The sequence below is a fragment of the Stegostoma tigrinum genome, chromosome 10, assembly GCF_030684315.1.
Source record: "Stegostoma tigrinum isolate sSteTig4 chromosome 10, sSteTig4.hap1, whole genome shotgun sequence".
NCBI lineage: Eukaryota > Metazoa > Chordata > Chondrichthyes > Orectolobiformes > Stegostomatidae > Stegostoma > Stegostoma tigrinum.
In genome coordinates, this window is record NC_081363.1 from 66,496,342 (window position 1) to 66,784,699 (window position 288,358).

Here is a 288,358-nt window from a genome sequence, read left to right on the forward strand (position 1 = left end):
ATGCTCAAAGAATGAGATGGAAAAGGGTGGCAGAGTAGACAGAGCCTCCTCTATGGAAACCTTAGACACTCTCTAGGCTCCTGGAAAGAACCACAGAAACTAGCATTTCAACAAACCCTGCACACCACTGCCACCCCCACCCAACCATCACTGTTGCAGAAGTGTTTGATGGGGTCAGTGTTAAGACAGCCTTAATTTTCAGTTCTAATGAGAAGAAATTTTCCTCCATTTTAAATCTTTTTCCCTGTCCAGAGTGTTTGATGATAGAGCTTAGGGGACTTGAAATTTAGTTTACTTTTGAGTTTGAGTAGTGGAAAGTTTACTGTATTTTGACCCTGAATTGTCTCTACCCCAGGTGTATTTGGGGACAAAAGGTGAAGGGACAGTCACTTTAAGAGTTTGTTACAGAGGGGGAAGGATGGTGAAACTCTTGATATAGTTAAACCAAAACACAAGCCCCAATCTGCTATGACAGGATTAGAGGTTACCTTCTCTCAATTGCCCCTGAAACACAGAGAAGCTCACCCTTCACCTCATTATCTTTTAAAAGAAAATCCCTGATTTCCACTTTACAAGTGACAAGAAATTCATAACTTAACCCAGCAATGAACAAATTAACAGGATTACAGACCAACCAACAATTTCCCTTCTGACTATGAACTACTTTCTAACTTGTCTAAACTTGACCAGAATACTATTCAAATAAACATGATCCCACTTAATAAACCAAATTGATAAGAAAACAATAAATTAAAACTTAATCTGTCTAATTCCACAGATTGTCTTTACCATGCTCTTCACGAAGGTCTTCCTTCTGCTAATTCTACTACCAGGGATGTTTTTCTCCATAATTTCTTCATTGAGAAATTTGAGTTAAAAGTCTGTGATATCTTTGATTAATTCAATGGGCTTTCTGAGAGATGAACAGAGCTAATGCCAGCAGGTGGCAGATAACTGTCCTGATTTTCCGAATGCCCTCATCTTATATACCCATAATGATGTAATCAAATTATTATAATAGGATTGGTTTCAGTTTGTCAACACCATCACATTGAAGTTCAATTGGCTTTCTTAATCTAGGTGTTTCGTTTAATTGACCAGATTCAAACTTGTTGCTTTGGTGAAAACACATGCTTGGCTATTCTGTACAAGATGTTTCCATTCGGATACTGTCTGTCCAACTGCACTTAAACTTCCAAACGCAGACAAAGCACAAGCTCTTGAAGGCACTCTTCCCCATGATTATTTTTACCAAAAAAATTCTAATTTCCTGTCTTCTAATTCATGAATACTCTATCCAACTTTGTGACAAGTTGGAGGAGCATTATTTTGAGTTCCAAATCATCATGGAAACTTTACTTTTAAGACAAATCAGGTAAGGAACCTAGCAACAAAATGCTTGCTGGACAAAATAGGACAAGTGTCCTCTTGTCCAATATAGGAGGATAATCTCAGATGTTGCCTTTTTTAAAAAGTGGCTCAAATGGACAGAATTCTGCAGCAGCCTAGCCTGGCCCCAGACCACATGGCTCCATGGCCCAAGAAATATAGCAAGAAACACATAACAAATTAGGAAAGAAGGCTATTTTAGATAACCACATCAATAGCAATAGCATGTAGCCTAGAAGACTCCTGAGGACAATTACTTGAGATTAGATCACTGCGGGGAGCAATTAGGAATCACTACTGATGAATTAGAGAAGTTAAAACTTGTAGTTAAAGAGCAGGACATCAGAATATAGGAAAGTTTGATTTATATGGGACAGTTGCAGTCACAATTGGAAAGAGCCTGTTCTAGTGAGAGGACAGCCATTGTGGACCGGGAGGGAACCTCAGCACGCGTTGACAGGTTGGAAGAACAGTGTAAGGAACTCCAAGCAGCCATACAGGCTGTCCAAACCTGCAATGCAGAGCAACGCACATCAGGCCCTAGTATGGAGTATTCAAAGTGCCAGAAAAAATATGGTCCCTAGAGAGCCAGGTCTCCGCCAAGAATGGGATAATGCGTGCCTTTGGGGTCCTATCTCCCCAGGGAGATAATAAGAGGCCCCATACTGACATATCCACACCCAATCTGCCTCCGCCTCACAAATAGGGACCACTGCCATCTTTCTCCCAGGTGACTACGCTTTCAATCCACCACCCATGACTGACAGCAGGAACCGGAGCCCATGCACATTGGTGCGGTTCAGAATATTTATAGTCCCCTTCAACTTGGAGGAATGAAAGAAGGGGCAGAAATCCTAAGGAGTCCCAGATAAACATCCTCCCCAGAAGAGCAGAACTCCCATAAATGATCCCCAAACCCAATCTGTTCTACAACTGTGGTCGAATTGACCATTTCTTTTGGGATTATTGAGCACCTAAAATTCCAATCTGACACTGGGAAGTTTGGAAAAACGGGCCAAAATCTAGGGTGGAGGGTAGCAGCAAATCTGGAGTGAAAACAGGCTGTCCTTATACATTGAGAATGACAGGGGCAACCTCATAATGGAAACAGATTTAAAGATCCCCAGCCACAAGCACACAGTTGCACATACAGGGCACATTTATTCTGTTGTCCTTTTTGATTTCATTTTTAAAAAGGGGGATCCAGGAATGGGTGATAATTGGGAACAATTTGACAATTAAAAAATATTATGTAGAGCACAGTGTCAGATAATAGACCAAGATATGTACAGAAATTCCTCTTTTTTTTAGGAAGTTCACCAGAATGGCTACTCCGAGACAACGATTCAACGAGTATTTATTGTGTATTATGTGTTATTGTAATGGCTGTATAAAAAATTTTGGTGTAGGTATAAAGGGGGAAAAACAATATATACCCAGAAAGCCTGTGGTATGACCCACCAGAAATCGCTGTATGTGTAGATGGTACCAACTAGCAATTAATAGATGCAAGTAAAGGAAACTATTTAATGATCTAGCCACAGCATATGGGGCAGGGGTGTCAATGGTCAATAGCCTTGATTTGGTTAATTTGGAAAATAAACTCAGGATCTTGATGCAACAAGTCAAACGAGCCCTAGAAGAACTGAATACAGACAATCAACCAGAGACCATTGGGATAAATACAGAGATTCAGGCTAGCCACTACTATGTGACCATAGTAGAGGGTCACAGCAATACGATTAACCAGGCCATCCAGGGTAAAATCAGGGATGATGGGGAGCAGCAAATCCGCAACACGTACAGCATCCAAGGATACTGGATGATTGAACAGCTGAGGGAGGACCTCAGGCAGTCTAATGTAAATTATCATAATATAAAAGACAACAGTTATTCAGGCAGGCTGGCCAAGGGAAAGTCCCATCCTGGATCAGTGATGCATGCTGTTTAACTCTATGAACAGCTCAAAATTTGTTCCAGAAGAGATCCCATGCTAACATCTCTAGCTGTCAGTTATGGCAGCTCACCGAGGTTTGGTATAATGAAAACTGCAAGCACACTCTTGGCAAGGTGCTTGGCTTGGTGCTAGGGATTCCAATTATCCCTAGTGACAAGGTTGAGTTGAGGACCTTTGAAGCCGAAAATATTGGAATTACATAAAAAGGTATTGGGATGGGTTACTGTGACACCCTCCTACATGCTGTGGAGAGATTGGGACAATTGATCGGGACCACTCGAACAAACAGACAATACCTTCATGCCCATGCACTATCAACCGTGACCTCAGCTCTTCTCATACCTAGCTGTGGACCTAATTGCACTCACCTTGATATATCTCAGGATACCAGTGCTACGAGTGCAGGCTGGGAAAGACAGCTATCCCAAGAAATCGGCCTCTCACTATAAATAATACTGTACATGCACACAGGGGCTTTAAGATGGATGGAACTCCCAGCGTTATCAATATTGTCGCTTGTATTTGTTTTGATTGCTGAATGTTGTCTATGCACTATGATACTGTATGAATGACAGGAGTTTTCATCATTTTTGTACATATATTTATAGGATAGGTTTGATCAATGTACATAATTGCTTTCACATGATTACATAGGCTCGCCTGACCACAAACATAACCAACTTATACAATTAGGTTTGAACTTCATTTGCATGAGCTGTTTTCAGTTCTAAAGGGGTGAAATGTAGCAGTCTCCTGGCTGCTAAAACACAGATAGATTGCTAACTTGGAAAAACAGGGATTCTGGGTACATTGGCCAAATAAAACTTTGAAATCACAAACCCCACACACCAGAAACACTGCAAACACTATAGCCAGGTGCTCATGACATTAGCATAACGTAAAAGGCAACAGTAATTCTGAACAGACATACCCCCAACAACTTATCTACTAGACAAAGGAGAGGCCACACAGAAATGCATTGCATCTTACTTCACAAAGAAAGTAACAGTAGCATGCCATCTAAATGATTGACTCTTGTTTCAAATTATTGTGTGTCTCCATGATTGGCCACAGCTATAGAAAGTTCCAGAAAAAAATATCAAGAAGGTATGAAACAGGGTTCACCTGCAGATGTTGCTCTGGGAACTGCTCTTAAAACTGCTGCTGGAATAAGCTGAGGCCTTCTGAGGAGACCAGCATGGCAATAGGAGCAGGCCAGCTGACCATCCATAGATGGAGGAAGAAAGTAGCTTCACAGTCCCAGAGACAGAGCCAGAGACAGACTAACAGTGTAAATCTACAAAAGCTAACAAAGTGTAGGGCTGGATGAACATAGCAGGCCTAGCAGCATCTTAGGAGCTCCGTGTTCATCCAGCACTACACTTTGTTATCTCGGATTCTCCAGAATCTGCAGTTCCCGTTATCTCTATCCAAAATCTACAAGAGACTTGGGAAGTATTGTAACCTCAAGGGGCCAAATAGTATTAAAGTTTAGTTTATTAATAAAGATTATTGTAACTTTGTTCCTAATAAAGTTAGGACTGTTTTGTACTGGTACTGGCTTGATTTGACCACTTCATATTGTGGGATGCCTGGACAAATTAATTCATAAAATTCTGCTTAGAGTTTTCTAATGTGCTTAAGACGAGACAAGACAACAGATTAGTGCTGGGTCCACTGCTTTTCGTAATTAATATAAATGATCTGGATGTGAATATAGGAGATGTAGTTAGTAAGTTTGCAGATAACATCAAAATAGGAAAGTGAAGAAGATTATCTCACAGTACAATGGGATCTTAATCTGATGGGCCAATGTGCTGAGACGTGGTAGATGGAGTTTAATTTAGATAAATGTGGTGTTTCATTTTGGTAAGGCAAATCAGAGTAGGGCTTACACAGTTAATGGTAGTGCCTGGGGAGTGTACCTGAACAAAGAGACCTGCCGGAGCAGGTGCACTTTGAAAATAGTTTTGCAGGTAGACATGGTGGTGAAAAAGGCATTTGGCATGCTTGCCTGCATTGGTCAGAACATTGAGTATAGGAGTTGAGATGTTATGTTATAGCTGTATAGGACATTGGTGAGGCCACTTTTAGTCTACTGTGTAGAATTCTGGTCTTCTTTGATGCAGGTTCAATGGACCAAAGATGGTCTTTTGAAAGCAGTTGAGATGGGGCTATCCACTTCAGAATTTACTGAACTTATCATCACAGATCAAACTGTTGTGTAATTTGGAAGAATATATAAATTCTACTACCAGTAAGTGCAGTCTATTATCAGAATTTCCACTATTTAAATATTATGCTTCCTCCTCACTCATTCCTATATGAAAGAAAGTTACTACGAAGTCACATTGCTCCTTGGTCCTGAAGATTTGTCTGAAATGTGTTTCTAAGAAATGTTTAACTTGGAGTCTAGCTGTTAAACTTGAGAAGGGGCAGTAAATATTTACAAGGATGTTGCCAGGATTGGAGTATTTCAGCTATAATAGAGAGAGGCTGAATGGCCTGGGCTTTTATCCTTGGGACTGTCAGAGGCTGAGGAGTGATTTTGTAGAGGCTTATAAAATCATGAGGGGCATGGATTGGGTGAATATCCAATGTCTTCTTACTCGTAAAGGGGAGTTCAAACTGAGAGGGCATAGGCTTGAGAGGCAAAAGATTTAAAAAACTTGTGAGGGGTAAGATTTTTCAAGCAGAGCGTGATGCTTGTATGGATCCAGATGCCAGATGAAGTGTTGGAGGCTGGTATAGTTACAACATTTAAAAGGCATCTGGATGGGTGTATGCAAAGGAAGGGTTGAGAAGGATACGGGCCAAATGCTGACAAACAGAACTAGGTCATATTGGGACGTCTGGTTAGCGCCAATGAATTGAACCCAAGGACCTATTTCCGTGCTTCATAGCTCTATAACTCTAGACTGTTTGGGGACAGCAAGTTGTTGTTGATGCTGGCGGTTCCGTCCACGTGCGGGGAGATGTATTTCGGGGGTGGGGGGGGGAGGTTGGTGGAGTCCTCCAGGCCGCCAGGGCGGCGGTGCTTGCGGATGTCCCGAGGGGGTGAGGCGGTGTTTGTATTATTACCGATGAAGGTGGTGGCACCTCTTGCCGTTTCCTTCTGGAACAAAAGGAGCGGGAGCAGGTTTGAAAGCGGAGCGATTGGTAAATTCACTGCGATCGGTTCAGTGCGGCCTGAACGGATCCTGTGTTGAGGCCGTTGTGTGCAGGCTGAGGCCTCGGGTTTGTTGTGGGCCCTTTCGCCCGAGCCTATCATCATCACCCTGACCATGGAGGGGGATGTCCTAGACACGCTGGAAGCCCTGGGGTAAGCCGCCTTTTACCTGCTGCTTTTACTTTCTGGTTTGCCGTGGAAGGGTTTATTATACCTTTTTTGGTATTAAAAGAATGGAGCAAAGTGATGTGGTGGGTTCTCCCTGCCTGTTGTTGTGGGGAATGAATGGGGAGGAGGTGGTTTCCAGCGCAGGGACCCACTGTGGCCATTCACTCGTACTGCCCCCATCCATGGAGACTCCCCACCTACCCTACTCCAGATCAGCCTCACCCATCCCACTTCACCCGGTCACTATGTTTTCCATGGGTTAGTGCTGGTGACACTTGGACCATAAGGATGGGAGGGGTTGTTGGGAGCTGTCAGTGCTAGTGATACTGTGGGATCATAAGAATCGAGTGTTGCTGGTGACGTTTGGACCAGAGGGATTATTGGGGTTGGGGTTGTCAGTGCTGGTGATACTGTGGGTTCACAAAGTTGTTGCTCACACTATGGGAACTGGCTACTGAGAGGAGAGATTGGATGTAATCTCAAAAACTTGAAAATGTGTGCCAAAGGTCGATGTCATGGCAAGCAACATGGGACAGGGCCTCAAATGCAGTTGGGTTCTGTCAAGTTCAGGTTGTTTGGTAATCTGTATGGAATAGGGCAGTGTGATACCCTAGAATTTTGTGGGAAGCTAGGGAAGTGATTGCTGGGCCCTTTTGCTGATACATTTGCATGATCGATCGCCACAGGTGAGGTGCTGAAAAACTGGAGGTTGGTGATCATGGTGCTACTATTTAAGAAGGTGGTGCAGAAAAGCTAGGGGACTATAGACTCCTGAGTCTGATAGTGGTAGACAAGTTATTGCTGGGGATTTTGATAGACAAGATTTACATGTATTTGGAAAAGTAAGGATTGATTAGGGATAGTCATCATGGCATGGGCAATCATATCTAATGTGAATTTTTTGAAGGAGTGACGAAGGCAGAGTGGTGGATGCTATTTATGTAGACTTCAATAAATTGTTTGACAAGGTTTCACATGCTAGAGTGGCAAGATTCGATTATGTGGAATACGAGGAGAACTAGCTATTTGGTTGCAAAATTGGTTCAAAGATCGGAGACAGTGTGGTGGTGGAGGGTTGCTTTTTGGACTCAGCCTGTAACTAGCGGTTTGCTGTAATGATAGGTACTAGTCTGCTGTTTTTTGACACTTTTTGTTAAATGATTTAGATGTAAACACATAAGGTATGGTTAGTAAGATTGTAGATGACACCAAAATTGGTGGTGCAGTGGATAGCAAAGAAGATTACCTTGGAGTACAGTGGTTCCTTTAATCAGATGGGCCAATGAGCTGAGGACTGGCAGATGGAGATTAATGTAGATAAATGTGAAGTTCTGCATGTTGGTAGGGCGAATCAGGGCAGGACTTGTATACTTAATGGTAGGGTCTTGCGGAGCCGAACAAACAGACCATGGAGTGCAGGTTAGTAGTTCCTTGAAAGCAGAATTACAGCTAAACAGTAGTAAAGAAGGCATTTGATATGAACCAGACCCAAAATGCTGTCCCTGATTTTTCTTCAGAGGCTGCCAGACCTGCTGAGCTTTTCCGGCAACCTCCCTGCTTTTGTTTCTGATCTACAGCATTTGCAATTCTTTTGACTTTTTTATTTAAAAATGTATTGAATATAGATGTTGGGAGATCATGTTGCAGCTGCACTGGACATTGGTTAGGCCACTTATGGAATACTGTGTTCAGTTCTGATCTGGCTACAGGCAGGTTGTTGTGAAACTTGAAAGGGTTCGGAAAAGATTTACAAGGATGTTGCCAGGGTTGGAGTGTTTGAGCTTTATGGAGATGCTGTTTAGGCTGGGATTATTTTTCCTGGAGTGTTAGAGGCTGAGAAGTGAGCTTATAGAAGTTCATAAAATCATGAAGGATATGAATAGGGTGGATAGCCAAGGTCTTCTATCCCAGGGTAGCAGAGTTTAAAACTGGAGGGTGTAGGTTTGAGGTGTGAGGGGAAAGATTTAAAAAGGACCTAAGGGGGACAGGGGTGGTGTGTGTATGGAAGGAGCTGCCAGAGGAAGTTGTAGAGACTGGTACAATTGCAACATTTTAAATGCATCTGGATGTGTATACAAATGAGGGTTTAGAGGGATACAGGCTGAAAGCTGGCATATGTGACCTAGATTAATGTAGAATATCTCATTGACATGGATGAGTTAGACCTAAGGGTCTGTTTCCATGCTGTACACATCTATGACTCTAGTGATGCCCCTGGGCTGGGACTGTGGTTCTTAGATTAGTTTTTCTCTCTTTCATGGAGTACAAATCAGCATTGATTGCCTATCCCTAATTACACTTGACATTATGATGGTGTGCTGTCTTCATGAACAGGTCTAGTTCATGTACTGTAGATATGCCCACAATACTGTGGGGAGGAAGTCTTCAAGATTTTACCCAGCAACTGTTGTTTTGATAACATTTTCCGTTTCTAATAATAATTACACTGGTGTCTTTTTGATGCAGGTACAATGGACCCTTGTTGGAAGAGGATGCTCTTTTGAAAGCAGTTGAGATGGGGCCGGTCTCTTCAGAATTTACTGAACTTTGTGTGTGGTTATCATCACAGATTAAACTGTTGTGTAATTTGGAAGAATGTATAAATTCTACTACCAGTAAGTGCAGTCTGTTATCAGAACTTCTATTGTTTAAACACCATACTTCCTCCTCATCTCCTGTATGAAGGAAAGTTACTACGAGATCAGTTTGTTCTTCAATCCTGAATATTTCTCTGAAATATGTTTCTAAGAAGTGTTTAGCTTGAATACAATTGAGAAGTTCAATACATATTTAAGCCAAATTGAATCATATTCTTGAGTAGAAAGTTGTCCTAGAGATTATGCACAGTCAGCCAATGTTTAAGTGCAGATGGAAGGTGGCATGATTATTTATGCATCCAGTTAACATCAGTTAGCTTAAATGTGAGTTTTTAAACTTGTTACTACAGTAAGCAACATATTATTGATTTTATGCTTTCCGTAGAATCCCACTCAAATGGGTAAATTAGCGAACAGATTGGAAAGGAATTAATGTAGAAGATTGAATAATTGGTAGTATCTTCGACAGGCACAATGAGAGTTTTGAGGGGCTCATGACCTACCTGATACCTAAGCAGTTGGAATGTAACCTAGAAAGAAACACAGGTCTACAGCACAAAGACCCTTTGGCCCAGCCTGTGCCGATTTTAAAAATGACTTCCTAGCTATTCTGGTCCAATTTTCCAGCACTTGGCCGAAAGCCTGTGATGCCTTTGCATCACAAGTGTATATCTAAATACTACTTCTGAGGGTTTCTGCGTCTACCACTCGTGCAAGCATTGTGTTCCATAATGACACCACTCTGTATATGAAATAGAACTTCCCTCACGTTCTTTTGAACCGCCTGCCCCTTCCCTTTCTGTGTTGACTACTCGTTGATCCCAGCACCAAGGGGAAAAATTTCCCTCTCTACCCTCCTCATTTTATGTATCAGTCATGTCTCACCCAGCCTCCTGTGTCCCTAGAAAAACAAGCCCAGTTTCTCTTCATAATGAAAACTCTCCACCCCAGTCAACATCCTGGTAAATCTGACTGTCTCCAGTGCAATTGCATCCTTCCTGTAATATGGATTCTCGAACTGCACACAATATTTAAGCTGTGGCCTAACCAACTTTGTATACAGTTTCAGCATAACCTCCTGACTTTTAAACTAAATGCCATGGCTAATAAAGGCAAGTACCCCATATACTTTAACCACTTTATCTTCCTACCTTGTTACCTACAGGCATGGTGGGCATGTGTACTGGTGTCCCTCTGATCCTTGGTGCTTCTGAAGGTCCTGCTGTTCATTATGTATTTCCTTGCCATGTTTATACTGCCCAAGTGCATCAGCTTATGCATTCAGATTGAATTCCATTTGCCACTGCTCAGCCTGTATGCACCCTCCTGTATTCTAAAGTTTTCCTTCTCACTGTTTACCATCCCACCTCTAGGGTGTGAGTGTCACTGCTTGAGCCAGAATTTATTGCTGATTCCTAGCTGTGCTTGAGAATTTGATGATGAGTTGCCTTCTTGAACTACTACAGTCCGTGTGCAGTAGGTAGACGCACAGTACTATTAGGGAGGGAATTCCAAGGTTTTGTAAATATATATCACTATTCCTTCACCTAATAGTAGTGAAGGAATAGTGATATATTTCCAAGTAAGGATGGTGAGTGGCTTAGAGGTGAACTTCTAGGTGGCGATGTGCCATTATATGTGTCGCAATTGTCTTGCGAGTGCTAGTGATTGTGTTTTGGTAGGTGCAATCTAAACATAATTTGGAGGTTTCTGCAGTGATTCTTGTAGATAGTACACACCGCTGTTCCTGGCCATCAGTGCTGGAGTGACTGAATGGCACCACATTCACAAACAATTAATTGGGCCGTTTTGTCCTGGATGGTGTCAGACTTCTTTGTTGGCGCTGCACCCATCCAAGCAAATAGGAGTATTCCATCCTGACTCACACCTTTGTAGATAGTGGACAAACGTTTTAGAAATCAGGTAATGAGTTACTCAGTGCAAGATTCCCAGCCTCTGCTGTTTTCTTGTACCATTATATTTATGTGGTGAGTCCCGTTCGGTTTCTGGTCAGTAGTAACCCCCAGGATATTATTAGTGGGGGGATTCAGTAATGGTAGTGTCGTTGAATGTCCAGGGATATTGGTTAGATTGTCCCTTTATTGAAGATGGTTATTGCCTGACATAAGTGGCAAGTAACATTAATGCCACATCAGCCCAAGCTTGGATAATGTTCATATCTTGCTTTGTTTGGATGTGCACTTTCTCGGTATCTGAGGAGTCATGAGTGGTGGTGAATAGTAGGCAGACATCAGTGAATATCCACATTTTTGACCTTGTGTTGGACAGCAGGTCATTTGGTGAAGATGATTGGGCCTGGGACACAGCTCTAAGAAACACCTGCAGAGATCTCTTGAAGCTGAGGTGACTGAACTGGAACAAGAATCACCTTCCTGTGTATCAGTTGTGACTCTAACTGGAGGAGCGTTTTCTGTCTGATTCCCATTGACTCCCATTTTGCTAGGGCTCCTTGATGCTGCACTTGGTCAAATGTGGCCTTAATGTCAAATGCCATTACTCTCACCTTATCCCTGGAACTCAGCTCTTTTGTACATGTTTAAACCAAGGCTGTAATGAAGTCGGGAGCTGAGTGGCCCTGGCGGAACCCAAACTGGGAGTCAACGAGTAGTGCTGCTTCATCGTATTGTTGTTGACATCTTTTGTGACTTTGAGAGTAGACTGGGGTGGTAATTGGTCAGGTTGGATTGGTCAGCTTCTTGTAAAGACCAACCTGGGCAATTTTTCTGCATTGTTGAGTAAATTCAAATGTTGTAGCTGTAGTGAAACAACTTGACTAGGGCATAGCAAGTTCTTTAGTACTACTGTTGGAATGTTGTCAGGGCTCACAGCCTTTGCAATATCCAGTGCAATCAACTGTCTCTATCATGTGGAGTGAATCAAATTGGTTGCAGACTGGCATCTGTGATGCAGGGGACCTCCAGAAAAGGCAGAGATTAATCATTCACTCATTCTTTTCCCCCATCACTGAGAGTAGGGATGTTGTGGTTGCTTTGTACAGTTTTGAGGCATGGTCACAGAAGGTGATATTGGTCTCCCAGTAGGCATACTTTGTTAAACATTCACCTCTTAAAATGAGGCAGGAAGTTGAGGATTCTCAAAAGACTGGAGTCATAGCAGTTCACATGGTATTTGGTGCAGACCTCTAATATGTGGTAGCGACCCTTGGAATATGTTTGGGAATTGTCAACTGCAACAGACAGCTTTTTTAAAAAGAATATATGTCAATTATGTCTGCTTCATGGAGATTTCTAGGATTAATGACATAGTGAGAATTGCTTGTGGCCAGGATTTCTAATTAACATCGTTGGTCAATTCATGAGACGCATGTGCAGAATTTTGTGACAGCTGAGCTGTTAATTTCAGATCTGCTCAGAAATGGACCCTATCCTCTCATACTCTGCTCTACTCTGAGCGTGCTGACAGCCCATTTTCATGTTTATTATGCAAGTGAAATTCTGTCGAAGCTGGCCACCTTTTACATAGTGTTCTACAGACTGAGTTTTATTCCACATGGTGGACTCCTCCTCCTCCACTGTTCCACCATACCAGTGCCCTTTCAAGCTGTATGGGCTCCCACCATTATGTCTAGAGCTGTCCCTCTTCACAGTAATCATCTCTCCTCCACATCCCAGCATACTAGCTCCAATTCCCACACTTGAATTTCCTGCTTTACCCAGCAATGCACTGCAGCCTGATAACTACTTGTGATGTTTAATTCCAACCCCCAAGACTGACTGAGAAGAGCCAAGCCCAGTCCGGCTCATATCCCCAGCTGACTTGATAGTAATCACTGGACAAATTGGACACACCTTGCAGGATCTCTGGATCTTGATTGCACATAACAGCCCATCCCCAGACAGTTTGTTCCTTGGACAAATTATGGTGGCACTTCCTGACTGACCGTAGTTCCGTTGGACTGGCTTAGGGGCTACTCCCCATGTACTTCCAATCATAGTCCCTAGGTTGAAGCACATGCAATGGGTACTGCATATACATGAGATAGCACAATGCCATATATCGCCAACAAAAAAGCGGTTAGTGCTGGCAGTTATAACAATACACCTGGCTTTCTGTTTGCCTGGCCTTTTTATTACAATGAAGGATTGCTGAGCATACAATTCTGAACGAAGGGGCTTTGTACAAAAAGAATGCAGCGATATTGTGAGTATCTGAGTGACTGCTAAGAGATCGCAAATACACCCTGTTCTGATGCAAAAATTAGGTACCTTTTATCTACATGCACAATGACCTGGCAGCAACATTGCAACATGAGGTGTTGGTTTGCTCCAAAATGCTGTTGTGAAGCACTGAGCTATATTATCAGTTTAGTTTTGAGATGTGCCATGATGAAGTGATGAACTGATGCCTTTCGTGATGCTGACTTCTGTCAGAAAAGCATTGGCTTTTGTTTTTCTCAATGTTGAGTCTTTTTTCTTGCCATATTTTCTTAACCTTCTCCCCACTAACCACATTGTTCTGGACTGAGAAAATTCCACCTATGATATGTTTGTCAGTGTCACTATGTTGTGCGAAACTATTTTTATATGTCAATTTATGTTAGATAATATCAACTAGTTAAATGTTGAAATTAAGATTAAACTATTGAGTTTTCAAGCATTCATCAAACTGTGAAAAGTGGATAGAAATTTGAGACTCCAAACCAGGACATGCAGAATGGTTAACAATTGGGAATAATTTGATTTAACCATAAAATCATTTAAGAGTCTGTAGACTGCACTATTGTAATGTTAGATTCAGAATTAAATTCTGACTGGTACTTTTCCTCCTGTGATTTAAGAAGTCAACAGAAGTCACTTTTATAAGATAACACAGTGTGAAGCTGGATGAACACAGTAGGCCAAGCAGCATCAGAAGCAGGAAAGTTTGACGTTTCGGGTCGAGGCCCTTCTTCAGAAAATTTGCTTGGCCTTCTGTGTTTCATCCAGCTTCACAGAGTCATCTCGGATTCCCCAGCATCGGCAGTTCCCACATCTCTGTAAAAGTCACTTTTAACTCTTGTTTTCAGCTTAAATGCCATAGCTTACTTAGTTTCAGTACAGGAAAAGTGCTGTACATGAGATTTCATGTTAAGGATATTGATAATTGGATTAGATCAGTTAGTGAAATGTCAAATGAAGAATTGTAGCCAGATTTAGGGGCATAAGTTGGAATCAAAACCTTTTAAGAAACTGCTACTATTTCCAAATGAGTTTTGTATGCTTCTGTGATGTGCTGCATTGGTAATGGTGCTTTCACTTAAGTGTGAGAGATAAGCAACCTAGAATATCATATTTTCTTGAGTGAACTCAGGTTCTTGGCATTAAATATTTGAGCACCTTTTTAGTTCTGCTTGGCTTGCTTTTTTAAGGTGCCGATGATGTAGAAAGCTTTCTGCTGGAGATTAATGGCTTCCTAAAAGAGATGTCGTGCCCTTTTTCATCACTGCTCGCAGGAGATTTCAAAGAAAGACTAAAAAAGAAGGAAGACTGCTTAAAACTTCTTTGTAAGTTGAATTATTGTATGGCAGCTTGGTAAGATGGAAAATGTCACCCGTAACAATTCTATGCACTTGTTGCAAGAATTGCTAGTGGAATCTTTTAGTGGAATTATTGTACTTAATCAATAGAATTGCTTATAACATACTGCAATGAAATACAAAAGTTTTTAAGCAGAAAATTTACAGTGCAGAAGGCTGAATGTACACTAACTCTTACAAGTAGCAATAGTACCAAAAAACAGTGTCTGTTTTCAGGATGATAAAGTGTGAAGCTGGATGAACACAGCGGGCCAAGCAGCATCTCAGGAGCACAAAAGCTTACGTTTCGGGCCTAGACCCTTCATCAGAGAGGGGGATGGGGTGAGGGTCCTGGAATAAATAGGGAGAGAGGGGGAGGCGGACCGAAGATGGAGAGAAAAGAAGATAGGTGGAGAGGGGAGTATAGGTAGGGAGGGGAAAGGTCAGTCCAGGGAAGACGGACAGGTCAAGGAGGTGGGATGAGGTTAGTAGGTAGGAAATGGAGGTGTGGCTTGGGGTGGGAGGAAGGGATAGGTGAGAGGAAGCACAGGTTAGGGAAGCAGAGACAGACTGGGCTGGTTTTGGGATGCAGTGGGTGGAGGGGACGATCTGGGCTGGTTTTGGGATGCGGTGGGGGAAGGGGAGATTTTGAAGCTGGTGAAGTCCACGTTGATACCATTGGGCTGCAGGGTTCCCAAGCGGAATATGAGTTGCTGTTCCTGCAACCTTCGGGTGGCATCGTTGTGGCACTGCAGGAGGCCCATGATGGACATGTCATCTAAAGAATGGGAGAGGGAGTTGAAATGGTTCGCGACTGGGAGGTGTAGTTGCTTATTGCGAACTGAGCAGAGGTGTTCTGCAAAGCGGTCCCCAAGCCTCTGCTTGGTTTCCCCAATGTAGAGGAAGCCACACCGGTTACAATGGATATAGTATACCACATTGGCAGATGTGCAGGTGAACCTCTGCTTAATATGGAAAGTCATCTTGGGGCCTGGGATAGGTGTGGGGGCAAGTGTAGCATTTCTTGCGGTTGCGGGGGAAGGTGCCGGGTGTGGTGGGGTTGGAGGGCAGTATGGAGCGAACAAGGGAGTCACGGAGTCTCTCCAGAAAGCAGACAAGGGTGGGGAAGGAAAAATGTCTTGGGTGGTGGGGTCGGATTGTAGATGGCGGAAGTGTCGGTGGATGATGCGTTGTATCCGGAGGTTGGTGGGGTGGTGTGTGAGAACAAGGGGGATCCTCTTGGACCACACGACCAGCCCAGCTCTTCCCCTCCCCCCACTGCATCCCAAAACCAGCCCAGCCTGTCTCTGCCTCCTAACCTGTTCTTCCTCTCACCCATCTCTTCCTCCCACCCCAAGCCGCACCTCCATTTCCTACCTACTAACCTCATCCCACCTCCTTGACCTGTCCGTCTTCCCTGGACTGACCTATCCCCTCCCTACCTCCCTACCTCCCCACCTCCCCACCTATACTCTCCTCTCCACCTATCTTTGGTCTGCCTCCCCCCCCCCCCATTTATTCCAGAACCCTCACCCCATTCCCCCTCTCTGATGAAGAGTCTAGGCCCGAAACGTCAGCTTTTGTGCTCCTGAGATACTGCTGGGTCTGCTGTGTTCATCCAGCTTCACACTTCATTATCTTGGATTCTCCAGCATCTGCAGTTCCCATTATCACTGTGTCCATTTTCATGTATGGTTTGAGACCATGTCTGATTACTATCATTCACCACCAGGTGTCCCCTCAATACTATGTTACAGGAGTTGAGTGACATTTTTGGTGGTTGAAAAGTACAACAAAAGCTTGCCTTTCTCCATGACACACATTTGTTTAAATCCTTGCTTCGACTAACAGTATAAGGAGGTAATTGTCACTGAATACAGGGTATTAACTTAACTGATTTTGCTGGTAGTAAGCCTTGTGCTACCCTATATCAAACCCAACCTCTGTAGCTATAATCCTACATTTCTAAGGTTTCTATATCTTTCCTTTGTCCATTTCAAATTTTATCTTGAGTGAAGCCAGTCTCATTTGACCTCGTAACTGCTAAATTGTTGAAAGTCAATTCTTTTCCTGGCCACTATGCAGATTGCCATGGTTAATGTTATTCTCTGTTGCTACTTCCTTTTTCAAAAGTGCACCTCCTTAATCTGAAATTGACACACTTTTTTTGTGTAACTCTTACCTAAAGACGTTTGGGGAGAGTGAATTGTAGTTGAGCTGCAGATCAGCTGTAATACCTTTGAATGGTGTGACAGGCTCAAAGGCCTGCCAGTTTGCTGCTATTCAACCCTGAGTTTAAAATCAACTGGTTCTAAACAAAATAAAGAACTGCAAATGTTGAAAATCTGAAACAAAAACAGATTGTTGCAGAAAATTGGCAGGACTGGCAGTATCTGTGGAAAGAAAGCAAGTTAACGTTTCAGATCCAGTGACCCTTCTTCAGAACATAGTTCTAAATAAACAATGCTTAGAATTGCTTTTTAATTATTTTAGCATGAAACTTTTTAAAAAGTACTCTAACCTCTGCTAAACGTAGATATTTTACAAGTGTTGGGAATATCTTTGTGGCAATGAATAGAATTTTGGAGCATTTTGTCTCCAGGAAAGATTGGCCTCCCTTATCTAAAAAGGTCATTGTTGCTTTAATGTTTCACATAATTGGATAAAGGGAATTACCTTTATTTATAATCCAATTATTTGCTTTTATCAATGTATTTTTAAGCATTAACCGTAGATGAATTTAAAATCTGCAGTTAGTTTCTTCATATCTGTTTGTTTCCAGTATACTTATCATCTGAGCTTCAAACCGCTAGGATCCTATACTCTAAATCTCCACCAGTGTCTAAAGATGAAGGCAATGAAGAAGTTCGGCAAGAAATTAGATCTATCTGTGCAACATTGAGTGTGCCCTGCCCTGTATCTGGTGCTGCCGATGCACATTTATTTAAGATTCTGGAGGAAAAGGTCAGTACTACAGTCTGTCATTCTCTTATTATAATGTGTACTTGCTCCACTGGAACCACTTAACGTATTCTGTTCTTCCAGGTGAAAAACATCATTTCCAAGATTCCCAAAAGCCACATGGGAGAACCGTTGCTAAAGCTAACATTAACCCCTGACCATTGGGTAAGAGACTGCTTTTAACACTTCAGATAGATTCCTCAAAAAACTGTTGTTGCTGTTATGAATTGTAAATATTGTGTATCTATTTTGTTGACTGAAAGATGTTCTGCAGACAGTGAGATAAATGACAACAGTTTTTTTAATGTGGCTGTTGATGGTGATACCTCAAGAAGGAACATTTAGTGGAGCATGTGATGGTGTTAACTGTCCTCTTTGCATAAGGCTTTGAGGGATGTTTATCTTCCAGATAGATCACAGTAGCATGGTAAGTGTCAACCTATTTGTGCTGATGTGTTTTATCTTCAAGTTACCAATAAATCAGACTGATTTTGACTCTGCAGCCTTATGTTATGCCTTCTTTAAATTCAACGACACTTAATTAAACATTACACGACTAACAGAATGCAAAGTTTAGCTTAATATGCAGGAACTGCATTCTCCCGTTTATTTTGCCCGTAACCCGTAAACCCCTTGCCTGTCAAGAACCTATCTATTTCCGTCTTGAATGTACTCAATGACCTGCCCTCCACAGCCTTCTGTGGCAGTGAATTCCATAGATTCATCACCCTGGCTAAAGAAGTTTCTCCTTCTCTCTGTTCTAAAAGGTCTCCCCTTTACTCTAAGGCTGTGCCCTTGAGTCCTGGACTTTCCTAACAATGAAAACATCATCTTCCCAACATCCACGCTCTCTCGCTCTCTCGGCATTCAGTTAGTTTCAATTAGATTCTGCCGCCGCCACCACCGCCCACCCACCCCCACCCACAGTCCTTCTAAACTCCATTGAGTACACACCCACAGTTCTCAAATGTTCCTCATATGTTAAGGTTTTCGTTCCTGGGACCATTCTAGTGAACCTCCTCTGAACCCACTCCAGAGCCAGTGCATCTTTCCTGAGATGTGGGACCCACTCTTGGGTGGAAGCAAAACAGAACAAACACCTGCAGGGGTAGATTCCACTGTGTGGGGGAAAAAATATGATTAAAAAATAATGAAGGAAATGCTGGAGTTAACATCTCTAGCATGATATGTACATGAACTGGATTAGAATTAGTCGTGAATTGGATACAAAATGGTCAAATTTTGGAAACTGAATAATAGTTAATAGATATGTTTTCAGCTGGAGAAACGTTTGCAGTGGCATTTCCCAGAGATCTTTATTGGGACTGGTTTTATTGATTATTCTTTTTTGTATTCATGGTTTCTATTTTGAGAAGAGGGTCATTTTCAACGTTTGCAAAGTTACAAACCTTGGAGGTACTGTGAACAGCGAGGAGGATATTGTTGAACTTCAAAACTATATTGACAAGTTGGTGGAACGGGCAGATAAGTGTTAGGTGAAGTCTAGTGAGGCAGAATATGGTGAGACAACAAAAGTTGTACAGGAACAGAAACCTAGGCATATATTTTCACAAGCCTTTAAAGACGCAGGACCAATGGAGATTGGTTTATGAAACATACAGTGTCCTAGGATTTAATAATAGTGCCACACCAGAACAGGGAGAAAGAGTTAACATTTCTAATCCAGCTCTGATACGCAAAGTTCCTCTGGCAAGTTTTTTCATAAGAGCAGGGAATTTGTGCTTAATTTGTATCGAGAATTATTTAGATTACAGCTGGAGTACTGTGTACAGTTCTAGGCATTGTACGTTAGGTTAGATGTGAATACTTTGGACAGGACACAGAAATTTACAAAAATGGTTCCAGAACAAGCAATTGCAATTATGAAGATAAATCTGAGAAGTTGGAAATGTTTGTTTGTCTTTTGAGAGGACATTTCTTTCCAAAATAATAAAGTCTGGTCTGAGGAGACAGGCAAAACTGTTCCTATTCACAAATGGATCAAGAATGAGAGGTCACAGATTTTAAGTGATTTGCAAAGGAAGTAAACATGATTTGAGTAGAAACTTTTTTGCACTGTTGTTACGGCGTGGAATATCTGGATGTGTGGTGAAAGCAGGATCAGTTGAGACTCATTAGATTATTATTTCTGTTATAATAATGTGCAGGATTACAAGGAAGGCAGGAGTATGGGTTAAAGTCAAGATGATTGTTTGGAAAACTGGGGCAGACATGGGTCAAATGGCTGCTTTCTGCGCCATAACAGTTCTGAGATTCTATCCAAAGTAATGTAAAAGCATGTGTTGAAACAAGGTGAAGCTATGTTTTTGTTTTTTAACGTTCTGGATTTGATTTCTGTCTGCAACATCTGGCATCAATTTTCACTGCACTCCTGCTGGAACAATTGGCTTTGTTTCTGAAAAATGAAACTTCTGTAAGGATTTTTGATTAAAATTCTGTTATTTTATCTGAGGTTGTGTAACTACAGAGCCCAGTATTGTACAAGAGATGAAAAAATCTATTTCCATAGTTATATTGAGAGTTGTTTTTTTCCCAAAAACATTGCTTTTTTTTATTCCACAATTGGAGTGGAGACAAGATAGGCTAGTTCAACTGTTTTTAATTTGTAAACAAGTGTTAAAATCAAAATAATACAAAAAAATGTGAATTGACTTGTATATCTCGTATGGCAACTTAAATTGAAATTCACCTAACCTATCGTACCTGTTACATTTCTTTAGGATCTCAAGATTATTGCAGAGGCAGAGGAGGCCATTAGCCCATAATGTCTGTATCAGCTCTGCAAATGAGCATGGCACTTTCTTGCATTTCCCTGCCTTCTCCTCAATGTTCCAGCTTGTGCTTTATTTTCAAATAACTGCCTTTTTTCCATTTATAAATCTCCTTCCACAATGCGCTCAGACTGTGGTCTACCTTAACCACTCCCTACGTGAGAAAGTTGTTTTCTCTTTTAATGCAACAAATATCCATTACACCATCTCTTAAATTATATTTTAAAGTAATGGTTAGTGGCAACTTTGAGTCTTAAACTGATCAAGCCAGTGGAAGCCATCGCACGCTACTGTTCACTACTTGCCTGTATTTTGTTTTGATCTGTGCTGTTGTATCGAATCTGCAGTATCTTAACTTGATTCCCTATTTTCTAATTCAGGTGGCAGTATCTCCTTTTCAATGGTGTTTTGCATTTTATCTTTTGCTTTGTTCCGGTCTTTTCCACAACTATAAGTAATTTAAATCTTGATATTTGAACACACTGATCAAAATAATCAGAAAGAGCATACAATCTAGTTTGCAGTCTGTATATGTGCATAATTTATTTCAATTTTAGCTGATTCTGTTTGTGTAATAAGCTTTTTTTTTAATGATGACACCAAATCTGCAGCATTGTGTCCTTCATTGCAAGGTGTCCACTTTTTTTTTAAAAGTCGAAGCTAGATTTCAGTCTATGGTCTGACTTGTCCAGTAATAACATAACACAGCCTTAGCCAGAAGAGGAATAGAGCAAATGCTGCTGTTATTTTTATCAACCACATGTCTAGCCACCAAACCTACTGAACTAACTGGCCAAAAGATTGTATAGAAAAAGTTAATATGGAACATTTTTCTAGTAGATCTAGAATGTTCTTTTTCTCACTTGTAAATATCTTGTAGTTTATCTTTAAGAGTAGTTCGCAATATCTTGAGTGTAGTGCTTGATTTAAAATGTTTGATAAGCTTAAACGACTTCATTGAGAACACATTAAGACAGTACCATCGCAAAAACTACGTTTGTTCAAGAAGACTATTGACCACCACCTCTGAGGATGGAGGAGGATTATTAAATGCCATTGGGGCAGGATCACCTGCATTATTCTTTTTTTTTAAAAAGATGCCAACTGATAATCAATTTTTTTTTTAAGAGCTCAGGTGAGCTGTTGTTGGAACTTGCGACTAGTCAACTGATATAGTGCATTGATTTGTTTCTCTGCATAATAGTTACCTTCTTTCTGCTTAGGAAAAACTCATGGCAATAAATGATGCTTTCACAAATGAGTATGAGGTGCGCAGAAGAATGTTAATCAAACGTTTGGATGTGACTATCCAGTCATTTGGCTGGTCAGACAAAGCCAAGGTAAGGGCCTGAAGGTACAGAAGGAAATCCAAACTGTGTTCTGACCTTCAAAATTGAGAACACTGTTTATGCACTGAGGGGCATTCTGCGATTTGAAGCAATAGCAAATTATGAAATAAGTGCTTGCCAGCAAGATGCTTTTAAAATAAAGCAAAGTTTAAAATTTTATCATTGTATGTCAGTTTGAGAGTGGTTATTCTATTTTTTTTTACTGCCTCTGAACTAAGATAGAAATGTTGACACTTACTTTGAAAACTAAGTTTAAGTCGTGTTCCTGATGTATAGATTCAATCTTCTCCAGAAATCTCGGGACCAATCTAAGTTTTTGGCAAAATCTGTGATTGCTTCCATTGACTGTGGTGGGAAAATTGAGGGAGGAGTTTTTTCTGTGGCTTCACATCTCCCATTCTGAGTGACTGGCTTAGCAGGCCTCTCTCTAGAAAAGGAAGAACACGGATCAGGTGCTGAAGATGTGAAGTCAAGCAGTGTGTCGACATCTTATTTGTTTCTCCTTTTTTTTAAAATTATTCTCCCATTCAATGTGGTGATAACAATGCATATGAATGTCCTCTGCTTTCCTAGACAGTGGACAGGTGAATTCCTCACATTGTTGCATTCTGTTTCCCTCAGCTATTTCCCTAGTGCCATCATTACCCTGCAATGCATCTTACACATTTCAGTGATGAAATACTATTTAAGCACACTGACTAATCAACTGGATTATGATCCTGTGGTGAATTGTCTGCCCATGATGATTAAAGGATTGCAGACAATATTCTGTCTTCACTTAAGATTAAGAATTTGTGCTGATGCTTGAGTTAATGTGCCCCACAAAATGCCAGATTTAAAGTTGATATTGACTGCATATTTCATATTACCGAGGGATTCCATTCAGAACATCAGGTGGTGATTGTCCAATCCATTTTATAAATTAAGACTAACATAATATTTGCTTTCCTAATTGCTTGCTGTATCCACACATGAGGTGTCTCTATATACATTTCCTGGTCTTAATTTTTTTTAAATAGCAAGACTACTTCAACTTCAAGAAAAGACTCAACGATTTGTCAAATACTCCATTTTTCATAAATCCACATAGACTCTGTATCATATTTTGATTTTTCCCAAGAGCTGCATGGTCATTTTTCCTAATAATAACTAGCTTTCTTCCTACAACTACAAACTCTAGTTAATTGGTTTCTATCAATTTACAATGTCCTTTCTCCCTACTTTCTTGAAGATCAGTTTTTTTTTGTATTATCTGATCAATCTTTACCATGATTTTATGGAGAAGTTTCTGGAGAAGGTGGGATTTGTATCTGGATCACTTCACCCTGCCACTGCATCACAAGAGTCCTGAAAGGACTCTGTTTGTTTATTTGTTAGTTACTTTGCAATCTAAGGAGACATTTCTAGTATTTAGGGAAATCTGGAAGATCAATACACGCACCAGCTCTCGTAGCAATCTTTTTTAATAAAAACCCTTGAATTAGGCTATTGGAGGAAGGGGGATTTCTCGTCTTAGGACCTGTTAATTTCACCTGTACTGTTTCTTTACTCCTCTGTCTTGTTAGGTTTCTCATTTACATGGATCCTGGGTTTCCCACCATTTTGAGAATTTTTCTATCTTCTATAACCTCTAATGTACTTTCACTTAACTTTTTATATACCCATAGAAACTTTCACAATTTCTTTAATGGCTTCGTAGTTTCCATTCATTCTGTTTCCTGAACAATTTCTTGGTTACACTGAGTTCTAAAATCATTTAAATCCTTAGGCTTGATACATGGAACATAGAAGAGTACAGCACAGTACAGGCTTTTTGGCCCATGATGTTGTGCTGATCTTTCACCCTAAACCTAAGATCTATCTAACCTCCACCCCTACCTTTTATACTATCATCCATATGCCTATCTAATAGCAGTTTAAATGCCTTTTAAAGAGACCGACTCCACTACTCTCTACGGCAATACATTCCATGCCCCTGCCAGTCTCGGAGTAAAGAACCTACCTCTGATGTCTCCCCTACGCCTGCTTCCACTCACTTTAAAACTATGCCCCCTCATAGTAGCTACCTCCACCCCAGGAAAAAGTCTCTGGCTGTCCACTCTATCTGTACCTCTGATCATTTTGTACACCTCTATCCAGTCCCCCCATATCTTTTCTTGTTCTAAAGAGAAAAGCCTTAGCTCTCTCAACCTTTCCTCGTATGACCTTCCCTCCATTCCAGGCAACATCCTGGAAAATCTCCTCTGCACCTTTTCCAACACTTCCACATCTTTCCTGTAATGAGGCGACCAGAACTGGACACAATACTCCAGATGTGACCGAACCAGACTTTTGTATAGCTGGAGCATAACTTCACGGCTGTTGAACTCAATCCCTCTATTAATAGAAAGCTAATACACCATACACCTTCTTAACAACTCTATCCACCTGGGTGGCAGCTTTCAGGGAGCTGTGGACATGAACCCCAAGATCTCTTTGCTCCTCCACATTGCCAAGAATCAAGGACGTTTGATGAGGACTCGTCTACTGAGGTAGTATGAGCTGAGGTTAGAAACGGGAAAGGAGAGGCCACCCTGTTGGGAGCTTTCTATAGGCTTCCGAAATGTTCCAGAGATGTAGGGGAAAGGATTGCAAAGATGATTCTGGAAAGGAGCGACAGTAACAGGGCAGTTGTTATGGGGCCTTGAACTTCCCAGATATTGACTGGAAACGCTATAGTTCGAGTACTTTAGATGGGTCAGTTTTTTATCCAATGTGTGCAGGAGGGTTTCCTGACACAGTATGTAGATAGGCCAACAAGAGGTGAGGCCACATTGGATCTGGTACTGGGTAATGAACCAGGGCAGGTGTTAGATTTGGAGGTAGGTGAGCACTTCGGTGATAGTGACCACAATTAAGTTATGTTTACTTTAGCGATGGAAAGGGATATTTATATACTGCAGGGCAAGAATTATAGCTGGGGGAAAGGCAATTATGAGGCGATTTGGCAAGATTTAGGATGCATAGGATAGGGAAAGAAATTACAGGGGCTGGGCACAATTGAAATGTGGAGCTTGTTCAAGGAACAGCTACTGAGTGTCCTTGATAAGTATGTACCTGTCAGGCAGGGAGGAAGTGGTCAAGCGAGGGATCTTTGGTTTACTGAAGAAGTTGAATCTCTTGTCAAGAGGAAGAAGGAGGCTTGTGTAAAGATGAGGTGTGAAGGCTCAGTTAGGGCGCTTGAGAGTTACAAATTAGCCAGGAAGGACCTAAAGAGAGAACTAAGAGCCAGGAGGGGATATGAGAAGTCTTTGGCAGGTATGATCATGGAAAACCCTAAAGCTTTCTGTAGGTATGTCAGGAACAAAAGAATGACTAGATTAAGATTACGGCCAGTCAAGGACAGCTGTGTGAAGTTGTGCGTGGAGTCCGAAGAGATAGGAGAGGCGCTAAATGAATATTTTTCATCGGTATTCACACAGGAAAAAGACAGTGTTATCGAGGAGAATACTGAGATACAGGCTATTAGACTAGATGGGATTGAGGCTCATAAGGAGGAGGTGTTAGCAATCCTGGAAAGTGTGAAAATAGATAAGTCCCCTGGGCTGGATGGGATTTATCCTAAGATTCTCTGGGATGCTGGGGAGGAGATTGCAGAGCCTTTGGCTAGGATCTTTATTCCTGTAGACAATGATGACATAGTGCCAGAAGACTGGAGGATAGCAAATATTGCCCCCTTGTTCAAGAAGGGGAGTAGAGACAACCCTGGTAATTATAGACCAGTGAACCTTACTTCAGTTGTGGGTGAAGTGTTGGCAAGGATCATAAGAGATAGGATTTATAATCACCTAGAAAGGAATAATTTGATTAAGGATAGTCAACACGGTTTTGTGAAGGGTAGGTCATGCTTCTCAAACGTTATCGAGTTCTTTTGAGAAGGTGACCAAACAGGTGGATGAGGGTAAAGCGGTTGATGTGATGTACATGGATTTCAGTAAAGCATTTGATAAGGATCTCCATGGTAGGCTATTGCAGAAAATACGGAGGCATGGGATTGAGGGTGATTTTTAACGGTTTGGATCAGAAATTGGCTAGCTGTAAGAAGGCAGAGCGTGGTGGTTGATGGGAAACATTCATCCTGGAGTTCAGTTACTAGTGGTGTACTGCAAGGATCTGTTTTGGGGCCACTACTGTTTGTCATTTTTATAAATGACCTGGATGAGGGTGTGGAAGGATGGGTTAGTAAATTTGCAGATGACACTAAAGTCTGTGGAGCTGTGGATAGTGCAGAAGCAGATTGCAGGTTACAGAGGGACATAGATAAGCTACAGAGCTGGGCTGAGAGGTGGCAAATGGAGTCTAATGCAGAAATGTGAGGTGATTCACTTTGGAAAGAGTAACAGGAATACAGAGTACTGGGCTAATGGTAAGATTCTTCGTAGTGTGGATGAGCAGCGAGATCTCTGTGTCCACGTGCATAGATCCCTGAAAGTTGCCACCCAGATTGATAGGGTTGTTAAGGTGTATGGTGTGTTAGATTTTATCAGTAGAGGGATTGCGTTTCGGAGTCATGTTGCAGCTGTATAAAACTCTAGTGCGGCCGTACTTGGAGTATTGTGTATAGTTCTGGTCACCGCATTTTAGGAAGGATGTGGAAGTGTTGGAAAGGGTGCAGAGGAGATTTTATCAGGATGTTGCCTGGTATGGAGGGAAGGTCTTATGAGGAAAGGCTGAGGGACTTGAGGCTGTTTTTGTTAGAGAGAAAATGGTTAAGAGGTGACTTAGTAGAGACATACAAGATGATCAGAGGAGGATTAGATAGGGTGGACAGTGAGAGCCTTTTTCCTCGGATGGTGATGGCTAGTACGAGGGGACATAGCTTTAAATTGAGGGGTGATTGATATAGGACAGTAGTCAGAGGTAGGTTCTTTACTGAGTAGCAAGGGTGTGGAATGCCCTGCCTGCAACAGTAGACTTGCTACATTTAAGGGCATTTAAATGGTCATTGGATAATATATGGATAATGGAATAGTGTAGGTTAGATGGGCTTCAGATTGGTTTCACAGGTCGGCGCAATACTGAGGGCCGAAGGACCTATACTGTGCTGTAATGTTATGTTCTGTTAACCCTGTATTCTGCTTTCACATTTGTCCTTCCAAAATGAATCGCCTAACACTTTTCAGGGTTAAACTCCATCTGCCATTTCTCAGCCCAGTTCTACATTCTATCAATGTCCCTTTGTAACCTAGAACACCCCTCGGCACTATCTACAACTCGACCCACCTTCGTATCGTCCGCAAACTTAGTAATCTACCCTTCCACTCCGTCAGCCAAGTTGTTTACAAAAATCGCAAAGAGGACCCAGATCAGATCTTGTGGTACACCACTTGTAACTGAGCACCATGTTGAATATTTTCCATCCACTACCACCCTTAGAAGACAAAGGGTCAGCCAGTTCTGAATCCAATCTGCCACATTTCCCCCTATCCCATTCTTCCTTACCTTCTGCATGAGCCTACCATGGAGACCCTTATCAAATGTCTTACTTAAATTCATGTATACCACATCCACGTGTTTGGATACCTCTTCAAAGAATTCAGTAAGGTTTGTGAGACATGATCTACCCTTCACAAGTCCGTGCTGACTATCACAAATCAAACTGCCTATCCAAGTGATCATAAATCTTATCTCCGAGCCCTTTCCAATAACTTGCCCAACGCTGACGTAAGACTAATTGGCCTATAATTTCCGGGGTTACCCCTATTCAGTTTTGAACAAGGGAATGACGTTTGCTTCTCTCCAGTCTTCCGGCACTATACCTGTGGACGGTGAGGACGAAGTGATCATCGCCAAAGACTCTTAAGATCTCTTCCCTCGTTTCCTATACAATCCTCGGATAAATTCGATCAGGCCCAGGGGTCTTATCTATCTACAAGTTCCTCAAAATTCCTAGTACATCTTCCTTACTAACATCAACTTCTGCTAGCCTACCAGCCTGTTTCACACTATCCTTCTCTATCATTAGGTCCCTCTCAGTTGTGAATACTGAAGAAAAGTATTCATTAAGGACCTCTGCTATCTCTTTAGGGTCCGTGTACAAATTCCCTCTGCCGTCCTTGATCGGCCCTACTCTTTCTCTGGTCATACCATTTTAACAATATTGAAAATCTTTTAAGCTAATTTAGTTTGTTGTTTAACCATATTTAGCTTCATATTCCTGAGATCTTTTATCCCTTTTAAATGATATTCTGTGACAAAGTATGAGTTAGTTTGCAGCATTTTCATGAGACCAAGAACAGTGTTTTTCAAATGCTTTCATCAACAAGCTAACATTTCAGCTCCATCACCCCCAATAACAAAGGAAAGACCTGACTTTCCTGTCCTCAAGAATATTGGACAACACTTTTAGGACTTGGAGCCTATTAAATATTTTTGAAGTGCAGTCCTTAATGTAATATGGTAAATAAAGGAGGCAGTTTTGCAGCTACAAGGTCTTACAAATACCACTGAGATAAATGGCTACTAGAATCATGTGTCCTATTTGTCAAATATATAGGAAACTACTAGAACACAAAGTATCTGTTCTTGTCTTTGAAATAGTGCCACAGATTTTGACATATCAACCTGACAGGAAGTCGAGGTTGTATTTGTTTTTGCCTTCCTAATGTTGTTCTCATTTTGCAGCTACCCTTGTTCCCACCTTGTCATAAAAGGTTCAATGCCTTTTTTGTTTTTTTTTGAAACCCATTTCCTGTATGGTGACCTCCAGCACATAGATGTTTTCAACACCACCCTGACGCTTTCAATAGTTACTGATATCCTGAAAAATTTGTACGATACCCCTACCTCAAAAAGCCAGTCTATATTCTCTGATTCAATTTCTCATTTTATTTTTTGGTGGTCGATTGCAAATATGTAGTGGTTTCCCGGACTTCTGTTCTTTGGTTTTCTATTCAAATCCTATCAGTACATTGCTTATCCACTCCAAGGAACAGCTTTCAATCTAAATTACACCTCTAGCTTGGTATATCATGGTCACCTGTGAAATTCTGGTCAATAAAATGTTTTGTTCTTGTTGAAATTGTGGGTAAATTGTTTCCAGTTTTAACTAGTCAGCCTTTCCACTGAACAGAACAGTTAGTACTAATGTACTGGAAATCAAAGCAACATTGTTCAAAATTTCAAGAAATCATATCCTTGTCACAGAAAATATGTTAATTAAAACAAGAATAACAGAGTCTTACTTTTTAGGCAAATACAGATAATATGGCAAAAGTGTATCAACCAAAAAGGCACACTTTGTCCCAGGGATCTACTGTAACACTGGCACACCTCTTGGCAGCCCGTGAGGATTTATCCAGGATTTTAAAGACCAGCAGTGGTTCCTTAAGAGAACGGACATCCTGTGCCATTAACAAGGTAAGGTTGTTGATTTAAACATAGCTTTACTTTGGAATTTGACCACATACATAAAATGATAAGTTCTCTAAATGGTGCAGTGGAGTCATTCAATTCAAAAAAGCAGGTTCAATTTCACATTTGTAATTCCACATGATATTTTCTTTTGTAGTATGTAGATGTTGCTGGCATGGTCAAATTTATTGTGCTCAAGTATGTTTAGTGAGCAGCTGTATTGAACCTTTTGTAGTGAAAGTACTCCATGTGTATGGGTTGATGAAGTTATTTATTTTTATTTTTGCAGCTGTGTCTCTTTAGTATTCAGAATACAAGGATCAAGAAAAGCTTGAGAATCTAATTTAGAGTGTGAAACAACAATGCAGTCATCCATAAACTATAGATCAAGCATGACCCTATAAGTGGTCATTTTAATTTTGTCAACTGAAAGTAACAGGGTTTCACTATTATTTTCGATAGAGAACACTTCAATCTTGAAGAATAATCAACGTCAGATTGTAGATGTTAGCTATGCTATTTTGCAGCCTTTCTGATTCTGGTCTGGGTTTGAATGTTTCAGATCTTTCATCATTGCAGTCACATCACCATGAAGCATTTGCAGAATTTTGTTGGACATCCCCATCTTTTGGTGCATATTACATGGCCTCCGTGTACTGAATCAAAAGGTTTTGGTTAGTGAATATTGTGAAGAGTTCTGGTGCTCTTCTTGACATTTTTCTTGGATTTGTAGGCACTACAGATGGTGACAATGATTTCTGTGGGAAATCTAAAGCACACTGCCTCTGGGAGGATTTCCTCACTCACAGGAAGTAAGTGATTCAGGCTAATGAGTGCCAGGGTTTTTCCTAAGGGGGAAATACCTTGGTACTACATACTGTGGAAAATATCTCCTTTTCTTGAAGATTGTCTCAATTGTGACATCCTGAAATTTGGGAATTTGGAGAATTTTTTTCCCTTCATGTTCACAGGATTAATGAATGAAGTGTTGATGTGAGCAAAAGGCCACCAACTTACCTGGAATACCATTTTTGGAGCATGGGGTTTTGGGTTTTGTTATCTTTTCATCCATTTGATTGCTTGCTGCAGCTCTGTCATTCTCCCAGGGATTCTACTGCAGCATAGGGGCATAGCCTGGAAATTGTTGGCTGGCATATTGGATTCACAGTTGTTCTGTTGTTTCCTGTGTTTACAGGTGAGTGGAGATGATTTTGCCCATTTGATCTTTCCCTATGGGTGGCTGTAATGGCTTCAAAAACCTTTGCACGTATTGTTGGCTCTCTTTTTATCCTTTTTAATCATCTGGATTTTCTTTGGCCTGTGCCATGATTTGTTGAAATTCTTGTTTTGTGATCTTGAGTTGTTCTATAGCTAACTAACTAGGAGGTTCCATATTTTTGCATAGCTTTGGCATAGTCAGCCCTGATGACTGATGCTGAAACTTGATCACTTGGAAATGTGTGTCAGGTACAATTACTAGGGATTCTCCGGTTTGCAACCCTTTTCCTTTGCCAGTTCTTTGTCATCACATGAGTTTGAAAATGGACCCAACTAAAAGCAAATGCATGGTTTTGTTTAATGTGAGGAATGTGGAATGCTGTGATTGCCTATGTGATCTTGGTGATAGTTCAACACATCACTAAAATCTATGATGACTGGGACCTCTTTTATCCTACAGTATTCTTCCTCCTTTGGAACAAGTGAGGCATATGGTTGTTCTTGGCCTGTTCTGCCATTGACTTTATGGCAGCACAATATCTGGCACCAGCCACAATTTGGCCATGTGGTTTGCCATTTTCAGGAGCTCCTGGTAATGTCACTCAAGGAACCATCAAAGAGTTGGCATTGCCATCTTAGTAAGGAGAAATCAACTGAGGGAATTTGAGTTATTAGTCCTGTAACAAAACCATGATAATACTCTGTCTGATGGTAGCTTACACTGTAAGGGTAAGTACTCAACATGTGGTACTTGCTCGTTCCAGATACACGAGACGGTCAACAGCAGAACACTTTTGTGCCATTCTTAAGTAGAAAAATACTCTGAATGCAATCAGAATATAATTTTTATTCCAGGAATGCAGTTAATATCTGTTCTAAATGCAGTTAATAACTGCTAGTGCAGTCAAAATATGAATGTTATCAAATTAAGATTGACATATATTTGGCCTCTGGTCACACCTTGGACTGCATGTTGTGGTTTTAAAGTTGATTATTATAGGTACCCTCAGGCAGCAATTGAATATACAAAGTGACAGTTATCAATTCATTTAAGTTAATCAGTGTAATTTTATCTTGGCATTTTCATTTTTTTATGCTACGCTTCCCTACGTCTGGAAGAGAGTGTTTCAACAAAGTAACTTCAATCTACTTCTACTGCGTCCAGTTGTCTTGAGCCTTGGATAAAAGTCTTGAAGCTGGATGAGTGACCAGCTCTTTTGGGGTCTAACACACTATTTCTAGTGTAATGCACAAACTTGCAAAGTAGCACATCGTACTGTAAGGCATATGTTTTATAACTTTATATTTTTGCTTTTTAATACAAGTTTTCATTCCATCAGCATTTAAAACATTATTGTTTGTTAATGTTTCAGATGGGTTTTTTGTTAGCATGTTGTAAATATGTGTTCATGTTCAGGAGAGTACAATGTGTAAATATTAAGATTGATAAATGAGTGTTGCCAAATGGTTTGAGCAGAATGTTGGAGAAGCAAGGTGAACATCAAAGTCTATAGACAGACCTTCTATAGTATATTGTGCCAGTGTGATACTCAAAGAATGTTTTCACTTCATTCACCAAAGGTAAAGACTGCATTGGAGCTCATTGTATGCCGAACCTGCCATTACATTAAACCTATAACTGTTTAGATGCTTTTGTAGTTTTTACAACTATATCTATTGGTATACAATTTTTTTTGTTCCTTTTGCTGCTTTTTTTTTGTTTCTGACTATTTCATCCAAGTAAGTGGAGAATTATGTGCAGAAAAGCTGCATTCCCATGAAAGCGAGAGCTGCATTTCTTTCTGGTTTGGAACACTTATGCACAAACTTAAATCATTTTACTTTACCAGCCATTCTACTTTGTTAGTTTTGCCTCAGTGCCAAAACAGGCAGGTATGATTTTTAATCTTGAAGCAATCTTGGATGGATGATTACATGTACACATCTTGGTGAGTTTGCTTAGTGCCCTAGTCAACTCTTCAACTGTATTAATATGTTTAAATAATTTTTAATTGATAATTCATCCTGTTTGAAGTAGAATGCTACTGCGTTTAGACGTCGTACTTAAAAGAAAACTCTGTGCTTGAAGCACTTTGAAACACTGCCACTTGATGTTTGAACAAGTTTTTTTGAGGTTGGGAAATTATCAGTGCTTTGATGTGCTAATATGTCCAAGTTTGATGGCCTAGCTACTTGTACTGCTTCTGTGGGTATAGAATTTTTCTTTCGGTTGCATACCATGTGCATTCTTTACACTATATTAATTTGTTTCTCTTTTCTTGGCTCAAAAGTATATGTTGACCAATTTCTTTTGATACTTGACTTGTTTTTTTTAAAAAAAACATTACACAAAATAATAGAGGTGAAGAGGCTTGACTGGGAGGAATTAAATTCTTGTAAAACTCTACCTCGTCTTCTGTTTTGTATGTCTGTAAAGTCAATTGGTGAGGCGTGGTAATTGTACAAATAGTTGACAGCTAGTTCTTCCAGCCACTAGCTTGAGTGCTAAAACCTGAAACTATCCTGTAACAAATAACAGTCTGTGTCTTAGGTTTTGTGCCAGTTCTCATGAGTCTTATTCTTTATCTTCCCTGTTTCCCATTGGAAGGCCATAATGCAGCAGGAATCCTTCACTAACTTTTATATTCCATTGTTCCAAGTCAATATATTCTCCCAGGAACTTATTATCTGCAAATATCAGCAAAAACTGAACTGTACTGAAAGTAGTGAGGTTTTTAAAAGAACTGCACTCCGCTGCTTTGACCCCACATTGTGGCTTTCTTTGACAGGTTATGATGGGAAGAGTGCCTGATCGAGGAGGTCGGCCATCTGAAATAGAAGCACCACCACCGGAGATGCCGCCCTGGCAGAAGAGACAAGATGGAGGGAGAGGTGGAGGGCGTGGTGGAGGTGGCTGGGGTGGTGGCCAGGGAGGTGGCAGGGGTGGTGGAGGGAGAGGTGGCCAAGGTGGAGGTTGGGGCGGGGGAGGCCAAGGTGGAGGTTGGGGCGGGGGAGGCCAAGGTGGAGGCTGGGGTGGGGGTGGAGGTGGAGGCTGGGGTGGAGGTGGAGGTGGAGGAGGTCAGGGGGGTGGTTGGGGTGGAGGTGGTGGTCATGGAAGTGGAGGTGGTTATGGAGGGAGAGGTGGTTATGGAGGAAGAGGTGGCTATGGAGATATGGGTAACTACGGAAGAGGTGGCTATAGACGGTACTGAATGGGCATTAAATTATTGCAACCTATTCTTTAATGCTTGTGTAAAGATTGAACTCCTAGTTACATTTGTTAGTCACTATAGCAAAGTGTGAAGGTTGAATCTGTAACTGTAAATTGATTATTTTATCTACTCAATTGAGAAGAGAATGAGCCATGATGTCGTCCTTTTTAAGGTAGATAATTGAGGATTTTTTTAAGACTTCTCATAGATACAACACCATAGAAACTGTTTACTACTGTAATAAAAGTCATTTTTTTAAACATGTTCATTGTTGAAACTTGCTTTTTTATGAGAATGTGATTACAAAAGAGTTTTAATTTGGAAATGTTGGAAAGTTCTGAAGAGCTGTGACCAGTCAATTTTTTAAAAAATGGAAATATTTTGGACATCTAATGAATAAAAATGACATAAAGAAATACTTGGATTCTGTATGGCCTTCCTGTGCTGTTCTCCAGTCCTCCAGCTCAACATCTGCATCTACAGGATTGGAAAATGATCAAAGGCTTCATTATTGCCTTGTTTCCCTTACATCCAAGGCTATTTCATCTAGGACTGGCTGGTGATTTATCTGATTTGAAAGAGTTTAAACGTCCCAATAAGTACTACTCTTTCTATTGCCTTGATCAGGTGAGGAGGAATGAATCACCTGCCCTTTTTTTTTCTTCGAACACCCCAGTTGTCTGTAACACAGTTGTTCTTTTTAACACCTGGCTAGATATCTTCCTAATTGCAAAGAACTTAACTTTTTTTTCTACTCTTATAGTAAGGAGTCAATCACATGATTTTCCTGATTAGCAAGATGGCATGTTGATTACCAGCCAATCCGGAGAAAAATGAATAGGTAACAGTGCCAAGTGTATGGACCCATTCAGTCTCTCAAGTGTCATGTCCAAGATGGGAAAAGAACACAATAGTCCTTAAGATGTTGTTGAGGTGCAAGGTTTTAACCTGACACTTATAGTTATTTAGTTGGTGCCATAGAATATTGCAGTTATCCTTTTGAGTTCTGATGTGTGTCTTTTTAATTAGTATTGTCAGCAGGAGTTTTCTTTAGTTTATGTGAGAGTTCTTAGCCTGTCATCAGTGCAGCGTCCTTAGTTACATCTCTCTTCTTCACCAAAGCAAGTTTTTGAAATACAAGCTCATTTATATCTTCCAGCTGCAAAGTTATGTTTTCAGGCATCTTAGAATCTGGCCTACAACTATGTCCAGCATGTGACTGTTTTGATTTGCATCTTTGGATAAACAGGTGCCTTTTTGCACCTCCATGGGATCTTGCTGGGATCTTTCATTGCCTTTGGTAAAATGTTAATTTTTAGCTTGGCTTGGTGTGGTCTAGCCCACTTTGGTTTCCCAAGATGATGTCTGTCTGTCTTTTGATGATCGCTTTAAAAAAGGAACAAAACACTATTTCAGGCCAAAAAAAGTCCTAGGTATTAAATTGGACAGGCAAATTTTTAAAAATCAATAATGCATATTTTATAGCATTATGAAACTTAATCTAATATTTCACACTTCCCAAATTGCAACGTATATATCATCTGTGTAGTTTGCAAAAGTAGATTGCATGGTGATCATCATTAATAACTGTACCAATTTCCTTCCATGTAGTAGTATCTTTCCTTAAGCTCTTTAACGGGCCCTTTCTTTAGTTACTATTTTGCTATTTGGTGCCCTTTTTCTTAAAAAGCTTTATTTTCCTTGATTTTTAATTGCCAATATTTGGACATGCTTTCCACTTGTTATACTTCCTAATTTTATTTGTTTATGCGAATGTTGTAGGTGCCTCCAGGCTCTCTGAAGTATTGAGTTTATGGTATTTGTCATACAGTTCCCTGGCTTTCTTTATCCTTTCCTTTTAAGTTCGTTGATCTGATGGGGACTCTTGATCAGGCAGCGTCTATGGAGCGAAATCAGAATTAATGTTTTTTTGAAATGCTAACCTAACCTCAACTCAAAGAATGATATTTTATATATCTGGCTGGTACAACTTTTGTTTTGTACCTTCAATAGCTGTTACCAGTCTACTTTGTCTAAGTCACATCTTGGCTTTGTAAAATTAGAACATAGAACAGTACAGCACAGAACAGGCCCTTCAGCCCACAATGTTGTGCTGACCATTGATCCTCATGTATGCACCCTCAAATTTATGTGACCATATACATGTCCAGCAGTCTCTTAAATGACCCCAATGACCTTGCTTCCACAACTGCTGCTGGCGACGCATTCCATGCTCTCACAACTCTCTGCGTAAAGAACCCGCCTCTGACATCCCTTCTATACTTTCCTCCAACCAGCTTAAAACTATGACCCCTCGTGCTAGCCATTTCTGCCCTGGGAAATAGTCTCTGGCTATCAACTCTATCTATGCCTCTCATTATCTTGTATACCTCAATTAGGTCCCCTTTCCTCCTCCTTTTCTCCAATGAAAAGAGACCGAGCTCAGTCAACCTCTCTTCATAAGATAAGCCCTCCAGTCCAGGCAGCATCCTGGTAAACCTCCTCTGAACCCTCTCCAAAGCATCCACATCTTTCCTATAATAGGGCAACCAGAACTGGACGCAGTATTCCAAGTGCGGTCTAACCAAGGTTTTATAGAGCTGCAACAAGATCTCACGACTCTTAAACTCAATCCCCCTGTTAATGAAAGCCAAAACACCATATGCTTTCTTAACAACCCTGTCCACTTGGGTGGCCATTTTAAGGGATCTATGTATCTGCACACCAAGATCCCTCTGTTCCTCCACGCTGCCAAGAATCCTATCCTTAATCCTGTACTCAGCTTTCAAATTCGACCTTCCAAAATGCATCACCTCGCATTTATCCAGGTTGAACTCCATCTGCCACCTCTCAGCCCATCTCTGCATCCTGTCAATGTCCCGCTGCAGCCTACAACAGCCCTCTACACTGTCAACGACACCTCCGACCTTTGTGTCGTCAGCAAACTTGCTGACCCATCCTTCAATTCCCTCGTCCAAGTCATTAATAAAAATTACAAACAGTAGAGGCCCAAGGACAGAGCCCTGTGGAACTCCACTCACCATTGACTTCCAGGCAGAATATTTTCCTTCTACTACCACTCGCTGTCTTCTGTTGGCCAGCCAATTCTGTATCCAAGCAGCTAAGATCCCCTGTATCCCATTCCTCCTGACCTTCTGAATGAGCCTACCATGGGGAACCTTATCAAATGCCTTACTGAAGTCCATATACACCACATCCACAGCTCGACCCTCATCAACCTTTCTAGTCACATCCTCAAAAAACTCTAAGGTTTGTAAGGCATGACCTACCCCTCACAAAGCCGTGTTGACTGTATTTGATCAAGCCATGCTCTTCCAGATGGTCATAAATCTTATCCCTCAGAATCCTTTCTAACACCTTGCAGACGACAGACGTGAGACTTACCGGTCTATAATTGCCGGGGATTTCCCTATTTCCTTTCTTGAAGAGAGGAATTACATTTGCCTCTCTCCGGTCCTCAGGTACGACTCCAGTGGAGAGCGAGGATGCAAAGATCTTCGCAAGTGGCGAAGCAATTGCATTTCTCGCTTCCCAAAGCAGCCGAGGACAAATCTGATCCGGGCCTGGCGACTTGTCAATCTTAATGTTTGACAAAATTTTCAGCACATCAGCTTCGTCTATCTCTATCCATTCCAGCATGCACACCTGCTCTTCAAAGGTTTCATTCACTACAAAGTTCGTTTCTTTCGTAAAGACAGAAGCAAAAAACTCATTTAGGGCTTCCCCTACCTCCTCAGGCTCCACACACAAGTTCCCTATGCTATCCCTGATCGGCCCTACTCTTTCTTTGACCATTCTCTTATTCCTCACGTAAGTGTAAAATGCCTTTGTGTTTTCCCGGATTCCTTCTGCCAAGCCTTTCTCGTGCCCCCTCCTGGCTCTCCTCAGACCATTTTTGAGCTCCTTCCTTGCCTGCATGTAATCCTCTCTAGCTGAACTTGACCCTAGCTTCCTCCACCTTATGTAAGCTACCTTCTTCCTTTTCACTAGAAGCTCCACCGCTCTCGTCATCCAAGGTTCCTTAATCTTACCCCTTCTTGCCTGTCTCAGAGGGACATATTTACTCATCACTCCCAACAACTGTTCCTTAAACAGTCTCCACATGTCTATAGTTCCCTTACCATGGAACAACTGCTCCCAGTCCATGCTTCCTAATTAGTCTTGCTTCAGTTGAATACTTTTCTCCTATGCTGATCCTTTCTGTAAGTTTCCTAAAGCTAACTGAATTAAGATCACTTCCATTTACTAGCTTCTTCCTTAAAATTAAAACTTAGTCCTCAGTTGTGTTGTAGCAAGTTGGACTTGCTATGTATTGACTCAATGCTTTCTGGACAACTTTAATTGTGGGCAGAATGCTTAATAAATGTGAAAGACACAGAATTACACCCCAGTTAATAATGTAATAGCTGAAATGCCCTTCTATTTCTGTTCTACTGTTTCTGCATCTCTTGCAATTTGTCTGTTCTAGTCTGGGAATCTGTTATTCTCTCTCTTTTCTCCCCCCACCCCCCCCCCCCCCCGCCATTTTTATTTGTATTTATTTTTGTTATTTAGTTCAACCCATATTGCCTTATTTGATTTGTCTTTTGACCTCACCCCTTAATTGTCCTGTCATTCATCCTGAATTAACATCGGCAGCTAATGAAATGCCCATCACTACAGTTGTTGCATTTCCACTCTTTCTAACCCATCCCATCCCCATCTTGCTACTCTTTTTTTTTACTGTGCAGCTGAATCACCAACGCTAAGTTCACTTTGGCTGCACTCCCAGGAGAACCACCACTGTCCAGTAATCCAAACTGAATACCTGTTTGAAAGGGCTGGGGTGGGGTGGGAGGGACGTGTTGGTGGAAGACAATGGGGGGGGAGAGAGAGAGAAACTCATGCAATTCCCTCCCCCATGCAGTCTCTGTGATATCTCTTTTTTTTTTTCCCCCGCCCACATGCTTAAGTGGTAGGCCCACCACTTCCAGGATAGTGTTTCCCATTAACTTTAAGTCTCCTGTATACACCATTGATTACCAGCTGAAGGCTCAAGCTTCAAAGCCCAGAGCTCAAGCTTGTCCTGCTGGGAGTGTTTCCTGTAAATGTGTTTCTCCAGGTCTCGAAGTATACAGTATTTTGCACGTGGCATAGAATTTGCATTTCATGAGAAGGTGGTAGCCAAGCGGTGTTATCATTGGGTTAGTAATCCAGAGACCCAAGTAATGTTCTCGAGACCCACGTTCAGATCTCACCACAGCAGATGTTGGAACTTGAATTCCGTATAACTCGGATATCCAGTCTAATGATGACCGTGAAACCGATGTTAATTGTTGTAAAAGCCCATCTGTGTTACTAATGACGTTTTGAGAAAGGAAATTGTCTTTGTTACCTGGTCTGGCCTGCATGTGACTGCAGACCTACGGCAATGTGGTTGACTCTTAACTGCTCTTGGGCATAGGCAGTAAATGTTGGTTTAGGCATTGATGCCCTCATACTGTGAATAAATTAAATACAAATCCATAGTGTTCCATGAGTATTGTTCTCCTGAGCCTCACTTAAGACACTGCTTAAAACCTATCTCTTTGACCAAGCTCTTGGACTTTGGCCCTGGCATCTCCTTAAGTACCTCTAATGTTTTATCTCATTTTATAATACTGTGGAATGCCTTGTGATGACCATCACATTTAAAGGTGCTATTTGACAGGCTTAAAGTTATGACACCATGCATGGAACGCAGTTGTTCATTGAGCCATTAGAGGGAGCTCCTGCTGATTTTATTAATAAGTTCAAATTGTTACCAAAGGTTTTTTAAAAAATGCATACTTCTAACTGTACTGGAACAAGTTTGTTTTTTTCTAAAATGTTTTCTTTATGTGGAACTTTAAAAGCTTTTTAAATGTTATAGATTTATAATTTATTTTAAGCTCAACTGTTAGTGGAATTCTGAATATCCTTAGGATTGTTTAGCAAATTCTGTCTGGTTGCGGAGTCACATTGAATGATAGTGTTTGAGCAGCAGATAAAGCTAGCTGTTTGTGTTCCTATCCAAAGCAATAGGAGTAGGTAGGGAGTTCCTGGACCAAAGGGGAGAAAATGGAGTCCAGATCGGTGGAGATGAGTTCGGTGGGGCAGGAACCGGCTGAGTCAATGGGTCGACCCAGGGCAGGCAGGTTTGTGGATTTTGGGAACGAGATAGAAACGGGCCGTGCGGGGTTGGGGAACAATGACGTTGGAGGCTGTGTTGGGGGCGGGGGGGGAGGTCCTTTTTTTTAGTAGGATGTTGGCTATCAAGCCAAAAAGGCGTTCTGCTTTGATCATGACCCCACCCCCGAGCACCAAACCATCATCTCCAACACCATCCATGACCTCATCACCTCAGGAGACTCTTCCCCCCCCCCCCCCCCCCCCTCCAACGTCATTGTTCCCCAACCCCACACGGCCCGTCTCTATCTCCTTCCCAAAATCAACAAACCTGCTTGCCATGGTCGACCCATTGTCTCAGCCACTAGTTGGCCTATCTACGTATTGAGTCAGAAATCCTTCCTGGACACAGCTGACAAAATCTGCTCCGTCCAAAACTAGTTGCACTGAGCAGATTCCAGTCTATATTAGAGAATTTGAAGTCGCCCATGACAACAACCCAATTGCTTCTGCAACTTTCCAAAGTCTGCGCCTCAATCTGTTCCTCAGTGTTTCTGTTGCTACTTGGGGGTGGTCTGTAGAAAACTCCCAATAAAGTGACTGCTCCTTTCCTGTTTCTGACTTCCACCCGTACTGAATCAGTGGACAAACACTCTTCCACGACCTCCCTTTCTGCAGCTGTAACACCATCCCTGATTAGCAATGCCACTCCTCCACCTCTTCTACCTCCCTCCCTATTTCTTTTGAAACATCTGTATGTTGGAATATCCAACAACCATTCCTGCCCCTGTTATCCAAGCCTCTGTAATGGCCACAACTTCGTGCCTCCAAGTACTGATCCGTGCTCTAAGTTCATCGCCCTTATTCCTGACACTTCTTATGTTGAAGTAGACACACCTCAGCCCTTTGCACTGACTGACATTTCGCAACATACAAGACTGAGACTGGAACAGAGAGGATATTTCCCTCTTGAAGAAGAATCCAGAATGAGGGGTCACTTTTTAAAAATAAGGTGTTGGCCATTTAAGAGATGAGTTGAAATTCTTTCTGCGAGTTGAGTCTTTGGAACTCACTTCCTGATGTTACAACTAGGCATGGGCAAGGGTCCCCCAGTTTAGTACAAGTTGAGATGGATTACAGATAGTTCTCCTGTAATGCAACAGTTGCGTTCTTGTGACCTCACGCCATAGAAAATGCATTGTAGAGAAATTGCTATAGAAAATCGATATACCTGAACAGTGGAAAGTCCACATAACCCAAACAGCGTCCACTATTCATCAATCACCTACAGCCAACTAAGTTAATAAAACACACATTATAGCAAAACTACCCGGATTCAAATTGTTAAGCACCTGAGCAAGGAGAGATGAACTGGCTCCCCTTCCTTATTTAACCTCCTGTCTCTCAGTTGGTTGCAATACAGTTAATGTGAAAAGGATCCCTTCCTTTGTAGATGCCTTTCTCCCAGACTTGAACAAGGATCCAATTTAGAAAGGATCCAATTTAACCATACTCTCTTTTTGAAATAACAAAATGAGGTGGTGTTATTAATTGCTAAAGAACAAATAGTAATGTATTGCTCATGCACATAGGTTGGAAATAAAAGGTGAGTCCATAAAAATAAAAGTTAAAAAGAAAAACGAATCTTCTCTGAAACCATCACGAAGAGCAGATATGAAGGTGTTGTGACCATTGTTGGATGGCAGTGGTGGCAATGATAAAGGCAGCTGAGCAGTCAATTTTAGATTCTTAATTTGTTGAAATTCTTATATTCTAATCCCTTTTGACAGTGATTCAATCCTAACATTCACAGAGTTCTTCCTTCTGTGTTACCTGCAGATGTTTAATGGTTGTTCTCAAAACTCTAGTTCATATACAATGGAATCTAGCCAATAAGATATAGAATTACAATCCATTTTTAACCATTTTTGTATATTCTGAAGGGCATAAAACATGTCTACAAGAGGAGAAAGGGATAGTTACCCCTCTTGTTAGCTCTTCTTGTTGAGTCATTCTCTCTGTTTGAAATGAACCTGACACTTTGCAGCTGCAGCATTCCATAGGTTTCACAAAGGACTTTTACATTGTGGTTTCGTTTTTCTGAAGCAGTCCACTTTTTTTTAGAAAAAAACACATTGATATTTAAAAGTTAAAAATGTTGAAAGGTTCTGATCCATCATCTCAAGGTTGTACTCAGCAGAGAATTATAAATGTTTTTAAGGTAGAGGTGTACAGAAGTTTGTCAGGTTCAGGCAGGAATGTTGATTTGGAGTTATAATCCAATTGGTCTTATTAAACGGTGGGGAATGTTTAGTCCTGCTCTTTATTCATATGTTTTATGTGTTGCTAATTTTCTATTGTCCACAAGATAGTGTAAGGATTTAATCACATTTTTCAGAGCAAGCTTTCTTTCTGCTAAATACACGAAAGAACCCGAAACAACAGCTTTTCTGCTCCTCTGCTGCTCGGCCTGCTGTGTTGATCCAGCTTTACACCTTGTTATCTCAGATTCTCCAGCATCTGCAGTTCCTACTATTTCTAATGGTGAGTGGGCTCAGTGCCTGGCATCCCTCTATTACTCCCATTTCTTCATATGAACATTGATGTTGTGAAAATCTGGGATAACCTGCTCTTAAATTCACTAATTTACATTTGTATAGTGCCTTCAAGACAAAATCTTAGAAGGGTCCAGGCCTGAAGCGTCAGACCGAGTGCCCCTCTGCTGCTTGATCTGCTGTGATCATCCAGCTCTACACCTTGTCTACTCACTATTACCTTGCCAGCGGCTTATACCAGAAAAGGCCAATTTACCTGAATTGTGCAAAGAAGCCTGTGTGGATGGGCTATAATTCACCAAGGAGACAATTTCACAATTGGGGTCCTCGTTACAACTATGTTTTGTCACATAGAAGGAAGAACCCTCTCTGAATGTTAGGATTGAGCCCCTGTTGCAACTTCATTCACATCCAAAATCTAGCATAGCTACATTAACTACCATGGGCTCTGAAAGCCACATCAGCCCTTACTGTTTATGCTTGCTTTTTGATTTGTAAGTTGTGCATCAAGGTTGATTTTTCTTTTTTACTGTATTCACTGTCTGGCTAACACCACCCCCCCCCCCCCCCCCCCCCCCCCCCCACCCCCCGCCACAACCTCCACTTCCCAGATATTGAAAAAAATCCTTGTTTTTCATTTTTACCAAAGGCCACAACCAAGGTCGTATTTTTTTTGGTATTTCTAAACGTTTTCTGTATTTTTGCTTCTCTACACAACTGCATCCGGGTCTAGGCCTGAAACGTCAGCTTTTGTGCTCCTGAGATGCTGCTTGGCCTGCTGTGTTCATCCAGCCTCACATTTTATTATCTTGGAATTCTCCAGCATCTGCAGTTCCCATTATCTCTGCATCCTTCTAAAAAGCAGTTAACTAAGTGGTAATCTGGGTTTTCTTTCTTTGGTTCCCACCCCATGAGCCTTTCATTCCTTACTTTAAACCTGAGGTGCACTTGAAGGTGTAAATATTTACATAAATGTCTTGTGGATTGACTTCTTATTATTCCACACTACTTGTTTGGTTTACATTATGATTGAATTTTGTAAAGAAAGAAGAAACATCTAGCAAGGACAATCTTCCCTGCCACAACTCCTCTTCTTTATTTTGTGGTTCTGAGCTGACATCGCTGTGACCTTAATTTATTGTAAGGGGCCAGGCTTGCAGTTATTTCTAGTCATGTTTGTTCTTTGATATGAGCTGCACATTGTGTTGCTGTGGGAATGGCCACCTTCATGCTCAGGTTTCAGATACAGCTAATCTGTTGGAAAGATGTGAAAAACTGAAGTTGCAGTCCGGGTTCTGGGCCACCAAAAGCGGAAAGACTGCGACTTCTACTTGCTCATTTACACATGCCATGATCCTTTCACAAATTCTGGAGGCTGGATTATTGAACTAGTAAAGTTTGTTTGCACCAGTTCTGGCACAAGTAGCCTGACCATTGCTGGACTTGGTGGGATTATGGCTCTCTGTTTTGTCACTTTTGTCCAGCATTTCCCACTTGGATAGGGCATGAGAGGACTCGAGTGCAGGCAAGCTTACCACTGGCTGTGCAATGAAGAAAATTGGTGTGTTTCCTAACTAAGCCCAGTGTCTTGCCAGTCCCACTCCCAAAAAAAGTAAATGTATTAGCATAGGTGGCGGATTGGTTAACTAATAGAAAGCAAAGATTGGGGATAAATGAGTTCTTTTCTGGTTGGTGATCAGCAGCTTGTCGTGTGCTTCAGGATCAGTGTTGGGACCACAATTGTTTACAATTTAAAACAGATGGTTTAGAGTTGGGGACCAAGTGTAGTGTGTCAAAGCTCACGGATGACACTAAAATGAGCGGTAGTGCAGGGGACACTGAAAGTCTGCAGAGGGATATAGATAGGTTAGGCAAGTGGGTAAGAGTCTGGCAGATGGAGTACAATGTTGGTAAATGTGAGGTCATCCATTTTGGTAGGAATAACAGCAAAATGATTTAAATGGTATTATTTAAATGGTGAAAAATTGCAGCATGCTGCTATGTAGAGGGACCTGTGCATCACAAAAAAAGTTGGTTTGCAGGTACAGCAGGTAACTAAGAAGGCAAATGGAATATTGTCCTTCCTTGCTAGAGGGATGGATGTTCCCAGTAGCAAACAGAATTGGAGTCAGGAGGAAGTCAATTCTTTCTTCAAAAGCTGCTTTTCAAGAAAAAGAAACTTAACATAAGAGCTTTAAGATGCCCACAGTTAATGTTATAGCTTGAATAGAACAAAAAGAAATAACTTCTGAACAACTAAATGCATTGTGCTTGGGAGAAATAGAAGTGGCAGCTAAGCAGCTAGTGGTGGCGTTCCACCTGGAGGCTAGGCAAACAGAAATTGTGAAATGCTTGGCAAAATGTCCACAGCTAAAAACGGCAGATAATGAAACAGAGAAATTGAAACTGGAACAACAGTGACAGGAATTAGAATTCCAGAAAAGTGAGGCAAGGAAATGAAGCAAGGAATGTAAAGAAGAGAGAGAGAGAGAGAGGAATGACATCCTCTCTCACACACAGAAGACAGCAGGCCAAGCACCACCAGAGGAGAAGAAAAGCTGACGTTTCGGGAGTGGACCCTGCTTCAGAAATGGGGGAGGGGAAGGGGATTCTGAAATAAACAGAGAGATGGGGTGAAGGCGTATGGAAGATGGATAAAGGAGAAAATAGGTGGAGAGGAGACAGACAGGTCAAAGAGGCAGGGTTGGAGCCAGTAAAGATGAGTGTAGATGGGTACCCATGGCCACCCCCTTTGTCTGTTGGAAGTGGGAGGAATTGGAAGAGAAGTTGTTGAGGGCGAGGATGAGTTTAGCTAAGTGGATGAGGGTGTCGCTGGAGGGGGACTGGTCAGCCTGCGGGACAGGAAGAAGCAGAGGGCCTTTAGGCCATCTGCATGGAGAATGCAGGTATACAGGGACTGGATGTCCATGGTAAAGATGAGGTGTTGGGGACCAGGGAATCGGAAGTTTTGGAGGAGGTGGTGGGTGTGGATGGTGTCACAGATGTATGTGGGGAGTTACTGGACCAAGAAGGTCACCTACATCCGTTCCTCCCACTTCCTACAGACAAAGCTGATGGCCATGGGTACCCACATGGGCCCAAGCTATGCCGGTCTCTTTGTAGGTTACGTGGAACAATCCCTCTTCCATACCTACACTGGCCCTAAACCCTACCTCTTCCTCCATTACATCGATAACTGCATAGGCACCGCCTTGCGTTCCCACGAAGAGCTTGAACAGTTCATCCACTTCACTAACACCTTCTAGCCCAACCTTAAGTTCACCTGGACCACCTCCGATACCTGTCTCTCCTGCCTGGACCTCTCTGTTTCCATCTCTGGCAACTACCTGGAAACCGAATTCCATTTCAAGTTCTCCGACTCCTGCAGCTACCTAGAATATACCTCCTCTCACCCACCTTCCTGCAAAAATGCGATCCCTATTCCCAATTCCTCCGCCTCCACCACATCTGCACCCAAGATGAGGCGTTCCACTCCCAGACATCCGAGATGTCCTCGTATTTCTTTAAGGACCACAACTTCCTGTCCACAATGGTCGAAAACACCCTCAACTGCGTCTCTTGCATCTCCCACAACTCATTCCTCACTCCCTCCCCGCAATAACAACCAAACAGAATCCCCCTCATCCTCACTTACCACCCCACCAACCTCTGGATCCAACACATCATCCTCGGACACTTCTGCCGTCTGCAATCTGCCCCCATTACCAAAGACCTTTTTCCCTCCCCACCCTTATCTGCTTTCCGGAGGGCCCATTCTCTCGGTGACTTCCTTGACCACTCTACACTCCCCACCAGCCCCACCACACCTGGCACTTTACCCTACAACCGCAGGAAGTGCTACAACTGCCCCTACACCTCACCCCCATCCCAGGCCCCAAGAAGACGTTCCACATCAAACAATTGTCCACCTGCACATCTGCTAACATGGTTTACTGTATCCTCTGTACCTGATGTGGCCTCCTCTACATCAGGGAAACCAAGCGGAGGCTTGGGGACCGCTTTGTGGTTCATCTGCACTCAGTTCGCACCAAACATCTGCACCTCCCAGTTGCGAACCATTTCAACTCCCCCTCCCACTCCTTGGATGACATGTCTATCCTGGGCCTCCTGCAGTGCCACAATGATGCCACCCGAAGGTTGCAGAAACAGCATCTCATATTTCGCTTGGGAACCCTGCAGCCCCATGGTATCAATGTGGACTTCACAAGCTTCAAAATCTCCCCTCCCCCGACCACATCCCAAAACCAGCCCAGCTTGTCCCCGCCTCCCTAACCTGTTCTTCCTCCCACCTATCCCCTCCTCCTACCTCAAGCCTCACCACCATATTCTACCTACTAACCTCATCCCGCGTTCTTGACCTGTCCGTCCTCCCTGGACTGACCTATCCCCTCCCTAACTCCCCACCTATGCTCACCTTTACTGGCTCCACCCCCGCCTTTTTGACCTGTCTGTCTCCTCTCCACCTATCTTCTCCTTTATCCAAATTCTATTCGCCTCCCCATCTGTCCCTATTTATTTCAGAATCTGCTTCTCTGATGCTGCTTGGCCTGTTGTGTTCATCCAGCTCTACACCTTGTTATATCACTTTCTCCAGCATCGGCAGTTCTTACTATCTCTGTAACAGTGGAAATGGTGACATTTTTCAGTTAAAGAAGAGATCAAAGCCAGATGTACTAAGTAGTATTTTCACCCCGAACCTTCTTAGCCTTTTTGAAGTAAACAAATGACCAATTCTCCAACAAGTTCAATTCTAACACACTGACACCTCAGGTAGGGATAAACTTCTCTTTAATCCAATGTGAACAGGTCCAATTTAAAATTGCAGACAGCAAAGACCCCTGCCCCAACTCAGCAAAGTCTAGTTATACAGTGCAGATTGGGCTCAGATGAAGTCATACATCCAATCTGTGATTAAAGCCTGAGCAGAGCAAAGGAACTGTTTCCCACTAAGTTAAGTCTGCTGAGGGCATGAACCTACAAACAGTCTAGCCAAACAGCTATATTTACCCCTTTGGGCCATACAAGTAAACATGTGGCCTCCCAGTTCTAGGATATAACAAGCTTATCTGTTTAACTTAGTACCTGTGATCTTTCTTTGTGATCCTCAGCAGTTGGCTTCAGCAACATGATTTTGGTGATGGCACAACCACTTTGAGGTATCTGATGACTCTATGCTGACTCCTGATCTATTTGTACTTATTTTGCTGAGTTCCCACCAGGAGTAAAAGACGTCCAATAGCCTGGGTGGAGCTACTCTCCTATTTTGTTTCGCATGAATGTTCACATTTCTATCTAGCATAAAATGTTTGATTTTCCAATGTTTAACTTGACTACACAAACTCCATTTTGAGAATATTTTTAAGATAATCTTTAAGACATGTTTCTTACTGGTATAAATGGCTACAACCCACTATGTTAGCAGATTTATTATTTTAGCATGTGGTCTGAGTGGGGAACTATGATATATTTCTGCCACGTTGTAACTGCTGGGGTCAGATGTCTGTTCTTTGGGTAACAAAAGAGCATGTGATGTATTTGTGTTACTGCCAGATATAAATAGTTTTTTAAAATTATTTTACCCTGGCAAATGCAATGTGAGTCTCTATGACTTCACACAAACCTGGATCAATACAATTTAATAAAAACTGGAAATCAGAAACAAAACCAGAAATTGCTGGAAAAGCTTAGCAGGTCTGACGGCATCTATGGACAGAAATCAGAGTTGACGTTTCAAATCCAGTGATCCTTCTTCAGAACTGTTATGAGGAAACATCACTGGACCCGAAATGTTAACTGATTTCTTTCCACAGATACTGTCAGACTGCTGAGCTTTTCCAGCAATATCTGGTTTTGTTTCAATGTAATTGAAGATTAGGCAATGATCACATTCAGGTTATCGCAGTACTGCTTGAATTGTTGGACTTCCATGATGTTGTGACAGAATCCATACTGGAACAAAGCTGTCAGGTCAAATCTCTAAACAGAGCTGAGTTCTGTCGTTGTGGCTTGGTTATTCAACAGGAATATTTGGATAGGTATGAATGTGGATAGTCTGCTGCTCATAAACAGAGCTGATGTGTTCTTAGATCTTTCTTCCACCAAGATAGGTAAATTCCAAGATGGCCTGAAAGGTAGGTCTGCATGTACAACTTTTGAGTGTTGAAATTGTGGCTCTCAGCATGGAAATGGAAAACACGAGGTAAAGAAACACTAATCATGCAGAAATTCAAGGCAAAATGTGCACCAATAACAGATCTAAGCGAAATGCACAGATAATAAAGGAAGGCAGCCAACATAATCAAAGACTCCCTCCCGACCCAGTTATACTCTCTTCCACCTTCTTCCATCAGCAGAAGGTACTAAAGTTTGAAAACCCGTACCAGCAGATTCAAGAATAGCTTCTTCCCCACTGTTATCAGATTTATGAATGGACCTCTCATATATTGGAGTTGATCTTTCTCTGCACCTTCTGTGTAGCTGTAACTCTATATTGTGCATTCTGTTCTATTACCCTGATGTACTTATGTAAAGTATGATTTGTTCAATTGGTGTACAAAACAATACTTTTCACTGAGATAGTAGGAACTGCCGATGCTGGAGAATCTGAGATAACATGGTATGAAGTTGGATGAACACTGCCGGCCAAGCAGCATCAGAGGAGCAGGAAGAAGGGTTTCGACCCGAAACATCAAACTTTCCTGCTCCTCTGATGCTGCTTGGCCTGCTGTGTTCACACAGCTTCACACCGTGTTATCTCTAATACTTTTCACTATATCTCAGTACATGTGACAATAATAAATCTAAAACCACAACTCAATAATCCAAATGTCAGCAGTGATTATTGCCACTTATCTTTTAGACAACAAACTGTACATTTATCATACTTGTTTCGCAATGTCACCTGCTGTGATGGCATTGCGCATGTTCCCTCTTTGTACTGCAGTGGTGGTATCCCTGTGTCTAAACCGGCAAGACTGTGTTCAAATCCCACTTGGACCAACAATGCATAATGACGTCTCTGAACGGGTTGATTACAAAATATCTTGTATGCATTCCCTGCAGGTACTCCAGGATTTGGCAACAAACACCAGGGCAAACCTGAGCTTGCATATACAAGCTGCCTTGATGTCAAGGACTTGTGAAAGATTCACTTTAGTGTTCTATGAGATGGTAAATATTCTGCCCTTCCATTGCAGGTTGTAACACCTTAATTCATCCAAAATGATTGATGTTGACATCAATTAGTTTATTGTAACCATTCAGAACCCTGCGCTAAACATTTCAAATCAGGTGGGGCCTGGGGAAAACTATAGCAATTATCCAGATACTTTGACAAGTAAACATAACCTCTAGGTGACTGCCAGCTAAGAACTGCAGCGTATTTGGCCCTAGATTTGCACTGCAAGAGTATCAGAATGGAGTAAAATATATATTTTTAATGTATTATTTAATGTTTGCTACTTTAAACAAAAGAATCCATCTTAATTATTATGTCATGCTACAGGCTACTTAACCATCACAAACAAGTGAAGTTACAGAAGCAAAAATGTACTGTACAATTATACATATATACATTCACTAAAAAGCACAACTACTTGCTTATTTTTTATAAAAAGTTACTTAACAGAGCCTTAAAGCTCCTTGGGTCTTTAAGGGGTGATTCAATGTGAATGGCATCTTACTGCTTTTCATTTTACATAAAGATTTGAGTAAAATTTCTACTTACAAGTACCTGATCTGACAATCTTAAATATAAATTTTAAATTAATCCTGAATTTACCAGAGACTTACACTCTCCAAATGTCAATTCAATTTACCGGAATGCAGACTGAAAAACACATTAGCTAGTATAATTTGAAATACATATAGAGTGAAGTGTTGATTTATTCAGATAATGGAAAAAATGCGGCTGTTATATAGTTCATAATCAGAAACAAAGATATATATTTGAACTAGTTACATGTCTCTTGATTTTATCTTAACACCCTGTGCTCTTACCTGAGTTGATGCCAGCAGATAAAAGTGACATTTGCTTTCAATCAAATCAAACCTTTCAGCAGTTTACACTGAATTGTATGACCATTTAATTCTCAAAGCTAAGGGCAACTTCTTTATTGATGCGCCCATCAGATTTGGGACTGTACTACAGGGTGCTTTCAATTATATTTACATCAGCATTGCAAACATTCATGAGTATTTTTAGACTAAGATGCAACCATGCATGTTTGAAGCTTGTAGCTTGTATGAATGAGAATGGCTTGGGGCTAACTACCAGAAAGAGGTATAACATGCAGAATTAAATATTGTGGTTTAGTATAATCAAACACGATATGTATATTCTGGTTCAAAGTACACAGTTTTCACTCACAGGCATTTGTGCATGAAATATTTTAACTACAATTGAATATGCCACGTTTGTTTATGTGCTACTGTACGCTTTCGAATTTAACTACTCACAGTTGATCATTCACTCAGTTCTGAATTGAATATGGCTACAACAATACAAAAGCAAAATACTGCAAATGCTGCAAATATGAATTTTTTTTAAAAAGTGCTGGATTAAAGGTAACAACCTAAAACATTAACTCTGAATATGCCTGTTTTATATGTGTGCCTCAAGTGGCTATAAGTGCCCACTAAAAAACTGAAGTAATTGTATATGTTCGGCTGAGCCTCCCTCATTATAGATGTGACATTTTTAGGGCTAGCGATGGAAACTTCTGAGTGATCCTGGGGTGACTCTCATGTCATTATGATTCATCTTTGATGACTTGATCAGGTCAGGATGTTTTATCAGGTCTAAGTGGAAAGGTAGGGAGGGATGTGATTCATTGATATAGACTGGTGATTTGCCTTGTAACATAAAAGCTTTAAGCAAAATCTTTACGACAATTCTTTATTTAGGAGGCTTAACACTTTTAAAGGTATAGCACCCTCTTATTTTCAAGGAACTTTCTGATGAAAGAAAAAAGTACTTGTACTTCCAGTGTGCCTTTCCTGATGTCACAGACACTGAGTAAATTATTTAGAAATGTAGTTACCATTGTTCTGTAGATGACCATAGTGTGAAAATAGTTCTCCAATATCTTCTTTGGCTAAAGGTGTTTTGGTGACTGTGATCAAATCATTGCAGTAAGTAATGTAACTATTTCAGCAGAAAATTTTACAACAGACTCTGAGTCTTACATTAAAATTGGCACTAAATGTGAGGCATAAAATGATAGTACTGGAAACATCTTTCTCTCACCTATTAGGGAAATGTTTGTAGAAAATATGCTGTGAATTCTAGTAATAATTTTTCTTAGAAAGATTCCTTCTGGCAACTTTCATCTTAGAATAACGAATATATTTTCTGCATAAACTTCAGTTCATGCTACCAAAAAATGTGCCTGCAAGGTATTGTATTTATTTAAACTACCCACAAACACATTTGAAATGGTTATCTTTGCCAAGTGACATTTATGTTTAAAACAGATCAGAGGTAACATTGGTTAACAGTAGTATAAAGTTGTGACAATGGAGAGCCAGCACTTATTCACCTCTTTCATGTAAAGGTGAATCATGGCTGGTGCACCTTTTTAACTGTCTTACGCTAATGCAGAATTTAAGGTTAACCCCATGTGTAAATTTACAAAATTGTTATTTTTAGTTTTCTTTAATCAAATGTTCATCTGCATCCAGTCTTAGTCTGCTGCTCAGGGTGTGCACTCGATACTTCATAAAGTTGATGGAAAATATTATCAAAAGTGTCTAGTGTTTGTAGTAATGCTTGCTTCTAGATCGCTGATTTAAAAACTAGGTAAAGGTTGTTCTTGAAAAGAAGACACAGTTAAATAATACGGAAAATATCCATCAATTTTCACAGAAATTCTCACATTTTCAACATTTTCTGTAGATTCCCGTACTGTACAGAAATACTTGTTATGAACAGTTTACATATCTTACATTTTATTCTTGTGTCAGCGATGAGACTCTTGGTTCCATAATCATATGTTTTCGGAATAAATCTAGTTGTTCTGTAAGGGCCTTAATTTCTTGCTGTGCCTCTAATAACTTTGTTTGCAGACTTGTATTTTCAATGTGCAACTTTTCTTTTTCTTCTCGCAGTAGAGTTCTTTCCTAAAATGAGCAGAAGCACAGAGAAGCTATAAGTATAAACGAGCTTCCAGAGGAAGTGGTGGAGGCAGGTACAATTACAAAATTAAAAGACATCTAGGTGGCTAAATGAATAAGAAGGGCTTAGAAGAAAATGGGCCAAATGCTGGCAGATGGGACGAGGTCAGATTGGGATGTCTGATTGGCATGGACGTTGAACTGAAGGGTCTGTTTCTGTTCTGTGTGATGCTGACTCTATATAATTATGCCGCTACATCTTTGCCTCCCCAAGGGCCTGGAAACAGAGAATCTGTACTGCACTCTTGAGACTGCTGTACTCAGCTAGACTGTCCCTACTCTTGAGTTTGCTGCAGCTCTCTATTTACAAGATCTAAAATTGGCTGTTATCTGAGCCTTAGGAGTTCAGGTTATATTTTAACCATGGGAATACTGACTCTAGGTCTCTGATGCAGTTCTTCTGATCATCTCTTCTCAAAGTCTGAATTGCATTTGCCTCTTGGTGTCAGCATCACAACATTGTGTATGTCAGCATCATTAATATATTCATTCACATTATACAACAGTCTGGTGCTGAGGCAACATCTGGGTGCCAGAACTATCCCCCGAATCATCGTACCATGGCAAAGGTCAGGAAATGGTCAGTTTCGGTTCACTAGCTGGCAATTCCCATTGAAAATTACACATTCTGAACACCTACAATTCATTTCACATTACATTTGTAAGATGCTAGTCTGCGCAAAGCCCTACAGCTATATGGGTAGAGTGCATTTGTAAATCTTCATTGATATGAAACGGAGCACTTTACTAACGTACATTGTGAAGCTACTTTATTGACGAGAAGCAAAGTACAAAGTCCTGAAATGCCAAAAAAAAATACTGGACTGTAAAAAGGAAGGAAAACCCCAAGGATGAAAAGGAAGATGGTGATGTAGTGACAATATCATTGGTTTAGTAATACCCATGGTAGCTGAATAGCTAGCCTCAAAAATGAAGGCTCATGAATCTACTATCAATTCTGATAAAAGCTCACTATTGTTCTTCAGGGAAGGAAATCTGCCATCTTTATTAATCTGACCTACATGTGACTGCAGTCCCACAGCAATGTGGTTGACTCTTAACCACCCTCTGAAATGGTTGAGCAAACCTCTCACTTCAAGGACAACTAAGAACAGGCAACAAATAGTGGCCTTGCCATTAACACTCACATTCAGTGCAAGAATACAGAAGAAAAAAGTTCTTCCCAGCTACTACTGTACTTTTCCAGTTGAGTGACTCCCATGCCTGCTAGACCCTGGAACTGCTCCAGGATATATTATCCTCTCGAGGTCGGTGAAATCCATGAAATGGCTTATTGGTCCTCTGATTTCATTTTCAAAAAGTAATGATTTTAGATATAAACACTGAGGTTTTAATTTAATAATATAACTTTACAAACAATATGCTGCCTTAAGGAAAGCATCAACTAGACATTACTTTGTCTTTTAAGTGCCTATTGTCCTCTGTGACTCTTGCTTTAAAATGAAATTGTATCTGTACCTTTTCTAGTTGATATAATCGATGCTCCTTGCTAAAGTCGTCATTTTTCGGTTTGTGAAAGGATGCCATATTTTCCCATTTCACACAGGGTCTTCTGCGAGCTGGAATAGGACTTGGACACAATGGAAGTATGTTTGGGGATAACAAAGATGTGTCTGATGTCTTCATTCTTCCCAAAGAAGTTGCTTGATTTCCAGTAGTATCTGTGTCTGAGCCAGTTATATCAGTCTGTGTGGCCTTGTTCGTTACAACAGGCTTCAATCTCACTGAGATCTTCTGAGCTGAGCCCCCCATTAGTACAATTGTGCGATCTTTGCGTTCAGAATCATCATGCACTTTCTCATTGAAGTATGTAAATGGTCCATCTTCATTTGCTGTAAAAATATTAATGTGCAAGTTGTAACAACATTTTTAAACTTAGTGAAATATTATATGTATGAACTTCAAGTGGTTATTGAAAATAAATCTTTTTATTATCACATGTATAGCTTTCACGAGATAAGTGACCTTGATGGATATCCACTTTGGAAAAGGGAAGGTATGGATTGCGTTGGATTACTTAAATTGTACAGCAAAGAAACAGACCATTCACCTGAAATGTTCTTTGACGCTTTTTACGGTAACACAAATCTCCTCAAACGTCTCCTCACTTCATTTTATCAGCTTTATCTTCTGATACTTTTTCCATTGTCTGCTTATCTAGCTTCCCCACATCTATACACCTTGACTACCTATGAGTAACAAGTTCCACATTCAAAGCAACATCTGAGTAAAATGTTTCTGCTGAGTTTCATTTTGGATTTATTAATGACTACATGTCGCCACTAGTTTTGGTCTCAACATGTGGGAGCACGTTATCTAAATGTTGCCTTTCATAAGTGGATTTACCCTTAAAAGGTCACCATTCAGTCTTAATTTTCCTAGAGGAAAGAATCTTTTGACCTCGCTGATGAATTTTTAAAAAAATGTTCATAAGATGTGGGTGTTGCTGACTAAGGTAGTACATATTACCCATCCCTAATTGCACAGAGGACTGTTAAGAGTCAAACACATTGTTATCTGTCTGGAGTGACATGTAGATTAGACTAGGTATGAATGGCAGATATCCTTCCCTTTAAGGGCATTAGTGAACTAGGTGGATTGTGTAGACCATGATTACATGTTTGCTATTAGGGCAGCATTTTATTTCAGATTCTTTATTAAATTAAAAATTCATCACCTGGCATGGTAGGATTCCAAACCATATTGCCAGAACATTCTGAAGGGTCTCGGCCCGAAACGTCAGCTTTTGTGCTCCTGAGATGCTGCTTGGCCGGCTGTGTTCATCCAGCTTCACACTTTGTTATCTTGCCAGAACATTAGCTTGGCGTTATGGATTCTAGTCTAGTGTCATTAACACAATGTCACTGTTGCCTTGAGCATTCTAGTATCATCCCTTTAAATCATTATTGCACCTTCTAATATGGACATCATACTTTAATTGTTTCTGTTATTATTACCAATCCCTACTTAGCAGTGAGGAGGTGGTCATGAGCTGAAGTCGTTTGATAGAAGTTTAACACTGCTGCTCTGTAGAAAATGGCTCTATTTATATTAATAGTTTATTTTTTTTATAGCCCAATGATCTTGTGATTCTAGTTATTGATTTGTCCTAGGTCTCTGCCATTTTCCAGTACAAGATTCTTATATTCTGAGCAGACCACATTCTGTTCATCTTATCAATTTGAATGACCCTGAATGTATCTATGTAGAGAACTATTCTGCATGTTTATTAATGTTGTTTTATATTTTGTCACGACATCCCCACTTTTCTAACAAATTTGGTGTCATTTCCTAATTTTGAGAATGTGCTGCCAATCCCTGAGCCCATCATTTGTGTAAATGTTGAATGATAATAATTGTAATACTGATCCTTGTGAAACACCACTTCTCAGCTTTTGTGAATATGCTACTCATAGTTAGGGGCAAGGGCAGAGGTCACAGAGCCAGATGCCACTCCTGACCCAAATCTCTTGCCCTTCACCTGAGCACTGAATCTCTGCCCCTCACTCGAGTGGAGCAGTGTTCACCTGAGAACAATGGCCTCACTCTTAACCCGTTCTTACTGGGTTGGATCTACTTTGATCTCTTCTTCTAAAGTCATGGTCACAGCACTGTTTTAAATTCACCTGTGAGCCATGGACATTGCTGGCTGGCCAGTATTTATTGTATATTCCATGGTACCCTTGAAAGTGGTCGTAAGCTGCCTTCTTGAACCACTGCAGTTCATGTGCTGTAGGGAGAACTAAAATGCCTCTTAGTGATATTTGAAACCACAATCCTACGACTCAGGGCTATACACTTTGAAGCCATGGGATAATTTCATGAAATAACACTCCTAGTATGGACTCCAGAGACAAAAGTGGGCAGTTTAAGGCAGGTGAATGGATGAATCCAACAAGAGAAGCTCTGATTTTCAGTCCTGATGTATCTTACTGCTTTCCCCCTCCTCCACCTTAAAAAATGTTGGATGGAATCGGATTTCTGGTTTTGCACTAATCCTAGAGAGAGCGCAATCATTTCTGACTAGTAATTGACAGACTTGGAGAAACAAGTTAAAATCCTGTTTTGCAGCCAGCCATTGAATTTAAATTCATTTAAATGGTGAATCTAGAATAAAATGCTATTTTCAATAATAATGATAATGACATTATCCAATTGTTAGAAACTAATGTCCTTCAGGGGAAGAAATCTGTCATCATTACCTGATATAGGTTACATGTGACTCCAGACCCACAGCACTGTGACAGACAGTTACATTCCCTCAGAAATAGCCCGATTATGGCATGCATTTGCATCGCACAGTTCAGAGAAACCAAAAATATTGACACTGACCTAGGTGTGTCAGAAACAATAAAAGTACATTTGGAACAAAAACATAAAGTGCTGGAGAAAATTAGCATGTCTGATAGCATCTATGGGGAGAAAGCGGTATTAATGTTTGAATCTGGTTACTTCAGAACTGTTCTGAAGCAGGGTCACTGGACTCAAAATGTTAACTCTGTTTTTCTTTCCACAGATGCTGCCAGATTTGCAGATTTTCTACAGCACTTTGTTTTTTGTTTTAGATTTTCAGCATCAGTCGCTCTTTGTTTCATTAAAAATACGTCTGATTTACTTGACTCTGAAAAATCCTCCTAACATCTGGGGATTCATGCCAAGATTTGGAGAGCTGTCCCTCAGGCTTAACAACCTGACATAATCGTACTCATGGAATGATATCTAGTAGATAGTGTCCCAGACAGCACCATCACCATCGATGCATATGTCTTGCTCCACCAGAGGTAGCAGCACAGTGGTGTACAGTCAGGAAGCAATATTGGGAGGTCTCAACATTGACTCTGAACTTCACTAAATCTCATGGGATCAGGTTCACGTAGACAACAATCTCTTCTGCTGATCACCACCTATTGGCCTTCCTCAGTTGATGAATTTACAGTCCTCCAGGGTGAACACCAATTGGAAGAAGCAACGAGAGTGTCAAAGGCGCAGAATGTACTCAAGGCTATGCAGGTTTAATGTACATCACCAAAAGTGGATCAATAGCGCCACCACCAGTCAAGTCCTGAAGAAACTGTGAGTCAATGGTAGGTGGTGAAAAAACCAACATGAGAAGAGAAACTTATTTGACCTTATCATCTCTACTGTACCCATCACAAATCCGACTATCTATGATAACATTGGCAGATAAAAGCACTGCATTACCCTTACGGAGATAAAGTTCTGTCTCCACACTCATGTGGCATTACATTATGTTAAATGCTGCAGACACTAAACAGCTGATCTATCAACTCAAAACTGGGCATCTATGAATTGCATCCATGGGCCTTCAGCAGCAGAACTGTGTAACTCTACACTGTTTTAGTCTTATTTAAGAAATTGCACTATTATTTTAGAAGCAGTTCAAAGGTGTTTTACTTTGCTGATGAGAAGCAATCTTAGAAGGGAAGTTTGGGTGAGTATTCACTGGGGATAAGAAAAATGAGAGGCGATCTTAGTGAAATGTATAAGATCCTGAGGGGACATGACAGAGTAGATGCTGAAAGGATGGTTCCCTTTGTGGGAGAGACTAGAACAAGGGGTATTATTTAAAAACAAGATACAATTTAAGATGCAAAAAGGAGTATTTTTATTTATCCCAGGGTCATTCAAAAGTCTTTGGACTCTTTTCCCCACGGTGTGCTGGATTGAAGGTCATTAATTATTTTTTAACGCACAATTAGATAGATCTAACTAACAAGGATATATAAGAATAGTCGAGGCAGGCAGGAAGGTAGAGTTGAGGCCACAATCTGATTAGCTATAATCTTATTGAATAGTGAACCAAGCATGAAGAGCCAAATGACCTATTCCTGCTTTTCATTTTGTATGCTCTATGTTTGCATGTTTTCATCCACTGTACCAATTCCAACAAGCCAGAGGATCAGCCTTGATTCTATGAACAGCATAGGACAACATGACAGGAGCAGCACCAGGCATACCTGGAGATGAGATGCATACCGGACTACAAATAAGCTAAACTGTGCCTACAGCATGCTGCTTGCAGGTAAACACTTTCACACAGAAAGGATCAGATCAAAACTCTGCAATTCCATCAAATGTAGTTGTGTATGGTAGTGGACAGTTAACTGGAGAAGGATACTCCAGAAACATCATTAAGGCAGGAACGCAGCATATTAGTGCAAAGAGTAAGGTGCAGAGAGTTGTAGGAAAAATTATAGACAGCCCACTGCCAAGCCTCTGCTGGAGGAAAGCTGGCAGCTAGCTAACAGGCCCAGAAGTTAACCAAACCACAGATTAAACATACAGACTCCACTTCTAGACTGGGGAGGAAGTCCTACCTTCTGGATTGATTGGCATCTCATGCATTCCATGCAAACCTACAAAGAAGGCCTGATAGATTTCACAGTGAGCTGAATTGAGGAGTTTTTGTTTGAGCTGTTTTGGCACCTCAGGGAGGGGAGCAGAAAGAGACAAAGAGGATGGTTTTGTAGTATAGGTGAGTAAATTATGAGGGTTATTGTCTTCTCAGGGGTGCACCCATATGAAAAGGCTTTTAAAATAAAAATGAAATGTCCACTACTAACCTTCTGCCCGTATCAATCATTTTACGGTATGGACCAATTGACTTTGATTGAGACCAATAGACTTTTAACAAGCTTAATTCTACTCACAATCTTTAATGACGCGATAGAACCTATCATTGATAGCACTATCACTCAGTAACAACCCGCTCACTCATGTTCATGTTCAGATTGTATTTTGCTGGGCATATCTCATTATTACCTTGATCCAAAGAACAAAAGAATGGACTCCCATTAGTAACGATAACATGTTGTCCTTGACATCAAGGTAGCATTTGATCAAGTATGGAAACAAGAAGCCATAATAAATTTGAAGTTAATGGAAATTGGGGAAATAACCTCTCCACAGGGCATATCAAACACAAAGGAGTATGGTTGTTGTTATTGGAAGTTAATCATCACAACACCCGGGATATTATTACAGAAGATTATTGGGGTAGTGCCTTATGCCAAACACCTTCAGCTTTTTTATGAATGACTTTCCTTTAAAGATAATGACAAAAGACCACATGTTTGCTGATGATTTCACAGTCTTTCACAAATGTTTTGCGAGTCTAGATACCCGAGATAGATCATGTCTGTACGCATGAAGATCTGGGCAGCATTTAGGCTTGGGCATGGTACAAGGCAAGTTTAAATTTGTGCCACACTAGTACCAGGCAATGGTTACCTCCAGCAAAAGGAAACCCAACCATTTTCCCTTGAAATTCAACGTCACTAGTATCACAAAAGTTCCCATAGTCAACATTCTATGATTTACCATTGGCCGGACACTTAACGGGACCAGTCGTATAAATCCTGTGGATACATGTGTAAAAGTGATAGTTTAGGAATTCTATGGCAAATAACTCACCTCCTGAGGCTCTAATGTCTGTCCATCATCTACTATGTACCAGTCATGAGTACAATTAAATCCTCTCCGTTTACCTGAATAAATGCATCTCCAACAGCTATCATGTTACTTGATACCATCCAGGAAAAAGCATGCCACTTGATCAGTACCCTACTCACCACTTTCAAACTTAACTCTGTGCATCACCAACACATAGGGGCCGCAGTGCACCCCAGCTACAACACCCAGCAAGCTACCAAAACTCCTTTGACTGTACCTTCTAAACCCATGACCTCAAGGACAAAGATAGCAGATGATGGAGACATCATGACCTGTAAGCTCCTCTCCAACACATGTACCATCCCCACTTGGAGTTATATTAGCGTTGCTTTACTGTCTCTGGATCAAAATCCTGAAACTTCATCTCTAGCAGGACTAAACAAATATCTAGAGTTCAAGAAGGCAATTCAACACCATTTGTTCCTGGCAGTTAGGGATGGGGAATAAATACCGGCACAGCCAGCAATATTCACATCCCAAGAGTAAATATAAAAGGATATATGCAGTTCTTTCACAACTCCATTTCAGCAATTGAAGCCTTATTTTAACTGCTTTATATTATTATTGCTCAATCATTTCAAGATTATCCACATTCAAATGAAGAACAACTAAGAACTTTTCGTTTGATTAGTTCTGAAAATATTGAGATATAATGCAAAAATAATTTCTACAAAATATTCTACAATTCCAATGTGGGTTGAAATCTGCTATGCATCTTTTTTTTTTCTGTGCTACAGACTTGGTTATCAACAATTGCGTTATTGTCATATTATTCAGCTAGCAAGACAGTGAAAAGTCAACTATTTTGACCTGGGTAATTTCTTGTCCAGCAATTCCTATATTCCTAGTGTTAGGAGGGTGTTCACCCAAACTGGTTGAAGCAGTGGTAAAGACACTTCTCTCACTTTTGTTCACAATGTATGAGATAAAAGTCTCATATTTGTGACTATTATCTCGAGCCATCATCTCTATCATTCACTGAACCATAGCTATGGGCAACTGTTGAAGGGCAATTCTATCTCACGCCACTCAGTATTCTCAGATGTGACATGATTACATGTCAAATAAGAGAGGTTCATGCTGCCTTCACAATATTGACAGATTCTGAAAGCTTGTTGCATTGCTGCGGGGATCTGTTATGTGTTTCTTCAAAGCAAGAGGTAACATTAGACTGGGAAAATAATCAATTTTATGTAACCCATAGAAGCCAGTTTCTGAATGACACTGACAAGAAATAGGAACAAGACACCCACAAGTTTACTTTCTTGGTGCTAGTTTGTGTTTTGGAAAAGGAAATGGGTAAAAAAGTTATTAAGGTTATGTATTAAATTACATTTTAGATGACTCAAATAATTTAAAAGGTAATATAAAATATAACAATAAAAGAAATATGCAGAAATATGTTCGCTTTTCATCTTATATATAATTTAAAACTTCTCAAATTTTTTTTGGGTGTCTACCAAATGGAACTACTTAAATTCTCTCAAGCACCAGGAATAATCAGTACTCAAAGTTATGGATCAGTTATCAAAATCAATGTTAATATTTTTCATCCTCAACATATTAATATTTAGAAAAGGTTACAGTTTTAAAGGTGCAACAATACAATGCAGTGGAAAGAGTAATATTACCAGTGTTGAGGCCTTTGGTTTCTGCAGAACAAAGTGCAGGAGCAGTGGAGCTCGAGGTTGGACTGGCATCTGTGATCTTGGCTTTATTTTTGCATTCCAGCACCACCAGGTCTCGACACTGTTTGTGACAGTTCATACCACAATCTGCAAACAGAAATGGACATCATATTGGGGGCATCAAAATGCAATGGCTATCAAATTTAGTATTAGTAATAATTCACAAAATACTCTGTGCAATAAGGTTGGGAATAGGGTCAAAAATTGAGGTGTTAAAATGTTCAGCAAGCGTTAGATTTAATGTAGCAGTAAACTTCCAATCTGTCATACTCAGGTGATGGACAACTGCAGTCTATTGTTTGTAAAGCTTGATGTGTTAACCTGAGCAGCTATAACACCATAAATGGTTCTTCCAGACCTATCACAGTAATTGTAATAATGTTGTCCCAAATCATTGTGTACAATTTTACAAATTAGAACATAGAACATAGAACAGTACAGCACAGAACAGGCCCTTCAGCCCACAATGTTGTGCCGACCATTGATCCTCATGTATGCACCCTCAAATTTCTGTGACCATATGCATGTCCAGCAGTCTCTTAAATGACCCCAATGACCTTGCTTCCACAACTGCTGCTGGCAACGCATTCCATGCTCTCACAACTCTCTGTGTAAAGAACCCGCCTCTGACATCCCCTCTATACTTTCCTCCAACCAGCTTTAAACTATGACCCCTCGTGCTAGCCATTTCTGCCCTTGGAAATAGTCTCTGGCTATCAACTCTATCTATGCCTCTCATTATCTTGTATACATCAATTAGGTCCCCTCTCCTCCTCCTTTTCTCCAATGAAAAGAGACCGAGCTCAGTCAACCTCTCCTCATAAGATAAGCCCTCCAGTCCAGGCAGCATCCTGGTAAACCTCCTCTGAACCCTCTCCAAAGCATCCACATCTTTCCTATAATAGGGCAACCAGAACTGGACGCAGTATTCCAAGTGCGGTCTAACCAAAGTTTTATAGAGCTGCAACAAGATCTCACGACTCTTAAACTCAATTCCCCCTGTTAATGAAAGCCAAAACACCATATGCTTTCTTAACAACCCTGTTCACTTGGGTGGCCATTTTAAGGGATCTATGTATCTGCACACTAAGATCCCTCTGTTCCTCCACACTGCCAAGAATCCTATCCTTAATCCTGTACTCAGCTTTCAAATTCGATCTTCCAAAATGCATCACCTCGCATTTATCCAGGTTGAACTCCATCTGCCACCTCTCAGCCCATCTCTGCATCCTGTCAATGTCCCGCTGCAGCCTACAACAGCCCTCTACACTGTCAACGACACCTCTGACCTTTGTGTCGTCAGCAAACTTGCTGACCCATCCTTCAATCCCCTCATCCAAGTCATTAATAAAAATTACAAACAGTAGAGGCCCAAGGACAGAGCCCTGTGGAACCCCACTCACCACTGACTTCCAGGCAGAATATTTTCCTTCTACTACCACTCGCTGTCTTCTGTTGGCCAGCCAATTCTGTATCCAGGCAGCTAAGTTCCCCTGTATCCCATTCCTCCTGACCTTCTGAATGAGCCTACCATGGGGAACCTTATCAAATGCCTTACTGAAGTCCATTGTACAATTGTACATTTTGTTTTATAAATTAGTTGTTACATTTCAGATGGTTTACTTGCTAATTTAAAGATAATTCCACAATCTCAACACCTATAAACTTGTGATAACAAGGTGTAGAGTTGGATGAACACAGCAGATCAAGCAGCATCAGAGGAGCAGGAAAGCTGACATTTCGGGTCTAGAGTCCTCTTCAGAAAATTTATAAACTTGTAATCCTTTGCACATACAAACTCCATCCCAAAAGTATGTCTCTAATTTCTTAATCTCTCTTGAATGTAGAAGTACTTGTAAAGAAGGCTCCCTTCACAAGATATTTTAGGAGCATTATTAAGATCTTTTTCACTCATTAGTTGCTAGCTGGCTTCTCCATTGTCTTCCCAGCCTGAACTGTCTTAACATCCTGTTAAGTACATTGATGGATGGTTCTACACAGAGAAGTTACATAATTTTGGAAATGGTTGGAGACTACATAATCTTATTTTACATTTACTTAGTTTACATTTCAACTCATCAATCAGTTCTGGGTTGCTGTAATCAATGTTCTAAAGATACATCAGTGTGAACACACATTTTAATGTTTTTGCTGCCCACCGCTAAGAGCTCTTATGCCAAAATTTTCCGCATCTCTGATCTCTCTTCACATACATTAGCAAAGAAAGAATTGTTCAGATTATTAGTTGAATGTAATCAGCCTGGAGTAACAAGAGTGTAAAAACCATACTCTTTCTAACTTAAAGTTCACTATTCAACTCATCGGACACCTTAAATGGTTTTTAATTTTTGTTTAATAGTCTTAATTTATTTATAATTTCACTATGAAACAAACCCAATTTCGGGAGACTTTTTAATGTTTGATAGGTAAGAGTTTACACCAAGTTGTTGGTTAAAAGATTACACATTACGGTTAAATTATATATTACATACATTTGTTTAAAAGGGTTAGAAGTTGCACATTGTTTAGTTTCAGTAAATTTTGTGGACGAATGCTGATTTCGAGAATAACATCATTTAGAAACAACCTGGGTTAGGAGTTCAACCACGTATTATTAACTATGCATAAAGACATCAGAAGTAGTAAAAATGAATTTGTATAATTGTAATTGTAGATCCATTAATCTAGCATCCTCACTAATCCATCTGAATTACTTTACCATATGTATAATAAAAAGTTTCTTAAATATAACTGTATTTTATAATGTCATTTACCTCTGCATCTGTACCCTTGTTTTATAACACCCCAGATCTGGAAAGAAAAGAACAAAGGACATCATTTAATTTTAAGAATATGAAATTTGACAGAACCTTTGACATTTCTCAAAAAAAAAGAAATTGAATTATTTCTTGTTCTTGGAGTGATGTTTCGTCCATGCCTGTTTAATCTGAGGACATTAAACATTAAATATACAGCAAGGGTACAGGAGCTCAGAGAGTAGAGGTGGACAATTTCCTACCCTGAAGTCCATCCAGTTAAGTTTATGTAACAATCTGGCAGCTTTTCTGATCATTTTCAGATGATCATTCCACAAATTACCAGATTTATTCAGTCAGATGTGTATTGTCATGATGAGATTTGACCTCTGGATTACCAGGACAGCAACAGAGCCAATAATCTACTATTCACATTCCACCAATGATTAGTAAAGATACCTTCTATAACTCTATTATTTTTCTGACTACATTCAGATAAAATATTTATAGCATTTTTTCAGTCATCAAGATTGGATAACCGTACTTCTGCTCAGTGATGTTTTACCCGCCAGAGGCTATAGGTTGAAGTAACTTACAAATCCAGCACAGTTGTCACAAAAAGTTGGTTTCAGATAGGTTGTCTCCTGGAAATTATGCAGAAAGCCTAGGACTGATTTCGAGAAGATGGAGCTGGATCTCATGAAGTAGGCTGTGATTTCTTCTCTGCTTATTAGACCTTCACTATAAAATGAGAATCCTTTGTTGTTAAAGTCTTTATACAAATGTGCAATGTCACAAATACAATAGGAACTATGTGAAACATGTTCAGGTACAATTGGTAATGGATGGAGAATAGATCATCATTCAAATCTTTATTATCCAGTAATTAATGGAAACATAAATAATTTATTCTACAGTGATCACTGCATGCTGCTTTACATAGCATTTTACATTATTCATAACTGACAGCAGCAGTTGTACAATACTGAATATAATCAAATAATTCTTCCATTGAATTTAGCGATGGTTTGTGGTCGAATTCAAGAAGTACACAGCACTGCACAGGAGTGATCTCAGTAGAATCTTGGGAGGTACCAAAGCTGCACTTCAAGTATTGTATTCCAGATGTTCTTTGTGAGAGAGGAAACTCGGTTACATTTGTAACTTTCATGGGTACGGTCATTGCTAACTTTGATGGATGCTGTGTAAAATGAATGAAGTCACACTTGTGCCTTGGTGACGTGAAGTTCAATCTCAGAAATTTTATATCATCCTCCTTTGTTGATCAGGGTATTACATCATTGGTAGCACACATAAGTACCTGTTTGGCATATTGGTATGGAGCCTGGCCATGGCTGGACTTAGATTTCTTATTGCCCATAAAAGCCAGAAATGTTATTATTGTAATATTAACCTGCACACTTCTTTCTCCCAAACTGAAGAATGTCTGCAGTACAAAACTATACTATGCCTTATGAACAGTTGCTCATGCATTGTAAGGGAGCTATGTCCTAGAACACTGGGGAACACATGGTCGGTGTTGCCACAAGAGGTACATAGAGAGAATATTTGAAAATCCCTTGAAATGTATTTTTAATCACATTGGTCTTTGCGATGATAATTTGGTCACTGATAACAAGTTTAAACACATTTTGAAGATTTTATGCCAGATACAGTTTTCTTTCACTGATGCAAATAAAAGAGAATGTCTTTGTTTTTAGACTAACAATCAATGCATAAGTACAGAACATTCTGCTAGCCGTGATGTATTTCAAAATAATTTTTCTCTAGTGTCAAGCATTGCAAATACAAACCAATGAGTAATGTGCTCTGTTACGTATAATGAGTTGGTTGATGTTAACTAGTCAACTAGACCTTTGTTAATTTAATATGTCTTTCTGTTGCTATGCATATAAATTGGTTTATTTTTGTAGAGTAAGTACTTTCTGCAGCGGAGTTTGTAGGAATGATGAGTCGTGTCCATATCTGTGATTTTTTGTTTAGAAGTTAGTACTTTGTAATTTTATGGAATACAAAATGACAGAAAGGATCAGATACATAAATCATCTCAATTGCAACCTTTTAGATGTTCTAGCACTTCAAACTTACAACTAAATATAAGGATGGGGAGCATAAAGAAGCTGGGATTGTTTTCCTTAGAAGAAAGATAACTAAGGGGACATTTTATATAAGTGTTCAAAGTTATGAAGAACGTTGACTGGCTGAAGAAACCTTTTCCACATCTCAGTCTAAAATGGCCTCCTACACTTTACACCACGAGCCCTGTTTCTGGACTCTGTTTTTGGAACATTTTTCCCGTGTCTTCCCCATCCTGTTAGAATTTTACACTTTTTACAAGATTTCAAATCTCCAGTGAATGTAGACCGAATCAATCCAGTCTCTCTTCATAAATTAGTCCTGTCATCCCAGGAATCAGTCTGCTTAACCTTCTTTGCACTCCATCACAAGCCAGAATTTCCTTCCTCAGATAAGGTGACTACAACTACATGCATGTTGACAAAAGCACACATGGGAGAAGGAGGAGATTAAAAATACAAATTGCTGGAACTATTCAATAGAGCAGAAGGGAAGAAGAGTTAACGTTTCAGTCAGGGAGAAGAGGAGAATTTACCTCAGCAAGTTATGATCTGGGATGCATGGAGCTAGTTTCAATGGGACAGAATTTGCTGAGGGAGGCATTTCATGGCACGGTCTCCGAATTATTGACTTTCCCTTGCCCATTCAGTTCAAAATACGCTTACACCTTAAAATGCTAGTAAGTGCAAATTTGTAATCGGCATCTGGGACTAGGATGCATTCTGGAAACAAGAGTATATCTTTTTGAGCAATGAAATTTAAGGTTTGCAAATTAACTGCTGCAATGGAGAAGGAGACAGGGTAAGTTGGAATCAAATGTGGAATTAGAAATTAGAATTAGGTTTGTGGTCAAGTGCACTCAAGTTACAAAAGAACCGGAGTACAGTGAAAAGTGTCCAATGTTGCCAATATACAGCACCATCTTAGGGTACAAAGTACCTAGCTACAAATCTTAGGTACAAGAAAATGGAGAAAATGAAAAAAAATTACATTTGATACAAAAAAACAAAGCAAAGGAAAAGGAAAAGATTAAGCTCACAAACTCAGGTCCAATTTTCAAAAGGGAATTGGCAGAGCTCTCATGAAAAGAGCTAGGGAATGTGTCTAATTAAATAAATAATGTATGCAGTGGCGCAGGCTTATTGGGCAAAATAGCTTCCTCTGTTCGTTCTGATCTTATCTGTGCACAAACCAAATAAACTTGAACCTGCGAGGTGGCATTGTTTTTCTCAAAGTCCTTTTATCCAATATGCCTGTTTACTTACATTCTGTTCTGCTGCTTGCTAACACATCATTACAATATTTAGTACCACCCTGGCTGAAATTGCTTTACTCACCAATCTTTGTCCATAACACAAAAGGAAAATGGAAAACTTGCAGCAATCTTTTCAAACTCCTCTTGGGAAATATAGCCATCCTGATCGTGGTCGTAATTTTTAAAGACAGACTGTATTGGATACGCAAATGAATAAACATAACAAATGGTAAAACAAGAGAAATGGGCTTATAAGTAGTATTAGTAATTATGTTCATGTAAATTAGAAAAGGCTTTGCAGCTATGTTAACACTATTAGGAAAACGTTTTTTTCTTCTATTAACCTGTGACTAGATAATTTTAGTCGTGAAACTCAGTTTGTCTAATTCTGCCCTTATAACACTGATTTCCCTTTGAAGATTGGTGCATTGTTTCATAAAGATATCTCCAAACTATTTACTGCCATAAAGGCCTGTACATCTGTACCAAAATTATTTTTCACTGTTGCTATTTATACTCCATCAGACTACAAATCACTGACTCTGATGTGACTTATTCAGGGTCTTGGTTCCACTGAGGTTTCATTGCCAATCATGTCAAGAAGCATTAGTGTATCACCTCCTCATGTCCTTCTTGTAAACTCAAAAAGTCTAAATTTTTGATCAGAATGTAATGAAGTCAATCACTTGTCCAAACACAAAGCATTTCATTGAAGTACATGTTACCATACATTCAGCTTTCAAACATCAAAAAGTGTAACAGAAGTTAAAATCTACCTTTAATTGCTCATTGTCGCAAATACACTGTGTCAGAGATTATTGCAACGTACTTTGCTGTATTGAACTTTACAAGATGAACTCTATTTTTCTAATTTATTTTTATTCTTTTTGTAACTCAAAATGGCATCAGATTGTGGTGATAAAACACCTTTCACTGTATCTTTCTAGATATGTGAGACAATAAATAAATAACTCATTAGAAAAGTTGGTATATATGTAGTATACATATCAAATAATATTTAAGTAGTATTCTTATTAGGGATCAAATGATACAATTTTTATGCAATAGCAGTGCAGCAAAACATTCAGCCAACATAGGAATTTGCTTTTGTCAAAATCCAAATCAAAAATGCATTATTTTTATTTTTGTGGAAATAGCTTATTTTATATAAAGGCAGTCAATAGATACAGAAGCAATTAAATTAATTCCAGATTGGCATCCAACAGAATCCTTGTGTTCAGTGAGAATGGTTGTTATCTGCAACATATGGATACCAGCACGTTAAAACTCTCCATCCTGTATATCCATAGAAGAAGGGTCCTATCATGGCATTTTTAGACTGTTGACCAGCCACAGAATCCTTACACTATTTTCTATGCTTCTCCAAGCAAATATGAAAATGTGATAAAAATTGGAATTTCAAGTAAAGTTTATGCAACTGTAGGGTGGGGGTTTGGGGTGCAGAAGCAGAGGCAGGCAGATGATAAAAATACCAAAAATACTTGTGCTTTCCTGGAGATGAGATGAATCATGGCATAGCTACCCCTTACATGTAGTGCATATAACAAATCCAGCTCAGTAAGGGCATCCAGCTTCTACAGACAGTGGGGACTATTTAGCCAATTACAGGTGGCCCCCATGCAGCAGATCAGAGGACAGGAGCTTCAGGTAGGCTTAGATGCCTGACTGCGTGTAGCAGATATTGTAGGGCTCCCTCCACTACAGCAGTTGCCCAGCTTCCCATTACACAGAGACCCACTTCTGAATTGGATGGCCTCTGTTCACTCTTTAGATTCCACTGCCTCTCTTAATTTTATGGTAATCCCACCCTCTGGTCATTAATTGGCTGCCTGGGGTAAATCATAATGAGTGATTATTTCCCACATAGTTCTTGCTTCCCCTTTAAGTTTGTCAGCTGAGTTCAGAAGTCGACAGGAAAATCCAGCTTCAAATGTTTAGAATTCATGATCTGATTGTTCTTCCCTAATGCTCAGTGCTTCCTTAGACTAAAAGCTTAGTACCTGCAAATCATGACCATTCTTTCTGTTCAATCTTTTCTGTTAATAAAAGTCCAACCTTTCTTGAGGATAAATGTTTTGTTAAGTAATATTGAGGGGATTTTTCATGCTGGATATGTGATGCAATATAATGACTTCTAATTATAACAATGAAAAGAAAGCGATGAACTAAATATATGGCACAGCATTGTCATCAGGAAAAAACTTACATCAACCATGCGCTGAACATGTTTACTGATTGTCTTGGGATCTGGCTTTGTTGAGACTCCAGGGGCCCAGTCTGCTACTACAGGTGGTTTACAAGGAGTTGCTGGCTGAATGATACAATCATAAAGAGCAATTGGTTACTTCCAACCATGAGTAAAACACATTGTTGTGTTTATATGTTGATAGTTAGATACTTTAGCCAGTCATCAGTTTTTACAATTGATATAATTTTGAATATAATTTATTTTCTGATTTCGTTACTAAATGAGAACCTAATTTAAGCTACCTGTGCCAAATATCACTGCTTTTTGTGTCTTCCCTATTCTAACTGGGTTAAGACAATCACTATGTAAAAAGGCAGATGTTCCTTTTCACAATAAACATTGTATTTAAGTAATATTATTATAGTTTCTAATTTTATAGAGAAATTTTTATCAAGGAATGTGAAAGGAAAGCCAATTATTCTTCTATAAATAAATAACAAAAGTAAAACAAGACAAGGTTACTATGAGTTACAAATGATCAATTCATAGGTAATCACTTTGAAATCCTGGAAGTATTGAATAATTGCTTTGCCTCAATATTTACTAAGGAAACTGACATTATATGGTGCTTTGCTATGGGTGCTGATGGTTATTTGAGACTATCTATTCTTGAAAATGCATGTTACAAGGGTTCGTGGTATCTTTTAAAATAAGTCTTCATTTGCAGTTATGGGTACACAGGTACATTGATTTTTACATGGATCAGTTTTGAAGAAAGGTCACTGGATCCCAAAACATTACCTCTGCTTTCTCTCTACAGATACCACTGGCCCTGCTGAGTTTTTCCAGCAATTTGTTTGTTTCTGATTTCCAGCATCCACAGTTCTTTCTTTTTTTTACATTGAATCACTACGTGGGGTGACAATTTGTGCCACTTTCCAAATCTGTCCATCTGATAATGTACACTGATATCATCGTTATATCATCATGTATGCTTCTGATATTAACCCATTCTCCACAACAGACAACAGAATATGAGATTCAGAATGATATGCAGATGGTAAAGATGGGAAGGAGTCAATAATTGATATACTGATCAAACTTAGGAGATATGAAAACCCTGATCCAGATGGATAGCATTCACAAAAAGATAAAAGTTAGGGAAGAGATTACAGAGAGAGTGGAGAGACACTATCGCGTATATGAAATATTTCATTCCAAAGCAGAGTAGGACAAAAGGATTGTCAGAGAGCTAATATGATTCCTATATTTAAAAATGGAGACAGGACAAGGCCCCTGTGCTATAAACCAATTAGAAACCATTCACAATGTAAAAATGCAATAACAAGTAGACAGCTTCTAATTGGAAATTTGGGCTTGAACAATTAGTGAATTAGTTAATTTGTTTGAATAAGTAACAAAAGGGTATACAAGTCTAATGCAGTGGATGTAATATTTGCATTTTCAATTTGTCTTGATAAGTTTTCATATGATAGACTCATGACAAAGGTCAGATCCTTGGAATCAGGAGACAAGGAGCAGAATAGAGAGCAATTAGCAACAAAACAAAAACAGGCAGTAGGCTTGCAAAAGGTAGGTATTTATTTAGATGATTTGGAATTTGAGTGTGAGGTAAAATTTCAAAATTTGTGGACTACACCAAATTGAAGAGTGTAATTAATGCAGAAGACTACAGTGAAGTGAAAGAAGACACAAAGAGCTTTGCAGAATGAATGTGGAATTGACATGAACCTCAAACAGAAGATTGTCAAGTGATACATTTTGGTTTAAAAAGAACAGAGGTCACAACTCCTTAAGAGAGGACAGAGAAGCAGAGGGCTCTGGTAGGTACAGATGTACAAGTCACTAAAAGGAGCAACATAATTTAAGATAGCTAATAAGTAAAGCAAATCAGTGGAATCTCATTTTTTGAGTTCTGGAGTTGAGGCTACTGCACCAATAGACACATTGAAGACACCCCAAAATTTATTTGCAATAAGACTAGCTGGAATACAGAATTTGGTCTTCAAGTGTAGACACCTCCTAATACAGACTCAACATTAGTCCCCAGAGATATGATACACTGCCCACTTCCTAACCAGATGGGGAAGATGTGCATGAACACACTTTCTTGGTCCTCAACAAATGTGAATGGATATCCCACACAAAGACTCAAAGGATCAGCATCGTTAGTAGGCTTTTACAGGCTGCTTCCCAGTACACCTTTGGCTGATTCTTTCAAAGCAAAACATATCCCTAAAACTACCGTTGCTACATCAGTTATATCAGTAATTATGTCAAGGGGAAAATTTCTAAGGAAGAGAATAAACTGTCAGATAGGTATGCAGAAACATCTCTGCACATGACCACTCCATTTTGCTTTGTGAGTGACACATTTCAAAACAGATAGTTGGGGAATTGTGCTAAAAAGGCTTAATTTGGAGCAAACATAAAAGACAGGAAAACATGCTGCACACCCACACAGAAGGCCCCATCGTACAGTGGCATTATGTATAGTCAGACCATCTGAAGTTTAAGTTATCTGTAAGTAATGTTAGCACTGACTGATGGGATATTGTCTGTTTTACGCTATTAATTACTTGTAATACCCTTCTACTGATGACATTCAAAGTTAAAATAATTTACTCAATATTTTGTTAAATTCAAATATTTTGCAGATAAATCTAGAATGGCTCAGTTAAGATCATATTAGCATCTTATTTAGGATTACCACTGACCCGACACATTTATAAATATAGATGTGTTTGTGTCCTAAGTTTTTAGTTCAACTTCCAAACTGTATGTTTTTTTTACATTAAATGATCCCATATATTTAGAAATTGCTTTCATACTGAAATCAATTACTAATTTCTTCAGAACCAGCGATCCTGATTTAAATATAACCAAATTTAAAATTGTCTTTAAAATTTCTCCATCCGCACTTTTTCATGAAATGTGATTGATCATTCTGACAAGGTTATAGACAGCAATAATGGGTGCCATAACAGGGTATTTAATATGAAAATCAGGGTCATCTGATAGCAATAGTTTGAAGAAACTGCCCTACTGGAACTTTGTTGTTTCTTGGCTCACGGGCATACGAAAGCTCGTAAATTTCATCTTCTGAATAGTAGAGGTCCAAAGAGAGCTGAAATAATGCAGAATACATAAGTTATACATGCTGTTACATAAGCAGTTTAAAACACATGTTTTAGTTTTAACTGACTTCACTGTATAAATGACTCATTTTTGACATGAACCTTTCATTGTAAACTGACAGATCTACTAATTTAGAAATGTTATACTTGTTCATTTTAATTAATGACTTAATGATTACCAATTGCTCAAATCATACCAAATACCTGCAGAAAACACCAGTTACCATAGTTACTGATAGTTTATGATAGAATGATTGTTGCTGGAGTCACGCTTCAATTGACTGTACAAAAAGTCCCTTTTAATAGAATCTAGATGTGGAAATTTTCAGAAATAGATCTCAATCATAGCCAAAATCCTCTTGATTCTCTTCCAACCTTCTCCTCTCTCTTATTACTATCACATTGGAGTATGACTTCAAAGGCATGTTGTCTCAGATCATAGCTTACCCCTATGAATATTATTTATATGAGTAGTGATAATGGGTGTTGGGGTTGACGGCAGGAATGCTTTATTCCTTCCTCTGCAGCTACTCATAAACGTAGTAGGGGTTCAAGGCCATGACCGATAGAATACCCTTTCCTAATTCAGATCTTGACTGGTTAATTGTGCTGACTCAACTGCTGTACCATTGAAATTAACAAGAAATGAGTTCAGAAATGGAGATTAGACCGCAGGCCATTGGCATGGCCCTTCAGGATTTTTAAATGCATGGAAACATTGTGTTTAGCATGAATATATTTCTGATGGATTACTGGTAAAACACATCATAAGCAGACAAAGCAAACAGCAAATTATGTCATTACTGGTGCACAAGTACTTAATGCATAGTAGATGTTAAAAATGTGACTGTTCACTAATTGAGGGGTGGGGGCAAAGCAGAGGGTAATGTATCCAAATGATACAAAAATAGGTGGGGTGGAATGTTGTGATGATGACATGAGGAATCTGCAAGGGGATCTGGATGGGTTGAGTGAGGGGGCAAAAATTTGGCAGATGGAGTTTAATGTAGAGGAATGTGAATTCGTGCACTTTGGAAAAATACGAAGGCAAGATATTCTTTAAATAGTGAGAGACTCCAAAAAAAGTGCAGTGCAAAAAGATCTGGGTGTTCTTGTGCATGAAAAGTCAAGTAATTTAGGAAGCAAATGGAATTTTGGCCCTTACTGCGTGGAGTTAAAAATAAGGAAGTCTTGTTACCAGGATGTTGTGAGGCTGCACCTGAAGTACTGTGTACATTCTTGGTCCCTACATTAGGAAAGGATATTCTTGGCATTGGAGGCAGTTCAAAAGCAATTCACTAAGCTGATTTATGAGGTGAAAGGATTGTCTTATCAAGAGTAGCTAAACAGTTACACTCAGCATTCCTTAAAAGCTGCATGCTCCCAGCCACTCCAAGGATCCTGTTATGACAATTGTGGCATTGATTACCTGTTTCAGATGTTGCTGCTGCAGATTGACCTCCAAGGTTCACACAAACAAAATAATTAGAGTGCACACGAGTTAGACCTTTGTTCATTATCAATTAGCAGAATGACGGGCAATCTTTTTGAAAATATGAGGTTCTGAAGTGGCTTGTCAGGGTAGATGTTGAGAAGATGCTTCCACTAATAGGGGAACTAGAGAATTCTCATTTAAAACTGAGATGCAAAGGAATTTCTTCTCTCACAGGCTAGTAAATATCTGGAATTCTTTATCCCAAAGTGTTTTGGAGGCAAGATCACTAAAAGCATTTAAAAAGGAGATAGGTAGTTGATTTATCAGGAATTTGGGGGCCATGAGGAGTTGGCATGAAAGAGGAGTTGAAACCTGGGATCATCAGCCATGATCTTATTTGACCAGTGGGGAAAATTTGAAGGCTAAGCACCCCTTTCCTGCTCTTTATGTTCTTAATCCCTCTGAGAAAGCAACACTGTCACTTGTTACATTATTACCATGAGAAATTCTCTCGTAATACCCAAACATGAATGAGCATCCATTTCTTTATCCTCTTGCTCCCAACCTATCCCAGAACTGTGTAGCATGTAAACTGGCAAGTGATAACATCACTCAACCTTCCAGCAATGCTGAAGTTGCGCAGGCAGCCAAGGTGTATACAGATATCAGGTGACAGCTCATATTCTCATGTTTACCTTCTCCTTGGAAAGTGGTGCCTGAGTTTTGACTAACACTTTGTGATCGGAGAAGTTATTCAATAAAGTATTGATTCTGTGAAGTGTCGACCATAGTGTACTTAATACTGTTTTTTGTCAATAAATAGACGGTTAACATTGAAAAATAATATTCAAATATAATTTATCAAAGTACAATTTTTCTCAGTCCCAGTCTGAACTTTGTAGGCATTAATGAATATTTAGCTTTTTGATTTATTATCAGTTAATGAATTCTATTTCACGTGTCCTGCTTTGCATATGACTCTGCATCTGAAGAACACTATTTGAATTTATATAATTACATCTAATAATAATCTTAGATCAGGCTCCTGGCAGATTCTGGAAATCTGTGCTCTCACAAGATCTCTGCTTCAATTTCAATCCTGGATCCTCCTGTGAACAGAAGTACAAAGGGATGACTGGGGTTAAGTGAACCTGCTGAAAGTAATGTTAGTTCGATTCAGATTAATGCTTATCTATTTAATTGCACAAACTTTCAGGGAACACCTTTCCAGAGCTCTTTTCAGTTAAATATTGTGTTAGAAACACAAGGGAAATAATGTGATGAGGTTCAAGAAACTTAGTAACTTATAAATTGTATTTATTATGTATTAAAATAGAGTTTACACCTCAATTTGGAATTATCATACAAAGAGATGGGCATTTTAGAAGACCAGACAGAAGTTTTTCTAATAATGAAATAGTGGGTTGATCAAGGGTTTCAGAACTGGTTGGCTTGTGATCAGTCTGACTAATCACAATGTTGATATTTTATAATATGAACTGTGTGGTCTAGCATCAATAATTATTCAAACGATAAACGTATCAATCTCAGGATTTGTACAGAATGAGACATTGGAAATGATAGATCTATACTTTGTCCTTGAGGATTAGAACTATTTTATCCAAATTTTGGGCTTCTCCTAACGAATCAGCATTACTGTTAGCTTTTCTAGAACCTTTCTTTCAAACTGTTTATAGAAATAGTATTATCCAGCTTTTTAAAAAACAATATTCATTTATAAAGGATGTTTTCATAGTAAACTGTAGTAAACTATCTCAAGACATTAGCTTTAGCTCCAGTTATTTTGTCATTTTGAGACCTGAATGCCCCAACATTTGGAGTGACACTTTCATGCTTCTATCAGTGGTGGACCTTAGGAATCAGGAACTGAGAACAAGCAACTATCGGAGTACAGGCAGACATACTGTGAGCAAATGAACCAGGTCCTTGTTTGCATCTAATGGAGGTGCGGTGTTCTGAAGCTGCACAAGCTCATTGATATGATTGTAGAGAGTCTGCAATTTGTGTACATTAATCTTGTTGTCTTCAACACAATCTGGCAAGGCTTCGTGTAGTGAAATAAGATCTTTCAGATGGACGCCCAGAATAGGGATCTTGAAGTCTATGCATTCACTGTACACACGTCTATAGTTGTTGTAGTTTCCACTGGACGAGAGCAGCTCAGTCATTTCATTCATCACCTACGTTGGAAAAACCCAGAGTTACAGATAAGTGTATCTGAATGTTTATTCTTAAAATGAATCATTTACCTTCCATATAAGTTTCCTTTTGACAGCTGTGGAGTATAAATGTCCAACTAAAACTTTAAAAAAGGCATGGAAATTTGTTATCAGATACGTCACCAGCGATTATCCATTGCCATGTTAAGTTGGGTAATTTATACCTTGTTCTGTTGATTGTGACATTACTTAACTCTGCTGAACTGGTTCTGGCTCTTATCCTGAGGAATCCACTGTTTGGAGGAGGTGGGGGCGGGGGGTTGCGATAGATGACAAGGTTTGTTTGGCTCTTAGTGTTTAATTCTGGAACCCAGCATAAGGCAGGGGATAGTGGTTGCTCCTTGCACATGTCTCTGATTTCCACGCACCCTGTTCTCCTGACCTCTGCCTACGCTCGTTCACATGTGAACTATATTCCTTGCTTATCCTAAGCCTTTCCCTCAGTGCTCAGCCAACAGCACACACTACTGCCAGTAGCGCTGTCTGTTCTGGATGGTTTCTGGTATCTATTAGTGGGCAGCATTTCCACCCCTAGGATTCAGAACCCAGTTCAGTGTCTGAGAGGCGCTTAACCTAGTCAGGCCTCCCCATCAGATGTGAGGCAGGGTGTCCCACTGGCTCTTTAATCCATGGGCTGAAACCACATCAATTACAATAAATTCTGCCCACTATCTGGCAGATAGCCACATATTGTAAGTGAGACTTTCTGAACACATAAGAATCCTTTGAATAGAATAATAATCAAGTTGCCTTCATTGGACGGCCTTTATTGGATGGGATGAATGTCATTTTCTGTTCATCAATCTATATTGTAACTTCGTGTTGGAAAGCAATGATTTGAATTGAAAAGTTGTATAAAATGAGGTGGTTGACTTGCTCGCCGAGCTGGCCTGATTTCGTTTAGCGGTTTCATCACCATACTAGGTGACATCATCAGTGGAGCCACTGATGAAGCGATGTTATTCCACTCCACGTGGAATTTATACTGTCTGGTCTGTTATGGTGAGTACAGTCATTTCTGGTCTGAACAGAAACAAGCCAGCTCAGCGAGCAAGTCAACAACGTCATCCACAACCCAAGCTACAGATCTTTGCCAAAACTTTAAACTGCATAAAATGCATAACACTCAATATTAAATAAGCTATCATTTTTTTCACAAAGAATATATGATTTGGTGGATTTTTTTACACATGTTAAACTTTAATTGCACCAGAAAAAACTCACTAAATCTATCATTTCATCCACACATGATGCTACATTTGTACTGTTTGTACGTTATATGTTGACAAGAACAGCTAAACTGTGCATTCATTGAAGAAACTTTTTTTTAACTTGTTGTTTTGCTTATTTGTTTCCAACTGCTTATTTTTTTCCAGCTTCTAAGACATATACAGGGTCATGCTATATCATTTTAAGCCAGAATGGATCAACAACACTGTACTACCACAGAGGTGAAGCTGATAATTACTAAGGGCCAGAATATTTGCTGTTCTTGTTCTCCCTTGGAAAAAAGTTGTCAGCCTTTTGAAATTTCATCATCATTATATTGAAGAAACTTGTCAGCTAGGGTGATGTTAGAGACAACAAAAAATTGGCCTCAATAACTCTGAGCCAGAAGAGGAAACTAAGCCGGCGCTCCTACTCATGATCATTGTTTAGTACTGCTTCTGGAAGCTCCATGTCTGTGGGTATTTGGGAAGGATGACATCATTGAGCTCATTAGTAATGTCTCCCACAGCCCAATTCCTCATTGTATGCATTGTCTAGGCTCATTCATGAAGCACAACCTCAAAATATCAAACAGCACTGATACCTATGGAACTACACTCCAGCTTGAGTCACACTTGAGGAAAAGAGATTTAGGGGAGTTATGATGTGGCAATCAGAATTACAGTGTTCAACAAAAAAGAGTTGTATGAAACCTTATAATGTCACAAGATGAGGTGAAGACCAGTTTATAACACTCAAGAAAAACACCAACCTTATGAACATCATGAGGGACACAAGCGCTTGTTTCTTTGAGTCTGGAAATTGAGCTATGACACAAACCTCCAACCACTGCCATTAGTGTATTAAAGTTCTGAAGCTGCTGGAGTTTCTGCAGAGAAGGTAAGATGACAATGCCTTCTAAATCAAACAAGAAAAATGGCACAACAATAATGATTCAGATCTACTGTATTGCAACCCATAATTAACACCTCCACCTGGATTCAAAACACTAAAATATATAATCTATTGAAATACTTAAGAGTACATATTTCTCTGTGTGTGTAATCCTAAGAAAAAAATCCCTTGCTAAGTTATAATTATGACCCAATGACAATTTAATCTTTTATCTTTTGTTGAAATCTTTGTTTGGACAGCATTCTTCATAATTTTACATTTTGTACTTGGTTCTCAAAGTTGCATGGGTTTCTGACTCGGAATGAACCGCTAATTTATTCCTAAAATGAGAACAAATGACATTGAATAGCATTGAAACATTACACTATGTCAGACTATGTGATATTATAGCCAACACATGGATAAAGTAAATTTTAATTGACTTGCCTCAAGATGCACTAATAATTTAACATGATTGTGAAGGCAACCAAACAACACAAGCTGCCTATTTATTAAGAGGAACTAGTGCCATTCATACCTGAGCCACACAAATAAACTTGGTGAAGACTTCAGCCCGTAACTGTGGTGTAGGTCTGCTGAGAACCATAAGCTGGACCCATTGTGAAATGCCATTACACAAAGCTACAGAACGTTCCATTGTGGGATTGTCCTTCACACAGCCAGTCAATATGTAGTTCTGATAATCTGAAAACTGGATAAAGTAATGCCGAGTTATATTCTATTTACTGTTAATTCACTTCCTGGTTTGCCTTAAACTGCCTTTATATTGCAGAGCAGCTTTTATTTGAACTGTACAATTACTGAAGTCACAACAAAAGCAATTTGTTTAACAATGGATCTTCCTGTAATCTTTAATTAATTTACGGGATGTGGGCATTGCTAGCTGAGCCAGCACTTATTGCCTATCCCTCGCTGCCCTTGGCAAGGTGGTGGTGAGCTGCCTTTTTGAACTTCTGCAGTCAATTTGTTGTAGGTGGATCCACAGAATATTAGAAGACAGAGGTAGGATTTTGACCCAATGATACAGAAGAAATTGATATACTTCCAAGTCTGAAGGGTGAGTAGCTTGGACAGGAACTTTACGGTGGTGGGGTTCCCATGTATCTGCTGCCCTCATCTTCAAGATAGTAGTAATCATGGGTTTAGAAGGTGCTGCCTAAAGAGTCTTGGTGAAATTCTGCAGTGCACCTCATAGATCGTACACACTGATGCAACTGAGTGTCGGTGGTGGAGAGAGTGGATGTTGCAGGACACGGCGCTAGGCAAGTATACTGCTTTGTCCTGGATGGTGCCAGGCATCTTGAGAGTTGCAGTCATTCAAGCAAATGGAGAATATTCCATCACATTCCTGACTTAAGCCTTGGGAATTGGCATACAGAGTCGGAATATCAGTTATTTAATGCAGGATTCTTAGCCTCTGAACTGCCCTTGTAGACATTGGATTTATATGGCTGAACTGGTTTGGTTTCTGGTGAATAGGGTAGTTGGGTAGTGATAGTGATTGTGATGCCTTGAATGTTAAGGGATGATGGCTATATTCATTTTTGTCGGAGATCGTCAATGCCTGACGCTTGTGTAGCATTAACATTACTTGCAACTTGTCAGCCTAAGCCTGGATGTTGTCACATCTTGCTGTATTTGTTCAAGAACATTGTGTAATCTTCAGCACTTCTGACCTTATGATGGAGGGAAGGTCCTGTACATGACGAAAAGATCTATGGAGCTCAACAACCAGCAATAAGAGAAACAAATGATGTTCAGCATCTATGCCTTTGTTATGTTTTTTCACTAGGGAGACATTGGCACAGTAATGCACCACAATCTATCTCCAAAGGTAGGACTGATGGTATAAGTGATGTCTTGTATATTTTAGCATTTCTATGTTGCTGTGGAGGCACAAGTGTAATATAATGCTAGGTGTCCACTGTCGTTCAGTGCTAGCATTAGTGCTTGTGCCTCAAAAGGCTGCAACTTCAAGTTCCATTCCAGAAATTTGTAAGTCCTAATCACAAAATGTAATGGACTGTCCCAGTGCAACACTATGGGACTGTTTTTCAAATGAAATGTTAAACCATCTGCTACGTCTCAGGTGAACATGAAAGATTCTAAGGCTTTGTTTAAAGAACAGATGGGTTTTCTCCCAAAGTCCTGGCCAAGATTTATCTCTCAGCAATACCTGAAAGAGTTGGTCATTTATTCCTATGCTGTTATGGATCTTACCATGCACAGGTTGACTGCCATGGTTCTTATATTACTACAATTAACTGAGAAATAACTTGATTGGTCGTCATTGCTTAGTGATGACCAGAGGACATGAAAGGCAAGCTCATTCTTACATGTATTCAATCAGCTCAGTTGGCTGGATGGCTACTTTACAAGTTAGAATGATGACAACAGCATTGGTTCAATTCCTGTCCTGGTCACCAGAAAAGCCCTATCTTCTCAACCCCACCCTGTTGCCTGAAAGGTGGTAATCCTCAGGTTAAATACACCACTGGTTGTCTCTAGTAAGGGAGCAGCCAATGGTCCTCTAGGATTGTGTAACTTACAGTATCCCAAAGCTACTTTTATAGTGAATCAAGAACATGAAAGGTCAAATGGATTTCATTTGCAGATTCAAATGTGGAATTCCCAGTATATGGCAGTTTCAAATCTGACCTATAGATCTCAGAGTACAAGGTCAGAGTTCCTTCTGCCTTTCAGTGAATAAAAGAAATATGGTGGACACAAACTCAATTCTGACTTTTCACAGGTAACTGGGAAATGAATGAAATAGAAAAAAAATAGCATCAAGGAGAAAAGACAGAGGTATAGGATGGGCTGAATTGTTCTTGCTGGGATCTAGCATGAACACAGTGAAATGAAGTGCCTCTTAAACTTATTGGGAATTGCATTTTATAAGGACAAAGTTCAACAGAACTTGGGTACAGCAAAAAAAATTGTAATGATAATGTTATACCTTCTGGCACATTGAGAAAAAATATTTTTAATTGTTGGCACTGTTGTTCAAACTATTTTGGGCATAGATATCAGCATCACAAATGCATTAAGGCTAAAAGGTCACTCGACATTCAGAGTGGGAATTCTGAAGTTCTGATATGAGTCAATCCTTGTAATTCAAAGATAAGTTTGGAGGGATTCATTCCAAGTTTGACTGATTGAGTTTGAATGCATTAAGATAAATGGAGTCCCTGGATCATTTTCTTCACTGCTAGACTGGTGTTGTCAGCTTTGTTAGAATTTAATGATTCCCACACACCAGCAATCATTTCCATAGCAATCACAATTTTCTACTTTGCAATTTATCTGTAAGTATTTGAGTCTTAAATGAATAAACTGAAATGTTTTTTTCTCCCTCTGTAATGTGAAATAGGGAGAGAATTTTAAGACAGAAATCTAATCGTACTACTTTCCCTTTAATATCTCAATACAATTGATGGTACACTTACAGAGATCCTCCGGAAGGATTTGAATTCGAGGTAGGTTAGGTGTTCAGCCAGCTCTCCTGGCTCCAAGTGATCAAATAGGAGAGAAACTTTTCGCTTTTTGCTACAGTTTGGTTTTATCCGTTGTGTGATTTTCCGTGACCAATCACGTGTATTTCTGCGAAAGAAATATAAAGAGTTCCAAACAGTCCTTTTAAAAAAATATTCATCAAACAGAATGAAATACATATCGGAGTGTCCCATCAACTGTTCGGTAGTTCAAGAATCTCTTCTCTCATCTGCAACATAGAACATAGAACATAGAAAAGTACAGCACAGTACAGGCCCTTCGACCCACGATGTTGTGCCGTGGAATAATCCTAATCCAAAAATAAAATAACCTAACCTACATTCCCCTCAATTCACTGCTGTCCATGTGCATGTCCAGCAGTCACTTAAATGTCACTAATGACTCCGCTTCCACGACTACCACTGGTAAGCTATTCCATGCGCTCACAACTCTCTGGGTGAAGAACCTCCCTCTGACGTCTCCTCTATGCCTTCCTCCCAACACCTTAAAACTATGACACCTCGTGGCAGTCAATACTGCCCTGGGGAAAAGTCTCTGGCTATCGACTCTATCCATGCCTCTCATTACCTTGCACACCTCAATCAGGTCACCTCTCTTCCTCCTTCTCTCCAGAGAGAAAAGTCCGAGCTCAGTCAACCTCTCCTGTAAGACAAGCCCTCCAGTCCAGGCAGCATCCTGGCAAACCTCCTTTGCAACCTCTCCAAAGCCTCCACATCTTTCTTATAATAGGGCAACCAGAACTGGACACAATATTCCAAGTGTGGTCTCACCAGGGTTTTGTAGAGCTGCAGTATAACCTCGCGGCTCTTAAACTCGATCCCCCTGTTAATGAAAGCCAAAACACCATATGCTTTCTTAACAACCTTATCCACCTGGGTGCCAACTTTGAGGGAGCTATGCACTTGAACACCAAGATCCCGCTGTTCCTCCACACTGCCGAGTATCCTGTCTTTAATCCTATATTCAGCATTTAAGATCGACCTTCCAAAATGCATCACTTCACATTTATCCAGGTTGAACTCCATCTGCCATTTCTCAGCCCAGCTCTGCATTCTGTCAATGTCTCTCTGAAACCTGCAATAGCCCTCAATACTATCAACGGCACCTCCAACCTTTGTTCATCAGCAAACATACTAACCCACCCCTCAACCTCCTCATCCAAGACATTTATAAAAACTACAAAGAGCAGAGGCCCAAGAACAGAGCCCTGCGGGACACCACTCAGCACTGACCTCCAGGCAGAATACTTACCATCTACAACCACTCTCTGCCTCCTGTCAGCCAACCAATTCTGAACCCAGACAGCCAAATCACCCTGTATCCCATACCTCCTAACTTTATGAATGAGCCTGCCGTGAGGAACCTTATCAAATGCCTTGCTGAAGTCCATGTACACCACATCCACTGCTCGACCCTCGTCAACCTGTCTCGTGACTTCCTCAAAGAACTGTCCAATTTTAGACTGTCCAATTTTATGTTGGGCTTAGTTGCTTAGGCCATTAGCCGCCTGGCCATGATAGTTAAGAAATTACTCCTTTAATTAAGCTTTTCATCACCTGATCTGCTCTCTCCTTAGGTTATTCATCTATTTATCCTGTTTGCTAAAAGCTCTATATTTTTTGTTTGTCCATAGGATGTGGTGTCATTAGCTAAATCAGTGTTTACGACATGCCAGATTTCTGTAGACCTGGAGTCACACGTACACCAGATGGTAATTTCCTTCCCCAAAGGACATCAGTGAACCCGTTAGGCTCTTATAACAATCGTCAGTGGTTACACAGTCACCATGAGACTAACTTCTAATTCCAGAATTTTATTGGGCCCAAATTTTACCATCTGCCATGGTTGGATCTGAACCCTTGTCCCTAGAAAATTAACCTGGGAGGGTCTTGGTTACTTGTCCCATGCCATTACCACTATAGCACCATGTTAAAAGCGTGATCAAAATGTTTGCCAGCTCTGAAGCAGAGCCATCTAGACTCGAAATGTTAGCTTGCCCTCTCTCCATGGATGCTGCCTGACCTGCTGTGATCTCTGGCATTTGTTATTTTCTGTCTATCAAAATGCTGCTGTTTGCTGTTAAGGGCAAAGGAAGTTTGTGTGTGATATTGAGCTGCAATAAGCTTTGTAAGTTACATTTCAGGGCCTGGTAAGCTCATTGTTCAGGGCTGTGATGAGTACTGCTTGTACTTTACTCAGGAGCTGCTCAGTTCAGATCATAAGCTCCAACAATAATAATCTAAAGACACATCAGGAAAAATATGAAGGTAATGGAGGGAATGTGGAAGAATGGTTTCAGGAATGAGGAATTTCAGTTGTGAGGCATGTTATTGAAATACTTTCTTCTCCTCTCCCCATTTCTTAGATCAATATCTCATTTTGTTCCATTGAAATATCAACAAATATCTGTACATCTCTGACCACCTTCCTTTGCTGTGTTTTCCACATTGTTGCTTCCAGGCTGCTCATATCACAATAGCATCAAACCCCTAATCATTCCCTAAATTGAGTAATTAGTCTTTCAACAATTCTGATGTGAGGAAAGTCCCTCCTGTATTTCTGGCTTCCTTACCTGTGTACCCCAAGAAAATGCTACTCCTATCCCTTCAGTAAAACCACCTGTTAAGTGGAATAGGGCTGCAAGTAATTACCACAAATGGAATAGCAAGGAAAATAATGTTCTAGAACTGTGTGAGAAGAAACATATTAACAAAAATAAACATCGTTCATTATAAGCAGAGTAAAGAGAATTGAGAAATAAGGAAATGACAGAGAAACTAAACAAATAATTTTTGTCTGATTCCACTGTGGAAAATACTGAAACCCTCCCAGACGTAGTGGGGAATATAGGGATTAGTGTTAACAAGGCACTGCAATTTGTTAGTGCATTTTTTAAAGTACTACAGAAGATAGTGGAAGTAAATAAACCCGCTGAGCCTGATGATCTAAAGTGTATTAAGAGGTAGCTATTAAGATAGTTGATGCATGAGGAATCTTTCAAAATTTTGTGACTCTGGAACAGTTTGTGCAGGTTGGAAACTGATAAAGGAAATACCACAGTATATGAGAAGAGGGAGTGAGAGAACTATTAGCTAGACCTGTCAGACTAACAACCACCATAGAAAAAAACGCTACACCACAGCTACAATTCAGAGGCTTATGGACCATTTTCTCCAATGTCTTTTCCCCTTGTTATTTCTTACCTCTGCCAATACGATTTCTACAGCTTCCAATCCTTGCCATCGTGTCATTTTTTGCTATCGTACCAAATTCATCTAACAAAGCAAGCCCATTATCTTTCGCTTCCTCTTTGTCCTTTTGAAAAGTCATATATTCCTGGATACTTAGTTCCTAGTTTTGATCTCTTGCCATGTAGCCATGTCTCTGTAATAGCTACAAAGTCATAACCATTAACCTCTATTTGTACCATTAATTCATTTAATTTTGCTCCAAATACTACAAACATTTAAATAGACAGCCATTAATTTTGCTGTTTTTTAAAAAAATCAGTTTTTCCCCTTTGACCAATTGCTTGCTTTTTTAAATGTTTCTATTCTCTATTACTACCTGCTCCACTGTAAGTAAGAATAACTGAACAGCTGCCCTGCAGTTTTGCGATATCCTTTTGCTTTGAATGCCCTTGTATCCCTTCAGGACTCCCTTCCCCTGACGTCTAATTAGTTTAAAGCCTTCTCTGCAGTCTGGGACACTGATCCCGACAAAGCTCAAATTAAGTCTGGCCAACATCTCCATCTACCCAAGTACTGACACCAGTGATCCATGTGCTCAAATCCAATCCCTCCCCGCCCCCCACACCAGTCTGAGCCATGCATTTGATTATTCATTTACCCTTTGCCAGTTTGCTTATGGCTCCAGTACTAATCCAGAAATTATTACATTGGAAGGCCCACCTTTTAATCCTGACTGTTCAAATTCTTTCAGCAGGATTTTCTTTGTAATCTTATCAATGTCACTTGCATCGATGTGTATAACAATATTACTATCATTCCTCTCCAAGTTCCTGTCAGCCCTAATGCAGGCTCCAGTCCACAAGAGCAGCATAGCACATGGAATCATCAGCCTTAGCTCAAGTCACTTTTTATCATTAAGGAGTGACTTCATTAATTCTTAAACTATGAAAATGATTACTGTTAAGTAATCTGTACATCGTAATCCATCACTATTTCCAGATGTATTATACCTAAAAACAACTAAATTGAATTTATAGAATAAAATCCCAAGTATTATGATAGTGTAGTACTGATGGTATGGGGCATTCTCTGAAGTATAATCTGTTGAGGATTCTCTCAAAGTGCCTTACCTCTCCTAACGGGTGCTATATCTCTTCTGAATGGCAGTTTATCTTCCCCAAAGTTGTCTGAGGACAAGTCTAGAGATACCATACTGCTCCAAAAGGTTACTCTGGCTTTCCAATAAAATGCACAAGGTTAATCCTTGCTTTCACCTTATGTTATTTGCACACTTTTGACACCTACCTGATCAAAATCATGCAGGAGTAGAGGGAGCTGCCTCCACAAACCATGCATGCTCAAATTCCAAGCCAAATCCATTTCTGTACCTGGACTGGCAATTTCCAGCTACTTTCACCATAACAGAGCGGCACTGAATCCTGAGCAAAAACCTGAGCTTATGTTTGAGGAAGATTGTGGCAAAATTTTAGTCCAATGTTCCCTCGTGTCTCACCTCTATTTGTGTACAAATATCCTTAAAATGAACATAATTCTTCAAATGATAATTTGAATTTTTTTAATGGAATTATTTTTTGAACAAGTTTTCTTACATTTGTGATGTGTCAATGAATTGGGAGTGTGACTCTTCACCATTCCTTCTGACCAGTTCCTGAAAACTTTCCATTGTTTCTGAAAGAGCTTTGTCCATTTTAAACATTATCCAGAACTCCTTTATCCAGTACCTGCAAAACAAACCATGTAACTTACATTGCAGCAGAAGTAACAATTTGTTTACTGCACTGTAACAGGTAAGGTAGTTTCGTTTTTTGGAACTATAAACTGAAATGGAAGCTGGCCTGCCATAACTGTTAAAATGCTACATTTTGCAAATTGAAAATCAAATGTTGCATATCATTGAGCTGTGCAAAACTGTGATACTTTGTGGATGCAAAAGGAGGAACAATTTAAGACTGAATGGCACAAAGACCCTTTTGAATTAAACAGTCCTTTGATCTGTTGAAGTGTGTTAAAAACAGCTGTATGTGCCAAGAACAGAAGAAAGTGGAAAATATCCATAGCTTGCAGACTGAAAGCATCCTTTTCTTTGTCTTGTCCCCTCTCCTCTCCAACCACAGCCTACTGCTCCACCAACTATCCCACCCCCAATTTTGTTGGGAAAATAAACAGAATACTGAAAAATGCTTAAAAAGAAGAATTCAAAGCAGAAAGTCATCTACTCAACCATAAAATCAAAGGACAAGTAACAAACTTCAGATTGTACCACAAAGAGAAAACATAGTTAACATTTGGGACTGGTGATCCATCCTCAGAAACACAAACACATACACACCGCTCTGAGTGAGGGACACCAGACCCGAAACGTTAACTCTGTTTTCTCTTTGTGGTACTGAGTTAACATTTCGGGTCTGGTGACCTTACTCAGAAGGATGTGTGTATGTTTGTGTTTCTGAGGATGGATCACCAGTCCCAAACGTTAACTCTGCTTTCTCCTGCACAGATGCTGCCAGACCTGCTGAGCTTTTCCAGAAACTTTGCTTTTGTTCCTGATTCACAGCACCTGCAGTTCGTTTGGTTTTTATTCAGATAAAACCACCTTGACATTACAAAAATCTAGAGCACCGTGAGTAAAAACAACTTTCCACCTTGTGCCTAAGCCTTTGATTTTTAGAATTTTGTTTAATCTGTATATATTCCTTTCTACCCATACTATATGTGTTAAACTGTTTGTCTTTTGACTGTTTTGCTCATGATTGAGAGTGTGTGTGTGTGTGTGTTTGAGGTTTTGAAGGAGTATATTTTAAGTTGGTGGATTAGAAGTCCTTTATAAATTGTGATTTTTTTTTCTTAATTTCCCTATCATTGAAGTAACATGGTGTGATTACTTCTGTCCTGAGCAGCAGTCAGTCAGGGTCATTGAACATTTTGGTCATCACAGGGATTTAATATATTTAATATTTTGTCAACTTTGGGGAATAGTAGGCCCTGATAATGAGAAAACTCTTCTCGTTAAGTCATAATATAACAAAATGTATTAAGTCATATATCAATGTGTGGAGGTGTTTCTTTGATTTGTCACATTGAAACACCTCTCACTAAAAACTATCATGCTATTTATATGAGAAGAAAACTCCGCAACATTGACTTTATAAGTCCAAGTATATTCCAAATTCTGGTCTCAGAACATCACCAGCATTGTGTGTCTGAACATTACCTCTATTGTGTGATACAGGACTGAAGGAAACGTTAATATTGCAAGTACCACATTATTCTCACCTCACTGAACCTCTTTAAATTGATATAATGCTGAACCTGTCACACAACAACTGATATAATAAAAAAAACCTATACAAAACTAATTTCTGTCTGTAGTATCAGACAATTTTTGCATTTGAGTGTGGCTGGGATCAGATGTTAAGCTGACCTTTGATGCTTTTATATATGAGACATCTTTTACAGAAACTACTATGTCACCCTCTCACTATTAGGGCAGCGTCTCTTGTCTCCATGTTATAGGAATTGATTCCGCAGGCAGCCTCAGCTGTTAAGTGGTATTGCATTCATGGTTGTGTTTGGAACAAGCGGAACTGCAGTGTATAGACTGAATAGAGCCGCCTGACCTAATTTAGATCTACTTAAAATCTGAAAGGAATTTGTACCTGCTTATTATTGCATGCATGTTATGTGGCAGCAAGATTGCTAACTGGAGATAGGACTGCATTTTCCTGTTGTTCAGTAGTTCATCGATTATATTGGGCTCATTTCCACATGAAAAATGTGCTTTGTTTCAATTTTTTTATTGATGTTAGTTAACATATTTCATTATTTGTAACACACATAATATTAAGTGCCTGACACAATCTTACATAACTTAATTTCCAGTGAACACACAAAGCACCAAGCAATGCACCTTCTAAGTGAAGTTTGCTGGAGCACAAAAACAACCTTCAACAGAGTTGCAGTTATTAACTGGGAAATGTGAATTTGAAAATTATACCTTATGGCTTTTCAGCGTATACTTAAAGTGAAAAGAAAGAGCAATTATTTGTACCTTCAAAGTGCATGAAGAGCCAAATGACCTCTAAGTGCACTGTAAATTCTATGATTCTGCGATCAAACTTTGGTTTAACACTTGCAACGTTCCTCACACAAGTAACATAAAGACAGCTGGAAATTGATCAGCTAGGGTTATAGCTCTCATGATATGACTACTTGCTGGTTGGTCATGTAGTATTAATGCTACATTGAACCTACATTAAAATAACATTTCTCAAGCAAACTAGTTCAAAAAACATCAAAAGTTTAGACTGCACATGCAAAAAAACAACTTCGCTTATTTTAATTAAAGCATTTGCAAAACTAAACCACATTCTTTCCAGCTGAGTTGAAAATGATGTGTTGCTTCTGCAGGTAGTCATTTTGCTTCTTGTCTTTTCATAGATGTGGTTACTATTTCCAGGAAAAGCCTCACCTTATAAAGTAACAGACCTTCAGGCAAGCTGCAGCACAGTTTTGCTCTAAAGCATTTTGATATGTAGGTCACCATTAAGGAAAAATGTTTTCAGCTGAGCGTCCAAGAATTGTTATTTATATTCAAATGAGCCCAAAGCGAATGACTTCTGTAAGGTCACTCCTGAATAACACAGCAATTTATAGTTCACTATAAGTTGCATTATCATACCAACCATGCCCCTAGAGTGCAACTTCAGGTCTCCAATGGTGAATATAATGGAAGCAATTCTTTGCAAATTTAAGATGTACTTAAAAAATGCCATTAAAAAAACCATATTTTGCCAAGTAGCAATGGCAGAGCTATCTAAAATCATGCACCATTATCAGTCTCACATGCTGATCAAAGATTCATGAAGTCTAATGAGAGTAGCAGTATTAGTTTACTTGCATAGTTGGTCAGATTTAATTTGTCTTTAAGACTTTCTTTTATTCAGTGGTGCACTTGATGTTGCTTTCCCCCTGCCTTTTTGGTCAGGAAGTTGAGCAACAAGTCATTGTTGCAACATCTCATCTAGAATTAAATGGAGCATTAGGGTGCAAAACATCTTCAAGCAATTAAAGCACAAGAAATGCCAATGCCAGAAGCATCACAAATTCTTGTACTAGATACCCAAATTAATGAAATTTTCTTTGAACACTATTTAAATATTCACTCAGAATGAAGGCTTGCTCGTTATTAGTATTGATAAACTTTCCCATTTACAAACCAGTTTTCATGGTCTAAGCAAGCAATTTACCTACAATGTTGTTCTTGACATATATTTTTAAGCCGCCCTATTGAGTTTTTCTCGTTGAATACTTTTAGAATACTGTGTACAATTCTGATTGCCCCTCTTGAGGAAGGATGTTGTTAAACTTGAGAGGGTGCAGAAAAGATTCACAAGGATGTTGCCAGGGTTGGAGGGTTTGAGTTATAGAGAGAGGCTGAATAGTCTGGGGCTATTTTTCCCTGGAGTGTTGGAAGCTGAGGTGACCTTATAGAGGTTTATAAAATCATGAGGGGCAAGGATAGGATGAACAGACAAGGTCTTTTTCCCTATGGTGGGGGAGTCCAAAACCAGAGGGGATATGTTTAAGCTGAAGGGTTAAAGATTTAAAAAGGACCTCTGAGGGGTAAGATTTTCCATGCAGAGGTGCTGCATGCATGGAATGAGTTTCCAGAGGAAGTTGTTATGGACCAGCTCAAACCCCCTCAAAAATATGTGAAGAAGATAGCCTAGACCCTAATTTTGTTTTAATTTAAAGTTAACTGTAAGGCATTGCTTTCCAAATGCAACTTCTTTGGTCAAACTACTCGACTTTAAGCAAAACATGCTTTATTTTTATACTTACTGTTAAAGTACAGACAAAGTAAAAATAAAAGAATTGGCTTAACAGTAACTCTATCAAAATGCTTAACAAAATAATATATACATTAACTACTAATAACTGTTCCAATATAGTAACACCCATAAACACACCCTTAGCAAAGGCAAATGCAGTAAAATAGATTGTTTCACATGCAACTCCAGCAGCATGAAGAGAACCTCAGCTTTTACCTGTAAAAGAGAGAAGAATAAAAGCTTCCAAGTCCAGCTTAAAGACGCCAGCAACTGCAGAAAGCTAAAAGTAAACATCCTGGTTCTGTGGGAGCTTGAACCCACCTAGTCAGGCTGCTTCTATTGTTTCAACTTAAAAAAGCACCAAGGCCTCACAAGTTGTTTACTTTATTGGAGTTGAAAAGACCATTCTCAACCTTTATTCATTAAAAAAAAACAAAATAAAGTCAAAGTATTGTCACAAAGTGGTGGAGGCAGGTATGATTACAACATTCAACAGGCATCCAGATTGGTATATGAGCAGGAAGGGTTTAGAGGAACACAGGCCAAATGCTGGCAAATGGGACTAGGACAGATAGGGATGTCTGGTCGGTGCAGACAAGTTGGAGCAAAGGGTCTGTTTCCATGCTGTATAACTCTATGACTCTATTTAATATGCAAGAACATTGCCCAGCTATGACCAATAGAATAGATAGGCTTCAGTTATGAAGTGACCTGGTTTCAGATGGGCCAAAATGGGATTAATCTTGTGCCTCTAAATTGCAAAGGAGTTGATGATCAATTTGGTTAGGATTAGGATTAACTTCATGGATTTTGAGTTACTGACTGTGTGATCACAATGGGAGTCTCAAACAATATGTGTCCATTTTTAGCATTGAATGTGAAGGAACACAGTAGAGGGGCCATATACCACGTAAGCAGATGTTCACGATGTTGTACAGATCTCAAAATAAGTAAGAATCACTCGTGTTAGATTGGAGGGTGACGTTAGTCAGAGGAGAATCACATGAACATGAAATACTGTGATTGAGGTATGGGGAAGTGGGGTTGATGATATTTAGCAGTTCTAAGATTTGTCATCAGAAATTTGAGATAGGCAAAGTACAATATGACAATGTGATCTAATAATTTGACTAAATCACATCGCCCCTAGGGACAAAAACAGGGTCAGATTTTGTATGTCTTCTAGGCCTGTTGAAAATATCTGCACTGAGAGTTTATTTCTCTTGTAACCAAGAGAGCGAACGGACAAATAAATCACTGTTTTTAACACATTATGTATGGTTTAAACTAATATCCTGCGCTGTTGCTCATACTAAACACTTCACTATGAATAGGTTCATGGCTCTGTCCTCTTCAAGTATCTGTGGAGCTTTTCATCCCTCTACAAGCCTGCTATTCACTCTGACGGACGGCAGACTAATTATCATAATGGCTCATGGGTCTTCTGAAGTGGCTTTTGTTGCCTAGGTTATTTTAAACATTGGTTATTTCAATGATTAGAATCTATTTTTGAACAATGTTTCTACTGGCCAGAATGAGAAACATTACAGAATATGCACGCTCTCATTTAATGTTAAGAGTTTACAGAAACAGGAGTTATTGACAATGGATATCCTTCTGGTAAGTGCATGTTAAAAATCCTCTGTCACTCACAGTCAGAATTATTATGACACAACATAATTCTTTAACACTGCTGCCTCCATTGTGAGGCTTCTGTAGAATCGTCATCCCATACAAATTTGGCAGAGACAGGCCAATATTTGAGTGGGGTGTTTAGAATTTTCAGAAATTGAAAGCAGATACCAATAGTTTGTTTCTTTCTATTAAATTTTTCTTTTCCCCATTTAATCATGGAAGGGTTGTTATCACCTTAGAATGGATCAGATGAATGATAAGGTTCTCATTATTTTGAACTGAGATGAACATATTTCTTATTTATTTGATACAAGTAAAAGTTTACAATTAACTTGACATGGTTTTATATATATGCTTTCAATTCCAATGTATGTACAATGAACCGAATGGAGACTGAGTGAACCATTTTCATTTAAGACATTTTACAGTCCACACAGAGCCGTAAGACCACAAGATATAGGAATAGAATTAGATCATTCAGCCCAACGAGTCTACGCTGCCATTCGATTTACAGCTTGTGTTCTTCTCAAATCCATTCTCCTGCCTTCTCCCTGTAACCCTTGATCCCCTTACCTATCTATCTTTGTCTTAAATACGTTCAATGACTTGGCCATATTCTTTTGTGGCTATGCATTCCACACATTAACTGCCCTTAACTATCTTCTGGCTGATGAAATTGTTCCTCATGTCAGTTCTCAAGGGCCATCGCTTCACTCTGAGGCTGCGCTTTTGGGATCTGGTCTTTCCCATATAGTGGAAACATCTTTTCCACATTCACTCTATCCAGGCCTCTCAGTTTCAATGAGACCTACCTTATCCTTCTAAAAAGCAGATGGAGAGTATGCATCCATTCCTCACATGACAAGTCGTTCATGCCTGGTATAATTCTTGTAAACCTCTGGACCTGCTCCAATACCAGCACATCCTTCCTTAGATATGGAGCCCAAAACTGCTCACAATATTCCAAATAATATATGATCAGAGCCTATACAGCCCCAGCAGTATATCTCTTGCATTCTCGTCCTCTTGAAATGAATGCTAACATTGCATTTACCTCCCTAACTGTCATCTGAATCTGCATGTTAATCTTAACAATATCCTGAATTAAGATTCCTAATTCCTGTTGTGCTTCACATAGGTTCACACTTTCCCACATTGTATTTCTTCTGCCACTTCTTTGCCCACCCTCCAAGTCTTTCTGTAACCTATCCAATTCCTCAACAATACCTGCCCCTCCAACTATCTTTGTATTATCAATATAGCAACAAATTCCTCAGTTACTTCGTCTAGATCATTGATACGTAACATGAACAGTTGTGGTCTCAACACTGACCCCTGTGGAACTCCACTCGTCACTGGCTGCCACCCTAGAAATGACCCCTTTACCTTGCTCTGTGCCTTCTGCCAGTCAGCCAATCCTCTATCCATGCCAGTATCTTGCCCCAAACACCATGGCCTCATGTTACGGTATGGCACCTTATCAAAAGCCTTCTAGAAATCCAATGGATCATGTCCACTGGTGGTCCGTTGTCTAACTTGCTCATTACCTCCTCAAAGAATTCAGACAGATTTTTCAGGCAAGACCTCCTCTAAATGAAGCCATGCTGACTCAGCCCTATTTACCATGCACTTGCAAGTACTCTGCAATCTTGTCCTTAATAATAGACTCTTAATGGGCGTTGATTTTAACCCTAATGGTTAGGTCATTCGAAGCACAATTTCAGATTGAATTATAACAGATTGAATAATAAAGCTTTGCATAATCTATTTTTGGATGTATTTCATTCAATATTTATGTTACAATGAATGATATGAACTTACAGAATAGAGGAATTTCTGGAACTGACAACATCAGAGCTATACTAGAAACAGTGGAGAGGTAGTTATCATGAACCAACTTCATATGCAACAGTGTTAATATGATAAGGCTTTGGCACAATATCACATATTAGAAACATGCTTGCCCTCAGAGTACATGATCGGGAATAAGTAAACTCTGGCAAGTAAGCTAGCTACAAAAGGGGAAAAAAAACAACAAAAAATAAACATTAAGGATAAAGCATTGTCCAGAAGAAGGTGAAAAATGATGTTCCATTTGTGCTGGGTTCATTGCTGTTTTAAATTCACATAAGTTATTTGACTTGGGGATGGGAAGTATAATTTAACATTGTATAGATTATACCAAATTGTGGAGACAGGGAGGTACAGTTAAATCTGAAGAAGACGATAACAAAATACAAGAAGCCAGTAATACGCTTGCAGTTAGCAAATGAATTTCCATTTTGAGAAATATGAGAGTATATTTTTTAATAAGTAGAATAAAGATGCCGCACACTCAATGGAAAGCAACTGTCAGAATAGGGTAGAGGAATAAAAAGAGATTTTGGAGTGCAGATATGCAGTTCACTCTGGTTGCCCATTGGTTAACAAGATAAAGCAAATGAAACACTGACAGCAGAATCTTCCCAGTTCCTGAATGACAGGAGCCATGGTGAGAAACATCGAAAAATTAGGTAAGATGTCCAGTAAGGCCTTTCTAGGCATTGAGATCAAGAAATGTTATTTCCCAATCAAGTGCTGAATGTTGAGACAAGGTTCTAACTAGTGAATAACAGCAGTGCTATTACTAAGGATGATCACTCATTAACTTAATTTCGCCTCTTTAACATGCAGTTTCTCATTCTACCAAAGAACAGAAACTAGATATCAAGAATTTATGATGTGAAAGCCAGGGCAGTAATCTGGCAATTCCAGCTGGTAACTTGCTTCTCTGGACCTCCATCCTGGACACAAGGCATCAATATCTCAGGGCACTCTCTGTCAGTAATGGCTGCATGCAGCCTACATTCACACTTTTTGCCATGTGACAGGTACCTGCCCCATTGCCTTACCATGGCACATCTCTGAACCACTTCCAGCTCACGTTTGTACATGAGTGTGGCACTTTGAAGCACAGGGCATTTCTTATTGCAATGCTCCTGGGCTGGAATTTGTTGAAGGTGGTAGAGCAATGAGACTCGGTTAGAGCTGGATACAGTGCTGCAGAGACAGTGAGAGTGTGAGGCAGCAGAGAGAAAATAATGACACTTACCCTGATGGACTGCAGAAGGTCTTCATGTTTTTCCAGCAGTGCTGGACATTCCTCATGGATGGTTCGGGCTACACTGATCCAGGTGGAAAACCAGGACCAGCTTCACTGAATCTGGTGTCATGAGCTCCTCAGCAGCCTTGGGGGAATAGAATGGCCCTCCTCTGCACCACCTAATCTAACGGGACCTCCAAAGTCTGTGCCCACCAAATGGGCTGCCAGTTTCCCATTGTTTACCATGTACAGGACAAATGACACAAACCATGCAGGCCAATACAAGCCTGCCAGTGCTTGACTGAGTGAACAATTGCCTTTTAAATATGGCACCTGCACTAAGAGTCCTGGGAGTTTCCAGTGTGGGGATGGGGGCTGTTAATCTGGTCCAATCAGGGAGACCTGGCTGACAGGAGTGTCAGAGTTCTGTTGACTCTGACAGCTGGCTCTGAGGGAGTTCTGAGGACTCTGCACATGTAAATAGAGGGTGACTTGGTGGCAGGATACTGGCATCTGTGGAATCAGTTCATCCAGCAATGGCAAGTAATTCTGCCTACACTGAGCGGGAGAATCAGGTTAATATCAGACAAGCAGGCCACCATTAGAGTGTGGTACCTTATTAACAAGGTGAGTTTGGGATGATAGTATGGAAACCTTGCTAGGCCTTACAGAGAGAACCCCTCTATGTAACTGGACAAAAAAATGACACTGCTGATCTTCTGGTAAAATTCAGCCACAAGGTCTAGTTCTAGAAGAGTAGAATTGAAAAGCAAAGCCATTTTGTTGAACTTGCTTAGAACATTGATTAGATCACATGTAAGTACTATGACGAAAACAGAAATTCCTGGAGAAACTCAGTAGGTCTGGCAGCATCTGTGGCAAGAAAGCAGCGTCAATGAATCCATTCTAGTGATTCAGCAAATGTGGAATATTTGTGGATTTGAAGAACGGTCACTGGACCTGAATCATTGACTGTGCTTTCTTGCCACAGATGCTGCCAGACCCGCTGAGTTTCTCCTGCAATTTCTGTTCCGTCTCAGATTTCCAGCATACTCAGTTCTTTGTTTTATTTTAGGAGAGAATGTGTTTGACATGAATGCATAACTCCTTACTTTTTATTTCATTTTTACTTTTAGTAATCTACTAAGAAAATCTGTTTTTCTGCCAAGTACAGGAGAAATTAACATAATATCCTTAAACATAAGCCAATCTAATTTTCATCAACACAAAGATAAAAATAATGGGTTTTTTTCTAAAAGATGCCTTAACATTAAAACATTAATAGCTTTGTTTCAATACAGATGCACTTCAGCAACATTGAAAAGTGATACGAGTTAAACACAGGCTGACAAATGAAATTGAACTTTCACTGCCAAGTAAAGTGGCTTTTAGACATCACCAAGCAACGAGGTAACAGTGTGATTTTATTTTGAAAAGTGAATATACCATCAGCTTTTTATTTCATAACTCAAAAAGAATGTTTACAAATCATTAAAATAAAATTAATCTTATTCTGTTATCCAGTTATCTTGTATAACATGACTGATTTACCATCTAGGTATTCTGTCACATTTCAATAATGACATGTAAAGTGATATTGTAGCAAAAGGATATAGTGTGATGAGTTTCTGCAGTAGCTCCGTGGACGACACATTGAAGCGATGCATAGTCAGTGTAACTTGCAACAAGTAGCTGCTTCGACACAGGTTCCCATCTGCATCTGTCAGAAGGAAGAAAGTTACAGGAATTGGATACCAATTTGTCAACCTCATTGATTTTCTTAAATTTTACTTGTGTGAATATTTCTATTTGCCTGCAGAAGCAAAGCCTTGGAATTTAACCTCACTCATTTTGCTGATGTATTCAATACTCAGTACATTTTAATGATTTCATGTAGAAGCACTTCAGAGAATGTTGCACTGTTCACTAATGAAACATTTCATTTGCCAAGCTAAGAAGTCAAAAATTAGAACCAATGAATGCTAGTAGTACAAAACAGACAGATAATGAATTGACATCTTATTTTACACCATTTAATGCTATTGAACAGATGAATTGAGGACCCGTGAGCAGAATTAGGCCAGTCAGCCCCTCAAATCTGCTCCACCATTCAATAAGTTCATAAATGATTTGGTTGTAGACTCAATTCCTACTTTTCTGACTGTCTTCATATCACCCATTCCCCAACCAAAACTTTTGATTCCCTTGTCTATCAATTATTTAAATATATGTTTTTTTCAATATTGACACAACACCATGTCCTCAAACAATAGTCCGCATTGCTGCTTTGGTTTAGATTCAAAGATCTAGAGATGACACAGGAATTGAATGTTGACTACATTACATTGACTCATTTGAATATTTTAACATGCAGATTTTAACCATTTTTTATAGCTGGCACTAAAGTACCATATCAAGGGGCCAGTCCAACTGAGTGAAGCTTTGTCATATGTAAAACATAATATCAAATCAATAGTCACAAAATTTTCTTGTTCAGTGAAGGGTGTAAAAAAACACTACTTGGTTTATTTGATGAATTATCTGACCAAGCAAATCTTCTCGTGTTGTAATAAGTTAGAATTATACAATGCGACTGACTAGCTGGTTGGATAAAACATCAGTGATGTGTTGACAAATCTGTCACAGTTATGTAAAAACTCAATACATGTGTTAAGTTGCAATTTATAAAGTGAGGTTTACAGTGCCTTCAATAATATTTGAGAAGATGGTTACTCTAAATTTAGTTTAAAGATAATTTTTATGCTGAATTTACAAATGGTTTAGTTTATTTATAATGACTGATAGAATTAAATGAAGAAAAATAGGAGGAAACTTGAGTGTAGCACAAGGAATTTGTCCAGAGGGAAAAACAGCGATACTTGGAAAATAACATACTGGTTGTATAAGAGTGACTTTTTGGAGTATACAATATGAGTTCGACCAGTATGCAACATTCACAAGTTTGTTGTGTTTTTTTTTTCTGGCTGGGCCAAATGGCTTGCTTCTGTGCATTAAATATTGTGGAATACTTAGTAATTTGGCACAGTAAGAGTTAAACATGAATTCCACATGATTACGTAGAATATGTATTAGCAAAGCAAATGTTCAGATGTGAAACTCCAATGTTATACTAGTCACTCGGACAATTGTTGTTATACAGCGTAAACATAAGCATCATGTGCTAATGTCCCATGGCTTGACTTGTCACATGAAATAGCCAGTGCTGGCTGTCCTCCATGATCAGGCATATCATCAAGTGGTGGTTTTTACAACCGATTTAACTGGAAAAGGACGAGCAACCAAATGAACCCCTCATAGTTCCCTTAGTATTTGCCTCCTAGTAGCTACTGCGGTTGTGGAAAGACATATAGTCTTGAATTGATAATTAATAACACAGACTCTCAAACTATTGTACCAGCATTATACGTGTTCCAATTTAACAAATTCATTTTATAACTTACATATTAATACTGCATTTTAATGGATGCTGTTTGAAAAGTAAGTGCACATAATTTGAAGATAAGGGGTCTACTATATTTTTAAAGAAATGTCATTCAAATATTTGCTTTGCCATCATTTTAGTTAAAAATCCTTGGAAGATCAATCAAAATTGATTGAATATAGTTTATTATCACTGCAGATATTCCTTTCTTGATGAATATTCAAAAGCAAAGAGAATTAAGTTTAATGTATTAGTCTTCCTGATTGGCTGCTTCTGTTCAGCTCTTGTTGCCTCCTCCTTACCAGTGACTATTAGTAAATCAGATGTTTTGTTTAAGAAGCCTTCAATACAGATATGGAGTTGGCACATCATAGAAATTATTTGAAAATGAGATTATTGAATCAGCTAGTCGATCTCATCGTCATTGCTCAATAAAGGTGTTACATGCTGGGGAAAACTATCAGATGTTTTGGTAGATTTTTGATGAAAGAAACTGATTTATTTAACAATTTTTGTCTTTTCATATACTATAGGACACAACCCAAACTTATAAATCAAAGAGAATCCATAAATTAAAGAAACGGAAGCATTTGTAGATAACAAAACATTCAGCTTTGCCTTTCTGCTACCATTGTTAATTGTACATTTACACGTAGGAAAGTATGATATTTTCCCAGATGACCATTTCTGGAACACATGGCATTTGTCACCTTTACCAATATACGGTACTACATAGAGGCATTTTGAGGCTGTTCACTCCCACTAATCCTTCTCTTTTGTCTTTGCTTTGTCTTGGATCTAAGGATTTGTGACAGAGGAATAACTCCATAAGATAGCTACAAAAATGCACTGTTCTTAGATAACAAGAAACATATTAGCAATAAGTAAAGCTGTAATTAGTCAGGCGTGGTTACTTGGACTTTAGGGAACTGGTACAGATGCCCCTGCTCCCTCTGAAAACTGGAGTGAACTCTGTCTTGACATCCTCTGAAAAGGTGGAATATGAATGTTAACCACTTCAGAAATAAAACACATACAAACACACACACACAGACACAGACACACAGACACACACACACACACACAGATAGTCACAGAACATTTTGCTGTGCCTGTTGGGCCACCAGAGACATGAATTAATGGAAATATTATGGCAATCGCCTAATGTGCAAAATAAGAGTTGTTCTTTGTCAACATTTTCAGGAAGTTTGATGTCCAAAAAAATACAAAGGAATGCTTATGTGATGCTCTTTACCAATGTTAAAATATTTTCAATCCTGTTGTAAGGAAGTTTAAAGTAGCAACAGCCTTAGTATTTCTAAATTTATATCTATGCATAATTTCAATTCTTTAGGTTCATCATTGGTTTTCTTTATGTTAACGATTCCAGTCTGAAAGAATTGGCCCTTATCTGCTTTGTATTTTGAGTTTCTTAACAGCTGCCACTACTTTCAGGAGAAACAAATCCTGATCTAATAAATAAGTCCCACCAAATGAGGCTGATCAGATAATTCACAGAGTCAGCCTCAGAGCATTATAGAGCTTACCAGCACTTACTTGCTCTCTGACATTTGTAAGCTTCAAAGTATAAAACTATAAAGTGTAAACTGCAAAAAGAAGGTGATGAGAATTTTTAAAAACATTATTGTACGTTTGAGATCATTGATTTGTGATTAAATCTACCCCCGTCTGTCACGATAGATATGAGTCCTATTTCCATAGTCACGTGTGTTTTGATTATTGGTAGAAAAACTTGTTTGGAAAGATAAATCTGAGTGATTCAGTATGAAATTGGACTTACCAGTCTAGTTTGCGGCATACAAATCCAAATAAGTACTTAATGACATCATCTAAAGATACAGTATCAGTTTCCACATGTATCCTAAACACACCAAGCTCAATCTCACTCCAGGCCCTCTTGATCCCTTCATTGGCTATAAATTATCAGATTGCTTGTCTGACACCCAATACTGGATCAGCAGAAACTTCAATCTGCAAAATATTGGGAAGAGTGGAAATATATCCACAAGATGCATTCACTAGCCACTTATTTCATCCCTCTCAAGGCAGCTACCTGAGGCGCACTAATTTGTTCACCACAAATCCATTCCATCACCATTCCTTCACCCATTTCTGTTTTTGCCTCATCTCATCTGATGTTGAAACCCTCATCCAGGCCTTTTATAACTTTAATAACATGGCTATTACAAAGTCACCTCTCTAACTATGGTTTCAGTAAGAAAGCCAGCAGGGTTTGTTACATACAAATCATATTTGACCACTTTGTTTTTTTTTAATGAAATTACTAAGAAAGTTGATTGGAGTATCTGACGTATATGTGTTTCTAAGGTGCTCTTGTGGTGCAATGGTAATGTCCCTGACTTTGAAACAAGACACCTGAGATGAAATCCCAACTACTCCAGATGTGTATAGTACCATCTCTGAACAGATTAACATTGAAAAAACCCATATGGACTGCTATAGGGCATGTGATAAAGTGCCATATAACAGATGCTTCTCTAAAGCTGAAGCCCAAAGCTTGGTATTAAGGGAATATTAATAGCATGGTTTGTAGTTGGCTGACTGAGATGAAATGGAGATTAGTAATATATGGATGATTTTCAGACTGGAAAAGTTATACTATGTGGCACTCTAGGGGCCATTGTTTTTCTTGATCTACATCAATAAACTGGACTTGGACTTTCAGGGCACAACTTGAAAATTTGCAGATGACATACAACTTGTACAGTGAACTGTAAAGAAACTTTTAAGGAAGCAATGAAGAGTGTCGCTGAGTGTTCCTGAAGTTGTTGCTATGCTTGGCCCTCAGAGGCCCATGCAGCCGGTAAGAAAATTAGACAGACTGCTGGATATGTTTAAGAAGTTTACAGATGACAGGATAATTAATGATAGTAATTAATGTGGAGGATAGTCTTAAACTGTTAGGTGTTTATCACTAGGTTGGTCAGCTGGGCAGAGCAATGGCAAACAGAATTGAATGTTGAAAAATGTGAAGTAATAAACTTGGGTAGGGCTAACATGATGAGGAATTACATTTTGAAGGTAAGACCCTATAAAGTATTGAAGGTCAGACGGACTGTTGTGCAAATCCATAAATCCCAGAAGGTAGCAGGACAGGTAGATAAGATAGTTAAGAAGGGATAGGGGATAATTGTCTTTATTAGCCAAGGCTTAAAACACAAGTGCAAAGAGTACAAGAGGAGGTTATGCTGGAACTGAATGAAATGCTAGTTAGGCCACAAGTGAAGTACTCTGCAGTCTGGTTACCATATTATAAGACTGCACTGGAGTGGATGCAGAGGAGATTTGCTGCCTGAGCTGGAGGATCTGCGCTATGAGGAATGGTTGGATAAGGCTGGGATTGCATTCCTTGGAGCCATGAAGGCTGAGAAGGGATCTGAAAGAAATGTATAAGATTATGAGTGACTTAGACGAGATGAGATAGGAAGGCAATTTCCCCATAAGTAGAGGATCAATAACAAGATTTATGGTAAGAGGCAGAAGGCTAAGAGGAGTGGTGAGAAGTTTTTTCTCTCAGACAGTGAAGCCCAGAACTCATTGTCTAAAAGGGTGGTCGAGTCAGAAACTCTCATAGCATTTAGTGTTTAGATATTTACTTGCATTGCCATAGCCTCCTAGGCTATGAGCCAAAAGCTGAAAAATGAGATTAGTATAGTCAGAATTTTATTGATTGACATAGATATCATGGGCTGAATGGCCTCGTTCTGAGTGGTAAACATTTATGAGCATATTGATAGACTTCAAAAAGTCATCAACAGGATGGTGGAATGTGTGGATGTTTGGTAGCTGTCGTTTAATGCAGAGAAGTGTGAAGTGGTGCCTTTCATCATTCATGCGATGTGAGTGTAACATAAAGTACAGGAAATTCAAAAGGAGCTCCAGAAGAAGAGGAACTTAAGGGTATTTGTGTGCAGGGCTACTTAAGAGAGTGATTAAGAGGAACCTGTGGTTTTTAAATAGAGGCAGAGCGTGAAAGATAGGAAGAAAGTTATGATGAACTTTTACTAGTTTAGCCACAATCAAGAGTACTATGTCCAATTCTGACCACTACAGGAAAGATGTGTGGTTTTTGGAATTGGTGCAGAAAGGACTTCGAGAAAGGTTCCAGGGATGGAAACTTTGGTTTCCAAAAACAGTTTCCAAAAGCAGCTCCTACTATCCCTTGCAGAATCCAGGAATGTTCTCCTTGGAGAAAAAATGTTTGGCAGAAAGATCAAGCACCAAAGGACATTGATTTATGGTGTTACCTTTGATTGGGAATGAGGGGTATATCAATCTAGGACTGCATGCTTGACATTAGCAGTTATCAAATGGCTAATATAATTATGACTCATTGAAGAACATAGAGAGCTATTTTTACTTGAGGAGCAAGGAAAGTTGTGAAGCAGCTCCATCATATACCAATCACATGCAAGTACCATTAACAAGATTTTCTTTGGATTTCAAACATCATATTGTACACTCAGAGCCGTAGAGTTATACAGCATGGAAACAGACTCTTCAGTCCAAATCTTCCACACCTACCAGATATCCTAAACTGATCTCATCTCATTTTCCAGCATTTGGCCCATTTCCCTCTAAACCCTTCTTATTCATGTATGCATCCATACATCTCTTATATGTCATAATTGTATCAGACTCCACCATTTCTTCTGGCAACTCATTGCAATTTTGCACCACCCTCTGCATGCAACTTTTAACAACATATGTAACAAATAATTATTTCATAAAATTAATGTCCTTCGAGCATTGTAACAACAAAAATATATATTTAAAATGCTGAGATAAATTAATTGGATCAGGATGAGAATAGTGATGAATTAATTGGCATGGTCCCAATTTGCAATAATTAGTTGACAATCTTAATCAGGATACCAAGATGTTGCAAGGCACTCTTGTGGCACAGAGTTAGTGTCCATATCTCCGACACAGGAGGTCCAGGTTCAATTCCCAGGTGTAAGAACACCTCTGAACACATTATTTAAAGTATCTACCACAATCTCTCCAATGTGAATATTAATTCCCTCAGGGTAACTGGAGCTAGTCAATAAATGCAAAAATGGCTGACTACCTTACATTGCCACATACAAGATAAAGAGTTGGAATGAATTATGGGGGTACAGCAAAAAAAATTACATATAGAATTCTGTAATTGTTAAACATTATATTAACTTTAAGTATTTAGAGCCTTGAAGCTGATTACTGCACTGGTTCTTCTATATTAAAGTACAAATAAAACTTGTTTTTGTCAAGTTGTCTGGGATACTGGTTGCACAGCTTAATGGAGAGTGAGAGTCAGTGGAAACCTAAGTATCACAGCGTGGGAGTGAATTGATTGTCATTGTTGCATAAGTAATGCTGCGTGACTCGTGCCATGACATGGTATTTCTATTTTTACAATCAAACTGAAGAGTGAAGTACCTTGCATTTTATTAAAATTAGCAGACTTTTTTGTTTTTGTTTTTAACATCTGAGGCACCTGAAAATAATGTAGAGAACATTTCCGCAATTTTAAATACTTGGCTTGACTCTGTAATTCAGTGTTCCACAACCAATTAACAACTCAAAAGGTCAATTAGCTTTCTCTCAAAACTGCAGATCAATGCTAAAGCAATAAGAAAAATGCCTCTGTAAGTGCATGATTATAAAAATCCCCGTTCATCATGCTTCTGCTTTTAAAGCTCAACAAATTTTGTTAATGCAAGCTATATGTGCTTTACTTACAAAATCATTTTGTTTCACTGTTGATAAGCATCTATTTGTGCTGTTCAAAAAAATGTTCTGATGTTTTCAACTTCACCCCACAGATCAATTGTAAGCAGATGCTGTAACGAGGGAAATTAATGTGACTTTTCAAAGGCTAAACTGTCAGGGTGAGTAATGGAGTTGGTGATGGCATCAATGCTGATTGAAACATTGCCCTACGACCTTATGGAGAAAAGTAAACAAAGGTCTGCATTAATTTACCACTGGCAGATGACAGAAAGTGCAAAATCATTGTAGGCAGACAATAGTATCTGCAAGCATTAGGTGCAGGTACTGTATTGACTCTGCAGCCAGATCACAAAAAGCAAGCAAGCTCTGTGACAAGTCCAGTCCTTTGCACTGACCACAAAATTCTTTTGCATCTTGAAATTGTTGCATGGTGGGTGCAAAAAGATATTGGATCTACTTTTGCTAGAAATCAGGCTCCAAATACATAGCCGGAGGCTACAACAGTTCTCCAGCGAACAGGAGACAGGCATAGCAGAATGGCAGCAAGGAATGCACCAGAGATCTGTGTAAACATAAGGCAATATACAACATTCACTGCAAAACAGATGAGTCAAAACCTAAGATTGCAAGGTGTAGAGCCGGATGAACGCAGCAGGCCAAGCAGCATCAGAGGAGCGGGAAGGCTGACGTTTCGGGCCTAGACCCTTCTTTCTAGGCCTGAAACGTCAGCCTTCCTGCTCCTCTGATGTTGCTTGGCCTGCTGTGTTCATCCAGCTTCACACCATGTTATCTCAGATTCTGCAGCATCGGCAGTTCCTACTATCTCTGAGTCAAAACTTAGTGTGGAGCAACTTCCAGCTAGAGGTCAAACCGACTTCCCACACTTGTGGAGATAATGCGTTATGTGGACAAAATAAACCAGCAATAAACTTTTCCACAATCAATGTCATTCACCAACGAAAACTGGCAAATACAGACTCAAAGCCAAGATCGACATGGGAGCTAATGCAAATATCTGCCTGAAATAATTTTGCAGCAACTGTGCACATTAGAATGCTGGAGAAACTCAGCAGGACTGGCAGTATCTATGGACAGAAATGGAGTTTTGAATCTGATATGACTTCTTCAGAACTCAGATATCTGAAGGATTTCTGACAGGGTTATTGGTGCAACTGACAGGTGCTAAATCAAGTGCATACTATGTGTCACCTTCCATTGCTTTGGTAGACTAACATTGCAATTCAGCAGCGAAACCAGAAATCTCTTATCTCGTAGACACAAGCATAACAGCAGAGTCAAAACCATCATCATGTATGGATGTCAGCATTTTGACAATCTGTGAGATCACCAAAGTACTCAAGACTCAGAAGAATCTAAAAATATAGACATTGAATCAGTCAGGCTTTGTAACAATTGCACCCAGACAAATTAAACGCCATAGGCAGGCCGTGCCACATTTCTCTCATAGAAAATATTATTCCTTTAAACAACAGAAACTGTCATGTCCACATACAAGAAAAGCTTAAATGCAAGCTGGATGACATGGAACACAATAGCATCATTTAAACAGACTGATGTAGTTCAATTGCATGCGTATTTAAAAGAATGATGGTAGGCTATGTCTAGATCTAAGTTGTCTAAACCTCTCTCTAAATGGATGCCCACATAAGATTCCAACTCTAGAACAATTGGATCTGAATTCACAGGAGCTAATTTCTTCTCTAAACTAGACACCAAACATGAATATGCACTTAGCCAGGGTATCTCAGGAATTATCTCCTTCACAACACCGTTGATAAATATTTTTTAAAAAACTATCATTCAATTAATATTTATTCCAGCAGCACATGGAAAAAATTACAGGATGTATGTCTCAATGAGCATACATTGCCAATGATATTTCAGTAGTGGGAACAGGCAAAACCAAAGAAGAGCATAATCAAAACCTTCACTGATGAATGACTATTACTCATAGAACATAGAACATAGAAAGGTACAGCACAGTACAGGCCCTTCGGCCCACGATGTTGTGCAGTGGAATAATCCTAATCCAAAAATAAAATAACCTAACCTACATTCCCCTCAATTCACTGCTGTCCATGTGCATGTCCAGCAGTCACTTAAATGTCACTAATGACTCCGCTTCCACGACTACCACTGGTAAACTATTCCATGCGCTCACAACTCTCTGGGTGAAGAAGCTCCCTCTGACGTCTCCTTTATACCTTCTTCCTAACACCTTAAAACTATGACCCCTTGTGGCAGTCAATCTTGTCCTGGGGAAAAGTCTCTGGCTATCGACTCTATCCATGCCTCTCATTACCTTGTACACCTCGATCAGGTCACCTCTCTTCCTCCTTCTCTCAAGAGAGGAAAGTCCGAGCTCAGTTAACCTCTCCTCTTAAGACCATCCCTCCAGTCCAGGCAGCATCTTGGTAAACCTCCTTTGCAACCTCTCCAAAGCCTCCACATCTTTCCTATAATAGGGCGACCAGAACTGGACACAATATTCCAAGTACACAATATTCCAAGTCATCTGAAGTCATTCCATATTCATCTGAAACAGTAAGCAATGCCAGGTGAATGAAGGGCAGGGTTTTTTTTAGCTCCATATATTCAGTTTGCAGAATCTGTCCTGGCTTAAACAGAGTTGAAGATGTACAACAAATGTCAACCCCATAAGATAAAGATGACTTGCAAAAATACTTATTCTTTAATTTCTTGACACCATACGTTCTGAGATTTCCCAATAAAACACTACTATTTATAGAACTCCTCAAGAAAATATACCTAAGTAGGGCAGTAAGACCATAAACATATGTCCCAGGCTGTCAAACAAATGTCAGCAAATACCTGTACGAAAATACTACAACTTAAGGAAGAAGACAATCCTGGAAGTTGATACCTCACAGAAAGAATCATGCAAGATGCCAGACTAATCATAACTGGTTTGTAAGGCCTACATATATTTTCTTTGCAATGTAAACTGGGATAAAGGGAAGTTGAAGACTGTGTTGCAGAGAACCACAAGTTTTTTTGCAACCCAAAACATAAGTGGAACTGGGTTGCATTCACATATCGGTCGCACAAGTCATGTAACTTTTGAAGAAACTAGTTTTGATATTTTTAAGAGACTAGCTCACAGAAGGTGCCTTTGGATTGAAAAAAAAACTAACCAGCAATAGCTTTTAGATTTGTTTAGGCTGCGGTTTGTTAAAGAACCGTAAGGCAGTTACACTCAGAACTCCAGAAAGCCTGCAGGCCAAGTCTCTCTTTCTCTCTTTCTCTTTCACTCTGTAAGTGAAGGAAAACCAGCACTGAAAAACTCTGAAAATAAGTACATCTAACTGAAGACAAAAACCTAGGTCTGACTGAGCAGTTATGGAATCAGGATCATTGCACAATGTAATATTATCAAAAAACCAAAATAACTGAAAAAGCCACCACATTTCACCCTTGTGGCTTGGACTTTGATCTATAAAAGTTGGGTTTTTTTGCCTTTGTTTCCTGTACTTGATACTTCTGCAGAATTGTGTCTTATCTGTTCTATTTCTGAACAAAGGTATACGTGTTTGAATTTAAAGGGGGTATATTGTTTGCATGTTTGTAATTAATAATCTGTTCTGCTACTTGTTAAAGGATAAAAACTGGAAGAACTGTGGATGCTGTGAATAAGGAAACAAAAACAAATTTGCTGGAAAATCTCAGCAAGTCCGGCAGCATCTGTGAAGGAAAAAAAGAGTTAACATTTTGCAAGTTTTGAGGAAGGGTCATCGGACCTGAAATGTTAACTCTGTTTTTCCCTTCACAGGTACTGCCAGACCAGCTGAGATTTTCCAGCAACTTTGTTTTTGTGCCAAATGCTTTGCAAGCTTTTGGCCTCACAGAGGTGAGCTTGGTACCCAGACTGACATTACCTCCAAAGTATCACAAGTATTTTTGTTCTTGAAGCACTTTGCCAGGACACACATCTCGGGTGTAGTTGCATCCATTTGAATTTAGAGCAAATGAGACGATTAGCACATGATATAATCCATTTGCCAGAGATTAATGGTGACATTGAAATATTAGTGAAGATGTGTATGACATTTGTCTTACATCTTCAACTTTGCCTAAATCAAGGCAAATTAATTATCTGATTAAATTAATTGAGCCGGAAGCACTGATCTGACTTAGTTTCATCTGATCCATCTTGTACTGAAGACAAGGCCTTCCAGATAAGCTGCTGCTCTACATGAAATTATTTCAGTTCCCTGATCAAAAATTACCAGGAATGGAGACAACTTCATCTCAGTCATTGATGGTTTCTCCAAATTTCCAGATGTCAGACAATTAAAGAATACTCCAAATCCATCAGTGGTGGTCATAATTGGCTGAATATTACCAAAATTGGCCATGTGCCAATTTTGCACAATTTCATAAATGGTTTATTTCCATGAGCTCCAGTGAATTTTCGGATGTTATTCTGTTTAGCCTGCATTTAAGAAATGAAATATAACTGCAGTGAGAACTGAAAGGAGGACAGATTACTGGAGCCAATCATACTGTCTTTACAATTTGTCATTTCTTTAATACAATATTTTAAATTTCTACATAGTAAAACAATTATATGTAATTTACTATTAATCTACTGAACGTGGTTGATTGTTCTCCCCATTGTAAATATAATGCTGCAGTGTATGAGAAATAATTTCCTTGAATTTTAAAGATTTCTGTGGGTAAATTTGGAGCCAGTTATACAGGATTAATCTGCAACTGTTGCAGTGTTGGGAAACAGAATGACGGAAGTTGAAGAAACATTGTCACTCTGTCACACTGACCATCTCCTCAGATATTGACACTGCATATACTTTAGAGGATAATCTCGAGGTGGCATCTATATGTAGTGAGACATGAGGCATCTCGGTGGCCAGCAGGGAAGGACGGAAAGAAAGAGAGAAGCCAGCAAATTGCCAGGAGTTGGAAAACAGGTTCTGCTGCAGAGGACACAGGCATACATTGGGGCAGAATACAGAAGAAGGGTAATAAAAGCAAAGTACTAAGGATACTTAAGAACTGAAATAAAAAAACATGAAGTTCTGGAGAAACTCAGCAGGTCTGTCAGCATCTATGGAAAGAAGAACAAAGTTAATATTTTGAGTCCAATACAGCTTTTCTTCAGAACTCAGAAAAAGGCTGATGGCCATGTGCAATGACATGTTTTATGCATAAGTAGGCTTATCACGAGTCCTACAATGCCAAGTTGCCTAGCACCAATTGGGCAATGAGTTTAGCATTGAACGTAGAACATAGAACATTACAGCACAGTACAGGCCCTTTGGCCCTCGATGTTGTGCCGACCTATCATACCAATCTGAAGCCCATCTAACCTACGCTATTCCATGTACGTCCATATGCTTGTCCAATGACGATTTAAAAGTACTTAAAGTTGGCGAATCTACTACCTTTGCAGGCAAAGCGTTTCATTCCCTTACTACTCTCTGAGTAAAGAAACTACCTCTGATATCTATCCAATATCTTTCACCCCTCAATTTAAAGCTATGCCCCCTCGTGCTTGCCGTCACCATCCTAGGAAAAAAGCTCTCCCTATCCACCCTATCTAACCCTCTGATTATTTTATATGTCTCAATTGAATATGGCGCCCAGCTTCTGCAGCAATGAAAATAGTGGCTATGAGCATATATCTGGTCTCAAGCATGATTCAACATCCAGTGATTTATGTATCAGCTTCCAGTACAGCACAACAGAAGCCACTTAATAACAATGCCCATTCTGGGCTCAGAAGTCTCTCTTCCAAAGTCAGCTTGCTGCCATGCAAATTGAGACGGCTGTCGTGCAAATTCAGTTTGCTGCTGCAGTGGCTGCAGATGTTTCAACTCAAAGGGCCTTCACAACAAGTCACCAATCGTTCATGCAACAGATTATTTGAATTGCTAAGTCACTAGCTAGAGGAAGTGACAGTGATTCTGTAGAACGGAAACTGTGGATAGAGTCATACAGCATGGAACAGATCATTTGGTCTAACCAGTCCATGCTGACGATAATCCCAAACTAAACTAGTCCCACCTGCCTGTGCTTGGTCCATATCCTTCCAAACATTTCTTATTCATGTACTCTTCTAAATTTTTTTTAAGCATTGTAATTGTATCCACATCCACCACTTCCTCTGGAAGTTCATTCCACGTACAAACCACTCTCTTTGTAAAAGAAGTAGCTCCCTTTTTAAATCTTTCTATTCTCACCTTAAACATATGTCCTCTTGTCTCAAAATCCCCAACCCTAGGGAAAGACCCCTGCCATTCATCCTATCTCTACCCGTCATAATTTTAAAAACTTTAACCTCCTATGCTCCGGTGAAAAACGTCCCAGCCTATCCAGCCTCTCCTTATAACTCAAACCCTCCATCCCCAGCAAGATCCGGTAATTCTTTTCTGAACCCTCTTTAGCTTAATAATGTCCTTCCTATAACAAGGTGATCAGAACTCAACACAGTACTGCAGAAGAAGTCTCACCAACATTTTGTACAACCTCAACATAGTGTCCTAACTCTCACTCGTATCACTCACCCACTATCTACGCTATTGTCTGTCACTCAGTGCATGTCTTCATGCAAAATGATTCAATTCATAAATTTGATCTGAAACTGGCTTTTATTTTTTCATTGTCACTACATTGATGCTATGATGACCAGTGATACAGGGAACGTAAAGGGTGGGACTGTTGGCGAATTGGGAATTAGGGGCATGTCACTGGCATGAAGTCAGGAGAGTTGTTACAGAAAGCCCAGCTGTGCTGTTTCTTTCTACTGCCTCCGCCTCCTCTTGCTCAAAAGCTGTTTGCTATATCGCTGGTGGTGGGGATTATATTCTCCAGATGATCATGCAATACAGCAAACAACAGATCATCACAAACTTTAATACCTATGCTGCCATGCACTGCACCGCTCCTCCTAAGCAATCCAGACAGAGGAAATAGCATTTTATCTTGCTCGTGATCCATTCTATCACACTTCTCAGAATGCACATGAACAGTCATTATTTACCTGGTCAACTGATAACTTTTCTATTCAGTTGCCACCTTTTGGCCAACCCATGGTGATTTGAACATAGATGGGACTGTGGTCTGCCACAGACAACACTGTTGCCACAGTACAGGTACTGAGTTAGCTGACTTGTTATGCATGGCCAGCCACCATCTGGGAGTGAAAGCCCTTTGGCATTCAGATTTAAGTTCAGCCTTAACAAAGTGACGTATGGATTATCAATGGGGAAGACTTCATGAAGCTGTCCGATCACCCTATTCACTGCCCCTGGCAAGAAAGAATGAAATGGACTTGGCTTTCTTTGATTACGTATCAATGTTGGTCTCCCTGATCCACTAGTGGACAGAAAATTTGGAGATGCTCCAAGTATTTCCAGGCTGGAAGGAACACACTGCATAGCTATGCATGACCATGGCCATGATCAAGGATGCTGACAGGGTGGTGCTGCCCTTCTCTGAAATGCAATTGTGACCCACATATGAAAAGAATTCTTGACGTGCACACAAAATCTCACATGATTTCTTGCTTTTGCTCAGGTAAGAGAATCCTTAGAAGTCCTGGTGAGAACCTTTCTTCCACTCCTTCTCCTCCATCCATTTCCAGAAGTTTATGCCACTCTGTCCAGCCCATGCACATTTTCTCAGTCATGCTGTATTCGAGAGGAATGCGTACTCCTATGGCCATATCTTGGAACAATTAGCTTCTGCAAATCAGTTCTTCAGCACCTCTGACATCACTCCCAGTAAACTTTCAATAACTTCAAATGACACTAAAAAGCATCAAACATTGTGCAATGGTTGAAACAGCCGGAAGAAATCAGTCAGCAACAAATCTGACAAAAAAAATGGTTCCTTTAAATAGCTGTGGTAGGGTGTCCTACTTATGTTCAGTATTGTGTGATTAAAACAGGGTTTATGCTGGCTTACTGTACTCCATAGTGGCAGTACTGCTGATTGACATCATGGTCTCCCTTGTCTGCATTTTTCTGCCAAATTCTCTCTGTGAGTGTGCTAATGATGGCTGGCACAACTTGCACCAGAAGTATGCAGAGATGCCACAGCCATCATTTTGAAATCAAAGGCCATGTTCACCACTGTAGCAATCAGGGAAAGCAATTTTGAAAAAGAACTACTTCTGTTAAAGTCGCCAACTGATTAGTGATTGTGTCTGGTTGTGAGAATGTTTTCTTTAATCTCTGCAGTGAAGTGTAATAATCAATCTTTGGAATAGTGTTTCTGTCAACAGCTTTTCTGGCTGATTTCTGAAATCCAGTGGATCTGATATCAGTAAGAGAGAAACTAGCTGTCCTCACAGCTGGCCCCATATGTGACATAAATGAATATATATTGTCATTTATATGCTGATCAGTGTATTGTTGGTAGCAAGTAGATCTCTCACCATTTTGACACCAGTCTCAACAACAAGTTAATTTCATTTCACAAATGCTTTGCCTGAAGACAGGTCTTTGGTTTATTGCTGGCTCCAGCTTTGTCCTGAGCCAATAAATTGGCAGGTTTTGTCAGCAATGGTTTGCCAGTGCCTTCCACTCTGTAGAGTAGGGCAGGGAGGCAAATCTTGAGTCTACCTTAGCCAGAATGGGAATGAACACATGCTATTAAAATCAATGTGAACCATATATTGTAACCAGTTGGCCAGTCCCATATAAATTAATATCATCTCAGCATTCAATAAAGAATGACAGCAATGAGGCATAGAGCTGAGAATAACCACTGATGCTATTATTACTGAGTGCGGTAAATTTATGCATAGTGATTGCTGTTCTCTCCTTCTTAAGATGCTGACCCTTGCTGAGGTGCAAGTTTCTATAATTATTTTGGACCATTTGATGATGAGTATGAGCAAGTCTTTTTTTTAGGTAGTGTAACATATGTGCCGACACCCCCTCACCCCCTACCATTCCCTGACTGCAATCAATTATTTTGGCACCGACCAAGGAATCAGTTCTGGGACTTGTTGACCTAAGTGTCTCTGCTATTCCTCATAGCATACAGGGCCAGCCTTCCTCGAATTCTGCCAATGGTTTGATAAAGACAGTTGAGCACTGTATTTGAAACTTGGTTTCTTTTGAACAGAAGTAATCAAGGGAGTGAATTTAGAGCAGTAATTGTGAACTGATTTTCCATAAAGTCCCAATACATAAAATATAATGCTCTTCCAGTTTGTAAAAGTTGGTGGCAAAGTAAAAACAATAATTAATAACATAATCATTTTATTCTTGGAAGCAAAAAAAATACACTATGTGATGAACAATATGCTGTTTATTATCATGTACTTCTGTGAGTGATTTTTAACAAGTTGCTATGAGGAAAAGATGGGAATGTTCCATTAGTGGCACAATCATCTTTTTAATAAAACTATGTCTATTCAAAACCACTTCTATAACTTTATTGTATAGCAAAGCTCAAAATGTGGCGCAAGGGATGGATATACAAATTTAGTTTATTTCCCTCTTGAAATTTCATTTTCATTTTTTGTTGTTCTGCATAATATTCTCTGTAATGGTATAGGCCACAGCATGTTACTTGAATGGCTGCTTTTTATTACCATGGTAACATTTACCAATTGCCATTTTGTTCCCCTTCTCAACATTCAGATGAAACTTCGAGCTGGCTCCTGTTCTGAACATTGGGGTGGGACTTCCAGTTCCGCAAAAGGCACAAGGACTCTCCCCAGTCTTACCGGGTTCATAGAAGCTGAACTTTAGTGTAATTCAGCTGAGGCTGCTGCTGAAAATTTTGAAAGAGCTGCAATTGTGTAAAGCACTTTACATTCTCAAGTATTGTAGTCACACACAAAAAAAACAAGCTGCTATGGTAACAAGAACTATTGTCAATGTGCCACTTAGGATGCATTTTGTTCAGAATCAAATCTAAAAGTGTATGCTAGTTTACATTTATAGACCATAGATTGTGAAGGTAGTTATCTCATCAGTGTACTGACAATCGATGCACGGATAAAATTGTTTTTGAACACCACTTAGGAACACATCTGTGCTATTGGAATAATGACTGGACAGTGAATGATTTTCAGGTACCAAGACACAAGTCATGTATTTTATGACGAGAAATCTCATGCGACTGTAATGTAACATTTTAAAGTACAAGTATATTGCAAATAATTTCTGTCTTTGTCATATAACGTCAATTTGAACAATGCCTGATTGTCACCATTTTTGAATATATCATTTCATATCAAATCCAAATGTACTTCAAACTATTTTAAAATCTATAGATTTAAATTTGTAACTTTCTTTACTCTTTTCCACTTTCTTTCCTCACTGCTTCTTCTTTTGAAGGTATTGTGGGCATGGGGGCATGCTTCTCTGGATAGTGATAACACCTTGTCCAAATGCCTGGTACAATCCTGGACATTGAGGCCTGTTTGCCACTTCAACTACTGAGAATCACACCCTGTTTTCAGAGGCAAATAGATTTTTGCATGCTCATAACATAGACATTTTACTGAATATGATTTTGAGTGCACTGATTAATACACTTGCATAAATGTTCTTCATGAGTACTTTAATTAAATCAATCTATTTAAAATCAACAACTTTGTAAACATAGAACACATAGGAGTGTTTAACTATGCCCTTAAAACACCATGTAGTAGAATTTAAATTCTTTAGATTCTGGATCTTTTTTGAAACTCTTGACTATTTTTGTTACTTGCTAAGTGTTATCCTAACAAGAAATAACTTTAGAGATAATGGGAATTGCAGATGCTGGAGAATCCGAGATAACACAGTGTGGAGCTGGATGAACACAGCAGGCCAAGCAGCATCTTAGGAGCACAAAAGCAGAGGTTTCGGGCCTAGACCCTCTCTGATGAAGGGTCTAGGCCCAAAACGTTAGCTTTTGTGCTCCGAAGATGCTTCTTGGCCTGCTGTGTTCATCCAGCTCCACACTTTGTTATCTAAGAAATAACTTTAATCAGCAATTGAAACAGTGGTTTTCTTTCCTTCCAGCAATACCTGCAAAACAATGTTCGAAACATTTAGAAATACTATCCATGTTAATATTGGAAACTTTGATACAGCAAGGCTTGACAAATCTGTAACATTTGTTTTTCAGATTATTTTAGGAACTGATTGCCAATTTGCCCAAATGTCATTATTCAGCAAAATATTTACATAGGAAAGGACTTCCTTCATAAAGGTAAATATTTGGAAGAAATTATTTGTTAATGCTCACGTTATTAATTTTCATTTTCAATCAGAGAAACATAAATGTGTACTAAACACCTGATGAATGGTGTAACTGTGTCACAAAGCAATTTCAGAGGGTAGATTTTGCACATTGGATTATTGGCACACAAAGTCTTAGATTACATGCCACATATATCAAGAAAGTTTGCCATACTTGATTTAATCAGGCAGGGGAAGTACAAGGATTTGCCTGTATGGGGACAAAGTCTTGCAGCAGGGATAGTTGCCCTTTGTGAGATTTGAAAGTCTTCAACTGGCTATGACTGCACAGAGCTGGCAGTGCGGTGGCAACTGACAAGTGTGCATTAGTTGGTCATAGGGAGATGTCTGCATAGACTTAGAGGAAAAGTTTTGAATGAAAAGGTTTGTGTCATATTTCATGAATTCCAAGCAAAGTAATCAGTCATAGATTCATACAGCATGGAAGCAGACCCTTCAATCCAACTTGTCCGCGCCAACCAGTGTCTCAATCTGACCTAGTCCCATTTGCCAGCATTTGGCTTCCTATCCCTCCAAATCCTTCCGATTCATATATCCATCCAGATGCTTTTTAAATGTTGTAATTGTACCAGCCTCCGCCACTTCCTCTGGCATCTTGTTCTATACACAGTGCACCTTCTGCTTGAAAAAAGTTACCTGCCATGTCTCTTTTAAATGTTTCAACCCCTCACCTTAAACCTATGCCCTCTAGCTTTGGTCTCCCTGCACTGGGGAAACCACCCTGTTTACCTGTAACTCCACTTTCAAGGAACTGCTAGGTTCAGCAACACTCTCCAGCATCCTACTATTAACTGTGTAAGTCCTGTTCTAACCAGCATATGCCACAAACACATCATAACCCCATTTGATACGCAGAGGAAGGGTACCACTTTTTCCAACTATAATTCAATATAAGTTGCTTGAGGGCTTGCTCACCAATATACTGAATAATGCCATGTCTGCAGCAATTACAAATGTGATTGTATTCACTTGGACAGCAATCTGATGACCAAATGACCAAATATATGTAACAGTGAATCATCCTGACTCCAGTTACATCTCCGGGAGATGGGTGAGCGGTAGAGCAATTAAGAGCTTGGTATTATTTTGAACTGGCCTGATGTTTACACATGGCAGAAGTCATGGTAGGTGATGTCCAAGGGACAGATTCGGGCCCTGGAATTTAGCTGATCTGCATGGGCCCATCAGTGTCCTGTCTGATTTGGAGCCTGGTGCCAATGATAGCTTTGGGTGGCATAAGGTCAGCACCAAAAACAGAAAGGAATTGTTCCTGTCAATCAGTTAGGTCCTTAAGAAAGATAAGTTGGAAATGTGAGGCAGTGTAAAATTCCCCATGGAATCTAAGGAAGCATTTTTGTTCCTTGTTGTTTAAAAGTAATGTCAAAAATTGAGAAATGATTTTATTTTCTGTGCATTTTTCTAGCCTGGAACCATTATTGAATGTTAATGCTCTGACAATTACTGAGATTAATATAGCTTACAATTAAAATTGTATCATGCTCCTACTTTCAACATCGGCCCCAAATACTAATATGCAGGCGTTGTCCCTGTCTCATTTTGGTAGGTGCCTCTGTTATGCCTAAAACTTAAATGGTCAAAATGGTGCCAACAGGAGAGAATCTGATATACTGGGAGCTGTTCGACCACTATTTTAATCATTGGTCTCCTGATTCAAATTTGGATTCCGTTATCAGTGAATGATATACATTGTACAGTAACTTGTTTATTACTGATACAATATTCCCAGTTTTTCTATATGCATGCGTATGCAGACACAGTCAGGCTTGCACAGACACCCATATTAGATAACAAAGTGTAGAGCTGGATGAACACAGCAGGCCAAGCAGCATCTAAGGAGCACAGAAGCTAACATTTCAGCTTTTGTGCTCCTGAGATGCTGCTTGGCCTGCTGTGTTCATCCAGCTTCACACTTTATTATCTCAGATTCTCCAGCATCTGCAGTTCCCATTATCCCTGACAGACACCCATACTGTTTGTTTGTATGCTTCTACCATGCTCATAGAAATACCTGAAGAAAATTTTGAGAACTGCTTCTTTTGAAGGGGAATATAATGATTTGCCCTCAAGGTTATATGACAGGAGCATTATTGTCAGCAATAAGTATCATTTCGTCAGTTGTTGGATTGCAATATAAGTTATTGTCAGCCAATCCTTCAAAATTATTACCAAAGCGCTCTCGGTTGTGCTAAGTAGGCCTGCAGCATTAGTTGTTCACAAAATATGGTGCGCTGGGAACTACACAATGATAGCTAAACACGGGGAAAGGAAGATGTAAAAATTAGTTTTCACTTGGCTGAACAAACAGAAACAGCATGAACTGGGCATAGGCTCTCTGATGAAGGGTCAAGGCCCGAAACGTCAGCTTTTGTGCTCCTGAGATGCTGCTTGGCCTGCTGTGTTCATCCAGCCTCACATTTTATTATCTTGAACTGGGCATAGGAATTTTTTTTTTGTTGTTTGATGTACTTTTGTTACATGCAATGGCATTTTTAAGTGAGAAGACACTTGTTTTAATTTTGCTCCATATTTTAACAGTTTTGCATGCCTTCATGAATTTGTACCTGTACTCTGTAATTGGAACTAACCACATGTTCTGTCAAATAATAAAACACAGATGGAATTAATAGCTGTTGTCTGCGGCTAGAACAGCTTACCCATGAAAATTACTGATGTAGAAAGCAGAAAGTGCTTTTGAGCTAAAATGAAAATTCATGTTTAAGATCTAAAGGCTCGTCCATTACATTGTATGGTTTATCTTGTGTTTTAAACAGAGATAGTCTTGGCATTCCAAAGGCCAAAATATATGCGATCACCTACTTGCTGTTAAAGTTCAGAGTGTGTGCGATTTGGTCTCTTCTGTCAAATATTATTGATCTCTCCTCTCAAACAGATGAATACATCAAAGCAAGGTACACTATTCAGAAGCCTCATTTGAAGATGTGACATTTAGGCGCTGCGTGTGTCAAACCAGGTATTGCATTTTTCCCACAAATAGGTAGTGACTGGAACCTGTGTACGTCCTAATCGTCAAAGGTGGCTTGAACCCAGGACTTCTGAGGGTAGCTCTGATGTGTAGAAACACTGCAGGAAAGCTTTCCTCTTCAAATCTGTCATGTATTTATCGAGCAGTCAATTTGTTTCTCCTTAACCCTTTACTTTCATCAACTAAAGTTCTTCGAAGTATTGTTCCTAGTTAGTTCTAGTGATGAACTAGGTTTAAGTTCTAGGTTTCATTTGCATTCAATTTATCTTGATTTCCTTAATAAGTGCTACTGAATTTTGGCCAAGAGCAACAGCAACTTATAATTGTATAACCCCTTTAATGGGTGCTACCAGAATACTAAGGTATGTCTGGAAGATCCACTTGCATGTATGTTTGCTGTTTGCTGAGATTGTGCCAGAATAGATGAAACACTTATTTTGCATTCATCTGGAGGTCATCATTGAGACTAATCAGCATTTCCCAGTCCTTTTTATTGCTGTGCCCTGAAAAAAAAGTGCCTTTGAGATTTAAGATTCCACATTGTCCTAAGTAATTCCGAATGCTTCCTTTTTTTTGTGGTTAGGATCTAAATATGATTTCAGTCTTCCCCAATTTTTGCTGAAGAAATTGTTACTCATTCCTGTGTTAAATGTTGGATAAGCAGTTTGACAGCACATAACCAGTAAGAGGGAGATACAGGAAGACAGCAATGCTGGGGAGGTAGTGCTGGGTGTAAATTGCTTTTACTACTGCTAAAACTGACTGTAAAATCACAGCAAAACAATTTGCAGATCAGTGAGAAAAAACAATCTTGCAAGTCTGTAAAATGCTAATGAAAGAAGCTTTTATCTTTCTATCTACGTTACATATTTTAAACTATGAAAGCTGCAGAAAGGAAGGTAGTGCTGTAGCTGGGTTCTGTGGTGTACAAAGACCCAATCTGACTTTAGCAACACAAACTGCATCTTAAAAGGAAGAAAATAATGTGTGTTCTGACCAGATCTTTTACTCCCATTGGTTTATGACGCCATTAGGATCACACCCTTTTGTGTTTTGTTGGAAAATTCATTTACATCACACAATGAGGTGGGTTGTGAATTTTGGCAATGTGTTGGCAGAATGAAATATTAGACTATGATCCAACATTCAGGTACTTAACATCATCTGATGTCCAACATCATAATTCCTTTGTATGTTAGGAATGAGTCATTTAAAACCTTCACGATATATTTGATGAGATAGTGGTGTAGTGATCATTTTCATGTCATGTCATGCTTTGTCTAAGGGCTGTTCCTTGGTTTATTATCCATTGACAAATTATCCTGATTTAATTCCTTGGTCATTTCAGTGGTGATTTGCCAGTGCTTTTTACTTTCACGGACAGGACAGGGAGGCACAAGCCTGACTCCACCTCAGATGGAATGAAAATCAAATCTGCAAACACTAGCCATCTGGCCAAGTGAACTAGCCTGCTCCCAGATGTAATATTGCTGGACTAATAATCCAGAGATCCAGCTTAATCCTCTGGGGACATAGGTTCACCAAGGCAGGTGGAATTTACAATCATTGAATTACAAAGTCTCATTAGATTATTGTAAATAAAAATCATCTGGTTTACTTATGCCTTTTAGAAAAGTAAATCTTCCATCTTTATGCGGTATGATCTACATGTGACTCCAAACCCACAGACTGCCCTCCTAAATAGCAGAGTTATCAATTAAGTTGTACCAAACCACAGCAGAAAAGTCACAAAGGACAGACCACCTGAAGGTTATCTAAGAGTACATCTTCATCAACTGGGCCAGTAGGCTGACAAATGGCAGGTGGAGTTTAATTTAGATGAATGTGAGACGTTGCACTTTGGTAAGACAAACGCAGACAGGACTTACACAGTTAATGGTTGGGCCCTGGGTAGCGTTGTCAAACAGACAGACTTAGGGATGCATGCACATAGTGCCTTGAAAATGACCTCACAGGTAAAGAGAGTAGCGAAGAAGGCGTTTGGCACACTAGCTTTCATTGGTCAGAGCATTAAGTACAGGGGTTGGGACATCATGTTACAGCTGTGTAAGACATTAGTAAGGTCACATTTGGAGTGCTAGATGCAATTTTGGTTGCTCTGTGTAGGAAGGATGGTATTAAACTAGAAAGGATGCAGAAAAGAATGATAAGGATGTTACCAAGACTGGAGGGTTTGAGTTATAAGAAGAGCTGGATTGGGTGGGGAATTTTCCCCTGGAGTGGGGGGAGGCTGAGGGGTGCCCTTAAGGAGGTTTATAAAATCAAGAGAGACATTGATAAGGTGAATAACTAAGGTCTTTATCCCAGGATAGGGGAGGGCATAAGTTTAAGGTGAGAGGAGAAAGATTTAAAAGGAACCTGAGGACAATATTTTCACAAAAAAAGTGTTGCATATCTGGAATGAGCTGCCAGAGGATGTGGTAGAGGTGAGTGCAATCACAGCAATTAATAGAAATAATGGAACTGCTTGTCTAGGGGTGTAGTTAGTGCTGGGGCACAATGTTCAGTGCTGTTTGTGATTGGAGTGTTGCTGGAATGTGTAACTTTTGTAATACACATCCTTCAGCCATTTCTTGATGTCATATAGAGTTAATTGAATTGGCTGAAAACTAATGCCTCTAATGCTGAGGACCTTTGGAGGAGGTAGAGATGAATCATCAAATTGGCACTTCTGGCTGAAGGTGGATACAATTTCCTCAGCCTTGTCTCCTGTACTGATTTGCCAGGCACCCCACCCATCATTTAGAATGGAAATATTATTGTAGTTTATTCCTTCTGTTAGTTGTAGAATTGTCTACCAACAATGACAACTGTAAGTGGCAGGATTTAAATCTTACATCTGATTTGCTGGTTGTGGTATTGCATAGCTCTGACTTTTACACATTCGTTCCATTGTTTCATGTGCAGGTACGCCTGTGTTGCAACTTCACCAGGCTAGTACCTCATTTTTTGGTATGCGTGGTACTGCTCCTGACAATGCCGTCTTGCACCCTCCCCTGAACCAGAGTTGATCTTCTGGTGTAGTGGAAGTGATAGAGAAGAGAATAAGCCAGGTTATAAGATTAGAGATTGTGGTTGAATACAGTTTAGCAATGGCCCACAGTTCTTCAGTGATGCCCAGTTTTGAGTCACTAGATGTGCCATCTAGCACCATAGTAGTGGCACCCAATCATGGAGAATGTCCAATGTCCTCAATATGAAAACAGAACTTTGTCTTCATAAGGACTGTGATTTTGATTTTAATATCGCACAATTTTTCAAGCTTCTAAGTTAAAAGTTGAAAGTCAAAGATTGGTTGTAGTAAGGTCAGGAACTGAACTGAGCACTAACTACAACATTGATACCTACCTAACAATAGGAAACATACTCCAGGCACATCCTATCCACAAAAATGAGGCCAAATTCAACCAGTCCAATTGCTGCCTCATCAGTTTACAGGAAGAGGTCATTGATAGTGTTATCAAATGGCACTTGCTGAGCAGCGGCCTGACCATCTGACTCAGTTTGAGCTCTGCCTTTGCCACTCAGCTTTTGATTTCAATACAGCCTTGGTCTAAATATGGACAAAACAGCTGAACTACAGTGCTTGGGTAAGACTGAGTGCCCTTGACATCAAGCCTCCAAGTATGGTATCAAGGAGTCCTAGAAAAACTTGAGTTAATAAGAAACAGGGGGAAACTCCTGCTGATTGTAATCATACCTTGCGTAAAAGAGGAGGGCTGGAATTGTTGAAGCTAATCATCTCAGCTTCCAGATATCTCTGCAGGAGTTCGTCAGGCAAGTGGCCTTGGTCCAATTATCTTCAGCTGCTTCATCAATGAGCTTCGCTCCTCATAACGGCAGAAATGAGAATGTTCAATTGCCCAATGTTCAGCAATTCCCCAGATACCGAAGCAGTCTATGGCCAAATGCAGTAAGACCTGGACAATATCCAGGTTTAGTATAATAAGTGGCATGTCATATTTACATCACGAAAGCAACAGGCAATGGCCATCTCCAACAAAAGAGAATCTACGCATCACCCCTTGTGATTCAAGGCATTACCATCATTGAATTCCCACAATATCAACATCTTATGAGTTACCATTGACCAGAAAGAAATAAATATGGTGGCTTTCTTTTTGGTATTCATTAGTGAGATATGGGCATCGCTGGCTGGCTAGCATTTATTACCTGACACTAGTTGCCCTTGAGAAGGTGCTGGTGATCTGACTTCTAAAAATGCTGCAGTCCACCTGCTGTGGGTTGACCCATAATGCCCTTAGGGAAGGCATTCTGGGATTTTGACCCAATGTCAATGAAGGAACTGTAATATATTTGCAAATCAGGATGGTCAGTGGCTTTGAGGTGATCTTCAAGGTAGTGGTGTTCCCATGTATCTGCTGCGCTTGTCCTTCTAAATGGAGTTAGTCATGGGTTAGGAAGGTGCTGTCTGATGATAAATGTGTTGACGATGATTTGTCAATGATCTGTCAATGATGAAATTCTGCAGTGCATCTTGTAGATAGTGCACTGCTACTAAGCATCAGTGGTGGAGTGAATGGATGCTTGTGTACGTAGTGCCAGTCAAGTGGGCTGCTTTGTCCTGGATGATGTCAAGATTCCTGAGCATTGTCAGGGCTGTACTCATCTAGGCAAGTGGGTAGTATTCCATCACACTCCTGACTTGTGCCTTGGGGATAATGGATAGGCTTTGAGGAGCCAGGAGGTGAGTTACTTGCCGCAGTATTCCTAGCCTCTGACCTTCTCTTGTAGCTGCTGTGTATTTTTGTGGCTAGTCCATTTGAGTTTCTGGTCAATGGTAACCCCCAGGATGTTGACATGGGGTGATTCAGTAATGGTATCATAATTTAATGTCAAGGGCCAGTGGTTAGATTGTCTGTTATTGGTTGGTGATGGACATATCCTGGCATTTATGTGGCGTGAATGTAACTTGCCTCCTGTTAGCCCAAGCCTGGATTTTGTCCAAATCTTGTTGCAAGAGAAGGTCAGAGCCTAGGAGGTCTGAGGCATGTAACTCACTTCCCGATTCCCACATCTGTCCACCATCAATGAGGCACAAGTCAGGATTGTGACGGAATACTCCCCACTTGCCTGGATAAATGCGGCTCCAACAACATTCAAGAATCTTGACACCATCCAGGACAGAGCAGCACACTTGACTGGCATCCTATCCACCACTGTCAGAATTCACCCTTTTCATAAATGATGGCAGTGTGGTCCAACTTCAAGGTGCACTGCTGAAACTCACGGAGGCACCTTTAACACCACCTTCCAAACATATAATCTCTATAATTTAGAAGCACAAGGACAGCAGATGCATGGGAACTGTACTATTTACAAGTTCCCTTGCAAGTCACCCCATCCTCACTTGGGACCACATCAGTCCTGCACTGTTGCTTAATAAGATCCATTCCTAACAGCTCTGTGGGTGTACCTATACCCTAGCATTGCTGTTATTCGAGAAAGTGGCTCACCATGAGACTTTTCGGAATCAGCAGTAGTTGCTGCCCTAGTCAGCAATGCCCATATTCCATGAATGAGTGAAAACACAGCTGTGATGGCTATAACTGTATCAGTAGGGGTGAGTACTGCAGAGTGTTGTGAAGACTAATTCCAATTTAACCGGAATAGATTCAAAACATATCTCATCGTTCGAATCTGGGCATCTATGAGATGCTGGAGGCCATCTTTAGGAACAGAAGTGTATTCAACCACAATTGGTAATCTCATGGGCATATCCTTCATTTTACTGTTAGTTTCAAGCCAGAGATCAATTCTTATTCCATAAGGAGTGTAGGAAAGCATGTCAGGACCAATATGAGGCCCACCTAAAATAGAGTGGTAGATACAACGTTGACTGTATGGAACACAACAATGGAAGCAGCGTGCTATAGATAATGATAAGCTGCTCCAAAATCTAATGAAGCAGTTCAAGCCACATCTAATCGTAAACAACTGACTCTACAAATATCCGGAACTCAGTGATTAGTGAAAGCAAGACATCAATTCAAAATACAAGACGGAAGAATTTTCTATCACCTTCAGCAAAAAGTACCAAGTGAATGAGCCATCTTGGGCTCCTCCTGAGGTGCCATTTTCTCTCCACATGATCTGAAGAAATGTCTGAAGGGATTGCATGCTGCAAAAGCTTTAGGTCTTTAAAATTTGACCTCCAGACCTAGCCATGCCATATATACTTGAAAATGTGGAAAATTTTGTGAGTACACCCTATCCACCAAAAGTGGGACAAAAGCAATGTGGCAAATTACATTCCATCAGTCTATTTTCAATCATTAGTAAAGGGCTGGATGGTGCCACTGTTAGAGCTGTCAAACAGCACTTATACATTAACAAGATAATAAAATGTGAGGCTGGATGAACACAGCAGGCCCAGCAGCATCTCAGGGGCACAAAAGCAGACGTTTCGGGCCTAGACCCTTCGTCAGTGTTCATCCAGCCTCACATTTTATTATCTTGGATTCTCCAGCATCTGCAGTTCCCAATATCACTTATACATTAACAATCTGCTTAACAGTGCTCAGTTCAATTCCTGACCTCACTACAACCAATCTTTGATATTCAACTTTTACCTTACAAGCTTAAAAACATTTCTGTGATATTAAAATCAAAATCAAGAATAGAGTGACAAATTACTTAGTCAACGCAATGACATTGCATGATTAAATATTTTGGATATAAAGAACAATTTTATTATATCGTAATTCAACGTTACATCTCAATCTTAAATACAATTCAGGGCCATTTATGGCAAAGGTTTCTGTCCTGATTTAAGGGGAGAGTCCACCCAACCTCACTCAGTTTCTCCACAGCTCACTGTGTCAAACATCTGATGTGAACTGTTGGACATTTTGATTGATAGAGGTTGCACCAGTTGTGTCACTTCGTATTGCTGACTTAGTTGTAATATGAGGAGGTAGCAAGTGGGCAGTTTCTAGTCTTTTTAAAATTTTCCAATGAAGTTTTGGGCCTGGGGCTAAGCTATTGCCAGTACTATTTTGGGATGCTACAGAAAGAGGTGCATGTTCAGATTTCAGAGATCTGGACTGTCCAAAAAGGTGGTAGAGGGAGAAACCAGCATTGGATTTAAAATAAGATATAACTTTGAACTGTTGTACCAATAAGGCTACTGGAAAATGGAATTAGGATGGATAGCTGATTTTAGCGAACACAGATACAGTATCAGAATGATTTTTTTCTTTTCTACAAATTTTGAATGCATCTATGTTTCTGATAAATAGTCTGTCATTTGATCTATTTATTTACATGCTATCTGCACAGCAATATTTCATATACACATTAGTTTTAATGACTTAGAGTCATAAAGGTGTACAGCACGGTAACAGACCCTTTGTTCGAATTCGTCCGTGCCGACCAGATATCATAAATTAATCTAGTCCCATTTGCCAGCATTTGGTTCACATCCTTCTAAACCCTTGCCATTCATATATCCATCCAGATGTCTTTTAAATGTTGTAATTCTACCAGCCTCCATCACTACCTCTGGCTCGCTCATTCCATACAAACACTACCCTTTGCATGAAAAAGATGCCTCTTAGGTCCCTTTTAAATTGTTCCCCTGTCTCCTCAAATTGATGTCTTTAGTTTTGGACTTTCCTACCCTAGGGAAGAAGACTTTTCTTGAAGCCATGTGATTGTCTGATCATTGAAAACCTTCCCCTCTTGAATGGGAGTATGATGGAACCTTTTACAAATGTGAATTTAATCTGGACCCTCTGCCACAGATGAGTATGAGGTTTTGGGAGAAGCTGATACTACCAGATAGGATATTGGGATATCATTTGCGATCTCTCATTGTCTAGTTCATGTGGGTTTTGCTTCCCACAGAGTATCTTTGCCCAATGTGGCAATGTTTATGTAATGTAGGAAACTAGTTTGGATAAAATGGTGTTGAAAGGTTTAACAGACATTCCTTACAGATGGCTACTGTATATGGACACTATATTCACAGGCACATCTGAGTCTGGACTGGTATTTGGCCTTTATACCTGGATGTCACGTGCAAAAATGTCATGAGTTTAAATGAATATGAATATCATAAAAGATACATTGACATTTACTGGGCTAAATCTTATGGTGTCTTTGGCAAAATGCCAACTGCATGTGTTTTTTGGAGTGTTTATTGCTGTGGGGCCAAGCATTTTACCTCATCAAATCTCAGCAAACTCAATTCATTAATTTCCTACTCCGCTCAAAGCATCCTGCTCATTTGATTCTAGCCCTAACTTACTGTGTGCCAATCCCCTCTGTCAGGATATCCTGAAGCTGTCGGGCTTCCCAGCCACCCGCAGCCCTTTTAAAATGCCATTATGCACCCGAACAAGGACCCATTAGTCCAGAACTTGCCTGCATGACTCCTGATATTCGCCATGCAAGGGGAAAATTGTGCTCCCAGCTTTGCAAACAGGGACCTGGAGGTCCTTCTGGACAGGGTCATACAGATACTGGATTTCCTCTTTCCTCCCAGCAGCAGACAATGCCAGCCTGGCCCAGATATGTGCAATCCCAGCTGCTTGGTGGAATGCCCAGCTCTGTAGGAAATGTTTTCCTACATTCATCAAGGGCTATCCTACAGGATGGGCAGATTGTGCAATGTAATAATGCAAGTCATGATCTCGTCACTGCTGAGTGCTGCCAAAATCAAAATGATCATTGAAGAGTCGTCTATAATCCCCCTCGTGTCAGCATTATTCTCAGTGTAGGTGCACTGTATGAGTGCATATGTGGGACTCAGACCAGAATCATGTGCCATAGCATTCCTTGACCCCAAATAGCCACACATTATCCTGCTGTAATGGTTCAAATACCACTGATGTAGAGGGTAGCCATGATATGAAGAAATCATAGCTACTGCCAGGATACAACAGATATTCACCCACATGATTACTATCTATTTTCACCCACCAAATACACAATGAAGGAATGTAGTCTGTCTCAGTTCGCAAAATGGTAGAATTGACAGAGGCACCTGTAGGACAATGTGCACACCGTTAATGGCACAATGGAAAAGCCTACGATCTATTCAAAACCCTTACGTTCAAATGCTTTGCATCTCTGTCAAAATGGAATCAAATGAATCTATTTCTTTTTGTAAAAAGAACCTCAGTGACCCCCCTTATGCATCAATGTACTACAACTACAATATACTGTTTACATCTCTACCAGCAAGCTGGAAGTCAAAAGCACAAAAGGTTAAGAGCCACTGTCATCTTGACGGCCTTAGAAATTACAAACTTACAGCGTTTTGATGTTACAGCAGATGACAGATTTCAGTAATGACAATAAATCAAAAATGCCTCATGTTTTGACCCTCACAGAAATTGAACTAAAAAAATTGCTCTGATAGAAAAGACATCTCACGCTCATCTGTCCTCTGCGAGCACTCTGCACCCCAGCAGCCTTCTATACTGAGTGTAAGAGCCTATCTAATTATCAGTGATAGAAAATAGACCATTGATGAGTCCTAACAAGAAGAAGCATTTGCCTCACATAACAACAGATAGTTTATTGTATGATAGCAACAGGTTGAACCTACTAGTTAGTTAGGCGTAATCAGTTAAGATTATCATGAGCCAGAGATGGCATATCTTTCACCATTAGGTCATCATGCTAGACTTCCTGATCCTTCATTTAAAGACATCATCAGAATGGCTAGAGCTTAATGCAATTTCAACTTTTGTACTTACCTATATAACAGAAAGCTTTAGAAATTGCTAAAATTACACCAGTATGCAGAAGAAGTAATCCAGTCATTAACCTGGAAGTAATACATACTCATTTTTTAATTATTACTAGTCGTGCCATTTAAAATAATGCTCAGTGGATGCAGAGTTAAGACAAGCTGTAATTTGGAGCAAAGCAATTAAACTTCACAGATAATAAAATGTGAGGCTGGATGAACACAGCAGGCCAAGCAGCATCTCAGGAGCACAAAAGCTGACGTTTCGGGCCTAGACCCTTCATCAGAGAGGGGGATGGGGAGAGGGAACTGGAATAAATAGGGAGAGAGGGGGAGGCGGACCGAAGATGGAGAGTAAAGAAGATAGGTGGAGAGAGTGTAGGTGGGGAGGTAGGGAGGGGATAGGTCAGTCCAGGGAAGACGGACAGGTCAAGGAGGTGGGATGAGGTTAGTAGGTAGCTGGGGGTGCGGCTTGGGGTGGGAGGAAGGGATGGGTGAGAGGAAGAACCGGTTAGGGAGGCAGAGACAGGTTGGACTGGTTTTGGGATGCAGTGGGTGGGGGGGGAAGAGCTGGGCTGGTTGTGTGGTGCAGTGGGGACGAACTGGGCTGGTTTAGGGATGCAGTGGGGGAAGGGGAGATTTTGAAACTGGTGAAGTCCACATTGATACCATATGGCTGCAGGGTTCCCAGGCGGAATATGAGTTGCTGTTCCTGCAACCTTCGGGTGGCATCATTGTGGCACTGCAGGAGGCCCATGATGGACATGTCATCTAGAGAATGGGAGGGGGAGTGGAAATGGTTTGCGACTGGGAGGTGCAGTTGTTTGTTGCGAACTGAGCGGAGGTGTTCTGCAATGCGGTCCCCAAGCCTCTGCTTGGTTTCCCCAATGTAGAGGAAGCCGCACCAGGTACAGTGGATGCAGTATACCACATTGGCAGACATGCAGGTGAACCTCTGCTTAATGTGGAATGTCATCTTGGGGCCTGGGATGGGGGTGAGGGAGGAGGTGTGGGGGCAAGTGTAGCATTTCCTGCGGTTGCAGGGGAAGGTGCCGGGTGTGGTGGGGTTGGAGGGCAGTGTGGAGCGAACAAGGGAGTCACGGAGAGAGTGGTCTCTCCGGAAAGCAGACAGGGGAGGGGATGGAAAAATGTCTTGGGTGGTGGGGTCGGATTGTAAATGGCGGAAGTGTCGGAGGATAATGCGTTCTATCCGGAGGTTGGTAGGGTGGTGTGTGAGAACGAGGGGGATCCTCTTGGGGTGGTTGTGGCGGGGGCGGGGTGTGAGGGATGTGTTGCGGGAAATACGGGAGACGCGGTCAAGGGCGTTCTCGATCACTGTGGGGGGAAAGTTGCGGTCCTTAAAGAACTTGGACATCTGGGATGTGCGGGAGTGGAATGTCTTATCGTGGGAGCAGATGCGGCGGAGGCGGAGGAATTGGGAATACGGGATGGAATTTTTGCAGGAGGGTGGGTGGGAGGAGGTGTACTCTAGGTAGCTGTGGGAGTCGGTGGGCTTGAAATGGACATCAGTTACAAGCTGGTTGCCTGAGATGGAGACTGAGATGTCCAGGAAGGTGAGGGATGTGCTGGAGATGGCCCAGGTGAACTGAAGGTTGGGGTGGAAGGTGTTGGTGAAGTGGATGAACTGTTCGAGCTCCTCTGGGGAGCAAGAGGCGGCGCCGATACAGTCATCAATGTACCGGAAGAAGAGGTGGGGTTTGGGGCCTGTGTAGGTGCGGAAGAGGGACTGTTCCACGTAACCTACAAAGAGGCAGGCATAGCTGGGGCCCATGCGGGTGCCCATGGCCACCCCCTTAGTCTGTAGGAAGTGGGAGGAGTCAAAAGAGAAGTTGTTGAGTGTGAGAACGAGTTCAGCTAGGCGGATGAGAGTGTCGGTGGAGGGGGACTGGTCGGGCCTGCGGGACAGGAAGAAGCGGAGGGCCTTGAGGCCATCTCCATGCGGAATGCAGGTGTACAGGGACTGGACGTCCATGGTGAATATGAGGTGTTGGGGGCCAGGGAATTGGAAGTCCTGGAGGAGGTGGAGGGCGTGGGTGGTGTCACGGACGTAGGTGGGGAGTTCCTGGACCAAAGGGGAGAAAATGGAGTCCAGATGGGTGGAGATGAGTTCGGTGGGGCAGGAGCAGGCTGAGACAATGGGTCGACCAGGGCAGGCAGGTTTGTGGATTTTGGGAAGGAGATAGAAACGGGCCGTGCGGGGTTGGGGAACTGCACCACACAACCAGCCCAGCTCTTCCCCCCCACCCACTGCATCCCAAAACCAGTCCAACCTGTCTCTGCCTCCCTAACCGGTTCTTCCTCTCACCCATCCCTTCCTCCCACCCCAAGCCGCACCCCCAGCTACCTACTAACCTCATCCCACCTCCTTGACCTGTCCGTCTTCCCTGGACTGACCTATCCCCTCCCTACCTCCCCACCTACACTCTCTCCACCTATCTTCTTTACTCTCCATCTTCGGTCCGCCTCCCCCTCTCTCCCTATTTATTCCAGTTCCCTCTCCCCATCCCCCTCTCTGATGAAGGGTCTAGGCCCGAAACGTCAGCTTTTGTGCTCCTGAGATGCTGCTTGGCCTGCTGTGTTCATCCAGCCTCACATTTTATTATCTTGGAATTCTCCAGCATCTGCAGTTCCCATTATCTCTGATACTAATTAAACTTCACAGTTTTTTTTGTTTCTTTGTTTCTGTTCTTCCTCTGTCTCTGTTCTCCTTGGCCCCAAATAACTTTTCTGACACTCTACCTGTCTGTCCTCCATCCTATTGCAGGCTTTATTTGTGTCCTTGTTCCATTCTCTCTTTACTCAAAAGCTATTACATCTCTAACTTTAGTAGCAAGAGCTGCAGATGCTGGAGTCAGAGATTACAAAGTATGGAGCTGGAGGAACACTAGAGGCCAGGCAGCATCAGAAGAGCAGAAAAGCTGATATTTCAGGTGGGGACCCTTCTTGAGAGTTTTTCTTCATTCTTATGAAGTCTGAAGCATTTGATCGAAGGTGGCATCAAGGAACCCTACCACATTGGCAAACTCGCAGTGATTGACCTCATACCTGGCACATAAGAAGATGAATGTGGTTATTGGAGGCCAGTCATCTCAACTCCCGGACATCTGTGCAGGAGTTCCTCAGGGTAGTGTCCGAGGTCCAACCATCTTCAGCTGCTTCATCAATGACTTTCCCTCCATTATAAGGTCAGAGGTGGGGATGTTTGCTGATGACTGTGCAATATTCACACCACAAAAATGCCAAGCAATGACCAAGAGATAATTTAACTATCATTCTGTAATATTCAATGGCATTACCATCACTGAATCCCCTACAAGCACCATCTTAGGGTTACCATTGACCAGGAACGGAACTGAATTAGCTTTATAACTGCTGTTACTACAAGAGCAAGTCATAGGCTATGAATCCTGTACTGAGTAACTCCCCTCTTGACTCCCAAAATCCTGACTACCATGTACAAGTCTCAAATCAGGAATTGCACTTGCCTGGATGAGTGCAACTCCAACAAACCTCAAGGAGCTTGACACGACCCAGGACAAAGCTTGACTGACATCACATCTACAAACTTGCTTCAGCGTCATTTGTTCAATATCCTCTAACTCCCTCCTGAACAACATTGTGGCTATACAAATAGCAAATGGACTGTAGTGGTTCAATAAAACTGCTAACCACCACCTTCTCAAGGAAATCTAGGAATAGGCAAAAATGTTGACCCAGCAGCATCACCCACATGCTGTGGATGAAGATGAAACAAAAACCTATGCTCTAAAACCTCAAAATAAATGTAAGTTAAACTTGAATTAACAGGTGAATTGTGGTTGATTATAAGCTATAAATTACACACTAAATGTGAATTGCAACTATGCCAGATCTCAGAAATGATTAGAGGTCCATGCCGCAAATAGATAATTTATTTAGTCACAACTTCTTCAAACTCTGTCTTCCTTATGAAGAATAATGGTGGCTCAGTGGTTAACACTGCTGCCTCACAGCGCCAGGGAGCCAGATTTGACTCCACCCTCAGGCAACTGTCTATTTGGAGTTTTCACATTCTCCCTGTGTCTGCGTGGTTTCCTCCCACGGTCTAAAGGTGTGCAGGCTAGTTGGACCAGCCATGCTAAATTGCCCACAGTGTCTACTGATGTGCAGGCTAGGTGGATTAGCTATGGTAAATGTGAGGTTACAGGGATGGGTTGAGTCTTGGTGGGATATACTTTGCATGGTGTGGATTTGATGGGCTAATTGGCCTGCTTTCACACACAGGGATTCTATGTTGCTAGGCATTAAGTTCTTTCCTACAGTGTGGCCTGGTTTCCATACGGCAACTGTACACAACTAACTTAACTTCCATGGGAATGATCTTCACCACAAATGGCAGACATCTGCAGAACCTCTGCACATCTTGGATGGTGTACATTCATCAGCTGCACCAGCTCTGTCTCTGACTGTCGACTCTGTCTTCTTCAGCTTGCTTGTACTATGCCAGGGAACTCATTATGTGCTTTGACCAAGCTTGGATGGCTTGTGTCCTCTTACATATTCTGAAACAGTTTCAATCTGCCTGGAAGTTTTGGCTTCCACATCTAAATTTCACTATTTTGTCTTAGAAACTAGGAGGTTATGTTCCTTTCTCTGTTCGTCTTTTCAGTTTCTATTTTCATTTAGGGCCTGTTTCAAAATTTACAAACTGTGAAAGCACAGATTCTATCACAGATCCCAGAAGGTGATACCTGGAAGAAGGAATTCAATTAGATATATCTGTAGAAATTGATTCCAGTTGAGGTTTGGCTGAAAAAAGGGGGCATAAATTTAAAATATTTACTTACAGATTGAATAAACAATTGCATTTACATCGAGAGCCACAAAAATATCAGGCTTGCTACCACTTGGAAAGCTGTAAGCAGACACAATTGATGCATTTAAAGTGAGGATTGATATTATGGAGGGAAGAAGAGAATAGAGGTTAAAGTGGGGACAGATAACTAAATGGGACAAGGCCCATGTGGAGCTTGAACAGTAGTTGGGTTGAATTTTTGGGCAATATTTAATCCTCTCTCCCAACATGAGTTTGGAAGGCCATGACGGTGGAAGGGGAAGCAATTAATGCCCATTGAAGAGTGTCATCTTATAGCTATATAATATAGCATTTGATGTTCCCTGTGCATTGTAGTCCCTTTTGCCAACAACAAATTTTCCTCATTATCAAGCTACTGAAAGAAATCTATATCAAGGAAAATTGAAGGATTTCTGAGAACCTATAGCATATGATAGTGTAATCAGCCTATTTAGATGAAGGAGAGCCAATAGTCGTAGTTGGTCAAAGTATTGTCTCAGTAACCTGATGACAACATGAACTGAGAGGGATGTTGGAGACGGATGGCTTTTCCAAAGATTGGAACCACCATAAATGGAAGTAATTTTAGTGTTGAGAAAGAAATCTAGGTGACAGTGATAGGTGCCAATCAACTGTAAAGCAACATCTATGTAATTGATAGAGCACAACTAAAAACCCGTCATTAGCCAATGTTACATCCCGCGGATGCTTGGAAAAAGGCATTGAAACGGCTAACAAAAAGTAATTCACAACTGATTTTGTTATTGTATGAAGGGTATTATAACTACATAATAACAGCAACATGAACATGATGGCTTCTTCAAAAACTTGAATTTGTTTCATGCATGCTGTCAGTCTGTGAAATAGCCTCGACAGATTAGAGGATGATAAATAAAACTTGCATTAACAGTGTAAGAAAATAACTTATGCTGAATAGTTAAGATACTGATGACATTCTGCATACATGTTCATGAACTATCAAGCAATGAAATAATTTAAAATGCTAAGTTCTTTCTGTGCATTTTCTAAATGCTCCATTAATATGAGACGGTTGTAACAAAGATTGAATAAAAGAATATGTCTTTAACTTTATTTGCATAGCAAATGTGTGTACGAAGAAATAAGATTGATATAGATGAGAGGGTTGAAGTAAGATAATTCAGTAACAGTAAGATCATGTTATCTTGTTCTTGGCAGGCATACAGTGCAAACATTAATGGTTTACAGGCACTAAATCGGTTTTGGATCGTTTCCAAAGCCTGGTTGTTGGAATCCAAACTCCAAACTAGAAGTTGATGCCTTCTACCTCCTCTACCCAGTGATGTTGGAGATATTATCCAGAGAAAATGAGAAATAAGTTTTTCATGTAAAAGCTAATTTAAATAAGCTAGAAAGTATATAACTCACTGTGTGATTTCCAGGGACAATTAAACTGGTCAACAAAGTCTGGAACAAAGTCTAAAACTGCACAGTATTCGCAAGATTTGAGGCATAATGGCCATCACTGAGGCTAGTAGAAATAAACTGTTTTACAATGTCCTGCAGAAAATCTGTGGATAAGGTGTTTGATGATTACTTACACGTATATTTTTCAGCTGCTATTCTATTTAAGGCTAGCCCATTATTAACACTGACAGGAAACTGCCTGAATTAACAGGGCTCTGCAAAATGAATGTGAAAGATGAACCTGTGAGTTAGTCAAAGTGAATACTGTGTTTCCTCAGACTAATGCCACACACTAGCTTGAGTCTGGTCGACCTTATTCTCTCATCCAGGTATATACAAACATACAGGCAGATTCATGTAAATTTATTTTCTGAACAGTATCAGTTCTTATTCCCTATCCTCAGAAATTAAGCTGAATTCTGTCACTGCACAATATATTCATAGAGCTCGAGCAACATTAAATTGTTGGAGTCTCATGAACTACAACCCTTCATATCAAAAATAATTTATTAGAACAAGATAGCACAGAAAGAATATGGATAATAAGCCTTTTATACTGCAATCTTGGAGTCAGTTGAAATAACTGATTAATTATGTTGTGGTTTCAAAGATGTATTTTGAGGCATTCTAGTTGTTCCTCTTATTTGGAATTAAAAATCATTTTAACCATGCGTCTATGCAGTTAAACATTTTTTCCACATATGCATGAAAACCCCATGTTATGCAGTTATTTTGTGTTAACTAAGTGTGATAACTCCAGATTTTCTACAATTAAAAATGTGTCTTAAAATAATATTGTGGCATTTTATAATTACCATACAGTTGTTCTGTTGAAATTGTTAAACATTTTGTAATGGGTAGCTTATTCAGAAAAGTGAGATAAAACCTTCCAAAATCACAAAGTGAAAACATGCTTATTTAAAAGCGTAACTCGGCAAAATGATGAAAAATTTGTTAAATGAAACATAGCTGCTGTAGCTGTTGTTGAGGGAAAAGAACTACTGAGAGGTTCCGATTCACAACAATGTACTATATAGAAAAGAAATGAAATCTTACCAAAGGACTGAATGCAGGTCTCAATTAGGTCATCCAAGCTAGCCCCTTTAGCTAGGTGTCCCAGGGACATCATTACGCTCACCCGAGTGACCTGAGCAAGGTTTAAGCTGGATACGCTGTAGTTTTTCTGCCTAGGAACAGTAGCAACTTTAAGGTTTGTGCATTCTTGCTGGGGTTTCCTGGAAGATGAAACAGCAGTTGGAGAAGTGTCAGATTGTTCAGCTGAATCTCACATGGGTATACCATCAGGGCACAGCACAGAGTATTAAAGCAAAACCCCCTCGAGGTGGACTGGTAGGAGCCATCATCCATTGGCAACTGAAGCAAATAACACACATTGTGGAGGCAGCATTTCATATGCAAATACAACCTCTTTTGGGAAAAAAAAGTTCACTGTAGCCTGTGAACACAGGCATGTTGTTTCAAATCAAATGGCCATGGAGAAGGCAGAATGCTATGTCTCACACCCACAGTGCATATGATTATATAGTTGAGACCCTTGTTTACTGTGTAATTACATAAAATACTTGTCCAATTTAGTATCTTAAAAACATATATTTTTGATGTAAATGATTTATGGCATGGAATTGATTGTTACAATTCAGCTAAATCTATAAGTATTTTTTTGTGAGCAGGAATTTAATATTCTTTCAGAATGTTCAAGAGAAACACTGTTCAATGCCACTTCTAAAAATTAGCAGATCATCTTAATTTCTATAAAAGAATAATAACATTTTAAGATGCAGAACTGAAATTTGCTGATCCTATTCTAACATTAAAGGAATTCAGAATATATAGTTTACAAGAACTAATTTTTAGAAATAAATATTTATTAAGTGCTCCAACTTATTTGCAAGATTCTATAATAGAGATTCTGATATTTTAACCAGTGTTTAGAATGCAAAATTTACACAATACCTTTAATATTTTAGGTGGTGTATGTTTATAAATGTTAAATGTAAATGTGGACATTGACAATATTAGCTGAGAATTATTTCAAAAGCAACTGCTAACTTTCATTCATTTTTGTGCAAGAGGATTTGAGTAAAGGTATAAAGCTGTCATACCACATTATAATTATAGAAAGCCCTGGTCAGAGCACACCTGGAATGCTGTGTGCAGTTTAGATTAGATTCCCTACAGTGTGGAAACAGGCCCTTCAGCCCAACAAGTCCACACTGCCCCTTGGAGCATCCCACCCAGACCCATCCCCCTATAACCCCCACACCCCTGAACACTATGGGCAATTTAGCATGGCCAATCTACCTAGCCTGCACATCTTTGGACTGTGGGAGGAAACCGGAGCACCTGGAGGAAACCCACGCAGACAGGGGGAGAATGTGCAAACTCCGCACAGACAGTTACCCGAGGCTGGAATTGAACCCAGGTCCCTGCTGCTGCGAGGCTGCAGTGCTAATCACTAAGCCACCGTGCCTTACTTACAGAAAGATATAGATATACTTCACATAGGAATAATGCAATAAAGCTTTGCTAAATAATTTCTGGGATAAAGGAATTGTCGTATGGGAAAAGATCTAACAGACTGGGCCTATATTCTCTGGAGTTCAGTAGAATGAGAGGTGTACTCATTCAAACATACAAAATTATAAGAAGGATTAACAAGATAGATGTAAAAAGGATATTTTCCCTGATTGGGGATCCAGAATGATGAGTCATAGTCTCAAAATAAGGGGTAGGCCATTTAAGACCGAGGTGAAGAGGAAATTGTTTCCTTAGAGAATGGTAAGTTGTTGGAATTTTCTGCTCCATAGGGCTATGGAGGCTCAATCAATGAGTGTATTCTAGACTGAGAACTCCTGTTGGGTTTCTACATATTAAAGCCATGAAGGGATAATGCAAGAAAATAGTGTTGCATGCGAAGATCAGCCAGGATCCCGTTGAATGGTAGAGCAGTCTCAAAGAGCTGAAAAGCCAACCCATGCTCCTATTTCGTATGTTCTTAGGAACATATTTTTATGATATGGATGAGTGACGAACTCAATCTTCCATGTCAAGCAGTAGAAATTTGCCCATGTAGTGCTGTTTCCAATGATGGTATGAAGACATATCACAATTCCCTGGATGGAGTGGTATTATAGACACACCTTTGTGGGCCATGACAGAATCAAGGCAGTCTAGCACTGCCATGCAAACTAATTTGTCTTTCAAAATTTCTTAAGGTACTTTGGGAGCTAAATGTAACTTGGTAAGGGACAGAAAATAGTCAAACACTTCTGCAAGTGGACACAGGTCCATGAAAAATCATTGATATCTATAGAATTAAATATTGTGCAGGGTATATAATGAATGGCAGGTGTGATATTCCTCATTTTGTATTCCCACCCAAGTTGAATATCAACTCCTTTAAGTTGCTAAATACCAAGTTTACAATCAGATGCACCCTTTAACAACTGAAGCATCATACAGAGGCGCATCAAAGAACAGACATGTTTACATCTCTTGATTAGTCACCAGTTTTAGAAATTGGGCATAAACTGCATAAAGCTACAGCGTTAAAGCTAAAGATAAGGTGTACCGAATTCAAAAAATACCATTTTATAGCCCTTTTAACTTCATTTGTGCTCAGCTTCAAAATTGATATTTAGAATAATAAGATTCTGTACAACAGAAGTCCCTGACTCTGGGTCACAGCCTCTTGTGGGATAGTGAGGCAAAATTTAGGGATTGCGACTTCAGAGGTAAAAATGCTGTAGTGCTTGAACTGATTCCTGACAATGGCAAGTTGCCTTTAAATCCTTGCTTTTTTTATTGGTAGACGTAACCTGATGTACTGATCATAGGCCCAATTGCTGCAGCAAAAAAAGGCCGTAAAAAGATAGTTTTTATTATCCACCATCCTCACCATCCACTGCTGTACTATTCTCATAAGCTACAAATTATCACTGTGGGGCCATACAAATTCTGAGGCATTAAAATGGGTCATACTGGGAAAATATTTGGGAAGCACTGCCATACAATCTTCTGTCTCATTTCTGTACTATCCTTAAAGGAATAAACTAAAACAAATTTTAAAAATTAAAACATAAAATTGATGAAAGCACTTAGCAGATCAGGCAGTCTCTAAAGGCAGCGAAACAGGCTTTTTTCCATAATCAGTTCTAACAGGCATCATTTTTCATGAGTGTTGCCTGGCCTGCCAGAAGCTTCCAATATGCCATGTTTTATTTCAGATTTCTGCAGCATGTTGCTTTTTGTTCCGAAGTAACGAATATTTTAGGATCAACCTTCCAATTACAAAAAAAACTTGCATTTATGTAACATCTGTAACAAAATGTTGCAAAATACTTTCCAACAACATTATCAAACAAAATTTAACATCTAAACGCATATCCAAAGTTTAACATCCAAGCATCAAAGTAAATTGTCAAAAATTTGGTCAGGGGTTTTTTCAAGGAGGGTGAAGAAGGAAAAGAAATTGACAGTTGGAGAGGTTTGCAGATGGAATTCCAGAGCTTATGTCAGAGGCAACAGTGACCAATTTGTTGGTGTTGTATCTTCGTGAGAGCTTTTATTCCCTTTGGGAATTAGTGGTGAAATATAGGAAGGACTAACTGGCTGATTATCAACCTGTTTAAACCGCCTCATAAATAGTCTTTCTGCAGTGACCAAATCTTGGAGCTGAACTTTAAGTCACAGTTTCCAATGCAGAGGCAGGGATGCTTCCTAGGCCCAAGAGCTTCACAGATACTCCAACACTTGGTAACCAGCGACATCTATCCTAATGATACACTGCCTTTCTCTCCCATTAGAAAGTGAACAAGCTGTTACCAGATAAGACATTTTCTGTCAAACAAATATCCTAATTAACCATCACCATGAGGTTTACGGCTACATATTGATTCAGATATGAAAATTAGAGAAGCTCATGAGGCCAGAAATAGATATGCAGGCACTTGAATTCTAGTGTACAAGAGGAGATTACGGAGATAGGAAGGTACTGGTTTATGTGCATTGATTTTCAACAAAGGCCTTCTTTTCTCAAAACTGACTTTTCACTTTGGCTGGACAAGGCCATGTGCAGGCCAATGATGTGTGGATGACCCAAGCCTACATGCAACATAAAGATGAGTGATGTGCAAGCTGGCCTTTTGTAACCAGGAGAAGATGGAGTTGTGTGCATGAGTGAATGGGGTGGGGCAATGGATGCTCTTCACTCCTTCAAAGGCAAAAGTTCAATCATGGTATATGAGTGTTGCTGAAACTAGGGGTGCCAATGTGGTCTGGGCAGGTATCATCACACAACTATCTGTTCTGCACCTCCAACAGTTGGTTACCAGGACATACCATAATGGAACATTGCCTTTCTCTCCATTGTAAATTGGAAACTTAAGAAGCTGTTATGAGATAGGACTTTTTTTTGTCATACATCCTATTTTACCATTTGGATGAGGTTTATAACTGAAAAATGAATGCTTACAAAGAAAATTGGAGTAACCTTCTTTAATGTCAAGCATATTTCCCTTGATTGCTGAAAGCAGTGCCCTGGATATTAACCTGGAGTTTTGGTACCCCTAGCTGAATGTGTAACAAAGACCAGTGCTGGCACTACAGTACACTGCAAGTGTGGAAGAATGAAGTCCAATGTATGTTGTCCTAAACACTTCAATAGAGAAATGTCACATTCCATCAATTTTGTGACCTTGGGGTTTCCCTTCAAAACAATTGATCTTTTATGCAAAAACAGGAATTACTGGAGAAACTCAGCAGATCTGGAAGCATCTGTGGGGAGAAAATGTTTCATCTGGTTTTGTTCCAGATTTCCGGCCACTGAGTTCCTTGTTTTATTTCAATATGTTAGACATGCTGAAACTTCTCCATATTTTGTTCTGTTTGTCAAACACTAGGGGCAGGAATGTTCCTTATAAAAACACATAAACTTGTATAACTGCCAGTGACCTTTACATTTACAAATGGTTATACATCAGTGTTGGTTCACTAAAATCAGCACTTTCCTTCTGGATGAGTGGGGAAAAACTGAAGAGAAAGAAATATGAATCTATGAAACATGGAAGGTTGAAAACATTTTCAAGTGTACTTTGTTCCCAAACTATGTATGCTGTCTAAGACCCTAGGCTACAGACAACTTACTTAATTGCATGAAGTTCTGCAAGTTTTTTCTTGTTCTCCAAAGATGAGCAACGGCTTTCAACATATTTGTTTACCATATACCATCAGCTTATAATAACTAGGTTTCACTAACAAAAAATCTTAAAAGTCCTCCTTACATCATAATCCAATATGTGAAGAAAACCATAAGAGGCAATGCTAGTTTTGATTTGGTATTTGTAAATAACCCAGGAAATGGAAGATTTACCATTGTTGCACAATCGCAGAATTATAAATATCAACACGATCTGAAGATCAAGAGCTTTGTGTATAAGAGTAGATTTAAATTTGAAGAAATGAGTGAAAACTAAATTAAATGAATTAAATAGGAGATTTAAAAATTCTTGTCCTTGCTTTCAAATTTGTCCATGGTCTCATCCTCTGCCTATCTTTTATAAACTGTTTCAGCTTTGTATCCCTGTAAGATATCTGCACTCTCCCAGTTTTGGTTTCTTGCATATTGCTGACTTGTGGAAAGCCCCAATAACAGATTGGAAGCTACTTAAAGAATAGGAAAGAAATATTTATTAGAGCATTATGCTAAATTTGGAATCATGCATTAGGCCTGCGTGCTGCTACCAGTACTGTTTCTAATTTGCATAAATGAACTGGATTCATAACTATGTTGAAGAGTAATTATATTTGTGCTAGATCTCCAAAAATTATGGAGGCCATCAAATTGGAAGAAACAAATCATAAAATGCAGACAGAGCTGGACAAAAGATGTAAGTGGGTTAAACAATGCTAGGTTAAATTTAATAAGTGCAGGTTTAAACAGGGAAGGACTCTTTTCAGATAGTTATCAGGTACTTCTTCGTAAGATGAGTGATCTAAATGAATAAACTTACAGCTAAAGCAGAGAAAGTAAAAACACTGCAATTTTGTTTTAGAAATACGGCAAGAATTTGAAAATGTTGTAGATGGATTCATCAAGTTGAACCAAATAGCCTTCCTCAGCCACTATTATCATGTGAAGTTAACAACTGCCATGTTCTTCTAAAAGATTGGAGGACATCTATTTTTATCCATCTTTATTTTGTTCTTTCACAATCATAACCAGATGGCCAGTTCATTAGTTGTTAAAAAAGAGTTATGTGATGCAACAGTAATTACTTTTACCATGGGTCTATCCACAGATCTGTTACTCGCAAAGCAGCTGCTAATTTTAAAATGTTATTCTGTGCTGGCAATACAATATGAATGCTTGCTTTTGTCTACATTGTTAATACTTCCATATTTAAGGTCTAGTTGAAACAACTTCAATAATACAACAGAAAATTACTGCAGATGCCATAAATCAGAAATGCAGATAGACAGTGATGAAAATACTCACCAGATCTGCCACCAGTATAGAGTATTTTTCATGTCAATGATCATTCTGATAACAGATCACTGACCTGAAATATTATCTCATTTACTCTCTCCGCACATGCTACCAGACTTGTTGATTCTCTACAACATTTTCTGCCTTTAGAACAAATTAATTACTGGGTTTTAATAACATAAATGTTTTCCTCATTGTTAAAATGCTGTTGACTTTACAAAAGTATTACACAGTTAAAAATTTGACTTTCATAAAACCAAAGACTTCACTTTTCACATATCTCTTAACCTATCAAACCAACACAATTTGTTAACTCATTTACTTAATCGGTTCAGATCCCCACATATATACATAGTTACACAGAGATTTAAAAAGCCATCTCGTCCATATCCTTGGAAAAGTTATGAACAGCAAAACCAGGAACACATTATAATCTCCGAAATAACTCCTACTAACAGCTGGTAATCTTTGCTTTTTGTCAGTTTCAGTTTGGATGCACAGAAAAATTAAAGCAAGAAATTAAATTTCCAGTTGCACCTGCATGAGTAATTCCTTTTCACTTGCACGCATAAAAGATCAGGAAAGAATACAGATCGGGTGGGGGAAGGTGATAGGAAAACCATTGGCCTAATTATAAATGTGTTAATTGAAGATACAGTTAACATTGTTTTTATTAATATGTGAAAGAATTATTTCTGATGGTCTTGTGGAAAAAGTGGTGCCCTTGCAAAACTCTAACTGTTAGTTAAGGTGCAAATTTGAAGAACACACCATGGACGTTCATTTATGCCATTCCCAGGAAAAATGAAACTACCAAACAAGTTTAGCAAGATGTTTTAAAATGAAGGCTGAAGTCTGATTACAACACTGAAATAATATGTAATTTAGAGCTATAAGTTTATGAGCATAAGTCACATCAAATAATATTTCCTATAGTTGCCTGACACCAAGGATAAACATTGAACTTTTTGGCTCAGTAGTTTAAATTGGTGAAAATATGAAGTTTTCCAAACACGTTGTGAAAGCTGAGTTACAAATCAGCCAGGTGCAAGAATATTTTGCACTATTTAAGGTAGAGTTATCCTTAAAAGTATTTTAATCTCAAGAAGCTGAAACAGTATTTCAAAATAAGTCCAGCATTAGCGTGGTCTGTAACTCACTATACTCCCGAATCTACAATTGTCCGATCTAAAAATGGGAAAACCCCCACTAATCTTTCTTTTGATGCAAAGGAATTAGAGACAAGTCATTTGCAGTTCAGTCTCCTCTAAAACCGATATAAATTCTATATCCTCAAAAGACAGTTCTAATAGTTCTGAATGTTGCAAATTGTCTCGTCTGAGTTAAGTCTCTCAACACAAACTCTCAATATCAGCCTTTCAGGCATGCAGTACATTAACATAGTAAACAGAACATAAAATCTTTTACTGCATCTGGATTTTATGAACCATTAAATTATCAAGATATAATAGAATGCCTTTCCTCAAATGCTGCTGACATTAGCTTCATTGAAAAATTCAAAACGGAGATTGATAGATTTTTATTGGACAAGTGTACAAGGAGTTATGGAACCAAGGTGATATAGATTTTATCAGGATGTAGTGAAATCCTGATTTAATATATTGGGCTTGATAGGCTAAATAGCCTACTCCTCTTTCTACATAAGATGAAAACTGTTACTGTCTGCAATTAATGAAATGAAATGACAGGTATACAACATTGTCTGAAGAAGGGTCTAGGCCCGAAATATCAGCTTTCCTGCTCCTCTGATGCTGCTTGGCCTGCTGTGTTCATCCAGCTCTATACCTTGTTGTCTCTACAAGAATATTATAGAATAAAAATTCTACTTACATAACAAAATTAACTGCACTGTGAAGCAGTTCAAGAATGCTATAGTTATCAAAGAGTAAAACTAGTCATAACAAAGAAAATCCTTTACCTTGATCTGCGAGAATAAAATAGCTACAAGACTGTAAATATGATAATAAAAAAAGTGAAGTCCAAGCTAACTTTAACTCACCGAGTTTCTTTGAATTTCTCTAATGTTCCCATATTATCCGTAGGCTGAAATGTTGCATTTTGTTGGTATCTCATCGCTCATGCAATAGCACAGACAATAAAGTGAAGAGTTCATCTCATGCTGCTTGTGCAACGACTGAATCCTCTGTCAAGGCTGTTGTTAATGTGTCTTCAAAGGAAATTTATTTTAAGAGTGATGCAACTTTCCAACTGGTGTTCTGAGATCTTATCGTCACTGCAGCCAGGAAGTAGCTACTTGTCTGAAAGGGCAGAAGTGTTTGCTAGTCATTGTAAAGTCTATTTCTAACCTGGTATGCAAATAAAACACAGCCATACCTTTAACATGCTGTAACAAGCACAGGGAATAATGTTGGTTGATATTACGCATGGCAATGTAATGATAATTACAAGTAGCATTACGCTCAGATGTTCAGCAACAAACACTTGCATTTTGTAGGCGCTCTTTTAGTTGTTATTTTTCATAGATTCAGAATAGGTAAATTTAAAATTTGTCACCATTACAAATGGCTTTTAGTCGATGGCAGAATATGAGGTGAAAATGTTTTTAATAGGACGTGAAAAATTGTGTAGTATACAGTAGCTGCAGTCTTGAATTAAATTAGTGAAGTTTTAATCAAAATAATGTTTAGGTTTCTTGATTAAAGTCAGAAGTGACACAACTCCAGGTTATAGCCCAAAAGGGTTTATTTGAAATCACACAGGCTTTCAGAGTGCAGACCCTTCATCAAGTGCAGTGAGAGAGCAGAGCACATAGGCCAAGAATATATGAGCAGAGAGATCAAGGGCAGAGATATCAAAATATCATACAACTGGTTAGAGTGGAGTGTCAGATGATAAGTCTCTGCAGGTGACCAAGAGTGTTAAATGGTGAGTAAAGTGTTCACAGCTGAATAACCAGCGAAGGGATGACTTATAATCGGACTAAATGAGACAGAGAGATAATTACAAAATATCAAAAATAAGGTGGTGTTGGAGACAAACTAAATGACTGGAATTGCATTGCTGAAGTCAAAACTATACAAACTAATTAAGTTAGAGACTACAATTCATCAAGGTGATGCTGTCAAAACAGGACAGTAACGAAGTACAGATACAGAACAGTATGGTGGGATCACCTGTAGCATGACATGAACACAAGATCACGGTTGAGACCATCTTCATGGTACCCAGCTTGGCTATCAGTCTCTGCTCGGTGAATCTGCATTGTTGTGTATCTTAAAGTCTACCTTAAAGGACGCTTACTCAAAGATCAGAGAGTGAATGCTCTCGACCCCTCTCTTGCAGGGAACATTCCTGTCTGGCAATTGTTGCGCAGTGTCCATTTATCCATTGTTATAGCATTCAAATGGTCTCGCCAATATAAGACACCTCGGGGCATCCTTGCCTGCAGCATATGAGATAGACAATGTTGGCCGAGACAGATGACAATCTGTCATGTATGTGCTGGGAGGATTTCCCATGTGTGATGGGTAACCATGTCAATGATCTGATTCAACTTGCAGAGGTTGGTGTGGCAGAGTTGTGTAGTGTTGTGCAGGGTTCCCAAGCAGAATATGAGTTGCTGTTCCTGCAACCTTCGGGTGGCATCATTGTGGCACTGCACTAGGTCCATGATGGACATGTTGTCTAAGGAATGGGAGGGGGAGTTAAAATGGTTCGCAACTGGGAGGTACAGTTGTTTATTGCGAACTGAGCGGAGGTGTTCTGCAAAGCGGTCCCCAAGCCTCTGCTTGGTTTCCCCAATGTAGAGGAAGCCGTACAGGGTACATTGGATGCAGTATACTACATTGGCAGATGTGCAGGTGAATCTCTGCTTGATGTGGAAAGTCATCTTGGGGCCTGGGATGGGGGTGAGGGAAGAGATGTGGGGGCAAGTGTAGCACTTCTCCTGTCAATTTTCCACTACATGGGTTAAGTTAATATAACACGGGTACAGGATAAGATGAGACTACAACTTCTAAAAGCAATAACTTAGGACAATATTAATAGCCATGTGTACAAAGGTAGCTTTATAAACAAAAACGTATGGATTTGATAAAGAGAAATGATTTTTAAGTAACTTATTTGAGTTTTTTGACTGGGTAACAGTGGGTTGATATGAGGCTATTGATGCAGTTTGTGTGAAGTTCCACAATGCACTTGATACAATGACACGTCACAGATTTGTGAGAAAAGTTAGAGCTCGTGGAATAAATGTGACCGTAACAAAATAGATACAAAATCAGCCGAGTGACAGGAAACAAACAGTAGTAGTTAATTGTTGCCTTTGTTGGCCTGAGGATGGTTCATAGTGAGGCTTCCCAGGGCTCCCAAACTGTCATCTAGCGCCAGGATTATCCTTAATCTTTTGAGCCAAATTATCAGCTTTGAATTGTATGCTCCCTTGTTAACCTTATGAAATGAGGAAATTTATCAAACATCTGTTTGAAATTCGTTTAAGCCTCTTGTAAGATTTTCATCTACAGTTTGGGAGGTAATCCGACCTGATTACATGTCTTTTATCTTACTTGCCTTATTTAAATTTTGTTGAATTCAATTGAATGAAATCAGGAAAGTTCTATCAAGAATGCAGGACTTTTATATTTACTGCATTATCCTTGCCTAGTCACTTCTGAAAGAATTCTAGTAATTAATAAAGCTTATTCTAGTAGCTGCTTCTTCAATGGCAAAGCCGGAAATCATACGAGACTAGGTTATAATTCAGCAGGTTTATCTGAAAACACAAGCTTTCGGAATCTGTTGGACTATAGCCTGTGACAACACGGTGTAGAGCTGGATGAACACTGCAGGCCAAGCAGCATCAGAGGATCCGGAAAGTTTGACGTTTCGGGTTGAGACTTTCTGAAGAAGGGTCTCGACCTGAAACGTCAAACTTTCATGCTCCTCTGATGCTGCTTGGCCTGATGTATTCATCCAGCTTCATACCGCGTCATCTCAGATTCTCCAGCATCGGCAGTTCCTACCAGGGCTAAGCCTGTGTCATGTGATTTCTGACTTTGTCCATGGCAGTCCAACACTGGCACCTCCACATCTTCTATGACAGGTTTTCCAATTATCTTCTGCTCCCTATTATTAAACTAGTTGCAATTGTGCTAACTGACTTGTGTAATGACTGTGTCTATTTCTTTTGTGCTTTCAACAAGTGTGGACTGAAATGAAAAAGAACCATTTTAAAAAATATTGTTTGAAAGATTGATGGCAATTTTGAAAGCAAGTAATTTGACACCCATGACAGGCGTCATGTCAACAATTTTTTGAACAAGCAGTAATTGGATTTTTAGTTGCAGGTGACTTCAAGCTGGTTGGGTGTTCAGATACAGCCTCTGTTTGCAATAGCAACTGATTGATCTATGGACTATTGACCAATTATCAACGACGGAGATAATTATGCCTGTCAAAAACTGTCTGATTGGTTCTCAGGTCAATGAATAGATTGGAGCTGGGGATGAGCGCGAGAGAGAGAGAGACAGAGAGGGAGAGAGATAGGGAGAAAGAGGTGTTATGTCTTCTCCAGATCGTGTCCAGGGGTGGACAGAGTCAGAAGTTACACGGCACCAGTCACACTAAGCTTGTTGGACTATAACCTGGTGTAGTGTGACTTCTGACTTTTCCCCAGATCGGGAGCAGTTTCCGTGTTCTCAGCAGTAAAAGCTTATCGTAAACCTCATGAGCGAAAGACATTTTATAACTGAATCAGCCACCTAGTGTCTCTTATCAACCTGTGGAAGCATCTGGAGAAAGACAATGAAGAAATGTGCTAGCGAGTGGAAGTGTCATAAGGATTACCTTAACAATAGAACCTGGGAACAAACACCACTGAACTATCTTTCCAGCCTTTCCCCACTAAACATAAGCTATTTAAATCTGTATGCTTTTTGGTCTATCTCTATGTAAGGGACACTTTTAAATGTATTAGAGCTTTAATTAAGTGTTACATGCTGACAGTTTGTAACTGCTTACCTGTAGCTAAAGTCTAATGCCTTGTAATAAATAGTTAAGCACATTCAGTACAGAAATCAGATAGATTGGAGAATTTTATATACTACATTGGACTTTTGTGATGACTTCAGGAAGTGCAAGGCTTGGTTTCCAATGTGCTACCTAATGATTTGCCATCAATTCTAGGAGCCTAAATATTTCTAAAAATTCTGAACAGTGGGACTCTAGCAACCGTCTTCTAAAAATTGATGTAAATTCCACCCATTAGATCATACATTTGGGATAGTTCCCATTGAACAAACTAACGGTTGCTTATAACCTGGGCCCTTCTTTAGATTAACGTGGATCCCTTTCTGTTCGACTATTTTCTGTCTTTAAAAGCAATTAGCCTATTATTGCAGCATTAATGTCTTGAGAATAGATTCTTCTTTTCCGAACATTATAATAATCAAGGTGAAGTAACAAGATCCCTAGGGCAAGTGGCAAACGCACTAAAGTAAAAGAGGATGAAAATCAAAAAGTAGCAATGAGATGAAGCCATAATTGAGCTTCAAAAGCTTAAATTAAAGAGGGGAAGAAGATAGACTGGAAGAAAGCCCAAGACAGATTAATAAGGGTGAGACAGAGAATCAGAGAGGTATTGTAAATCGAACTGCTTGATCAGATCATCTGTTTTCCCTGAGAAGTGAGACACTTTTTTTAAAATTAACCTCTTCCAGTGCAGCTAGAGGCTTAACGTGCAGTTGGCTGTGAACAGTGAAGCGAAAATTTTGGTTCCCAAATGTAGCTGGCTATTTCACCATTCTGTGTGAGCCCTGAGGAACAGCTTCTGTCCACATCCCCAAAGCAAGCCTTTAGCTTCCCCGAGTCCTGGCCTCCAGGCTACTCTGAGGTGACCTGATTGCAAGTATCTCCAATGTTTACTCTCCCAATTGCTAATCTCCTTCTCCATCCAGCTCTTCTAGTTCCTAATTGGAGTCTCCTTCTTCATTTCCATCTTAATTGTTGACTGTTCATCCTCTTCTTTACAGATTTCACCACACCCACCCCATCCAATTGCTTCCTTTCTGCATCCCAATTGTTGGTCCCTCTCAATTTGTGATCCACCCCCTTGCTGATTGCAAGACATCATTCCCAAGTTTTCTTCAAGGGGGCTTTCATCCACTTTATTTCATCCATTAGCTGCTCATTTGGTCAGCCACCCATGGAAAGGTACCTTTTAATGAGGTATGTCCAATTTTTTGTCATTGATATTCAGTTGTGCAGTAAGTGTAGAATTGAGCACGGTGAGAAAGATGTGTTTCTCTGCCCTGCCACACAATTTTCATGTAAGTCAATTCAACTTGGGTCATCACATTTTTATGTATGAGTCGAAGCTCCATCTAATGTTTAAGCTCCTAATCAAGGCTGACATGCCAGAGAGTGCTGATATAGTTTACCTAATGCCGTGGACAACAACACTTCCTTAAAGTTTATATCCAGAGAATACCAGATTTACAAATCATTCCTGAGGCTGCTTCTTACGGCATCTTATTTGTGGAGAATGTTTTCTTCATTTCTTTGTATTAATTATAGTATTCTTTTAGCTGTTACGTAGGTGCAAGTAATCTCTTGGACAAGCATTTCTTCTTCATATTGGGTGGGATTGTGGCTCAGTGGTTAGTACTGTCGCCTCACTATACCAGGGTCCCGCATTTGATTCCGTCTCAGGTTACTGTCTGTGTGGAGCTTGCACATTCTCTGCAATCTGTACTTGTTTCTTTTGGGTGCTGTGGATTCCTCCCAGAGTCCAAAGATGTGCAAATTGGGTCTGGGTGTGATGCTCTTGGATGGGTTGGTGTGGACTCAATAGGCTGAATGGCCTGCTGCCACACTGGCAGGATTCTATGATTCTGTAATTGTGTTTTGCAGCTGTGCTGCATTATTGTAGAAGATTAGCTCACACATCTATTTTGTTCATCACAACAGCAGGTCTGGAATTACTGACAGATATTCTGAGGTTATAAGTAAGATAATCTTTCTGTGAAAGGGCATTATGAAAACTGATACAAGCCAAAAAGTCATGGAATGTAAATTCTAAGAATGTAATTCTATAATTCAATGACTATTGGGAAAATTCCTGCCGTGATTATACACAGTCATAGAGTCATACAGATATACAGCAGGGAAATAGACCCTTCAGTTAAACTTATCCATGTGACCAGATATCCTAAATTACTCCAGTCCCATTTGCCAGCATTTTGTCCATATCCCTCCAAACCCTTCCTATTGATATAACCACCCCTTGAGTCCCTTTTAAATTTTTCCCCTCACCATAAACCCATGCCCTCTAGTTGTGGACTCCCCCCTGCACCCTTCCCCCATCCCCCCCCCCACCCGGAGAAAAGACCTTGTCTATTTACCTATCCACGTCCATCATGATTTTATAAATGTCTAGAAGGTCACACCGTAGCCTCTGCCGTGCCAGGAGAAATAGTCCCAGTCTGTTCAGCGCCTCCCTATAGCTCGAATTCTCCAACTCTAGCAACATCCTTATGAATTTTCTCTGAACCCTTTCAAGTTTCACAACATCCCTCGTATGGCAGGGAGGGCAGAAGTGAATGCACTATTCCAATAGTGGTGTAATCAATGTCCTGCTCAGCCACAACAATGACCTCCCCAACTCCTATACTCAATGCACTGACCAATAAAGGCAAACATACCAAACGCCTTCTTCATTATCCTGACAGAAACCATAGAATGCTATACCTGGAAGTATCAAAGAATTTGCGATAGACATTTCAAAGGAACAGTCATAATTCACAAACTGAACTATAGTCTCCAAAGTTGCAGAAATAATGGAGGTCAATTATCACCTCAGTAAACACTATCTCCTGTGAGTTATATCCTAGGCTGTGGATATATGAGGTGAAAGAAACTATTTCTGTGAAAGAGACAACAAAGTGTGGAGCTGGATGAACACAGCAGACCAAGCAGCATCTTAGGAGCACAAAAGCTGACTTTTCAGGCCTAGACCCTTTCTGATGAAGGGTCTAGGTCCGAAATGTCAGCTTTTGTGCTCCTAAGATGCTGTTCAGCCTGCTGTGTTCATCCAGTTCCACACTTTTGTTATCTCGGATTCTCCAGCATCTGCAGTTCCCATTATTTCTATGAAAGATACGTTTGCATTTTCCATTTCCACGAATACACAAGAGAAGATGTTAAAAGCAACTATTGCAGTCTTGGTGTTGATGTGATAATATGGTGCTCTTTGGGCTAGTATAATCTTCAAAAGTTACAGCTAAAGAACATTTAATAGGTGCCTCTGCTCTGGCAGGAGCAGAAAGCTTCTCCCAATGTTTGCTGGAAGCAAATCATAAAACAAAAAAGAGTGAAGGAAACAGGACAACTCCCTTTTGCTAACTTGCAGAACCAGTAAGTTCCAGACAAACAGCTCAATTGCCAAAATCAGTGCTACCAAAATCATTCAATTTAACATCAGCGATGATTCACCCTCTATTCCCCACATGCAACCCAAAGACTGATTTATACATCTTTTTATCTTAACTGCTGTGTGTTGTCTCATTCCTCATTTTAATCCGTATGCAAATTTGTGGCGTTTTATTATTCATTGGTACGTTTTAGTACCTAATAAACTTACTCTGTCCTTAAACTAAGGACGCCTGATTAAATTGACTCCTTTTAAAGTATAAATACAACGAAATTGGGAACGTTATCCATGAAGGAACTGATTAGTTGTGACGAACTGAGGCGCGTGGGATATAGCTGAATAAAAAGGGGGAGCCAGTCCCTCCTGCCTAACGTGGGAGTATAATAATTTCTGCGGTGTCATCTGGAATCATAACGAATTGAGGAGCCTTGCCCAAGGACTGGTCATAACAGCTTTCACACATGGCGAATTCTTGGGCTTTATAAAGAGATATTTAACCGAGGTACAATGAAGCATTAAAAGCGCAGAAGTAATCAATCCACAATGCCCCAGTGCACCACTTGAGACAAGCAGCGATACAGTAACAATGGCATTTTCTACAATAGTACACCTCCACATCGTCCTGTCTTGGAACTATATCGGGGTTCCTTCACTGTCATTGGGTTAAAATCTTAGAACTCCCTCCTTTATTGAGTCGCTGTTGTACTTAGAGCAAGTGAGTAAAGCAACTCGGGATGGGCAAGAAATGCTGACCCTGCCAGCCATGTCCACATGCTCTGATTTTTCCTACGGGTGGCTGGCTGGCTTTTCTCCCGATCGCGAATACACGGTCTTTAATCCTATCCATCTTGCAAGACTAAAGGTGAAACTTTGTCCCTGTTTTCATCGCTGCTGCGGTCACTCTCTACCAGTCATCATGTTTCGCTGACTGACCGCCGGACACTTCCTACCTAAAGTCGTAACGCTCTGAAAGTGGTAAATTCGCTTGTTCATTTTCTTTTTTCCTTCTCCGTCGCCCGGGTTTCTTTTCCTTCTGGTGGGGGTTCAGATCTGCATCACTGCAGGCATCTCGCATTTTTCAAGATGATCGCTCATGGTACCTTGCGCTGCTTGACACCTCTTGTAGAATTTGGTGGCGGATCGAGATTGTTTGGGGTAGGTTGCTGCCCTTATTCCTTGTTTGTGCTTGTTTTCCCTTGTGTCCATTTTGTGCTAATGGTGGGGCATATACCACCATGCAGTGCTACAGAATAGGCACTATCCTTAGTTAATAAGAAGGCTTGCAGCATGATAGCAATAAGTACAACTACATTTAGTTGGACATGATTATTAGGACCTTAGGGAAATATACATCCCTGCAAAAGTCCAAGCACAGCTCCTTATCCCCACCGTCTGACTGTGCGAGACTTAACTGAAATGTGTGGAGTCAATGTAACTTGAACATTAACCCATCAAGAACCATTTTGTTATGCAATAATTACCTCTGACAGCAATTTTTTAAGGTTTTTACATATAGGGTAAAAATACTAACATAAATAATCTATTTGAGTTTGCCCTTAGTTTTGAACTTATTATACTTTAAACTTTAGATGGCTTCACAAGATGCAAAATAATGGCCTTCTGAATAATGTTTTGTTGAATAGAAAGGTTATGAAGACAGCACAACTCAGTCACATTTCATATTTTTTTTGTGGAAATCCCCATGTGTTACTTTCAATGTGCTTTAAGAAAATGTAATTTTCCATTTCCCTGTGAAAATAGTCAGTGTTTCTGAGCAGATAATGGACTAAATTTTGCTGCCATACTACATCTAGCAGCATGCTCTGTTGGCTAGACATTTCCCTGTAACATCTGGCTCAGAAAACTTTACCCATAAAGTCATTTAAAGTGTGAACTGGTAATGGTGCAGTGAAGATAACAGAACGACTGGGATCTGAGACAATATAAAGGTATCTTCATAACCAAGAGACTTAATCAGACAAAGCAGGATAACTAAATAGGAGGGTAATTTTAAAAGGTGTATTTAAAATTATTTCAGGTAGAGAAAGAAATATTTAGAGAGAAAGAAGATTGAATTATGATTTATATGAAGCAAAAAAGTACAAAACAAAAGCAAAAAAGAACATTTAAAATTTGACTCCAAAACCTGAATGAGCAAGATTCCATACTTGAAATAGTTGATGATGAACAAAGCGATCATAATTAATTAGTCAAAGCATAGTTGCAATACTAATTATGAGCCCTAAATACTTGTGATGGATTTATTTGCTTCTGTTGCACAAATTTTACCTTCAAATGCATTTCAATGTGATATATAGAACAGACTGTCATTCATACAATGGTTGTGATGCAACAATGCAACTTTGGCATCTTTTCATTTACTTATTTAAATTTCTGTATGAATGAAGCATAATTGGCACTGAACACCTTCAGCCATTATCTTGTCAACAAACTGGCTTAATATCATGAATGAAACTGATATGAATCATTCACATTGTGGCTAGCAGAACTGATGGTTGGAATACATGTGTAAGTGGGGTTGCTGAATATCCTGCCATTTGGAAAAAGAAGATTTGAAAGCTATGAATGCTGCTTAGGTCATGCACTGAGCATATTTACTTGAAGAGGAAGTGTACTAGATGTAGTATTTTGCCATGGATAGAGAATTGGCTAATGGGCAGGAAACAGTGAGTGCGACAAGACTTTTTTTTAATGTTGGTGAACTGTGAACAGTGGGGTTTCATAAGGGCCACTGCTGGGTTAGGAATTGTTTACAGATTAATGAATCAATGGGGCTCCATGGGCCAGTGCTGGGTTAGAATCCGTTTACAACATAAATGAATGACTTGGAGGAAAGAAGCAAATGCAGTGTAGCCAAATTTGCAAACACAAACATAGGTAGAAGGGCAAGTTCTGAGAGAAATACAAATATGTGAATTTACTCATTTTGGAAGGGAGAGAAAAGGAAAGAGAAAACTGCAGAAAGCTGAAAAGTACAGAAAGGGGATACGTGTGCACAAAACAGAAAACGAGCACAGTGAGTGTCAGGCTGAGCACAGCAAAGGGCAGCAGCCAGGGAGTCCTACTCCACAAACATTCCCAGGAAGGGGCAGCTCCACTTCATCGGTGTCCGCCTTCCCCTCAGCTAGCCCCTGCTCCCCACCTCCAGCCTGGTGCTATTGGTGATGCATGTACAGATGATACTGTGGCCTATTGCAGCTAACTGAGGACAGGGGCTACATCTATGTCTACGCAGCTGCTAGTTTGGTGTTACGGACAATCACTCCACGTATTAAATCTTCTGTGATCTTGATGAGTTCATTAAACCGTTAGGGATTGTGAAACTAAATATGTACAAATGCCAAAGATACTTCATTTTGTGTTCCTATTCTGAAATCTTCTGGGAAATAAAATGTCAAGAATTTTTTTCCTCAAAGTTCCTGACATATACCTGCAAATAACTGTTTCCACATACTATGATTGTTATCCAGTCTAAGAGCTTACTTTTTTTTTAAAGAAGCAAAGCTAACAACTAACAATAATTCACACAAGAACATTGTTGTTAGGATTCATTTGTTATAAAACTGACTACTCATTGACCTTTCTGAATTCTCACTCATCCTTAAAATAACCTACAGGAACGTCAAAACAGGGCTTCAAACTTTGAGTGGACATTTATGTAAAACAGATTGACATTCTCTGCCTACTTTGTGTTTTAGGGTAAACAATATAATTTAACCTTCAGTAACCTAATTCGCACAATGATACAAACTTTCCATTTCATTGCTGTCAGTGTTTTACCTTCAGTTGCTTAATTCGTGGGTGTATCCTGTATTACTTTAAACAGCTTTATCTGGCCCACAATAAATAATTCTAATGAGTTAAAATATATGTATACACAAAGGTAACAATTCAATGTATCACACTGGTTAGCTGCTGGAAGAACGTTTTTGTATCTATCAATATCTTTACTATTAAGCAGCTGACAAAACGTTTTGATCCACTCTAAATTAGAACAAATAATGAATTGAGATTCAATAGAAAAGTGAAGACAATGAGGCAAATTAATGAAAATTCCCAGAGTATAGAATGCAGATGCTATCAAATGATATTTAAGTACAGCCAGGCAGGACAATTCTAAGTAAAGTTGAGAACATAAATTGTAAACTGTATCCAACTACTAGTCATTTCATTTAACCTGGAAAGCTGAAACTGTAAGCATTTACATGTTTGACAGTGGTGACTTGTTACACACTGATATCTTTGGAAAGGTGAGACTCATGACATCCTGAGATTGTTGACTAGGCTGTAATTGTTACAAGTTAGTAATGGATTAGCTGTAGTGTATTACCAGAAAACAACAGTGTGCAACATAACTAATTAGGCATGGTGTTAACCATGGTCGGTCAAATAATTTTTTTTGTCAAGCAAGGTACAATGTGTGACCAGTTAGTTCATTTGGTCCGGGATAACTAGGTGTAGAGCTGGATGAAGACAGCAGGCCAAGCAGCATCTTAGGGACAGAAAAGCTGACGTTTCGGACCGAGACCCTTCATCAGTTGGTCAGATGGTTAATGTTGCTAAAGAATAATACCAGCAGCATGGCTTCAGCTCCTGTTCTAACCAAGGGAGGCATTGGGACATGCAGCGTCAGCCTGCCGTAAGAATGGAAGGCAACAGCAAACTTCTTCTGACCAAAAACTGCCTAAAACATAGCTCAGGAACATCAGTTGGCAATAAGCCTAGGCCATGGCCTTTGGGCGAACACTCGCACCACACCAACATGCAATATATTCTCAATATTTTTGGTTTATGGTGATAAAATCAATTTTTAATTTTTACCAGAATTCTGAAGTATTATTAGAGATAACAAGGTGTGGAGCTGGATGAACACAGCTGGCCAAGCAGCATCAGAAGAGCAGGAAAGCTGGTGTTTCTGGTCTAGACCCTTCTTCAGAAATGGGGGAGGGGAATGGGGTTCTGAAATAAATAGGGAGAAAGGGGGAGGCGGATAGAAGATGGATAGAGAAGCAGATAGGTGGAGAGGAGACAGACAGGTCAAGGAGGCAGGGATGGAGCCAGTAAAGGTGAGTGTAGGTGGGGAGTTAGGAAGGGAATAGGTCGGTTCAGGGAAGACAGACAGGTCAATGAGGCCAGGCTGAGCCTCCCCACCCTTATCTGCTTTCTGGAGGGACCAGTCTTTCTGTGACTCCCTTGTCCGCTCCACACTCCCCACCAGCCCCACCTCCCCAGGCACTTTCCCCCGAAACCGCAGGAAGTGCTTCACCGACCCCTACACCTCCCCCCTCACCCCCATCCCAGGCCCCAAGAAAACCTTCCACATCAAACAGATGTTCACCTGAGCATCTGCTAATGTGGTATACTGTATGCGCAGTTCCCGATGTTTCTCCTACATTGGGGAAACCAAATGGAGACTTGGAGACCGCTTAGTGGAACGCCTACACTTGGTTCGCGACAAGCGACTGCACCTCCCAGTTGCAAACCACTTCAACTCCCCCTCCCGCTCCCACTCTTTGGATGACATGTCCATCCTGGACCTCCTCCAGTGCCACAACGATGTCAAAGGTTGCAGGAACAGCACCTCATATTTTGCTTGGGAATCCTGCAGCCCACTGGTATCAATGTGGACTTCACGAGCTTCAAAATCTCCCCTTCCCCTACCACATCCCCAAACCAGCCCAGCTTGTCCCCGCCTCCCTAACCTGCCCATCCTTTCTCCCACCTATTCACTCCTCCCACCTCAACCCTCCACCCCCACCTCCTACCGACCAGCCTCATCCCAACCTCCTTGACCTGTCCATCTTCCCTGGACTGACCAATCCCCACCTCAATTTCCCATCTACACTCACCTTTACTGGGTCCGTCTGCACCTCCTTGAACTGTCCATCTCCTCTCCATCTATCTGTTTCTTTATTCATTTTCCATCTGCCTCCCCCTCTCTCTCTATTAATTTCAGAATCCTCCTCCCCTCCCCCATTTTTTGAAGAAGAGCCCAGACCCGAAACATTAGTTTTCCTGCTTCTCTTATTGTCCAGCATTGGCAGTTCATACTATCTCTGAAATATTGTTGATGCTTTTGATTCTTCAATGTTAATTATTTATGAATTCTGACTCAAAACATGAACACTGCCTTGAGTCCACAGATGATGCCAGATGTGCCAAGTTTTGCCTGCTCTTTCTGTTTTTGTTCCAGTGCAGTACTGAGAGAAAAATGTTTTGCCTGAAGTGCTGTCTTTCAGATGAGACATTAACCGGGAGCCCTGAATACCTACTCAGATGGCAACAAAAGTTACCATCGTTCTATTTCAAAGAAGAATGAGGAAGTTATCCCTGGTATCTTGACCAATATTTATTCACTTATTATCAGAAAATCAATGTCGGTCATTGACCAACACTCATACTTTGTGATCATGTAATAAAATGCAAAAATAAATTATCCAATCAAAATCACATTACTGCCTGTGGAAATTTGCTGCCTGCAAATTGATTGTCACGTTGCTTCTAGTGACTAAAGTGCTTAAGTACTTAACTGGCTATAAAGCTCATTGAAACATCCAAAAATGAAATGCAGTTTATAAAAATGCAATTCTTTTTGCTTTTTTATATTCGTCTATGCCACTTATTTTAACTGCTTGACTTTTTGTAAAGTCCAAAATTTTGGTTAATTTTGTGGGCAATTTTGTGCAGAACAGAAAGTGGTTGAAGGAACTGTCACCATAATTTGAGGAGCAGTGAGTTGGTGATTTGTGCAGTTGGTTCAAATGAGAGGAAAATCCATGTGGGCTTGATTTTAACTGTTCGTCACACTACAGTGAAGGGTGCCCAGTAGTAGGTGAGAAATCCGCAAACTTCAGCAGCTTGTTTGTCAGTGGTTTTTAAACCCAACAATTGCATTGGTGTGTGAATTTCAAGTTCCCTGACCAAATAACCTGAAAGGGCATGGTGATTACCTGCATGGTCTGTTCAGCTAATGTTTTTACAAGAATTCTGACAAGATGAAAGTTGAATCATTGTCAAGATGATCCAGCAGAGATTCAAAAAGAGCAGCACTTAATTCATAGTGGTGCTTCCACAGAACCTTCACTGATGCCTCCATAAAACTGTCCTTCAGGCTGTAACTAAACAAATATTTTCCATTAATCATGTTTTTATCATGAGAGTGAATGATCAAATATGTGAGCACTATTTACTTATTGCGCTGCTAAATGTTGGTTCTTGGATATGTACTGATTGCCATCATAAGGTCAAGCTTGAGAAAGCCTATAAATAGGACAATTAAAGTAGAGTACAATGGAAGCTGGATATCTGAATAATAAAAAGAAAGTGTTGAACAAACTGAAAAGTTCTGGCAACGTTGGTGGAGAGAGAAAGAAAGTTAACATTTCAAACCCGAATGACGCTTCTTTGATTCTGAAGAAGAGTCATATTGAACTAGAAAATGTTCACTTGGTTTCTGTCTATAAATAGTGCAGGCTTGTGAGATATCAAACCTACCAGCATTGCAACGTAAGAAACATAAAGAACCTAGCAAAGCATTAAGAACAGAAAGAAGAATGTACTTTCTCCTTTCTGCTGCTATTCAATCCACTTGAGGAAAGTTTTGCAGGTTTAATGCCAGGTCCACAAAGCTAACTGATCTTAACCGCAGATATTTTTCAATTCTTCCATTTTTACTAATCATCCCTGGTGGTTTGATGTTTAAGTTATGGTGCTTTCATCACAGCAGCCAGGGTTTAGAGAATACTGACTTCACAGAGCTTCATCTGAGGAAGGGTCATTGGACCTGAAATGTTAACTCTGTTTTCTCCTTCGCAGATGCTGCCAGTCCTGCTGAGCCTTTCCAGCTTTTACAGTGTCTGCAGTTCTTTCGGTTTTTAATCAGACCAAACCTGGAATATCATGAACAGTTCTGAGCCCTTTAACTAAGCAAAGATATACTGGCCTTGGAAGCAGTCCGGAGAAGGTTCACTGGGCTGATTGCAGGAAAGGAGGGATTGTCTCAGGAGGAGTATAGTTTAGGCCTAAACTCACTGGAACATAGAAGAATAAGGGGCAATATTATCAAAAATACAAGATCCTTAGTGGTCTTGACAGGGTAGATGCAGAAAGGTTGTTTCCCTTTGTAAGGGAGTCTAGGACCAGAGGGCATATTCTCAGAGTAAGAGGTAACCCGTTCAAGACAGAGGTGAGGAGGAATTTCGTCTCTCAAAGGGAAGTGAATCTGTGGAATTCTTTACAAAGAGTGCTGTTGAGGCTGGATCATATTCGAGGTTGAGATAGACAGATTTTTAATCAGTCAGAGCTTCAAAGATTATGGGAAAATGACAGAGAAATAGAGTTGAAGATCAGTCTTGATCATAATTGGATGGTGGAACAGACTCAATGGGCTGAGTGTTCTATTTCTGCTTCTAAGTCTTCTGGCCTTAAAGGAACAGAAGGACTTTGTGGTAATGTGAGCTGATGTAAGTAGAACTGGAGGATAGTGGTGCAAAATATCGAATGGCCTGTTTTCGTACGACTAATTCTATATAGCCCTGGCTTGCTCTTTTCCAGACAAGCTCTTTTCTGACTCTAAAAGCACAGAAACCATTGAAGAATAATGAATTGAATTGCATTACATTATGGCTTTTACACTCCAAGTGTCAAACTATAGGATAGTAACATTTTGAAATCTTTTCAAAAGTGCTTTCAGTTTCTCCAGAAGTGTCAAACAGTAGATATCTCTGAGAACACATATACTAAGTATGCATGCAGAGACCAGAACAAGTTTTCTTCTTTGTCCTGACATAGAATATATTATCATATACACTGAAATAGAATATTTTATGATCTAATTTCTTCACTTGAATTTACAACATTTGAATTTAAGTTATGTGAAAATGGCTCTTGTGCAGTTTTATTTCAATTGCCCATTGCAAATTACTGCATAATAATATGAAAAATGACCATGAATGCATTGAAATAGACTGCAATGCGCTAGTGCTTCTTACTGAGCTGTTCTCTAAGTGAGTTAATGGAGACCTAATGTTGACACCTTTCAGTATCACCTGCCTCATTTCTTTTTTCTCCCACAACAGCTTAAACTCTGAGAATATGAAATGCTGCTGACGATCAATTCCTTTAGAACGATGAAATTACCATCGATACGGCCCTACCTTTCGATACACAATGGAAACCTGACAGACAGTAGACAAATTTGATTCAGAAGAGATAATAACAACATAAGAAAATAATAAGGCAATAAAATAAGATAATTAAAAATAGAATAAGATTTCCTTGCTTCAGTTTTCCCTCATAACTCAAGGTAGTGAACTACATTGGATTATTTTCCATTGGTCAGTTGTGGTTCACTGATAACAGTCTTTCCTCCGACTCTGAAGGATCTGGCGTCAAATAACAGCTTTCAAGCACAAATTCAAGACTGCCATTCCAATGCAGTGTTGGAGAGATGCAGTCATTTGTTTGAGACTCTGACCTGAGTGCTTGTCTACCCTTTAAGATGCAAGTAAAAGGCACAGGCACTAGGCTGAAGAAGATAAGGGGAGATCATCCCGATATCTCATCCAATCAATATTACTATATTATTTGGTTATTATTACATTACTGTACTCTGCTTCTAAAATTGCAACAGTTACCACACTTGGAAAGTATGCCATTGATTACAAATATATAAATGCATTTTTGAATAGGTGATGGCTAAACCTTTTAATCATGTTGAAATGGTCATATATATGTCATGTGTAAGTTAGATGATAAATACTGGTGAGCTGTAAACCCATTAGAAATTATTTTATTAAAGATGTCTATAATTCATAGCATATCCTGTCAGCAATTCTTTTCCTTATTTTCAGTGCTTCTTTACACAAAGCAGAGATACTAAAACATCTTGATTCAGGAGTGATTCACACCTATTTACGTACTTAACATAATTAGATGCAACCACAGGAGGTGCTACACCAGTCCCTACACCTCCCCCCTCACCCCCATCCCAGACTGTTAAAAAAAACTTCCATATCAAACAGGTGTTCGCCTGCACACCCGCTAATGTGGTCTATTACATCCTCTGTTCCCGATGTGTCCTCCTCTGAGACCAAGTAGATGCTCAGAGACCGCTTTGTGGAGCACCTATGCTCGGTTCTCGACAACTGACAACACCTCTCAGTCGCGAACCACTTCAACTCCCCCCTCCCACTCCCTGGACAACATGTCCATCCCAGGCTTCCTCCAGTGTCACAACAATGCCACCTGGAAACTGGAGGAACAGCACCTCATATTCCACCTTGGAAGTCTACAACCCAATAGTCTCAATGTGGACTTCACTAACTTCAAAATGTCCCCACCTCCGATGGCATCCCAACACCAGAACCCCCTCTCATCCCCGCTTCCTTGACCTGTCTGTCTTCTATCCATCTATCTGCTTCTCCCACCTCACTGACGAATCCCCACCACTACCTACCTGCTATTACCACCTCCCTCTCTATTTATTTCAGAGCCCCCTTCCCCTCCCTCATTTCTGAAGAAGGGTCCTGACCCGAAACAACATCTTTCCTGCTTCTTTGATGCTGCCTGGCCTTCTGTGTTCCTTCAGCTCCACACTGTGTTATCTTAATTAGATGCTGACTTGTTGTTTGACAACAGCAGTTATTACAGTAATTACTAATTTCAAATGAATTTCTGTTAACCTTACATGCAACATTGTTTCGCTGAATTGAATATACAAAATAGAATTCAACGACAGTAACTGGACAGGGGTCAGGAATGAAGAATTTGCCTAATTTTTCCATTGTTAGGTTGAAGAAACTCCTATCTCACCTCAGTAATACTCATCTTCACATCTCACCACCCTCCATGAGCAAAGTTGACACCAAACATTCTCGACAGGGAGGTCAGAGTGACCTGATGACTTTAGCTTGCAGGTTGCTGTGAGGGGCCTTCATGTTGCTCACCACCATCTCAGGACATGATCAATGAACACAAGCTGCATGCACCCCTCATCCATAAGAATTTCCCATGTGTCAGGATCCTCATGGCAGCTCTCCAATCCACTTGTGCACTACTTAGGAAGCACAATACATTAAAGAGCACACCAGCATTGAAAGGCCTCTGCAAGGACACTTTGTGCACAGGAACAGGCACCCAGCTCATGGGTTGGACAGAATGTATCACAGGATAGTTTGCTTGCCCTCTTTGCCATTGTAAACTTAGTGCCTACTCACATACTCACAGAGCCCATGCGTTGCCAAGCTGTACCTTGCTAGTTAGCATGTTAGCTCTTCAGCCAAAGTCTAAATGCTGTCAGTACTGCTGTATTGTGCTCTATTTTGCAGACAGAGAGCCAGGCTGCTTGTTAATGGGTGGGGTAAGAACTCTTACTGTATGGCACACCGTGATGTCAATCTAACAACCACAAGTGCATAAATGCACACAGTTTTATTCAGCCAGATGGGAATGTATGAAAGTAGGCAGGGCCTAGTCCTCAGCCCAGACAAGGTGGGGTGGGGGGTGTCCACCATCAGTCAGAAAGTCAGATCTGAAGCTGAATGAATGCTAGTGACATTGCCTTCATTACTGAGATACAGCTCAATTCAACATATGAAGGAGTATGTGCAGTCCTCATCTGCAGGGCTACACTACTACTGATAGTTTTAAGATCTAAGAAGCTGTTTTTTTTCCCCTTATGTTCCCCACATAAGTCATTGTGAAGAAGAGTACTGCTAGTTGTTAGGGCTGCCTTCCTAAGATGGCAAAGATGGAAACATGAAAAAGGCCAGAACCAACAGCCATCCGAGGACCAGCAGCAAACTGCTGCGGAGGCTAAAGAACATCCACCTAAGGAAGTGGCAATAGCCACAAGACACTTCAGGGTGTGTCAATAAGTATTGTGCAAACTCATGAACGGTCCTAAGGCAGTTAGTCATTCTTGGACCAATATAGTGTGAAACTAGAGGAACACAGCACGTCTGGCAGCGACAGAGGGGCAGGAAAGTTGACGTTTTGGATCAGGACCTTCTTCATTTTCTGAAGAAGGGTCCTGACCCGAAATGCCAGCTTTCCTGCTCCACTGATGCTGCCTGACCTGCTGTGTTCCTCCAGTTCTACACTATGATGTCTCTGACTCCAGCATCTGCAGTTCTTGCTACTTCCTGGTCATTCTTGCATCCTGAAAAGATTTTAGCTCAGATTACGTTATCTCAAAAGTTTGAGAAACAGATGAAGTTAGCTGTTTCACACCGTTACTGTACAGTAGTTACACGAGTGGTTTTTGCCACTTTGAAGGATGCTTCTGTAAGCCAAAAATATGTTGACTTTGTCCCACAGTTGCAAAATATGGCCTATGAATTTCACTGCTGGTATTATGCCAAGTAAATAGGTTGTACAGCCCAAAGATTAGCAGATTGTATCAAGTGGCATATCTCTACAGCTGTTTGCAGGTGCTGACCATACCCACCCAGCTTGCACTTGCAAAACTCACAACACAGTGTCCAATGTTAAGATGTGATTTTGCAGTTGGACATTTACTGAATAATTCTGAATGTGTAAAGGATTACACTGAAAAGTTATTTGTGATTGTCAGACACGCCCACAGAGTGACAAGTGCATGAACTGAAAACTGAAGCCCTGTATTACTAAATGTCTAATTTCAGGAGTCTCTACAGGGCTGCAGATGATACAAGGGTTATTGTGAAATTGATATTATAGAAACGCGAGAGCTAGATTTTTCTCGTATTTTATACATTGCAACGTGAATCACAAAATTATAAAGCGAGACAAAATCCATTAATTAATCACGGATTAACATAATAATTAACATAAATTGTGTCTCTGGGTTGTGAGTTCACTGAATAAAACAGATTTAAAAGTTATTAAATATGTAATGTCTAAAAATAGTGAAGATATTTTTCATATTTCATAAGTTCTATGCATTTTGAGCTTCTGTGATGGCACAGTGTGTCAGTAGTTATGTAGTGTGATATTGGGCAATGGAGACCACAAATGATTGGCATTTGAAACCTAGTGTGCTGATGAGCTGTTGTGTGCTGGATTGTAGTGGGATGTGACATTACGCTACAGTTCCTTAGGGAAAAATAAAATACTAGATAGAATTCTTAATCCTGTCTGGATCCAGAGTTCTTGCACGTGTTTGTGCGTCCATATGAAATTACCATTGTTCTCCTGAAACATTAGACAGGAGGATTATTGCAAATTTCTTCCAGTCTCCCTGTGCAAACTACCAACAGGAAAGTTAAAGGCAGGTTGAACCTGTTTCTGATCATGCAAAATTTACAAGAGGCATGCTAATGATGTCTTCATCGTAACATGGTGCCTCCATCTACCGAGTCCTCTTGCAGCATGAGACTCTGAAAGAAGCCTGCTATTGTACTCCTTTACTGGTGTAACGGACTGTTTTAGGGCAATTTTTGGCACAGATTCCCAGATGTTCATGAAGAGGATTTTCTTGGTTGAGTGAGCTGGGTATACTTTCAGCAGATCCCGATCTGATGTCAAGGTTGATGTTATGTGATCCATCTTGCTTTTTTCTTTGTTCTAGCAGTTTGATGAACTTATCAAACTATTTCAGAGAGCTAACAAAGAGTCAATTATATTGCTGTGAATCTGGAGTCACAATTAGACTAAACGGGGTAATGATAGCGGATTTTTCATCCCTGAAGGATTTTTAAAGAATTCTTTCATGTGGGAATTGCTGGCTGGGTCAGTATTTACAAATCTCATTTAGAGAAGACCAGGTGAAGAATACAAATTTCCTTCCTTAAAGCAGAATAGTGAACCAGATGAATTTTTATGAAAAATAAGAGTGATTATATGATCACCATTAGGCCAACATTTTCTAAAATAAAATCTGCCAAGATGGGATTTAAACCCATTGTCCTAGAACATTAGCCTGGATTTACCACTCTTGTGACTTTACCACTATGTCACCACTTGCTCTTCTAAAAGTGATCAAAATGCAGGAAAGCTGTGTTCTCTTTTGCAAAGGGTGAATAAAATTACAATATTGAGCTAAGTTGTGTTTCAGTGATACAAATAAATAATGAGTTATTTATATTGTTTGATTAATTAACGTAGGACCAACAGTACAAATAAAACAGAAATGAACTAACTGAACTGTTGAACTACATGTGATACATATCATTTGGATTTCATATATATTCTTCAAATAAAGTGAATTTAGTGGCAAGGTCTATGCAGAGGGCTTGCATATGGACATTTTTGTGATCTTGATGCAATTGACATTTTCAGGACATAGTCACAATTTGCATGCAACTCCCATAAGTTACTTGAAAACTGATGGGGCATGGGCAGGGCAGGAGATCAGTTCAGACAGAAAAACATCAGAAAGTGAAATTAGACCAATAGCCCACTAAGTTATAATAACTTTGTTCTTCTAAGTTAAACAGTTTCCTGCTTTAGTGATAGCAATAATATAAAATCACTTGCTAATGTTTGTAGATTTCTGTGGAACAACAATTTACATAGAATTTGAATGTACCTGCTGTAACTGTCTCAATTAATAATTCCTTGTGCGTGGGCTTAAGAATGAATGTTGACATATGATTTAACCTGGGGTGATATCACAACCAATCACATGTGGCCCTCATCCAATATCAAAGTATGCATATTGCAGCAGGATTCATTCCAAAAGAGCAGGAATATTGCCTGACAATCTTCAGTGTATAAACTGCACAACTTGTATCATTTGGTTATTATTTTACATCTCTCTTTATATAATTGGTGTCATGAAATTAAGATTTAAAACCATTATTCATCATTTATGCAAATGCTGTAAAAGCTTTTCTGTTTTAATTTATTTTTAAATAAGAGATTTGAAAATGCAATGAAGAGTTTTTTTAGATAAGCAAAGTAATAAATCAGTATGAAAAAGTAATGCTTTAAGATTCTGCTGCAGCTAAGATTTTCAGGATAAATTTACTCTCTTCCAAATCTGTTGTCAATTAGGAAACATATGATCTGTTTTTTTTTAGTTTGGAAGTGGGCAGTGTTGCTTTGTTGAGGTAAATAGAGTTTTGGAGATACCTCAACAACATAACCACTAGTATTCAGGTTCTCCACATTCCATGATAAGAATCTAACTAAGCCAGAGATCAAACAAGGTCTTGGTGTCAGAATAATGATGCCAAAGATCTTAGAGAAATCAAAGCATGGTTCTATAAGTGCAACTTAATTGAAAGATGCAATAACATATAAGGAATTTTTAAAAAAATAAATGCATGTGAATATTCAGCGAAATGCAAACAGTCCTGACAAATTATCATTATGAATATTCAATATATACTGATATAGTGTCAGTGCATTTATAAAACAAAATATAACGCCAGGCCACACAAAGTGATATTAGGCTAGGCAGCCAAAAGTTTGAACAAACAAATAGATTTTAGGAACTGCCTTAAAAGAGGAAAGTGAGGTAATGGATTGGAGACATGTAAGGAAGGAATTCCAAATTTGGGGTTTATCATACCTGAAGCAATTATATTGTGGTTGGTTGGCTCGCCAAGCTGGTTCACTGTTCTGCAGATGTTTCATTACCCTGATGGGTAGCATCATCAGTGCAGCCTCCAGGGAAGCGCTGTTGTGTTTTCCCACCTGGTATTTAAACTCTGGAGTCCATTCAGCTGGATTACCTCACTTCCGATTTTCATTCGCGGTGGTATGTGTATGGGGTTGAGCTCTATGTGTTTGTTGATGGCTTTCTTCATGGAGTATCAGGCTTCTAGGAATTCCTGTGCTTGTCTCAGTTTTGCTTGTCCCAGGAACTTGGTGTTATCCCAGTCGAATTGGTGGTTCCCCTCATCCATGTGGATAGAGACGAATGAGTATTGGTCGTGCCTTTTTGTAGCCAATTGATGCTCGTGTACCCTTGTTGTTAATTTCCTTCCTGTTTGTCCGATGTGGTGTTTATCACAGTCTCTGCAGGGAATCTTGCATATCACATTGGTCCTGTCCATAGTGGGTATTGGGTCTTTGGGTCGGGTGAACGGTTGTGGTAGGGTTGATGTGGGTTTGTGGGCCATTCTGATGCCCAGTGGTTGTAGAAGTCTTGTGGTCAGTTCAGATGTGTTCCTGATGTAAGGTAGCACGATGAGTGTGTGAGGGCACGTAGTATCTTCCTGATGTTGTTCGTATAATAGGCATTTTCAGACCCAGTTTTTCGGGTATCCATTGTCCTTGAACACCTGGAAGAGGTATTCATCTTCTTCTCGGTGTAGCTCTGTGCTGCTGCAATGTATTGTTGCCCGTTTAAATAGTGTGTCACGCAGCTTTGTTTGTGTGTGTAAGGGTGGTTGCTATTGAAATTCAGTACTTGCAACAGAAACCACCGTTACACACACAAACAAAGTTGCATGAGGACATTATTTAAACAGGCAACAACACACTGCAGCAGCACAGAACTACACCGAGAAGAAGAAGAAGAATATCTCTTCGAGGTGTTCAAGGACAATGGATATCTGAAAAACTGGGTCTGAAGGTGCCTACTACACGTACGACACCAGGAAAATACTACATGTCCCGACACACTCATCATGCTACTTTACATCAGGAAAACATCTGAACTGACCACAAGACTTCTACGAACACTGGGCATCAGAGTAGCCCACAAACCCACATCAACCCCACGACCCAAAGACCCATTACCCACTATGACAGGACCAATGTCATATGCAAGATTCCCTGCAAAGACTGTGATAAACACCACATCGGACAAACAGGAAGGAAATTAACAACAAGGGTACATGAAAATCAATTGGCTACAAAAAGACACGACCAATACTTACTCGTCTCCATCCGCATGGATACGGAGAACCACCAATTCGACTGGGACAACACTGGGATCGTGGGACAAGCAAAGCAGAGGCAAGCACAGGAATTCCTAGAAGCCTGATACTCCATGAAGAAAGCCATCAACAAACACATAGAGCTCAACCCCATACACATACCACCGTGAATGAAAATCGGAAGTGAGGTAATCCAGCTCAACGGACTCCAGACTTTAAATACCAGGTGGGAAAACACAATGGCACTTCATTGGAGGCTGCACTGATGATATTACCCAGCAGGGTAATGAAACGTCTGAAGAAAAACAATGAACAATCTTGGTGAGGCAACCAACCACAAACATCCACAACCCGAGCTACAAATCTTCTCTAAAACCTTAGTGAAGCAATTATAATTTGGAATGCACAAAAAGGCTGAGGTTAGAGGACCACAGGTATTTTGAAGAGTTGTGGCATTGGAGAACATTACAAAGTCAGGGAATGATAAAGACATGGAGTGATCTGAAAATACATTGCTTGAGCTGGAGGCAATATATGTCAATCAGTAAAGAAGTGATAAGGGAGTGGGACTGGCTGCATGCTATGGCATGGGCAGCAGAGTTTAGTTCAACTCAAGTTTCTGCGGGATGTCAGTCAAGGGTATGTTGGAGTTGTTGAGCATAGACGTGGCAAAGGCAAAGGTTATGGTTTCAGGAACAGATGAACTGAGACAAGGACAAGGTCAAAAGCTGTTGCAGAGATGGAAATGGGTGGCCTTAGAAATGGCATGATTATACCTGAGAAAGATGGAGTTAGTAGAAAGCAAATGGAACTTGGAGCGGGGATCAAAAGCAATAGGTTCATTCTTCCCAATGTTTAAATTGAAGAAATTTCTTCTCATCCTTACAAGTCATCTATTAATTTAGTAGCAGTGGAGGTGTCAAGAAATATGGTGGTAAGGCTGAGGAACTTACTTCCTTGAGAATATATTAATAATAAATTGCCAGATCAAATTGCTGGTATAGCCTAATTGGCAGAGTTTCTGTTTGAATGCAGTTTGTTAAACTTTTTTACTTATTTAAAAGATTCCTGACTAATCTAAGACCCAGGGAATGAAAGCACAGATTCAAAAAGCCTAAGGGCTCAATTTTCCTATTTTCAGTTGAAGGGTTTTGTGAAATAAGATTCTTGGCACCCAGCCCATTGTGGCTTAAAACAATTTTTCTCTAACAATGTTCCACTCTTTATCTCACTAATTATGTAACCAAGGTTTTTGGCACCCTTCTTGTGGAATTGTGCTAGAAATCAAGATAACACAGAAATATTGCTGAATTTAATGGCAGGATTTCGTTGAATCTTTTTCTCCCAGCTGGCAGCCAACCAAATTTAAAAGGCTGTCCAAAGAGAAGGAATGCTTCTGCTGGAACACGGCAGCGAGGAGAGAGTGTGGGAGAGATGATGGAAGGATGGGGAGAAGCTGCATGGGTGAAAAACATGACTCAGGGGAGTAGATAGAATCTCATTGGGCTGGGAGCATCATGGGTTGGTGGGAAAATATAATTTGGGGACAGACCATGAAAAATTAAAGTGAAGTGGGGAGAGAGAACTGGGAAATCACATAGATCTCATCTTATAAATTGGGAAATAGGTGAAATCCTGGGAAGGTTTTTTACCCAAATGTAATCACTTGCTGCATAAAAAAATTTTTTTCTTCATATTGCCATTGCTGTGCCCTCTGGTTCTTGATCTTTCCATTAATGGGAATAGTTTCTCCTTATCTTCTCCGTTCAGACTCTTCAAGATTTTAAATATCTCTTTAAAGCTTTCTCTCCACAACGAAGTTAAGTCCAGAATTCCGCACTCTAGTCAAAGTGCCTCACATCCATATCATTCTTGTGAAACTTTTCTGCATGGTGATAACTCTGCATCCTTCCTACAGTGTGGTGACCATAACCGGACACAATACTCCATCTGAGTTATAAATGGTACGCATTTGGAGATTGTTGATATTCAAAGGGGCCTGAGTGTCCTTGTTCGTAAACCAATGAAAGTTATCATGCAGATGTGGCATTCTTATCTTCATTACAAAGCACAGTAAGCACAGGATTATTGAATTATTGTTGCAGTTAAGTAGCATCATGATGAGACCATACCTGGAGTATCATGTACAACTTTGGGCTCCTTACCTTACAAAGGATATACTTGCCAAAGGGAGTGGAACAAAGGTTCACCAAAAGTATAAAGAGTAAGTGCTGGAGAACTTAGCATTTATGGAAAGTCAAACCGTTAACATCTCAAGTCCAATGTGACTCTTCTTCAGAAGCAATTCACCAGACTTATTCCTAGGATGATGGGGTTGTCAGATCAGAAGAGATTGAGGAAACTGTTTAGAAGAATGAGATGTGATTTAATTGAAACTACAAAATTCTTACAGGGCTTACTAGGGTAATTACAGGAAGTATGTTACCCCAAGTTGGCACTGCAAAACCGGGGACACAATATCATAACAAGAAGTAGGCCACTTAGGACTGAGATAAAGAGGAATTTCGTTATTCAGCGGATGGTGAATCTTCAGAATTCTCTACACCATAGGGAAATGTCACACCTAGTCATTTGCACATATTCAAGATAGTGATTGACAGGTTTTTAGATATTAAAACCATCAATGGATAGTGCAGGAAAATAGCATTGAGGTAGAAGGTCGGCATGCTCTAGCTAATTGGCAGAGTGGTTCAAGGGACTTAATGCCTATTTCTGCTCCTATTCCTTATGAATGAGTGTTTTGGAAATGTCTCACATAATCTCCTGGCTTTTGTACTTGATGGTCCTATTGATAAAGCAAGGATACCTTCTGACTATTCTACTTCAATGGAAGTCTGTTATTGAAGAGGAAGGAAATATAATGTTTGATTGATTGATTTATTGTCACATGTGCCAAAATATAGTGAAAACCTTTGTTTACGAATGGTACAGGCAGATCATAGTAAGCAAAGGATGTACAGCTCAAAAAAAGACTTAGAAAGAGGTGTACCGGTTACATTGCACAGGCGAGATCAACATTAGCTGCTGAAATGTGTAGGAACATCACGAGATGAATAAATGATTCTAAATAAATCCAACTGCAGGAAGGGCAGGTTAACATGAATGTTCCTGTTTTGCTCAATTCTCCCCATTGGAGCTAGCAAACAGCAATTAAAATCTCTGCATCAATTCAGGGGTAATATTCAGTACTGCAAAGTGCACACGAGCCACCATAACTCCTTTATTCTGTTGGAGTTTGTTTGTAATTCAAGGGAAAAGGAGCTACAAGCTCCCTACACAACTGCTGATGTAATCTTCCTATTCCTTAGTGGGCAATAACAAATGTTCTTTGATCATAAAGTAGAGGTCCAGCCTCATCACTAGTCCCTGATTGGTGACATGCTGCTATTGAAACAAGATATGCCCACAGTTCAAACAATTTACTCCTACTCTGACATCATTCTCCAGTTCCATGTTTGTTTTCCCTCATTACAGTGTGCCCCACTACCAACTTCCTCTAAATAGTACCTTCGCTATTACTTGAGATTTTGTTGAACCTGATCACTGATTTTCACCATCATCTTGTTTATCTATCTCCTTCACTGGTATGCATTTGCCTTTTTTTCGTGTAATGTACTCTGCTCTTATTTTCACTGCCTTCTGCACCTGTCTATCGATATTCTCCTTAACAACAACTTGTTATCAGCCGATCTTGATTAAACTAGTACTACATTTGCACACTCCAAGTGCTGAGCTGAGGATGAGAATTTCCATTTTTGTCAATTTCTGTTTACAGTATACAGGCACAACCTGAGAAGCATTGAAAAAGAAAGAGGTGGGTGGAGTTGGATATTGAGGATAGGATGGGGGAAGGATAGGGTAGGGGTGAGGCGCAGGGGTGTTTCTTCTTAGTCTGTTAGGTGCCAAAATATGGAGCAACACAACAATATTAGTTTCAAAATAACCTGTTCAGACATGTTACAACACACTTCTGGAGCAAGTGGCACTTGAACCTGCACCTTCTATCCCAGAGACAGAGATATTGCCATTGCAACACAAGTGCCCTATCAGTATAACAGCAGATGACCCAAATGGGGTCAATTATGTTGATTTTTTAAAAAACTTTGATCATTAGAAATTTAATCAGACAGGCAGCAAACTTAAAGGCTTGTACTGTAATTTCCAACTTTGATCCAGATTTTTCTTTAATATTTAAAATGCCTTTATTATTTAAAATGCTGCCATTGTGTTGACTTGTTTTCCCTCATTTTTGAAAAGACCTGACAAATGTTACTATTTAAATAAAAATGAGATCATGCATTTCAGCAGCATTGTGATGGACGGATTCATTTTGTATCACCATGGATATTAGGATAAGTGCTACTGAGAATGGATATTAAACCTACTAATTATGATGATGAGTTCCATTAGTTAACAGTCTGAGAACATCGTGACTATTTCACCTCAAAGAAAACTAAGCACTCTGTCACTCTAACCCAACTGGTGTGCCATATTATTGATTTTTTCACCCACTTTGTTGTTGGCACTATACTGTCCTTTTATAATGAACTGGGGTGAGTTGGGGGTTGGCTAATTGTACACTTTCCTTTGGATCCACAAATCCTCACTTAGTATTGGTTATCTGTAATGTTGAACTTTCCATAGGCCACCAACAGTATATTTTCTCTATTTTTTTCTGTAATTTTTAACCATAACTTCACATTTAACTTGTGACGTGATTTTTGGTGGCAGCTCTGTAAGGTAAATTAGGCAGCATTAATGTACCTGACATTGTGCAAGTCAAGTCCTGATTTACATCTCCCCAGTCCAGCATCCCACCAATTTGCCAGAGGCAGTGTAGGCTCCAAACAACTGTAATCAGCAACACAGTGAACTAATGTTCCTCATATTTTCACTTTGCTGTGTTGCTCTTTGTTAAAAGAGTCAACAGGCATAAATGAAAGGTCTGCTTTCCAATTTCCGAAACTTGAGGAATTTTGATAATCAATTTTTGTAATGTCATTGGCAAGGTTCCAGCCATCATTAATGTACTAACAGTTGCACCATGAGGAGATTGGAAATGAAACTCCTCCCAGCTTTTTTGCATCAACTAGAAATCCAGAGGTTCTGATAACAAACTTCCCCAAAGTAACATTTGTTTAATAAATCTGCTAATTAATGGCCAAACAAGAAACAAATACCATAAATGTTACCAGTTAAATTGACTGGAAAGGAAATTTGCTCCTATCTAGAAATAATAGGAATTGCAGATGCTGGAGAATCCAAGATAACAAAGTGTGAAGCTCGATGAACACAGCAGGCCAAGCAGCATCTTTGTGCTCCCGAGATGCTGCTTGGCCTGCTGTGTTCATCCAGCTTCATACTTTGTTATCCTGCTCCTATCTGGCTTGGCTTTTAAGTGACTCCAGTCCCACATATGGATGTCTCCCTGTTATAATTTGACAGTGTTTTCAAACACTACCCTTGTAAAATTAATTAACACTTTGTCAAATTATGAAAGTCTCTGATAGAATAATGAAAGGGAAACTGTTTCCGATGAAAGCAGAATTAATAACAACAATATAGAATTATGGTATTTCACAAAACTGATATAAGCAAGTTAAGGAAAAATTTATCTACATGACAAGTCATTGTTAGTGGGAAAGCATTGACTGAAAATTAATGGAAGCAGGTTCAACATTAATTTGCAAATGAAGCTGGATAAATATTTGAATGGTGAAAATTGCAGGGCTATGAGGAAAGAGCAGGGAAGGAGGATTTTAGTAATCAGATAGCTCTTTCAAATTGCCAAAACAAATGAAAAGGGTCAAGTGTCCTCCTTCTATGTAATAAAATTCTAAGATAAGATGCCAAGAACTTTGTATTACAATCTTCGTTAACGTTACCAATTTTTTTTACAATATCTGGAGAATAGGTTTAGCTACCTCCCTTCCTCTTTGTTTATTTACTGACAGAAGAGAGAAATCAGTTGGATTTACATTTACAGTTGGAGGCTGTGAATTTTCGACAGTTTCTATCTACCTTGAGTGCATTGCACATTTGCATTTTCTGACCTGATTACAGGAGCTGTTCCTGCAAAAATAAAAAAGAATTGAAATCTGTATTTTAACAGTATTTTCCGAGACATTATTTTTGACGTATCCTTTTTCTGTCATGAATGTGCATTTGTTAAATATATCATAAAAGATCCCTTTCATTTCAGCAACATTCTAGGGTCATTTTGTAAAAACATCATGTGATGTGCTGAAATGATGCAGATGGGATACAACCAAGCATTGTGACTGACCTGCTGTCATATTTTATAGTTGTACATTTTCTGATGTGCTTGTGGTAAGAAAGCTATAATTATCACAAAGAATAGGTGAAAAAACGTAGAATTTCACTTGAGAACGAGATTGAGGGAACTTAAAGGCCAAGTTGAGGAGGGCGCTGTTCATAGGAATATAGGAGCTGGAATAGGCCATTCAGCCCAATGTGCCTGCCCTGCCATTCAATATGATCATGGCTGATCAACAATGTCAATGCCTTTTATCTAACCCATTCCCATAGCCCTGAATGCCATTGGTAATCAGAAATCAATCAATCTCTACCGTTAACATACACAAAGATAAAACTTCCACAGCCCTCTGTAGTAGAGAATTCCAGAAATTCACAATCCTCTTAGTAAAAAACTTTTCATCTTAGACTGAAGTGGCATCCCTTTTTCTCAAAGTGTGGAGCTGGATGAACACAGCAGGCCAAGCAGCATCTTAGGAGCACAAAAGCTGACGTTTCGGGCCTAGACCCGTCATCAGAAAAGGGGGATGAGGAGAGGATTCTGAAATAAATGGGGAGAGGATCTCCCTATTTACTTGAAATCCTATCCATATTCCCCTTTTCTGATGAAGGGTCTAGGCCCGAAATGTCAGCTTTTGTGCTCCTAAGATGCTGCTTGGCCTGCTGTGTTCATCCAGCTCCACACTTTGTTATCTTGGATTCTCCAGCATCTGCAGTTCCCATTATCCCTTTTTCTCAAATTGATTGTTTCTCGACTCCCAACGAGGAAACACATCTTACCAACAACTCCCTGCTTGTCACTTTAAGTATTTCACATGTTTTAATCAACTGTCACTCTTTGAGACTCTAAAGAACACAGGCCCAGTTTTCCTAATATCTCTTCATTGGACTGTTATTCTATCCCAGGAGTAAGTCTGAAACCTTTGTCACACTTCCTCTATGGGAATAGAACATAGAACATTACAGCACAGTACAGGCCCTTCGGCCCTCGATGTTGTGCCAACCTGTCATACCGATCTCAAGCCCATCTAACCTACACTATTCCATGTACGTCCATATGCTTATCCAATGACGACTTAAATGTACCTAAAGTTGGCAAATCTACTACCGTTGCAGGCAAAGCGTTCCATTCCCTTACTACTCTCTGAGTAAAGAAACCACTTCTGACATCTGTCCTATATCTTTCACCACTCAATTTAAAGCTATGCCCTCTCGTGCTCGCCGTCACCATCCTCGGAAAAAGGCTCTCCCTATCCACCCTATCTAACCCTCTGATTATTTTATATGTTTCAATTAAGTCACCTCTCAACCTTCTTCTCTCTAATGTAAACAGCCTCAAGTCCCTCAGCCTTTCCTCTTAAGACCTTCCCTCCATACCAGGCAACATCCTAGTAAATCTCCTCTGCATGCTTTCCAAAGCTTCCACATCCTTCTTATATTGCGGTGAGCAGAACTGTACGCAATAAATAATATCTTGCCTGCAATAAGGGGATTAAAACTGCACACAGTACCCCAGGTGTGATCTAACCAAGCATTTATGCAGTTGAACCACTTCACTACTCCTGTACACAAATTGTCCTACGACTAGCCTTCCTTTTTGCGCTGCATCAATAATGACTTACTGATGGGGTTACACAGGTCCTTGTGCACATTTACACAATCTAATCTCTTACAATTTAAGAAATACTCTATATGTCTGTTCCTCCTCCCAAAATGGAGGCCGTCACATTTTTCCACGTTGTATTCACACTGCCATGCCCATAACTATTCATTAAGCTTGTCCAAATCATCCTGAAGCTATATTTCCATACATTATAGTATCCATAGCAGCTTTTACAGTCTGTTTTGATTTTGTTTTGCATGATTGCTTTCATATTCTATTCTCCTTTTCAGTTATCTGTCTCTTAGTCCTCCCTTGTTATATTCTAAAGATCTCCTAATGTTCAGAATGACTGCCATTTCTGGCAACTTGATAGGCCTTTTCTTTTAATCTATACAATCCTGAACTTCTTTTTTGTTAGCCATGGTTGACTGACCTTTTCTGAGTTTTGAAGGAACCTTGAAGAAATGTATAGTTGTTGTTAGTCATATAAAAATTCTGTAAAGAATATCCATTGCCTATGCATAGACCTGCTTTCTAATGGTATTTTCCCAGTCCACTTCTGCTGATTTGTGGCTCAAATCTTCTTAATTTCAGTCATTCAAATTTAGCACATTTGCTTCAGGTTGAACTATCTCACCTCCAACATGATGTAAAATTCTTTCATACTGTGGTCATTCATCCCAAAATAAGCTTTTACAGATCAATAAATAGCTCTTTATCATTACCTAATATTGCTTTAGAAAACTACCTCTAACACACACCAGATACTTGTCCTCCACAGTTTTCGTGCTCAATTCGTTTATCCGCATGCAGATTGAAATTGCCCGTGATAACTATTTTGCTCATTCTACATGTTTCTCTCATCACCTGATGAATATCCTGCCCCACACTAAAGCTCCCTCTAAGCTGTGCATGCATGCAGCCATTCTCTGCATGGTGATAAGTGTGCTAACACTGATCAGAGCATTGACTTCTGAGTCCAAAGCTGCTGCCATGCACAGACCTCAGAGGTTTGCGCAGAAGTAAAAAAAAGAGGGGAAACACTGCCGCACACAGTGCTACTATTTTGTGGCCTATAAATGACTCCAACCAATGTCTGTTGCCCTTTGCTTCTGATCTGAGATCTTCTTGTACTAAAGTATTGATCCCATCTCTTATCATCAGCACAATTCCACCACCTGTTCTGCCTTGTCTATTCTTTCTAATTTTCAAATATGCTTGAATATTCAGTTCCTAGTCTTGGTCACTATGCAGTCACATTTCTGTAGTGGCAATTAGATCATACCCATGTATCTCCATTTGTGTCTTTAGATCATCTACCTAGCTCTCAATTCTGAATGCATTCCAATGGGGTGCACTTAACTTTGCCTTTTTGATATCATACCGTTTTTGAAGCATACTCAATGCTAGGCTTTGTTTCTAGTGTCTCCAGCACCTTTTCAATTTCCTCTTATAAAGTTTACCTCCTTCAAATTACATAAGCCCCTCAGATTCATATTTATCTGACAAGCTAGTTTAAACTGGATTCCAACTACACTCGCAAACCTCCCTGTGAGGATATCAGTTCCAGTCTTGTAAAAGTGTAAGACAACCAGCTTATACAGCTCCCACTTGACACAGAACCAATCTGAATTCTGCAGAAATATAATAATCTCCCCCGTACAGCAGTTCTCCAGCCATGTTTTGAATTGATCAATCCTCATGTTTTCATGCTTTGTAGCACACGATACTAGGAATAATCCTGATGATGGTGGTCTTGGGATCCTACGTTTTAATATCCTTCCTAACGCCCTGAAATCTGCCTTCAAGACTTCATCTTCTTCCTGTCTATGCTATTGGTACCAATGTGAACCACAACAAGTTAATTTCCCCTTCCTAGCGAATATTCTGCAATTGTTCTGTGAGATTCTTGACCCTGACACTGGGCAAGTAACACACTGCCCTACAGTAATGTTTAATACCACAGATATCACATATTTCTCTGATCCCTTGACTATGGAATTTCCACAAGTGTTGTTGTTCCATTCTTCTTCTTCCTTTGTGTACAGCTATGTTGGGGGTGATGCGATGGCCTTGGCTTTTCCTCACTCCTATGAAGAAACATCACATTCACCAGTTTCTAAACTGGAATACCAATTATGAGACCCTCATTTGTTACTTAATTGAGTAGCAAAGAACCTTAATATGTCTAAAAACGGGCAGATTAGGAGATGCTTTCCCCAGATCCCAATCCCAGATCAAGCAGCACCCACCCATTATAAATGACATTTAAACTCCCACCAATAAGAATCTCAGCAGGAATCCTTAAACTCTAGCCCTTTGTGAAGGTGTATGTAGCAGTTTATTGCCAATTTAGCACAAGGCTGCCTGCAGAGCTTGAAGTTCATCGGTTTCAATATGGATCAAGTGATAATAGTTTAATTGGTCTCCTTTTCTGAGGAAGGGTGCTCTTGCTGTTGAGGGAGTGCAGCAAAGGTTAGCCAGGCTGATGCCAGGGACAGTGGGACTTAAGTTTGAGGAGAGATTGTTTTTGCTGGAGTTCAGATGAATGAGGGGTCATCTCACAGAGACTTATAAAATTCTAACAGGACTAGACAGTGTTGAAGTAGGGAGGATGTTCCCAATGGTGGGTTTGTCCACAACCACAGGTCAAAGTCTGAGGATTTCGGGTAGACAGTTTAGGACGGAGATGAGGAGACATTCCTTCACTTGAAGCATGATGAGCCATGGAATTCATTACCACAGGAAGTAGTTGATGCCACAACATTGAATGTATTCAAGAGGTGGGTAGATATAAAGCATTTGACGTGAATAGGACCAAAGGTTATGGAAAGAAAGCAGGATTAGACTATTGAGTTGGACAATTAGCATTATCGTGGTGAATGACTGAGCAGGCTCAAAGGGCTAAATATCCTTCTCCAACTCCTATCTTCTAAGTTTCTGTGTAATTGTGGAACCCATCACAATGCTGTATGTGATGGCTAGTACATGTCACAGTATCTATCAGTTTCCATAGCAACACAAACAGCTTTCATTAAAGTTCAGAATCCTCAGCTGGCTGCCTTCCAATTTGCTTATGGATAGCACTGTGAGCAGGGGTTTCCAGAACTTCATGGCACACTATTAACCTACTCCCTAATAGAGGACGAGGATCACACCACAATGGGATAATGGTCATGATTCTTTGATAGGTGAATCCACTGTCCCTTCAGAATGGGGGAAAAAAAAATCATAATCCAATCCCTGCCACTCTAGTGACAATGTCCATGCTTCACTCAAGCAATAAAGAATGAGATAAGGCTTGTTATGATCCCCACACAGATTAAAAACTGATATGAAAATGATAACATGACATGACATGACATGATAGAAAAATACAAAACTGATATGAAAAATATCAAATGATTGATTGAAAGGATCACCTAACAAGATTTGAGATTTCAGGGCTTTCACTGTCACAAACAAACTCACGGCCCGTTTCTATCTCCTTTCCAAAATCCACAAACCTGCCTGCCCTGGTCGACTCATTGTCTCAGCCTGTTCCTGCCCCACTGAACTCGTCTCCACCTATCTGGACTCCATTTTCTCCCCTTTGGTCCAGGAACTCCCTACCTACGTCCGTGACACCACCCACGCCCTCCACCTCCTCCAGAACCTCCAATTTCCTGGCCCCCAACACCTCATTTTCACCATGGATGTCCAGTCCCTATACACCTGTATTCCTCATGCAGTGGCCTCAAAGCCCTCCGCTTCTTCCGGTCCCGCAGGCAAGACCAGTCCCCCTCCACCGACACCCTCATCCGCCTAGGTGAACTCGTCCTCACCCTCAACAACTTCTCTTTCGATTCCTCTCACTTCCTACAGACAAAGGGGGTGGCCATGGGCATCCGCATGGGCCCAAGCTATGCCTGCCTCTTTGTAGGTTATGTGGAACAGTCCCTCTTCCGCATCTACACTGGCCCCAAACCCCACCTCTTCCTCCGTTACATTGATGACTGTATCGGCGCCGCCTCTTGCTCCCCAGAGGAGCTCGAACAGTTCATCCACTTCACCAACACCTTCCACCCCAACCTCAAATTCACCTGGGCCATCTCCAGCACATCCCTCATCTTCCTGGAACTCCCAGTCTCCATCTCAGTTAACCAGCTAGAAACTGACTCCCACAGCTACCTAGAATACACCTCCTCCCACCCACCCTCCTGCAAAAATTCCATCCCCTATTCCCAATCCCTCCGCCTCGACTGCATCTGCTCCCAGGATGAGGCATTCCTCTTTCGCACATCCCAGATGCCCAAGTTCTTCAAGGACCGCAACATTCCCCCCACAGTAGTCAAGAACGCCCTTGACTGCGTCTCCTGCACTTCCTGCAACACATCCCTCACACCCCACCCCTGCCACAACCACCCCAAGAGGATCCGCCTTGTTCTCACATACCACCCCACCAAACTCCAGATACAACGCATCATCCTCCGACACTTCCGCCATCTACAATCCAACCTCACCCCCAAAACATATTTCCTTCCCCACCCTTGCCTGCCTTCCGGAGACACCGCTCTCTCCATGACTCCCTTGTCCGCTCCACACTCCCTTCCAACCCCACCACACCAAGCACCTTCCCCTACAACCGCAGGAAGTGCTACACTTGCCCCCACACCTCCTCCCTCACCCCCATCCCAGGCCCCAAGATGACTTTTCATATTAAGCAGATGTTCACCTGCACATCTGTCAATGTGGGAGACTGTATCCATTGTACCCGGTGTGGCCTCCTCTACATTGGGGAAGCCAAGTGGAGGCTTGGGGACCGCTTTGCAGAACACCTCCACTCGGTTTGCAACAAACAACTGCACCTCCCAGTCGCGAACCATTTTAACTCCCCCTCCCATTCCACAGACGACTTCTCCATCATGGGCCTCCTGCAGTGCCACAATGATGCCAACCGAAGGTTGCAGGAACAGCAACACATATTCTGCTTGGGAACCCTGCAGCCCAATGGTATCAATGTGGACTTCACAAGCTTCAAAATGTCCCCTTCCCCCACAGTATCACAAAACCAGACCAGCTCATCCCCTCCCTCCACTGCATCCCAAAACCAGCCCAGCCTGTCTCCGCCTCCCTAAGCTGTTCTGCCTCTCACCCATCCCTTCCTCCCACCTCAAGCCGCATCTCCATTTCCTACCTATTAACCTCATCTCGCCTCCTTGACCTGTCCGTCTTCCCTGGACTGACCTATCCCTTCCCTACCTCCCCACCTGTACTCCCTTCTCCAACTATTTTCTTTTCTCTCCGTCTTCGGTCCGCCTCCCCCTCTCTCCCTATTTATTCCAGAACCCTCTCCCCATCCCCCTCTCTGATGAAGGGTCTAGGCCCGAAACATCAGCTTTTGTGCTCCTGAGATGCTGCTTGGCCTGCTGTGTTCATCCAGCTTCACAGTTTGTTATCAACCCAACATTTGATTAAATACTAGGCAACTTATACTCAAAACTATTGAAAAGAAATTTCCCATTATCTTGACTGAAAATGTCCCACTAAAATTAATTTTGACGTCACCCATTAAGTGGGGACTTCATCTTCCAGTCCAAAATAATTCTTAGCTCATGATGACATGCTTCCTTTTCTCTTTCCCAGTGAAGTTTGTTCCAATCCCTGATGTGACTTCCAATGTGAGGATTACACTGGAGACTTCTTCTCTCCTGGAAAACTCGACAACTCTTCAAGCCTCATTTCAATTCTCACAAACCCTATCGCTTCACCTGAGTACCCTTTGTTTTTGTGCCAAGATACTCAGCATATTCTTTGCTTCACATGCTGGACCTACTATCTCAATCTCCTGAACTCTGTCTTTCAAGTAGCTGCAGACTGAGGAGGTTTAGAACCTCATTTACATTGCACAGGCACAGCAATGCACTTTATTTTCCTAACAACAAGGCAACTATATTCATGGTGTGGACAAATCCCCTTTACTTACTTATGAAGCTAAAGTACAGGTGTGCTGGCTTCATGCTTGGCTATTGGTGCCAACGAAAAATGGCAATCATCACTGCAAGGAACTTATGAGTGATATATACATTAAGCATTGGCAATATATCTGCCATTCGTCTTCATAATCATGCTGCTTGTCTGCTGGCTTCGAGTAAATTTTGCATTCTAGTTGACATGTTGTTAAAATAGATATGGTTGCATGTCTTACTAGCTACCACTATTTTTTCTTTGTTTCCTGCAGCTTGGACCATACAAAGCAGTAGAGGGCCTCTGGCTAAATTTATATGAGACCACTGCATTAGAAATTGTACATAGTTTCCAGGCAGCTCATTAGAATGAATGAATGTCAAGTTTCTGTCTCTGCATCACTGGCAGTTCTCAAAGAGATCCTGGGAGAGAGAAGGAGCAAACAGGAAAGGAATTTATGGAATGAAGTGAAGGTATATGATTGTCAGAAAGGTGGAAATTGAGAGAAGAAGTAAGCGATTGTGAGGTGGCACTGACTTGCAGTGAAACAAAAACAGAAAATGCTGGAGAAACTCAGCAGGTCTGGCAGTATCTGTGGAGGGAAAGCAGAGCAGTTGTTCAGAGTAGTTCTGAAGGAGATTCACTGACCTCAAAATGTTAACTCTGTTTTCGCTCCACATTGGGTTTCTCTAGCAATTTCTGATTTCATTTCAGATCTTCAGCATCTGCAGTTCTATATTTTTCTTTAACTGGCTTGCTGTGTATTCAGCAGCAGCTGGCCACGTTCTTGGAGATTGTGAGCTGAGAAGAGTGTGCCTTCACCTCCTGACTCCACATTTTTAAAAGTACTTACTTTAAAGTTACCTTTTTGTTAATGGTTTTCAGCGGTCCCCTTTAAGGCTCACTGGTTAAGCTACTCGCTGATCACACTTTTTAAGCAACTGGCTTCACAATGAATGCATTCAGCTAATTTTGCAAAGGAGGCCTCAGGCAGACTTTGCTTAAACAAAGGGTAAATATTTCTTCCATGCACAGCTCTAATATACTTATGTACCTATGTGACCTTTGCTAAAAGTGAGCACACATGGATGTTTGCTGGTAAATTGTGAACCAACTCCCACTTCTTCCATTTCTCTTATCTTTCCTTATTACAGTCTCCCATTTCTTTTATCTCTACTTGTTGCATTCTTTGTCACCACGTCCTCTCTTCCCTCCCCCTACCTCAGTGGGCCTGTCTTCTCTTTCAAGTCTGGCAGTCAGACACATATTGTTCTGTCATTCTCACACTACGATTGCTTAATTTGAACCATCAACAACTTTTCTCAGCAAGCACTCTACATCTCTACCAGTGCCACAAAACCCCCTCCCCCATTATAGCATAAATGCTGACCCCTCCACACTTCACATCAACTCTGATGAACAATCATCTAGACTCAAAACGTTAGCTTGCTCTCTCTCCATGGATGCTGTCAGACCCGCTGAGATCTCCAGCATTTGTTGTTTTCAGTAAGGAGATAGCTGGTCAGATGACCAAAGAGGTAGATTCATGAAGTATGTTAAAGAAGGAACGTGAGAGCTCAGGACCTGGTAACTGAAAGCACAGCCATCAATGATGGAGCAATTATGATTAAGAATGCAAAAGATTGCAGAATTAGAAGAGTGCAGATATCTTGAAGAAATTTGGTACTAGTATTATGTACTGAAGACATGTGTTTCAGAGTACACAGTACAGGTGGTTCTGCCATAATGTGTGCTTCATTAACACAAATTGGTAACACAATTGAAGAACAGTGGATGCTGTTTGGATAATGTGAACTTTTTGCTGTACAGGTATAGCAATTTCCCTATAATGCAGTTTTCTACAGCACGAGGTCACACAAAAATGCAATTATCACATTATAGGAGAATTACCCATACTTTGTACTTAGTATATTCTAAAAAATGGTGTATCCTTGAAAGAGAGAAATTAATCTAGGAACACAAATAACATTGACTTGGGAGCTAAGGCTCAGATGACTTATAAGTCAAAATACCAAAAATAGATTACAGCCTTCTTGATGTTTTATTGGGGACAATTCATTCTATTTTTGTACCAATGGCTGTCAGTGTTCTTGATATTTTAATAATGTTTAATAATTATATGAGCAGATGAGAACTGTTAGGATTTATGTCTATTTTCTATACAGTGTAAAGAAGAAATGCTGCTCCCCAACAAGAGCTCATTCTTACCGCAGATAATTCAAATCTTGCCAGAGCATGCATTACACTTCAAATATGTTCATTGTGCAAAAACGTCACAGTTTGGATTGCTCAAGTTGCCCAGGATTGAAAACAAAATTATAGATATACGTCACTATTTCTGGGTTTCATGTCAGTGTGGCTGGTCACACTGTAGACTTTGAGTCTCCAAGCTCAATGACTTCGGCACAAAAATTAAGACTGACTTGAGAAGGAAACTCTTCAGCAGTACTCAAAGAAAATGCTGCTTTTTGATGGGATTTTAAACAAAGACCCTATCTGCATATTTGGATAAGTGCGTAAAATCCTGCAGCATTCTCCTGAAGAAGAGCAGGGAAATTTTCCTTATGTCTTGACTAGTAGTTATACCTCAAGCAACATCAGACCAGAGCATCTGGTTATTAACATATTACTCTTTGTGGGATTTTAATATCTGTAGATTGGTTACTATACTCACTATTTACAACGGTGACCACACCTGAACTATTCAGTTAGCTGTAAAATGCATTTAGCTGTGGTAGTTGTGAAAAGTGCTACATAAATACAAGATTTTGTTTGGTTGTTGCTTGTAAAATTAATACATCAGTATTCAGTGAACTATACCAGAAACTGACATTGTATCCTGCTATATGAAATTTACAGAATTTAATAGAAATGCAAAAATATGTACATTTTGATTTGTAGACAAGCTTGTCAAATGTAAAGTGTCACACACAAGAAGATCACAATAGACTCAAATGTTGTAGTGCGGTCAAAAACATTTCCATTTTAATGGTTTGACTAAATCATTGGCAACACGTTTTCTCTATATTTCAACTGTGAATACACAATGAAAATTGCTTTGTTGATATTAAAGCCCTTTCAAAGATCATGGGAGAGATTTTTAATATGCATAGCTAGAAGCATATGGTTTTCTAATAAAATGTAAGCTCCAAGATTCACTATTCACTAGAGACAGACTCAAATGTGAGCTCACACTCACAGTCAATCACACTCAAGCAGGCATATGATCTGAGATAATGGGAACTGCAGATGCTGGAGATTCCAAGATAATAAAATGTGAGGCTGGATGAACACAGCAGGCCAAGCAGCATCTCAGGAGCACAAAAGCTGACGTTTCGGGCCTAGACCCTTCATCAGAGAGGGGGATGGGGGGAGGGAACTGGAATAAATAGGGAGAGAGGGGGAGGCGGACCGAAGATGGAGAGTAAAGAAGATAGGTGGAGAGGGTGTAGGTGGGGAGGTAGGGAGGGGATAGGTCAGTCCAGGGAAGACGGACAGGTCAAGGAGGTGGGATGAGGTTAGTAGGTAGCTGGGGGTGCGGCTTGGGGTGGGAGGAAGGGATGGGTGAGAGGAAGAACCGGTTAGGGAGGCAGAGACAGGTTGGACTGGTTTTGGGATGCAGTGGGTGGGGGGGAAGAGCTGGGCTGGTTGTGTGGTGCAGTGGGGGGAGGGGATGAACTGGGCTGGTTTAGGGATGCAGTGGGGGAAGGGGAGATTTTGAAACTGGTGAAGTCCACATTGATACCATATGGCTGCAGGGTTCCCAGGCGGAATATGAGTTGCTGTTCCTGCAACCTTCGGGTGGCATCATTGTGGCAGTGCAGGAGGCCCATGATGGACATGTCAGGCATATGATCTGATGTGTTCACACACCCTCATGCAGACACACACTCACACACACACAGGGTTAACTTATCTTGACTGAAAAGCTAACAACAAGTTTGGAACACTTTTAAAGTGAAAGGTAGGATGATTAAAGAGGATTTGAGGAATTCTTTTTTCACCCAGAAGATGTTGGGAATCTGGAACTCACTGCATGGGAAGGTAGTTGAGACAGGAAATCTCACATCCTTTAAAATGAACTTGGATGAACAGTTGAAGTGTCATTAAATTTAAACTTATGGGCCTAGTTTGGGCAAGTGGGACGAGTGTAGATAGTAGCATATTTTTGGCTGTGTAGACTTGATGGGTCAAAGGGCCCCTTCTGTACTGCATGATTCTATAAAATGTATTATTCTGTACAAAACAGACATATAAGTATGATTTTGTTCAGACGGAAACCTTTTTGCTGGAGTGACAGCAAAATAAACTCCTAGAATCAATGTGCTTAATTTAACTAACAATGTTAAGATAATTTTGACTGACCAGTAGAGGGAAAACTCTATTAAAAGATTCAGCCTCTTGATGCACTAGGTTCCAAAATTGAAAGTTTACTTTACTGCACAATACCATGAGTTGTTATGACTGAGGGGTGTACTGTTTCCATTTTTGTCCCACTCCTCTATTGGTCATTACAAATACTACATTTAATTAGATTAGTGATATGCTACATTCCCTCTGAATTCTCCAGTCATTATGTGGACCTTTGAAATCCAAGCAGCAGCAGCTAGAGAAACTGGAAGTGAACATGTCAACACTTCAATTGACATGCATGGACCCTGACAGATACCACACAGCCAAGTAGCTTAGAGGGAACATTGATGATATAGTCAATTAAAGAAGGTCTCAGACTAGAACACAGTATGGAGCTGGAGGAACACAGCAGGCCAGGCAGCATCAGAGGGGCAGAAAAGCTAACATTTCGGGTCGGGACCCTTCTTCAGAAACGGGGGAGGGGCAAGGGAGCTCTGAAATAAATAGAGAGAGGAGTGTTGGAGCTAGGGAAGGCGGATGGGATGGTGACAGGTAAGTCCAGGTAAGGCAGTGGTGAGGATTGGTCAGTGGGGTGGGAGGAACAGACAGGTCAATGAGGCAGGGATGAGAGGGACTGGGTAGTGGTGGGGGCCTTACCTAGCTCTCTGTCATTCCTGCCTCCTTAACCTGTCCGTCTTCTCTCCCACCAATCTGCTCCTCCCACCTCACTGACTAATCACCACCACTGCCTACCTGCACTCACCTATTACCATCTCACCTACCTTCCCCAGCTTCCCCCGTCCTCTCTCTATTTACTTCTGAGCTCCCATTCCCCTCCCCCACTTCTGAAGAAGGGTCCTGACCTGGAACATCAGCTTTCCTGCTCCTCTGATGCTGCCTGGCCTGCTGCGTTCCTCCAGCTCGACACTGTGTTATTTTTGACTCCAGCATCAGCAGTTTTTACTATCTCTGAGGTCTCAGACTATGTCAGGTTCAGTAGTAAGAACAGTAATTTTCTTCTGCACAGACCTCCAAGGTCCATCCATTACAGTAATTTCCTAAACTTGAAGACAATACTGTGAATGGTGTCTGCATGCTGATCACCATGCACGGCCACTCAGAACAGCTGTGTGCATACAACACAGGTCAAGTTTGTTTTCAAAAACGAAACTTAAACAAGGCTGCAATGATTGAGATTGGGACTCTTTGCAGCAAGTCAGCAGTGCTGTAAGGCAGTTCGGGAGAGCGGACCTGAGAGGGACTTGAGACATAAATAAGCTACCGTTGTACATCTTCATCTGAAGGTGCCTTTGTAAAAAAAATCTGGAGAACGATGTCACAGTTTGTGTCAAACTTCTTCCTGAGCTGCTACATGACACAGTACTCTGCACTGTACATACTTTTCCTTGACACACACACCAATTCTGTCTAGAGGACCAACAAATCAGTGAAGAACACCTTCTGGACTCCCTGAACCTTGTTGGTCTTTCAAATGAAAGAGTTGTCCTTGATCAAATGTTGCAGACTAGTACATCCCAAGGTCCAAGACTAAGTGCTGAGGGACACAGTAAAGCTTGGGGTTGCCACTACCAAGGGCACAGAGAGGAAAGGCCACTGTCTAAGATCTTTCTGCCATATTATACCAAGACGTCCACGTATATAACCCCTCATAGCTTATATTGGAATGCATATAGCTTCTCATCATATTTAGCAAATGTTCCAAATTTGCATTTGGATTGAGGAACCTAACAGTGTAAAATGCTCAACTGAAAAAAGTGATTTTTTAAACTGTATTATCTATCATCAGATTTGAATTGTCTTCTAAAGCTCTTGTAGATAATTCATGAATAAAGCATCATTTTGCAAAAGGAAGTTTCCTATAGTGTACTCTGACTCGAAGAGGAGTGTATGAGAGATAGCAGAGAAGAGTAAACCTGGGGATAAGAACAAAAGTGGAACCTGAGGGATAAGGCCTAGTTTAAGATCAATTGGAGGAGCAACAAAACCTCAAGAAGAACCCTGCCAGAATCTGCAAAGACTGACAAAGTGGTATCAGTACAAAGCAGTGTGCTAATCGATAAGTAGAACATAGGCAAAGAACATAGAAAAGTACAGCACAGTACAGGCGCTTCGGCCCACGATGTTGTGCCGTGGAATAATCCTAATCCTAAAATAAAATAACCTAACCTACACTCCCCTTAATTCACTGCTGTCCATGTCATGTCCAGCAGTCACTTAAATGTCACTAATGACTCTGCTTCCACAACTTCCACTGGCAAAGTATTCCATGCGCTCACAACTCTAAAGTAGTGGGTAAGATGTTTTTGTTCACTTTAAAGATGCATTAAAGAAAGGTAAGAGTTGTGGATTTTTAGAAGAAAACCTAACTGATGTTCTTCTGGCTTAAATTTAAGGTAAAACAGTTTTTTTAAACTAAAGGTATGACAGGGCAGATTAACAGATGGGGGGATATGACATAATTGCTATTATGGAAACATGGTTGAGAGAGCAGCAGCTCAATATTCCAGGGTAAAGAATTTTGGACTGACTCCCTCCTGTTAAATCTTTAATCATTTGGAAAGGAGATGCAAATTTCACTTGATTGAAATGCAAATCCAAGAACTTCTTTCAAATCACTTCCCCAAGAATAACTGTGATAATGGGAACTGCAGATGCTGGAGAATCCAAGGTAACAAAGTGTGAAGCTGGATGAAGGGTCTAGGCCCGAAACGTAGGCTTTTGTGCTCCTGAGATGCTGCTTGGCCTGCTGTGTTCATCCAGCTTAACACTTTGTTACCCAAGAATAACTAAAGGTTTTATCAGCACATACAAGAGGTGACATCTTTAGTCAGACAATGCATTTTAGGTGTGAGGTCTCGTTTAGGATCTATGTCTTAACCTGGAGCCAGACTGATTTTATTTCCAAAGTAGGGATTTATAAAGTGTCCCATAGACTGACTGTCTACAAATTGTGTATTTTTTGTACAAAATAGAATATATCTGTAAATGTAAATCTGCAAATGAATTTTCACCCCATAGATTTATGTGTGTGTGTGTGTGTGTGTGTGTGTGTGTGTGAGCGCGCGCGTGCATGTATGTGTGTGTATCTGATTCCAGGTTAAAACACAGACAGATTCTAAACAAGGCCTCACACTTTAAAAATATTGCCTGACCTGAGATGTCACCTTTTGTATATGTTGATAAAACCCTTAGTTATTCTTGGGGCAGTGACTTGAAAGAAATTCTTGGATTTGCATTTTGATCAGTTGAAACCTGCATCTCCTTTCTATCTGATTAAAGATTTAACAGGAGGGAGTCAGCCAGCCATTTTAGGTTTGTTCAATACATTTGTATTAGTTGTATGAGCCTTTGATCTTTTACTCATAAATTCTGAGTCTTGATAACTCCTCTCAAACTACACCTGAGGAGGGAGCAATGCTCCAAAAGCTAATATTTGTTTAGTGCAGGCCAGGTGGGCATATTAAGCTTGGTGGCTCAATTCCACACATAGAAATATATGGGAATAGAAAGCAGATCCTGAAATCATCATACAATCATAAAAAGATGAAAAACATGTGAACATATTGAACAGAATTAAACCACTCAGTTCCTCAATTCTGTCATGCCTTTCCATTCAATACTTAGAAATCTGTGCAAAATCTACACTTATCCACTATTGCTACATATCTGTCGAATAGCAGAGTATAAGGAGAATAGATTTTACCTGAAAACAAGTTGACTACTGCAAGTGCATCCTGTCATTTTTTGCAGTGCTAAGGCAGTACTAATGTCAGCAAGCTTAGTGCCTTACACACTTGAAAAGTCAGGATGTCCTGGCTGAAACATCTTATTATTTTTGTAAAAACCAAAAAAAACCTGACATAATGACTTAATAGGATAAAATCTCAAAGGATTTTAGAATTTCATAAAATTTTAAATGGGTTATGCAATAAGCCAAAAAGCTGTCATAGACATCACTTGAATCTCTCAAAGAAAGCAACATCCATTATTATAGTATTAGTTGTGCTAGTTCGGGACAACAGTGGAGACTGGCATTAGCATCAAAGTAAAATGTCAGATTTCTGAAGATTGAACAGGCTTAATAAATAAGAAATATTTGGAAGAGGTGAAACCCATGTCTCATGAAGCAGAATTGTGAACTGTGAGAAGGAAAATGACAGATTTCAAGAGAATATTGATAAATTGGTGGAATGAGTGAGTAGTGTGCAAGAATTTAAAGCAGAAATTGTAAAGTAATACATTTTGACAGGAAGAATGAGAAGCAATCACATGATCTAAAGGGTACAATTCTAAAGGGAGTGCTGGAATGGAGAAACTTGGCGATGTACGTGCACAACTCATTGAAGTTGGCAAGACAGGTTGAGAAAGAATTTAAACAGGCGTATGGGATTATAGATGTTATAAAACAACAGAATACAAAATCAAGAAAGTTATGTGAAAGCACTGGCTTGGCGGCAGGAGGGAGCCAGTCTGTATTCGCAGCAGTTGTATGATCCTTTGATCTTTTACTTACAAATTCTGTGTCTTACTACCTCCTCTGTAACTACACCTGAGGAAGGAGCGATGCCCGATAACCTGGTATCATGTCATTTTTGACCCTGTCCAACCCAGTCCAACACTGGCACCTCCACATCATGACTAAACAAATAGGCTTGCATTTAATTTCAGTGACTCCATTCCAAAATAGTGTCAAATCAAACCTGAACATTCACAAACATCTCTTTGGATGTATTGATACTTGTTGAAATTCTAACTTGCATCTGCCGTATTCTTCTAATTAGAATGCCTAATTATATTAACAAGATTCTAACACAGCATATAATTTATACAATATAACTTATTCATGTTTTATATACAAATATAATGTTGTAGTTGTACTTTTGCAGAAAACAAACAACTTTTATGAAAAGAAAACTATTTTAATATTTTCACTAATTTCTCTGTATATATATTTATAAAAACAGGTTCACATTACGTTTTAGTTCACAGAAGGCTGCTCAATCAAAAAATTCCCTCAATATAGCATCGAGGTTTTGGTATGTATTTTAACACAGAAAAATTATAGCAATGCTTTTAGTCTATTTCTTTTGCCTTAATGTGTACATCCTTAAATTTGGACTAACAACCACAGAACATGTTTACAACATTATTTTAAAGTTAACTAACAGAAAACTCTTTGTCATAGTAACAGGAATGAAGCTGACAATAATTTTCAAAGCAGATTTAAAAGGAAGCGACTGAGAAAACAAAATCAAGTTTTAACAAATTTTAAATTTCTTACCATTCTTCCATTCAGTATTTCAATGTTCTTTCTACTAACTCTAAGTACTTGCAGAAGAAACATAGTCAGGTGCTCAAAATGTGGTCAGGTTGTGCACTTTTTAGTGGTTTAAAACCTGTGAGTGATAGGCCAATGAAATTGTTAAGATCCTCACTTTGACTTTCCTACTCTAACTGCAGTTAAACTAGATCTAGTCTTGAACTGCCCATCACTTTAAACAGTTGCTTTCCCTATGGTTCATGTTGCATCCTGATTGAGGTTGTTGCCAAAACTTTTAGCTGCGCAATGTAATGTCTTGTTAAGCAGATCAGCATGCAATTGTTCCATCTTGAATCTTAAGATATTTACTATTAGAAAATGTTCAAATTGTCAATGCTAATGGTGAACATCAGCTTTATTGAAATTTGTGTCATTTCTCTCTCTCACATACACACGTATATTGCATTTTCAAAAAAGTCATCTCAAAACCCAAAAATGATACATGCTAATCTCACTTTAAATACAAAAGTTGTAAAATGCATTTTTTTTTGCAGGAAACAAGAATAGATTGGTGGTCTCTAAAATTTACCACAGGTGCAAACGAAGGCTTATACAGCAGGGTGTGTTTTAAATAAGCCAGTGAAAGAGCAACTATCAGCCTGCAGTTGCTGTGTATTTCCGATGCTTTCAAGTGCTTTTCCTATGTTCATGCAGAAAAACTTTTTTGTTGATTCTATATTTGCCACAAGTATCACAGGTGGTAATGGACAGTATCAGTGTAAAGTATTTAAAAAAAACATAAATTTCACACTGGCATTCAGTAACTATTACTGACAAATTACCTCCAATTGTTATAAGATCGTAAAGTTGCCTTACTGATTAGAAACAAAATCACTTCAGTAATGAGGGAGGATACAATAAGTGGAAAGTATTCAGTGGAGACCGTATGAGTGGAACTGAGGATCTAAAGGTGTTGTGCACAGACACCTTGGTAGCAGCTCTGAAGCGTTAGGTTGTGTAAACACAGAAATTAGACAAGTATGTAGCGAAACCAGTGGAATATTAATGGGGGTATTCACATTAATTTATATTAGGAGAGCAGAGAAACACCTGTCAGAAAGGTAGTGAATTTCTCAGATGTGTCCAGGATAGTTTCCTACATCAATATTTCTTGAATGCAACGCAGGGACAAACAATATTAGATTTAGTAAGTTACTTAGCAACCTAATTACGTGTGAACGTTTATCAAATAGTGATTAAGTTCAATGTAGTATTTGACGATGAAAAGCATGAATCAGCTATCAAAGTTTTAGTTTTGGGTGAGAAAATATGCTAATAGTAAACAACTCAAGAATAATACAGGTTGTGTAAAGAATCATTTAACATAATACAAAACCAGTTTATATCCCTGGGAGGGAAAAGCTCCATTTCACGAGAAACAAACAACCATGGACAACTAAAACAGTAAGGGAGGGCATAAAACTAAAAGAAAACATTTCAAAAAATGCAGAAACAGCATAGATCCTGCTAAATAGGAAAGATAAAATACAAGTAAAGGGTGAAAAATCAGCTTATAAGAACTACTGAAAGGGATTATGAAATGAAATTTGTCAGTGATATCAAAACAATAAAAACGAAATTTTAGAAAGGGAAAACAGCAGCAATATTGGCCCACTAAAGATTGAAAGTGGGATATTTTCAATGAGGGAAAATGACAGACATGTTGAAAAACTTCTTTGCCTTAGTATTTACAGTAGAAGAGGAGGATAGCTTGTTGGAAGTCCTAAGGAAATTAATAGTGGATCGGGAACAGGGGCTAAATGATGAAGGGTCTAGTCTGAAACCTCGACTCCCCCACCTCTGATGGTGCCTGACCTGCTGTGTCCTCTAGCTCCACACTGTATTGATTCTGAACATTGGTTAATCTAAGTAAAATATCAGTAATGAGGAAATTAATGGAATTAAAAAGTGATGAAACTCAGCACCTGACGATTTTCATCTGAGGGCGTTAAAAAGGAAGTAGGGGAGCAAATTGTGGACACCCTGACTACAATCTTTCAGAGTTCTTGGAAAATTGCATGTCGCTCCCTTTTATAGAAAACACAATACAAAATAATACTTTGAGGCTCCAAAATAAGAAAAGTGAACTAACAATATAAAATAACAATACAGTATTCATCTTTTAAAAGCTACATGCAACTTATTGTTGTTATGGATTTTTGCTGTTCTTCAAAGGGAAGTAAAGTATTATCCATTATTATTTATAGATTTAACCAAGTATAATTCTGTTCTAGACATTGTCCATTCATGCATTTATTGCACAGCATTCCTAATTAAATTAATGATAGAAGTTGGGCCACAATTAGTTAATCTTAATACTTAACATGCTAAACTGTGTAAATTCATTGTCAGATCACAGTAGATAAAACAGCATGTACTAGAAATCTGATTGCCTCTGTACATAATACCAACTATCAATATTTTTCATTGCATTTGTTGACATTAAAGTGCTGAATCAATGATTAAATCATTTGGTTAAAAATTAACAGTTTTGGTAATTTTACAGCTTCTAGAAATTCTGATTTAAGCATCTCTGTCAGAATTCACATAAAAATAACCATGAACGTAATAGTGATCTGTGAAGAGAGAAACAGTTAATATTTCAGGCGCGACCTTTCATTGAAAAGGATCTAGACATCTGAAATCAGAACAGGACTGATAGAGGAGACAGAGTTGGCAAGCAAAGGGCAGCCAATTTCAGTAAAATTTAAGTATTAAAAATTGACAAACAAAGCATAAAAATATTTTGGAGAATGGAAAATATTTATTTTTTAATTGTAGTCTTACGAACGAAAAAACAATGGAAAAAGAAAGTTCCCTATAGGTTTCATATTAGGACCCAATTTGGAGTTTGTGTAAATTTACCAGCATTGTTAGAGGAGGTTGACATATAAACATAAAAACAAATGGGCAGCAGGAGTGTAGACAAGTTAAATTATACTTTATTTCACTTTCAACCAGCAGTAAAGGCCAATTTACTCAGATACCTTTGTATTTTGTTTCAGTGGATCAGATTTTTAATTTCCATCCAAACACTGGCATTGAAATAAATTCATGAATTTATTACAGGATTCATGACTTGTGCATTGCCACTCAGTGTTTTGGTAAGGCAATTACATGCTGACTTTCAGGCAGCATGAACTACTACTGAAAACCAAAAGAACTGCGATGCCGTAAATCAGGAACAAAAACAGAAGTTGCTGGAAAAGCTTAGCAGGTCTGGCAGCATCTGTGAAGAGAAAATCAGAGTTAATGTTTTGGATCGAGTGACCCTTCCCAACTACTACTGATGTGTTATGCAGTATGGTAACTACATTAATATTGCAAATATTAATAACATGCTATCTACAGATGTAACGAGTGTTTCATCCAAGTGTTGACATTTTAGAATAGATTCTGCCAATAAATGGAGCCAAAGTGTTTCCAATAAATTTTGGAATAAACATTGAATAAATCAGCATATTTAATATATAACAGACACAGTAAAAGGGATGCACTTAGACCTTGCTTTTGTTTTGTATTACTGCTATGTATTTAAAGCTTTCTTCAGAAAATTTTGATAACCCTTTTAGGAAGGGAGATCATCCATGTCAAGGTAAAATGAAGTTTCAAATCAGGCTATTTGAACTGATTTTTAAATTCTCTGATAACTTGGTATCGAATTTTAGTTGCATTACGGAGAGATAGCTTGCTGCGGGCTATAATCTAAGCATTCGCTACATTTTTAAGCAGCTAAAAAACACTGTGTGGGTACCATGTGTCTAAAATAGGTGGAAATCACCACCATTTACGATTATTGTTCAGTAAAAGAGCAGGGGAATAAACAAACAGGCAATGATTGATGATACAATACTGTTCTGAAAGTGGTATGTTCAAAATTCCAATTTCATTTCACAAGACTTTAACTGGGTACTTGATTGAAATACTTTTCACAATTGAAGAAGATTTGCTTCCATTGAAAGATTGGTAGAAACATGGGTCTGCACTTGTCCAGAGGGTTCTTGAAAGACTGTGTGGGTGAGTCTTCTCCAATGTCTCAACTTTGTCTTTGCATATTCCCTACAAAGTCTCTCAACATACTAATTGTGTTCGCTTGTTGTCACAGGTCAGGGTCTCCCATCAGTCATAAAATCCCAACAGTGCAGTCAATTGAATCTGCAACAACCTTCCAATGAACATCCCAGGCAAACCCATTTCTACTCCCTATGCCTGTAACCCAAAATTGACTGTAGCTAATCTAACCAGCCTGCAAAACCCTAGATACTACGGGATAATTTAGCACAGCCAATCCACCTAACTAAGTAGATCTATGATTTGGAGGAAACCAGAGCACCTGACAGAAATCCATGCAGACACAGGGAGAACATGCAAACTCCAGACAGTTGCTCAAAGCTAGAAATAAAAACCCACGCTTTTAGTGCTAAGAGATAGTAGTGCCAACCACTGTGCCAGCAATAAGTAGGAAGTTTGGCTTCCACAGGCAGGCTTCGAAGGCATCCTTAAAGCTATTTTCCTGGGAGTCTCCTGTCATGATTGAATTCCAAACAAAGCAGAGACTTTATGTTTCTAGTGTCAGGCATATGAACAACATGTCTCACATAGTAGAGCTGGTTTTAAGTGATTAGTGCTCTCAATGCATGCTGACTTGAGAAAGGATGCTGTTGCTGGATCATTGATCTTACCCACAGATCTGGACCACCTTGTGAAGGCAATATCACCAGTGGTTTAAGGATCTGCAGCAAGTTTGCCGACTCTGTAAAACATAGAGCAAAGCATGGGGATCACTGCTAACAAGCAAATCATGTCCTTAGTTTAAAATTTAGATTCTACTCCTCAAATGTTTTCTAAGTAGGATGAAGGCTAAGCTGGTTAATTGGTGGTGATGGTGAATTTTATTGCCTATTTTTGCATTTGTTGAGAGAAGACGCTCAAGATAGGGGAAATTGTCAATATTTTCCACGAATCATCATTGATGTTAAAGGATGTGGGTGGGGGCTCATTTCTGTGGGAGCTGGTTGGAAGAGGACCTTCGTTTTCTGAGGGTTTAGTGAAATTTCCATTTTCACATGTGCTTCAGAGAAAAAATAAATCAACAATACCATGGATCTGAGTTTTTGAGTAAATATATACACGAGCACCACCTTCAGACTGAACTTTATGACTGAGGTTGCAGTGATTTTGGTTTTGAATTCAAAATGGCATAGGTTAAACCATTTCCTTTCTGTTCAATGGGTCATCTCAACTCTGTGGGTAAATTACTGGTGTTGAAGGACAGTTTTGCTGTGAGGAAACTGGAAAAGAGGATTAAAGTAATGACTGAACCTTCATTTGACCACAGACAAAATTACATCTGTGTTCACCTCCATAATGTCTTTCTAATTGCTGAAATTTGGAAACTGGATGGCAGACTGGGAATTTACCATTATCAGCAAATAAATATACTGATTACTGTATTTGAAATGGAGACAGTAGAGAAATAAGATTTCTTCTCAACAATTTTGGATTTAAAAATTGGCCCAGATCTTCCAAAGTTTCAAATTTCTCAGACCTTCCAGCTGGAGAACAGCCATATTCTGAAAGATCCTTGTCAGAATTACAATGGCCTGACAATGTAAATAATTGCCCATGAAGTGGAAATTTCCAATGGACAATTACACAGTCAAATTTCCTCAGTTCTGATTTCGAGTCAGGTAGCTTAGATAATTCTGAATTATTTACCTGAATAATTAGCCAGGAAAGGTTAGAGCAAATAAAATCTGCTCTTACTTGTATCTAACTATAAAATAGGCCTTCTCAATCACTAGTCTAACATTCCAAATGATTCTCAGAGACACCTACCACAGCCTCCCAACCTCCTTCACCACGGGACAGATGTCTGATATCCACCTGTTATGGACTGAACCCGAACACCCCTTCCGCTGCCTCCGCCTCCACACTTACTTCTCTAACTGGGAGGCTACCCTCCCTCCACTGACCCCTTTACCCGGCTCCAACACAAGTCTTCCTCCTGGACACCATCCCCAGGCCTCCTACCCTCCCTCACCCTCTTCATCTCCAACTGCCTTCGAGACATCAACTGCCTCAACCTCTCCACCCCTCTCACCCACTCCAGCCTCTCCCATGCAGAATGTGCAGCCCTCCACTCCAATCCCAACCTCACCATCAAACCCGCAACAAGGGAGAGGCAGTCGTAGTGTGACGTACTGACCTTTACATTGCTGCGGCCAGACACTAACTCTCCGACACCTCCTCCTACCGCCCCCCCAGATCATGACCCCACCCTTGAGCACCAAACCATCAACAACCTCATCACCTCAGGTGACCTCCCTCCCACAGCCTCCAACATCATTGTTCCCCAAGCCCGCACCGCCCGCTTCTATCTCCTTCCCAAAATCCACATACTCGCCTGCCCTGGTCGACCCATTGTTTCCGCCTGCTCCTGCCCCACCTATCTGGACTTCATTTTCTCCGCCTTGGTCCAGGAACTCCCTACCTACATCCGTGACACCACCCATGCCCTCCACCTCCTCCAGAACTTCCAATTCCCCAGTCACCAACGCCTCGCTTTCACCATGGACATCCAGTCCCTAAACACCTGCATTCCCCATGCAGATGGTCTAAAGGCCCTCCGCGTCTTTCTGTCCCACAGGCCCGACCAATCCCCCTCTACCAACACCCTCATCCGCCTCTCCGAACTCGTCCTTACACTCAACAACCTCTCTGTCGATTCCTCCCACTTCCGAAAGACAAAGGGGGTGGTCATGGGTACCCACATGGGCCCAAGCTCTGCCTGCCTCTTTGTAGGTTATGTGCAACAGTCCCCCTTCCGTACCTATACTGGCCCTATACTGTATCGGCATTGCTTATGCTCCCAAGAGGAGCTCGAACAGTTCATCCACTTCACCAACACCTTCCACCCCAACCTCAAGTTCACCCGGACAATCTCCAACACAACCCTCACCTTCCTGGACCTCTCTGTCTCCATCTCAGGCAACCACCTAGCATCCGATATCCATTTCAAGACCACCGACTCCCTCAGCTACCTGGAATACACCTCCTCCCACTCACCTTCCTGCAAAAGTTCCATCCCCTATTCCCAATTCCTTTGCCTCTGCCGCATCTGCTCCCAGAATGAGGCATTCCATTCCCATACATCCCAGATGTCCACGTTCTGCAAGGACAGCAACTTCCCCACCGCAGTGGTCGAGAACGCCCTTGACCATGTCTCCTGCATTTCCCGTAACTCATCCCTCACACCCTGTCCCTGCAATAACCGCCACAAGAGAATTCCCCTCGTCCTCACATACCACCCCACCAACCTCCGGATACAACGCATCATCCTCCGACACTTCTGCCATCTACAATCTGACGCAACCACCAAAGACATTTTTCCATCCCCACCCTTGTCTGCCTTCCAGAAAGACCACTCTCTCTGGGACTCCCTTGTCTGCTCCACATCCAACCCCACCACACCTGGCACTTTCCCCTGCAACCGCAGGAAGTGCTACACTTGCGCCTACACCTCCTCCCTCACCCACATCCCAGGCCCCAAGATGACTTTCCATATTAAGCAGATGTTCACCTGCACATCTGTCAATGTGGTATATTGCATTTGCTGTACCCGGTGTGGCTACCTCTACACTGGGGAAACCAAGCGAAGGCTTGGGGACCGCTTTGCAGAACACCTACGCTCAGTTCGCAACAAACAACTGCACCTCCCAGTCACGAACCATTTCAACTCCACCTCACATTCCTTAGAGACATGTCCATCCTAGGCCTCCTGCAGTGCCACAATGACGTCACCCGAAGGTTGCAGGAACAGCAACTCATATTCCGTTCGGGAACCCTGCAGCCCAATTGTATCAGTGTGGATTTCACAAGCTTCAAAATCTCCCTTCCCCTCTCCCCACAACTCAAAACCAGCCCAGTTTGTCCCCGCCTCCCTAACCTGTTCTTCCTCCCACCTATCCCCTCCTCCCACCTCAAGCTGCAGCTCCATTCCCTACCTCCTAACCTCATCCCACCCCCTTGACCTGTCCATCCTCCTCAGACTGAACTATCCCCTCCCTACCTCCCCACCTATACTCACCTCAACAGGCACCATCCCCACCCCTTTAACTTGTCTGTCCCCTCTCCACCTATCTTCTCCTCTATCCAGCTTTGATCCGCCTCCCCGTCTCTCCCCATTCCCCTTTTCTGATAGGTCTAGGCCCAAAATGTCAGCTTTTGTGCTCCTAAGATGCTGCTTGGCCTGCTGTGTTCATCCAGTTCCACACTTTGTTAATCTCTCTCCATTACCCCTGCCTCCCTACTTGCTTTAGACCTCACCCAACATGAGTCAACTCGCTCCCCAGAAATGGCCTAATGTCCACTCCCAAATCCCATATCTCCAGCTCTGATCCGATTTCTCCATGACCCCCGCTGTCCTCACCCAATACTACACACCCCTATCCCCGCGTTCCCCACTCACTGGATGTAACCTGACTCCCCGAACCCTTTACAATACTTCTTTAACCAGATCTGACTACCCCCAACTCAATTTTGTCATCCTGTGTATCCTGAAACCCTACCCACCTCGCCCCCCTGCCACTCTGCCTCCTTACCCACTGAGTTCATCCCCATCAACTGACCCACCTACCTGACTCACACTAATTCACTGAAAAGTTGTTAAACTCTCGACCGCTCATCAGTATGTTGGTGAATTAATTAACTTGTCAGATGTGGAGTTAGTGCAAAGAAAAGGGCTTATATTTGATTTCTCCCATCTGTCTTATGAGGTTTCAGTTTGGATTAAAGGGAAGGTGAGTATCTCTGAGACCTCTGACATTAGAGATTGCGCCCAGACATGCAGGCTGGTTTAAAAAAAACTAGGAGTGCGAACAATAATTGAGTGATTGCTGCTCTCAAAAGATTTGGGCCAGATTTCCAGTTTTAAATAGAATAAGGTGCAAACAGGCTCTTAGAAATCTATTCAGATTACAATTATGACATTTGCCCAAATTCTGATGCAAAATAAAATGGAATTTTACCAGGTATGGTGCTCCTTTGTAAGTAGTTTTGTGTACACTTACCCAAATAATCTGAACAGGGTGACAATCCTATTTTCCCTGATCAGATTAAAAATTACTTACTTGCATTTAGATGACCTGCATTGGAGGCTCCTGAAAAGGGTTCTCCTGTCCAGGCATCCAAGCAAAGATGAAGATAATCATAGAAATTACAGCAGTCTACAGTCATAGAATCAGCACAAGTACAGCATGAAAATAGATCCTTCAGCGCAACTTGTCCATGCCGATCAAAAGTCCGAAACTGATCTTGTTTCATCTGCCAGCATATAGCCCATATCACTCTAAACACTTCCTATTCATGGAACCATCCAGATGCCTTTTAAATGATGTAATTGTACTCACCTCCACCACCTCCTCTGGCAGCTCGTTCAATACGCGCACTACCATCTGCAGTAAAACGCTGTTCCTTAGGTCCCTTTTAATCTTTCTCCTCTCACCTTAAACGTATGCCTTCTAGTTTTGGACTCCCTTACCCTGGGAAAAACACCTTGGCTATTCACTCTATCCACACCCCCACATGATTTTCTAAACCTCTATAGTGTCATGCCTCAGATTCTGATGCTCCAGGGTAAAAGGTCCCAGCCTATTCAGCCTCTCCCTATAACTCTAACCTTCCAACCCTGGCAACATTCCTGTAAATCTTTTCTGAACCCTTTCAAGTTTAACAACATCTTATGTATTGCAAGGAGATCAGAATTGAATGCTGTATTCTAGAAGAGACCTCACCAAAGTCCTCTACTGAGGTGACATCCCAACTCATTAACTCAACACACTGATCAATGAAGGCAAGTGTACAAATGCCTCTTCACCTCATGTCTATCTGCGACTCCACTATCAAGGAACTATGCGCCTAGACCCAAAGGTCTCTTTGTTTGGCAACAATCCCAAGGGCCCTACCATTAGCCGCATATATCTGTCCTGATTTGCTTTACCAAAGTGCAACATCTCACATTTATCTAAATTTAACTCCATCTGCCAATCCTCAGCTCATTGGCTCATCTGATCAATGTGTCATCATAATCTAAGATAGCCTTCTTTACTGTCCACCATACCATCAATTTTGGTGTCTTCTGCAAACTTATTAAACATACCTCCTATAATCACATCCAGATATCATATTAATAACGAAAAACTGTGGACCAGCATCAATCCTTGCAGCAAACCATCAGTCCATAAAGCAACCCTTCACCTCCAACCTCTGTTTCCTACCTTCAAGACAATTTTGTATCCAATTGGTTAGGTCCCCCTGGATTTCATGTGATGTAACCTTGCTCAGCAATCTACCAAGTGAAACCTTGTTGAATGTCTTGCTGAAGTCTATGCCGACAATGTCTGCTGTTCTGCTTCATCAATCTTCAAACCTGACTATCAGTCAGGTGCCATGTTCTGTGATTTAGACGTCCAGTATTACATACACTTTGACAGCTCCTGTGAAAGGTTAAGTATGTAAAGTAAATGGTTAGGGTGTATGGCAGCCAGCTGGGTAGGATGGCAGAAGGGTGCAGTGGTTAGGGTGTCTGATGGGTAAAGTGGCACCAGGTAAGTGAATAAGTGCTTGGAGTATGATGGGGGTTTGGATCAGCGTGGGTTCAGGTCAAACAGAGTTGGGGATGTCGTGTTCATCTTGGGGAAGGGGCAGTATTTGGTCAGGTTGGGAAGGTATCAGGTGTGTGCCTGGCTAGGTCAGTTGGGCATGGGAGAGCTGTGGGGTGGGGTTGGAGTATGATGTCAGCTTCAGAAATGGATATGTCTAGGAAGCTGTCAGGTCTAGCGCATGCATTGGCTTGAGACCTACATTTTTTCTAATTGTTACTGCTGCTGCATGGATCTGTGAGGTCAGGGTTTGGCAGCTTTTGGAACTGAAAGTCAATTCACCCACATGGCAATTGCTGTGCCTGCAGAGTGGACAGATTCTCCAAACAGATAGTAGGAACTTCAGGTGCTAGAGAATCTGAGATAACGAGGTGTAGAGCTGGATGAACACAGCGGGCCAAGCAGCATAAGAGGAGCAGGAAGGCTGACATTTCAGGCCTAGACCCCTTTCTGAAGAAGGGTCTAGGCCCGAAACGTCAGCCTTCTTGCTCCTCTTATGCTGCTTGGCCTGCTGCGTTCATCCAGTTGTACACCTTGTTATCTCAGATTCTCCAAACAGCTCTGTGGCCACATCATTTAGAGAGTAAAAAAACAGAAATTGCAGGAAAATCTCAGGAGATCTGGCAGCATCCGTAGAGAGAAAACAGAGTTTACATATTGGGTCCTATGACCTTTCTTCAAAACTGGATCTGAAATGGTAACTCTGTTTTCTCTCCACAGTTGCTGCCAGACCTGCTTGGATTTTCCAGCAATTTCTGTTTTTGTTTCAGATTTCCAGCATCTGCAGTGTTATCATTTTTTTTTGCTTAAATAATGCTGTTTTGGACCTAAAGCTGGTGAGGGCAGTCAGGTCTAAAATTGTCAGGTTGGCGAGTACAATGTTGAATTTGGTTTGGTCAGGCCAGTGATTCAGGGGTGTCAGGTTGAAGGGTTGGTGTTGGGTCCAGTGGGATTAGGACAAGTCAGAGATGAGGAGTGTTGACCCTGGAAGGATTGGCTCAGGTTCTGGAGGGATGACTGGGTCAGATCATTGTCAGGTCGAGGAATATCAGATATTGGGGGTGTGTAGTTGAGTCAGGATCCGTGGGTATTGTGTTTTCAGTTCAATAGTTATCCAGGAGTTGGATTAAATATTTAATCCTATAACTGGTCCAAGGATTTTTACTGACAGCATAAGATTTGGGAAAATTGGCAATCTGAACTGCGTGAGTGGTTCCCATGGAATCTGGGGATTCTATGTTGTCCTGATGTGCAATTCCAGCTCCACTACTCTGTTGGGCCATCGGAATATCTGGGCCATTATCTGTTCATCTGAAAGCATGCGCCGAACTTGAAATAATCAGTTTTTGATCAGACACTCCGGCTAATAAAATAGATTTCCTCTTTTTGAAAGTAACAGCGCTCGGAAACAATTTTATATCTTGCTTTATCTCCACATATTAAAGGAAGAAGAAACAAAGTTGCACCTTTCACAGCTCTGGGATACCTCTAAAATTTTTCACAGCCATTTTTTTTCACTAAAGCATAGGAGTTTGCGAGGTGACCTGAAAGAAGTTTAAAAAATAATTGGAGACATATATAGAGTTGATGGTATCAGAGATAATGGGAACTGCAGATGCTGGAGAATCCAAGATAATAAAGTGTGAAGCTGGATGAACACAGCAGGCCAAGCAGCATCTCAGGAGCACAAAAGCTGACGTTTCGGGCCTAGACCCTTCATCAGAGAAGGGTCTAGGCCCGAAATGTCAGCTTTTGTGCTCCTGAGATGCTGCTTGGCCTGCTGTGTTCATCCAGCTTCACACTTTATTATCTTAGAGTTGATGGTAGTTGTCTTTTCCCTAAGATGGGGAATTTCAAGAATAGGGGGAACATTTTTAAGGTGAGAGAGAAAGATTTAAGAAAGACATAAGATACAAATTTTTTACTCAGAGAGTGGTTCGCATGTGGAATGAAGTAACTGATTAAGTGGGGGATGCAGGTACAATTATAACATTTAAAAGACATTTGAATGGATATATGAATAGTAAAGGTTTTGAAGGCCATGGGTCAAGAGCCAGCAGATGGGGCTAGTTTAGTTTGGGATTATGTTTGGCATGGACTGGTTGGACCGAAGGGTCTGTTTCCATGTTATAAGACACTGTGACTCTACAACACGCCTTTAACTTAGAGTAGCAGTTGTAGTGCATGGAGACACAGTAACCAGTTCCTGCACAGCAAGATCCCATAAACAACACTGTGATAACAATCAGATGATCTATTTTGATTTTCCAGATGATTTATAAATGTAAGCCAGGAAATCAAGCTTTATCCCTTGCTCAGGTTCAATGATATGAGATGAGAAGGCAGATTTGTCTCTTGTTTAACATCTCATAATTGAATCAGCACCTCAAACGGTACAGAATTTTATGTGATGTCCTAAATTATTTTCCTATAGTTATGTTTTCAAGTCTTCTTGGGATACCAAGCTATGCTCTTCAGCTAAAGGAAGTTAAAGTTGAATTCACTGTATTTTAGCCTATTTAAAGCTTCATATGAAAAAGATTTTATTCTATGATAGAATTTTCCTTCGAGTAACATTTAATAATTTTTTTAAGAAAAGAAGACTTTTATTTTGGGCACTGATTCAAAATTGTCATTCTATTATTTTCTTAATTAAGCAGCACTGGTTTGTTTCTGTTCTTTCATTTATCTTATGTCGGTGTCCATCATTGGAAAAGCCAGAATTGTTGCCCAACCCAAACAAACCAAGCCCTTGAACCTCAGCAGTTCACCTGGTGCAAGTACACTTACATTCTCTTAGGAAAGGAGTTCCAAGATTTTGATCCAGGTACATTGAAGGAACAACAGCAAGTAGTTGAAAATATGGCCACTACATGGATTAGAGGGTATCATTAAGATGGTGTTCCCAAGCAACTGATGACCTTATGCTTTGGGGAAAAGGTCATCAGTTGCAGGTTTGGAAGGGCCTGTTGAAGGATGCATGGTGAGCTGCTAGTACAACTTATATAACTTAGTACAACTTCTATGAGGCACATGCTTCTATCATTACATATCAGTGGGAGAAAGGATGAATGTAGATTGGGACTTGATCAATAGACTGTTTTTAACTGGATAGTTATGAGTTTCTTACTTATTGGAGTCTCATCCAAACAAATGAAAGAATTCTAACGCACATCTGATGTGTATCTTGAGAACAACATATTCTTGGGAAACTAATTGTGAGTTACATGCTGCAGAATTCTTAGCCTCTGACTTGTTCTCATAGTCACAATATTTGTATGGCTGTTTCAGTTGAGCATCTGGTCAGTTGTAACTTCCAGAATATTGGTAGCAGAAGATTCAAGAGACTAAATATGCCAAAGATAGTGCAACTGATGTAGTTTACATACACTTCAGTCAGGCCTTTGACAAGGTCCCCTGTGGAAGATTGGTCCAAAAGGTGAGAGCCCATGGGATCCAAAGTAGGTTGGCCGACTGAATCGAAAACTGACTTTCAAATAGGAGGCAAAGGATGATAATGGACAGTGTTTTTGTAATTGAAAGCCTGTGCCCAGTGATATACCAGAAGGATTGGTGCTGGGACCCTTGCTGTTTGCGATGTACATTAATGATTTTGACGTGAATGTAGAAGTTATAGTTAGCAAGTTCCAGATGATTTCAGTTTACACTATGCCTATAGTATCCTCGCCTATAGTATCCTCTGTTCAAACTCAGATCACAGTTTACACTGGGCCTACGGTATTGTCTGTTCACACTCAGTCTACAGTATCGTCTGTTCACACTTGGATTACAGTTCACACTTGGCCTACAGTCTCCTCTGTTCACACTTGGTCTACAGTTCACATTCAATCTACACTATACTCCGTTCACACCTGGATTAGTTTTCACTGGGTCTGCAGTATCCTCTGTTCACACTCTGATTACAGTTTACACTGGGACTACATTATCCTCTATTCACACTTGGGTAACAGTTCACACTCGCTCTACAGTATCCTCAATTCACTCTCAGAAATAATGGGAACTGCAGATGCTGGAGAATTCCAAGATAATAAAATGTGAGGCTGGATGAACACAGCAGGCCAAGCAGCATCTCAGGAGCACAAAAGCTGACGTTTCGGGCCTAGACCCTTCATCAGAGAGGAATCACTCTCGGAATACAGTTTACACTGGGCCTACAGCATCCTTCAATTACAGTTTACATGGGCCTACAGAATCCTCTGATCACAGTGAAGGGTCTAGGCCGGCCCGAAACGTCAGCTTTTGTAGACCTAAAATGCTGCTCGGCCTGCTGTGTTCATCCAGCTCGACACTGTTATCTCAGATTCTCCAGCATCTGCAGTTCCCATTACCTCTGACTACAGTTTATACCGGGCCTACAGTATCCTCTGTTTATACTCGGATTACGATTTTAGACTTGGTCTACATCATCCTCTATTAGCACTTATATTATAGTTTTTACTCGGATTATTGTTTACACTCGATCTATACTTAAGTCATACCATTTGCCGCTGACCGTTAGACTGCGCGCGCATCTTGGATTTGAAATAGCTTTGGCCAATCAGAAGCGCGCGTGTTTCAGGAGCGCCACCGTTTGAGTGGAGAGAGACAGATCCAATGTGTGCAGAGGAGTCAGGGCCCAGGGCCGAGCAGGGGTGGGTGAAACAGAGGTTCTCTAAGTAGGGGGGTGGGCGTGAGAGAAGTAAAAACAGCGGTTCGAGCGCGGAGGATAAAGAAGTGAGTGGATCCGTGTGGGACGTGTTGATCGGAGCGACGGGGCCTTTGCTTGGTGGTCTCTGGCACCGACATGAAGGCCGACAGGAATGTGCTGAGACTGGCTGCCGTGCAGCAACTTCGAACTTACGGGATCAAAGTGAAAAACTGGAACAGGATCAACGGCAACAACCGGGAACGAGGCCGGGTGAGAAATTAGGGTATAGCACGATAACGCCCAGTGTTTGCATTTCCAGGGGCAGAATTCACCTTCAAACACAATGTTTACTATGGATTCGGAATGGAGTGTCCAGTTTAAATGGGTCTGAGTTGAACAGAGTGGGGCGCTTTGGTTGGGGGGTGGGGGGGTGCTGTGGGTACTGTAGAGGGCGGACGTCAGACTGGAATATAATGTTTAAATCGGAGAGAAGGGATATCAACAAACTGTTCCTCTTCCTCCTGCTAGTAGCTACTCCTCCCATATCTGCTTGCTGTTATTTGACGCACTCATGTATCTTCTGCTTTCTTCCGCATCCTGCCCTGCGATCGACTTCTGTCTTTCAGCTACTGCCTCTGTTTGCTCTTCTTTCTGCTGCCCTGTACTTTGTCCTCCAGAAGATATTTCTGTAGTTTTTAGCTCTAATCAAATGACTGAAATACTGAGCATGCATCAGTTTTTGTTTGTGCATGTCACATTAGAGGAGGTGCTTGAAACTGATAGGATCTGCGCATGGAATTTTAAGCATACATCTTAGCATTCCACATTTCAAAAGCCTCTTTTACACATCTTTATTCGTTGTCAAGGTTTCTGCGGCAGACAGGAAATTGTACAGACTAGTTTTTTTTAACACATCGTAAGCTTGTGTTTTCTAGTTAACGTATCCCATATTCTCTAGAAATTTCTGACTTGGTATTGTGTTACCACAATTTCCAATCGTTTAGGTCTAGTTGGACAAACGTTTCTACTAATTGCAGTGTGACACCATCCATTTCTGCCTTCAGTCTAGTTTCCTATGACTACCACTATATTTGTCTTTTGGTTCATACTGAATACACGTTGTGAGGTTCTAGATTTTACTTGATCCGTGATATTTTGTAGGACTTTTTGTGCTTTTTATGTTATCTGAGTACTGCAATTTTCTGTTCTTGCCTCCACTTATTACTCTAGGAAATACTTTCTACTCCAAATAGTTGATCTACACACATTGAAAAATTTAATTGACAGAATACAGTACATCATACTTTCATTGGATTAAATTCAGTCACCCCAAAAACAGATACAGAATTTGATGTTCATTCAAACTTTACCTGTTGTTTGCAGCACAAGTGACGTAAATAAGTGATGTGCAAGTGCAACATGGGTTGTGTATCAGCTTCATGTTGTTTTCAGATTAGTGATTTCACCTTCCAGCAATGGCCACTGCTGTTGATTTTATGTAGGTCGATGCATCAGGTGGCAACTGCCATGATTAGCATCATTTAAAATTAGTCTGTGGCTGGCACGGGTTCTGGCAGTTCTTCAGGAAAATAGTTTGGTCTGAAAAACATTGAAGAAAAACTCAGCATGGGAGAGGATTCTTGGAAGCCAGAGAAATTGAAAACAGGAGAAGTGTCCCCTGTCTTCAAGAGGTCAATTAGACATGCTCAGAAGGCATTTGGGAAGATAGCCTGGAGGGTCAGTACCGAAGCTATGTTCTGAGGACCTGAGTGCAGTACTGAAAAAAAGTTCAGCGACTTAACTTGTGATCAAGGTCAGTGAATGCAACCTCAAATTTTGAAGCTTGTGAAGTCTACGTTTCATTCCCCCTCCCGTTCCTCAGATGACATGTCCATCCTGGGTCTCCTGCAGTGCCATAACGATGCCACCCGAAGGTTGCAGGAACAGCAACTCCTATTCCGCTTGGGAACCCTGCAGCCCAATGGTATAAATGTGGACTTCACAAGCTTCAAAATCTCCCCTCCCCCTACCACATCCCAAAACCAGCCCAGCTTGTCCCTTCCTCCCAACTATCCCCTCCTCCCACCTGAAGCCCCACCCCCATTTCCTACCGACTAACCTCATCCCGTCCCCTTGACCTGTCCGTCCTCCTTGGACTGACCTATCCCCTCCCCACCTACACTCGCCTCTACTGGCTCCGTCGCTACCTTTTTGACCTGTCTAACTCCTCTCCACCTATCTTCTCCTCTATCCATCTTCTATCAGCCTGCCCCCCCCTCCCTATTTATTTCAGAACCCCCTTCCCCTCCCCCATTTCTGAAGAAGGGTCTGGGCCTGAAACGTCAGCCTTCCTGTTCTTTGCTGCTTGGCCTACTGTGTTCATCCAGCTCTACACCTTGTAATGCTGTGTTTATATGGTCTCTTAATTAAAGCATTTTCTTCCTACAGCTGCCCTTTCCTGTACCTTCCAGCAGATTATCCTGCATTGTGTGGTCTACTGTTCATTTCATTGGCATGCCGTTATTTCCAAATGGATCGTCCAAGCAATTGATTTGCGCAGATGTCCAGACTAGCATCCTTCAGCAGCTGTCGTACAACTCCCTGCAGACCTTAGCATGTACAATCTGCTGTAGTACTAAACACTTCTAAACTTAAAGCAGAAGCCAGAAGAAATGGGCAATCAGCTAATTTAAGAAATCCGCTTAAATAAACTTTGTAGGTGGGTTCTTCCTAATCCTCGCCCAGCATTCAGTAGTGCGAAGCCAAGCGGATGTTTCCTTAAATATTTAAGTCCAAAAAGAATCTGCTAGCATCAAATCAACATTAAAAGCTGATGCCACAACAAGTCTGACCTGTATAATTCCAGTGAGTTTTAACACCATGGCATTTGCTGTAACTCTCCCAAAGCATATATGTGCCGTTGAGGGCTGTTTTAGGAGCTTACAGGTAATTTTCTTCGAGAGAAAAGGGTAGATAAGTCCAAGTTCTTTCCAGTAGTGTTTACATTGTTGGGAAAATGAGTTCTGAGTAGTAAAGGTGTTTCAAGAATTGATAAATTCTGTGAAATAAACTGTTTAGATTATTTAGTAGGAGTGAGTGTCTGTGAAATTCTGTGTAATGTGTGCTACTGGATTAGTGAAATGCAATGAAGGTAAATAAAAAGCTGGATGCTGGGGAGTGAATTCAACCTATTATAACATGCCTATTGAATCGCAGACCGTCATTTAGACCAGAAGTGTACACTTAATTGAAATAAACATAATGTTAATACAGTTTCTTTAAACAGTGAGTTAGTGTTTATATTGAACAGGGGTAAATCAGAGAATTGCAAGAAATTGTGTTTACATGGTTTAGTGTAATCTCAAGAATACTCTAAATTTTGTGTATTTCTTTTGCAAGTATTTTCAAACTTTATTTTTCAATGGATTTAACTGAAACACCCGTCAATCCCTGATGCATATGATTGTTCATCTATTTCCATTCTTGCTTAGTATTGTTATTGGTGTAATCAATTGGATCCAAGTATTTGCCCAAACAATCCAGTTACCAATTGAACATAGGTAGGTGATGCAGTTTTTCTGGTTTGGAATTTGATCCAACTTTGCTTTGATTTAAGATGGATGTGAACTGTATTGTTTTATTTGAGTTCACAGATTTAATGCTGACTCAGATCACATCATGAAGTCAATTAGCTATTGCAGACTTTCCTAGCAGCTCATATTCAAATATCAGACATGCTCACTTAGTTTTATTCCCAAAATTCATGGAATAGAATAGAATGACCTTTATTGTCACAGGTACTCCATTATAGAAGTACATTGAAAAGATTTTACAATGTCTGCCTCTAGTGGCGCTGTCTTAGGTACAAGTACCTGGGTACAAATCATTGATACAAAAGAGGAATAAAAAGTTAGTTGCATTACTTCAGAATTTATAAAATACAAAATATGACATCGTTAAAGGATTGACATTACAGTCAGGTAAAATATTTAAAATAAACATTACATTGCAGCAGCTCAGTGCAGGGCCTACACCAGACCCCAGTTTAAAAGCTGTCCGCACTCTGCTCCAAGCCTGCAGGTCACACTGTATCAGCACTCAGCTGCTCCAAGGTAAGTTCAAGACACACTCTCCTGTTTCTACCTGGGATTCACCTCTGGGGCTGTGGGGAGGGAAAAAGAGAGGGGGATTTTAAAAAAAAGAAAAAGAACAGGTGGAGCAGAGGAGCTCTGGCAGAGGCGTGATGTGATGGCAAATAATCGTGTGGTAGCATATGAGCTTAAAGGATGGATTATATTAAAGAAAAGTCGGTGTAGGGAGCAAAAAGTAGATGATGGAACAGAAAGGTAATGATTATGCATTCAACCATAATGGCCCTGAATGGCAATCTATCAGACTATTCGTGATTGTTAATGGTTGCCCAAATTACAATGTTGAATGTAAGGAATTTTATTTCTTCAAGGATCACTTTTGAAGCATTGTGTTCATATTTTGGTAAATATGATTTCTTGATTGGTTTGCCACAGGCAGCATGTGCAAAATAATTTAGAATAACAGGCAAAGTCATAATAGGCATTCACTTATATCTGAATAGAGGTTTTCCTTCTGTAGAGACAGCTAAGGTGGGTCTGGGAATGCTCATTTTTTTTATTAAAGGCCATTATGTGTCAGTCTTCGCTTGATGGTAATACTCCTACCTCTATGTCGGGGCTGTATATTCACATCAGCGCAGACATGATATTGTCTTAGCCACCACCCTCATCCCCACCACCAGCAGAGACAGTGTCTTGGCATCAAATTTTAATTTTCAGATCTGTATCTCAGATCTCCGTCTCCAAGTTAAATTTAACAATTGATTCAGTGTCCAGTATCACAGTATCTGCTACATGTTTCCTTCATGTAATAACACTTGAAAAGGTGCAGCAGAATGCTGGAGATTCCACATTCATTTGCAAAGAATTCGTTACCTCTGTGTTTTCAAGTTTTCCTGGCTCATAGCTAGCTGAGTGCTCCATTGTTGCCGGGTTTAAAACTGTTAGGTCTGCTTTGTAGCCTTCTCCCACCCCTCTTTCTGTACCATCTATACCACCCTGCCTCTGCCTCTGCTCACCTGCTGGCCTTGTAGCCTTTTCCCCTCCTTTATATCCCAAACCTTGGCTCCTAGTTTGGCATAACTCCCTGACAGATGGATTGACAACAAAAAAATTCTCACCCTTCATCTTGACAAGCCTTGCCCTCTCAGCCCTGGACCCAACATCTTTCCAACCATTTAATGGAAAATCTATCTGCCCTCTCAAATAAATGCAAAAGATTACACGGAACTATTTTAAAGAGGAGCAAGGACATTTTCCTTGGCTTTCTGGCTAACATTTAACCTTTAACTCAAAGTGATTTGAAATTTATGTCAGCGTTGTTTGAAACCTTGTGGTTCATACATTACTAGCAGTGTTTATACCTCCAGGTATTTTGTTGGTTGTATCGAGTTTTGAGATGTTCTGAAATTATGCAAGTTCTTTTCTTTTCTTTCTAATTACACTGGTGTAATGTTTTCTGTCCTAGTTGTAAAAACAAAAGGTGAAGTTGTTCATCTACTTGGGTAGTGCTTTGCCCAGCCCTGTGAGCCTTTTTAAATAGGCTTGTGTGCAATTTTAACAATTATTTGACTGGGTTTTTCAACCAACAAGCTGGTTGCTGACATCAATTTTCCTTATTCTCAATGATAGTTTAAATCTGGCATAAGTCAAGCAGGTTTCCTGGGAAGCAAAAGCAGTGATGTCAGCAAGTAGCTAAGCAGCTAATCTACAGCAAATGTGGAAAATTAAAACACTTAATAGGTTTTCAATTGAGTTCATTATCTGAAGACTGAACTGTAGGGTCAGACCTCAGATTTTTGCTATTTATATCAACAATTCAGTTGAGGCAAGTGAAGGCATGGTAGCTAGATTTATAGATGACAAAGATAATTTGGAAACTGTGTGCAGAGATTGAGGTTGCGAATGGATATAGATTGAATAAGTGGACAATAATTTGGCAGATGGAGAATAGTGAGGGAGATTGTGAAGTTACTTCCTTTGGCATGAAGCATGAAGATCGGTATTACTAAAACAGAGGTAAAATGTTCTTATAACATAGTGTGGAGCTGGAGGAACATGGCAAGCCAGGCAGCATCAGAGGAACAGAAAAGCTGACCCGTCGGATCAGGTGCCTACTTCAGAAATGGGGTAGGGGAAGGGAGCTCTGAAATAAATAGAGGAGGAATTGGACTGGGGAAGGTAGATGGGATGGTGATAGCAGGCAGGTAATGGTGGGGATTGGTCAGTGAGGTAGGAGGAGCAGATAGGTGGGAGAGAAGAGGGACGGGTCAAGGAGGGTTGTTCTTGGGATGAGGTCGGGGTCGGGAGATTTTAAGCTGGTAAAGCCTGCATTGAGACCATTGGGTTGTAGGCTTCCAAGGCTGAATATAAGATGCTGCTCCTCTGGTTTCTAGCTGGCACTGTTGTGACACTGGAAAAGGCCCAGGATGAACATGTTGTCCAGGGAGTGGAAGGGGAACTGAAGTAGTTCGTGACTGGGAGATGTTGTCGTTTGTCGCAAACTGAGCGTAGGTGCTCTACAAAGTGGTCTCCAAGTCTCCGCTTGGTCTCACCGATGTGGAGGAGGCCACGCCGGGAACAGCGGAAACAATAGACCACATTAGCGGATGTGCAGGTGAACATCTGTCTGAGAAGTTTTTTTTTGGTGGGGGGAGGGGTTGCCTGGTTTGGAGGTGAGGCTGGAGCTGTAGGGGCAAGTGTAGCACCACCTGTGGTTGTAGGAAAGGTGCTGGGGTTGGTGGGGCTAATGGGTTGGTTGGAGCAGATGAGGGAGTGGTGGGGAAAGCAGTCCCTCGGGAAGGCAGATAAAGGTGGGGAGGGAAATATATCCTTCGTCGTGGGGTCAGGTTGCAGGTGGTGGAATTAGGGGAGAATGATGTGTTGAATCTGGAGGTTAAAGGGGTGATACGTGAGGACAAGGGGAATTCTGTCTTTGTTTTATTGTGGGGAGGGGTGCAAGGGCTGAGGTCTGAAAAATGCAAGAAACGCGGCCGAGGGGGTTTTTGACCACTGAAGCAGGGGATGTTGAGGTCCTTGAAATATGATGATCTCCTGGATGTTCAGGAGTGGAACGCCACCTCTTGGGAGTAGATGTGGCAGAGGCGGATGAATTGGGAGCAGGGGATCACATTCTTGCAGGAAGGTGGGTGAGAGGTGGTGTAGCCTAGGTCGCTCTGGGAGTCGGTGGGTTTGAAATAGTTATCAGTTCCCAGGTAGTTACCAGAGATGGAGACAGAGAGCTCCAGGAAGGGGAGAGAGGTATCAGAGATGGTCCAGGTGATCTTGAGTTTGGGGTGGAAGGTCTGAGTAAAGTTGAATTGTTCGAGTTCCTCAAGGGAGCACGAGGCAGAGCCGACATCGTCATCGATGTAGAGGAGGAAAAGTCGGGGGATAGTGCCAGTGTAGCTGCGGAGGAGAGACTGCTACATGTATCCTACGAAGAAGTAGGTATAGCTTGGGCCCATGTGGGTTCCCATGGCCACCTCCTTAGTCTGTAGGAAGTGGGAGGAGTTGAGGGAGAACTTATTAAGGGTGAGGATGAGTTCAGTTAAGTGGATTAGCATGTCAGTGGAGGGGGTTGAGCCTGCGGGAGAGGAAGAACCGGAGGGCTTTTAGGCCATTTGACTGGGGAACGCCAGTATACAGGGATTGTTCGTCAACAATGAAAATGAGGTAGTAGGGGCTACGGCTTTGGAGGAGGTGGAATGTGTGGGTGGTGTCCCAGACGTAGGTGGAGAGTTCCTAGACCGGGGATGAGAAAATAGTTGAGATAAGTTCAGTGGAGCAGGAGCAGGCATAGACCAGGGGTCAGCCAGGGCAGTCGGGTTTGTGGATTTTGGGAAGGAGATACAAACGGGCAGTGCGGGGTTGGGGAATGATGAGGTTGGAGGCTGTGGGCAGGAGGTCACCTGAGGTAATGAGGTTCTGGATGGTCTGGGAGATGATGATGTTTTGGTTGTCGGGGGTGGGGTCATGATCACAGGAGCTGTAGGAGGAGGTGTCAGCGAGTTGGCATACGGCCATGGCGATGTAGAGGTCAGTGCGCTATACCAGAATGGCACCTCCCTTGTCTTGGGATTTGATAGTGAGGTTATGGTTGGAGCAGAGTGCTGCATCTTCTGTAGGGAAGAGGCTGGAGTGAGTGAGAGGGGAGGAGGGGTTGAGGCGATCAATGTCACAATGGCAGCTGGAGATGAAGAGGCCGAGGGAGGGCAGGAGGCCTTAGGGTGGCGCCCAGGAGGATGGAGTGTGTGGGAGGTGGGAGAAGGGGCCTGTAGAAAAGAGGTTTGACTCATGGTTAAAGAAACAAGCGTGGAGGCAGTGGAAAAACAGTTCGACATCTAAACGTAAGTGATATTCATTGTTCAGGTGGAGGAGGATGAAGGTGAGTCCTCTACTGGGGGATATATTTCCCTCCCCACCCATATCTGCCTTCCGGACAGGACACGCTCTCTGCGACTCCCTCATCCGCTTCCCCCCACTAGCTCCACCACCTCCCGTACAATTCCTTGCAACTGCAGGAGGTGCTGCACCTGCTCCTGCCCCTGCCCCTGCCCCTACACGTCGCCCCTCACCTCCATCCCAGGCCCCCAAAAAACTTTCCACATCAGACAGATGTTCACCTGCACATCCACTGTTGTGACCTATTGTATCCAACGTGGCTTCCTCAACATTGGTGAGACCAAGCGGAGACTCGGAGACCATTTAATGGAGCATCTACGCTCAACAAATGACAACACCTTCCAGGTGCGAACCACTTCAATTCCCCCTCCCCCTTCCACTCCCTGGATGACCCTGGACCGCCTCCAGTGTCACAACAATGCCACTCGGAAACTGGAAAAGCAGCACCTCATATTCTGCCTTGGAAGCCTACAACCCGATGGTCTCAATGTGCACTTTACCAGCTTCAAAATCTCCCCACCCCCGGCCTCATCCCAGGAGCAACCTTACCTCTCATCCCAGGAGCAACCTTACCTCTCATCCCTGCCTCCTTTGACCTATCAGTCTTCTCTCTGACCTGTTGGCTCCTTCTATCTCACTGACCAATCCCAACCACTACCCACCTGCTACCACCATCCCATTTACCTTCCCCAGCCCAACAACACCCCCCCCATTTCTGAAGAAGAGTCCTGACCTGAAACATCAACTTTCCTGCTCCTCTGATGCTGCCTGACCTGCTGTGTTCCTCTAGCTCTACACTGTTATCTCAGACTCCAGCAGTTCTTACTATCTCTGAGTAAAATATGTTTGTTGGGCAAGTGAACTGAAGTTATTTGGGGTAGATGAGAATGTGGGATTTTAAGCAGAAATAGACAGCTGTGGTCTTATTGAATAGAGGAGCTGTCTTTGGGTTGTATGGCCTGCTCCTGCTCCAGATTTAGATATAAGCTAAAATACAAATGTAAAGAAACTTAAACATGTGATTGGAAAAAAATTGCAGCTTCTATCATACTGTGGAGAGCTGCATGCGTTAATATAAATGGAAAACTCTACATTACTACTGCAACTCTGATTCCAAACTCGAGTAACTAAAACCAATCTGGGTTGTAACCAATCAAGGACAACAAAACCAGCCAGATTTTTTGTGCAATGAGTGAAATGTCCTTGTCTCCTATTTTAACTTATTAATGACAATCTTCACATTTGGAGCTATTTCAAGAAGCTCTCTTTTGCTGAGCAGGAGAGATGGATTTTTGACTGTAGAACTAATCACGGGTTATTGGAGATTCTCTGTGTCTCAAGAAGTAAAGCATCCAGTCAAGGCACTTACCCAAAAGAAGCATCAAGGCACTGAGAACAAAAGATGCCTGTAATATTTGCTACTGCTGATCATCCAAGAACCCAATAAACCAATTATGGCTCAGGTTAAAACCTGATGTCTCAAGGATGCCCAAAGGACTCAGCTGTGTATATTTTATCTCTTTTCTATTCTTTGTGTGTGTGTGTCTGTACAAAGGCTGCATGCTTGATGTTGTGCTTTATTATTTTTCTTGGAGTTAGCAGAGAGTAAGTACTATATTTTCTAAATTAAGAAAACATTCTGTTTCCCTCTTTACTGGAATGTTAAAAAATAGCTCATGACATATTTTCTTTTGCAGAGAAGATTAGCTTAGTGTTTAGATAGAGCTTGAACCTTTACAACCAGCAGAGAAGGTTAGAAAGAAAGTGAGCCAGTTCCCCCTCTTCTCACCTAGTTGTAACAATGTGCTGGGGTTAAAGAACTAGCCAAACAGACCTTCATGATTTAAATAAGGAAAGAGTTTTTTTTTCATTGTGCTGAAATCTACCCAGGTAAAAGAAAAAAATACAAAATGTAAAAATACTTCCAGGCTTGTACACAAATACATGTGTACTCGATCCAAACATGTTAGAATACAAATTACAGAAGGAATTTACAGAATTTTGATGTTAACATGGGGGGGGGGGTGAGAAAAGAATCCATTGATAGTTACTGGTCTGGTTGTAGCTATTCAAAGGCTTTGGTGTTCATCTGACAATTAAGGTTGTGCCTGAAAGTGTCTATTTATTTCGGAAACATTGTAGAAACAGAAGTCTTGCTTTAAAAGACCTTGATTCACAGGATTGTGGACCTAGTCAAACTCGGTAAGAGTGTCATTTTAGGTGGCAATGCAGAGACAGATACCATACCCCTCTCAAATGTTCTTTCTGTTAAACACACACACACAGCTTGGCTGGACACATGACTTAATCCCTAACTGCTATTAGAAGTTCAAAACTCCATTGTATATTCCAAAAATGAGTTTTGATTCACCTATATCTGCATGCTTACCTTAAGAAGGTCAATGCCTTTTATTAAAAAAAATGCTAAATGGCTGGTTTGTTTATGTTTGGATATTATGAATATCTCCTTTATGATTGCACATTCCCTGGGGTTAATTGGATCTGGTAGGGTCTTTGTGGAACCTGTGCCTCTATCCCTGTGGAGTAGAATGTTGACTACATAATAATACAAATTATGATAACCACTTTTAGTTTGTAAGTGTCCTTGGTTAAGTTGTTAAAACTTTTTTTGTAAAGCTGCAGTGTCAGTCTTCAGCCAATGAATTATTTGCCATTAGCAAGTCTTTGTCATGTTGTATATCAAGCTGTGTTGCTGTTTGCTGCCCCTTTCTAAATTTATTTATGTTTTACTTTCACTGAGTATGAATTAAGTTTTCCTTTATCACACTGCTAAATTAAAATAGAGATGGAATCTTCACAGAATTACAATTAGGTACAGAAGAGGTCTATTCAGCCCATTACCCCTGTATTGTTTCTATTACTCAGTGCCAGTCTCATGCCTTTTCACCATAATCCTTGTGCATCATTTCTATCCAAATAATTGTCCAATGCCCTCTTGAAACAAATGTGCAATATTTGTTAGGTCCATTGATGGGAACAGCTGTGCTGGAGCAACAGTAGAGAGGAGCATTTGTTCATGGCAGTTGTGTTTTTCTGAATTGTGTTGTAATAGTGCATTATGAAATCTAATTGTATAATACTGCTAATGTATACAAGGTTTCAACAGCAATTCTTAGCTAGTTTCAGAAAATTTAGATACAGGTTTACCAGACTATGATCAAGTTAAATTGCACATGTAGAGAGGAATTCTGCTAGAATTGAACCAGATGTGTATTTTCATAGGCTCCATCTCTCCTAACAGTGGATGTGCTTGCATTTTCTTTAAATTATTTTGGTAACATTGGTAATACAAAATTTGATACAATTACACACTTGTATGCTTTTATGAATTTTTTTTTAGGACAAGACCATCACATACAATACAGTGTTTGGCTCCCCTCTGCATGCTCTACCACAAAGCACTGTTGTTGAACATGGCACCATTCCTCAGTGAGTACTTAACGAGGTTGGATTCATTTCTTACATGTTTGAAAGACTGAGAATATTAAACATTTAGTTAGTGATCTTAGTTTTATATAGAAAATGTTTGCAAGCAAAAAGTAGTTTTTATTTTTGTTTTGGGAAATTTATGAGAATTATTTTGTTTGAAATATAATGTTATTTAATGGCTAAGATAGTGTGCTTTTACAAAACTCATTCTATTTTTCTACATACTAGGTCTTAACCAGTTCTTCATTTGGTCAGTTTATTGCAATGACCTGATAATTCAAATAATTCTTAAACCTATTTCCCACTTTTTATTATTTATGTCACTTGGATAATTTAAAAATCCTTTTTAAAAGTTCAGGAGCAGATAACGTTAACTTTTTTTTTGCAGTTTGGTAGTGTATCTTTTGAGTATTGCTGAATAATGATATTTTGTCAAGGCTTTTTGTCTTGCACTCAAGAATAATTTACAAGAGTACCAACTGAAGGGAAAATCATGCTTGTGCTGAACAAGAGGAGAGTGCTGGTTGGCTAGCAAATGGACTCTGGCAGAATGTACTGTATTACCAGAGAGAATGCATCAGTTAATGACTGACTGTAACTGCCAGATTTTATGGGCTGCTCATCTGTTTGTGAGAAATACAGCAAGCCTTTCTACCATTCTTCTACTCAGGAAGGCACAGACATTTGTGCTATAGTGCTATAAAAAGGCAATTTGAGCCCACTGCCATTGTGTAAATCAGTATTCATTGAGCTTATGAACTCAGCAATTCACAAGATGAGTTTAATTTTTTAACAACATTATACACAATAAATAATGTTGCCATGGCATCTCGCTAGGCCCAGCTTTTTCAAATATCTTTGTTGCGTTCCTCGAGAAGCATATCTTTCGAGTGACATGTTGACACCTAATCTACTAAATAGTGCATATTTAATATGTAGATAATACACTGCCATATTTGTATCCATAGTTTCCTTTCATGGCATCATGAACTCTGTCCTCTGCCTAGATTTGTATTTGAAGTGAATCAGTCAAATAAGCTTCCTTTGCTTGACACCTTATTTGGGAAGAAGGGTCCTGACCTGAAACATCAGCTTTCATGCTCCTCTAATGCTGCCTAGCCTAATGTATTCCTCCAGCTCCATACTGTGTTAACAGTGTGAACTAGCTGCACTATTGCTCAAACTTTTGAAATACTTTACCTTTCTCAGGTAATCTGAGGTGGAATAGATACTTTTCCAGACCAAAGATGACAACACTAGGGCGATTCACAAGCGTCTCGTTGTATATCGTGCAAACTCATCAGGGAAGCTATTATCATACACCACAACTTGGGAGGTGATGGCCTAGTGGTATTAACACTAGATTGTTAATCCAGAGACCCAGGATTGAACCCTGCCATGGAAGATGGTGGAATTTGAATTCAACAAGTATTTGGAATTAAGAATCTTAATGATGACCATGAATCCAGTGTCAATTGTTGGAAAAACCCATATGGTTCACTAATGTCCTTTAGAGAAGGAAACTGCCATCCTTACCTGGTCTGGCCTACATGTGACTTCAGACCCACAGCAATGTGGTTGACTCTTAACTGCCTTCTGGGCAATTATACATGGGCAATAAATGTTGCCTAGCCAGCAGTGCCCTCAGCCCATGAATCAGTATCCCAATCTGAAATATCAGTTTTCCTGCTCCTCTAATGCTGCCTGACCTGCTGTGTTCCTCCAGCTCGACGCTGTTATCTCTGACTCCAGCATTGGCAGTTCTTACTGTCTCTAGTTCATGTTGCTGCGATTCAGTAGCAACACAAGTTGTGTTCACCATTAACAGGATACTACTGCTAAGCCAAAAGGATGTCTGCTGATAATCATCTGAGTAATGTGATATATAAACCTCAATACTAAAGTAAATGGCCTACATACCTGGTATCACTATCCCACGTTGAGATTTAAACACTCACCAGCAGCTAGAATGGCGACACCAGCAGCATTAGTGGGTTGCCAGTAACTAGCGACCCAGTGTTCTGATGATGGCAGCCAGTGGCCAGACCGCAGGGAGGCCCCCTGCATTGGTCTGCTGTGGAGAGCCTTTGAAGACAAACTGTGATGTTTGTCTTTCCAACTTTGTTCCTTGTTTTTTCCTGACCCATGGTTATACTGTGTAAAACTGTAATGTAACTTGTCTACATCATTTCTCTATTCTGTAACTCTAACGATTTTTACCTAGGTACCTCTCTAACTAAGATGGCGCTGTTAAGTGGCAACATATAAACTATTCACTGTACTCATTTGAGTACGTGACAATAAAGCTAATTCCATTCAATTCATTATCATTATGCCACATTATTTTCCATTGTGGGGGACCTGGACCCAAAGTTATAGTATTATCAGGATTACGATCTGAAATTGAAATCGAGCCTCAGAATTCAAATTTTCAGGATTCCTTGCAGCACTTGATTATCCATTTTATTCCAGAATGTTTATAAAATGAATGTATTTCAGTGAAAACTGTTCCTGTTATGTTTATGCTTACACTTTTTGAAGTTTGTTTAAATGTAGTGTAGTTTTTGGAGTTAACTGAAACATTTGTAGCTTGAATATTTTCTAAAACTGGAGAGATATCAAATATACTGACTGGCACTGTGATGTTTTGTAACGATCAGATATGAATTTACTTTCCAGATTTCTTGTTGATGCTTGTAACTATTTAGAAAAGCATATTCACACAGAAGGACTCTTCAGAAAATCAGGATCTGTGATTCGCCTTAAAGCTTTAAAGGTAATTAATATTTTTTAAAAATTTCCTTTAAGGTCATCATACACTGTACAATAAGTTATTCAGGATGCCCTGCAAAGAAACCGTGCTGGATGAAATAGCAATGTCAAATTAAGTTGTGGTTATATATAATTAGATTATTTGCTCCTGGTAGGCTGTCTCCATTTTAAAATCTTTCTCCCTGTTTTCATTCTTCATAAAAGTTATTTTGTCTATAAAATGTAGGATGGAGATAGTCATCTGGTATCATCCAATTTGCTGCTGCCTCCCCCAAATTGTAGTGATATATGTATGCATTGTTGTAATTGTTTGTTTGTCTAAACAGGCAAAAGTGGACCAAGGTGAAAAATGTATTACTATGGCTCCCCCTTGTGATGTGGCAGGGCTGGTGAAACAGTTTTTTCGGGAGCTACCTGAGCCTGTGCTCCCAATGGAATTGCACGAAGCCTTCTTCAAAGCACAGCAACTGCAAAGTGATGAGAGTATTTCTGCTACAATTCTTCTATCTTGTTTACTACCTGAGAGAACTGCAGATACACTGCGCTACTTCCTGATTTTTCTCAATAAGGTGTCTCTCAGGTATGTGTTATAAACATACTTAAGTAGAATGGCAACTACCATGATTCAAACAATGTATAAAAATTTAAGAGCCGGAAGAACTGCAGATGCTGAAAATCAGGAAAAAAAACCCCAGAAATTTCTGGAAAAGCTCAAGCAGGCATCTCTGGAGAGAATTAAAGTTAATGTTTCAGGTCCAGTGGCCTCCCTTCAGAATTGTTCATTGGACCCAAAATGTTAAGTCTGATTTCTCTCCACAGATACCAGACTTGCTGAGCTTTTCCAGAAACTTCTGTTTTTGTTTGTGTATGAAGATTAGGCATATTTTAGTATGCTTTCTCAATGGAAAAAAAAACATCCATTTCACTGTATTTTGCTCTCGCTGTTAACTATTTTTTCTATTCCTTGACTACTTCATTACTTAAAGCTGTATCTGTTAATACTGAATCATTTGCTGCAAACCTTTCGTATTGGGAATGGAATCTTATTTTGGGCACTCTTATCAAAAGAATGGATCTAATGTATACTCATACATTTTACATAATGTATGCTGGTTTTCTAAGAGCAATATTGAGATGAGATACCTACTGAAGGGTTGCATTGTTCATTCTTTCTGTTTGCTGTGATTTTTAAATTGTGATTAGAATGTCAGGACCTTTTTTGCAGTTTTAAAACAAATTAAAGTCAAGTGCTCACTTATGAGGCCATGTTTATAACCTTCTCGTGTTCCTATAAGAGTTTGGAACTTGGTACCCGACCCCCCCCCGCCTTCTGCTTTTCTCCTACCCTTCTCTACTTCTACCCGTCGTTACAGGAAGAGAACTCAATATGTAGCAAATTTCAAATATGTTAATGCATGGTATTCTTTAAAATGGTACATTAAAGAGATGCCCGCAACTCAAACACTTCACCTGATTTCAACATAACAGAGAAACATGTACTTTTTGTTTAAAGCGGGAGGGCAAATTTGAAGACGTCACCCTGGACAGGCCTTCTATATCTGCTAGCTAATGGTTATTAAGCAATTTTAAGGTATTTACTTTACTTTAATTTAGTCCTACAATCAAGACACAGTTTGGGTAAAGCTACTTAAAGTCAAGCAGAAGAAATGAAGCAAAATGGAAAGGGATATAGTAGCAAAGAAATGTGCAGATGGTTCCAAGGATTGTTCACGATCTTCGAATATTTTACTCACTGTGTAGGTCAGAAGAAAACAAAATGGATGCCAGTAATCTTGCTGTAGTGTTTGCACCAAATTTTTTCCATTCTGCTGAAGGAAATGAAAAATCAACAGCACTAACAGAGAGACGGCTTCATCTTCAAGCTGCAACTGTGCATAAACTAATTGAAAATTGTGAACAAATTGGTACGTATTGTGTCTTCTGTTATGTCTCTCTTTTTCTCCTTCCATCACTTGGAAATCTATCACCGCCGTTCTCAATTGACTAAATTGATAGGTGGTGTCGAGTTGCTGCCTGACCTGCTGAGCGCTTTCCATCTTTGTTTCAGATTTCCAGGATTACGGTATTCTACTATTTATTCCTCAGTAGTTGACGAGTACCATTTGCGGTTTCCCTATAGCAGTATAAGTGAAATCGGAGACTTAGCAAAGTAGTTGACATCAGACCATTCCAAGACACAATATTGCTGTTTGTTGTTATATACAAGGCAGTTGTCTGTTCAACTAATTAACGCTGTTATTGCTTTGTTTCTGGCAGCACATTTATTAAAGTGTATCTTAAGGGCCAGGGAAACAAATGTGTTTTTGCTAGTCAGTGATAGGATGGTTAAGTGTATTCTGATCATGTGGACTTTGTGGATCAAAGTTTTGCATTCTTCATTATCAAAAAATGCACCTAATGGTTTAACTTAATTGGTTTAATTATGCTTTGAAGTAATCAATCTTTTTTGTAATTTCTTTAAGCGGCAAACTGTTGTAGTAATCTGACTGGCATCGAATTTCATAGAAGTTGTGCATTAAACATATTTTACCAACTATTAAGTTTATACACCCTGCTACTGAATTTGGCAATCTACAAGAACATATAAACTGGAGAATATAGTGATTCATTGGAGCAAGGCCATGTTTGCAGTCTTTAAGGAAAATAATCTACGTTGAAAAAATTTAAATCAATTCCCAGTAAAATGTCAATTGTTTTCATGCAGATTATACTGTATCAAAAGTTTTTAGAATTTGTGTTTTTGTTTTACTGTTTAAACTGGTTGCTAATTTCTGTCAAACTTATTCCAATTCCGTAGTTTCAGATTAAAAGGCCAGGTGCTTCTAAGCATGCAAGGAAGAAATTCACAGAAGAAGTTTGGAGTTGTACCAGCTTTTTAAGATTGTCTGGCTGAGCTGCTGGCAGACTGTAAACATCTTTTTACTCAGTAATGCACACTACTTTTAGAAAGAGCAACACTGCAGAGTGCAGCTTGTTTTAAAAAAAATAACTTATTACCTACCAAGAACCTTTATGAATCTTGTTGAATTGGGAAATCCCATTGAACCACAATAATGTCAAATGAATTACATAATGTAACAAACCTGTCCATACAAAGATACAATTCAAATACCTTTTTTAATTTCCTACTAGGTAAGTAGCTCTGTCCTCTGTGTTACTAGCTATTAATTTTGAATTGCGGCTTGTATTGACTTGACTTAGCTGTTATAAGGTTCTGGATGTGAGTTTGCTCGCTGAGCTGGAAGGTTAGTTTTCAGACGTTTTGTCACCATTCTAGGCAACATCATCAGTGAGCCTCCGACGAAGTGCCGGTGTTATGTCCCGCTTTCTATTTATCTGTTTAGGATTCCTTGGGTTGGTGATGTCACTTCCTGCGTTGGTGATGTCTTTGGAGCCAATCTGCCATCCTCTGAGAAAAAAACAGAAAATGACATCACCAACCCAAGGAATCCTAAACAGATAAATAGAAAGCGGGACATAACACCGGCGCTTCGTCGGAGGCTCACTGATGTTACCTAGAATGGTGACGAAACATCTGAAAACTAACCTTCCAGCTCAGCGAGCAAACTCACATCCAGAGCCTCAACCTGAGCTATAAATCTTCTCAAAACTTGTTCTAAAGTTGTTTGTACTGTTGATCTCTTGTGCCCTGGTTAGAGAGCATAACAGATAGCTTTGCCCCTTTTGCTATTTAATGGAAATGCATTCATCTGATGTTTCCAAGAATGTAATAATGTTTGTGTTTGTGTTTTTTATTCTTGTCTTCTACTCCTGTGTCCTGAGGGCTGCTGATCTTCAGCATCTAAGCTCACAGGCTAAATGACTGAACAGAATAGTCAGTAGAGGTATATTATTTTTAAAAACCATGATTATCTCTATTTATCATCACTTGCTATTAGCTCTTAAATTACCTGAAGTAAACTCCATCTTTTCTTTGCAATATTTCTTTGAGGAAAACTTACTGTTAAGATGCTTGATCAGAAATCATTTCAAAGTAGATTTTTTTTTTAAAAACATCACAAGTCTGGGCTTGTAGCGTCTGACTCAGATGTTCTCCTGGCTCCTTCTAGATATTCCATTGCCTGTTGTTCGTGGATCTCTCCTTTTCTAACTTGCTTCAGCAATCACTTAGCTCGAAAGCATATGTTTCTGTGTCTGTGTTTCAAATTTCCTGTTTGCGTGACAAAGTTCCTCAAATACGTTTTAAATCCATTTAATAAGAGGCCATAACATTGACCATAAAAGCATTTATTTTTCTATTAAATGTTATTTCTCTGATAACTTACCAATTATGGTATTGAATTTTGAATTTGCAGCATTTTGGCTGTATCACCTTGTTTGATTCTAAGCATTTATTGCTCTTTCTAACTTGTCCTTTATGGTGCATTTTGAGGTAATAATGTACTTTTTGTATAATACTCAACATTTTGAGTTCTGCATTCATGATTTGCTCTTGAATCAGTAAATAGGAGAGTTAAGTATATTTGGCAAAGTCTAGCCCTCGTTCCATGAGGTTTAAATTTTGCTGGATGTGTTATCCCCTGCTGGACTTGCACATGTTTAGATTTTTAAAAACTTTGCTGACATAGTTGCTGGAGATGCAAACTAGTACTTCTAATTTACTAGTAGGTGCAGACGGGACAATAGAACATCTGGCATCTTGGGGAACCGAAGGAGAGTTTTTCTCTATCAGTAATGATTTTTAATGGTTTGTAAAGTTGTGTTGAAATGGACAAATGAGCTAGAGTGGAAAAATACAGTGTAATTCTGAAACAAAGAAAGTGAGGCAAAGCTGACCAAACAAAAATCTTTAAAAACTGAAATATGTTTTTTTCTTGAAACTTCAAATTGATTTGCAACATGAGCGAATGGAGTTGTGTACTTATGCTTTTTCACTTACTAGGAAGAAATTGATTGATTGGTAACTTAATTTTTTATAACAATGTATATCATTATCTTCATGGCAAGCTTAGTAAGCAATGCATAATTATTCACAAAGAACATGAGATTTATCATAACATTGAAAAATTAACTTAGAGCAGTACAAGTTATCTAACTATTGGCAATTTGTTACAGGCCGATATGCATATTCATAAGTTTGCACCATTCATTGACCAGTGAAATCTGACTCATTTGTAATTCAGATTACCTGGATAAAAAAAGCAAAGGTGCAGATTTTAAGCCTAGATGCATTTGATGGGAATTTTGAATTTAATTTTATAATTGTGTTAAAGGCTTGAGATGAGCATCATAAGTCCTTTTTGGGTTTTAAGAGTTTAAGGTGGTGTAGATACTGTGGGCTGAAATTTTGAATCATGTCAGAGGTTGGACTGGTTTTGTGGGCTAATGTGGAGTTGACCAGAAAACTGGCTTCAGGGAGCAATATGTTGACATGTTTACTGGCACTTTTCTGCCATTAATTTATTTTGGAAAAGGCAAGTTTGGCACGGTTGATGGCTATCCACCCATAAACCGTTCGCTTGTTAAGTCGATATCCTGAAGTTCACCAGAATTTGTCAGTTCACTAGTGGACACCCTGCAACAACTGTGTAGCCTGGCTGGTGCATTGAAACACTATTCTTGGAGGTGTCCGCTTGATTGTTTGTTTGCCTCATGAGAAATCCGTTTTGACATTGTCATGGGTGTGATTGTGATTCGAGAAAGAAATTCACCTGTGAGAATTTTGGTCTGAATTGTTCCTTTGACTTGTCATTCTCAACAAATAAACTTTAACACTCAATCTATTGTTTAGTTGAAACTAATTCAGTGCTGGGAGCTGCACTGTTGCTAAGGATAAACAAAATGTCAGAAAGTACTTCCTAGGACTTATATTTTTAAATAGAATACGCTGTCTAAGTTAGCTGTTTTGGTTCTCAATATTTTAGAAGGCCCATTTAGTGTCTTTTTTTGGTCATTAAATTGAATGTTGATTCTTGTAGAGCGGGTGAAAATTCATAGAGTACAGATAATGAAGATTTCTTTGCATCAGATAATAGGAAGAAGTCCTTCATCTTTTTGAGTACTTAAACTGACTTTTTATGAACACTTGGTAAGTCAGAACAGAATATTGTATGCAAGTGGTTTGGTACTTAGAATTCAGATCCTACATTGACATTTTATTTTACTTTCGGTAATATGCTTCCCTACACTATATTTGAAAGTTGATTTCAGGTTCCAATTCAGAGAATTGTAGAATAGTTAGAACACAGAAGCTATTTGGCCTGCTCGCAGTTTGGCTAATTAGAGTGCACAGAGCAAAATGGTGACTTCTGTCTGTTTGCAAATTATAACCATATGAATAGTTGAATAGGTTTTAACTCGAAGTTGGAAAAAACTAAGAACATCACATTTTTAATGAAAAGGTAACTTTGAACCCGAGATTGGCTGATTTAATTGTGTTTTTACTCCTGGGCAATTTGTGAATAGTTTTCCAAAAAGTTCCATAGTTTTATTTTTAAATGGATGAGACTTTAGATGATAAAGTTACTAATTTAGCATGGTGATCCTAGCTTCATAGCAAGTTCGTTCAAAAATTTCCCAATCTTTTAAGACATAAGTAACCATTTTCTTTTATTAAAAAAAATCGAACAAAATAGCCTTCTATTTACAGAAGCACTGAATTCACCGTTCAAGTGATCATAAACAGTATCTGTTCTTAACTCTTCCAACATCTTTCTGTAACTGACTTCAGCCTAATGAATTTGTTTGGTCCCTTTTGTGGAAAATTAGATCTAAATGAGCATTTTTGACATTTGACGGCAGTCCAGAACCAATGTACCAAGATTAAGAAAAGAAGCTGACATAACACTTGAAAGTTCTTTTTTCAAATGATCCTCAGGGGGAGGTCACCTAGGTGAGCAGCACATTCTATTTTAAACAGCTGAAAATTGAGCACCATCCCCAGGAGCGAAGACTGATATAAAGTAGCCACATAACACCACCGCCTTACCTTTTAGGATAGATTCAAACCAAACTGTAAGGTGTCCGTCAATGGCCTGCTACAGTCTCTAATTATCTTCTGATTCCTTATGAGCTCCCTTTGTCACTAGACAATTTTATTCTCCTTTAATCTCTTATTGGTCTCATAAATTATTTTGCTCCCATTTTGTGCAAAAGAATATATTTTGAATCAAATAAATGAAATAAACAATGATCAAGAAGGCAGTTTAGCAAAGCTCTGTGAAGCATGAAGAGCATGACAAATTCCAGAAGACAGCCTGGTTATCCACTATAGCCAAAGAAGTCTTCAGCTGCAACAGTTCTTCGTGCCGCCAGAACCATACTTATGCAGATGCCTGAGTGTGATTGTTCTTATGCGATGGTTCTTCCAATTTATCTCCTGTTTTTGTACAAATACTCTTTCTGCGGCTTTAGGACTGTGATGAAACTACGGAGGAAAGTGACCTCTAGTGGTATATACATAGTCCTGTATATAGATGGTTGTAGGACGAGGGTCAACTCTATAGTTGGACAGCAGACAGTTTTGACAGCATCTAGGGTGATTGGCAGCTCACGTCAGGACAGTGCTGCAACATCTGTAAAGGAGGGAGTTGGAAAAGGTATTTCAAACACTGCTGGCCTATCATCATCTGATGAGCTTACCACAGATTGCAGATCATTCACTAAGTGGCCATAAAATCAAAGAAGCAAAAACAATATATCATTAGATATGGAATGCCTGACTATGTTGAACAGAAATGACACACAAACTTGAGAGAACAGTTCTGCTATCCAATGAACAAGCACATGATCACTTCCTCTTTGCGACACTGAGTGAAGCTCCTGAACGAGAGTTCACTAAAGCTCCTTGGAGGTGGCTATATATTTTTTTCTCTCTGGAAGGGAAAATGGGGAAAAACATGAGGGTAGGGTACGTGGTGTAAGACTCTCAAACAGATCATTTTAAAGTGGTTTTACTACATTTCCCATCAGGTGAACAAATGCCTCATAAAGTTGAACTTTCCACTGAACTAAGCATCCGACAATCACTCTCCAGCTCTCAATAGTCTCAAGGACAGGAAGGACAATTTTTATGACTATTTGGATGTATTCATCAAACCCATGTCTGTCAATGATAACCTCATGGAACTGGGAGACTTCACTGCCCATGTGGGAAAGTCAAAGTCAGCTGGAAGAAGTTCTAAGTAAACATGGAGTTGGTAAATTTAGAACAATGGCCTGTGACTCCTGAACTTCATAACCAACAAAATGTTCAAACAAGCTGCGGAGTATATGAGGTAATCCCAACCATCTCCTCCTCCCCTTCAGAAAACCCACTGGATCAAGTGTCACTTGATCACTAGTGCTCTTCTTGACCTATCATGGTCAACAGGCAAAACATCCTGCTATGCATGAAGTTGTCAGCCAGTTGAAGGCTGTGAGCTGCAGAGACGTGGAAGGCCCAGGCTGTTAACATGCCCTACAGGAATGAATAATGGGATGAGTGAGAAGATAAGATTTTTTTTGGTGTGACTTGTGGGAAGAGCTCTGATGAAACAGAGGTAAATGGCTTTTAGTAGCTACCCCTGTCCCATCCATGCTCCAGTTCACTCAAAATTGAGGCAAATGGAGATGCCTCAAAAAAAAATCTTGCAGGCAGACTTGTGATTGTGAAGGCAGCCACTTTTGCCTGCACCAAAAGCAGATAATCAGGCTAATGGCCTTCAAGTAGTTAATTGCTCATTTGAGGGCTTTTGTTTATTTGAAGGTCAGAAAAGTTGACCAAGAACATTCCTTTCCAGAACTTAACTATTGAAGTGGGATAGGGAGGAAACTGCAATAGGTATCTCTGCTAGCCTGTCTTGATTGTTTTCTTTCCCTGGCACTTTTATGGAGGGTAAAATGCCTCTGACTGACTAACAGCCAAAATTTTCTTTTGCCTGGCTGTATTTCTACAAGTTGTCTGTGGGCATTTTTCTACATTTTCTGGTGAATACATGTTAAAAAAGTGACATAATTTGCTCTCCTGTAGCTCAAACAGAGAGTTTTCAGCATTCTTCACAGAAGTTAGCTATTTTTATAATTCCCTGAAATTCAGTATGAAAATGCAACAACAATATTTCTTTGTAGCTTCAATTTACTCCAATGTGGCTGTATCTTTTATTTTTGTTAATATTGATACTGAATTTTTGTATTGGCTAACAATTTAGGTTTCACATTGCCTTTAAATATTTCTATCAATTTAAGGTCGTGTTCCAGAATTCCTTTTGGAAAAGGTTCCAGCAATGATTGGTGTTTATGCAGAATCTAGCACACCTTCTTCATTAGAAAATTTAGTGGATGTCGATGGCTCAACATTGGAGGGTTGCATGAGGCGAAGGCGACGTAGTGTTGGAGGTTAGTAGAATTCTGTTTCTGTAGCAGGGATTTTTCTTTTAGAAAGGATGGTGATAAGTTTTTAAATGCGTTCCGCTGCTTGTATTGAATGGCTTTAATTAGTGAGCTAGTTTCTCTTATATTTTGCTTGGTATTTTGGAAAGACAAAAATGGGCAAAATGGCATTAAGTACAGTTGAAAGATCAATGTTGATTTTAATATTATTTTGCGCTTACATTTCAGATATAGTTAGCGGGGCATTAAGTAAACTTAAAGCAAATCGAACACCGTCTGCTACTCCTCAACTTGATGCATCTGGTATGTTTAACAAGAATTGTAAATTTGTGTGTTGTGTGGCCGATCTTAGACAAAATAAAACGAATCTGTAGGAAAACTGCAATAGGACTTTTGTTTCCATGCCCACCAAACTACTGTAGATTATAACATATTCTAACCTCCATGCCTTTTACTTCTCCCCATTCCACTCAGTCCAACTGGAATCATCAAAATTGTGAATGGATATTAAGATAGTTGGTGATTCTAATTATTGAAATTAGTTGCTTGATCTTGTTATGTTGTTAGGATATTCTGCTGGTACAGAAGTTCCCGTGGCAGGAGAGATGTATGAATGTTTTCTAGATGTATCTTGTTTGAATTGAAACGTGAATGTAAGAATACCACAGATATTTATTCTCATTGCATGCTCTCCCCCGTCCCGATTTCTACCTAAGGTTGTTATGTGACAAAAATATAGAAAGCAATAATACAGTGTAACTCGTTCAAACTGTTCACCAAGTATAATGTATGGACATGTGTTGTTTCTAATTTACTGGTTCTCAAACTGGGGTCCGCAGATGTCTGAGGTCTGTTGAGACTTTTCAAGTCATCTAAACAACGTTGTGAAAAATCAAAGAGGGAGAGGATTTCAATTGCCTTATGTGGTGCAGTTACCTCAGGACATTAAAGTACTTCACTAAATGTTTTGTAGAAATGTAGTCATTGACGGGCACATTTCATATATTGCACCAAGCTGTGCACTGCAAGCTTCCACCACCAGGAACTTTATAAATGACAAGAAAATGCTTATTCCGTGGATTGAGAAATAACTATTAGTCCAGACACTGAGATTACTGTTGCTTTTTTTCAAATAATGTGAGCTCTTTTAATCCAGTTGTTCGGGCATGGCAAAGACACAATTGAGGAAGTGTTTTTATTTTGTAATGTGCAAAAAATGAGTTAATTCTTTAATTAGTGACTTTTGCAATCTTGTCCTTGATAGTTATCTGAAATAAATATAGATATCTTAACAATCACGGGTCTTGATTTACTGGTAAAAACCTCTTTGTCAAAACAGCTATCTAAATGTAATCATAGGGAAAGTTGTGTTTTTTGTGTGGTCTATTACAAATGTAATTTAAAATGAAATCTCTGATCATGTATACTATTGATATGTAATTCTGTTTAAAAAGATGCTACATATCTAGGATTAGAGGTAATGAGGAAAACTGGTGTCTGGAATGAATTACTTAATTGTGTTAAAATGTATATAAACAGCCAGCCAAAGGGCCCTTTTGCAGTGCAGAAGTAGAGTCCCTGAACCAGGAGGCCTGGGTTCAAGCCCCATCCTGTTCCAGAGGTGTGTCATAACATTTCTGAACAGGTTGCTTTTAGGAAAATATAAACACCCAGCCAGAAGATGGGACAGAGTATGTGAATGGTGAAGTAGGCTTTGTGCGAAGCAATAAAGCTCCTCCAAAGTATTTTGGTCCTTCTATGCGCTTTGCATATAGGCTGAAGGATTATTTAACATTAGGCAGCTGCCTTTTGCTACTAAATGTGAAAAAGAGGGACTAAGATTTACTGTCGGATTGAAGATATGAATTGGCGTCAGTTTTTGATTTTTGAGAAGGTGATAACCAGAAAGTCTTTTGGAGAAAGATTACTGAAACTAGGTTTAAGATGTCAGGGTATTATTTTCCACTGCTATCTTACAAAACTGAACTTTCTGACCAAAGGAAGGATAAAATCACTGTATAGACGTGGATTACAGCTTTATTGAAGAGAAAAATAAGAATGGTCCTGGCACTTTTGCTTATCACTAGAATCAAGATCAGCTGCAAAACATTTTTGGAATTGGAAACCAAACAGCTGGATAATGAAGAAGCATTGGACATGCTCTTAATCTTTGCGGATAAAAGTTATGCAAAGGCTGACTTTTGAATGCCTCGGAGGCTTGGGCTGCTTTTGACAAATTTCAAAAAACTGGATGATATTTCCGTAAAAGAATCCGTTGTAGATGTAAATTGTGTGAGATTGCTGCAATTTTACTTTGACATCTGTACTTGACTTCAGTTTGTTGAATTATGCAAGGACATCAAACATGGATCCAGTCTTGTTCCTAAAACAAGTTAGATTTAAGGAAAGATACTGGCTTCTAGATCAGCTGTCTGAAGCTCCAAGAGCGTTTGGGAAAGTTTTTAATTTCTGAATGCTTTTAGGCCACAGGGGCTTTTCAACAATGACAATAAAAGTTAAGAGCAGGTATGCGAACAATATTCCAAGGCTTTTCATATATGGGGCCCAAATTTCTGTATGAAAGAAGCATCATAAATAAGGGGAATAGAAACCTTGTGACAGCACTGAAAGACATCAGGAATTAGGAAATTATGGAAGAACAACAAACTACAATAATATCCAAGGGGTAGTTCATAGCTACTTCAGTTATGACTCAGCATAACATCAGGCAAATGAATTATCCAGATGATACTTTATGTGGAAAGTATGGAAGGAGAGGAATATGCGTTGACAAAACAGAAGGAATTGCATTGGTGATCAGAAGATAATGTGTGCCGTAGTAGCACAATGGCTCAGTTGAATGATTCTAGATAACGTATGTACGTCCACGGCACATGGAGTGGACTGAATAAACCGTAACGTAGATAATTTGACGTTGCTTTAGTCTGTCTTACGCAGAGAGTGACGGTTCCCATTTTAGATTCTGTGGTGACAACATGTTGTCACTAAAAAGAATAATAATTCTGTGTGGTGTAGAAGGTATAAATCATGAGGTTGTTGCGTTTGCTTGCTGAGCTGACTGATTATCGCACAGACGTTTTGTCACCATGCTAGGTAACGTCATCAATGTGCCCTCCGATGAAGTGATGTGTTGTTCTGCGCCACTTGGTATTTATGTGATCCAGTCTGCTGCCATGATTCCTAGTGGTCAAAGGAGTCTTGTTGTCAGTTCTAATGTATTCTTGATCTTGAGTACTGTGGCTATCGATGGCCTTCATTGGCTGAGTGCACCGAGATGAGGGAAAGTTCGTCGTGTCATTTTGCTGCTAGCTGATGCTAGTGTATTCTGATGGCTAGTTTCCTTCAGTCTGGCCGATTGTAATGTCTATTGCGGTCATTGCAAAGTATTTTGTAAACTACATTGATCCTGCATATCATGGGTATGGGGTCTGTGGACCTGAGAGTGTTTGTCATAGTGTGGGTGTGTGCGCTATCATGATTCCTAACATATTAGAGTGTACGGTGTCCTCTTGGCATTATACCTAGTAGGCATCTGCGGATGATGTTGGCATCACCATTGTTAGTAGGTGCCTACTAGATAGACAAAGCCAAGAGGATACGGTATGCTTAATGCACTGGCCGCAATACCCTCTATTAAGAACATATCAGAACTGACAACAAGACTCCTTTGACCGTTAGGAATCATGATAGCGCACACACCCACGGCCACACTATGACAAACACTCTCAGGTCCACAGACCCCATACCCATGATATGCAGGATCAATGTAGTTTACAAAATACTTTGTAATGTCTATTGCGGTCATTGCATCGGCCAGACTGAAGGAAACTAGCCATCAGAATACACTAGCATCAGCTAGCAGCAAAATGACACGACGAACTTTCCCTCATCTCGGTGCACTCAGCCAATGAAGGCCATCGATTTAACTGGGATGACGTGACAATCCTACGTCAAGCCAACCGCAGACATGCACAGGAATTCCTAGAGGCCTGGTTTTCAACCCGTAATGCAATCAACAAATGTGGAATTAGACCCCATATACAAAACTGTGCAGAACCGAACTGGAAATGACACTACCCAACTTAGCAGACCAGATCATATAAATACCAAGTGGAGCAGAACAACTTCAATTAATTGGAGGCCTCACTGGTGATACATAGTATGGTAATGAAGCCTCTGTACGATAACCAGCCAGCTTGGCCAACAAGCCAACAACCTCATCCACAACCTAAACTATAAATCTTTGCAAGAATCTTTAAAGATATAAATCATTTCAAAGGTTAAGATATAGTATCTAGTGAAGTACCTTTTACTGTTAAGTAAACCTTCAATGAAGAGGCCCAATTTAAGTTATAGATGAGCACGACAAAGTGATTCATCTTTGGAAGATCAGTGGATTTGCAGTTTACATAGTTGGGACAATATTGTAATCCCTAACGCCTAAGAGCAATATTTAAAATTTTAGAATTAAATTTTTATCTTTAAGTACAGGAGAACACTATCTCAACTAGTAGTAAGACTTGTTTGGCTTGAGATTTTAATGAAACAGTAGCAGTGAACCTTAAGATATGGGAGAAACGGGGAAAAATATTTTTTCTTTTACATTTTGTGAACATAGCATCTAGATGTAGTTTATCCACGGCAATTTATAGTAAAGGCAAAAAGCTTATTGGCAAGATAATGAAAGATGGATAGGAACAGGATTCAGATTACCAGCTAAATTCCTAACTGGCAATGGAGAAGAATTCAGTAATGAGGAATGTGCATGTATGTGAGTGAATTTTGCAGCATTGCACACGGGCAGAAAATTTTGTCTAGTAACAGGACGTGTGGGAGAAGTCAGGCTATGATTAACAAAATACTTTTTCCCGATCAGTTGAATTGCAAACTGACAACCACCTTAGTGTGGTTTGCAGAGCTACGCGTCTAATTAGTTAGCTTATGGCAGGAATCCAAAAGATTTTCTGCATAATGTGGGATCATTCTCTCTCTGACATGCAAGTGATTACGATTCGTTCAATTTTTGCTCAAAATTCAAATGCTATGTGTGCATTTATTAAGGTGGAAGCCTCAGAAAAAAGCCAGGAAACCTATGAATTACTATATAAGGCCATCAGAAAACTGTTTTAATTCCAGGAACACGACTTATTTCAAAAAGGAAGAGCAGAAAACAACAACCCAGGAAAATTTTATAGACGCTGGCAAAAATCTTGCAACATGGTAACAAAACTGTTGCAGAGAAGAACCTCCTAGTGATTCACTGTGGGGAGCATCTGATGCGTCTGAAAAATTAATGATTAGGTAAATCTATAAATGAATTTCAAATTAGTCAGGATTTTGGACCTTAATAAATATAGTGTTTGATGTTAAACAGACCAATTTATAAATAACCCTGAATCAATAGTGTTATCTACAAAATGTTAAGGTCCTGGTAGGTACAGCCAGATCCACATACATAGTAGACTGTATAACTGACAAAGCAGTAGAATCTAATTGGATTTTGCACACAAACTATATTGGAGCACTGAGTTTAACGTGGTACTGTTAAGAGAAGTGCTGAAGACAAATAAAATAATAGTTTTAGAAGAGCAAATGCTCAAATTTCCATCTTTGGATAACGCAGAAGTAATGGCCAATATTTAACCACAAATGCTAATCATCCTTGACAGTACTGAAGTACAGGAGGATTCATTTTATTTCTTCCACTAAAGATATAAATACTGCCCATTGTTCGGCCTTGTAACTGCCCCTATGTCTGTGCCAGAAGCTCTTGTCTCAATCCCACCTGCTTGAGGTGTCATCAAATATCTGAACAAATTTTGATTTTTTTAAAAAAATAAAATCTAGATAAAGAGAATCATTTAAGCAGAGGCAGAGTGCATTCAAATGGAGAAATTAAAAAGAAACACTTCTCAAGTATTTTGTATGTGCTTCACACAAGGATTCAAATCACAAGGATTCTCCAAAATATATAACAGTGAATCTAAAGTAGTTGGACATTCAGACCAATTTTAGTTTTATCTTGAAAGTTGACTGCTTGAGAATAGTGAAGTTTGTGTTCTTGTAAATGCATTGTTTCTACTGTTTCCTGTTATCCATTACCTTTAGAGATGGTAAGACCTGCAGATGCTAGAGTCAGAGATAAGTGTGGAGCTAGAGAAACACAGTAGGCCAGGCAGCATCAGAGGAGCAGGAAAATTGATATTTCGAGTCAGGGCCCTTCAGAAATGGGCCCATTTCTGAAGGGTCCTGACCCGAAACATCAATTTACCTGCTCCTCTGATGCTGCCTGACCAGCTGTGTTCTTCCAGTTCCACACTGTGTTATCTAGTTCACTAAGCCTGTCTTGTGCTTTATTGTTGAAGCTATGGTGTGATGGTATTTATACTTTTGTGTATTTAATGGTGAGATGATCATGTAGCAGTTGTCTCCGTTGTTGTTGTCGTCGTCGTCGTCAATAATCAAAAGTGATGGGCTTTTTGGTTTGACCTCTCAATTCTTTTAAATTTACATACATCCTTTGGCTTAAAGCGAATATGGAATTAGCTGATCAGAAGGCATTGTGACATGGATATTTTTCTTGGATTCATTCATAAAATCCACAGGTATTATAGGTTTCTGAAGAAGGGTCTAGGCCCAAAACATCAGCTTTCCTGCTCCTCTGCTGCTTGGCCTGCTGTGTTCAGCAAGCTCTACTCCTTGTTACTGCAAATGTTGTAAATGGTATACCTGAAATATTAAATATAAGGGAGGCTATGTGGGGTAGTGTCTAATATATTTTTTTCTTTCTCTACTGGAATTTATACTGAATGTCTAACTTTTAGCTTATGAAAATCAATTACATTCTATAGCCTACTTAATGCTGAGGCAATTTGTGAAATCAGTGAGTTGTATCATAGGCATATGGGCCTCTGTAATGTTATGTGGAGCTTTTTGAATGCCTTTCCTATCTTGGTATTTTGGAGCTGGTAGCACTTAATTTGGTTGGTTTCTAATTAAGACAAATCTGATTAGTTATATTAATAAATATTTTAAATTGACAATTGGAGTGTACTTTGGATAGTCTCCCAACATGATTTTTCCATATACAACCATTTCATTTTTGTGTTTACATAATAAATAACAATATCATTCTTTAAAACTTGATTAGGAACATCTTCAGGTACTCCAATAATGAGGACTCCAACATGGAAACGGAAAATAATGGCAGATTCTTCTCAGAGTCTTGGGTTTTCAAACAAAAAACGGTATGTTTTCCTATTCACTGTACTTGCTAAGGTGATTCTGAGTCTAGGACCAGAGTCGTCCAATTTTGCTTATTGTCTTGAAAGATGGAGTTTGCTGAAAAGTTGATGAGAAACCCAAGCTGAATTTTTCAAAGGCCATCATAGGTTCGTTCAGTCATGTAGTTGGTGGTCAGTACCAGGACTTGCTCCCAAATCAAGTTGTTGAAAGTCAAAATCCTACCCAGAGAAAGTTGCCAGGAAATAAGTTGCTTACAGCTTTTGTGCTTAGCTGCACTATCATGTGACTGTGCTGGGAGGACATCTGACCATCTGAGATTTAAGCTGTTTCTTGGCTTAAGTCATTTGGAAAGAAAGGTGGGGTTTCAGGAAAAAGGGCGTGGACGTAGCTTTCAAGCCACTCATTCAGCTCTAAATCATGCATGTGTTAATGCAGATTGAGGGATCTTTCAACTGACCATCTGCCTGCACTCGTTTGTCAGAAGAGTCTATTCTCTTTTCTTATCCTGCATGAATTAAGTAATTGCAGCACAGGTTGGAATATGCCCTTAAATAGTCATTAATTGCCAAGGCTGTGGCTTGGTGGCAAACTCATTGCGCTAGTATTCTAGAACCTCAGGCAGATGTTCTCGGGAGGTAGGTTTGAATCAAGACAAAGCAGATCATGACCTAATGTTATGGTGATGACTGTCAATTATTGTAAAAGGAAATCTTGTCCACTAATGTCCCTTAGTGGATGTGAGTTTGCTCGCTGAGCTGGAAGGTTAGCTTTCAGACGTTTCGTCACCATTCTAGGTAACATCATCAGTGAGCCTCTGATGAAGCGCTGGTGTTATGGCCCGTTTTCCATTTATCTGTTTAGGTTTTCTTGGGTTGGTGATGTCATTTCCTGTTCTTTTTCTCAGGAGGATGGTAGATTGATTTGGAGCCAATGTGCTTGTTCATGGAGTTCCGGTTGGAATGCCATGCCTCCCGGAATTCTCATGTGTGTCTCTGTTTGGCTTGTCCTAGGATGGATGTGTTGTCCCAAACAAAGTGGTGTCCTTCCTCATCTGTATGTAAGGATACTAGTGATAGTGGGTCATGTCGTTTTGTGGCTAGTTGATGTTCATGTATCCTGGTGGCTAGCTTTCTGCCTGTTTGTCCAATGTAGTGTTTGTCACAGTTTTAGCAAGGCATTTTGTAGATGACGTTCGTTTTATTTGTTGTCTGTTTAGGGTCTTTTAAGTTCATTAGCTACTGTTTTAGTGTATTGGTGGGTTTGTGGGCTACCCTGATGCCAAGTGGTCCGAGTAGTCTGGCAGTCATTTCGGAAATGTCTTTGATGCAGGGGAGAGTGGTTATGGTTTCTGAGCCCGTTTTGTCTGTTTCTTTTGGTTTGTTGCTGAGAAATCGGTGGACTGTGTTCATTGGGTACCCGTTCTTTTTGAATACGCTGTATAGGTGATTTTCTTCTGCTCTTCGTAGTTCCTTTGTGCTGCAGTGTGTGGTGGCTCGGTGGAATAATGTTCTAATGTAGCTTCGTCTGTGGGTGTTGGGATGGTTGCTCCTGTAGTTCAGTATTTGGTCCATTTGTGGTGTTTTCCTGTAGACGCTGGTTTGAAGTTCCCCATTGACAGTTCGCTCTACTGTGACATCTAGGAATGGCAGTTTGTTGTTGTTTTCCTCCTCTTTTGTGAATGTTATGCCAGTAATGATATTATTGATGATCTTGAATGTTTCCTCTAATTTGTTTTGTTTAGTGATGACAAAGGTGTCATCCACGTAGCAGACCCAAAGTTTGGGTTGGATGATTGGCAGAGCTGTTTGTTCGAGTCTCTGCATTACTGCCTCTGCTAAGAACCCTGATATCGGAGGTCCCATGGGTGTACCATTGGTTTGTCTGTAGGTTTTGTTAATGAAAGTGAAGTGGGCGGGAAGGCATAGGTCCAATAAGGTGGGCTAATAAGGTGGTATTTACTGTCAGAGGTAGGAAAGCAGTGGATTTCTGGCTAGCCACCACATCACCCAATTAAGTTGCGTTCTTGACTGTAAGATTCCATTCTGTGTAATTTATTTCTCTAACAGGGCTTTGTCAAAATACTAAGCAAAAATACTCAAATATTGGACCCTGTAGGAAAAACCAATTTGTTTCTTTAATTTAGGGCCCATTACTTAGACTACTGTTATCTCAAAAATAGTCATGATATTAACAAACTTGAGTTCATAAAATAGATATTTGAAGAATCAAATGCCAAAAATGAAGATCTTGCTGTCTGAGATCACCTCCATCCAGTTTAAGAACAGTTTTGAGTGCCTATTTATCTCTACTTTCAACTGTGCTTAACTCAATTGATAAACATGTATTATGGACAAGGGCTCCCTTTAATCTAAATATGCACGTCAATTCTATAGTGTCATGACCAATACACAGTACCTCAAACTACCCCAATTGTATTGCCTCCTTAAAATTCATCTTGCGTAAGAATCACTAACTGATCCTGCATTTATTGTCCATCCTAGTTACCCTTTATGAGCTTCCTTCTTGACCTGCTGCAGTCTACTTGCTGTAGATATCTCAACAATGCTAATGGGCAGCGATATGACTTAATGACATTGAAGGAATGACAATGTTTCCAAGTCAGAAAGGCAAGTCACTTGGAGAACTTTGAGTTGCCTTTGTCTGATGGTAGTGGTTGTGGTTTTAAAGGTGCTGTCCAAAGACCCTTGTTGAATTTATTTAGAAAATCAGCCACCCTGTTGTGTGCAGATGACTTTCATCACTCCATTTTTACCAAGATTTAACTGGAAATTTGGGATTTGTCATGTTTCTGAAGAGTCGAACGGCAGCATGCTTTTCTTTTCATTAATTCTTTGTAATTTGTTGCATTTAAAACTCCTATTGCCAGAAAAAGAAATTATGTGGCTTAGTGACTTTTTTCGAATGTCTTGTGAGAAGTGCCATTCAGAGATGGTCACATTGTTACCTTGTGATCAGTCTGGATCAGTCGGGCTGGACATGAGATGAGGCTGGGGCTGGGAAGATTTTGAAGCAGGTACTTCAGAGAAAGCAGCCTCTCCCCACAGTCAAACCGTCCAACCCTGGCAATGTTCTTGTAAATCTTTTCTGAACCCTTCCAAGTTTCACGACAACTTTCCAATAGCAAGGAAACCTGAATTGAATGCAGTATTCCGAAAATGGCCGAACCCATGTCCTTTGTAGCTGCAACGTGACTTCCCAACTTCTATATTTAGTGCTGTGACCAACAAAAGCAAGCATATTAAACTCCTTCTTCACTACCTGCAGCACCACGTTCACGAAACTCTGAACCTGCACCCCAAGTTTGTTTGGCGACACTGCTGAGGACCTTACCATTAAGTGTATAAGTTCCGCCCTGATTTGCCCAACCAAAACCGAAAACCCTTTACACTTTAAACCTAATTGTCTGCTATTTGCTTGGTGGTATGTAGAAAAGGGAAGAGTTTATGCTTGTTCAGGAAACCCGTACCCTACATTCAGAGGTTGATTTCCTAATGGTTTGAATTGGAACTGGTGAACAGATTGAGTTTTGGGATGCCTCAGGATGTCTTTATATGTGATGTGCAGCAGGCAGGTGTCAAATTGTAATTTCAAATATAGTTCTGCATATATATGGCAGAACGTAAGAAAGAAGAACAGGACCTGGAAACAGGAATTGGCTGGCCAACAGAAGGCAGCGAGTGGTAGTAGAAGGAAAATATTCTGCCTGGAAGAGAGTGGTGAGTGGTGTTCCACAAGGCTCTGTCCTTGGGCCTCTACTGTTGGTAATTTTTATTAATGACTTGGATGAGGGGATTGAAGGATGGGTCAGTAAGTTTGCAGACGACACGAAGGTTGGAGGTGTCGTTGACAGTATAGAGGGCTGTTGTAGGCTGCAGCGGGACATTGACAGGATGCAGAGATGGGCTGAGAGGTGGCAGATGGAGTTCAACCTGGATAAATGCGAGGTGATGCATTTTGGAAGGTTGATTTTGAAAGCTGAGTACAGGATTAAGGATAGGATTCTTGGCAGTGTGGAGGAACAGAGGGATCTTGGTGTGCAGATACATAGATCCCTTAAAATGGTCACCCAAATGGACAGGGTTGTTAAGAAAGCATATGGTGTTTTGGCTTTCATTAGGAGGGGGATTGAGTTTAAGAGTCGTGAGATCTTGTTGCAGCTCTATAAAACTTTGGTTAGACCGCACTTGGAATACTGCGTCCAGTTCTGGTCGCCCTATTATAGGAAAGATGTGGATGCTTTGGAGAGGGTTCAGAGGAGGTTTACCAGGATGCTGCCTGGACTGGAGGGCTTATCTTATGAAGAGAGGTTGACTGAGCTCGGACTTTTTTCATTGGAGAAAAGGAGGAGGAGAGGGGACCTAATTGAGTTGTACAAGATAATGAGAGGCATAGGTAGAGTTGATAGCCAGAGACTATTTCCCAGGGCAGAAATGGCTAACACGAGGGGTCATCGTTTTAAGCTGGTTGGAGGAAAATATAGAGGGGATGTCAGAGGCAGGTTCTTTACACAGAGAGTTGTGAGAGCATGGAATGCGTTGCCAGCAGCAGTTGTGGAAGCAAAGTCATTGGGGTCATTTAAGAGACTGCTGGACATGCATATGGTCTCAGAAATTTGAGGGTGCATACATGAGGATCAATGGTCGGCACAACATTGTGGGTTGAAGGGCCTGTTCTGTGCTGTACTGTTCTATGTTCTATGTTCTATCACTAGTATCATTTAGCACAATTTGAATGTAGATCTCGTTGCAGCAGTACAGCTGTTTGCTTGATTACGAATTTCCAGTGACTGCATCTGTGAAGATTTGTCTAGTCTACCTAATCATGCAACAGTTCAGTTTGAACAGAATTGTCTCCCTGAAGCTGAATAATCCCCAAGAAAAGGAGCTGAACTTCTCAGAATTAAAGCTTAATCAAAACATATTTACTTCAAATTTGTAGGATAGGGAAAACAATTTTGCAAGTACCTTGTCATACTAGCACTTTTACCATTTTGTTGATTTCCAGTTACGGTCACTGGGATATTTTGTTTTGCTGTTAAAGTTAAACGTTTTCTAAAATGCACATAAATTGAAAAAAATGTTATTCCTCACAGGCGTTCAATAAGACACAATATAGCTTTGGAGCTGTTGCCCAGCGGTTTTCTCAGTCAGAATTCCACGCCATCTTCACATGATGTCAAGAAGAATGATGGTATGAATAAGGCCTTCACTTTTTTTTTAAAATAGAAAGCGTGCTTCTGCACTTCACCCCTGGTGATCTAATGTGAGGCCTTACTTTTTAGGGAAAAATGCTGCAATATGAACATAGTTTTTTTTAACCCTTCATTTGCAGGGAATAATTGAATATGAATTCTGGCAGCTTGAGCACCCCTAATTTCAGTTGTCCAACTTTGCCTGTAGTCTTTTTCTCTGTCTCTCGCTCATTGCATTCAAGCTGCTGTACAACTACAAATTATTCTTCTTCATGTTATCAGTTTCCATATACTAGTAGAGATGATCTTAACACCATTAGGAATGATAGCTTTATAAGCAATCTTCTAAAGATCTAATTTAAATTTGTTTAATTGTGGCATCAATTTGCTACATACCCCACATTTTTCCAAAGCAATACACTGTGGCTACTGGAAAACAGAAAATGCTGGAAATATTCAGCAGGTTTGGCAACCTTTGCTAGGAGAAACCAATTTTGATGAAAGGTCACAACTTGACATGCTAAATCTGTTTCTGTTCCTATAAATGCTGCTAGACTCCTGAGTACCCAGCAGTTTGTTTTTATATCCATTTTCATAGCATTTTCTCTGTTACCAAGCAACATCCTGTCATCATCCACTGTAACTTATTAAAAATAAGTCTTGAGTCTGGAAATTTGATTTAAAAGTTTTTTTTGAGGTATAAACCTTAGCATAGTTTTTTTTGCTAAAAGAAGAACCGGAGTACTTTGTTTTGGATGTGAACGTAAGTTAGCTAGCATCTACAATTGTGCCATGTTTATATGTGGAAAATTGTCATGAAGCGAAGAAACTATTTAGAGATGCATTTTGCTTTGTGATCTCTGATTAGAACTAATGGCTAAATTATGGAATTCTGTTATCAAAGATTGATTCACCATTATGTGTTAATTTTTATATTCCCCCTATCTAATCATCGTACCCACCATTCTAGTCTTTTTGGTCTTTAACCACTTGTGTTTTTTTAGACTTTACTAAAATTTCTGAAGAGGTAGTAGATTTAGTAAGAATGAATTTGTGATTAATTTTTATTTGCTTAGTTAATTACACAATACATTCTATTTTTGAAGGTAGCCCTCAAGTGTCTCTAGAGTCATTGCAGGGTCCGCTATCCCTCTCTGCTGGAAGTGTTATGCTTCAGTCAACTGCATCAATAAATCGACGGAAAAGTAAACGGCTAGAAAATAAGATGGAGAGGTAATTTCACAAATTATTGTATTTGCCTTTGTTTACTTGATGTTTTGTGAATTATTAATAGCTATTAATGTCTTTTTATCCTGGTAACAAGTAAAATGTACGTTTAACTGCCAATATGATTTTTACTGACCAATGCATGACTGGTTTATTCCTAGAATGCTGGAAAAAAAAGTGGTTTTAAAATGTAAGGAAACAATAAATAGTGTTGTTCTGTGTTTGGCACATGCATTTGCAATCAGTAGAGAAATATACACACAATTTTGCAAAAATGTTTGCAACATAACCGTTCAATCATTACCCTTGCAGAAGGTCCTGCTTGAGTAATTGTGTACCTGCATCCCTGATTTTCTATCCACTAATTTGAGATTTTGTACTCTGCACTCATCTTCACTTTGGCATTATAAATGGGCAAAAGAAAAATCAATTTCTGGCCATAATTTGAAGAAGAAATATAATTACACAAGATTTAAGTGTCTGCAACTTAGTGATTTATGCTGAATCAAGCCTACTTGTAATACTTTGTCTCTTATCTTAGACTAAAATTTTACATATTAGTAGATAATATAGACTCTATGTTGTTATTCTCAGATTTTTTGTTTCAGGAGAAGAGAATGGCGTGGTGGGAATGTCACTAGCTAATAACCAGAATTTCCAGGTTAATGGTCTAAGTGTGGTGAAATTTGCATCCAGTTTCTTCGTTTAAAAAAAACGAATAAAAGGATGGCCTGATAGCAACCGCATAACCATTGTTGCTTATCATACAAGCCCATTTGGTGCACTTGCGTATTTTAGGGAAGGAAATCTGGCATCCTTACAGACTCAGGCCTACATGTGACTCTGGACCCACAGCAATGTGGTCAGCTCCTAACTAGGCCAGTCCTTGAATTCCACCCTCTTCCCTGGCCACTGTCTCAGGTTGCATTAGGCCAGTTACAATCTTGATGTCTTAATGATCCAGGGCCAAGTTTTCATGACCTTCGCCACACACTCCACCTTCAAATTTGCGCACTACCTTTTTCCACATCTCATTCATTTCCACACTTGACCAATACAAGGGCCTCCTTTCTGGCTGCCCATCTCTTGTGGTCTGTATGCTTTAACTTGTCCAAAGTTCTGTTTTACATTTCATTTCCTACATTAAGTGGAACTTAATGTAGGAAATGAAATGTAAATGTAAAAGACTCTGCCTTTGTAACCTATAGATCTGAGCATTCAATACAATGTCTAAGCACGCATTGAAGGAAAAACTTCCTCAAAATCTATCTCTTTGATAGGTTTAAAAATCACTGTTTTTAGGCAGTTGGGTTTTGTCTATCGCAAGGTGACTTGAGACATTTTTTAACATTAAAGCCAAGGTGAGTACAATTATTAATAGATCCCTTATGTTTACCTAAATGAGATAAATCATCACAGACGCTTTTAATATTTCTTGTTTTGATTATAGCTTGGGAATTGTTTTGAATCAAAAAATAGTACCAAGTTTCCCACTGATACAATTGGTCCTTTTTTAAGTTAACAAGGTGTAGAGCTGGAAGAACATAGCAGCTGTACACCTTGTTATCTCAGATTCTCCAGCATCTGCAGTTCCTACTATCTCTGGTCATTGCCATCTTAAAGGTTTACTTTATTGAATTAGTTATGCTGCACTTAGTGGCACCTGCAATTTATGTCCGCTAGTGTTTGCACCTTGAAAGATTTTAGTTTTCCTTCTCGTGCATATTTAAAGACGCTTTTTCCCTAATGAGATTTTAAGCCACTGAGAATGGATCTTAGCCATGTTACCACGAGGTTACCAAATTTCTCTCTACCCATTTCAACTGGTCAGTAATAACACCACTCATTATGCTGATTTCCCTGGACTGGAAAGAGGGGATACAAATCAACTGTAGTTTCTAATCCTGAGTGCTATCTTGTAGATTTTATTAGAATTGTGCATGGGTATACCTGATGTGAAGAAAGTATCAGGTTTTAGTATGCTCTTTCACATAAACTAGTAGGAGGAAGTAGTTTGCAGCTTTGTGAGGAGTGGACATGTTACTGGTGAAAAGCTGGTGAAAAACGAGACAACTGTTGACAATAAAAGACTTGGAATAATTATTTCACATGTTGATTAAAAGTCCAAAAACAATCAATTCATTTCTTTTGTAGAATGGAATCTGGAAAAGCTAGTTGTTTTTCTCCCAAGCTTAGCCGAAAAGAAATGGTCCGCAAGTCCTTGCGTTTAAGGTTTAGCCTTGGAAAAAACAAAGACTTTGTAAGTTTATGCTTTTCCAATCACGTAAAGTTCTTCTACTGGTCTTATTTTTGTCTTTAATTCAAATGTTTCATGTGTCATAAATGTGTGTATTCTCTCATCCAGATTAGAGATATTGTTCGGGATTGGGGGCGGTGGGGGACATTGAGAATTGACTCGTCAAATGAAAAACCTAAGTTGTGTTCCTCTTAGTTCCAAGGGTTCTTGGTGTAATGCTTTGCTTTAGAGTTGAGATTGTGTACTCCTGTAAGTAAATGGATTGTTCAGTTGAAATTGTTATATTTGGGACTCTTGATCTAGTTGTAGTAGTCTAATTTAGTTACACTTCTAGGCCTCAAGTTTGTAAGTTAAAGGTTAATAGTGATGTGGAATAGGTACATGAAAGACAAATGAATAGCTTTTCCTTATATGGAGCTAAAAGACAACTGGGTCTCAGAAGTTAATGTATGGGGGATCTCTTGTTGCCAAACTATTTTTCTAATTATTTTTGGTTTAGGGAAAATGTCCTTAGTACAATTAATATGGATCTTTTCTCTTCTGTTTGGACATTACAGGTGGGTGGGACCTAGTAAAGACTAAGCACATAAATGGCTAAAAGTAAACTGAATGCATTGTTTGAATTGTGCAGGTTATATATTAAAGCAAATTTTATATAAAATGACTAGACTGTACAATTGAATCAAATGTCTGATACTTTAAAATGAGCAACTTAGTGTGGAGACATTGTAAGCGGAGATTGCTGGAGGTTTGGACATGTTAAAGTTCAAAATTTTGTTATGCAAAAAATCTCATCAAAGTACTAATGGACCTTGTACCTTTATATTTTTGAAGTCATTTATGTTTGCTTTTTCGTTTTATTAATTGCTTTGTCAGCACTGAAAATTGGCAATCAGCACATTTTTACATTGGTAGGTTACAAGTCAGTTTTTTCTTTCGTTTTTAAAAACTACAAAAGATTTAAGTTGCAAAGGATCAGCCTTACACATATAAACCCAGATTTCATGGCTGGCTGTGGAGAAGTAATTCCTGCCATTCACCTTAATGACGTCTGCCCTCACAATTTGCTCTAATTCGCATCTAATCTTGGGTATGATGCTGCAGTGGATTCCTGGTGTCCGTGAACCACGAAAGAAACAGTGAGACTCCTAAACTAATCAAATGGAAGAATACTTCTCTTAGGTTTGCAGGTTGATACTTTCTGGTATACAATCGGGTTTAAATCACGAGCAGAAAACAGATTAGACAAAGTAAATTGGTAAAGGTAAGAGATTAGTAGCAAAGTGAAAAAATAAAATCTCCATTCCTTCAGAAAGAATGAGAATCTGCATTATTTTAACCTTCAGGGCCAGATTATTATTTGGAAGTAATTACTGATGATCCCACAATCAAATAGTAAGGTGGGTACATTTAAGACTGAATAAAGTTCAATGGTGTCTTTAGTGGGAAACTAATTAGAAAGTACTTGAAAGATGCGCAATACATGAACCTTAATGTTGAGTCTTTTGGTGAGGACTGTTACTGTTGAAACACTGCAGGAATGGAGTATCAGTGACCATACCCACATTTCTGTGCTTAAGTGCACTTGTGTGAATGCAGGAATTATTGTCCAGTTTACTCCCTAATATCTCCAAGCACTGCTAGGTTCTTTTGTTATCATTGCAGAATCTGGGCCAAAGAAGTATACTTAACTTTTCATTGAATTTGTGTTTTTATCCCAGACTGTTCCATTACTCTGTTTATGGAAATTACAGACAGTATACTGGTTATATTCCTTGCTTAACTTTATTTGTGTTCATTAGATTGTTTCAAATTAAACTTTATATGAATATTTTAATTTTGCACAGAATACTTTATCGTCCAGAGGCCCAGCTCCAAATGGATCAGAAAACGTTGGTTGGCGTCTTGCAAATCAATGTGATGTTCACAACTACAGATGGTTCTCAACGGAAGATCTCCCATCAACCCCAGTTGTAAAACACCAAGATACAAGAGGTAAATGCTAATCAAGTTCGCCATTTATTTCATGCATCCCACATACCTAACGTGACATGTTTTAGGAAAGTTGCATGCTAAGTACAAAAATTAAAATATGAAATTGTAAAATAAATGATGTTACAAGTGCTTTCCTTATTGTAAAAATCTGTAGTTCTGTTGTTCAGTTTTTAATTCTATTATTTCTGAAAATATGTTGCTGGTTGAGTTGGACCTTTTTTCATTGCCAAAAGATTTATAAAATCTTCAGCTTTTATCCAGGATTCAGTAGTAATAGGATATTTCTCAGTCTGTTCATATCTGTGTTAACTGATGGGTATTGAAGTAAATGGAGTTTAAGGCTGAAGTCTTTACCAGTATCAACTCTGAGTGCTGTTATATTGAGATTTAGGATGGATTTGAATTCAACCCAGACTAATTAGGTGCCTGTTTATTCCACAGGAATCTCAAGTAAAATGAGTTTGAAATGTTGTAATGCTATTTCCAGTAGGTGTAGACTTGCAGCATAAAATTGATTCCACTTTTCATATTTGTACCTTTTTTACTGTTTGGGAAAGATACAGTTCACGTTTGTGACAAGGTGAATTTTATGTGTAGCAAATTCTGAATTTGCAAGACCTGAATGTTGACATTTGGAGGCATTGGGGAGGAGTGACCATATTAACATTCATTTGCAGGTAGAGTTGAATAGTTGTGGGGATTGAATGGGTAAAAGTCCTAAGTGCATCAGGAAGCTGATTTAAAGTCAGAGCCATACATCATTGAAACAGACGATTTGAGCCAACTCATCCATGCTGACCAGATATCTTAATTTAGTCCCATTTGCCAGTATTTGGCCCCTATCCCTCTTAAACCCTTCCTATTCATATGACTTTTAAATGTTGTAATTGTACCAGCCTTCAACACCACCTCAGGCAGTTCATTCCAAACACGCACCACCCTCTCTTTGAAAACATTTTTCCCTTGGGTACCTTCTATATCTTTCCCCTCTTATCTTAAACCTATGCCGTCTAATTTTGGACTTCACTACCTTGGGGAATTGACTTTGTCTATTCACCTTATCCATGCACATCAAGATTTTATAAATCCCTGTAAGGTCTCCCCCCAGCCTCCAAAGCACCAGGGAAAATAGCCCCAGCCTATTCAGCCTCTCCATATACTGCAAACCCTCCATTCCCAGGCAACATCCTTTGTAAATCTTTTCTGAACCCTTTCAAATTTCACAACATCCTTCCTGTAACAAGGAGACCAGAACTGAGAGCATTATTCCAAAACTGGACTAACCAATGTCCTGTACAGCTGCAGTGTAACCTCCCAACTCTACACTCAATGCACTGAACCATAAAGTCAAGCAAACCAAATGCCGCCTTTACTACCTTGTCTACCTGCGACTCCACTTTTTCAAGGAACTATGAATCTGTACTCCAAGGTCTCTTTGCTTGGCAACGTACCCCAGGATCTTAGCCTAAGTGTTTAAGTCCTGCTGTGATTTATCTTACCAAAATGCAGCGCCTCATGTTTATCTAAATTAAACTTCATCTGCCACTCCTTGGCCCATCACCCTGTCTAGTCAAAATCCTGTTGTACTCCAACGTAATCTCCTTCACTGTCCACTGCAGCACGAATTTTCATGTAATCTGCAAATTTGCTAACCATACTTCCTATATTCCTATCCAAATAATTTATATGAATGACAAAAAGCAGTAGACCCAGCACTGATCCTTGTGGCACGCTGCTGGTCACATGCCTCGAGTCCGAAAAGCGACCCTCTGCCGCAACCCTCTTGTTTCCTACCTTTGAGCCAATTTTATGTCCAAATAACTAGCTGTCCCTTTCAACTAGCTAATTGTGGACAATGAGCTCCTAGAAGACACATTGATATTTTGAGGACACTAATAATGTTTGAAACCTCTAATTTAACCTGCTTTGTAGGTTTATTCCCAGCCCTTGATAAACCTGGTAGCGGCAGGAGATAAAGACAGTCTTGGGAGATGACAAATACCTCCGAGCAAGTTAGGAGGAAGAGGAGTGCTTCATCCTTATTATTCCCCTCAGTTATGTTCCCCTCCAGTCAGATTATATCCCTGCCCCCTTGCCTGGTATTGGGACCTACTGGATATTCTCCGCATGAATGGATGTCATTCTTTTCAATCAGACTGTTTGGAAAGCCTGTTGATTTCAGAAAGAGAGCATTGAGTTAAAACCCAGATTTTCAGGTTTCCATGTCTTACAGCACCCCTCAAATCTCTGCTCCCAGCATGGTAATGTGTAAAAAAAAAAAAAAAAAATTAAATGAAAATGCTTTTATCAACAGCTATCTTCCACTTTGGAGAAAATAGAGTTTAATTGTTATTTGATGTTTTAGATGTGGTGCTTGGCTGAAGTTGCCATGCTTTTTAATGGATGATAGGTGATTATCCACAAGGAAAAGCAAAATAGACATGTTTTTACTGGACTCACTAGGATGCATACCTCTGAGATGGGGTGGGGGAATTCCTTTTTATTTTTTGGAAAGTCGATGTTGTATCAGCAAAACAGGGTCCTTCTGGTTTCATAATTAGCTGAGTTTCATTTCTAGTTAGTGGAGTGCAATCATTCATTTACTTAGAAAGGCAGAAACAATAAAAGACACTGCTGAATATGATGCCGTGCTTCCAGTACGGGAGGCCATTTAGAAGTGGCTAATTGTACCTGACTGGAAAATAGTTGAGCTGCATCTTCTGCATTATGATTATATGTTCTCTTTGCTATTTGTTCCACGTTCCACCCTAGGCTGGAGCATCTAATTTAACATTGTTTTCTAATCGCTTCTTGTTTCCTTTCAGACTCAAAGTGCATAAGTAAATCAGAAGAAAATCTTCTCACTCCGTGCAATAAAGATATCCAACGAATGTCTTGGGATGGTTCCAGTCCCACAGAGTCCCAAGTAATTTGTAGCCATCTGGATGTGGGAGCCCCATTAGAGCGTTACCTAAATTCCAGAACTTCTCAATCAGAACCTGCACTAGTCTTTGGGAAACCACCCACCATACCAGGGGATTTACGGAGCCAGTGTGCAGTTCACAAATGTGACAACCAAAAGAGCAGAACTCCTAAAAGTGAAGATGCAAACATTGTCACTGAAGAAACTGTGTTGAATATTGAAAGGGGATTTTCTGAATTGGGAAGTGACCTGTGTTCATTTGCTGGAGACCATAAACTTTCCAATGTGAAAAACCTGTGTGAAAATGACTTGCTTCTCCAGCAGACTGAAGATGTGGCTGACCCTCAGAAGCCTAATAGCCCTTACGGAGATGTATCAGATCCAAACTGTTCATGCCCTGAATTGCCAGCTGAACAAGTTTCTGAAACAAAATTTCAAAATGCCAAAATAGGTCCTGGCTCAACAGATATGAACTCATTTGGCAGGAGCAGTAATCTAAATTGCATTAATAATTTAGATCAGCAAGACACATGTGAAACTGCAGTTCTAAAAGACAAAAACAAGTACCTTCTACCTTTAGATGATAGTAGTAGGATAAACAAAACCCAGCCATTATTTAAATCTGTTGCAATATTTTCATTCAGAGGACAGCCTGATAAGGTGCCATTGAATCATGAAATGTTGAAAGAACAAGACGAAAATAGTTCTGCGCAAAACTTTACTGTGCCAATTTCTACAGACACATTAGATGATCGTTCTCATCCATCTGAATTACAACAGTCTTTGCTCTTGCAAAATGAATTAGAACCTACTTTGACTAAAAGTGGTGACAACATACTATCTATAGATGGAACTCCAGCTTTGGAATTCCCTTCAAAGATGCTTACTTCGGATGTTCCTTTGAGGAAGGTTTCAGAACAAGTTACGAAGAGCTCTGAATGTGGTCGTCACAAAGTGATTGAACATATTCAGTGGTTCAACAGTCTTTCATTAAATGACCAAACTCCAAAGTGCCAAACTGTTCAATCACCTATAACATTCAAACGTACCCCTGTTCGACAGTCTGTTAGAAGGATGAATTCGTTATTGTATGGAAATGACAAATCGATAGCGACTAGGACCAGATCATGTAAAATTGCAGCTGGCTCTCCATTGGTTAAGTCAGTAAGTCATGAAAGTGTTCTGCCATCCAATCCAAATTCATTTTCATTTGTGCAAAGTACAAATATTAAGAAAACTAAACAAAATAATCTGTCTTTTGAAGGATTTTGCAAAACCAAAGCAGCAAGACAAACACAGCATTCTGCAGTTTTTAAACATGAGCGTTTAGCTAGTCAACAGAAGAATTCTTTTGATCAGAATATTAATCAGTCAGTTTTTGGGGATTTGACTAATGGAAAAATGTCAAGAACCCATCAAATTGATGGTGTACTGCCAAAGCGTAGTGTAGTTATTGAGAATATGTCTTGTGCAACTCCAGTGAAATCCATCTGTAATTCCATGTTGCTTAAAGTTTCAGAAAAGGAAAGACATCGTTACAAAGGTTCACCAAAGTGTCCGTTATCAGGAAAGCTGTCAACTAAACCTATAGACCTATAAACATGTAGAAAACGATTATTCTGTTATCAATCAACATTTGCTGCTGTTTCTATGCTTCCAATTGCACAAGTTGAGCTCTTAAAGTTGGCTTCAACATTGACATTCAGGTTATAATTACTTGGAATGCTGGAATTTGATTTTAAAAAATTAAGTAACTATTGTCAAATGTATAAGAACAATTTTTGTACCTATGCGTTTTTATTACTGTGTATTTGTGTGCTTTGCTGAAGTGTAGGTTAGCTGTGTAGAAAGCTGTCCTCTTACTTTGAGTGATATTAGACAAGTAATAGCTTTGTCATATCTTGTAACAGCAGCTTTCTTAACTCTAATTATTTTTTAATTCATTTTTTAAATTACTGAGTGAAGAATTGAAGATGGGAGAATTTAAAATTACATTTAAATTCCAATCAAAAGGAATGTAAAATGACACCCGCTTCCCATGACTGTCCATGTGTAGTGCAAGTTGACTATGTGGGCTAATTTTATCGTGTTGATTCTATTTAACAAGATTTCTCACTGTATATTGAAATATCTTCCCCTATCAGAGATTCCCATTAAGCACCTTTTTAGTTATTTTATGGTTTTTATACAGTATATTGTACTGTAATTTTATATTTTAAAATGAACAAATCTTCAACTGTACTCTGTACTTTTATTATGTAAGTTGTCTATCTCAGCTTTGTACAACAATCCTGTTGCATTTGACTTAAATATGGCAACTTTTTCAATGAAATCATTGTCAGTTGACCTGAGCATAAATATAAATGGTAAGAAATTGTTCACAATATTCCAGTCTATGTTTACAGCAATAACTCGAGTGGAGCAGAATTGAAATAAACAATTCCTTCTGTTTGTAGTGCATTTATTTAAAAAAATGTTGCTCCTGACTTAAGTATTGGTCTGGAGTACAATCAAGTGGGATGTTGGAGCAAACAACTTAGAGTAAGATGAAAAAGGAAAGGGTGTAACTGGCAGAAGAATGGAAATCCTGTTGGAACTTCCTTATGAATCAATATTTGAGATTTATCAATTTATAACATTGTACATACTTAATAAATATTTTCTATTTAACAAACATGGGCAGCAAATTACAGATTCAGGCTTTACTTCCCCTTTGAAATGGCTCTCCTTTGCCATATTGAGAGATTTTGGTTTGCTCCTTTTGTAGTGATTGCAGTGTCTGGGTTGTCTTAGTGTGATATTAATCATATCATATATAAATAATCTTGCTTTCTAACGATTATGTGAGTTATACATACCATCACTTTGGATCATTCCAAACAGTCTTTCCTTTAAACCATCATGAGCAGTTTCAAGTATATGCAGTTTTCACTCTTAATCTAGAATTTTCAGAGGGAATGTGCTTATTTAAAAAAAAAGACAACCCATGCAAAGCCACTGGTACCCCACGTAAAATCCCAGTGTTGTCCTTGGGTGAATAAATAGTATAATGTATGGTTTATTAAGTACAATAAAGGTCATTTACACTAGGAGCTGTAGGGTTTGGTTTGGATATGAAATGGAAGTTTGCTTCTGCCTTTGCTGCAGGCAATGTTGCCCAAATCATAGTGAATTAGAAGATAATCCAAATATGGCTAACTCTGCTCTTTTATATTCATAGTCTTATCCAAAGAGCTGATCCTGAGCCACTGTTTTCAGTTGAAGTTTTTTTTTTGTTTTGGTACACGTATCATATGAAAATAGATCCAGAGCACTCAAAAAAAATGTGGAAAATATTTACTCCTCAACAGAAAACAAGCCTGTACCAGGATAGATCAGATTGGTCTTTTTGATCTTTGTGTTAAAGAAATGTCTGCCAAAATATGGAATCTTTCAGGACATGCCTCATTTTACAGTGAATAAAGTACTTTTTTTAGTCATCACTGTAGCAACGTAGGAAGCCCACAGCAGGATCCCACATTCTCTGTGAGGTTGATACATGGGATGCATATTAAGCAGTACACTTTTTGGGGGTGGGGGGGGGGGGGGTTGGTGTGTGGAATCTCCTATAGGACTTGGAATCAGTAGAAAAGATGTAGTTAATGACTGAAACTTGTGTAGCCTCTTTAGCCATAATGGAGTATTCATATATGTGTAAATGGTAAGGCTGAACTGAATTTGATTCCCATGCATTAAGACATTGAATGCTCACACCTTGCCTATCAATTCCTCGATCAAAACTCTTCAGACCTGACAGGACAAGAAAGGGCCTTGCTGTCCCCTAATTTTCTAAGTAATGTCATTGAATCTTGTACAAAGGTGACTGAGCAGCCAGGGTCTTGACATAATACCTCCTCTGAAAGACCATACCTTCAACAGTGCAGCATTTCTGCAGTATTGCACTGGAGTATCAGCCTAAATATATTGTGTCCAAGTACAGAAAATAATTTGAATCCAGCTTCAGACACGAGAATATGACCAAATGAGCTGCAGCTAACACTATAAAATGAATTATTTCAAAGTATGCAGTCAAACAATTGCCAAATATTTGCTCGTATGCATTTCTTCCTAATTAAATACTGAATTGAAGGGTAAAAGATGTCTGGGCTGTGAATGAACACCTAATTGAAGATCAATACTAGTAACATCAATGCTAATTTCCCATTCAACAATCCTACATCATTACCGTTTCTGCCCACATGACTTTCCATACATGTACCCACTCCAGAAACAATCTCCACCCCCCTCTCCCAGCTCAAGCTTAATATTAAGCCCAAGCCTTGCCAGGTATTCACTTTCGGCCCTCACTGATGAAGAACAGTTTGTCCTCTGCAAAGGACTCACCTTCATTCCCTTATGCCCACACATCAATGAATTCTGCATGTGTTTAGATGTCAAACTTTTTTTCCTCCACCTCTGAGACTATTTCTTTGAACACCAGTCTGGTGTGTTCGTAGCGCCAGGTCTGACACAGTAGGGCCTCCCTCCCACCCTCCTCCTCTAACCTAATTAAAAATCCACAGACTCACAGTAAACACACAAAGGCTGAGGGAAGTCCCTGGTGAGTAAAGTGCGAGTTTTCAGTGAAGAGGCTCAGTGAGGAGATTATGCCACTGTTGAAGAGGGTGAAGACATGACTGCCAAGCTGATTCAGTGTGCTGCATGCATGATGTGGGAGATCAGGGACACTGATGATGTTTCTGGCTCCTATAACTGTGGAAAGTGTGTACACATTCAGCTTCTGAAGGAGGTTGTTGCAGCACTGAAGAAAGAACTAGAAGACCTCAGGGTCATCCGAGAGAATGATAATTTTCTGGACAGGACCTTCAGCAAGGTCACTATACTGAGGATACCTGAAGAGAGAAGGGGGATGTCGATGACAAAGGCAGACATGAATGAAGTACAAGAGACCCCAGGGGAAGCACCTATAGTAAACAGGCTGACTGTCTTGGAAACTGCCGAGACAGACGACACTGCCAGTCCGAGAGGTGGACAGGTCTGCAAGTCAAAAATTGCTGTAGAGGCAGAGCCGAGAACTCAGACATCACGGAGAGCTGTGGTAATAGGGGACTCCATTGTGAGAGGGACTGACAGGGGTTTCTGCAGCAACTGGCGAGATTTGAGGATGGTGTGTTGCATCCAGGATGTCACTGATAGAGTGCAGAGAATCCTCGAGGGTGAAGGTGAAGACGCAGAGGTGGTGGTGCATGTTGGCACTAATGATGTTGGGAAGAAAAGGAGAAGCATTCTACAGGGGGACTTCAGAGAACTTGGAAGAAGGCTGAAAAGCAGGACTTCCAGGGTGGTTATCTCTGGTTTGCTTCCAGTTCCTCGGGCTGGAGAGGGCAGGAACAGAGAGATAATGGACCTGAACGTGTGGCTGAGGGACTGGTGTCGGAAGCAAGGATTTAAATTCTTGGATCACTGGGGTATGTTTTGGGGTAAGAATAAATTGTACAGGAGGAACGGTTTGCATCTTAATAATCAGGGGACCAGCTTTCTGGCAGGCAGGTTTGCCACTGCAACACAAGTGTGTTTAAACTAAGTAATGGGGGGGGGAGGGGCCAAACTGGAAATTTAAGAATGAAGTTAAAGGGAAAGTGAGAATAAGAGAGGTTAAGAAGGACAACAGAATCAACAGAGCAGAAAACTCAAGAAGGGATTGTATAGTATGGCCAAGTGAAATAGGGATTGATAAGAAGGGTGAGGGGAGAAACAAATTAAAAATATTATATATGAATGCACGAAGCATAAGAAATAAGGTGGATGAGCTTGAGGCTCAGTTAGAAGTTGGCAAATATGATGTTGTGGGGATAACTGAGACGTGGCTTCAAGTGGACAGGGCCTGGGAAATGAATATTCAAGGCTATACGTGCTATCGAAAGGACAGACTGACGGGCAGAGGGGGTTGGGTAGCTCTGTTGGTGAGGAATGATATTTGGTCCCTTGCGAGGAGGGACATAGAGTCAGAAGATGTAGAGTCAGTATGGATAGAGCTGAGAAATTCTAAGGGTAGAATGACCCTAATGGGAGTTAGCTACAGGCCCCCAAACAGTAGTCAGGAGGTCGGGTGCATGTTGAATCAAGAGTTGAAATTAGCCTGTCACAAAGGTATCACTACAGTTGTTATGGGAGATTTCAACATGCGGGTAGACTGGGAGAATCAGGATGGTACTGGACCCCAAGAAAGGGAGTTTGTGAAGTGCGTCCGAGATGGATTCTCAGAACAGCTTGTACTGGAGCCTACCAGGGCGGAGGCAATTCTGGATCTGGTGTTGTGCAACAAAATGGATTTGATCAGGGACCTCAAAGTAAAGGAGCCATTAGGAGGTAGTGACCATAATATGATAAGTTTTAATCTGCAGTTTGAGAGGGAGAAGGGAGAATCGGAAGTGTCAGTATTGCAGTTGAATAAAGGGAACTATGGAGCGATGAGGGATAAGCTGGCCAAAGTTCAGTGGTACAATACCCTAGCAGGGATGGCAGTGGAACAACAATGGCAGATATTTCTGGATATAATGCAGAAGGTGCAGGATCAGTTCATTCCAAAGGGGGAGAAAAATCCTAAGGGGAGGCAGGGGCGGCCGTGGCTGACAAGGGAAGTTTAGGACTGTATAAAAATAAAAGAGAAGTATAACATAGCAAAGATGAGTGGGAAGCCGGAGGACTGGGAAGCTTTTAAAGAGCAACAGCGGATAACTAAAAAGGCAATACACAGAGAAAAGATGAGCTATGAAGGAAAACTGGCCAAAAATATAAAGGAGGATAGTAAAAGCTTTTTTCGCTATGTGAAAAGAAAAAAAAATGGTTACGACTAAAATTGGGCCCTTGAAGTCAGAAACAGGTGAACTTATTATGGGGAACAAGGAAATGGCAGATGAGTTGAATAGGTACTTTGGATCTGTCTTCACTAGGGAAGACACAAGCAATCTCCCAGATGCAATAGTGGCTGAAGGACCGAGGGTAATGGATGAACTGAAGGGAATTTATATTAGGCAGGAAATGGTGTTGGATAGACTGTTAGGTCTGAAGGCTGATAAGTCCCCGGGACCTGATGGTCTGCATCCCAGGGTACTTAAGGAGGTGGCTCTAGAAATTGTGGACGTGTTGGTAATTATTTTCCAAGGTTCTATAGATTCAGGATCAGTTCTTGCGGATTGGAGGGTGGAAAATGTTGTCCCACTTTTCAAGAAAGGAGAGAGAGAGAAAACAGGAAATTACAGACCAGTTAGCCTGACATCAGTGGTGGGAAAGATGCTGGAGTCAATTATAAAAGATGAAATTACGACTCATTTGGATAGCAGTAACAGAATAGGTCAGAGTCAGCATGGATTTACGAGGGGGAAATCGTGCTTGACTAATCTTCTGGAATTTTTTGAGGATGTATCTATGAAGATGGTTAAGGGAGAGCCAGTGGATGTAGTGTACCTGGAATTTCAGAAAGCCTTTGATAAAGTCCCGCATAGGAGATTGGTGAACAAAACTAGGGCACATGGTATTGGGGGCAAAATACTGAGTTAGATTGAAAATTGGCTGGCTGACAGGAAGCAAAGAGTAGTGATAAACGGGTCCCTTTCGGAATGGCAGGCAGTGACCAGTGGGGTACCACAAGGTTCGGTGCTGGAACCGTGGCTGTTTACAATATATATTAACGATATAGACGAAGGCATTAGAAGTAATATTAGCAAATTTGCTGATGACACAAAGTTGGGTGGCAGTGTGAAATGTGAGGAGGATGTTATTAGAATACAGGGTGACTTGAACAGGCTAGGTGAGTGGACGGATGCATGGAAGATGCAGTTTAATGTGGATAAATGTGTGGTTAAACACTTTGGTGGCAAGAACAGGAAGGCAGATTACTATCTCAATGGAGTCAAGTTAGGTAAAGGGAAAGCACAACGAGATCTAGGTGTTCTTGTACATCAGTCAATGAAAGCAAGCATGCAGGTACAACAGGTAGTGAAGAAAGCTAATAGCATGCTGGCCTTCATCACAAGAGGAATTGACTATAGGAGCAAAGAGTTCCTTCTGCAGCTGTACAGGGCCCTGGTGAGATCGCACCTGGAGTATTGTGTGCAGTTTTCGTCTCCCAATTTGAGGAAGGACATTCTTGCTATTGAGGGAGTGCAGCGTAGGTTCACAAGGTCAATTCCCGGAATGGCGGGACTATCATATGTTGAAAGGTTGGAGCGACTGGGCTTGTATACTCTTGAGTTTAGAAGGATGAGAGGGGATCTGATTGAGACGTATAAGATTATTAAGGGATTAGACACTGTGGAGGCAGGAAGCATGTTTCCGCTGATGGGTGAGTCCAGGACCAGAGGACACAGTTTAAAAATAAGGGGTAGGCCATTTAGAACAGAGTTGAGGAAAAACTTCTTCACCCAGAGAGTGGTGGATATATGGAATGCTCTGCCTCAGAAGGCAGTGGAGGCCAACTCTCTGGATGCTTTCAAGAAAGAGATAGACAGAGCTCTTAAAGATAGTGGAATCAAGGGTTATGGGAATAAGGCAGGAACAGGATACTGATTGTGGATGATCAGCCATGATCATAATGAATGGTGGTGCTGGCTTGAAGGGCTGAATGGCCTACTCCAGCACCTATTGTCTATTTTCTATTGTCTATTGACACGTCCTCTGAAGACCCCTTCTCCTGCCTTCAGCAAACTCTATCTTCCTCGATAGCAGCCCCAGTCTCCCACCCTCCCTTGATGTCGAAGGTGAAGAGGTCAATTGCCTGAATCTGTCTCACCTACTCTAACCTCTCCCTTTCAGAATGTACAGCTCACTGCTCCCTCCACTCCAGCCCCCAACTCACACTTAAACCCAACAACGGGGGGTGGGGCTACTGTGGTGGTATGGTGTACTGACATCTATGTCCCTGAGGCCAGACACCAACTCTGACACTACCTTGCACTGTTGTCTCAATTATGATCCCACCCTGATCACCAAACCATCATCTCCCAAGCAATGAATAACCTCATCATGTCAGGAGATCTCCTGTCCTTGGCCTCCAACCTGATATAAATGAGCACTTTAAAGTTTTGGCAAAGATCTGTAGCTCGGTTTGTGGATGCAGTTGCTGACTTGCTTGCCGAGCTTGTTTTTGGTTAAACATTTCATCGCCATGCTAGGTGACATCATGAGCGGAGCCTCCAATGAAGCGATGTTATTCTACTCCGCTTGGAAATTATACTGTCCAGTCTGTTATTGTGAGTAGTGCCATTTCTGGTTTTGATATGTTCGGATTTGTATATGGGGTCCAATTCTATATGTTTGTTGATTGAGGTATGGGTAGAGAACCATGCCTCTTGGAATTTAACCGTTAGCATAGTAGCCCAAGCCAAACATAGACACGTGCAGGAATTCCTAGAGGCATGGTTCTCCACCCGTACCTCAATCAACAAACATATAGAATTGGACCCCATTTACAAACCCGCACAAATCAAAACCAGAAGTGGCACTACTTACAATAACAGACCGCACAGTATAAATTCCAAGCGGAGTAGAATAACATCACTTCATCGGAGGCTCTACTGATAATGTCACTTAGCATGGCGATGAAACCGCTGAACAAAAGCCAGCCAGCTAGGCGAGCAGGTCAACAACATCATAAATGGGGAGCTATCTCCGAAAATCAATGAAGCTGACTGCCCAGGTTGACCTATTGTTTCTGCCTGATCCTGCCCCACTGAACTCATCTTCTCCTACCTTCTAATCCAGGTGCTCCCCACTAACATTCGGGACAATACTCAGGCCCTCCATCTTCTCCAAGACTTTCAATTCCCTGGCCCCCAACACCTCATCTTCATCAAGGACATTCGGTGTCTCTATACCTGTATCCCCCACAGGGATGGTCTAAAAATCCTCCATTTCTTCTTCCGCAGGCCCAAACAGTCCCCATCCACTGACACTCTCATTCACTTGGCAGAACTAGCCCTCACCCTCAACAATTTTTCCTTCAACTCCTCCAACTTCCTACAAACCAAAGGGGTGGCTATGGGCACCTGCCTGGGTCCAAGCTATGCCTGCCTCTTCATAGGAGATATGGAACAGTCTCTCTTCCGCAGCTACACCGGCAATATCCCTCAACTCTTCCTCCGTTATTTTGTTGACTTCTTGTGCTGCCTCATGCTCCCACAAGGAGTTTGAACACTTCATCCACTTCACCAACACCTTTCACCCTCTACCTGAAATTCACCTGGACTATCTCAGGCACCTCCCTACCATTCCTGGACCTCTTCAACTCCATCTCTGGCAACCGGCCTAGCACCAACATCCATTTCAAACCAACTGACTCCCAAATCTTCCTCAACTACACCTCTCAACCCACTCTTGCAAAAATGTGATCCCATACTCCCAGCTCCTCTGTCTCCGCCACATCCACTCCCAGGATGAAACATTCCACTCCCAGACATCCCAGCTGTCCTCATACTTCAATGACTGTAATTTCCCCTCCTCCATGATTCATAATGTCCTCAACAGCATCTGTATTTCCTGCACTTCTGCCCTCAAACCATTTTCCTCCACCAAGAATAAGGATAGAGTCTTCCTTGCCCATACATTCCACTCCACCAATGTCCAAATCCTAAGTATCATCCTCCACCAATTTTTCCCCCTGTAATCAGATCTACCACCAAAAAAAGATTTACTTCCATACCCCTATCTGCTTCCTGTGAAGACTGAGCATACTGCAAGTCCCTTGTCAGCTTTACACTCCCTACAAACCCCTCCACCAGACATGGCACCTTTTTTTGCAACCATAGGAAGTGCTACACCTGCCCCTACACCTTCGCTATCATCTCCATCCAAGGCCCCAAACAATAATTCCAAATCTGGGAAAAATTCACGTCTTCCAACCTGGTCGACTGCATCCGTTGCTCCCAATGTAGTCTCCTCTATTTTGGAGAAACCAAGCATAGACTTGGTTAACAATTCATGGAGCGTCTGGGCTCTGTACACTCTAATCAATGCTACCTTCAGTTGCCAAGTACTTCAACTGCTCCTTCTACTCTTGGTGAAATGTCCATCCTGGGCCTCCTCCAGTATCATAATGAAGCCACACATAAACTGAAGGAACAGCATCCATATTCCACTCGGGAGTTTACAATCCTATGTCCTCAGAATAGAATTCACTAGCTTCAAAATCTTCCCATGCTCAGCTTTATCCCATGTCCATCTTGTCTCTCACCCCTGCACCTTACCTGACACAACCCATCCATCTTCTTTCGCACCTATCTCCCCAACCTTCCAACTGACTGATTTCAACAAGCCCTTCCTTGCATCTACCTCTCATCATTCCACCTACCTTTGCCCCCAGCCCCACCTTCTATTTATTTCTGAGCTTCCCTGTCCCTTCCCAGTGTTGATGAAGAGTCTAGGCTCTAAACATTGACTTTCCTGCTCCTCCAATGCTATATGACCTGCTGTGCTTCTCCAGCTCCACATTTTATGGACTCTGACTTCTAGCATCTGCAGTCTTTACTACCTCCTTAATTCAATTTGTGTTTTTTAAAATATACAATCACGTGCCTTGTATGGTGCACAAGTGAAAGCCCCTCACATTAGCTTATCACTCTTACCATTAAACCACAGTTCCCAAACACATGGGAATTCAAAGCTGTAAGATCACTTTTTGTTCCTGTTTTGGTATATTGTAATACAGTATGATATTTCTACTAAAAAAAACCATTTATGACCTGTTGGGTCTGACAACATTTATAGGAGGTCAGAGAAATAACCTTCAGTGACTTTTTGTTGTTAAGAGGAAAACGTATTTAGAAGGAAGCAGTACATATCTAACAACAGGAGTAGAAATTGGGCTTTGTAATGCCCTTTGCTATTCACCTGCAAGGATGCTTCAAGTTCTAAAATGGGCACAATGCGGGTGCCTTTATGCCCAGAAGAGGAGAAGCCAGAGGGAAAGTAAAGAAGCTGCAACATTGACAGCCCATTTCTCACTGGTTTGTGTGTGAGTAACCGAATTCAAAGACAACACTGGTAATTTCAATCCCGATTTCCTCTACACCACAAATCACATTCCACGCGTACCTCTGTCACGATCACGTCATCTTGAATGCAAAGCAAAAATAAAACTAAAATAAAATTAGCATTTCAATCCAAATTGATAACTAGTGCCACCTTGCATACAAAACTAATCAGCCTTGTGCAATACTCCTGGACCGTGTCCCACGTGTCTTTGCATACCTTAATATTTCTGTGAGGTATGATGCTTCATGGTTGGTGGAAGATTGCTGACATTTGGAGAAATGGACTGCAATTTAGAAGATTGCCTCAATCAGTTCCGGGCCCAGAAGCAGACCGAAGAAGATACTTAAGGGATTGCTTCTGTGTCTTTCACGGGGTTGGGTGGGGGAGACCAAGCGGAGACTCAGAGACCACTTTGTAGAGGGCAGCACGGTGGCTCAGTGATTAGCACTGCAGCATCACAGCGCCAGTGACCCAGGTTTGATTCCAGCCTCGGGTAAATGTCTGTGTGGAGTTTGCATATTCTCCCCGTGTCTGCATGGGTTTCCTTTGGGTGCCCCGGTTTCCTCCCACAATCCAAAGATGTGCGGGTTAGGTGGATTCGCCATGCTAAATTGCCTGTAGTGTTCAGGGGTGTGTGTGCTACAGGGGGATGGGTCTGGGTGGGATGCTATAAGGGGCGGTTTGGACTTGTTGGGCTGAAGGGCCTGTTTCTACACTGTAGGGAATCTAATTTAATCTAATCTAGAGCACCTATACTCAGTTTGCGACAAAATGACAACACCGCCCAGTCGCGAACCACTTCAACTCCTCTTCCCATTCCCTGGATGACATATCCATCCTGGGTCTCCTAAGTATCACACCGATGCCACCCAAAAACTGGAGGACCAGCGCCTCATATTCTACCTTGGAACCATACAACCCAATGGTTTCATGTGGACTTTACAAGCTTCAATATCTCCTCAACCTCATCCCAAGACCAGCACCCCCTCTAGTCCCTGCCTCCTTGACCTGTCCACCTTCTCTCCCACTTACCCACCCCTCCCTCCTCACTGACCAACCCCCATCCCAACTCCTTACCTACACTCACCTTTACTAGCATTATCCCACCTTCTTGATCTGTGTGTCTTCTCTCCACCAATCCTGCTCCAATATCCATCTTCTATCACCACCTCCCTCCCCTATTTATTTCAGAGACCCCTTCCCCTCTCCCATTTCTGAAGAAGGGTCCTGACCCAAAACGTTAGCCTCCTGCTCCTCTGATGCTGCCTGGCCTGCTGTGTCCCTCAAGCTCCACAACTGGTTATCTCAGACAACAGCATCGGCAGTTCCTTCTATGTCTGTCTGTTTTGAAGGTTGCTTTCCTCGTCTTCCTAGCCCGCAAGCTGTGCTTGCAAAAGTAATGACTTGCTGGATCCAGCAGCTCAGACATTCTTTTGGCTGCTGTACTGCCTAAGCCCTGGAAAACCTGCCGGTAGACATTAAATTTAAATTTAATTTATGAGAAATGGGTCTTCATTAAAATATTACAAGCGCAATCCACATTTCCAGAATCATTTACTTCGCTCCCCAGTGTTCCTAGATCTAATGCCAGTTAAAATGCTACTGGCATTTTCAGACTTGCTTACACATAGAGTATTTATTGATTTATTCTCTTAAGACTTCCTCTCCTGCTTGCCAAAGACTGTTTTTGTATGCGTGTGTGTGTGTGTGTGTGTTTGTGTGTGTGTGTGCGCGTGCGTGTGCGTGTATGCGGGTGTGTGCGGGTGTGTGTGTGAGTCAGTGGGCTGCTAAAATAAAATCCCTTCCACGCTTTTACCAATTACCCAGTGGGCTCTCTTAAATTGATTTTTATTCCATTTTACAAATGTTATTTTGCTCACGCGATCAAGGATAGGTTTACATATTATTTTGGTTACTTGCAGACATATAAAATGAGGTGAGGGTTTCCTTATCTTTAACATCAAATTGGAACAAGCAGTTTCCAGTTTATGATTTTTATTGTGCCATCACATGCTTTGTCCCAGAGACTAACTGGAAACCAGTAAATAATCCACACAGAGTTTCCCAGAATGTTTCTGTACTTCCAATAGTCAAGGAAACAATACATGATTACTCCTTTCACCTTTCCTTTACTACCAATAATTTTGTTTAACTAGTATTGAGAATTAAAATAGCTGCTTTGGATATCAATTTAATTAAGACCATCAGACAGAGGAGCAGAAATCAGAACATTTGGCCCATGGAATCTGCTCCACCATCCAATCATGACTGATAAGTTCCTCAACCCCATTCTCTTGCTTTCTCCCTGCAACTTTTGATAATCAAGAACCTATCTATCTTAGTCTTAAATGTTCACAATGACCTGGCCTCCACAGCCTTCTGTGGCAGTGAATTCCACAGGTTTACCACTCTGTGGCTGAAGAAGTTCCTGCTTATCTCTGTTCTGAAAAGTCTTCCCTTTACTCTAATGTTGTGCCCTTGGATCCTAAACTCCCCTACCAATGGAAGCATCTTCCCAACATCCACTCTATCCAGGCCATTCAGTATTCTGAAAGTTTCAATTAGATCTCCCCTCATCCTTCTAAACTCCAATGAGTATAGTCCCAGAGTCCTCAAACGTTCCTCATATGCCAGATTTTCCATTCCTGGGATCATTGTCGTGAACCTCCTCTGAACCCACTCCAGGGCCAGTGCATCCTTCCTGAGATTATGGGACCCAAAACTGCACACAATACTTCAAATGTGGCCTGACCAGAACCTTATAAAGCTTCAGTAGTCCATCCCTGCTTTTGTATTCCTGAAATTTGCCACCCAGGTTGATAGGGTTGTTAGTAAGGCGTACAGTGTGCTAGGTTTTATTGATAGAGGGAATGAGTTTCCGAGCCATGAGGTCATGTTGCAGCTGTATAAAACTGTGGCGCAGCTGCACTTGGAGTATTGCATATAGTTCTGGTTGCTGCATTATAAGAAGGATGTGGAAGCATTGGGAAGGTTGCAGAGGAGATTTACCAGGATGTTGTCTGGTTTGGAGAGAACGTCTTGTTAGGAAAGGCTGAGGGATTTGAGGTTGTTTTTGTTAGAGGGAAGAAGGTTAAGAGGTGACCTAATAGATGATCAGAAGATTAGATAGGGTGGACAGTGAGAGCCTTTTTCCTCGGATGGTGAGGGCTAGCATGAAAGAACATAGCTTTAAATTGAGGGGTGATAGATATAGGACAGATGTCAGAGGTAGGTTCTTTACTCAGAGAGTAGTAAGGGTGTGGAATGCTCCGCCTGCAACGGTAGTAGCCTCGCCAAGTTTAAGGGCATTTAAATGGACATTAGATAAACATATGGATAATAATGGAATAGTGTAGGTTAGAGGGGCTTCAGTTTGGTTTCACAGGTTGGAGCAACATCGAGGGCTGAAGGGCCTGTACTGCAATGTAGTGTGCTGTGTTCTTTGTTCGATGTTCTATGTTCAAGTCCTCTCAAGAGGATCCAATCCAAGATTAATTTCTTCTATATTTGTTTCTCTTTGCTCTCTTGTAAAAAGCTGACACGTTACCAGAGTCACGTCAGATACAAGTAATTGTAAATATAATCAAAATATCACACCAAATTGAACAGTTAATGCTGCAAAGGATGAGATTCAACTTTTTCAAAACTCATCCGGTTTACTTTACCTTGAGGTTGAAGTGGATTATGTCTGCAGGGACACCATGTACAGAACTTTAGAAACGGAGGGAAATGACGTACCCAAGGACACCCTCATCCTAGTGGCCACCTTTGTGTGTAGCTGTTCTGTATCACCTGTCCTTCATGGAGAAATTTGCAAAGAACTTGGGGTGGCACGGTGGCTTGGTGGTTAGCACTGCAGCCTCACAGGACCAGGGACCCTGGGTTCGAATCCACCCTTGAGTGACTCTCTGTGTGGAGTTTGCACAATTTCACTGTGTCTGCGTGGGTTTTCTCTGGATGCTTCGGTTTCCTCCCACAGTCCAAGGATTTGTAGGGTAGGTGGATTGGACATGCTAAATTGCCCATAGTGCTCAGGGATGTTTAGGTTAGGTGGGTTAGACATGGGAAATGTTGGGGTAGGGAATGGGTCCGTGTCTTCAGAGGGGTGCTGAGGACTTATTGGGCCTGTCCCCACACTGTAGGGATTCTATGATTCTAAAAACACATTTGACCACAAGTCTGTCAGAAAGTGTTCAGCAGATAGCGTCATGTGAGATTCTTCATGTATACCTGATCTCTGTGTGCCACTGCAGGGTTTCAGAGACTGTTGCACATCTCCTACTGGTCGCTGCATTATAAGAAGGATGTGGAAGCATTGGGAAGGTTGCAGAGGAGATTTACCAGGATGTTGTCTGGTTTGGAGAGAACATCTTGTTAGGAAAGGCTGAGGGATTTGAGGATGTTTTTGTTAGAGAGAAGAAGGTTAAGAGGTGACCTAATAGATGATCAGAAGACCATCTTTTACTCCTACTGGAAAGGAAATCTGGAGAAAGATTCAACAGTTTTTGTCGGGATTCATCCTGAGCAGCTCTACGATGCAGGACTCTATGCTCTACACTCTGTTCCCTGGAATGCGCACCAGGCAAACATCGACTGTGCCTGGAGGACCATCAGCTCAGTGAAGGATGCTCTTTGGTCTGCCCAGAACTTGTTGGTCTTCGAGAGCAAGGAGCTGACCTTGACTAAGTGTGCCGACTGGAACTTTCGTAGGTCCAGAACTACATGCTGAGGGATGCGCTAAAGCTTGGGGCAGTTGTTGCTCAGGCACCATAGGGAAAGACCAGCGTCTAAGGTCTTTCTTCCAAATTTAAATGGGGGCACATTCAGATCCTGGAACCACCCCCACCCTACCAACCCAGTGCCTCAAATGCAAATATAATCTTATATAAGTAATAGATCACTTTGAAGAAATATAAATTGCTGGAAAATGTTCAGCAGATCTGGAAGCACTCGAGGAGGGAAATCAGAGTTAACGTTTTGGGTCGAGTGAGCCTTCCTCAGAACTCCAATGTTTGTTTGTTTCTCCATATGGCACTGTGCAGAACCACACTACTTTAGTGACAATGTACATATATAAAGATATTTTCATGAATAAAGTATATTTTTGAAATCAAAAATGTTGCGCACAGTTAAAATCTAACCCTTGGTATTACATGATGCAAGCAACACAACTCATTGCAGACCCTAGCTGCTCAAACTTTGAGAAAAAAATTCTTTTACCAATTATTTTAATTCTGTCCCCTTATTCTCAGTCCTTTCATGAGTGAAAATTTTCTGTCTCATTTCTCCGTGCAAACAATTCGCCATTTTGAAGCTTGAGATACTTATATCAGATCTGCTCAACTTTCTCTTTTCTGAGGAAAACAGTCCCAATTTTCTAATCTATTCTTAATAATTAAAACTCCTTATCTCTGGAACTTGCTAACCTTTTCTGTACTCTCACCAATGGCTTCAAAACCTTCCTATATTTCTGGTTATGGAAATCATGCTGAGAATTGGAAGATTGTCAATGTAATGTCTCTGTTGAAGGAAGGAGAAAGGAATAAACCAGTTTACCACAATTTCTAAATGTCATAAGCCAAGATAAAACTAATACTCACACAGATCATTTAAGGTCAGCCAGTACTGATTTGCGACAAGGTTAACAAAAAAACCCAAAGAACTGTGGATGCTGGAGATCTGAAACAATAACAGAAACTCCACAGGTCTTGCAGCATCTGTGGGAAGAAAGCAGAATTAATGTTTCAAGCCTGGAGATTTCCAATAAAGAGTCACTAGAATCAAAATGTTAGCTCTGATGTCTTCCCACACATGCTGCCAAATCTGCTGAGTTTGACTAGCAATTTCCGATTTTATTTGTGAGAAACATGTTACTTGCCGTAAATTTAATGTAGCCCTTTTATAATAAAAATGCTGTGCAGAGTAAAGGACTGACAAAAGCTTTATATTAAGAATAGCTAATGTGCATACACATAAGAAACTTTGTTTTAATGACATCAGATCACATAGAACTGGAGCCTGAATCATCTGTCTTCTAGAAACATCCCTTGTATATAGTTGTTGATTTTCCAAATTTAACGTAAGATTATCAACTTAAAATATAGGTTGTATGTTTATTAATTTTCCACACAAACACCATCAGGATATGGAATGCTATGCTAAAGCAACACTGGAATGAGAATCAATAAAGGAGATGTGGATAAAACGATGAATTAAAAACGAATTAAAAACAGGAATAAGGAAAAATCTTTTTCAGGGAACCAGAAAGGACACATGGACTGAATTGAATCCTTTCTCTCTCCCATGTTTATTTTGAGTTGACCAACATAGAAACATAGGAAATAAGAAGTGGCATAGGCTATATGGCCCTTCAAACCTGCTCTGACATTCAATATATTCACACCTGGTCATCCAACTCTGTAACCTGTTCCCACTTTTCCCCATTCCCTTTGATCCCTTTATCCCTAAGAATTATATCCATTTCCCTCTTGAAAACATCGAATGTTTTACCCTCAACCACATTTTGTGAAGGAGCACATTTTGCTGAGGACCGCTTCCCTAGTGGTTGTAACTTCAATAAGTTTCCCTGTCCCTTCCACCTCCTGATTCACAGCTATTTTTGGAATGGTTTTGTTTCCTCTATAATGAAGAGTGAAGCAAAGTATTTGTCCATTTGTTATTTTCTTAATTTCTACCTTTGATTCCTATTCTCATTTTCTGAAGAACTAACACTCACTTTACTTACCCTACTCCTTTTAAATACTTGTAGGGATTCTCATTATCCATTTTTATATTCCTGGTTTACTTCTCTAATTTCTTCCTCCTGCTTAAACTTGTATTCATCATTGGTTGTTCTGACAATCCATCTACAACTGCACTGATCTACCATTGCATAGTTATATAATGTTTCCTTAAATTTTATGACTTCTCTAACTTCTTCAGTTAACCACGGGTGGCGAGCCATCCTTCTGGAATTTTTCTTCATATAAAGAATATACTTATTCTGAGTATTCTTAAATTCCCCCTTAAATTCACCACGGCTCCATACGCAGCATCTTATAAACCCACAGCCACAACCATCTAGAGACTTTCAGTCAATAGCAAATATATAGCAAAAGTCAGAAGGGACAGATGATAGAAAGAAATCACCAGAATGAAGCCTTGATTATTGTTTTATTTCCTTTAACGTTGTCCCTTCAATGAGGATAATCACAGTTGCTGCCCTCTAGTGGAATTTAGATTTTTTTTGCAAGGACTGACGTAGATCTCTCTAACAATTTTTTTACACATCGTCCAATTGTTTCCTTTCTCTCTTAGGCCAGTACTGTTATTTTTCCTTAAAGTGAATGACTAGCATGATGAATCTAGTACATCCAACGCCTCTATGATAGAAATTAACCTGATGATTCAAAAGCAATGTTAAAAGCATTTACCAGAGAAATTGTTTCAGAGATAGTAGGAACTGCAGATGTTGAAGAATCTGGTATAACAAGATGTAGAGCTGGATGAACACAGCAGGCTGAGCAGCATCAGAGGAACAGGAAGGTTGACGTTTCAGGCATAGACCCTTCTTCAGAAAATTCTTCAGCCATTTTCTAAAGAAGTGTCCAAGCCCGAAACGTCAGCCTTCCTGCTCCCCTGATGCTGCTTGGCCTGCTGTGTTCATCCAGCTCTACACCTTGTTATACCAGAGAAATAGATTAGCCTTTGCAATTAAAATAAAATCCACCAGGAGGCAGCAAATGCAGCCCGAGTCATCTGGTATAATTGTTAAGGTCAGACTCCAGCAAATTATTGAGACCAAAGTTCATTGAAATATTTATTAAATGTTGACAAAGTCCATAATGTAAATGCTACTGCTCACAACATTCAATAGTAATGATTTTAATACAAGATTTTATACATGTTGTTTGCACTGATTCAAATCACATCCTTTAACTTAAGTGCGTACTATTTGGTTGGATTATTTTGCTTAAATTGTGTGTATATAGTCAAATTGCAAGTTTGCAATTGACTAAATTATTGAAATGACAGGTGAAATCAATAGCATTGCCTTATAAAAATTTGCTGAAATTGATTCTTTTTCCCTTTGAGATGTGAACTTGAATCAATTTAAAATTGTTTTAGCTGTCGTAACTAAGACCAGTTATTTTAGAAAAATATCAACCCAGATAAGAAGGTACACAGCAAACAGAATTTAATGCCCACTCTGAGGTGATTTTGAGGGCAGCGAGGGCATTTCATTGAGCAGGAGTGTTAAAAGTGGTGGGAGCCACTGTATTCCTGCCTCTGTCCTGACTAGGTTTCGGGTGGGAAGGTTCACAGACAGCCTTCGTGCCTTCCCAATGCCAATTCAGTGGGAAAGTAATGCCTATGTAATCTTAACACTGATGGGGGTCATTTGCCCTGCATGATTAACTAAAAAGCCTGTCAGGTTTCTCTGTGGCTCCCAGGAATTTTGGAAGGAGGGCGTCACCCTTGGGACATAGTGAGAGCCACTGCCTTACCTTCTCTTCAGGCCCTACACCTTTACCACTAGCAAGTGGCCAGTGCCGCCCCTTCCCTCGCTCATTTGTGGTTAAGCCCATCTTTGACCCTCATCCTCGAACGAGTGAAATGCCACTAACTACCATCACTCCCTGGTGGTGCTGTCTGTACAATGGGCAGCTGCCAGCCTGTGATCGATCTGCAGGTCTCCAGGCAGGGGTGTGGGATTTGCTGCCCAGGGTACTGAACAGGACAGACCCCCCATTGACTACTTATGGCCCTCAGAGGCATTTAATATGGCCAGCTTTCCTTAAAGGAAGCAGCACAGGACTCTGACTTTCTCTCCAACCTCTGCCACCTGGATTAAATTCTGCCTGTCATTTATTTTCAGCTATAATGGATTTCCAAGAAATATATTGTCTCATGATGCATATTTGAGACCAGTGTCTTTCAAATAATATCATTGGCTTCACGGTTTGATCCAATACCAAGTTGGCTTTTATGCAGAGAAGTAGGAACAGCAAAGTTTCAGTAACTGTGTGGTACAGAGCATGCATCTAACTGCTCCAATAATACTAATGAATACCAACTTTTAACATTCTTTAGCTGTTGCTATTGGATTATTATAATCAAAAACATGTTTCACAGAACACATGTATCTATTTTGAACAAGTATTACCATAAAAGCAACTCAAATCTTGTACATCATTGTGCATTGTAATTAACTATAGCAATTACAATTTCCTAATGTAAATATGATACTGTAAAACAGCACATTAATTAATGGTATCCATGCTGAGTTTTATATTAACAATCAACTTCTAAAACAAACAATTGATTAGTTAGATCTGAAGGCCAGGTAAAGGGCTGACAATGTAAATTGATAAATCCATTGATGTTAAATAGGGGTCACATTTTTAAAACATTCAGCTTATGTAATATATTCATAATGTTCTTTTCCATTGAGATCACCAATTTTTTTTAACAAGGAATTCTTATCGGAGTTTATCATAATTTAAGAGAAAACTTGAAATCCCTGTACTCTCGTTACTCAGAAAATTATTCATGTTGGCAAGCAACAAACTACTTATAAAGCTTTGATTATCAATGTTATTGCTAGTAATTTAATGAATAAGGTTGCACATTCAGATAGCAGAATATTCAGCTTCTAAATAAAATTCTTTATATACTTCTACATAAGTCATTATCAAAAAATATCCCTTAATAATCATAATGAAGTGGAATTCTAAAATGTAATCAAAGGTTTACATTGCAAATTTCAGGTTAGGTATTCTTACAGGAACAATGGAAAGATATAAGCAGACTGAGTCTCTTCCATTTAAGTCTAGCAACCCAGTATTTAGCTATAAGATAGTGTTTTGATCTTCACTATATATCTGGGGAAGGAATTGTTATGCATTTGGCCCATTTTTAGGCATGAAGCAGACACGGCCATCAACCCATGTCCAATTGAATGGATTCCCATGCTTAAATTTATGGCGATTATTTTTAGCCACACGTTCCACAGTTTGTGACATATTCTACATTCCACATTCTTCCCAACCTTGAATTAAAGAAGTTTTGCCTGAATTCCATTTTAGATTAATTGGATTTATTAGCTCTCTTGCATTTTGGCCAAATTAAGCACAAATGCTTCAAGTTCAAAACTTTTCACATTGAGGAAGAGCATTGGCAGAAAGAGAAATAAATCTTGCACTCTGGATCCCACTAACTTGATGGAAAGGCCTCCCACTTAGTTCCCAATGATCTGTACATTTAGAATCAGCCTATTCAGTCAAATGAAAATCCATGGGGAAACAGAAAACCCTGCACAGACGTTGTCTTTGGGATCAGGGATAACTGATGACAATCATTTCTCTACATCCAGCCAAACAAAGCCTTTCAGAATTTTAAGGATATCTAATTGTCTGCCTCTCAGCCTTCAGTTATAGAGCCATACAGCATGGAAAGAAACTTTTCTTTCCAACTCATCCATACAGACCAGGCATCCCCATCTGACCTCGTCCCATTTGCCAGCATTTGGCCATATCCCTCTAAACCCTTCCTATTCGTGTACCCATCCAGATGCCTCTTAAATGTTGTAATTGTACATGCTTCCACCACTTTCCCCTCTCATATTGAACCAATGTCCTCTGGTTTTAGATTCTCCCACCCATGAAAAAGAACTTAGCTACTTATCCTACCAAGCCCGTCATGATTTTACAAGCCTCTGTGACGTCACCGTTCAGCCTCCAATGCTCAGGGGAAAAAAGCCCCAGCCTATTCAGCCACTCCCATAGCTCAAACCCTCCAGTCCTGGCAACACACATGCAAATGTTTTCTGCACCATTTCAAATTTAGCAACATTCATTTTAACAGAAAAGATCTTGAATTTTTTCATGTTTTCCTGTTAACGCTTAAAATGCATTGGAACTATTGGTCATTTCTAGGAATATGTGTATACAGTTTGAAAATATTACACTGCTGGATGCATTAAGCTGGGCGTAAGTTGGAGTTGGAGGGTTTTAGCATTTTGTGACCTATACAGTGAATGACTGGTTTCAACTATATGGAATGAATGTTTTAACTAATTCCCAAACTGTAGCATTTTGTAATTTCTATGTTATTAATCTAATTATAAGTGAATAGCAAGCATGTACCTTCTAATGTCACTCTGCATCGCTCAATGGGATTTTAGGAACATAGGAACAGGAGTAGGCTGTTTAGCCCCTCAATCATGTTTTGCTATTCAATAAGATCACGTCTGAGCTGTGGTCTAACTTTATATTCCTGCTTTTTGGCTCATATCGCTTAACACCTTTACTTAGCAAAAATTTATCTATCTGAAATTTAAAGTTAACAACTGATCTGGCATCCATTGCAATTTGTTGCAGGTAGTTCTAAACATCTACTGCCCTTCATGTATAGAAATGCTTCCTGACTTCTCTCCTGGAAGATCTGGCCCTAATTCTCAGACCACGCCCCCATGCCCCACAGCACCCCCCACCCCCAACCCCCTGCCCTGGGTTCTGAAATCCCAGCCAGTGGAAATAATTTATCCTTAATCCTTCTTTCCTGTTAATGTCTTGTAGGCTTTGATCAGATCACCCCTTAACCTTCTAAATTCCAGAGAAAACGTGCATAATTTGTAGAATCTCTCCTCACAGCTTAACCCCTGAAGTCCAGGTATCATTCTTGTAAATGTACATTGTACTTCTTCCAAGGTCAATATGCCATTTCACAGCACTCCAAGTTGGGACTAATCAGGGTTTTGTATAACTGTAGCATAACTTCTGCATCCTTGTACTCCAGTTCTCTAGAAATAAAAGCCAGCATTCTATTAGTTTTCTTGGTTATTTTCTGCACCTATCATGACATTTTAGAGATCTATGTTCCTTTATTCTAATCATCGCTCATTTTTTCTGTTGTTTTTTTTTAAAAATTTCAGTTAAATGCTGGGCCAAGGTGGACACCTGTCCTTCAGTCTTCCCTGTTTTTCGTTCATTTTCAAGTTACATTCATTTTCAATTCTATTTTTCTCCAGGATTTCTCAAAATCCCAGTACAGACAGTCCTTCAAATTCAGTCTGTCCATAGTATTCCATTTGACTTCAGGTGGAAGCATCTTATCAAATGCTAAACTGAATTAAGCTGAAGAGCAGAGAAAAACAAGGCTAGATATTGGACAATAAGATACTCATAAGATTTATTACCATTTTTATCTCCTTTTCTGTCAGTATCGGGATCTTCACTTGCATATATTATATAAGCTTTCATATCATACTTCAAAGGAAGACCTCTACAGAACTCAGGAAGTAAATAAAATACAGCACTAGGAAAGGGTCATTTGATTCTGGAATGAAATTTCAATAGCAAAATATCTAGTACATACCCAGGACAGCATATAAGCGAATAGTTTAAAATTGATTAACTTTTTAAATAAGTAATAGAAAGCATATGGAAGAGTTATGTAACAAATGTAATGCATTTTAAATTTTCAAAAGTAATTTGAATAAGCAAATTCATGACTTAGATCTGATAGGCAGAGTCAGGAGGTCAGTAGTCCCAAATGGATGATATATGCTATGGAACAGAAAGTAGAATGTAAGTCTTAAGGGTTAGTACTCAGACTGTCACAAGGGTGAAGGTGGTGCTCCACAGTTATTAGTGCTGGAACCACTGTTCTTCTCAACTTACATGAACAATTATACTCAGGAACTGGAAAAACTGTTTCAAAATTTGTGGATGAAACTGAGTTTCATTAAGTTTAGCTAAAATAGTCTGTTCCAAAATTTTAGAAGACACTAATAAACTTGCAGAATGAGCATTCACTCAGTGCTAAATTTCACTCAGCAATAATACAATATATTTTTCAGGAAGGAAAAGGAAGCCACGTGCTGCTTGGGGAATAAGTCTAAATTAGGTCTAAAATAGAAGAAGCTCTGAGAAGTGTTTGGAGTTTAAGTCATTGATTTGGAATTAATCTATACAAAAAATTGCTTTTAGATAGCTATGCAATGGAGCTTCCCAAGGACTTCAAAGAAGTGTTATCAACTTAAAATATAAGGGTGGGTGACCAAAAAAGGTCAATTTTAAGAAGTGACTCAAAGTTTACGATGATGTCAAAGAAATAATCCCAGCCAATTTTGCAAACTTCTTTCCAAATTCAAAGGTCTATATGTTCATTTTCAGCAGTCTCACATATAGATATGATAAACCTCCATTTAAAGCACGTTCTACTGGTGAGTTTTTGTTGTAGTGTATTTGTAAATGAGGGAATTTGACTGAATAGCAGTGCTGGCCTTGAGTTTCATTTTCACTTTATGATCACTGTGCATGTACCAGTAACCGTGCTGTAATGTGACAAACACATCCTGCAGCTTCCCTTGCTCCTCACTGAAATTATTCATTGATTTCTGTTCTCGTCCAACCCATCTCAATCCTTCCTGCTGACTACTTCATATGGCCCTTTCACAGCTTCACAGTTCCCTTCAAAACTATCTCTTGTCTCCTTTCCTGACCTCCTGATTCATCACTTCACAACTTCCCACTTGCTCTCCCTCCCTCTTGGTCACCGCCCAGTTGTTCCTCAATGTCTGCCCCTCTCCCAAGCTCTCTCTCACTCCTAGGAAAGGAGGCAGTAAGGGAGTCAAGTGAGGGCAGCTGCAATAGGTCCAAGGAGGTCAGGAGAGCTGTAAAGAAGGGGAGACAGGGTATCAAGAGAGATGGCAAGGAAAAGAGAATGAGGGGCAGTGGGTAGGAAGTGGCTCATTGGAGTTAAGTATAAACATGAGAATACAGCCATATTTATCACACTTAAGAGGGTTAATTTTCTTTGCCTGGGTTTGATGAGGCAGTAACAGCATAAAAATGTGGTTTCTACCTTTCTACCCCATTAACTCTTAAATACTATCAGGGAGCGAAAAGAAGCAACTGACAAGTAACAGAAAAAGTAAGAAATAGTAAGAGGACTTTCAGGCCAGTTGGATTCGAGATAGCCAATAGGTTTTGAATGTAAGAGCTGCAAGTCAGAAATCATAAGCCATCTTTACAACCCAGCAGAATTGTTAAATGAAAGATGGCTAAAGTACATTCTATTTCTTACAATCATTTATCCTTCCAATAAGAAGATTTTAACTGTGACTCCTTGTCAGTCAATTGGTAAATGGCTATTTGGCCAATAAAGCCTGGGATAGACAGAATCCATTTAAATCTGCCAAGTGAATAGTAAGGCAGTGAAGAGGCATTAGAGCAAAGAAAGTTGGCAACCAGCAGGAATAGGCTGGAGAGAAATAGGAGGGAGGGTCACAGTCACACTGAGTGTATACTGAGGTGGCAGGGATTTACCCCGTGGTCCTTGGATGTTCACACTTAACCCTCAGTGGCTCATAAGTAGAACTCAAGACTTAATTGTTGGATTCCTTTTCTCATTTATCACAAGGTCTAACCAATTTCCACCAAAAATCACATGCGTGAGGTTCACATCCAAGTCACAGGATTTGGAATTGAAAGAACTGTGTAATGCCTTTTTAAAATAGGACTCTGCCATTTCACAAGCATTATATAGAATGTAAGAATACCAATCCAATTTTGAGGCTATTTGAGCCTTAATATCAGAAAAGCCGAAGAAAATTGGCCCTTATGTATGCAATAAAATGTGGGGGAATTTACATTTTGGTATGGTGATCCAACCCACAACTATTTCACTTGATGATCCTGAGCCCATCTTGGAAGCTTGACCACTGTTGACAGGAGTCAGAACAAATGACTTCATGACTGAATTTGGCAGCTGTACCAATCTTCTGCAGTATCACAAACTGAGGTTCAGATGTGAAGCTGTGTTTGTGTGTGTGTGTGTGTGTGTGTGTGTGTGTCTATGCTTGGGTGGAGTTAGTATAGAATCCCTACAGTGTGGAAACAGGCCCCTGGGCCCAACAAGTTCACATTGACCTTTGGAGCATCCCACCCAGACCCATCCCCCTATAACTCACCTAGTCAAAACATCCCCAATCATTACAGGCAATTTAACATGGCCAATCCAACAAGCCTGCACATCTGTAGATCATGGGTGGAAACTGGAGCACCCAGGAGAAACCCATGCAGACATAGGGAGAATGTGCAAACTCCACACAAACAGATGTCCAAGGGTGGAATTGAATCCAGGTCCTTGGCACTGTGAGGCAGCAATGCTAACCACTGAGCCACCATGCCACCCATGCACTCAAAACTCAACTGCATGAAAGAAGGAGGCTTCTAAGGCTTTAAATGATGCTTAAAACACAATTGAGGTGAACTTGTCTTGTGCAGGTGGATAAGGACGTAAACACATACATTTTTCCTTCATATTTCATAATTCCACACATATGTAAATCACATGTGCGATATATATGAGCAGCTCTTGTCATAAATATGGTGATGTATGCCTTCTTACAATTGATACTAAATAGGAAACATAATTTTGTTCTTTTTTCTTAATTGAATATTTTCTTACCAAAAGCTCTGAAACAGTTTTCTTCAGTGTATTTTTTTTATTCATGCATGGGATGAGAGCATTGCTGTCTAGGCCAGCATTTGCTGTCCGTTCCTAGCTGCATATAAAATATTATTAAAAAAAAACTAGATTCCTCCAAAAATGAACAATGACACATCCCACCAGAATTTGCTACCCCAACAAATAGTGTGTGCAATTAACATGCTTTACAAAATTAAAAGACACAGCTTTAACAGCTGGCATTGCTTAAAATGTCATTTGTGATACAGATAACTTGCTCAAACAAACTAGCGAATAGAGGAAAATTCCCTTAGGGAAAGGTCCTGCTTTCTGTATCGATGAATAGATCTTTACATGCATATAAAATAATTGAAATTCTCTTTGTTATAAAACCTGTTTCGCAGAGAGTTTTCTTCTCAGTAGATATTTGATTAATACGTCAGGCAACCTGGCTAAGAAACATTATCTTTGCATGTTTGCTGATGGTTAGTCTTTAGTCCTTCATAAACTCAATGTTAGAGTATATTGAGAGCTGTTGCCAGGTAGCTTTGCCTCATTCATTAACCGTGCTGGTTTGAGAACCGTGCAAACACAAGCAAACATTAAAAGCATATCAAACACAGAAAATAGTATTTAAGAATTAAGTTTCATCATTACATTGTAAATGTAATTTTTTTAACCCTATTTGTAAGAGGAAAGCTTGAGAATGTTGGCAGTAAGCTTCACTTAGACAAGTATTTGAAGGAAAAGTTTAATTTTCCATCCATCTTTCATTTGCTGATTGCCACCACATCTTTGTTTATAATCTATCCCACTTGATGTAAATATTTCCAAACTCAGTTGTGATGTGTTGTAATTTTTATGAATGCAAACTTTTACTCACTGTCAGACATAGTTTCTATGTTGGCTCTTGTGTAATCTAGGCAATGCCACATACAAAACAGATGCCCTGAAGTGATTTGTGTGTGCAGGAACAGTTTATGAGATTAATGCTTAAAAACTTCGATTGATCTTCTTGAAGCTTCAGTATCTCAAATAAGATGCTCTGTCAAAGCTGTAGTGATTGTCATCACAGTTCTCATTAGAGAAAAGAGACAAATGGTGGTGAATTTAACCTGAGGGTCACAACACCTCAAATAAGAGGCAGGTTTCAGGAAGTAGGACCTCCAAGGTAACCTCAGCAGATACATGAATTGAACCCATGCTGCTAACATCACCCTACATTACAAAGCAGCCATCCAACCAACTGAGCTAAATGAAACCTCATTTCCCCAGTAAAACTGATAATGTGACCATCAAGCATCTAGTGTAGGCTCTTCATGTCTGAACTTGCCACTCCAGCAACTGCAGTGAAATTGTAAAAATTTCTTCCATTCCCATTAATTCCAGGTAGAAACTTTTATTTTTGTGACTCCTACACGATTTGTGTTATTGTGCTGTGGCCAAGAAAATGGATCAACTCCATGGTCCAAACCTACACAATGAGTTAAAATGAGTTTTGAGAAGATTTGTAGCTCAGGTTGAGGTTCTGGTTGTGAGTTTGCTCGCTGAGCTGGAAGGTTAGTTTTCAGACGTTTCGTCACCATTCTAGGTAACATCATCAGTGAGCCTCCGACGAAGCGCTGGTGTTATGTCCCGCTTTCTATTTATCTGGTTAGGTTTCCTTGGGTTGGTGATGTCATTTCCTGTTCTTTTTCTCAGGGGATGGTAGATTGATTTGGAGCCAATGTGTTTGTTGATGGAATTCCGGTTGGAATGCCATGCTTCTAGGAATTCTCGTGCGTGTCTCTGTTTGGCTTGTCCTAGGATGGATGTGTTGTCCCAATCAAAGTGGTGCCCTTCCTTATCTGTATGTAAGGATACGAGTGATAGTGGGTCATGTCGTTTTGTGGCTAGTTGATGTTCATGTATCCTGGTGGCTAGCTTCCTGCCAGTTTGTCCAATGTAGTGTTTGTCACAGTTCTTGCAAGGTATTTTGTAGATGACGTTTGTTTTATTTGTTGTCTGTATAGGGTCTTTTAAGTTCATTAGCTGCTGTTTTAGTGTATTGGTGGGTTTGTGGGCTACCCTGATGCCAAGGGGTCCGAGTAGTCTGGCAGTCATTTCGGAAATGTCTTTGATGTAGGGGAGAGTGGTTATGGTTTCTGAGCCCGTTTTGTCTGTTTGTTTGGGTTTGTTGCTGAGAAATCGGCGGACTGTGTTCATAGGGTACCCATTCTTTTTGAATACGCTGTATAGGTGTATTTTCCTCTGCTCTGCATAGTTCCTTTGTGCTGCAGTGTGTGGTGGCTCGTTGGAATAATGTTCTAATGCAGCTTCGTTTGTGGGTGTTGGGATGGTTGCTGCTGTAGTTCAGTATTTGGTCCGTATGTGTTGTTTTCCTGTAGACGCTGGTTTGAAGTTCCCCATTGACTGTTCGCTCTACTGTGACATCTAGGAATGGCAGTGTGTTGTTGTTTTCCTCCTCTTTTGTGAATGTTATGCCAGTAATGATATTATTGATGATCTTGAATGTTTCCTCTAATTTGTTTTGTTCAGTGATGACAAAGGTGTCATCCACATAGCGGACCCAAAGTTTGGGTTGGATGATTGGCAGAGCTGTTTGTTCGAGTCTCTGCATTACTGCCTCTGCTAAGAACCCTGATATTGGAGATCCCATGGGTGTATCATTGGTTTGTCTGTAGGTTGTGTTATTGAAAGTGAAGTGGGTGGTGAGGCATAGGTCCACTAGCTTGATGATGTTGTCCTTGCTGATGAGGTTGGTGGTGTCTGGTGTATGTGCCTTCTGTTCTTCTAACAGTGTAGTCAGTGTTTCTTTGGCCAGGTTGATGTTGATGGATGTGAACAGGGCTGTTACGTCAAAGGAAACCATTATTTCATCCTCTAGATGATGAAAGAGGATGAAATAATGGTCTCCTTTGATGTAACAGCCCTGTTCACATCCATCAACATCAACCTGGCCAAAGAAACACTGATGACACTGTTAGAAGAACAGAAGACACATACACCAGACACCACCAACCTCATCAGCAAGGACAACATCATCAAGCTAGTGGACCTATGCCTCACCACCCACTTCACTTTCAATAACACAACCTACAGACAAGCCAATGGTACACCCATGGGATCTCCAATATCAGGGTTCTTAGCAGAGGCAGTAATGCAGAGACTCGAACAAACAGCTCTGCCAATCATCCAACCCAAACTTTGGGTCCGCTATGTGGATGACACCTTTGTCATCACTAAACAAAACAAATTAGAGGAAACATTCAAGACCATCAATAATACCCTTTACTGGCATAACATTCACAAAAGAGGAGGAAAACAACAACAAACTGCCATTCCTAGATGTCACAGTAGAGCGAACAGTCAATGGGGAACTTCAAACCAGCGTCTACAGGAAAACAACACATACGGACCAAATACTGAACTACAGCAGCAACCATCCCAACACCCACAAACGAAGCTGCATTAGAACATTATTCCAACGAGCCACCACACACTGCAGCACAGAGGAACTACGCAGAGCAGAGGAAAATACACCTATACAGCGTATTCAAAAAGAATGGGTACCCAATGAACACAGTCCGCCAATTTCTCAGCAACAAACCCAAACAAACAGACAAAACGGGCTCAGAAACCATAACCACTCTCCCCTACATCAAAGACATTTCCGAAATGACTGCCAGACTACTCGGACCACTTGGCATCAGGGTAGCCCACAAACCCACCAACACACTAAAACAGCAGCTAATGAACTTAAAAGACCCTATACAGACAACAAATAAAACAAACGTCATCTACAAAATACCTTGCAAGAACTGTGACAAACACTACATTGGACAAACTGGCAGGAAGCTAGCCACCAGGATACATGAACATCAACTAGCCACAAAACGACATGACCCACTATCACTCGTATCCTTACATACAGATAAGGAAGGGCACCACTTTGATTGGGACAACACATCCATCCTAGGACAAGCCAAACAGAGACACGCACGAGAATTCCTAGAAGCATGGCATTCCAACCGGAATTCCATCAACAAACACATTGGCTCCAAATCAATCTACCATCCCCTGAGAAAAAGAACAGGAAATGACATCACCAACCCAAGGAAACCTAACCAGATAAATAGAAAGCGGGACATAACACCAGCGCTTTGTCGGAGGCTCACTGATGATGTTACCTAGAATGGTGACGAAACGTCTGAAAACTAACCTTCCAGCTCAGCGAGCAAACTCACATCCAGAATGAGTTAAAAAGAATATTGTACCTAGTTGTGAAATAAAATGGTCTACATTTTTCAGACAACTTGTTTCATTGTCATCCTAAGGACATTGACCATTGCAAAAATGGAAATTTTGCAGTAGGTCACTTATAATGTTACGTATCTTACACCAAATTTCATTGGATTTGATATTCCTCCATTACTACAATAAATATGAAAGAAATAATCTTGCCCACAACCATTGGAACTGGTATATCATGTTGTAGAGACCCTGTTAATAAGCTGGACTTAATTAGATGCTCAGAAAGTGAGCAATTAAAACTGTAGAGTCTTAGTCCTGAAGATAAATTGTTTCCAGAGATTTTCAAACAAAATTTATACTTCTACTTTATATTTCTTCTACTTTTTTTCTGTCTCTTTATTTCTCTCAATTATATCTTCCATTAGCTTTTATTATTCCCCAGTTCCACTTCCCTTCTAATCATCCCTACTGCTTTCTCTGTCATTTCTCTGGCTCATTATCTTGATATTTCATTGGATAAGGAGATAGATTATTATCCACCAAGGCTTCAGATCTTTGCTATCAACTTGCACTTCCACCAATTTGTGGGAAAAATATTATCTGACCAGTGAGGTAAGAACAAATTCACTTTCATGCCATTCACCATGATGTCCATTCTAGAGCAAATTCAGAATAATCACAGCTCTGCATGCTACAATATTAAAATACCTGAATTCACGATACTTTCCGGACCGCAGCCCGCTTATACAAGGAAACAATGGCCCAGTAACAGAGTCCTCCCTTGCTGATCAATAGATTCATCAGAATTCAATTCAAATACACAGAGAAAATTTCTTATCAGATTGAGCAATTGCAGCTTTGCATCTACACTTAACTCAATAAATGCACCAGTGAGTCATAGTAGACACAGTTTGGCAAGATGTTTTGTTGTGCAATGCTGGCATCGCTACCTCAGGGTCTGAAGCTCTGGATTCCAGTTCCATCTCAGCATTTGATAGCCACAGAAGGCATGTCATAATGTGGCCAAATAGGTTGATTAACTGAAAATCCTTTTATTTATTCACATGGCAGTCAGTGTTTTCTGGTCAGTCACAATTGTGTGGTAGCTACATTATGTTAAGGTTAGCCTCTCCATATTTGACTTGATTCATCTATTGTCACATGTTACAAAATACAGTGAAAGTGTTGTGTCGTGTTGCCACTCTCGGGCGCCATCTTAAAACACAGAAAAATAAAAACATGGAATATGAAGGCAGAAAAATGAAGAAATAAAGGAAGTGTCCAACTTTACAGCTCTTCTTGACAAATGCTCCATCATGGGCCATGGGTCTGGTGGCCAGCACAAGTTCCCTGGAATGAAGGTCACCACTCTTTGGTACCATCTTGCCTCCACCGATACTCTTGCCATTATGAGTACCCATTAGGCCTTGTCAATGCAGATACCACTGATGCCACTAGTACTGCAATGGCCCAAAGTTCAGAAGTCCACTTTGGATCCGCCTCACCAGTGAAATGGGCCCAATGTGGCCGGGTTTCACTCTGGGTCCAAACTCATCTTCGTTGCTGCCTCCACGACTCTGCACTGGATGCAGACACCAGCAGGAACCCGAGCTGACCTGTGCCGCAATAGCCCTGAGTCAGCACCAGGACTGCCTCGACAATGCAGAAACTGCCAGGAACTCAGATTCTCTCCAATGACACCACTGCTGGCCTCATTCATCACCACTGATAGCAGCGCTGCAACTGAGCTCTTCACCAGGAGGTAAGTTAAAAAGAAAGAAAAGAGATAAAACTGAGAGGAGAGATAAAAAGGAAAGAAATGAAAAGAAAAGCGGACAGAGTGGATGAGCCCCAGGCTCAGAAACAGTTCTCCATCACCATCTTACCAATATTGGCTCAATGTGCAGGTTCTTACCATGAGCAAGCATCATGCTCATTCTTAAGGACCATCACACACTGTTTCACATTCACGTTCATGCACATTTATCTGAGGTATCCTAGCACCAGGGTTCAAAGTTGTGTAAAATGCCATAGCATGTTGCTTGTTATCATTAAAGAGATAAAGTTAGAGCAATTGTCAGAGTTCCAAGCAAAGAAACTGAGATAATTTCAAAGGAGACAAAGGAGAATATTTTTATCTTCATCAAAACAATTAAACAATAGTATACCAAATGAAATAATCATTGAAAACTTGCAAGGTGTCTGTGACAAAAACAAAGTTGCTGGAAAAAAGCTCAGCAGGTCTGGCAGCATCTGTGAAGGAACAAACAGAGATAAGGTTTCGGTCCAGTGACCCTTCCTCAGGTGTCTGTGTGTTAGTTGCAGTCTGTCCACCAACTCCTCACACACTTTTGAGTCCGGGTCTACTTGCTGGAAACTGATTTCAATACACATATGGAACACATATGTTGTTTACTGCTTCTTATTAGCACTATTCTCACTTATTTAAGTAGAGGACTGGAGAAGATAATTTCATGTAAATGAGATCTTAACAGCAACCTTCCAATGTGTTTCAAAAATTGCTGCATTTGGATAGTTAAATGCAAATTAAACATGCTGCAGAAAGTTGGGCATTTAAATGCAACCTAAATGTGCTGCAGAAAGTTAAGTCTGTTATTTCATGAAGTAACAATCATTTCAGTGAAGTTACTGTTCCTGTAATTCTGCTCAACCTGTCTACTCAAGAAAGGGAACAATTTCAGAGTTTCACTTCTGCAGGTAGTAAATTCTTCAGAGAATATTTCAAAAATGCTGATACATTTCTCTTTTACCTGCCTGTCTCTTGTTTTTCCTTCACTTTATTTATTTCTGTATCTAAATTCATGCAAATTCCTTCTTTCTTTTCTTTTCTATCCTTAAAATTAATTTGTTGCATATAAAGGCTGTTTGGTTCTTCTATTGTCAGGTCTCAGACGCCCTCAATCTGTGGTTACCAGTTTGCAAACCCTTCAATCTGCAACATTTTTAAATGGATCAATTACTAAGGATAATTATTAACTAAAAGAGTGACGTGTCCAGCTCCAGCAACATATGTGCCATTAAATAGGCGATTGACAATGAGACTGGTGTGCTCGATAGCAAATTTCAGCGTACATCACCCACTGTACAACTGCAGTGAAAGTCAGGGCGTATGCAAATTGACAAGCT

The 288,358-nt window shown here is 40.1% G+C and overlaps 3 protein-coding genes and 1 long non-coding RNA gene across 7 annotated transcripts; 3 read left to right on the top strand and 1 right to left on the bottom strand.

The window, feature by feature from the left end:
* Positions 1-6,370: 6,370 nt before the first annotated feature.
* Positions 6,371-34,002, top strand: fam98b (family with sequence similarity 98 member B). Its single transcript, XM_048537026.2, has 8 exons — positions 6,371-6,668; positions 9,150-9,298; positions 14,670-14,804; positions 17,599-17,780; positions 17,862-17,942; positions 21,793-21,909; positions 29,149-29,316; positions 33,318-34,002. The coding sequence occupies exons 1-8, from the start codon at positions 6,631-6,633 to the stop codon at positions 33,738-33,740; spliced, it is 1,293 nt and encodes a 430-aa protein (XP_048392983.1). The 5' UTR covers positions 6,371-6,630; the 3' UTR covers positions 33,741-34,002.
* Positions 34,003-50,989: 16,987 nt separating this feature from the next.
* Positions 50,990-154,116, bottom strand: LOC125455629 (RAS guanyl-releasing protein 1-like). 3 transcript variants are annotated; one of them, XM_059649211.1, is made up of 17 exons: positions 153,751-154,116; positions 136,941-137,119; positions 97,978-98,088; positions 90,289-90,346; positions 87,410-87,541; positions 82,542-82,695; positions 79,610-79,783; positions 78,950-79,066; positions 76,759-76,929; positions 73,203-73,283; positions 70,154-70,258; positions 68,009-68,118; positions 65,171-65,315; positions 64,593-64,629; positions 61,762-61,905; positions 54,116-54,489; positions 50,990-52,582 (listed from the first exon to the last, which is right to left on the bottom strand). In XM_059649211.1, the coding sequence occupies exons 1-17, from the start codon at positions 153,873-153,875 to the stop codon at positions 52,412-52,414; spliced, it is 2,388 nt and encodes a 795-aa protein (XP_059505194.1). In that variant the 5' UTR covers positions 153,876-154,116; the 3' UTR covers positions 50,990-52,411. The 3 variants fall into 3 exon arrangements, with proteins under 3 accessions (XP_059505194.1, XP_059505193.1, XP_059505195.1); XM_059649210.1 differs by having other exon boundaries at positions 76,654-76,929; XM_059649212.1 differs by lacking the exons at positions 136,941-137,119; positions 153,751-154,116 and adding an exon at positions 113,124-113,201 and having other exon boundaries at positions 76,654-76,929; positions 97,978-98,082.
* Positions 80,016-136,501, top strand: LOC125455630 (uncharacterized). 2 transcript variants are annotated; one of them, XR_007248279.2, is made up of 6 exons: positions 80,016-80,149; positions 97,670-97,778; positions 105,660-105,725; positions 116,704-116,787; positions 119,630-119,767; positions 135,636-136,501. It is a non-coding gene; the product is annotated as an uncharacterized LOC125455630 (long non-coding RNA). The 2 variants fall into 2 exon arrangements; XR_007248280.2 differs by lacking the exons at positions 116,704-116,787; positions 119,630-119,767; positions 135,636-136,501 and adding an exon at positions 115,224-116,361.
* A 54,328-nt stretch (positions 154,117-208,444) lies between the features above and the next one.
* LOC125455628 (rho GTPase-activating protein 11A-like) lies at positions 208,445-255,866 on the top strand. Its single transcript, XM_048537859.1, has 13 exons — positions 208,445-208,772; positions 220,359-220,447; positions 223,127-223,223; positions 223,546-223,799; positions 224,981-225,144; positions 232,427-232,576; positions 232,799-232,873; positions 239,742-239,838; positions 244,950-245,047; positions 246,155-246,281; positions 248,430-248,535; positions 250,380-250,527; positions 253,353-255,866. The coding sequence occupies exons 1-13, from the start codon at positions 208,659-208,661 to the stop codon at positions 255,047-255,049; spliced, it is 3,216 nt and encodes a 1,071-aa protein (XP_048393816.1). The 5' UTR covers positions 208,445-208,658; the 3' UTR covers positions 255,050-255,866.
* Positions 255,867-288,358: the final 32,492 nt, after the last annotated feature.

Bases quoted from the DNA above. Each gene is read 5' to 3' on its own strand.
- fam98b (XM_048537026.2), top strand. From the start codon at position 6,631: ATGGAGGGGGATGTCCTAGACACGCTGGAAGCCCTGGG. The intron at 17,781-17,861 runs GTCAGTACTACA...CTGTTCTTCCAG, and splicing joins TTAAGATTCTGGAGGAAAAG to GTGAAAAACATCATTTCCAA. The intron at 21,910-29,148 runs GTAAGGGCCTGA...CTTACTTTTTAG, and splicing joins GCTGGTCAGACAAAGCCAAG to GCAAATACAGATAATATGGC.
- LOC125455629 (XM_059649210.1), bottom strand. From the start codon at position 153,875: ATGCGAGATGCCTGCAGTGATGCAGATCTGAACCCCCACCAGAAGGAA. The intron at 87,542-90,288 runs GTGAGGCTTTTC...TTTGTTTTGCAG, and splicing joins AAGGTCTGTTACTTTATAAG to GTACTGGATAAAGGAGTTCT. The intron at 65,316-68,008 runs GTGAGTAAAGCA...CTCATTTTATAG, and splicing joins TGTGTTATGGACAAAGATTG to TGAAGGTCTAATAAGCAGAG.
- LOC125455628 (XM_048537859.1), top strand. From the start codon at position 208,659: ATGAAGGCCGACAGGAATGTGCTGAGACTGGCTGCCGTGCAGCAACTT. The intron at 208,773-220,358 runs GTGAGAAATTAG...ATTTTTTTTTAG, and splicing joins ACAACCGGGAACGAGGCCGG to GACAAGACCATCACATACAA. The intron at 246,282-248,429 runs GTAATTTCACAA...TTTCTTTTGTAG, and splicing joins CTAGAAAATAAGATGGAGAG to AATGGAATCTGGAAAAGCTA.